This window comes from Dasypus novemcinctus, chromosome 11 (genome assembly GCF_030445035.2).
Source record: "Dasypus novemcinctus isolate mDasNov1 chromosome 11, mDasNov1.1.hap2, whole genome shotgun sequence".
In the NCBI taxonomy this organism is placed as follows: domain Eukaryota; kingdom Metazoa; phylum Chordata; class Mammalia; order Cingulata; family Dasypodidae; genus Dasypus; species Dasypus novemcinctus.
The window spans coordinates 5,998,374-6,240,848 of record NC_080683.1 but is presented as its reverse complement, the minus strand read 5'-3'; the positions used below and the strand labels follow the sequence as shown (position 1 = coordinate 6,240,848).

Here is a 242,475-nt window from a genome sequence, read left to right as displayed (position 1 = left end):
TTACTGTGACTTTAGAATAAGTACTAAAGTCAGGTAAGTCCTCCAGCTTTGTTCTTTTTCAAGATCATTTTGACTATTTTTAAAAATTAATTTTTCCCCCTTATTTTTAAAGGAGCTTTAGATTAAATAAATGTTACATCAAAAATATAGGGGGGAAGCGGATTTGGCTGAAATGATAGAGCATCTGCCTACCACATGGGAGTTATAGGGTTCAAACCTAGGGCCTCCTTGACCCATGTAGAGCTGGCCCATGCACAGTGCTGATGTGTGCAAGGAGTGCCGTGCCACGCAGGGGTGTCCCCCGTGTAGGGGAGCCCCACGTGCAAGGAGTGTACCCCATAAGGAGAGCCGCCCCATGCAATAAAAGTGCAGCCTTCCCAGGAGTGGCGCGGTACACACGGAGAGCTGATGCAGCAAGATGACGCAACCAAAAGAGACACTGATTCCCGGTGCCACTGACAAAAATGCAAGCAGACACAGAAGAACACACAGCGAATGGACACAGAGAGCAGACAATGGTAGGGGGAGGAAGGGGAGAGAAATTAAAAATAAATGAATAAATAAATCTTTTTAAAAAAACATATAGGGGATTCTCATATACCCCACTCCCTGCCCCTCCCACACTTCTCCCCATTAACATCTTTTATTAGTGTGGTACACTTGTTACAATCAATGAACACATATTGAAGCATTGCTCTTAAGCACAGTCTATAGTTTACATTGTTTTACACTTTGCACTGCACAATTTTTATATGCTTATCCGTCATTGCAATATTATGCAGAACGATTCCAGTGTCTCAAAAATGCCCCATGTTATGCCTATTCTTCCCTCTCCCTCCCTCAGAACCTCTGGTGCCCACTGCCTTTATAGCAATGTTACAAGTTCTTCCACCGCTAGACTAACAAGCCTACATTAGTCCATAGTTGCATTCTGCCTTATGTCTGTCTGTTCCTCTATCTTGAGGATGCCCACTCTGTTTCTGATTGAGAGGGCTTAGATCCCGTGGGGCAGGTGGATGGAACTCTCTTGCTTGCAGCTGCAGATACTCTGCTTGTGGGGATGGGCATTGTCCATCATCATCCTTTTGTTACTTGTCCTAAGTGAGTCCAATGACCTAGAGAGTTGCTGCAACTCTGTTGAGATTCAAGGTGCACCCAACATATGAACAGCCAGAAGATTTAAGTCCCTGGGACACACATTTAATGGGTATAGTGCTAATTATAGGTTCAAATAAATGGGGCAGAAGAGCCATGTGTAGGAAGATTATAAATGAGTCTAACTGATACATTGGGGGAGATGAGTTATCATATAATCCAAAGTAAGGCTCACCACTGGGGTGCCAATTTCCTGGGTTGTCTGCCCTGCCTATAGTGTCTAGATGTCTCTAGAGCCCCAGAACCCCCCTACTTGAGGCTCTGTTTACTGTGGCAGGCAGTGACGTAACCTCTGGAACGACCTCCCGGCTCACTTGAATCTCTTAGCCATAAAAACTGGCATTTAATTGTTTCCCCTTTTGGTCTAGGTCTTTCTCCAGATGCATCATTAGCATTTTGACTATTCTTGGTCCTTTATATTTCTATATAAATTTTAGAATCAGCTTGTCGATTTCTACCAAAAAAAGCCTGCTCAGATTTTGTTTAGTATTGCTTTGAATATATAGATCAATTTGGAGAGAATTGACTTCTTAACACTACTTAGTCTTTCAATCCATTAACATGATTTAGATTAACGTTTACTTAGATCTTCTTCAATATCTTTAACAATATTTTGTAATTTTCAACACAAAGTCTTGTTAATTTATTCCTAAGTATTTTTTTGATATACAAAAGAAATTGTTTTATTTTGATTTTCAAATTGTTTTCTGCTAGGATATTTTTTTTATTTTTTTATTTTTTAAAGATTTATTTTTATTTAGTTCTTCTGTGTCTGCTTGACTTCTCTTTAGGCGGCACTGGGAACCGATCCTGGGGCCTTCCAGAGTAGGAGAGAGGTGCTCAGTCTCTTGCACCACCTCAGCTCCCTGGTCTGTTGAGTCTCTTATTGTCCCTCCTCTGAGTCTCTTTTTGTTGTGTCCTCTTGCTGCACCAGCTCTCTGCTTAGGCCAGCTTGCTGTGCGGGCCAGCACCTCCTATATGGGAGCTTAATCATTTGAGCCATATCCACTTTCCCGTATTTACTTTTTAAATGTGTGCTTTCTCTCACTTAGCGTAATGTTCTGGGGATTCGTCCATACTGCTGAATGTATCGGTGGTTTGTTTTATTTTATTGTTGAGTAGTACCCCCTGCATGAATCCCACTGTTTAGCCATCCTTCTATTGTGGACATTTGGCTAGTTCCTGTTTGAGACTATTTTGAAAAAGGCTACCATAAACATTCTTGTATAGTCTTTTTATGAACATTTATCTTCTTTTCTGTTGAGAAAATACCTAGGAGTGGAATTGCTGGGTCCTAGCACAGGTATGTCTTTAACTTAATCAAAACTTTCCAAGTAAGTAGTTCCCCGAAGTGTTCAAATGCTTAGGAATGGAATTGCTTGGGTAGGGAAAACTTGCATTATGAGAGTTTCAATTACACTACATCTGAGCCAGAGTTTGGTATGGTCAGTTTTTTTAATTTTACTGATTCTAGTGTGTGTGAAGTAGTATCTCTTGTAGTTTTAATTTGCAGTTAACTGATAATCAGTTTAAGCACTTTTTATGTGCTTGTAAGCATTTCTCTATTTTCTTTTGTGAAGCATCTATTTTCTATTTTTTTAAAAATTAGGATGTTTGTTGTTTTATTGTTGATTTGTAGGAATTTAATAAGATATTTTGTATTCCAGTCATTTGTTTTATGTATGTACTGCAAATATTTATTTCCAGGCCAACTTGTCTATTCATTTTTATTATTATTATTATTATTACCTTTTTTATTTCTCTCCCCTTCCCCCACCAGTTGTCTGTTCTCTGTGTCCATTTGCTGCACGTTTTTCTTTGTCCGCTTCTGTTGCTGCCAGCGGCACGGGAATCTGTGTTTCTTTCTGTTGTGTCATCTTGCTGTGTCAGCTCTCTGTGTGTGTGGTGCCATTCCTGGGCAGGCTGCACTTTTCTTTCACGCTGGGCGGCTCTCCTTACAGGATGCACTCCTTGCGCGTGGGACTCCCCTGCGGGGGGGGACACCCCTGCGTGGCAGGGCACTCCTTGCGCGCATCAGCACTGCGCGTGGGCCAACTCCACACGGGTCAAGGAGGCCCGGGGTTTGAACAGTGCACCTCCCATGTGGTAGACGGACGCCCTAACCACTGGGCCAAGTCCGCTTCCCTCATTTTCTTAATGATGTCTTTTTCTGGTTAGACATTTTTAATTTTGGTGATATCCTAATTTATCTGTTTCTTTTATGGTTCTTTCTTTCTTTTTTTCAATGTTTATTTTATTTATTTTTAAGGAGGTACCTGGGATTGAATCCAGAACCTCATACATGCAGGCACTCAACTACTGAGCTACACCTGCTCCCCGGTTATTTATTTCTTAACCCATCTACTTTTTAACTCATGAAAATATCCTGTGCTTTCCACCAAAGTCTTTATGATTTTAGTTTTTGTTAATATCTGTCATCCATCTTTGTTGCTGTTGTTTGAGATATTGGGGGCTGGGGATTAAACTTGGGACCTTGTATGTGGGAAGCCAGCACTCAACCACTGAGTCCCATCGGCCTCCCTAAGTTGATTTTTTCATTTGTTTTGCTTTTTGTTTGTTTTTGTTTGTTTTTTCAGGAGGCACTGGGAACCGAACCCAGGACCTCCTGTGTGGGAGGCAGGCACCCAACTGCTTGAGCCACATTCATTCCCTGTCATCCATCTTGAATTAATTTTTGTGTATGGTGAAGTAGGAGCCAAGGTTCTTTTTATTTTCCCATATGCATAGCTATTTATTTGGCTCTATCTGGATTGCTTTCAGTGCCTTTATTGAAAATTAAATAACCATGTAGTGTGCATCTGTTCCTGGGCTCTCTGTTTTGTTCCACTGATCTATGAGTCTGTCCTTACACTAACAGCACACTGTCCTTATAACTATAGCTTTACATAAATATTGAGATAAGGTAACATGAATCCTCTGAATCTGTTCTTTTCCATGATCGTTGTGGCTATTCCAAATCCTTTTATCTCCATATACATATTAGACTCATCCTGTCTATTTCTTCCCAATAACTGGCTAAAATTTGTGTAGGGATTGCATTGAATCTATTTATCAATTTAGGAAGCATGGATGATTTTTCAAAATTGACTTTTCAATCCATGAGCATGGTATATCACTCCATTTATTTAGTTCTCCTTTAATTTCTCTCTGCAATTGTTTTGCTTTTATTATGCAGGTCTTACACAAATTTTTATTAGATTTATTTCTAGGTATTAGATATTTTTGATACTATTGTAACTGATGTCCATACCTTAATTGAAAAATACTTTATTGCTGAAGAGTGCTAACTATCTCTGAGCTTTCAGGGCATCATAATCTTTTTTTTTTCTGGTGGAGGGTCTTGCCTTGATGTTGATGGCTGCTGACTGACCAGGAATGTGGTTGTTGAAGTTGGGGAGGTTGTGGCAATTTCTTAAAATAAGATGACAATGAAGTTTAATGCATTGATTGCATGATTTCATGAAAGGTTTCTCTGTAGCATGTGATGCTGTATGATAGCATTTACCCACAGTAGAACTTCTTTCAAAATTGGAGTCAGTCCTCTCAAATCCTGCCACTGCTTTGTTAACTAAATTGATCTAACATTCTAAATCTTTTGTTGTCATTTCAACAATGTTCACAGCATCTTCATCAGGAGTAGTTTCTATCTCAAGAAACCACTTTCTTTGCTCATCCAGAAGAAGCTACTCCTTACCCATTAAAATTTATCATGAGATTGCAGCAAGTCAGTCACATCTTCAGGCTCCACTTCTAATTCTAGTTCTCTTGCTGTTTCCACCACATCTGCAGTTACTTTCTCCACTGAAGTCTTAAATCTCTCAAAGACATCCATGAAAGTTGGATTCAGCCTCTTCTGAACTCCTGCTAATGTTGATATTTTGACCTCTTCCCATGAATCGTGGCTGTTCTTAATGGTTGCCAATTTATATTGCCCAGATCCATCAGCAGAATCACTGTCCGTGGCACCTGTAGCCTTATGAAATGTATTTCTTAAATACTAAGATTTAAAAGTTCAGTTACTCCTTGATCAATGGACTGCAGAATGGAGGTTTTGTTAGCAGTCATGAAAACAACATGAACCCTATTGTATTTCTCCCTCAGAGCTCTTGGGTGATCAGCTGCATTGTCAATGAGCATAATATTTTGAAAGGAATATTTTTTTTCTGAGCAGTAGATCTCAACAGTAGCCTTTAAATATTTAGGAAACCATGTTGTAAACAGATATACTGTCATCCAGGCTTTGTCGTTCCATTTGTAAAGCACAGGCAGAATAGATTTAGCATAATTCCTAAGGACCCTAGGATTTTCAGAATGATAAATGAGCACTGGCTACAACATAAAGTCACCGGTGGCATTAGTCCCTAACAAGAGAGTTAGCCTGTCCTTTAAGGCTTTGAAGCCAGACATTGACTTCTCTCTAGCTATGAAATTCCTAGATGGCATCTTCTTCCAAAAGAAGTCTGCTTCATCTACACTGAAAATTTGTTGTTTAGCGTAGCCACTTTCATCAAGTATCTCATCTTTTACTTTATTTTTTTAGGAGGTATCTGGGATTGAACCCAGGACCTCATACATGTAAAGCACATGCTCCACTACCTTGTACTTGTTTTTTGTAATTCCCCCCCCACTTGCAGCTTGCTTGCTGTCTGCTCTCTGTGTTCATTCGCTGCACATACTTCTGTGTCTGTTTGTCTCCCTTTCTTGCATCATCTTGCTGCACCAGGTCTCCACGGGCTGTCAGCTCTCCACAGGTGTGAGCCATCAGCTCTCCAAAGGCGCAGGCCGTCAGCTCTCTGCAGGCACGGGCCAGCTGACCCTCACAAGGAGGCCCTGGGACAGAAGCCCAGGGCCTCCCATGTGGTAGACAGGAGCCCAATCAATTGAACCACAGCCGCTTCCCTACCTTGTACTTTTTACATTATGGAGATAGCTTTTTCTCTTTAAGCCTCATGAATCAACCTCTGCTAGATTCAGACTTTTCTGCTGCAGTTTCCTTCCCTCTCTCAGCCTTCATAAAATTGAAGAGTTAGAGCCTTGCTTTGGATTAGGCTTTGGCTTAAGGGAATGTGGTGGCTGGTTTGATCTTCTCTCCAGGCCACTAAGACTTTCTCCGTACCCAGCAATAAGGCTGTCTTGCTTTCTTATCCTATGTGTGTTCACTGGAGTGGCACTTTAATTTCCTTCAAGAACTTTTCTGGGAATCGGAGGTGGCTCAAGTGATTAGGCTCCTGTCTACGATATGGGAGGTCCAGGGTTCGATTCCCATGGCCTCCTGGTGAAGGTGAGCTGGCCTGCGCAGGGAGCTGGCCTGAGCACAGAGCTGGCCCATGCCGAGTGCTGGTGCAGCAAGATGACTCAACAAAAAGAGACACAGAGGAGAGACAATAAGAGACACAGCAGACCAGGGAGCTGAGGTGGTGCAAGAGACTGAGCGCCTCTCTCCCACTCTGGAAGGTCCCAGGATCTGTTCCCAGTGCCACCTAAAGAGAAGACAAGCAGACACAGAAGAACACACAGCAAATGAACACGGAGAGCAGACAACGAGGTGGGGGTGGGGGAGAAATAAATAAAGAAATCTTTTTTTTTTTTTTTTTTAAAGAACTTTTCCTTTGCAGTCACAACTTGGCTGTTCGGCACAAAAGACCTAGCTCTTGGCCTATCTTGGCCTTTTTTTTTTTTTTTTTTGGAGGTGCTGTGAATTGAACCCAGGACCTTGTACATGGGAAGCAATAGCTCAACCACTGAGCTGCTTCCACTCCTATTTTGACTTTTGACATGCCTTCCTCACAAAGCTTAATCATTTCTAGCTTTTGATTTAACGTGACTCTTCCTTTCACTTGAACACTTAGTGGCCATTATAGGGTGTGGGAAGCTGCCTCTGGCACTGGTGTTGTATTGGCAATTTTGTTGCTAAGTGCTATTTTTAGACACGAACCCGGTTTCCGTTTTCCCCACCCTCGCTGTAGTAATTAAGTTTCTATCCTCATGCCACTCAGATGGTTGTTTTGAAACTTCTGCGGAAAAACTTCCGGACGTGGACCAATCAGATCTGTGGCGGGAAACCTCCTTCATGCCTGGCTATAAATACCCCTGATTGACCCTCAATAAACGAGGCTTGATCAGAATCCTGTCTCGTCTCCATTCTTCGTGTCTCTTGTCCCTTTCATTCCCACTCCCTCCCTCAGGTCCTGGTTGACTGATCTGCTGGTCGGGTCAATAGGGTAATTAATTGGCCTAATTTCATTGTTGTGCCTCAGGGTGTTCAGGAAGACAAAGAAACAATCAATCAGTAGAAACAATCAATCAGCAGAGCAGTCAGAACACAGGCTATGTATCCATTGTTTGCTGGGTGTGGTTCACAGTGCCCCAAAACAATTACAATAGTAACATCAAAGCTCACTGATCACAGATCACCATAACAGATAGAATAATGATGAAAAAGTTTGGAATACTGTGAGAATTTAAAAAATGTGACACAGAGACACAAAATGAGAACACACTGTTGGAAAAATGGCATCAGTGAGACTTGTTCATAGGGTTGCCACAGATCATCAATTTGTAAACAATGCATTATCTACAGGGAAGAGGCTGGGGCTCCACCAGCTGGGCTCCCGTCTACCACATGGGAGGCCCTGGGCTCACGACCCGGGGCCTCCTTGGGAAGGCAAAGCTCGCCTGCAGACACTGCAGAGCGCCGCCGGCAAGCACCGTGGAGGGCTGACTCAGCAAGGTGATGCAACATAAAAACCGGAGTCAAGCAAAAAAACACAGAAGAGCGCACAGTGAATGAACACAGAGAGCAGACAGCAAGCAAGCTGCAAGGGGGGAGGGGAAATAAATAGATACAGACACAGAAGAACGCACAGTGAACAGACACAGAGAGCAGACAGCACACGCACAAAGCCACAGGGGGGGATATATTTGAAAAAATGCATTATCCACAAAGTGCAATAAAGTGAAGTGCAATAAAACAAGGTATGCCAGTATACCTGATTTTTCTGTATTGACCTTGAATCCTTTCACCTTGTTATTTTACTTATTTGTGCTAATATTTTGGTTAACTACCTTTGGATTCTCTTATATACAATCATATTGTCTGTAAATAATGATAGTTTTTCTTCTTTTCCAATCTTTAGAGCTTATGTTTACTTTTCATGTCTTATTTCACTCCATTGCTGCAAAAATATTACAGTATTACTATTAACTATTGTCCATAAGTTACATCAGTTGCAATTTTCCTGTGTATCACCATATTCTTACCACTTTGTAAAAGACAAGCTTTCTTATATTTATACTATTAACCACAATCTTCATCTACCCCTGAAATCACTACGTTATACATTCCCTAGATTATTCTCTAGTTTCTTTTCAGTGGACATTTAGTTCTACAAACTACCCCTTTCAGCCACAGTCACATTTATAAATCAGCAGTGCTAGTTATACTCTTATAATGTGTTACTCACAACTCTATTCATTTCCACACTTTTACAATAAACCTTATTAATAATGCTACATACATTAAACATCACCTCCCATTCTTAATTCATCCTCTATTTCCTAGTAATTTATATTCTAGAATTTTTATCTGCAAGTATTCTCATCATATTTAGTTCATATTAGTGAGACCAGACAATATTTGTCCTTTTGTTTCTGGCTTATTTCACTCAACATAATATCTTTAGGTTCATCCATGTTGTCATATACATCCCGATTTCATTTCTTCTTACAGCTGAATAGTATTCCAATGTGTGTGTATATACCACATACTGTTTATCTATTCACTGGTTAAGGGACCCTTGGGCTGGTTCCATATTTTAGCAATTGTGAATAATGCTGCTCTGAACATCGGTGCGCAAATGCCAGTTTGTGTCCTTACTTTCAGTTCTTCTGAATATTCCTAGTAATGGGGTTGCTGAATCATAGGCAGTTCTCTATTCAGCTTTTTTTTTAAGATTTATTTTTTTATTTCTCTCCTTCCCTGCCCACCTCCCCCCCGCCAAGTTGTCTGCTCTCTTTGTCCATTCGCTGTGTGTTCTTCTGTGTCTGCTTGTATTCTTGTCAGCAGCACCAGGAATCTGTCTCTTTTTTTGGTTGCATCATCTTGCTGTGTCAGCTCTCCATGTGTGCGGCACCCCTCCTGGGCAGGCTGCACTTTTTTTGCACTGGGCGGCTCTCCTTATGGGGTGCACTCCTTGTGTGTGGGGCTCCCCTGCATGGCAGGGCACTCCTTGCGCGCATCAGCACTGCGTGTGGGCCGGCTCACCACACGGGTCAGGAGGCCCTGGGTTAGAACCCCGGACCTCCCATGTGGTAGGTGGATGCTCCAGCCATTGGATCAAATCCATGTCCCTCTATTCAGCTTCTTGAGGTAATGCCAAACTGTCTTCCACAGAGGCTGCACCATTCTACTTTTCCACCAATAGTGAGTGAAGGAGTGTTCCTGTTTCTTCACATCCTTCCCAGCACTTGTAGTTTTCTGTTTTTCAAATAATGGCCATTCTATGAGGTGTGAAATGGTATCTCACTGTAGTTATTTTTTTAGTTACTGAGACCTCGTATGTGGGAAGCCAGCGCTCAACCACTTAAGCCACATCCGCTCCCTGTCATTGTAGTCTTTTAAAATAAAGATTTATTTATTTATTTTTAATGTATCTCCCCTCCCCAAGGTGGTTCTCTTGTCTCTCTGCTCATTTTTTGGTTTGCCTTCTCCAGGAGGCACCGGCAACCAAATCCGGGACCTCCCACGTGGTTGGTGGGTGCCCAGCTGGTCGAACCACATCCACTTCCTTCATTGTAGTTTTTTTAAATCCCCCCCTTGCTGCTTGCTTGCTGTCTGCTCTCTGTGTCCATTTGCTGTGCATTCTTCTGTGTGTCTGTATTTATTTTTATTTATTCTCCCCACCCCTTGCGACCTTCTTGCCGTCTGCTCTCTGTGTCCATTCGCTGCAAGCTCTTCTGTGTTGTTACTTGTCTCCCTTTTTGTTACATCACCTTGCTGAGTCAGCTCTCTGTGGTGCTTGTGGGCCAGGCGGCGCTCCACAGCGTGCGGGCGAGACTTGCCTTCACAAGGAGGCCCCGGGACACAAGCCCAGAGCCTCCCATACGGTAGACGGGAGCCCAACTGACTGAGCCACAGCCGCTTCCCTCGTGGTTTTGATCTATCTACATTTCCCTAATAGCTAGTGATGTTGAACGTTTTTTTAATGTGCTTTTTGGCCATTTGTATTTCCTCTTTGGAAAATGTCTGTTCAAGTCTTTTAGCCATTTTTTTAATCGGGTGGTTTGTCATTTCATTATTGAGTTGTATGATTTCTTTATACACCATGGATATCAATCCCTTATCAGATATGTGGATTACAAATATCTTCTCCCATTGAGTAGGCTGTCTTTTTACTTTCTTGGTAAAGTCTTTTGGAGAACAAAAGTGTTTAATTTGAGGAGGTTCCATTTATCTATTTTTTCTTTCATTGCTCATGCTTTGGGTGTAAGGTTTAAGAAACTACCGCATACTACAAGATCTTGAAGATGTTTCCCTACATTTTCTTCTAGGAGTTTCATAGTTGTAGCTTTTATATTTAAGTCCTTGTTCCATTTTGAGTTAGTTTTTGTGTGAGGTATGAGATAGGGGTCCTCTTTCTTTCTTTGGGATTTGGCTATTCAGTTGTCCCAGCACCATTCGTTGAATAAACTGTTCTGGCCCAGCTGGGAGGGCTTGACAGCCTTGTCAAAGTACACGACCGTAGATGTGAGGGTCTGTTTCTGAGTTTTTTATTTGGTTCCATTGCTCACTCTGTCTATCTTTATCCCAGTACCATTCTTTTTCTACACTGTAGCTAAGCGATATGCTTTAAAGGCAGGAAGTGAGAGTATCCAACTTTTTTCTTTTTGAAGACATTTTTGGCCGTTTAGGGCCACTTACCCTTCAAAATATTTGATAGTTGGCTTTTCCATTTCTATTAAAAAATACTGCTGGGATTTTTATTGGGATTGCTTTGAATCTGCAGAATTCAATTGCTTTGAATTGGGTAGAATTGACATCTTAACAATATTTAGTGTTCCAGTTCATCAACACAGAATGTCTTTCCATTTATTTAGGTCTTCTTCAGTTTCTTTTAGCAATGTTTTATAGTTTACTGAATATAGGTCCTTTATGTCCTTGGTTAAGTTTATTCCTAAATATTGTATTCTTTTTGTCACTAATATAAATGTAATTTTCCCCCTGGCTTCCTCATTAGACTGCTCATTGCACATTACTAGCATATAGAAACACTACTGAATTTTTTTTTTTTTTTTTTGAGATACGAGAGCTGGGGATTGAAACTGAGATCTCATATGTGGGAAGCCAGTGCTCAACCACTGAGCCACATTGGCTTCCCTGAGTTGGTTATACCATCTGTTTTGCTTATTGTTTGTTTTTGATTTTTCAGGAGGCACCAGGAACTGAACCTGGGACCTCCCATGTGGGAGGTAAGCACAACTGCTGGAGCCACATCCACTCCCAGAAACACTACTGATTTTTGCATATTAATCTTGTATGCCACCTCTCTGCTGAAATAGTTTACTAGCTCTAGCAGTTTTATTTAGATTTTTTGGGACTTTGTAGGTATAGGATCATATCATCTGTGAATAGCAAAAGTTCTACTTCCTTTCCAATGTAGATTTCTTTTATTTCCTTTTCTTGCCTAATTGTTCTAGCTAGAATGTCTAGCACAATATTGAATAACAGTCATGACAGTGGGCATTCTTGTCTTATTCCTGATCTCAGCAGGAAAGCTTTTAGTCTTTCACCATTGAGGACAATGCTAGCTATGGGTTTTTCATATATGCCCTTTACCATGTTGAGAAAGCTACCTTCCACTCCTATATTTTGGAGTGTTCTTATCAAGAAAGGATGCTGTATTTTGTTAAATGCCTTTTCTGCATCAATCAAGAGTATCTTGTGATTTTTCTTCTTCAGTTTTTTAAATGGATACATATAAATTTTTTTTGAATCATGCAATATGTTATACAATATATTTGCTTCATACTAAAGCAATCATACAGTATTTGTCCTCTTGTGTCTGGCTTGCTTCACTCAACAGAATGTCCTCCAGGTTCATACATGTTGGCATATGCTTTACAACTTCATGTCTTCTTACAGCTGTGTAACATTTCCATGTGTAAATACACAACTGTTTATCCATTCATTGGTGGATGGAAACCTGGGCAGGTTCCAGCTTTTAGCAGTGGGGAATGATACCACCATGAGCACTGGTATGCAGGTGTCTGTTTGTGTCACTTCTCTCAGTTCTCCAGGAGTGGTACTGCAGGGTCACATGCCAAGTCTATGTTCAACTTCTTTAGGAACTGCCAAGCAGTCCTCCACAGTGGCTGTACCATTCTGCATTCCCACCAACAGTGAATAAGTTTTTTATTTCTCCACATCCTCTCGAACACTTGTAGTTCTCTCTCTTTTTAATGGTGACCACTCTGATAGGTGTGAAATGATCTCACTGTAGTTTTGATTTGCCCTTCCCTAATCATTAATAATGTTGAGCATTTCTTCATGTGCTTTTTTTGCCATTTGTATTTCTTCTTTGAACAAATGTCTATTCAAGTCTGTTGCCCTTTTTATTTTATCCCCCCCCCTTTCTGGCTTTGTGTGTATGTGTGTGTGTGCTGTCTGCTCTCTGTGTCCATTCGCTGTGTGTTCTTCTGTGTCTGTATTTTATTTATTTCACACTGTCCCTTGCAGCTTGTTTTGCTGTCTGCTCTCTATGTCCGTTCGCTCTGTGCTCTTCTGCGTTGCTGGTTGTCTCCCTTTTTGTTGCGTCACCTTGCTGAGTCAGCTCTCCACAGTGCTCGCAGACCGGCGGCACTCTGTGGCGCTTGCTGGCCAGGCAGCACTCCGCAGCGCCCGGGCCAGCGGCTCTCTGCGGTGTGCAGGCGAGCCTGCCTTCACAAGGAGGCCCCGGGCCATGAACCCAGGGCCTCCCATATGGTAGACGGGAGCCCAACTGATGGAGCCACAGCCGCTTCCCCTGTTGCTCATTTTTTAATTGAGTCATTTGTTGTTTTGTTGTTGAGTTGTAACATCTCTTTATATATCCTAGATATTTAACCCTTATCTTTTTTTTTTCAAAGATTTATTTATTTATTTAATTCCTCCCCCTCCCCCGGTTGTCTGTTCTCTGTGTCTATTTGCTGCGTCTTGTTTCTTTGTCCGCTTCTGTTGTCAGCAGCACGGAAAGTGTGGGCGGCGCCATTCTGGGCAGGCTGCACTTTCTTTCGCACTGGGCGGCTCTCGTTGCTTGTGGGGCTCTCCCACACGGGGGACACCTTTGCGTGGCAGGGTACTCCTTGCGCGCATCAGCGCTGCGCATGGCCAGCTCCACACGGGTCAAGGAGGCCTGGGGTTTGAACCGCGGACCTCCCATGTGGTAGACGGACGCCCTAACCACTGGGCCAAGTCCATTTCCCTTTAACCCTTATCTGACATGTGATTTCCAAATATTTTCTCCCATTGAGTCAGCTGTCTTCTCACCCTTTTGACAAAGTCCTGTGAGGTGCAAAAGTGTTTAATTTTGAGAAGGAAGTCCCATTTATCTATTTTTTTCTTTGGTTACATGTGCTTTGGGTGAAAGTTCCAAGAAAGGTCTTGAAGATGTTTCCCTACATTTTCTTCTAGTACTTTTATAGTCCTGACTTTTCTATTTAGGTCTTTCATCCATTTTGTGTGGGTTCTTGTATAGGGAGTGAGATAGGGGTCCTCTTTCATTCTTTTGGTTATGGATATCCAATTCTTCCAGCACCATTTGTTGAAGAGACTGTTTTGACCCATTAACATGGACCTGGTAGGTTTGTCAAAAACCATTTGTGGGAAGTGGATGTGGTTCAAGCAATTGGGTTCCCATCTACCATATGGAAGGTCCAGGGTTTAATTCTCGGGGTCTCTTGGTGAAGGCAAGCTGGCCTGTATGGTGAGCTGGCCCGAGTGGAGAACTGGCCCATGCAGAGTGCTGGCCTGTGAGGCAAGCTGGCCTGAGCGGAGTACTGGCCCACACAGGAGTACTGGCCCATGCAGGAGTGCTGGCCCAAGCAGAGAGCTGGTGCAGCAAGATGACACAACAGAAAGAGACTCAGAGGAGAGACAATAAGAGATATAATAGACCAGGGAGCTGAGGTGGCACAAGAGATTGAACACCTTTCTCCCATTCTGGAAGGTCCTAGGATCAGTTCCCAGTGCCACCTAATGAGAATATAAGCAGACACAAAAGAATGCACAGTTAATAGACACAGAGAGCTGACAATGGGGCGGGAGGGAATACATAAATAAATAAATAATCTTAAAAAAAATAACAATTAAAGGAAACAGCAGTGGCTTAAGCAATTCAACTCCCATTTATCACATGGAGGACTCAGGTGTGATCTCTGGAACCCTCTGATAAAAAAATAAAAGAAAATGTGTCCCAGACCTGTGTGGAGAGGCTTAAGGGCCCCCATGCAGCACAGAGAGGTGCACAGCTCCTGTGCAGCAAAGCAATGTACCAAAAAGATGATGACTCAACCAGATAAAAAAACAAAAACAAAAACAAGCAATTGACTGTCTAAGTGAGGGTTTATTTCTGGATTCTTAATCTATTCCACTGTTCTATGTGTCTGTCTTTATGCCAGTACCATACTGTTTTGACCACTGTAGCTTCATAATATGTTTCAAGGGCAGGCAGTGAAATTCCTCCTATGTTGCTCTTCTTTTTTAGAATGCTTTTGGCTATTCAGGTGCACTTTCCCTTCCAAATGAATTTGGTAATTACCTTTTCTAATTCTGTAAAGTAAGCTGTTGGGATTTTGATTAGTGTTACATTGAATCTATAAATCAGTTTGGGTAAGATTGACATCTTCATGATATTTATTTTTCCAATCCATGAACTGGGAATGTCTTTCCATTTGTTTAGGTCTTTTAAATTTTCTTTTAGCATTGTTTTGTAGTTTTCTGCAGATAGGTTCTGTACTTCTTTGGTTAAATTAATTCCTAGGTGTTTGAGACTTTTTCTTGCTATTGTAAATGGAATTTCCCCCCTGATCTCCTCCTCAGAATTTTTCAGTACTAGTGTACAAAAACATAACTGATTTTTGTGTGTTGATTGTGTATCCTGCCACTTTGCTGAACTCCTTTATTGGGTCAAATAGCTTTGTTGTGGAGACTTCAGAAGTTTCTAAATACAGAACCATGTCATCAACAAACTGTAAAAGTTTTACTTCCTCTTTTCCTATTTGGATGCCTTTAATTTTTTTTCTTGTCTAATTGCCCTAGCTAGAACTTCTGGTACAATATTGAATAACAATGGTGACAGTGGGCATCCTTGTCTTGTTCTGGATCTTAGAGGGAAAACTTTCAACCTTTCCCCATTGAGTTCAATATTGGCTGTGGGTTTTTCATATATGCCTTTTATCATATTGAGGAATTTTTCTTCTGTTTCTGTCTTTTGAAGTGTTTTTATCAAAAAAGGATGCTGGATTTTGTGGAATGCCTTTTCTGTCGATTGAGATGATCATGTGTTTTTTTTTTAAAGATTTATTTTATTTATATATCCCCCCCTTTGTGATTTGTGGTCACTGTCTGCTCTCTGTGTCCATTTGCTGTGTGCTCTCTGTGTCTGCTCGTCTTCTCTTTAGGAGGCACTGGGAACTGCACCCAGGACCTCCCATGTGGAAAAGAGGCATTCAATCATCAGAGCCACCTCAGCTCTGTGGTTTATTGTGTCTCTCGTTGTCTTTCCTCTTTGTGTCACTTTTGTTGCAACATCTTTCTGCGTCAGCTCGCCATGCCTGCCCGCTGTGCCAGCTTGCCTTCTCTAGAAGGCTCTGTGAACCAAAGCCAGGGACTCCCATGTGGAAGGAGGAAGCCCAATCCTCAAGTCACATCTGTTTCCCAGATCATATGGGTTTTTTCCTTCAATTTGTTAATGTGGTGTATTACATTGATTGTTTTTCTTATGTTGAGCCAGCCTTGCATACCAGGAATAAATCCCACTTGGTCATGATGTGTAAGTCTTTTGATATGCTGTTGGATTTAATCGCAAGTACTTTGTTAAAAATTTTTGCATCGGACTTCTGGCAAGATGGTGGCTGAGTGAGCTTGCCTTGCCGTCTCTCCTGGGAAGAGGCAGCTGGGCGCCGCTGGAGGTTCTCCGGGACCAGGCTTTTTCGGGATTTTTGCAGGGCAGGAAGTGTCTGGACATTGATTTGGTGGGAAGGTAACGGAGAGGATTGGTCTACAAGATATAATTTGGGTTCTATTGCCCGGAGGTGAGACCTGCACACGGGCTGCTCCCTCCTTGGGGGTGGGCGGAGCCTCGGAACCCGCACTTCCGCTGCGCTTTTTGGTGGCTCTGCGGTGCAGGGGAATTTGAGAGTCCTGGGCGGGCTGTTGGGGGGTTGACGGGACGGGATGCCTTTGCGGATCAATTTGGGGAGACAGACGGTGTTTTGTTGTGAAGCGGGGGAATTTTTGATTGCGGACACAAATAATAGCGCTTCCGCCTGGAGCCCTGCCCCCACAGGCCCGGCTGCCGATCTGCTATGGAATTAGATAGCTGAATTGACGAAATATCCACATAAATAAACCCTAGTGAGTAAGTGAATTGCAGGGTTCAGACATAATATAGAGTCTGCGGATCTGACTTCCCCCATAGGGCTGGCACCCAGCTGCGGGGATCCCTGAGGGCTGTGCTACACTGCGGGGCTCCTAGACTTCCTGTTGACCAGATTTGAGGTGGCCAGGTCTGAATCCCCTAAACTCTGGTGGCCCACACCCCAGAGACTCACACCTTTTGAGTCTTCAATATCTCAGACTTTCCACCCCTGAATCCATCACGCCCTGAGGTCCATCTGAGGTCCTTGAATGCCCTAGCCTTCAACGTCTGCATTTTTTCTTTACCGTTTCATTTTGTTTTGTTTCTATTTTCATTTTATCTAATTTTTTACTTTTTTTAATGTCCTGAGTGCTAATATTGCATTATCCCCTAGTCTTTTCTCCCAGCGTATTCCCCAAAGTCTTTTTTAAATTCAGTTATTTAGGGTTTTTTTGTTGTTGTTGTTGTAGTTGGTGTTGCAATTGTGGTTCGTGTTATCTGTTTTTTTCTTACCCCTACCTGTTCCCCACCCTTTTCCCACCCCCCCCTTTTCTTTTTTCCTTTCTTCTCTTCTTTCTTTTTTTTTTCTCTTCATTTTTTGTTTTTTCTTTTTCTGTTTTCACTCTCCCTCTTGTCCCTCATTTTCTACTTATTTTATTTTAACTCAATTATACAGTAGGTGCTGCAGGGAATACCTCACATTTGCTGGGTTCTCTAATCCTCCACTGCCTCATTTCTAAGTGAACTGATTTAGGCTACCTACACTATCCCCTATCCCCTACATCTTGATATCCGCCATCATCTACTGTCTCTCCTATATTCCACCTCCCATCTCCCTTTCTTTGATCCACAAAGTATCTAACTCTTAATTCCTAATACCCTTGCTTTGTTTTCTGTCTGTTATTCACTCTTGAAACTATTACCTTTCTTTTCTCTTTCCCTCTCTCATGAAAGCAATAGCTTTTTAGCTCATACCATATTCCTCCCATATTCAGTCAGCTACCTCATAATAGGTACTCTACCTACTGCTATAACTCTACACAATTTTACATGAATCTAACCTCCATCCTCCCAGATCTCATAGTCTTGCTTTGTTAACATATATCACCAATACTACTTTACACTTTTTCCTTGCTTACACAATTACCTTTCCCCAGCACTAATACTTTCCTTTAAAGTGAACTTAACCAGCAACAAGAAATTAGAATAAGAAGAACAAAGTGACAAAGAGAAGATATAACACTTACGCAAAAACAACACCTAATTAATCTCCAAGAGTAGACAAAGAAGCTAAGGAACTGATTAGACCCGTCAAGATAAAATGATGACCAGACAGCAACAAAAACCTACAAACCAAACCAGCAATCAGGAAAACATGGCTGAATCCAATCAACAAACTAAAAATCAGGAAGGGGAGCAGAACTTCGCTCAAGCAATGAAAGATTTCAGAACATTTATCACCGACAAATTTGATGAAGTAATGAAAGAGGTTAACAACATGAAGACAACACTCGGAGGGGAAATTGCAGACATATGCAAAAAGATAACAGATATTATGGGAATGAACACCACAGTTCAAGAAATCAAAAATACACTTGCAGCAAATATCAGCAAACTAGAAGAGGCAGAGCAGAGAATTAGTGATGTGGAAGACAGTACATCAGAAATCAAACAGATAGTAGAAGGGGTCAATAAAAAGATAGAAAAAATCTAGCTAGGACTTAGGGACCTGAATGACAATGCAAAACGCTCAAACATACATATTATAGGCATTCCGGAAGGAGAAGTGAAGGGAAAGGGGTCAGAAGGAGTGTTGCAGGAAATAATGGCTGAAAAGTTCCCAAATCTACTGAAAGACACAGATGTACATATCCAAGAAGCACAGCGCACTCCACTAGTCATAAACCCCAACAGGCCCACCCCAAGACACATACTTGTCAAATTATCCAATGCTCAAGACAAAGAGAAAATCCTAAAAGCAGCAAGAGAAAAGAAAACCATCACATACAAGGGAAGCTCCATAAAATTAAGTGCTGATTTCTCATCTGAAACCATGGAGGCAAGAAGGCAGTGGTATGATATAATCAAAGTACTAAAGGAAAAAAATTTCCAACCAAGAATACTCTATCCAGCTAAACTAGCATTCAAACATGTTGGAGAGTTCAAAATATTCACAGATAAACAGAAACTGAAAGAGTATACCAACAAGAAACCTCCCCTTCAAGAAATTCTAAAGGGAGTTCTGCAGGAAGAAAGGAAAAAACAGGACAGGCAGAGTTGGAGGAGAGTATAAGAGCAACAAAAAAAGACAAAAATAGAAGAAAAAAATACAAACAAAATATGACAAACACAAATCCAATCAAAATATGGCTAACACAAATAATTCCTTGAAAGTAATAACACTGAATGTCAACGGATTAAACTCACCTATCAAAAGATTCAGACTGGGACATTGGATAAGGAAATATGACCCATCCGTATGCTGTCTACAAGAGACACATCTTAGACCCAGAGACGCATGGAGATTGAAAGTGAATGGCTGGAAAACAATCATATAAGCAAACAGTAACCAAAAAAAGGCAGGAGTAGCTATATTAATATCAGACAAAATAGACTTTAAATGTGAAACAATTGTGAGAGACAAAGAAGGACTCTACATTTTAATGAAAGGGAAAATCTGTCAAGAAGATCGAACAATCATAAATATTTATGCTCCTAACAAGGGTGCCTCTAAATACGTGAGGCAAACGCTGGAAAAACTAAGTGAAACAATAGATACATCTACAATTATAGTGGGGGATTTTAATACACCACTATCTACCTTGGACAGAACATCACGAAAGAGAATCACTAAAGAAACAAAACATTTGAACAGTATATTAGAGGAGCTGGATCTAATAGACATATATAGATCATTACACCCAAACACAGCAGGATATACATTTTTCTCAAGCGCACATGGATCATTCTCCAAGATAGACCATATGCTAGGCCACAAAGAAAAGCTTAATGAATTCAGAAAGATTGAAATCATACAAAACAATATCTCTGACCACAGTGGAGTCAAGCTGGAAATTTGCAAGGGACAGAGGCCCAGGTTTCACACCAAGATGTGGAAATTAAACAGCACAATCTTAGAAAAACAGTGGGTCAAAGAGGAAATCTCAAAAGAAATCAATGACTACCTTGAAACAAATGATAATGATAACACAACATACCAAAATTTATGGGATGCAGCAAAAGCAGTACTGAGAGGGAAATTTGTAGCCATAAATTCATATATCAAAAAAGAAGAAAGAGCAAAAATTGAAGAACTAACTGCACATTTGAAGGAATTAGAAAAACAACAACAGAGTAACCTAACAGGAAGAAGAAGGAAGGAAATACCAAAAATTTTTGCATCTATGTTCATTAAAGAGAGTGGTCTGTAATTTTCTTTTCTTATAGTAACTTTATCTGCCTTTGGTGTTAGAGTAATGTTGGCTTCATAAAATGTTTTGGGTAATTTTCCCTCTTCTTTAATTTTTTGGAAGCATTGGGTTGGTGTTAATTCTTTTCGAAATGCTTGGTAGAATTCCCCTGTGAAGTCATCTGGTCCTGGACTTTTCTTTGCTGGGAGACTTTTTTTTTTTTTTTTTTTAAGATTTATTTTATTTATTTCTCTTCCCCTTCCACCCCATTGTTGCTCTCTTGTGTCCATTCACTGTGTGTTCTGCATCCGCTTGCATTCTCGGTGGCACTGGGAATCTGTGTCTCTTTTTGTTGCATCATCTTGCTGCACCAGCTCTCCATGTGTGTGGTGCCACTCCTGGGTGAGCTGCACTTTTTCATGCAGGGCAGCTCTCCTTGCAGGGCACACTCCTTGGGCGTGGGGCTCCCTTATGCGTGACCCCCCTGAATGGCATGGCACTCCTTGCACACAGCAGCACTGTGCATGGGCCAGCTCACCACATGGGTCAGGAGGCCCTGGGTTTGAACCCTGGACCTCCTTTGTGGTAGACAGACGCTCTATCAGTTGAGCCACATACTCTTCCCAATTGGGAGGCTTTTGATGATGGATTCAATCTCTTTAAATGTAATTTGTTTGTTGAATGTTTGTATTTCTTGAGGCATCAGTGTAGGTTGTTTGAGTATTTCAAGGAATTTGTCCATTTCATCTAGCTTGTCTAGTTTGTTGACATACAGTTTCTCATAATATCCTCTTACCAACATTTTTATTTCTGTGGGGTTAGTTGTACCTTCCCTTCTTTCATTTCTGATTGTATTTATTTGTATCTTCTCTCTTTTTTCTTTGTTAGTCTAGTAAGGGTTTTGTCAATTTTATTGATCTTCTTAAAGAACCAACTTTTAGTTTTGTTGATTTTCTCTACTTTTTTGTCGTTGTTCTCAATTTCATTTATTTCTGCTCTCATCTGTATTATTTCTTTCTTTCTGATTGCTTTAGGATTGGTTTACTGTTCTTTTTCCAGTTTCTGTAGTTGCTGAGTTAAATATTTGAGTTTAGCGCTTTCTTCTTTTTTAATATAGGTGTTTGGGGCTATAAATGTCCCTCTCAAGACTGCCTTCACTCTATCCTGTAAGTTTGATAAGTTGTGTTTTCATTTGTCTCAATATATTTACCGATTTCACTTGCAATTTCTTCTTTGACCCACTGATTATTTAGGGGTGTGTTGTTCAGCCTCCACACATTTGCAAGTTTACTTTTTTCCTGCCTATTACTGATTTCCAGTTTCATTGCATTATGTTCTGAGAAGGTGCTTTGTATAATTTCAATCTTTTTATATTTTTTGAGAGTTGCATTGTGCCCTAACGTGCTCTCTCCTGGAAAAAGATCCATGGGCACTTGAGAAGAATGCATCACCTGATGAGTTTGGATGCAGTGTTCTGTATCTGTGTTAGGTCTGACTCATTTATTATATTGTTCAAGTTCTCAGTTTCCTTGTCATAGTTCTGTCTATTTGTTCTATCTAATGATGTGAGGGGGGTGTTGAAGTTTCCAACGATTAATGTAGAGATGTCTATTTCCCTCTTCAGTTTTGCCAGAGTTTGTCTTCTTTATTTTAGGGCACCCTGGTTAGGTGCATAGATTTTTTTTTAATGTTATATATTCCTGGTGGATTGTCCCTTTTTAAAGTACATAATGGTCTTCTGTATGTCTTATAACTTCTTTGGATTTAAAGTCTGTTTTGTCCGATATTATTATAGCTATCCATGTTCTTTTTTGGTTACTATTTGCTTGGAGTATCATGCAACCTTTCACTTTCAGCCAGTTTGTATCCCTAGGTCTAAGGTAAGTTTCTTGTAAGCGGCATATGGATGGCTCATGTTTTTTTAAATCCATTCTGTCAGCCTGTATCTTTTGATTGGGGATTTTAATCCATTCACATTCAATGATATTATTGTGAATACACTATGTACTTCCTCAGTTTTATTCTTTGGTTTTCTTGTGTCATATTTTTGTGTGTCTTTTTACTCTTTTTGGTTATCCTTTCTCTGTTCTTTCTTCAATACTCTCCTCCAGGCTTCTCTCTCCTGTCTTTTTTTTTTTTTTTTTTTTCCAGGTTCTAAGGCTTCCTTTAACATTTCCTGCAAAGGTGGAATCTTTTTTGCAAAATCTCTCAGTTTCTGTTTGTGAATATTTTATACTCATCTTCATATTTGAAGGACAATTTTGCTGGACAAAGAATTCTCAGCTGGCAGTTTTTCTCTTTCAGTATCCTAATTGTATCATACTACTGTCTTCTTGCCTCCATGGTTTCTGAAGAGAAATCTGCACTAAGTCTTACTGTGCATGTGATGGTTTGCTTCTCCCTTGCTGCTCTCAATTTTTTTTCTTTATTCTTGATGTTTGACAGTCTAAGCAGTATGTGTTTTAGAGTAGGCCTATTCAGAATTATTTTGATTGGAGTAGGCTGCACTCTTGGACAAGTAAGTTCATTTCTTTTGTGACAGTTGGGAAATTTTCAGCTATTATTTCCTCAAATACTCCTTCTGCCCTTTTTCCCTTCTCTTCTCCTTCTGGAACTCCCATGGCATGTATGTTGTTATATTTCATGTTGTTATTTAACTACCGAGCCCCTGCTCAATTTTTTCCATTCCTTTCTCTCTTTAATTTTAGCTGTTCTGTCTTTGGTATCAATTATTCTTTCTTCTATCATTTTGAGTCTGCTGTTGTATGCTTCTAATGTGTTTTTTATCTCATCTATTGTGTCTTTCATTCCCATGAGCTCTGTTACTTTTCTGTTCAGAATTTCTTCTTTGCGCTCACTCAATGTCTTCTTAATGTCATTTATCTCTTTTTAGTTATATTGTATTTCAACTCATTAATTTGATTTTGGAAATTTGTGTGCATCTCACTAATTAGTTCTCTCAAATCCTGGGTCTCTTCTGGGGCTTTGATATATTCCTTTTCTTGGGCCAAAATACTATTTTCTTAGTATTTTCTTAGTTTCACTTATGAAACTATCTGAATTTTCATTTTGGGGAGGTTTTTGATCACTGTTTCAATCTCTTTACCTGATTGGTTTGTTGAGGTCTTCTATTTCTTCTAGGGCCAGTATCGGTTGTTTCTGTGTTTCTTGGAATTTGTCCATTTCATCTACATTGTCTAGTTGTTCTCACAGTTGTTCATAGTATCCTCTTATGATCTCTCTTATTTCTGTGGAGTCAGTAAAAATGTCCCCCATGTAATTTCTGATTTAATTTATTTGCAACTTCTCTCTTTTTCTCCCCTTTGTCAGTCTAGCTAAGGGTTTGTTGAATTTGTTGATCTTCTCAAGGATTAAATGTTCTTTGATTCTTGGCTATTGTGTTGGGTTATTTTTTGTTCTTAATTTTATTTAATTCTGCTCTGATATTTATTATTTCTTTCCTTCAGCTTAGTTTGGGAAGGAACAACTTCATTTGCTGTTCTTTTTCTAATTTCCTACAGGTGTGCAGTTATGTGTTCAATTTTAGCACTTTCTCAGGTGTCTCAGAGTATGTCTATTTGGAGTTGTTCTGTTTTGGGTGCATTGTCCTTGGGTATTGATCTTTATGTCTTTCATAAGGGTTGGAAATTTTTCAGTCATTATTTCCTCAAGTATTTTTTATACCCCTTTTCCAATCTTTTCTCCTACTGGGACACCAATAATGCATATGTTTGTGTGTTTCACATTGCTTTTCAATTCCCTAAGAACCTTTTCCATTCTTTCCATTATTTTCTCTTTCTGATCTCCTGTTCTCTCTCTTTCTCTCCCCCCCACCCCCCACACACACATCTCTGGCTTTTTCTGGTTTTTGGCTTCTGGCTCTATGTCCAAGATCCTTGGTCTCTAAAGCCTTCAGCCTCTGGCTGAGGAGGGGGTGATGAAGAGGAGGGAGAGGCGCTCAAGCTATTGGACAGGAATGAGGTCGAGGTGGAGGTGGAGAGGCTTGACTCCGTGGACTGAAGGCTGGGGCTGCCCCAACCAGCAGAAGCTTGTGCCCAGGTGGAATGAAGAGCTCAGGACGAGCCCTGCTCCCTGCTGTCAGTACAGTAGCCAGAAAAGCCCTGGCAGGGCCCTGGCCGAGAGCTGGGATCTCAACGCTGGGAGCCACTGGGTCTGGCCCTGGCTGTGACGTGATGCTTGATGCCATCCTCCAAGCCCTGGGTGGAGGGGACATTCCTTGAAGGAAGGATGTCCTGGTTCGGTGCATCCACAAACCAGGCCGCTGTCCAGCAGGCAGAGCCAGTTGTCACCATCGCTCTCTGGCTGAGACAGGAAGAGCTTAAGCTGAAGATGCTGCAGCTAGCAAAGGGGCTGCTCTTGGCTCGCATCTCCTTACACATGGGGCAGGGACACCCTGAGTGGCCTGGCCCATGACCATTGGTGGCCGAAGACTGACCTTTGTTTGAATAACGTCTCTTTGGGCTTGTTTTGGCAAAGACCAGTGCTCAGATGGAATTGTCCTTCTTCAGTCCATTTTGCCAAAAGAGTCTTGAGGTCTCGGCGGGGGACTTGGAGCCAGGGGAGAGTTTCCTGTTGCCTTGGGGTCAAGGGACCTTGTGGCACCGTCCTTTGACTGTCCACTCATTCATTCCATGCTCCTCACTGGAAATGCTGGCGTGCTTGTGAGCAGCCTGATGCACTCGCCTCCTGCCGAGTGGTTGAGAGCACCGATTGGCCCAAAGCAGTGATCCCAAGGAAACTGCAGCCCTGGAGTTCATCCTTCTCTTTTCAAATAGAGAAGTTCCTGAAGGTCCCTTGGGACCTGGAGCAGGAAGGGGAGGAACAGAAGCTCCTGCTTCTAGGAGAAGCCCTGGCCCAGGAATCCTCCCAGACTGGGCTCCCCCGGGGAAGTGGCCCGAGGCTGCCCTTGGCTCCTGGCCCTGAGACAAGCCCTGGAGGTTTCTGCCTGGGTAGGAAACCCTGTGGGGTGGGGGTGGGGGGGTAGCCCTGGCTTGGAGGCCACAACCATGCCTGACACTCAGGACTCTGCCCAGCCCTGTGCCCCGGGCGAATCGCTTCGGTGTCGGTGTCCCAATTTTATACCAAAGAGCCGGACATAAAGTGTGTGAGCGTGCGCTCAGAGAGGACGCGCCAGCTCACCTCCTGTGGATGGGGTGTGGATGTATGGCTGGCAAGGCTACTGCCCACACCCCGGGAGAGGACAGGACAGGGCACTCATCTGGGAAACTGGCCTCAGCCTCGGGCTTGGCCACTCCTCTCCTGCCCGCGGCTCTCCAGGCGGCTCCCGACTGCTGGCCTGCTGCTGAGCTCCAGGCAGGGACGTCCGCCCCCAGCCGCCCCGGGGTCGGGGCTCGTTGCACCAGCCGCTGCCTGGCAGCCTCCCCGGCCGACGCAGCTCCCCTCAGCAGGGCAGCGCCACGCTGCTGACTGTTCCCTCCTGGCTGCCCGGTTCCCCTTCTGTTCTGGTGCTCGGGTCGGAGTGGACGGGGAGAGTCTCTGGCAAGACCAAGCTCCACCCACGGATCCACAGGTGTGAGTGAGGGGCTCCAGGGCTCTGCTCCCGCCGCAGGATCGGGGAGCACGTGTGCCTGCAGGCCCTGGACGACTAGGTCGACCAGGGGGACTCTGCGCACAGGGCAGTGGTGCCCGCTCGTCGCTGCAGGGCTCACGTGGGTGATGCATCCACGGCTCTGCTCGCAGGCACGGCCAATGCCGTGTGCCACCAGCCCTACCCGTGCCTCCCGGGTCCCGTGGACCTTGGGGGCACCTGGAACACTGCTGGGTGGGGGGGCCACGCTGCTGATGGGCTTGGTGGGGTGGAGAGCCTGGAGAAGCTGGGGGTGAAGAGGGCGGGGGGGAGGTTACCTGATATCTGGCCTCCTCCCCACTGTCAAGGTGCCCAGGTGCCGCCCACAGAGGACAGCCAGGAGCAGGGCACCTGGAGGCAGGCAGGGGAGTGCGGCCGACGACAAGGCCAGGCGGCCCCCTCCTCTTCCTCTTCGGCCTCCCGGCCCCTGTGTTTGCAGACAGGATCCCTGAACTGGATGTCCAGCCTGTCCCCAGCTGGGGTAGGAGAGGACGTGAGGGAGGCCAGGGAACCGAGCCCCACTCCCAGGGTGGAACGAGGGTTGGGGGACTATGACTGGCATCACAGCAACCCTCAGGCAATCAGTGACTCTTTCCCTTTTGGAGGTGAGCATCCAGCACCAGCAGCTCACGGCGCCCGCTGGAGCTAGAGACTCTCTTATTGACAGAGAAAGTGCATTCGAGACCAATATTTCCTCATGAAAGTGTGCGATGAGAGTGTTGGACTTCTCCAATCACCGAGATGGAAGGGGCCTCTCGGCCCTCACCTGGGGCAGGCGGGAGGCGGGTGCAGGCTCCTGGGCTCTGTGCTGAGCCAGGGCTTCCACCTTTAGCTCCCAGTCATGGGGAAGCCAGGCTAGAGCCCACGGAGCTCAGGACAGGGCCTGCCACCCCCCGGACAGGGAGCCGCTCAGTGACTGAACATGACATGAGGGGAATCGGGGCAAGACTGTGCCCGTCGGTCCCAGCAGGCCGTGACTTGCACCCCCTCCCGACAGGACCTGTCCACACCCCCGTGACAGCAGCAAAGCCCGAGCTGTGGACCGATGGACGCAGCCCTCCCAGGGTCCCGCCAGCTGAAGCGCTCAGAGCCAAGCTCCTCCTGAGGCCAGGCAGCGGCCACTCGGCGGGGAGTGTGGCCCTCAGACCGCACGGCCCGACTTCCCCTCCACCCGCAGGAAAGGGCACGTGGGGTCTCTGGCCCACAGGAAGGAGCTCTTCTCTTGGCATTGAGAGCTCCTGCGGCGGCCGCAGGCCCCGGCCAGCAAGGAGAGCCCCCGGGGAGCCCGCGCAGAGGCGGGGCCTGCGGGGATGTTCCGGGGGAAGGACGTGCACAGGGCATGGCACGGCAGTGGGAAGCGCTCGTCCACAGGGAGCGGTGGTGTGGACACAAAGGAGGCCCAGCTGGAGCCCGGGGCGCTGCAGCTCAGACCCCCGTCCCCGCCTCAGGAAAAGGAATTCTGGTGCCAGGGAGGAGGATCGCAAAGCAGGAACTCCAAGGTCAAGCGTGGACCGTGAGGCCTGAGGGGCACCGAGGAGGCCGGGTCTGCCTGCCCTTGCACTGGGGCCAAGAATCCTCCTCTTTGGCTCCTCTGTCCCTTTCCATTCCACATTCTCAGCTCTGCTCTCCTTCTTGCCCTACCTACTGCTGCTGTCACCCTATCATTTGCCCTTGAAAATGACAAGTTCCTATTTGGTGCACAAGTAAAGCCTCAGGCAAGACCCAGGAAAGGTTCCTTCTTCCTCCAAAGTGGTGGAAAGGCGGCCACTGCCCTGCCCGGGCTCGGGAAACGGGCTTTGTGAATGGTCTAAGCCCGACAGGCCTCCTGGGTGCTCTCGGCTCCCCCGGGGGGAACACCGAAACGCACCGAAACGCTCTCTGCTGTGGACGCCCGTGTTGGCTTCAGGAACCCGGGCAGGGGCAGCTGGCTCTTGTCGCTTCTCCCTTCTAAAATCAACAGATGTTTCTGCAGGATTTCTCCCTTGATTGAGCACTGCGAGAGCCTGTATCTCATTTCCATTAACACAGGAAATACAAGAATCAAACTCAACTCCCAGGCTATAGGGAAAACAAGAATTTAATAATAAAACCTTAATAAAACATCAAACATCTACTAAGGACAATGGTAGATCTTGCCCCTCCCCTTTAGATAGAGAGTCTTTGTTGTTGTTGATTCTCAGTTCTGTGCTTTGGCAATCTCGCGCAGATCCTCCCTCTGGCTAGCCATGTTTCCAGCAGCAGGACAGGCCCAGGGGTGTGAGTGGAGTCTGGGGGTGGCGCAGACCGGCTGCTGGGGAGGGAAGCGCCTGCCTGGCCTGGCCCACGCTGGCTGGGGTCAGCAGTAGGACTCGGCCAGGCAGACCTGGAAGGGAAGGGGGCCATGAGCCTGGGGGGCAGCTGGGGCCAGTTACACTTTCCCCTTTTGGAACCTGGGTCCCTTCTGCCGACTCCCCCGAAGGGCTGAGAGAGCTCTCTCCTTGACCTTGGCATCCAGGGGCGTGGTCTTCCTCAGAAGAAACCGATAATCGGGCGAGGGCGCCATAGCGTAATACACGTTGGCGTCGTCCGGGATCTGCAGCGCTGGGGGCGTGGGGCAGAGGGGTGGTCAGCCTTGCTCCGGGGCACGGACGAACCCCATCCTCTGTGTCCCCATGACAGCCGGCCTCACCCGGGCACCCGACTTCCCTAGTCCAACTCCAGGACCACAGAGGAGCCGCCTGAGCGCCACCCTGAGCGACCAGGGAAGGCTCTGCAGAGGCACAGCTGAACGCGGGGGACCCTTGTTCCCAAAGCCACTCTGACTCCCACTGCCAGCCTCACAGTGGAGCTGCCACGAGGTGGCCTCGTCCCCCCAGCACCCCTGCCGCCACCCTGCTGGGGATGGCAGCGCTGAAACTGGCCTTCTCCAGCCCAGCGCACGCCCCTGAGCCCAGTGCTCCCCGGGCCAGACTGCCGAGCCCGCCCAGGGCAGCCCCCACCCGGCCTCCTGAGCGGGGCCTCGCACCTTTGGGCCGGGGCTGTGCTGCCCCCCCACCCCTGCGCCCCTGCCCTCTCCACTCGCCCCCGACTCACTGCCATCTCCTGAGAGGATCTGCACCAGCTGGTAGTCCTCGGGCTGCTCCCCCGCCAGCTGGTGCTCTTCCAGGGCCTTGCGGATCACGGCTGGAGCCCTGTCTTGGTCGGTCACCTGCGGTGGGTCAGCCACAGGCCTCAGGGCATGGGTCCTGGAACCGGGTCCCCACGGCGCAGCTGCCAGAGACCCCCAGGAGGCCCCTCTGCTCGGGGCTGGGTCTGCAGGGGCCTCCCCGTCTTCTCTTGCTCCCCCGGGGACACTGCACGCAGTGAGGGCTCTTTTCCAGTCATTCCTCACCCCATCTGTACAAGAACCTGCACCTCTGTCTTGAGGGTGTTTCCAAGGGAGGGTCCAAATCCCCTTCCCTGCAGGCTGCACCCCGTCCTCTGGCTCCCCGGCCTGCACGACTGCTAGGGGCTCCCAGAGCGCTGGGACAAAGAGTGGCCTTGCAGCAGAGGGTGGGGACTGTGGAGTGACCTCGGGGCCTCTCTCTGTCCCTCCTCCCTCCCCAGCACAGGAGAGGGCTCACCCTCGGGGAGGGCCCCTGCCCTGCCCCTGGCCCTCCAGGAGGCCTCCGCGGAGCACTGAACCCCCAGGCAGAACACACACGTCCAGGCCAAGCTCAGATGTCCGAGAGGAGGCTGGAAGACACCCTACGGCCCCGCAGGACGCCCTGGGCTCCAGGAGGCAGCTGTGCTCAGCAAGGTCTAGACCGCAGCTGCCTTGAGCATGAGGGCCCGGGTGCAGGCAGGGCTCAGGCCAAGGCTCACTCAGTGACAGCTTAGAACCAGCACGCCAGCTCCTGGCCACAGGAGAAGTGCAGCCCGTTCGTCTGGGCACCAGCGCAGCGCTGCAGCCTCTGGGCCGTGGGGCAGAGGTGGCTCCATCTGCACGTCCATCTGGGATCTGGGCCCTGCTCACGCCTTCATGGCCACTGACCTGGGGCAGACCCCATCCTCCCCTCTGGGTCACGGCAGCAGCCCCTCACTGGCCGGTGTCTCCACACAGTGCCGCACCGTCCACTCTGAGGCAAAAGTTCTCCTGCTGGCCCTGCTCTGCTCTGACCCTTCAGGGGCTCCTGAGAAAGTCACGCTCCATCCGGTAGCTCCAGGGCCTGATGGGACCCGGCTCCCAACACCTCTCTGACCCCAGCCCTTCCCCTGAGCCCTGCTCCTTCAGCCCTGGCCTCCCAGCTGCTCCTGGCCCGCCAAGCACACGCCTCCGCGGGCCTGCCTGTGTCCACCGTCCTGAGCCCTGACCGCCGTCGCACACACGCTCTTCCTGCCCCTGGACGTGGCCTTCTGTCCTTCCCCAGCCACTGGCAAGTCTGCTCCAGAGTGGCAGGCAGGGACCACGGCACCACTCAGGTGCCCACGGCCTGAGCCACCGTGGCCCGGGGGGCGGCTGCTCGCCTGGCTCACCAGGATGCTCTGGACCTTGTGGCCGCTGTCCTCGGCCAGGGCGACTTGGACAAAGCAGCGGTCGCCCACGTGCCGTTTGGAGCGCGGCCGTGAGTCACGGGGCTTTCGGCTGGTCCGGTTGGCCCTGGCTTGGATGGAGGAAGAGGATGATCCTCCCGACGCTGCCGTGACGGTGGAGCCGATCTGAGACGATGCAGAGGTCGGCTGCCCCGCCTGTGGGGAAGGGAGGTCAGCACAAGGCCAGGAGCCTCGGGGCAGCCCGGGCTGCTCGAGAAGCTCCGGGAGGCTCTAGAAGGTCTGGACGAGGCAACGGGGCTCCACCCCTCGTGGACACGGGGAGGGCCCCGCAGGCACAGGAGGGGCGGCGGGAGGGCGAGGGCCCCAGGGAGCAGGGCTGGGCAGTCACCTTCGCTTCCTGACCGTCCTGGGCCTCCGGGACGTGGTCCAGGTGGATTTCCACCGCAGAGCCGGAGGAGCCAGCCCTGTGCGGGTGAGGAGAATCCGCGGCATCCCCGCCGCTGAGGTCAGGGCCACCCTGGAGCTGGACGCTGGAGAGGACGGTGCTGCTGCCGCTGCCGCTGGACTCAGCGTCAGGGCCCTGGCGGCTGGATGGAGGCTCGGCTTACCTTGGGGGCCTCCCCTGGCATGCCTGCCCACCTCTGCCCTGCTAAATCTGCACACGGCTAAGTCCTAGGTCCATCAAGAGGAGCCAGTGGGCCCTGACTGCCCCAGAGCTCACGCCGCACCACCCCGTTGCCCAGAGGGGGAAACAGGCCCAGGGAGGGGGCGAATCTCCCAGCCCCAGGGCTGGTCGGGAGTGGAGCTGGGATCCCGGCGCTCGTTGGAAGGCAGGCCCCCCCAGCCCACGCTCAGCCTGGAGCTCCCCTGAGCCCTGGCCAGCCCACCCTCGCCTGCCCCGCAAGGGGAACTCACTCTCCACTCCAAGGCTCGCTGCCTTCCGGCGACTGTTGGGCCTGGAGGCTTCACTGGCCGACTCGGGTAGCGGCTCCCACTCACGAGACAGGAGGAGGCTACAGGACAGGGGGCGGCCGTCAGGCTCCTGGGGCCCCAGCTCGGGCTCCCTCCCGGCGTCTGCACAGCAGTTGGCGTCTCGTGCCCCGGCCTCCTCGGGCAGCAGGGCCTATGTGGGCCCAGGAGCCACCAGGGCGCTCCCGCCCCCACCGGGGCCTGATTCCCCCTGGCCTCACCTGTCCTTCTGGCCGAGCTGCTCCACGGCCTCAAACCAGGCCCCGAAGCGCCCGTCGGGCACTAGGCAGTCGTAGCAGCAGCGCGCCTGCTGCTGCTGCAGCTCGGCCACCAGCTGGTCTTCCTGGGGTCAGACAGAGGAGGAGACACTGCCGAGGCCCGGGTGGGCATGCCCGGTGGGCCGGGGCCCGCGGGCTGGTTTGGCCCCTGGGTTCCCCAGCCCTCCCCTGCCTTCCGGGCTCTACCTGCCCTCAGGGCTGAGCTCACAGCTCCTCCTCCAGGAGCTTGACCTTCCACCAGGTGAACCCCCACCCTCCCGAGGGATGAGGCGGCCCTGTCTTTTTCCTCCAATGCCCCAGCAGTCTTCCAGGAAGCTGCCTGCAGCCCGGGGGGGCCCTGCCAGGACGCTCTGTCCAGCCCCCACCCCCAGCCCCAGCCCCGCAGTGCTGGCCGCAGCTGCTCACCTTCCCCCTTTTGTCGAAATTCACCACGGTGCACTGGAAGGCAGAGAGGTCGCAACCGTCACCAGGGGGTCCCCAGCCATTGCCCTGCCCATCGCCCCTGAGCCCTTGTCACGCAGCACTACTGTGGGTTCCACGGGCACAGGGCAGCCCAAACCGGGCAAGGACCCAGGCAGGCTTGTGGGCGCAGGAGTGGGGCCCGCCAGGGGAGCCCCAGGGTCCACGCGGCCCAGGCTCTGAGCACAGTGCAGAGACGCCCCGGGACCAACCTGCGCTCTCTCCGCTGCCACAAGTCCATGGCACCCAGCTCCAGGGCGCCCGGGAGGCTCTCGGGAGATGCCGTGTGCCCACTGCTCAGCGCCTGGGGCTCGGGAGGGGCTCTCCTCTCAAGCCTCAGGGACCCTTTCCCACGCGGCCCCGGTCCCCAGGCTCACTCACATCCAGAAACTCCGGCATGGCAGAGTCCACGATCAAAAACTGAGTGAGGAATGTCCCCAGCCATGGGACAGTGACCTGGATGGCACCCTGTGGCGTGGAGTGGGTGGGAATGAGTGCAGGCGCTCCGGGACCCCCCACACTCTGCCCTGACCACCCCGTAGGCTCAGACTCCTAGGACCACCCAGCACCACCCTGGCCTACGCTCGGGCACCCAGCTGTCACCTCGAAGTTCCCCGCCCGGCCTCCAAGGACCACAAACTCCCCTGCAGTCCCCTCCCAGCACCGGCGTTCCTTCCATCCCAAGCCCACACCCCGCCCCACCCAGTCACCCAGCCTCGGCTCTTCCAGGCTCTTGCTCTGACCTGATGCCACTAGTCCCCGAGGATTCCCTCGGCTCCTGGCCCTCAGGCTTCCAGGGGAACAGACATGGAAGGGAGGCTGCCCGGGCTCAGAGGCCCAGGAGGGATGGCTGGGAGGATGGCCCCACCCTGACTTGGAGGCCACCCGCCCTGGCCCCCTGGCAGGAGCCACCCCCACCCCCTCCTGCTGCTGCTGCTGCTTCTGGGTTCTGTTGGGCTTCGCGTCCAGGGTGGCAAACTTGGGGTTCCCCTCCTGTCAGGATTGAGCAGCTCGGAGTCAGTGAGGCCCTCCGTCCCTCCCCGTTGTCCCTGGCGCCTTGGCCCCTGGGCCAAGTGGGCAGGTGGAAATCTGCTGCCCCCACGTGCCGGAGGTGCCCTGGGGGCCTGGTGCAAGTGACCTGGCCTCTCTGAGCCTGTTTGGACATCCGGGACGTGATCACAAAGACCTGACCCCTTCTCGGGAGTGCAGAGGATCGGGGGTGCACGCCAGCGGCACGGACACTCTGGCCATCTCGCTCTCTGAGTCCCGGGAACGCTCGGCCACGTTCCTTTTCTCCCATCAACCCCACCAGCTGGCCGTGAGGGCGGCGCCGCTGGATGCGCGTGCTTCCATTCCAACGGAGGCCCGAGGAAGGATGCGCTCGGGGCGCGGAGGCCAGGCGGCTCTCTCCGGCCGGAGGCCTCGTCTGCACTGATGCCGCCCCACAGCCCGCCACTGCCAACAGCTGTCCGCTACTCCCGGCCTCTGCGTGTGGATGTGCGAGGGGCCTCGTGTCGTCCCAGCCGGGGAGCTGGATGATGGGCTGTCCCGGGGGGCCTAGCTGAGCAGATCCTGCCTGCCCCAGCCCACACGACTGAAAACCCAAAGGCTGCCCGAGGCCCGCACACAGGCGCCCCCTCCCGGGGGCCCACTTGGGATGTTCTGCCTGCAGGGGCGCCCCGTCCTCCAGCTGCACAGCTGGACCTTGCAGTACTGGACATCGAAGTTGTGCTGCGTCTTCTACGTGGAAGCATCTAGTTTTAGTCAGAAAGGACCCGCCATGGTTTCCCGTCTCCCAAAGACTGCTCCTAGCTCTCGGACACAAGCCATTCAGAACGAGGCGCAGGTCTGAGACCCCCACGTGGATGGAGACTTCTCTTCCTGCCGGTTCATCATCTCCTCCTGGAACATCCCAGCCCCTCCCACCGCATCCGAGCACCAACCCCTGCCTATGGCCCGGCAGCTGCCCCCCACCTGCCCACGAACCAGGCAGAGCCCTCTTCATCTTCCTCCAGAAGAGGCCTGACTGGATGTTTTCAAAGAAACACCCAGGGAAACACTCACAAGCCCCCCTCCTGAGCCCTGGCCCCCCACCTGCTCTTCACCTGGGAGATCAGCTCGCTGCCCAAGGAGGCGTTGATCTCGGTGGAGACAATCCCAGACAGTGTCTGAAAGAGGCGGAAGCTGGCCCTGGGGGAGGGCAAGAAGGAAGGAGAAAGGTGGGAGTGGGTGGAAGCGTCCAGGGGACCACCCACTGCGTTGTAGCCGGGTCCTGGGACCCAGACTGCCTGGGTGGGTGGTGCTGAAACTGGGCAGCTCCGAGCACAGCAGGACAGCGTGGGCTTGGGAGCTGAGCTCTCAGGCGGGCAAAGCGGGGACCCCCACTCCCAGTTCACGAGCGGCTGGTGTTGACACGGGGAGCTGTCCCCTGGACAGAGCGGGCTGCTGAGCAGCACACCCTGGACGTGCTCATCTGGCTCGACTCCTGCCTGACCGCGGCTGGCACCAGTGTTGACGCACAACAGCTGACCTCAGGTCCTGGTGAGACCTGGAGCCCCTGCCCACCCGGCCCCTGCCCGGATCCCGCTGCCTCCAGGCGCCCACAGGGCGATGCTCATCCTCCCGCGGGGCCCCTGGTTCCGCCCCCGGCGTCCCCTGGAGAGAAACCCGCCCACCTGGACACTTCCGCCCATGTCTTCTTCTGACGGCCAATCGCGTGGCTATCCAGAGCAGAGAGGATGGCGTGGGCTGAGGAGAAGTTGGGGAGGGCTCGGCACTCCTGGGGAGGGAGAAAGAATGGGCCGTGAGGGGTGGTCTGAGCGTGCCCTGCTCCCGCTCCAGCCCTCTCGGCTGACCTCCCCCTCTGGATGAGAGACCCCCATGGAGCCCCTGAGGGCGAGCCGGGGCCCCAGAGTGGGACCCCCAAGCTCCACCTGAGGCAAGAGCCTGGGGGGGACGTGAGGAGGAAGGAGGGCTGTGCCCCAGGCAGGGCAGGGCCCTGAGGCCGAGAGCCCACCAGCGCGCAGGGGTGTCCAGGAGTCCAGAGAGGGCCCGGCACGCACCCTGGCCACCTCGATCCAGTGCTCCACCACCCTGGCCCTGTCTGCGGCCTTCATGCTGCGGTCCCCGAGGCAGGTGGCCACGACGCAGTCAGCCACGCGGTTGAGCTGGCTGATGACGGCGCGCACGGTGGGCGCCACGTGCTCCTTGCCCTTCTGGTGGCGCTGCGACCAGATGGAGCCCAGGCAGTGGTGGGGCACCACCTTCTTGAACAGCTCCTGGTAGGAGGGCAAGTCAGCCGGCCATGCCCGCCCCCAGCTCAGATCCCGCGGGCCCTCGGGACCCTGGCCGGGGTCATTGTCACAGCAGTGTGTGTGGCAGGGACAGCTAGTGTCCTAGGTCTCCTCTCCAGAGGCCCAAGTGCGGCCTTGGGCTCAAGAAACTCGCCCAGGGAACGAGGCTGGCAGGGGACCAGGGTTTGGACCCAGATCCCAGGATTGGGGATCAGGGTGGGGAAGGCTGGGGCGGCAGGTCCTGGGAGGAAGTCCCCCCCAGCTCCACCCGGCCCGGCCCAGCGGCTCACCGCATCCATGAGCGACAGCTGCTCTGCCACCAGCTCAGGAGGGAAAGCCAGAAGCTCAGGCTTCTGCTCACGCAGACCGTCCCCGCAGGTCCCGGGCCAGGGGCAGGAAGGCTGTTGGGGGGCAGCCTGCCCTGCTGCTGAGCTGAGCTCTGGCCGTGGCTCAGGGGCTGCTGCCAGCCTTGCCTCCCCCTCGAGAGCCGCTGCTCCTGAAGGGGCCTGAACCGGCTGCAGCTCCAGAGTGGGCACTGCAGCGACCAGTGCAGGCGGCACTGGAGGTGGCGGTGGGACCGCCTCCCCCTCGCCAACTGCTGGTGCGGATGGGGCTGCCCCTGCAGACGGGGCCGGCTCTGCCTCCGTAGGGGGCACTGGCGCTAGCCCCACAGGTGGCAGTGGAGGTGGCCCCGAGGCCTCTTCCAGCTCGCCAGCCGGCGCTTCTGCTGCTGGAGGAGCAGGCTCTCCCTCGAGAGCGGGCAGTGCCGAGCCGTGGAGCGGCGGCGAGGCAGGTGGAGCTGGACTCGCCCCCGGCTCTGCAGCTCCTGCTCCTGACGGTGCTGCAGCTGCCCGTGGCTCCTGAGCAGCTGCTCCAGCTGACCGGGTCGGATGGTCTAGCCCCAGGGAGGGCACGGGCCCCATCTCTGTGGGGGGCAGCGGTGGTGGTGCTGGAGCCACCTGCAGCTCAGGAGCTGGCGCCACGGCGCGGAAGGCGTCAGGCTCTATTTGCACGGCAGGCGCTGGTGCCACCTCGCCAGCTGGCAGTCCGGGTGGTGATGGAGCCGACTCTGGCTCTGGACCTGTGTCGGCCGCAGGGGCTGCAAGTGGCGCTGGCGGGCGCACTGGAGGCCTCGGTGGCTCTGGAGCTGACAAAGGAGCTGGAGAAGAGGCAGTTTCCCCACCATGAATGGCTCCGAGTGTCATTCGGAAACAGAGAAGATCCCGCTACCTCTAGGGGAAGATCCTGCCCAGGAAAGTGCTCCCCGCAGCAAGCTCCCAGGGGACATGTCTGGGGCTCCGCCGTGCTCGCAGCCCGAGGGCAGCCTCTGCTGCCTCCTGCCTCTGCGGTGCAATCCCCGCCCCTGGCCCGCAAGCTCACGTGCCCCACCCCGAGGCCCCTCACCCTCCGGCTCTGCCTCCGTGGGCTCCGGGTGTCTCATCTGGGCAAGCAGAAGCGCGACACGGCACTGCGGGCCAGAGCCCGGCAGGTGCTCCCTGGCGTGGGCCGCCAGCAGCTGAAGGCAGGGTGAGTCCGGAGGCTGCAGGCAGTCGTCCCTGTACTGGTCCATCCAGGTGCCCAGCAGGGCACAGAGGGTGCTGAGGGCAGGGGGGCCACACGGTCAGGCGCCAGCCTTGCCCTCCACGCTGCCCCAGGGACCCTCCCACTGCACAGAAAGTCCACGAGGACAGCAAGGGCTCTGACTGGCCTGGCCACAGCCCGGTGCTGACACACAGTAGGAGCTTCAGCAGCGGGTGAGTGCGGAGGGGCCAGGGCCCGTCCTCCCGCCCCAGGCCCTCGCGGCCCCCACCCAGGAGCGTCTGCCCGAGGAGCTGCCTCATCTTCCGCCTGGTGTCGTGTGTGTCTCCCCTTCCCACGGACACTGCCCCCCACCCCGCCCCGACGGGGATGCAGCCGTCCCCGCCTCCCCTGCAGGAGGCAGACAGGACTGAGGCCCCCGGCAGGTTGGCAGCAGGCCGCTCACCACCTCCCGTCGGGGGTCTGCGTGAGGTGGTGTTTGGGGGCCTGCGGGCTGGCAGGGGGCGGAGGACAGGTGGGCTTCTCTGGGGAATGAGCCCCCTGGCCTCCTGTGCAGACAGTGCCCCAGGACCCCACCTCGGCTTCCTTCCTCCTTGGCAATGGGAGGGGGAAGCCCTCTGGACTCAGCCTTCCCGGGGACGGAGGGCGAGGGGCCCCAGACCCCGCCCAGTCCTACCCAGCCACCCACCACCCAATTCCCAACAAGGGGTCTGGACACGAGAGCCCCTCGCCCTCACCCAGAGTGCACCTACGTTTTCACATCAAGGCGTCCACGAGGCTCGCCCCTCCCACCGAGGTCACCTCCATACCTAGGGGAGACCGTGCGGCTGTCACAGCTGCTGGCCGAGTGTGCCCCCTGCTGAAGACGGCTCGGCCTATTGCCGGCGGCCCCCCCTCCAAAGGCACCCAGAAGGCAGCATCTTTGGTCTGCCGTGTCCGCTGCCTGAAGCCAGGTGCCGAAGTGAGCGTGTGCACCGAGTAGACACGTGCCGGCTATCAGGGGAAGGGGGAGCCCCCAGCGGCACCTCCTCAGACCTGGGATGGGCCTGGAGACCCCTGGCAGCCCACAGGGATCCCTGCTCTGACCACACCGAGGTCGGAGGCCCAAAAGGGCTCTCAGACCCCCCTGAGAAATGGGAAAACTGGGTGCGAAGGGGGCGAGGCCGAGAGCCTCTTCCCTGGGCAGAGGGAAGTCCTGCCCAGGAGCAGCCCTGCGCCTCCAGCCGCCCTGTCCGGGAGCCAGGCTCGGGGCGGCCCTTCCCACGGACCTCCCAGTCTGTCCTACACTCAGCCCTGGGGGCTGGTCCTCAGGACGCCCGCTTCCCAAGGAGGAAACTGAGGCCAGCGTGTGCAGTGCCGTTTCTGACACGCCCAAGCGTGGGGGCGCAGCAGCGCAGGGGGCGGGTGGGGCGGGCGCTCACCGGTGGAACAGCCGGTCCAGGACCTGCTCGGTGGAGGCGAATACGAGGTAGGTCCCCAGGAAGGTGTGCACGTAGCCGAGGTCGCCCTCCTGCAAAGCGGGCACCAGGTGCTCCGCCAGGGCCTCCCAGCGGCCTGCCTGGACCGTGCGCACGGCGCGGCTCTCCCCCTCGCGAGGGCCCCCTCGTTCTTCCTCTGGGTGGGACAGAGGGGGGGGCAGGGGGGTCAGACGCGGTGCCTGGAGCCAGCCAGGCAGGGCCAGGGCCCACCTGCTGCCCCGAGCCCTGAGCGACGTCCGGCCGAGGGGCCGTGCGGGCCCTAGTGGAGAAGGGTCCTCGGCCTTCACACTGAACCACAGCTGAGCCAACACCTGAAAGGCGAGGCCCCTGCCTGAAAGGGCGGGTGCCTGGAGGGTCCTTGGGGAGAAAGGCCCCTGCAGGGCCGAGGGTCTGAGCAGACCCTGGGCAACTGCAGACCCTCCTGTCAGGAGACCACCTTCAGGACTGCACTGTCCCCAGGGCCAGAGGAACAAGGGGATGCTGTGGGCCACCCCGGCCCCACCTCAGGACAAGGAAGGGCACACCAGGGCCAGGGCCAGGGGCTGCAGGGACGCTCCCCCAAAGACAGCCGGTGGTCCCCTGCCGCTGGCCCTCCACGAGGTCAGCTGGCCCTCGCTGGAGAAAGGGAGGTCTGCGTGTCCTCTGCCGGGCTGGCCCTTCCCTGCAGCCTCTGCCAGGGCCGGGAGGACCACTGCCTCGGGGCCTGGGGGCGGTGTCCAGGGCAGCAGAGCCGGCAGCGCCCCGGGACAGGACCTTCGGCTCCAGCAGCCCCGAAGGCCGAAAGGCTGCTCTGAGCCGCCCTCCTGGAATCCTGGGCAGCGAGGCAGGCCCAGCTCCTACCCGGGAAGGTCAAGGGGGCGCTTATGGGAGACGGCGAGAACCCTCCTCAGCAGGAGAGCTGGACGGCTTGGAGTAGATGGGTAAGGACTGTCACGGAGATGCTGCCGGGGACGTGGGGCTGAGGAGGGGACTCGCAAACAGCAGCACAAAGCGCACGTGTCTGCGGCGCGCCCACCCTCCAGCCCGCCCTGACGGGAATCCTGCTCTAAAGACCCTCTCCCGCTGCCTCCACGTGTGCAGTGACCTTCCCCTGTCTGTGGAGTGGCAGTGTGCTGGGTGATTGGGGGGGTCCCAGGTTCCTCGGGAAGCAGGATATGGACCCACTCGGGTGGGAAAGCCCTGAAGAGCGCGCGGGTGGTGGTCAGGGTGGACCACGGCCCCGGCGTGCTCCCCGGCTGCCTCGGGCACCCCCTCGGCGCCTGCTCTCACCTGGAACCAGCGCTGGCCCTGGCCGGGGCCCCGATGGACCGGCACCTTCCTCAGAGAGACGGTGTAGACCAGCCCCTCCTCCAGCTCCTCGCCCACCACCTGCCTGGAGCTCTGCGAACACAGTGCCCGGCGGCCGGGCCGAGGGGCATCAGCGAGGGGCCTGTCCCCCCCGCAGGGGACGCTGGCCCTCCATCGGGCCGGGACCCAGGGCAGGCCCAGGTGGGCTCTGCCTTCCCCCGAGCCCGTGGAGCGAACAGGGGAGCTCGAGGCTCAGGAAAGACACGGCCCACATGGATGTCCCCACGCTGCCTCTTCCCACCCCAGCCCATGACCTGACAGGGGACAGGGAAGGCCCTCCTGGTCCCCAACCCTGACGGCCGCTCCTGCCCTCAGTGGTCCCCCTGTCCACGCCCCCACACCCTGGGAAGAGGATGGACATGGGGCTGCCCAGGAGGAGCACAGCGGTAGCCTGTGCTCAACCGGCTCCCCTAGGCCAACCCCGTGTCACCTCTGGGTGCCTCCTGGCTGCCGATGGCCAGCGGCTCCGCAGCTGAGGCCTGAGCCAATGTCGGAAGCGACGGCAAGGGGATTCATTCCCAGTTTGGTTGAGGCTGGAGCCTCGGGGTCGCGCAACGCAGCAGGAGAACATGTTGCTCTCTCGAGCGTCTCCTGCCAAGTGAGCTGGGAAGGGGCTGCCTGTGGAATCTGGGTGCCTGGTAACATGGGTTCCAAGTTCTCTCACTGAGGAAGTGAGGTCACCTCCTGAGGTCATTTCCCCTGGCCTTTCAACTGTCAGAAGCCCACCAAAGTCCCTCTGCATTGCTGTCTGTCCATCCCCTCTCCTGGACCGCCTTGTTCCCTGGACTCCGTTCTGCCAACACGTCCCCCCCACAGCTCCCTGGGAAGGCTACGGGCGGCTCGGGCCCCAGCTCGGGGGAGACCCAGCTGGGTCCAGAGCGCGCTGCTCTGCCCTTTCCATTTTGGGGAGCCCAGGCTAGTCACTGGGGCCCACCCCCAGTCTCCTCACCACACAGCGGGATCCATTCTAGCATCGGCTTCCCGGGACAGCGTCACGTCCACGGGGAGCAGACACTGTGAACCCCGGGGTCTGGTTTCACACGGAGCAAATGCACACACTCAGACATGGGAGGAAGGGGACGGACGTAACCCCGAGCCCAACTCCACACAGGGCTGGGGGAGGGCCGTGTGGTCTGAGGAGACCCACTTGCACTCCTGGGCTGCTGTCTCCGTCTGGCCCGTGATGAGGTGGAAAGGAGACCAAAGTCAGACGTGGCGGCTGTGCCACCAATCCTGCCAGAGGCTTCCCATTGCCTTGATTATTTCTAACTGTATCTTGTCTACTTCAGAAATGGAGATAGAAGCCATCGTTTAAAAAGATAAAGTGGGAAGCGGACTTGGGCCAACGGATAGGGCGTCCGTCTACCTCATGGGAGGTCCGCGGTTCAAACCCCGGGCCTCCTTGACCCGTGTGGAGCTGGCCCATGCGCAGTGCTGATGCGCGCAAGGAGTGCCCTGCCACGCAGGGGTGTCCCCCGCGTAGGGGAGCCCTACGCGCAAGGAGTGCGCCCCATAAGGAGAGCCGCCCACCGCGAAAAGAAAGTGCAGCCTGCCCAGGAATGGCACCGCCCACACTTCCCGTGCTGCTGAGGACAACAGACGTGGACAAAGAAACAAGACGCAGCAAACAGACACAGAGAACAGACAACCGGAGGAGGGGGGGGGGAATGAAATAAATAAATCTTTAAAAAATAAATAAATAAATAAAAAAGGAAAAGAAAAAGCAAGCACAATTGAATAAAACTATACAACTCTCAATTGCATGGACTGGCTACACAGAAATTGTTGTTTATCGTACAGTATGGTACACAGTCTATTTGGTTCAGCATAACACAATCCTGTGGTATTGGCCCTTCTGTGTCCGGCCGGCTTCACTTAAAAGAATCTCCTCCAGGGTCATTCATGTTGTCTTCTTGACAATTCATTTCTTCTTACTGGTGCCTAACTTTTCCTCGGGTGAATTCACCAGCTTGTTTTTCCACTCATCCCTCGATGGACACCTGGGTTGTTTCCAACTTCTGGCAATCGTGAAGAAGGCCACTGTGAAAGTCGACGGGCAGAAGTCTGTTCGTGTCACTGCTCTCGGTTCTTCTGGCTATAGACCCAGTGGTGGTACTGCAGGGTCACATGGCAAGTCTATTTTCAACTTCTTGAGGGACTGCCAAACAGTCCTCCACAGCGGCTGGACCGTCCTGCCTTGCCACCAGCCGACTGGGGAGAACTGTTCCTATCTCTCCACAGCCTCTCCAGCATTTGGAGATCTCTGTCTTTTGGAATAGTGGCCATTCTGATAGGTGGGAAATGATAGGCCTTGTGGGTTTTGATTTGCATTGCCCTAATCAGAAGAGATCTTCAGCATTTTTCCCATGTGTTTTTTTGCCATTTGTATTTCTTCTTTGGATAAATGTCTACGCAAATCTGTTGCTCATTTTTAAATTGGATTGTTTCTCCTTTTATTGTTGAGATGTAATTGTCTTATTATAGATCCTGGATATGAGACCCTTTTCAGACATGTGATTTCCAGATATCTTCCCCTATTGAGTCACCTGCCTTTTCACCCTTTTGACAAAGTCCTGTGAGGTGCACAAGTGTTTAATTTTGCAGAGGTCCCTTTTATCTTTTTTTTTTATTCTCTTGTGGCCTGCGCTTTGGGCATCAGGTCACAGAAACCACCACCTACTGCAAGGTCTTGAAGATGCTTCCCTCTGTTTTCTTCTAGGTCTTTCCTATCTGCTTTTATATCTAGGTCTTTCATCCGTTTTCATTGATTCTTGTGTCGGGCGTGAGACAGGGTCCTCTTTCATTCTTTTGGTCATAGATATCCAGTTCCCCCAGCACCATTCAGCACCATTATGTCCTGTTAACACGGCCTTGGTAGGTTTGTCAAAAACCAGTTGACAGTAGAGGTGAGGGTGTTTTTCTGCATTCTCAATTCCATGCCAGCAATAGATGCGTCTATCTTGATGCCGCTACCGTCCTGTTTTGACCACGGTAGCTTTGTAATACCTTGGAAGGTCAGGCAGTGAAATTATTCCCACGTCGCTCTTCTTGTTCAGAATGCTTTTGGCTACTTGGATGCACTTTCCCTTCCAAATGAATTTGGTAATGGCCTTTTCTGATTCTGTAAAACGGCTTTTGGAATTTTGGTTGGTACTACATTGAATCTATAAGTCAGTTTGGGAAAGACTGACATCTTCGTGATATTTATTCTTCCAGCCCATGAGCACATCACGGCTGCGGGTTTTCCACCTATGCCCATTACCGTAGTCAGGAATTTTCCCTCTATTCCTAGTGTTTGAAGTTTGTATCTGAAAAAGGATGCTGGATTTTCCGCATCGATTGAGATGACGATGTGTTTTTCCTCTTGGATTGATTTTCCTTATGTTGAACCAGACTTGTGTGACAGGAATAAATCCCACTTGGCCGTGATGTATAAGTCTTCTGATGCGCTCTTGGATTCTATCGGCAAGTATTTTGTCGAGAGTTTTTGCGTTGATGTTGATTCGAGAGATTGGTCTCTACTTTTCTTTTCTTGTGGTATCTTTCCCTGGCTTTGGTATTAGGCTGACGTTGGCTTCGTCAACTGTCTTGGGTCATTTTCCCTCCTGTTCAATTTTTGGGAAGAGTCTCAACAGGATTGGTGTTCATTCTTTTCTAAATGCTTGGTACAGTTCACCTGCGAAGTCATCTGGCCCGTGACTCTTCTTGGCTGGGAGATTTGGGGTGATGGATTCAATCTCTTTCACTGTGATGGTCTGTTAAGATATTCTATTTCTCGAAGCGTCAGCGTAGGTGGTCTGTGCGTTTCTAGGAATGTGTCCGTTTCATCCAGGTTGTCTACTTTGTTGGCATGCAGCTTCTCATAATATCCTCTTGGGATCCTTTTCATTTCTGTGGGGTCAATCACAACGTCCCCTCTCTCATTCATTTCTGATTCCCATTATTTGCATCTTCTCTCTTTTGTTTTAGGTTAGTCTAGCCAGGGGTTTGTCTCAAAGAACCAGCTTTAGGTTTTGTTGATTTGCTCTATTGTTTGTGGTGGTTGTTCTCAATTTCATTTATTTCTGCTCTCATCTCTCTTTCTTTCTTTCCTCCTGCTTGCTTCGGGATGGGCTTGCTCTTCTCCTTCTAGTTTCTCTAGGGGTTCAGTTCATTCTTTGCGTTTACCTTTTTCTTGGTTTTTCGTGTTGGCATTGAAGGCTGTAATGTTCCCTCCCAAGATTGCTTTTGCTGTATCCCCTACGTTTTGATAAGTGGTTTTCTCATATTTCTTGGTCTCAAAAGATTGCCTGACTTCCCTGGCGATTTCTTCTTGGACCCACTGACTATGTAAGGATGGGTTCTTCGGCCTCCACACCCTGGCGAATTGACTTTGGTCCTGTTTGTGACTCATTTCCACTTCCATTCCATTTTCATCTCCGAAGGTGCTTTGATTCATTTCAATCTTTCTCTGTTGATCGAGAGCTGCACTGTGCCCTCACATGTGGTCTCTCCTGGAAAAAGATCCATGGGCACTTGAGAAGAAGGCAGAACCCACTGAGCTGGGATGCAGCCTTCTGTAGATGTCTGTTAGGTCTCAATCGTCGATCATGCCGTTCAACTTCTCTCGTTCCGTCTTGCTCTTCGGTCTAATTGTTCTATCTCATGCTATGAGTGGGGCGTTGAAGTCTCCAGCGATCCTTGTAGAGATGTCTATTTCTCCCTCGAGTTTGGCCAGAGTTCGTCCCGTGTATTTTGGGCTACACTGGTTAGCTACATGGATATTGATGACTGATTGCTTCCTGGTGGACGGTCCCTTTTCTTCATGCATTCTCTCTCTCTCATAACTTTTTGCATTCAAGTCTGTTTTCCCTAGAGCAGTCTAGCTGCCCCTGCTCTTTTTGGTGATTGTTTGCATGCAGTATCTTTTTCCAACCTTTCGCTTTCGGGCGTTTTGCAGCCCTGGGTCTACAAAGCAGCAGATGGATGAGTCATGTTTTTTAATCCATTCCTTCAGCCTGTACCTTTGGATTGGGGACTTTAATCCACTCACCTTCAATGATATTGCTTCAAATGCCTTATTTACGTCCACCGTTTTACTCTTGGGTGTTCTTAGGTCGTGTGCTACTTTGCCTGTCTTCTTACTCTTTGGGTAGTCATTCTGCTAGTCTTTCTTCTCTGCTCTTCTCCAGGCCTCTCTCTCTCCTGTCTTTTGATCTCAGCTTCTAAGGCTTCCTTTACTATTTCCTGCAAAGGTCGATTCTCTTCTTGGCAAAGTCTCTTAGTTTCTATTTCTTTGTGAGCGGTTTATACTCGCCCTCGTATCAGAAGGACAATTTTGTGGGATAAAGAATTCTAGGCTGGCGGATTTGCTCCTTCCCTCTCCTAATTGTATCATACCTCTGTCTTCTCGGCTTCATGGTTTCCAAAGAGAAATCCGCGTGGAGTCTTACTGGGCATCCTTGTAGATGATGGTTTGCTTCTCCCTTGCGGCTCTGAGAATTTTCTCTTTGTCTTTGACATTTGCCCTTCTGAGGAGTGTGTGTCCTGGAGGAGGTCTCTTTGGATGATTCTGATTCGGGTATGGTGCACTTCTTGGCCTCGTGACTTCATTTCTTCCGCGAGAGTTGGGAAATTTTTCCACTCGTCTTTCCTCAATGACTCTTTCTTCCCCTTTTCCCTTCTATTCTCCTTCTGGAATGACCATGACGTGTACGTGTCTGTGTCCCGTGATGTCGTTCAAGTCTCTGAGCCCCTGCTAAGTCCTTTCCCATTCTTTTCACTCTGTTCTTTGCTCCCTTCCATTTCACTTGTTCTGTCTTTGGTGTCACTTATTCTTTCGTCTGTCATTTCGAGGCTGCTGTTGCGTGCCTCCGATGGGCTATGGATCACACCTCTTTTGTCTTTCATTCCCATGAGCTCTGTCACTTCGCTAGTCAAGATTTCAAACGTGTCTTTGCACTCTCTTGATGTCTTCTTGTTGTCATTTATCTCCTTAGCCATATTGTCCCTCAGCTCATTATTGAGATTTTGGAAATTTGTGCACATCTCGCCAACGAGGCCTCTCGAATCCTGCGTCTCTTCTGGGGCTTTGGTCTGTTCCTTTTCTTGGGCCGTGCCTTCTGTTTTCTTAGGAGGGTCCATAATTTGTTGCTGATGTCTGGGCATCTGATGAGGATGCGAAGTACTCAGATGCTCCCTTTTTTTTCCTTTGGTAGGGTTGTAGTGGTGGGAGGCTGTGTGTTACCACTGCTCTTTCATTCTTGCCTCGACCTGGACATGGATTGTTAGGATGGGCCCTGCTCCTTGCTCAAACCTGGGCTGTGGACTCAGGAATTGGTGGCAGTCCGGCTTCTTAGGGCCGTGGGGAGGGAATCTCTGAAGGCCGGAAAAGCCTCTCTTACTGATTTTTCATTTTCTCACGTACCAGTGGACGTTGTACTTGGAGTGGCCTGGAGGCGGGCACAGCCTTGGGAGTCTGAGCAGGGGAGAGGGCAGGTCAGCCTTGTGCTCCTGCCCCTCTGCCCCCTCCTGTCCTCCCTGAGAAGACCCAGGGCACCTGAACCCATCCCGTCTCTAGCAGAGCCCAGGGGGATAAGAGAGAGGCAGGGGAGCCCAGGGCGGAGGCAGGGCGGACCCCAGCGCTGAGGGTCGGGGCGCTCGCTGCTGCTAAGGAGACCTCCTGGGCCGCCTGCCCCTTCCCCCGTGGAGGGCGAGCAGGCAGCTCCGGCACTCAAGTCCTCAGCACCGAGAGAGCGAGCCCGGCCTCCGAGGTGGGCTCCTGGTCCCTGCTCTCGCCCACCCCTCTTCCTGAGCGGGGCCTTGCCCCTGGCGTGCTCACTGGGCCAAGGGACCTCCTGAGTCGAAGCTCTTTCGAGGCGTCACACCAACTCTTCCACCCCAACACACTGCCCGAGCTGGCCATCACTGGCTTCCTTCGGCCTTCTGGAAGACGCAGGGTCTGCAATCCCGACACAGGGCCGTGACCTGCTCCAGCTGCGTGTTTTCCACCCTGGACACTTGGGCTCCAAAGGCTGTGCTTTGCAGAAGACCCCAAGCAGGTGGTGGGTTACAGGGAATAGCCGTGCGGGCAGGGGGCAAGGCCTTGCCTGCGTAAGGCTGAACGCGGCTCCCGTGCAGCTGGAATGCACGGCGGGGGGCACCCCGGGAGGGCTCCTGGCCACGGCACACAGAACGGCAGAGCTGGGGGCTGCCGAAGGGGCTCGCGCTCTCCCCACACCCAGGCCTGGGTCCCCGAGCACCTCCACGGTGAGTAGACTGGCCTCGGCGTCCTGCTCTGAACACGGCGGGGGTGCGGTCCCCTCCCTGTTGACCGTGCTGCCTGCACGTCCAGTGTAAGAGTCAAGCAGCTGCTCGGGAGGTCAGTGCCCAGACGCCTTCTGGCCCTGAGGTCCTGTCCTCCTCCTCGGGGCTCCAAGGCCGGCGGTCACCAGCCTGATGGTCTCAGCTCCGAGGGCATGCTGGAAAGCTTCCAAATCTCTTCTCTTCCCGCTGCCTCCCAGTCATGCAGTCGCTCCACAAGCCTTTATGGGGTGCCTTCTGGGGGCTTGGCACTGGGGACAGGGAGTCGGGCACTGTCCGGGCCCTGCTAGAGCTGACAGCTGGGGAGGGGTAGATTTGGGCATAAGAATATGGTGACTGCTGACACAAAGACGAGGAGAAGGTGCTGTGGGCACACGGAAAGTCGCCCGCTCCAGAGGGGACTCGTCAAGGCAGGCTCCCTGGGGCCGTGGACAGCACGGGGAGTCCCTGGAATGGTGCAGGTGGGGGTGGCGGGCATGGGGGCAGGAGCAGGCTGACGGGTGGGCAGGGTGAGCTCGGCTGTGCTGGGCCAGGCCCCCCACAGGCCGAGTTTTCCTTGGCCCAAGGGCGGTCGTTGCAAAGTACCAGCAGTCAGTTGGCTTGGGTTAGGGGATTTCTTTGGGGTCAAAGCTGTAAGAACGTGAAAAGTCCAACTTGAGGCATGGTGGCAGGTGGTTTCCCACCAAAGCCAGCCACCACGAGGTGAAGCGAGATGGCCGTGGGTCTCTGCCGAGGCCTCTGCTCTCCCGCAGCTCTCAGCCAAGCTGGCGCGGGGCTGCTCTCTTCTGGGCCCCCCGCTCAGGCTCGGCGCGGCAGGATCACCCACGGCGGCGTGCTTTCCCTGCCTCTGTCTGTTTCTCTCTTTGCTTCTGCTTGTATCAGCGCCAGCGAGGGCAGTCGGCAGAGACTCGACCTGAGTCAGGCCTCACTGACATAGTCCAATCGAGACTCTCAAGTGGTCTTACTAAGTCATCTAGTCAAAAGCCTCTCTACTGACGGTCATGCTTTGAACTTCTCTACTCAAGTTCAAAGTGGATCACACCCACAACAAGAGATGGCTGTAAAACATTATCTTTCTCTTCTTTGGTATTCAGCCAATAATTTCAAACGGCGACACTGTGGGCGATGTGGGAGTGGAACGTCAGGGAGGGAGACCTTGACCATGAAGGACTGGACCTGAACGTGAAGATGCAGGAGCCCATGGCAAGCGGGGCTGCAGGCCTCTAGGCATGTGGTTCCTGAAGGTGGCACCTCCCAAATGGGAAAGCTCCAGTGCCCTCGAAGCGCTGACCTCTTCTGACCCTGTCTCTAGAGAAACTTCAGACCTGTGTGCTGGCAGGATTTTTGGTTTGTTACTTTGTCTATCATTTTTTTGTCTTCTCGTATGGTTTATACTTTTTGCTGATGTCTTATACTTTTGGCTGATGTCTAGGCATCTGAATATGTTGGTGAATTTAATCTGATGGTCAATTCTCTCTTGCCCAGAGGTTTTGTTTCACAGCTTTTCTTTGATTTTTGGTTCAACTTATTCTAAGTCTTTAAAATTTCCCATCTCAGTCATCAAAATAGGACCAGGGATTTACTAATGGGGTGCAGATTCTCTCCATGCAAACTGGGACAAGAGACTCCTAAAAGTGGTTTTCTTCTTGCATTTTCCCAGATGACCAGCAGATGGTGCTCTTCAGCAAATCTTTCTGGAGGTGTCTCTTTCAACCTCAGCTTGCCCTGGATTCTGGTCTGGCCAGAGCCCAGATCCAAAGTGGGCTCTGCTGGCCCAATTCACTGAAGAGAAACCACTCCCCGCCCTCCAGCACACCTCCTTTTTCCCAGGGATGAGGACGTTTGTCTCCCTTGGTTGGCTGCTGTGCCGTAGGTTTTCCCAGGCTGTTTGCCTTGAGGATGGGGATGGGTGCCCTTCTGGCCTGGGGGTTAACAACCAACAGATTTTGTTTCGGTTTCTTCATCTCTTTGTCCCTCACCCTCCTGGAGGATGCACAGCAGTCTTCTGGTGTGCAGATTCCCAAAGCAGCTCCTTCAGAGAGAGCTTTTTATTCTTTCTCCATTGTTTCTGTGAGGGAGTAGAGCCCTACCTACCTATTCCAATGCCATCTTCCCAGATGTCCTGTAATACTTCATTTTTTAAGCAAACAGGAAAGAGGCTTGGTCAGATGAGAGAGGATAGAATCATATAAAGGTAAATTTAATGGCATCAAAGTAGATGGGAGGCATGGGCCAAAGTTTGTGACTGGTCAGACACCAGCTCCACGGATGGGATGAATGCGTATGTTCAGTTTCCCAACTCTGTTTAAAAAAAATCTTCCCTCAGGCCTGCCCTGGGACCTGAAATATATTTATTAGAATATTATCCTACAGGACTTTTTGGGAATTGGACATTTTTGATAGAATGACATATTTGTTGGGATTAACTTATTTGATTTTAATCCATTACTACCCACCTTCACCTAGGGAAGGTAGCCCCTTATGCCCAAGAATTATTTCCTTCTCCTCTGGTAAGCATACTGCCTGGAACATATGGGCAATGAATGAATGAACCACAAACTAGAGTAGTGTATTAGCCAGCCAAAGGGGTGCTGACACAAAACACCAGAAATTGGTTGGTTTTTATAAAGGTATTTATTTGGGGTAGGAGCTTACAGATACCAGGCCATAAAGCATAAGTTACTTCCGTCCGCAAAGTCTATTTTCATGTGTTGGAGCAAGAGGGCTACTGATGTCTACCAGGGTTCAGGCTTCCTGGGTTCTCTCTTCCCAGGGCTTGCTACTTTCCAGGCTTGGGATTCCTCTCTTCCCGGGGCTGCAGCTTTAAGCTTCAGCATCAAACTCCAACATCAGAACATCAAAAACCCTCAATTGTGTCCTTTGCCTTGCCTTTTATCTGTGAGTCCCCACCCACCAAAGGGTGGGGACTCAATGCCCTACTGGTACAAGAGGTTTACATAATTACTTAATCAAGTAAACCTCTGAATCCACTATAATCTAATATGCCCAGAGGAAAAGATCAATTTACAAACATAACCCAATATTTCTTTTTGGAATTTATCAATAATATCAAACGGCTACAGGTAGTTTTATGGGATATACGGTACGCAGCTTCTGACAAGGCCTTGCCTCCTACTATTCTGCCTTTGTGTAATCTCTTTCTACATTGAATCAGGGATGACTTAGGTGATCAACAGAAAGCTGTGGAACCAATAAAGTGTGACTGTCAAGGCTCGGTCATAAAAGGCATTGCGGTTCAGCCTTGAAATCTTGGATTGTTCACTCCGGGGTAAGCCAGCTACCAAGGCTGAGCACATTCAAGAAGGCACGTGGTAATGGCCCACATAGAAAGGTACCAAAGCCTCCTGTCAACTTCCAGCCATATGAAGAAGCTACATCGGAAGCGAATCCTCTAACTCCGGGGACGCCTTCAGATGTCTGTGGCCCCAGCCAACACCCGATGGCAACCTCGTGACAGCCTCCTAGCTGGGTCTGCTCAACCAAACCACTCCGGGATTTTTAACCCATGGGAACCATAAGAAATAAGACATGATTACTGTTTTGAGCCACGAAACTTAGGGGAGATTTGTTATGCAGTTATAGGCAGTTAATACCAAAGAAGGTGCTCCCTGGCAATTTGATGGGATGTGACAAGGTAGGCCTGGGTGGATGTGGGCGATGTGAGAGGCATATTAAGGGGCCAGGGTGGGGTAAGAAAACCGAAAATCAATTTTTTGTATTTTATTTACCATTTCATCCAGGATTAGCCCTAAGAAGTTAATAGAAATGGTTTCTGAAATGTGTAATTGGGAGAATGCTGTGTGATCCTCATTAAAGAAGCAGGTTTTGGAGTGTACTGTGTGAGGATGTTCATATAGACGGTGAGTCTCATTCATGGGAATGGGCTCTATAATAAAAAAGATTCTGGAAGGGCAATGCTTTTCTTTCATTTAAGAAACATTTTTTGAGCTGTGCTCTATGCCCGGTCCTGGGATAATCACTGAGTGAAATAAGCAAGACAAAGTGAGACAAAGACCCTGCCCACAAGAAGTTTGGTATGTGGAGAGGGACTTGCAAGAAAACAATAACACATTATGTGACAAATAATGTGATAAAGCAGGACAATGCAGGTCACCAGGAGGCGCAAGGGTAGTAAGAGAGAACTCCCAGGAGGAGATGACTTTTAATCTGAGTTTTGATGGACAAACATGATTTGACCTCTTTGGGGAAGGAGGGGAGGGACAATGGAGCGGGCAAGGGCCTTGGAGGAAGAGCCTTCCAGGCACCAGGGAAGCATATTCTAAACTTGGAGGATTTCGTAGAGGTTCAAGAAAATGCAGATAGTTCAGAACGACTAGAATTTAGGAAATGGAGGAGAGGATAATTCTGACCAGGGGCCAGCTCCTGTAGGGTTTCATAGCTCATGGTAGAGTTTGGATATTATCTTCACAGTACTGAGGAGCAACTGTAGGGTTGGTTTTTTTTTAGGTACCCAGGGCCAGGCAATGAACCTGGGACCTCATATGTGAGAAGCTGGTGCTCGACCACTGAGCCACATCGGCTCCCCTAGGCTGGGTTTTTACATTTGTTTTTGCTCTTTTTTTTCCCCCCATTTCCCTTAGGAGGCACGGGAAAGCCAGGACTTCCCATGTGGGAAGCAGGTGCTCAACTGCTAGAGCAGCATCCGCTCCATGCAACTGTAGGGTTTTAATCAGGGGCATTACTTAATCAGATCTGCATTTGGGAAGGATTCCTCTTGCTGCAGGGGGAGGTTGGGGCTGAAGGGGACTGAACAGAAGCCAAGGAGGCCAGCTGGGAGGGCTCAGGCTAAGCAGGAGGAAAAGTCCTAAAAAAAAAAAAAAGGGAAGCGGACTAGGCCTAATGGATGGGGCATCCGCCTACCACATGGGAGGTCCGCGGTTCAAACCCCCGCCCTCCTTGACCCGTGTGCAGCTGGCCCACGCGCAGTGCTGATGCGCGCAAGGAGTGCCCTGCCACGCAGGGGTGTCCCCCGCGTAGGGGAGCCCCACGCGCAAGGAGTGCACCCCGTAAGGAGAGCCGCCCAGCGCGAAAGAAAGCGCCGCCTGCCCAGGAGTGGCGCTGCACACACGGAGAGCTGACACAGCAAGATGACGCAACAGAAAGAAACACAGATTCCCGTGCCGCTGACAAGGATAGAAGTGGTCACAGAAGAACACACAGTGAATGGACACAGAGAGCAGACAACTTGGGGGGGGGAGGGAAATAAATAAAAAATCAATCTTAAAAAAAAATTCCTATTGGCACAGGGCAAGGCGGGGTGGAGGGGGGAAGGGGGAGCTGAGGATGTCAAGAAGGCAGAAACAATGGAATTTATTACCCATTGGAAGAGATCTATCAACAACGACTACTGCATTGCTGGCTTAGGTAACTGAGTACATAACTTATTCTTTGATAAGGATGTAGAGAAATAAGCAAAATTTTGCAGATTAGTCTTATAGGATTTGGGGAGAAATATTAAATATTTGGGAGTAGGATGTTAATAGGTATTAATTTTTATTAGTTTAAATGTACCATTTACCCACTTTCTTCCAGGAAAGGGTAGGGATCCCTTGGTTACTGTTTCCTGAAAGAAGAATAAGTATTACTAAAGCAACAAATCTCACAGTGATCTTGTGAGCTCTTGTAACTAAATAGACCCTTAAAAACTGGGGGGAAAATGAGAAACCAACAGAAAACTTCCATTACCTATTCATTCATGTTTACTGAACCCTTATTTTGGTTAAGGCCCTGAGCTAAGAGGTGGAATGTAAAGGTAAATGACAGTCCCTTCCCTCAAGGAGTCTACGGTCTAACCTCCTATTGCCTTAACTCTGGTGTACTGAACTAGAATGCTCTCAGCCTTAAGAAAGTGGCACAAGGTAGAGCGCAGCTCTCGAGCTACTGGTGTGATTGTGTCCAACCCATCTGGGAAGGCTTCGGCAACAGGCAGCAAAAGCCATCCGCGTGTTCCTACCCTTAGATCTACTTCTGGGAATTTATCCTGAGGAAATGAGATGGGATAAGGATATATACACAGGGATGTTCAGTGAAGTGGTTCTAATGAATTAAGAACACAAACTAAGCTTCTAACAGTGGGGAGATGTGGACGACTAGGTTGTAATTAGAAACGTTATTTTTTAAAAAACTTTGAATGCTGTAAAATGAAAGACCAGAGAGATCTCTACAGAATGTGTTCAAAGATAGCTAAATTTTTCAAATTTTGACAAATCTTTCTACAATCAGAGCTTTCCTTTCTTTCTTTCAAATTAGAGACATAATGGCAGAAAACAGAAAGACAACCCAAATGACCAAGAGGTTGGGAATTTTATTGCATGAGGATTGACCAAAATTAACTGAAATTCCACATCTTTTTTTTTTTTTTAAGATTTTATTTATTTATTTCTCTGTGTTCATTACTGTGCTCTTCTGTATTCTCATTAGGTGCTCTGGGAACCAATCCTGGGAACTTCCGGAGTGGGAGAGAGGCAATCATTCTTACACCACCTCAGTTCCCTGTTCTGCTATGTCTCTTATTGTCTCTCCTCTGTGTTTGTGTTGTGTCATGTTGCTGCAATAGCTCTCCGCATCGGCTGGCACTTCTGCGCAGGGTGGCACTTCTGCGCGGGGTGGCACTTCTGTGCGGGGTGGCACTCCTGCGTGGGCCAGCACACCACTTAGGCCAGCTTGCTTATCCCAGGAGGCCCTGGGTATTGAACCCCAGACTTCCTATATGGTAGACGGGAGCCCAACTGCTTGAGCCACATCTGTTTCCCCAATTCCACATCTTATGTGGAAAGGATTGAGTCAAATATCAGTAATATTAGCTGCAATTTATTGAGTCCTACCATGTGCCAGGTGCTGAGTAGGTTTTTTTTTTTAATTTTTTTTTTTAAAGATATATAGCTCAAATTGTTACATTAAAAAATATGAGGTTCTCATATATCCCACTTCCCACCCCCCACTTCTCCCACATCAACAACCTCTTTCATTATTGTGGCACAGTTATTGCATTTGATGAATACATTTTGGAGCACTGCTATACCACATGGATTATAGTTTGCATTATTTATTTTTATTTTTTTAAAGATTTTTAATTTATTTCTCTCCCCCCGCCCCCCCCCCCCCGTTGTCTGTTCTCTGTGTCCCTTCGCTGTATAATCTTCTGTGTCTGCTTGGATTCTTGTCAGCGGCACAGGGAATTTGTCTCTTTTTGTTGTGTCATCTTGCTGCATCAGCTCTCCGTGTGTGTGGTGCCACCCCTGGGCAGGCTGTGCTTTTTTTGTGCGGGGTGGCTCTCCTTACGGGGCGCACTCTTTGTGTGCGGGGCTCCCCTACACGGGGGACACCCCTGCAAGTCAGGGCACTCCCTGCATGCATCAGCACTGTGCATGGGCCCGCTCACCACATGGGTCAGGAGGCCCTGGGTTTGAACCCTGGACCTCCCAGGTGGCAGGCGGACGCTCTATCAGTTGAGCCAAATCCGCTTCCCTAAATTGTTTACTATCCCCATTTTATAGAGGGAGAAAATAATGTAACTGAGATTCCAGCCTCGCTGTTTGGTTCTAAATGCTGGTCTTTTTTGACTATGCTAAATACAAACAAATTCAAAAAGGATTAAGCAATTCACAGACGAATCCTGCCCAGGACTTTTGGCATGTTTGGAGCATCAGCATGGTATTAGGTTTGGTCTGGGCTGCTGAGAACATTCACAGGTCTCACTGCATTTTCCTTTCTCTCAACCATTTGGCTGCACATCTTTCCCTGGAGAATCTGTTCAACACCCACAATACACCTTCATTTATGGTCAGAACTGATGATTTTTTTGATTTACAGAATGTCTATCATTCTGTTTACCTTAAGAAGCATTCGCTTTTTTCCCCTTTTCTTGAGGTACCAAGGATTAAACCCAGGACCTCGTAGATGGGAAGCAGGCGCTCAACCACGGAGCTACATCAGCTCCCCCAAGCATTTGTTTTTCGTACCAATAAAGGACTACAGGATATTTGTTCTTTCTCATAGACGACAGGCCCCAAGCTTCCAGAGCTTCAAGATGTCAGTGCAAAGTGCACGCCTCCTACTCCCCGTGCCCCGCCCCTCCGCCCTTCAGTGCAGTTCCTAATTTCGGGGACCTCAGGCTTGCCCTCAGCGTAGCGTTTAATCAAATCCCATTTTCTCCTACAGACCCTCCGCCTCTCAAGTGGACGGGCAGCGCTGCCGGCCAAGTCGCCTGACCTTGGGCCTCCTGAGCCGCGGGCTCGCGGCGTGACCTTGGGCAAGTCCGCGATTCCCGCAGTTGGACTGTGGGGTCTGCCCCCAGCCCGCCCTCAGTCGAGCCGGACGGCCCTATGTCCACACCCCTTTCCCCCATCTCCTTCCGCGCGCTCCCCACGGCCCCACGCCTACGCTCCCGGCGTAGCGGCCACCTCGAGAAATTGCGTGGCCCCCTCATCCCAGACGCTCGTTTACGCCGCGCGGACTGGGAGGGCGCGATTCCCGAAAGAGGCCTACGCTGCGGGCGCGCGGCCGAGCCGCAGGCCGGCGCGGCCTTACGCCGCTGACGCAGCGCGCCCAACATGGCGGCGCGGTCGTCGTCGGGGGCGGCGGCGGCAGAGGGGGTGGCGGCCGCGGCGGCAGCGGCGACGGCGGCCGTGACGGCGGCGGTGGCGCGAGGCTTGGGCCGGGGGGAATGAAGCGGCCGCGGCGGGCCAGCGGCGGAGCCGTGTAGCGGAGACGCGCCCCCCCCTCCCTGCTTCCCGTGGCCGAGCCGGGAGCGCGCGCGCGCGCGGCCGTCCGGAGCGGGCTCCCCACCCCTCGACTCCCGCGACCCGCACCGCACCCCCACCCGGGCCCGGAGGATGATGAAGCTCAAGTCGAACCAGACCCGCACCTATGACGGCGACGGCTACAAGAAGCGGGCCGCGTGCCTCTGTTTCCGCAGCGAGAGCGAGGAGGAGGTGAGGCGCCGGGCCGGGCCGCGGGCGTCGGCGGCCGCCCGCCCGAGCCGAGTGAGGTGCCGGTGCAGTTGCCTGAGGCGAACGGGAGCGGGGAGGCGGCGGGGAAGTGGGGCTGAGCGCGGCCGTACCTAACGGGCCCGGCCGGCGGGGGCTCCCGGCGGCCCGGGGGTCCCGAGGCGGCCGGGGGGGAGGGACCGCGGGAGCGCGCCGGGGGCGGGGGCCGCGCGGGGCTCTCGGGCCGCCGCGCGCATGTGTGCCGAGCCGCCGCGCACGAGGCGCAGGCCCTTTGTGGCCGGGAGGGAGTCGGTGCCATTGGCGGCCGGGGCTTCGCCGGTGGCCGCGTGCGGGACGAGGGTGCGGGGGCTGGGGGAGGCTGCGGGCGCCGTGCAGACGCCGGAGCCGGCCGTCCTGCGGTGCGCTGGGGAGCCTCCCGGTGTGCCCTGAGCGGGTCGTTTGACCGAAATACTGTTTGTGGGCCGAAGTATTTTCATTTCTATGGGGAAGGCCGATACATTTAGGATCTTTGCCCAGCTGTTCCTCCCCTGCCCTCAAGGACGGCTCTTAGGATTACATTTGCTAGGAAAATAGAAATGCTTAGAATCCGTTTCTTTCTTTCTTTCTTTTTTTTTTTTTTTTTTGGTTAGGGTACTTTAAAAAAAAAAATCTGAGCCTCTCAAAGCCGTTTCTGTGGTGATGAAGGGCATTCAGAGAAGGCACATGTTTTGTAAATCCACAAAGAATAGCTGCTTTGGAAATGTGTAAGATGCCGGTGAGAACACATTTCTCGTGCATGCATGGTGGTAAAATGGCAGTTAAAGTGGAAACAATGAAGGACAGTGGAATTCAATATATTATATGCCACCATTCAGCAGTGGTCTTTCGTGGCAGGGCTGCAGTACAGTACATCGTGTTGAAATGGGGAAAGGAACTTGACCCGTTAGTTATGAATAGAAGCTGTGATGAAAGGGACAGATGGATTGCCAGGAGTTGCTGTCCAGAGAGATTTAGGAGGAAGTGGGAATTTAAATTATTGCCTGAAAAAAAAAAAAAAAAGAGTTAGTGAAGCACTAATTGTGCAGTGGAGGGATCCTCTGTTCCTTTCAGCAAAACAGAAGTGAATGGGATATGAAGATGTATACTTTGTGTCCTAGCATATGTTATAAAAGTCTCCCAAACAGATGCATTGTAATAGGGCTACTAAGTGGTGCCATCTTGTAAATTATGCACTGTTTTGGAATACATACTTGAGGAAAGTAAAATTACTGTGGTGTTTATTCTTCCTGAGGCTTTGTTCTCTTTATTATCATATCATGTTATGGAAAATCAGATAGGATCACAGGCTGTTAACTGGAGGAAAAATAATTAGCATAATAACATGTCTTAATTACAGGACTGTGGTTAAGTCTGAACACCCCAATTATAAGAGAAGGGTGTAGTAAGTTGTACGAAAAATGCAAGACTGTTAAAAAAAAAATCACGCCTAAAATTGAGAGCATGGGAGTATTTTGGATAAATTGGAAACCTTTTATAAATGATAAAGAAATGAAGACTTGATTCTCCATTTTCTGTTAAAGTTTTATTATGTACTGACTTTTTTTTTTTATTGTGGTAATATGTAAAATGTAACACTTCCCATTTCAGCCGCTTTTAAGTACTGCCATTTAGCAGCATTAATGTTTGTCCAATGCTTACTTTCATCATAAGCTGCCCCAATGCCTTGTGCAAATCAGACCAGGCCTGGGACTTGCCTTTTAGATCATACATTCTTTTTTTTTTTTTTTCCAAGCTCAAAATGCACGTTTATTTCACACAAAGGAACAGAGGATAAATGTAATAAGGAACAAAGAAACAAAATAATGATAGGCATACACATTTACATAACAAGTGCAGGCAAAATTTGTCAAGAAGATCCTTTAGGATCGTACATTTTTAAACTGTTAAAAGAAGTTTCTTTAATGGATTAGAACATTTGACTGATTATGGAGTTTCCTTCGCTGAATTTGCTTTTGAACATTGGTTAATGAGCAGAAGATTCATGCAAATCTTTAATTACAAATTCAGTGAGTGTTACTGCTAAAGCCTGGGAAGAACAAGAAAATTAATTAAACGGACCCATTTTAGCCTTGTTCTGTTCAATTAAACAAGTAGGTTGTAAGAGCCTACTATGGGCGCAGCATTCTGTCACAGGTAATTTTAAAATAAACATCCCTCCCTGCCCCAAAATTTTGAGTGGCTTTAGATGGGATTCCTTAATTGGAAGGAATTTTGGATACAAAGTAATCTCTAGGGTGCTGGGTAACATTCAGGTTGTATAAATGTGTTGGGAAGGGAAGTAATTTGTTAATTCCAGGAAAACTTTTTTTTTTTTTAAAGGAGGTACCAGAGATTGAACCCAGGACCTCATATATGGGAAGCAGGTGCTCAACCACTTGAGCTACATCTGCTCCCCTCTAGGAGAACTTTTTATGTTCTCGCTAGAAGTGCCAGAAACTGGAAATATTAGCTGCCACACATTGTGGGAATATGAAATTCCAACTTAATAGGACATTCAACCCAATATTATTTTATTTTTTAAAAATCAGTTTTATTGATACATATTAATAAAGCATACAATCCATCCGAAGTATACAATCATTGGTATTTGATATAGTCACTTAGTTGTGCATTTATCACTTTGGTCATTATTACAGCATTTTCATTATTCCAATAATAAAAACAAATGAAAAAACTCTGCTTAATAATCTCTCAGTCTCTCTATACTTCCCCTGCCAAACATAGCTGCTAATCTGTTTCTGTGTTTCTAATTTATTTGTATATATATTTTATATAGATGGAGTCAAACCATATGTAGTACTTTTTGTCAGTTTCTTTCACTTAGTACATTTCCTTTTTTTTTGCTTTTTTAATCCTTAATGGAGATTATTAATATATTTCTAAATACTACTAGTACGGTCCATAGTTTGTTTTGCTAACCCAATTTTATTTTTTTAAAAGACACTAATGGTTTTAATCAAGATAGAATAGTTTGAAGAATATTATTGGCATTAATATAGTAGTATTATAAGTGTAAACAAGACCCTGATTTATACAGTTAATTAATTAGTGTCAGGTACATATATACAATGTGAAGAAAGAGATGAAATGTTTCAAGGTAATAGACCATGAATCAGACCTTCTAGCATTCTGTTATTTCAACCCCAGAAAACTTTATTTACAGGCCAGCAGTGATAGCAGCTGAAATACTGACCTTGATTGGGATTGGGATGTGTGAATATATTTAGGAAGCATTTATTGTACTCTCACTGAGTGCTAGGTTCTGTGATACAGTGATGGAGAATGCCCACGTGTAGGGAGCTCGTGGGAACCATAGAGGAGTAGACAGACGCAACATCATAATGAGAAGGAGTTCTTTTTCCTCCAAATCTTTAGGGGTTGGACATTTGTGGTAACATTTATTACAGTATTTTGAACCTGATACACAGTGGACAGTCTTTAACCAGCTTTGCACGCTGAGGGCTTGCTATTACTCAGCAAGAGCTAGGGTCTGGTATACTCCAACCGTGTGGCCGCCCAGCCATTGAATCGTGTGTGTACCAAGAGTCAGTTGTATTTATTCCTTACGTGTTTATGTTCACTGTACTTGTTATTGTATTTATGCAGTTTAAGTAAATATTACATGAGTGAGTGAAATTAGAGTGCAGAAAGAAAGGTTTTATGAAAAGTATTTCACACGCTTTGAAAGAATAAATACAAGTCATTAAAAGAAATTACTAGTAAATTATATGCATAAGCAAACTGGAAGAGATTGGGGAGGGAATCTTAAAAGCCTAGAAGGACTGCACGTAGATTACTTCATGAATGTCTTCAGATTTTTGTTCTTTGTAGAAATTAGCACTAGAAAACAGGTCACGCATTATGGATGTGGTATATGAAGAAAGACACCAGTAGGCTCATACTCATGACAAGATCTTGGCCCCTACAAAGATTAGCAAATAAATACACAATTATATTTTTTAATCTGCCATATCCTCCAATTAATATTTTATTGTAAACAGAATGGAAGGCTGAAACTTATTTCTTGAGTAAGAGTCATTGTTTTGAATTGAGTAGTATGACAGTCATTTTCGTCATATTACTCAACTTTGGCCTGCCTAAGTGCTTCCAGTGAGGTTTTCTTCCTCCCTCACCCCTTTTTCTTTTTTGGAGCCTGTGTTATGACAAGAAGTGGGAGACACTAGGGGTGGGCTTGTCTCACACTCTTCGTACCCTCTGGGGGAGAGGCTGTAACCCAGGAATTTTAGACAATTGAAGTATCTGAGGGGGTGAAATACTGTCTTGGAAAGGCCAATAATATGGAATACATACCAAATGACATTACAGTGCCTGGGAAAGCTAAAGTTGCTGCTAAAGGGCCTGTTTTTACTCAGGGAAACAAACAGTACTAATAGGATCATGTCAGTTAGATTTCCCCTGCGTATTAAAACTTTTTAAAAGAAAGAATGAAACTGCCCTTAAGGGAGTAAGGTTGTTTGTTTAGCTTTTCTGCCAGGAGCTCTGCATCTCTTGGCAGAGGGGATCTGCTGCTCATTTTCCCAACTCCTTGAGCTCACCAAGTGGGATGGGGAGATGATTGGTAATGAAGATCCTGAGTTGGCAGAGACTCTGGTGACCTGAATGTTTGCCAGTAAAAATATCCCAGAGGAGCAGATGAAAGGATGTCACTGCAGGCCATACCTTCCAGCAGTCTCTAGAGAGGGCAGTGAGGCACAGGTGACAGTCCCAGAAGAGATAACCATGACAAAGGGCTTCCAGTAGATCGCCCTCTGGTTGGGGAGTCCTTTTGTAACATTATATTGTTCATTGAGCATTACCTTGTTCTAAGATCACAGTGGATGCATGATTCAGTCATTTCACTAGATTTTTCTGTTCTTCATTTCTCTAAATCTTTCCTGGAAGCTTTTTTTCCCCCTGTCTTTTCTTTTCCTTTTTTTTTTGCTCCCCCTTCTGCCTGCCTGTTTTCAGTTAGTCATTTCTAGAATTACCTTCTTTTCTGCCTGTTTCTCAAAAATCTGAATTCACGACTGAAGGCATACTATAATTCCCACTCTCCTCTTGCACTCCTTGCCCTAATTCTTCCGTTTTGGTTTTGGATGATTCTCATTTCTCAATAGAAATAGTGTGTAAAGCATACACAGTATCTTTCTTCATAGGCTAGTATAAGAAGGAAGGGCCCTTACTCAAGTATATATTTGTTTAGTCATTCCTTCAGTGCACATTTTTTTGAGAACCTTTTTGTGATCTAGTGACTCCATGGAAGATCCTGGGAATACACAGATAAATAAAGTTGTGGTCCCTCATATATGAGCCAGCCTCTCCACCTGCTTTGTAAGCATGTCCATCCCGTTCTGTCTACCCAGTGATCTCATTCTTACAGTTTACCATCTCTGTTGTACCATCCCTTTTCTTTCTGTGCTTTTTCATTCCCAGGGAAAACATCTCACATCTTACACACAACACCAAAAAAAAATCTCCCTTTATCATCCCATATACTCTCCAGCTACTACTCATTCTCACTTCCCTTTAATGAAACTTTTCTGTTCTCACGGTCTCCATTTCCCGTCTTTCCATTCTCTCTTTTTTAGCTCTCACAAAAATATATTTAATAAGTTAGTTTTATAAAAATTAAACACATAATATTTTTGACATTTATTAACAATTCAAACTCACTGACATCTGACCAGGAGTGCTGTGTGATTCTGAAGATGATTACCTAAACTAAAATATGTATTTACATAACAACACACATAGATATAACTGAAGAGCTTTCTTGACAAATGTTGAAATTTTAGAGACTTACGGGCTAGAAATGCCAAAAAATTTGTCTGCAGTCAGATGTATTGTGTACTAATTATGAGCAACACCTGGACAACTCTTAACCCAAAAGGAAGTAAACTGGGAGAGAACTAATACAGTTCTAAAGTTCTATGACAAACTCTTAGAAGATAGAAATATAGAAAAGTAATGCAAAATCAGTTTAATGGCATAGATTTCTTACTAAATCCCTTATTGTCATTTATGGTAGTTTAACCCAGCATGTCAGAATGGCAGTGTGTGCTGTGCTGTGGGAAGCCCTCCACTGTCTCATCAGGCAGTGCTCAGTGCAGTAAGCACTGGCCGAAACTAAGGAAGTGGTGTTATCAGCTTTGAGCCTCTCACACACCTTTCCCACACAGTCTGAGGCCTTTTGGCTAAATTTAGTCTTGAACGATTACAGGCCCTTCACCCTTTTATACCAGAAAGCATCTTCTTGATGTGCTTAAAATGTTTCTTTACATTTTGGGGGGAGGGGTGGAGTCATAATTATAATATAGAAATTCATTACAATGTAGGTCCCAAATTCCTCTTTATGTTTTGAACTACATTGTAGCATTATTTGAACCATCCCAGTCCAGATAATATTCCACACTAAAGCAGGAAACATCTTTAGACAATGCATAGATGAGCTTTTTTTTTTCCATTTTAAGAAATTTTATTGAAGTGTATTATTCATACATGAATATACATAAACAATGCCTATAGTAAAATTTGTGAACTTTAGCTTTTTTTAAAAAAGAAAGATATTGCTACTGTAAGAGAACACCAAGTGATCATTTTATATTTAATATACGGTTCTAATGACATTTCTTGCTGTGTTTGTCTGCATCAAAGATATTGAAAGCAGTTTCCTAATACACAGCATTTGAGAGTGTTGGCTCTTAGAATGATACTCATATCTTTTGTTTGGTAAAAGAATGTTTCTAATGACAAAATACAGGTAAAATTAGTTTTATAATTCCCAAAAAGTAAGCTGTCTTTATTAACAGAAGTAATTGTTTGCAGTTTCTTTTTCAAACCTCTGAAAATATTTTAAAGCCATTATAAAACTTAAATTTCTATTTAAAAAATTAGCTTAAAAATTCTTGCTATGTTGCTGGACATACCACTGCTGTCTCTGCTTGCCGTTTTCCAGCTCTGTGAGAATAGCCTGAGTGTAAGCGTCATAACACTTACTGCTCCAGTTCTTTCATGAAGAACAATTTTAGCATTCTCTGGTATGTATCCAGATCAGGCAGCTGGAAGAGTTCCCGTTTCAGAATGTGGTCACGTTTCACAGGGGTTCACATGTAAACCTGAAACCAGTTAGGAATTTCTGCAGTGGGATATGGATTTGCGGGTACCAGAAGGAGACTGATTTCTTTCAGTTTGCTGTGGCTGGTGTGTGACTGGAGGAGGGTGACCGTACCGAGGTATGCTAGGTAAACAGGGAAGCCTGCAGGGAGCCGCCTTACTTATGGGATCTGCATAATAGGTTCCAAATTCTGATGACTCAACTTGCTCGCATCCTGGAGGAGGGCCTTCCCACTCAAGAGGATGGCTCCAGTGAGTTGTATTTATTGTGTCACGATCCGTGTAATACTTTCTTCCTCTCATTGTCCTGTCCACAGACCTGCCAGGAAAAAGGGGTAAATCTTCAGAGCCATGGTTAAATTTCCTAAAGATGTAACAGCAGCTCTCCCACTACCTGAAGCATGCCTCCCTTGATTCTGTGGCATTCTTTGGAAGAGATCGTGATTGCGTTCATGTATCTGTAGTCTTTATGTACTCCAAGTGGCTACCTACTCTGACTACCAAAAAAAAAAAAATTATCTGGATAATATGGGGAACCAGAGTCTCCATTTTCAATAGCAAAATTAATTTCAGTTAAAAATGACAGGAGGAAAAAAAGAAAAAATTAGAAGAGCCGTATTCCCTAGGGACATCTGCTAGACTGCTGGTGAGATCCGAAGGGGCAGATAATCTCTTGCTTTCTCTTCTTACTATTTCATGAGGTGTTCTTTGAATTGGAGTTCTAAGGAAACTGGTTTTTTGAAACTGCTCCATCTCCAGAAGTTGAAAAGGCATTATGGCTTGAATCTGGAAGACAGGTACCAGTTCCTCTTGGAATTGTTGGTCTGCGCCTGGTAGGTGAAGGCAGGAGATTTTGCAGCAGAGGCAACGCCTCTTCTTCATATACTCCCCCTGCACCTGGGTCAGCTTGGACACTTGTCTCTGGTTTTGTTTGGGGACAGCATTCCTGAGGCGGAGCCAGGCAGCCTCCCTAGGGCTCCACCTCACCTGACCCGGCCAAAGTGCCGCAGCCACGGTCTCCTGCAGGGAATACCGCACCAGGATGCCAAGCTGGCAGCCGCCAATCAGTTGGTTCCCGGTAGTCTGCCAGCTCCACGGCGATGCCTGTGAACACTGGGAGGAAAGACCTGAGAAGCCGGGCCATGGCGGTGGCCCGCTGCGCCGCCCAGTGACTGTCTCCTCTGCCACTCCCCGTTCACATTTTTTTTTTAAAGATTTATTTGTTTATTTATTTCTCTCCCCTTCCCCCCAAGTTGTCTACTCTCTGTGTCCCTTATACTCTTTTTTTAAAGAATTATTTTTATTTATTTCTCTCGCCTTCCCACCTCCCACCCCAGTTATCTGTTCTCTGTGTCCATTTGCTGTGTATTCTTCTGTATCCGCTTGTATTCTTGTCAGCGGCACTGGGAATCTGTATCTCTCTTTATTGCATCATCTTGCTGCGTCAGCTCTCCATGTGTGCGGCGCCATTCCTGGGCAGTCTGAACTTTCTTTCGTGCTGGGTGGCTCTCCTTATGGGGCACACTCCTTGCGCGTGGGGCTCCCCTACGCGGGGGACACCCCTGCGTGGCAGGGCACTCCTTGCGTGCATTAGCACTGTGCGTGGGCCAGCTCCACATGGGTCAAGGAGGCCTGGGTTTGAACCATGGCCCTCCCATGTGGTAGGCGGACGCTCTATCTGTTGAGCCAGGTCCGCTTCCCCGCTTATACTCTTGTCAGCGGCACCCGAAATCTGTGTCTCTTTTTGTTGTATCATCTTGCTGCATTAGCTCTCCATGTGTGTGGCACCATTCCTGGGCAGGCTGTACTTTTTTCGCACTGGGTGGCTTTCCTTACAGGGCACACTCCTTGTGCATGGGGCTCCCCTACGCGGGGGACACCCCTGTGTGGCACAGCACTCCTTGCGCACATCAATACTGTGCGTGGGCCAGCTCATCACATGCATCTGGAGGCCCTGAATTTGAACCCTGGACCTCCCATATGGTAGGTGGATGCTCTATCCATTGAGCCAAATCCACTTCTCCCTGTTCACTCTTTTTTTTTTAAGATTTATTTATTTTATTTATTTCTCTCCCCTTCCCCACCCCCCTATCCCGGTTGTCTGTCCTCTGTGTCTGTTTGTTGCATCGTCTTTGTCGGTTTCTGTTGTTGTCAGTGGCATGGGAATCTGTGTCTCTTTTTGTTGTGTCAGTTCTCCGTGTGTGCGGCACCATTCCTGGGCAGGCTGCACTTTCTTTTGCGCTGGGCCGCTCTCCTTATGGGGTGCACTCCTTGCGTGTGGGGCTCCCTTATGCGGGGGACACCCCTGCGTGGCATGGCACTCCTTGCGCACATCAGCGCTTGCCAGCTCCACACGGGTCCCTGTTCACTCTTGAACACACTCCAGTTAGACACTCTTCTCTCCTGTCCTGATTGAACCCAGGACTCGAACACAGGAAGCAGGCGCTCAGCCACTGAGCTACATCCGCTCCCTGCGATTAAGCTTAAGTTTACCAAAACCATACCCATTAGTCTTCATACTGCATGACTGATCCTTCTTCTTGAAATATTTTGTTCACCTGGCTTCTGGGGCATCTCTCTAGTTCTTCCCTCCCCCTCTGGTTGCCCCTTCTCAATCTGGTTGTAGAGCCTTCCTCATTTTCCTGACTTTTTTCATTGCAATGCCCAAGGGCACAATCTTTGAATCTCTTCCTTTCCTGTCCCATGCTCCTACAGTAGGTGATTTCATCCAGTCCCATCTTTAAAAAAAATATTTATTGTATTTATTAACAACCTACTCCCCTCCGTCGTTTGCACTGTGCTGTCTCCTCCCTATGTCTGTTGATTGTGTGCTCCTCTTCTTTTTTAGGTGGCACTGGGAACCCAACCAGGACTTCCCATGTGGGAGGGAGGTGCCCTATGGCTCGAGCCACTCCGCCTCCTGCTTGTTGTGTCTCTCATTGTGTTTCCACCTTGTGTCTCTTTGTTGTGTCATCTCATTGCGTCAGCTTGCCATTCCAGCTCGCTATCTTGCTTGTCTTTAGGAGGCACCAGGAACCCAACTGGGACCTCCCGTGTGGTAGGCAGGCACCCAACTGCTTGAGCCACATCTGTTTCTCATCAGTTCCATCTTTAAATGTTTTCTTTATACTACTTTCAGATGTCTATTTTTAGCCCTGATCTTGCTTCCAAACTCAATATTTGACTATCATACATTTTACTTGATATATATTTTTTAAGATTTATTTATTTATTACCCCCCCCAGTTGTTTTGCACTCATTATCTCTTCTCTGTGTCCATTCACTGTGTGTTCTTCTGTGTTTGCTTGTCTTCTCTTTAGGTGGCACTGGCAACCGATCCTGGGACCTCCCTGAGTTGGAGAGAGGTGCTCAATCTCTTGCGCCACCACCTCAGCTCCCTGGTCTGCTGCGTCTCTTATTGTCTTTCCTCCGTGTCTCTTTTTGTTGCATCAATTGCTGCACCAGCTCTCTGCATGGACCAGCTTTCCACTTGGGCCAGCTTGTTGCACGGGCCAGCTCACCTTCACCAGGAGGCTCTGGAAATCAAATTCTAGATCTCCAATATGGTAGACGGGAGCCCAGTCACTTGAGCCATATCTGCTTCCCTTGATATTTTCATTTGGATATCTGATAAGCATCTCAAATATAAAATGCCATCGTCCCTTTTTCCGTAAATGAAGTCAGTCTCGTTACTACCGTTTCCTCAGCTTAGGCACTTTGGAGTCATCCTGGACTTCTTTCTTCCTCATATCTGTCTAATCTGGCACCATTGCCCCTTGAATCTAATGCTCTCTCTCTACCCTCCACTATGATACTCTAGCCCAGTCGGTTACTGTCTCTTACCGGGTAATTACGTCTCTTCCCAACTAGTCTTTTTCTTATCCTCTACCACGGCTTGTAGGATCATTATTCTTACACATAAATCAGATCATGTCACGCCTCTTCTTAAAGCTCTGCAGGGCGTTCTGTCTCAGAGTAAATCCAAAGGCTTACTCATGGCTCCTAAGACCCTGCTAGGGTCTGACTTCATTTCCTGTCACCTTGCCTCTTACTGCTTCCTCTATTCTAGCCACAGTGGCCTCTGGCTGTTTCCCCCAACATTATCTGCATGGCTTGCTCCCTTACCTTAGGTCTTTGTTTAATTATCACCTTATCTGGTCTTTTGTTATCACTCTGTAAAAAAAGCAGTGCATTGTGGGCTGTGTGTGTCCTTTATGCTTCTTTTTTCTTGGCAGCGCTTATCATCACCAGACATATTATATATTCATTTGTTTATTTTCTCTTTCCTCTCATTAGAAATCTGTCTCCATAAGAATAGGGATTTTTGTCTGTTTTAATCACCCCTGTATCCCGAGTGCATAGAATGTAGTTGTATTATTTATTGAGTGGATGGATGGATGGATGGATGGATGGATGGATAGACTCTGCTTTCAAGCAGCTTTCAGTTCAGTGGAGGAACTGATAGTAGCCAAAACATGCTGCTACCTATTTTAGAGACTCATAGAAGTCTTCCAGCTCTTCCCTAATTTCCAGTGTCTTAGTGACCGAATATCTGATAATCTTGAGTATTAGCCCAGTGGGCAGTGTATGTGCATTTAGATTGTTAAAAAAAACATTTTCTGAATGTTGTTAGATAGTCATGTGATAGGATACTTAGGATTTTTTTCAGACTTTGAGCTTGCGTTTGTGCCATCTTACAGGAATTTTGTTAGGTGATTGATATATTGTAATATCCCCAGCCCTAGTGGTACCATACCTGAGGGCAAAGGGGTTCCACTTTGCTAATAGCCTGGAACCTTTTATTAACAAATAAATAAAAGTATAACACACTATAATCAAGTGGTAGATACTGGTTTATTTACTTATTTATTTGATAGTTACTGTTTTAAGAACAAAATGAGGGAAGCAGACTTGGCCCAGTGGATAGGGCGTCCGCCTACCACATGGGAAGTCCGTGGTTCAATCCCCAGGCCTCCTTGACCCGTGTGGAGCTGGCCCATGTGCAGTGCTGACGCGCACAAAGAGTGCTGTGCCACGCAGGGGTGTGCCCCACATAGGGGAGCCCCACGCACAAGGGGTGTGCCCTGTAAGGAGAGCCGCCCAGCATGAAAGAAAGTGCAGCCTGCCCAAGAATGGTGCCACACGTACGGAGAGCTGACACAACAAGATGGCACACCAAAAAGAAACACAGATTCCCGGTGCTGCTGATAAGGATAGACGCGTCCACAGAAGAACACACAGCGAATGGACACAGAGAGCAGACAGCTGGGGCGGGGGGGGGGGGGAAGGGAAGAGAAATAAATAAAAAATAAATCTTAAAAAAAAAAATATTAAAAAAAAAAAACAACCAAAATGAGGGAAGCGATTTTGGCTCAGCTGATAGAGTGTCTACCTACCATATAGGAGGTCCAGGGTTCGGACCCAGGGATTCCTGACCTGTGTGGTAAGCTGGCCCATGCTCAGTTCTGCTGCATGCAAGGAGTGTTGTGCCATGTAGGGGTGTCCCCCACGTAGCGGTGCCCCAGGTGCAAGGAGTGTGCCCTGCAAGGAGAGCTGTCCTGCGCAAAAAAAAAGTGCAGCCCACCCAGGAGTGGTGCCGCACACACGGAGAGCTGATGCAGCAAGATGACGCAACAAAAAAAGCGACACAGGTTCCTGGTACTGCATGACAAGAATGCAAGCGGACACAGAAGAACACACAGCAAATGGACACAGAGAATAAATCTTTAAAAAAAAAACAAAAAACAAAATGATAACAGGAAAATGTTATGACTACTCCTACCAACCTCCATTTCCAACTTAACTCTGCTAATGTTTACCACCTTCGGAATCCAGATTTGGCATACCTTGTTGGCTACAAACCACTATCAACATAACTTTGTTCTTTATCTAGGGCAAAGTGAAAAAAATATGTTAAGTTTGTGGGTGCAGCATATTGAAGTATATGACTTATGGTAGTTAATATGTGAAATGGAAAATAAAGAAACCATCACAGGGAAAGGAGAAGGTAATATCTGGATAAAAGAAGAGTAAGAAGTTAAGTTTGGAAGTAAAGTTCTCAAACAAAATTGAGTAATGAAACATGAAATCTATATATCTAAGAATCCAGTCTTTTTCTAGACTTCCTGAAGCCCTTGTTTCCTAACCCTGTGAATAGGGGAAACTTCTGTTTATTCTTCCATTCATGCATTCATTACTCATTCGACTTTTATTGAGTCTCTCTGTATTAGTCAGCCAAAGGGGTGCTGATGCAAAGTACCAGTTGGCTTTTATAAAGGGTATTTATTTGGGGTAGAAGCTTACAGTTACCTAACTTTAGAGTCCAACTCAAGGTACCATAAGAGGTAGTTTCTCACCCAAAGTCTGTTGTCCACGTATTGACGCAAGATGGCGGGTGATGTCTGCAAGGGTTCAGCCTTCCTCCTCTTCCCTAAGACTCCATGGTCCCAGTTTCTTCCAGTCTCAGCTGTAGGCTGGCTTAAGACTCATCACCTTGCCCAGAACTCATTTCTTTCTGGACTCAGCTGTTTTTTTCTCTCCAGTAGGTCAGCTTGGACTATCAGGCTCATCTCTTTTCCCAGGACTGTGTCTATGGAGTACTTGCTCTTACCTCATATCTCCTTCTGCGTGTCTACCTCTGCGTGAGAGTCTGTTTTATCAACCCAAGGGGCTGGGACTCAACACTGAGTTGCACTCTAATGATGTGGTTGAATCAGAGCTCTAATCTTCACATAATTTAATCAGACATCTCAATTGAATCTAACACTCAAAGGGTTATCATTCCAGAGGAACCAACCAGTTTACAAGCATAATCTATATTTCTTTCTGGAATTCATAAATAATATCAAACTACTACAGTGTCTTTTCAGGGCAGACAGTGTTCTGGGGACACAGTGGTAAACAAGGCAAAATGAAATTCCTTGTTCTTATAGAACATACATGATACCAGTGCAGGGAGACAGTAAGTGAGTGAACAAATCAGTGAACATGTGATTTTAGGTACTGGGCAGGAAATAGTATGTGATATGATTGAGAGTGGAGTGAAAGTTAAGTCTCCTCACACACACACACCCGTTCCTCATGCCATATTCTGACATGTTACCAGTTTCTTGTATAATCTTTCGGACATTGTGTGTGTGTGTGTGTGTGTGTTGCAGTCTGTGCACACTAGTCAGTCAGGTAGTTAGGTTATAAAAGTTAGTGCTGTGATACAATGCACATAAAAGATTGGGGGACATTTTTTTGCATAATGGAATAAAGAATTGCTAGTTTTTCCTAAAAAAACTTACTTGAACCAAGGCCATTTGAGTATCTATGCTTTATAAACACTTACCTAGCTTTATTGAGGTTTGGTTACTGTACGTGCCATGGGTTTGCCTAGAGTGGGGAACTGCTGGGATTAGAGTAATATAGGGTGGAAGTATGTGTACGGTCAGTTCCTGTGAGGCTGAGGATGTGCTGGCAGTGGTCTGTTTGTGTCAGGTGAGGGCTGGGATATGGTAGCCACTTTCCTAACTGGCCTGAATTCCTATAAAGCAACTTAGCAGTTGTCTGGGTCATACTGGGTTTGCTGATTCTTAAACTCTCATTGTTTAGACTACTCAGAGGAACTGGAAGACTGAACATTTTAAGCCAAAATATCTTTCAACTCAAGGTAATGCCTGGGTCTAAACCTGATAGAAAGCTGTTTGTTGTAGCTGTAAGCCTTCATCCCCAGCTGTGGAATGGGGAGCATGTAGAATATGGGGTGAGATAGAAACTGTATTAGTCAGCTAAAGGGGTGCTGATGCAAAGTACCAGAACTCTGTTGGCTTTTTTAAAGGGTATTTATTTGGGGTAGTAGCTTACAGTCACAAGGCCCTAAAGAGTCCAACTCAAGATACCATAAGAGGTACTTTCTCACCCAGAGTCATTGGCCACGTGTTGGAGCAAGATGGCGGGTGATGTCTGCGAGGGTTCAGCCTTCCAATCTTCCTCCCCAGGGCTCGTTTGTCTCCAGACTCAGCTGCAGCTGTAGATTGTCAGGCTCATCTCTCTCCCAGGGGCTCTGCTGTGTCTATGGAACTGTGTCTTCCTCTGTGTTGTTCTCCTGTGTATTTACTTTCTGGGATTCCAGCATCAAAACTAAAACTCTTTCCTCTGCTGTGTCATTTTTTCTGTGAGTCTCCACCTACGAATATCAATTTTTGGAATTTGTAGACAGTAGCAGACTGCTACACTCAACCCTCTGAATTCCAAAAAGACATTACATTATTTAAAAAACCTTATTTCAGTAGCAATGCTAAGTACAAAATCACATCACAATCAGTTCATAGAAACACAGGTGGTCTTGGGGCAAAGTCCTGTCTGGCTGTAGACCCCTGAAACTTAAAAAAGAGACAAAGGATAAACATTTGCTTTCTCATAAAGAAAAAATGTTAGGGAAACATGAGCCTACAGTCCCCTACAGTTCGGTAAACCTGCTGGGCATACTTCATCAGATTTCAAAGTCTGAGAGTCATTCTCAAGATGATGGTTTCTTCTCCCTGGGACCTCATGGGGACCCACCCTTTCCACAGGCTTGCCCAACGGCCATTTTCTTGGTTCCACCTTCATCAGGCATCTGGATGGTGTCTGAGCTCCAGACCTCACCCTCCAAGAGCATTGGAGTGATGGCCACACTTTGCCCAGTCTTTGGGGTAGAGTATCAACCTCCCTAGTACAGTGACGTGAAGATAACGTTCTCCCTAACCTTTGGCATATAGGCCCAACCCTCTCAGAGCAACAAGTTGGTGACCTGGCCTTCTAATCCATGGGGGACAGGCCTATCCCTCTCAGACCTATGGCGTGTCGACCTTATCCTCCCTAATCCTTGGGGAATGTGCTCTGCCCTCTCTCTACCCTGGGGTGGCAAAACTCTCCCTGAGTAGCAGGTGGGAACATCCACCCTCTTCATTTGCTAGGGCAAATTCACCCTCTCTGTATACATGGGTGGGGTTCCTCTCTTGGCCCAAGGAGATGTCTTAATTTCAGATCTCACCTTTCATGTTTTTCCTCTTAAAGCTGTTTTTCCTTCCGTATCTCCCTTCAATGTCCCTTTTAGTCCAGGATGACAATGGTTTTGTTCATACAGCTCTCTCAAAAATCTTGTTGGTTTAGCATGCAAGTAGCAGGGGTCCAAGCCATCAGACAGTAAGACTGTCCTCAAGTCTTTCCTAGATAACTGCATTTTCAATCCTGATGTACAAGTTCCAGGTTTAGTTAAGTCCTCAAATGGGGCACTTTTGTCTGGGGGCTTGATTTCCAGAGACTTGGAAGTTCTGGAATCAGTTTCTGGTTTTGCTGTGCCCAGCATTTCGGTTATCAGCTTATCTCTCTCGTCTAACATTTTATCATAAGCTGCAAGAAGAAGCCAAGCCACCTTATCCAAGTTTACTTTGGAAAGTTCTTCAGCTAAATGCCCAGGCTCTCCCTTTTCAAATTCTGCCTTCTATAAAAAAATACCAGGAGTTAATAATCTTGCTAAGTGCTCTGCAACTTGAAAACATGGTTTGCCTTTCCTCTAGTTTCCAATAATAGTTTCATCATTTACTGCTAAGGCCTTATAAAAAGTCTCTTTAGCATCTGTATTCCTATCAACAGTCTCTTCAAAGCAATCTAGGCCATTTTCCCTCAAGCATGGCACAAGTCCTCCAAAAAATACTGCTTGCCCATTTATAAAACTTCCAGCATTTTGGTATTTGTAAAAGCACCACTCCATTCTCCAGTATCAAATTCTGTATCAGTCAGCCAAAGGGATGCTGATGCAAAGTACCAGAACTCTGTTGGCTTTTATAAAGGGTATTTATTTGGGGCAGAAACTTACAGTCACAAGGCTATATATATATATATTGTATGTGATTTGGAATTCGTGAACAATAGCAAACCTGCTACAAAGACCATGCCTCAAACTTTTTTTTTTGGAAGTGTGGAAATTTTATTTTCAATTTTCATAAATAAAAAAGTTATACCACTTTAGATTGTTAATAAGATTTAGTTGACATCTAGTTAACCTCATATAACTTTGTTTCTTTTCTTGAAAATACTCAAATATGCTTCCATTGTTCCTTTACAAAATAGACTAAAAGATACATTGTATATAGTGAGTTCCATGAAGAACAGTCTACCATATCCATGTTTTTTCTGATCCTTGAAATATTGAATTTTATGTCAATTTGATCTGTCTCTCAGAGGAAAAAAATACACTATTGCAAAAATTGGTGGGAAGCGGATTTGGCTCAACTGATAGAGCATCTGCTTACCACATGGAGGTCCAGGGTTCAAACCCAGGGCCTCCTGACTTGCATGGTGAGCTGGCCCATGCACAGTGGTGATGCGCTTAAGGAGTGCTGTGCCATGCAGGGGTGTCCCCCCGCCCTCCTAGGGGAGCCCCATGTGCAAGGAGTGCGCCCTGTAATCAGAGTCGCCCTGCGCGAAAAAAGTACAACCTGCCCAGGAGTGGTGCCACACGCATGGAGAGCTGACGCAGCAAGATGACTCATCAGAAAGAGACACAGACTCCTGGTGCCACTGACAAGAACACAAGCAGACACAGAAGAACACACAGAGAATGGGCAGAGGGAGCAGACAACTGAGGGGGGAAAGGGAGAGAAATAAATCTTTTTTTTTATATTTATTTATTATTATTATTATTTTTTAATTACATTAAAAAAAATATATGAGGTCCCATTCAACCCCACCGCCCCCGCCCCCCACTCCCCCCACAGCAACACTCTCTCCCATCATCGTGATACATCCATTGCACCTGGTAAGTTCATGTCTGAACATCACTGCACCCCATAGTCAATGGTCCACATCATAGCCCAGACTCTCTCACGGAGAAATAAATCTTGAAAAAAAAAATCTATGATGACCTATTTATGTTTCCACAAACAAAACCTATTTTTCACAATGAGGAAGCAGAAAATAATATAAAATCAAAAGGATCTATCCTGAAATCATTTATCTCCTTTTTATCTCCTTTATCAAGAGATTAAGTGTGGGAGATCAACTTTTTTTAAACCATTTAACTCTGGCTCAGAAGATAGCAAATATGATTAATGTAAAAATCCATCAGCCTGTATGAATTCTGCTTCACATTTTCTCTATTTTATAGCAAAAGAAAATAGGTTTAGTATTTAAGAGGAGGAATAGTGTGACACCATTACTGAAAAGACGACATTGCCATCATCACAGCTCAAGCTGTATCCAGAGGGGAGTGGATGTAGCTTCAGTGGCTGAGTGCCTCCCCATGTACAAGGTCCCAGGTTCGATCCCTGGTACCTTCTAAAAACAAAACAAAAAATGAAAAAACCAACTTTCATTGGGGAGCAGATGTAATTAAAAAAAAAAAAAAAATGTATCCACAGGATCCTCTTAGAAACAGAATGCTGTCCATACCCCGAAATTTGAGATTAGGCAGTAGTCAGTAAACATGACATTTTTTAAAAATGGAAACATTTTTTTGTCCTCATTCATATCATACCACCACACCCCTAGAAATTCAGGTTAATGGGTTTTGAAGATCACTTCATATCCACTTTAGCAAGGTAATGTAGTTGATAACGCAACCTGAGTTTTTAAATAAAAATCATAGCAACATTTTTGAAGCTACAAACAGGTCTCCCTTCATGTAAGAGGATGGTTTAATAGCATATTTCTATATCTAGACTTTATTTATTTAAAACTCAAAGACATTTAGGCTACAGCAGTCATTGTCTCATCTGAGTTATCTGTTTAATCTTTTAGTTGCAATTCCCTTAAATCTTTGTCTACAGTTATATTTTTCCTCTTTTTATTTTTGGGAACTGCATCATTAGCACATGTCTTTCTCATTTTAATATTTAGCAGTTTCTTCAGATCAATATCTCAGTCCCTATAAGTTTTCAGATTACTTGAATTTGCAATGTCTGGAATCTCAAGGCCCACACAATTTTGTAAGTTATGACAAGATATATAATGACCTGTATCTGTTATTGCAGTGTCATTCAGGACAAGTTCCAAGTCCCAAAAATGCCCCCATATTACATCTATTTTTCCTTCTCCCTCCCCTCAGAAGCTCCAGTGGCCACTGTCTCCATATCAGTGTTCTTCCATTGCTAGAAACACAATAAATCTTTAGAAGAATGACAGTAAGTCTACTCTAGTCCATTGTTCATTCCCCAATCCTGAGGATTCTGGGATGGTGATGCCCATTCTGCCTCTAATTGAGAGGGGGCTTAGATCCCATGGGGCAGGTGGATGGGACTGTCTTGCTTGCAGTTGCAGGCTCTCTTTGTTCCTTGGGATGGGCGTTGTCCATCATCATCTCTTTGATAGTTGTCCTGGGTGAGTCCAATGAACTGGAGAGTAGGTGTTGCAATTCTGTTGAGATTCAGGGCCCAGCTGGCACATGGGCAGCCCAAAGATTTGTGTCTTGTTCATACACCTGTCAAGTCTAATAGTAACTGTAGGTTCAGATAGAAGGGGCAGAAGAGCCATGTGTAGGGAAACTACAAATGAGTTGAACTCTGTCACACTATGAAGCGTAAATTCCGGAGTAGGATCCACTGGCAGGGCGCCAAACTCCTAAACTGCCCTGCCTATAGTGTCTGGATGTCTCTAGAGCCCTCAGTAGCCCCGCTGTTTGAGGCTCTGTTAATGGTGGCAGTCAGTGAGAGCCTGCTGAGATGTGCATAAGTATAATCTCTGGAATGACCTCCCGACTCACTTTGAAATCTCTTAGCCATAAAAACTCATTTGTATTTACCCTTTCCCCTTTTGGTGAAGGTCTTTTTCTAGGTGCATTGCTAGTTGGCATTTAATAATCCCTGGGATGCTTCTTTCTTAGTGAAGTTAATCAAGTATGGAGAGGTTCTCCCTCACATCTAGACCTTGTACATGGGAAGCAGATGCACAACTACTAGAGCTGCATCTGCTTTCCCAGAGCCAATTAATTTTTGACAAAAGTGCCAAGTCCACTCAATGGGGAAAATACAGTCTTTTCAACAAATGGTGCTGGAAAAACTGGATACCATATGCAAAAGAATGAAATTGGATCCCTTCCTCACACTATATACAAAAATTAACCCAAAATGGACCAATGATTTACACATAAGAACTAAAACCATAAAACTCTTAGAAGAAAACATAAAGGAAAAATTTCAAGATTGTGTATTTGGCAGTGGATTCTTAAATATGACACCAAAAGCACAAGGAACAACAAAAAATAAATTGGACTTCATCAGAATTTTTTTAAAAGATTTTTATTTCTCTCCCCTTCCCCACCCCCCTGTTGTCTGCTCTCTGTCCATTTGCTATGTATTCTTCTGTGTCTGCTTGCATTCTTGTCAGCGGCACTGGGAATCTGTCTCTTTTTGTTGCATTATCTTGCTGTGTCAGCTCTTTATGTGTGTGGCACCACTCCTAGGCAGACTGCACTTTTTTTTTGTGAGGGTCTGCTCTCCTTGCAGGGCACACTCCTTGTGCGTGGGGCTCCCCCATGCGGGGGACACCCCTGCATGTCAGGGCACTCCTTGCGTGCATCAGCACCGCGCGTGGGCCAGCTCCACACGGGTCAGGAGGCCTTGGGCTTGAACGCTGGACCTCCTATATGGTAGATGGATGCTCTATCAGTTGAGCCAAATCCACCTCCCGACTTCATCAGAATTTAAAACTTCAGTGCATCAAACAACATTATCAAGAAAATGAAAAGACAGCCTACAAAATGGGAGAAAATTTTTGCAAATCATACATCTGATAAGGTTTTAATATCAAGAATATGTAAGGAACTCCTACAACACAGTAATATAATGCAATAAAAAAAAAGGGCAGAAGGGAGGATATTAGGCAAGATAGCAACAGTAAGGAGCCCTAAGAGTCAGCTCATCCTACAGGGCAGTTAGTAATCACCCAGAGCTATCTAAACAGAGCTATCTAAAACCCAGGAGACCAGAAAAGCATCCTGCAACATCCTTGAAAGAACAGGAGGATACTGCCCATGTGCAGGGAGGATTCATGAGCAGAGTACTCCATGCCATGGAGGCTGGTGCCCATTCTCCACTGGTGGTGCAAGTCCCCTCAGAAGCTATTCCATGGTTGGAGTTGGAAGCTCCATTTCCCAAAAATGGGGTAGGAAGAGATGGTTGGGTAGCGTAGCAATTTGATATGGTTATGAATTCCAAAAATAGATACTGGATTTTTCTTGTCATCTGGTCTGTACCTGGGTGTGATTAAGTTATAATTAGGTCTTTGACTGGGCCACGTCATTAGGGCGTTGAGTTCCCACCCCCTGGTGGTTGGGGACTCACAGATAAAAGACATGGCAAAGGACAGAGTTGAGGGTTTTTGATGTTGGAGTTTTGATGTTGGAGTTTAAGTTTGAGCCCTGGGAAGTAAGCTCACAGAGGAAAGAGAAACAAGCCCCAGAAAGAAGGAAACCCTGAACCCAGAGAGAAGCAAGACCCTGGGAAGAGAGGAAACTAGGAAGCTGGAACCCTGGCAGATGTTGGCAGTCATCTTGCTCCAACATGTGGAAATAGACTTTGGTGAGGGAAGTAACTTAAGCTTTATGGCCTGGTATCTGAAATCTCCTACCCCCAAATAAATACCCTTTATAAAAACCAACTGATTTCTGGTATTTTGGATCAGCACCCCTTTTGGCTGACTAATACAGGCACTGACTTCAGCTACTGATTTTTAAATTTGGTGGGCTAAAGTATACTGCTAAGAACAGCTGAATTTTGAACTAAGTCAGAAAGAGGCTGGTAGCTGCCATTTTAACTCTGTCCAGGCATGAGGAGAAGCAGGACTGATTGAAAATTACAGTGAAGGTAGGGACTGGCTTCTTTCCACCCAGATCAGATTGCAGCTCTAGCCTAAGCCTCAGTGCCACCTCTGGCAAGGAGGAAGCTGGGGGACTCTGCATCAGCCACTCCAGGCAACTGCCGGTGCTTCCTGCTGGTGTAGACTAAAGAGTCAGACACCTAGGACTTTATCCCGCAGCCTGGTAGGATAGAAGGGGAGCTGTGTTTCCTTGGCCCCTCTGAGCAATTGCAGATGCTTTCAGCCCACACAGTCTGAATACGTGGACGCTTATGGCTCCATACCCACCCCCCAATGGGATAGGATGGGAGCTGTGTTTCCTCAGCCTCTCCAGGCAACGGCAAGCACTTTTGGCCTGCGTAGACTAGACTGTTGGGCACCTGTGGATCCACACCCATCCCTCAATAGGATAGAAGAGGGTGGTCTTTCCTCAGCCTCTCTGGGCAATGTCAGGCACTTGTGGACTGCACAGATTGGACTCTTGGATGCTTGTGGCTCCACCCCCACCCTGTAATAGGATAGAAGAGGAGCTATGTTTTCTCAGCCTTTCTGGGCAACTGTAGGTGCTTTCAGCCTTCATGGACTGATTTGTTGGGTGCCTGTGGTTCCATCCCCACCCCTTAAAGGTCAGAAGGGACAGTATTCCCTCAGCCTCTCAGGGCAACTGCAGGTGCTATTGACCGACATGCATTAGATTGTTGAGCACTCTGGAGCACACATCTCTACCCCTGGCAGGGGAGACAGGGGGCTGGTGCTATGTCAGTCTACCTGGGTAATGGTGATCAGTTTTGACCCACACAACTTAGTTTGCTGCTCAGACCTGCAGCTCCATCCCCACCCAGGCAGGGGAGGAAGGGGCATGAAGCTTCCTCAGTCTTTCCAAGGAACTACAGATGATTTTGGCTTGCATGACTTAGATTACTACACACAACTGCAGCTCTTTTCCTACCCCTGGCAAAGGAGAAAGGTGGGAGAAACATCATTGGTTCCTGGGCAGCACTGGCAGCATCAGACTCCAGAGCTTACAGTACCATCTACTACACAACTAGAAAGGGAGAAAGGGCAAGAAAACCTTAAACTAAAGAGAGAAACTGCGCCCAGAATAAATACCTAGTAAACCAGATGCCAAGACACCAACAAAAAATTACAATCCATACCAAGAAACAGGAAGATACAGGCCAGTCAGGAGCAAGATAAGCCACCACATGATGTAAAGGAGTTGAGATAACTAATCATAGCTATTCAAAAAAATGTCCTTAATAAATTCAGTGAGGTGGCTACAGAGATTAAGGATATAAAGAAGACACTGTGTAAGCACAAAGAAGAATTTAAAAGCATACATAGAAAAAACAAATCTTGTGGGAATGAAAGGCACGATAAATGAAATTAAAATAACACTGGAGGGATATAACAGATTTGAGGAGGCAGAAGAAAAGATTGGTAAGCTTGAAGTCATGGCCTCTGAAAGCAAACATACAAAAGAACAGATTAAGGGAAGTGGATTTGGCTCAATGGATAGAGCGTCTGCCTACCACATGGGAGGTCCAGGGTTCAAACCCAGGGCCTCCTGACCTGTGTGGTGAGCTGGCCCACGTGCAGTGCTGATGCGCGCCAGGAGTGCCGTGCCACGCAGGGGTGTCCCCCGCATAGGCATGCCCTCACACAAGGAGAGCTGCCCCGTGCAAAAAAAGTGCATCCTGCCCCGGAGTGGTGCCACATGGAGAGCTGATGCAGCGAGATGATGCAACAAAAGGACACATGTTTCCGGTGCCGCTGACAAGAATACAAGCAAACACAGAAGAACACACAGTGAATGGACACAGAGAGCAGACATCTTGGGGTGGGAGGGAGCAGGGAAGGGGAGAGAAAGAAATAGAAATAGAAATAAAAATAAAATGCATTAAAAAAATTATGCACTTAAAAAAAAAACAGATAAAGAAAAGAATGGAAAAATTTCAACAGTTTCAGGGAACTAAATGACAGCAAGAGACACACAAAAATACACATCATGAGTGTGTTCCAGAAAGAGAAGAAAGGGATAAGGGGCAGAAGAAATATTTGAAGAAATAATGGTAGAAAATTTCCCAACCTAATTGAGAGGCATAGATACCTGTGTCCAAGAAGCACAGTGTACTCCCATCTGGATAAATCTGAATAGACGTACTCTAAGACACTTACTAATCAGAATGTCAAGGCCAGAGACAAAGAAAGAATTCTGAGAGCAGCAAGATAAAAATGATGCATTGCATATAAGGCATACTCAATAAGATTAAGTGCCAATTTCTCATCAGAAACCATGGAAGCAGGAAAGCAATGATATGAAATATTTAAGATACTGCAAGAGAAAAGCTGCCAGCCAAGAATTTTATATCCAGCAAGATTGTCTTTCAAAAATGAGAGCTAGTTTAGAGTATTTACAGAGTATTTACAGATAAACAGAAACTGAGAGACTTTTTAACTAAAAGACCAGCTATGCAGGAAATAATAAAAGGGAGTGCTATTCTCTGAAGAGAATAGATAGGACAGAGACTTGGAAGAGAGTCTTGAAATGAAGATTATATCAGTAATAGTAACCACAGGTGTACAAAGAGTGGTGAAAATAAAGCATGACAGATAAAACCCCAGAGGTCAATATGGGTGAAGTAAGAACTGCTTTGACAGTAATAATATTAAATGTTGATGGACTAAATTCCCCAATCAAAAGACTTAGATTGGCAGAATAGAAAAGAAAATATGAGCCATCTATATGCTGTCTACAAGAGACTCACCTTAGACCTAAGGATACCAATAGATTGAAAATAAAAGGCTGGAAAAAGATATTCCATGCTTGCGGTAACCAAAAAAGAGTTGGAGTAGCTATATTTATATTAGATGAAATAGACTTTAAAAGCAAACTGTTTAATTAGAGAAAAGGAAGGACATCGTGTACTAATAAAAGGGGCAATTCAACAGGAAGAAATAAGAGTCATAAATATATATACACCTAACCAGGATGCCCCAAATTATGAGGCAAACACTGGCAAAACTTAAGGGAGAAATAGATGTCTCTACAGTAATAGTTGGAGACTTCAGTGCATCACTTGCAGCATTGGATTGATCATCTGGGTAGAGGATCAGTAAAGAAACAGAGAGCTTGAATGATATGATAAATGGACTAAGCCTAGTAGACATAAACAGAACATGGCACCTGTAACAGTTTGATATGGTTATGAATTCCAAAAATAGAAATTAGATTATGTTTGTAATCTGGTCTGTACCTGGGCATGATTAAGTTATGATTAGGACTTTGATTGGGCCATGTCATTAGGGCCATGTCATTAGGGCCCGATAAAAGGCATGGCAAAGGACAGAGTTGAGGGTTTCTGATGTTAGAGTTTTGGTGTTGGATTTGATGCTGAAGTCTTAAGCGGGAGCCCCAGGAAGTCAGCATGCAGAGGAAAGAGAAGCAAGCCCCAGGAAGAAAAGACCTGAGCCAGGAGAAGAACACAGAGGAATAGAGATGGCTCCGTAGACACGGCAGAAACCCCAGGAAGAGAGACACAGCTATTCACCTAATAGTCTACAGTTGGCCTTGTGGAGAGAGGCAAAGTCTAGAGAGCCTTATAGTCTACAGCTGACCTTGTGGAGAAAAGAGGAGCTGAGCCTGGAGGAACCCAGGAAGCCTGAACCCTCACAGACGTCGGCAGCCATTTTGCTCCAACACGTGGAAATAGACTTTGGTGAGGGAAGTAACTTATGCTTTATGGCCTAGTAACTGTAAGCTCCTACCCCAAATAAATACCCTTTATAAAAATCAACCAATTTCTGGTGTTTTGCATCAGCATTCCTTTGGCTGGCTAATACAGTACCCCAAAACAGCAGGACATACTTTCTTCTTAAGTGGTCATAGATCTGTCTCCAGGATAGCCTATATGTTGGGTCACAAAGCAGATCTCAGTAAATTCAACAAGATTATAGTTAGACAAAGCGCTTTCTCTAATCATAATGGAATAAAGCTGGAAATCAACAACAGGTGGGAAAATTGAAAATTTATAAATATATGGAGATTAAACAACACTTAAATAATCAGTGGGTCAAAGAAGAAATTTTGAGAGAAATCAATAAATATCTCAAGATGAATGAAATGGAGAATACAATATATCAGAACCTATGGGATACAGTGAAGACAGTGCTGAGAGGGAAATTTATAGCCCTCAAGCTAACATTAAAAAAGAAGGAAGAGCTAAAATCAATGACCTCAGTACACATCCAGAGGAACTAGAAAAAGAACAGCAAACTAATTCCAAAGCAAGCAGAAGGAATGAAATAACAAAGATCAGAGCAGAAATAAATGAAATTGAGAACAACCATAGAATTAACAAAACCAAAAGTTGGTTCTTTATAAAGATTAACAAACTCGACAAACCCTTAGCTAGACTGACAAAGAAAAAAAGAGAAGATGCAAATAAATAAAAAATGAAAATGGGGGCATTACTGCTGACCCCACAGAAATAAAAGAGATCATAAGAGGATATTATAAAAAACTGTTTGCCAACAAACTAGACAATGTAGATGAAATGGAAAAATTTCTTGCAATGTATGAATAGTCTACACTGACCCTAGAAGAAATAGAAGACCTCAACAAACCAATCACAAGAGATTGAAACAGTCATCAAACAGCTCCCCAAAATGAAAAACCCAGGACCAGATGGTTTCATAGGTGAGTTCTACCAAGCAGTCAAAGTTAAAAATGTTTCACAACAATGCAAAGTATTGTTGGTAGGGTGAGGTATGATGTCCCTGTATGATGTTTTGTATGTTTGTTTTATAAGTTCACAACTATTACTGTACACTTATTGTTAATGTATGTTTATGTATGTGTGATATACTCAAAAAACAACAAAAATGAAGATTTAATGCCAATCTTATTCAGGCTCTTCCAAAAAGAATTCAACAAGAAGGACGCTACCAAACTCAGTGTCATGCTAACAGCAAAGCCAGATAAAGATACCATGAACAAAGAAAATTATGGACCCATTTCCCTAATGAATACAGATGCAAATATCCTCAGCAAAATACTTGCTGATCAATCCAACAGCACATTAAAAGAACTGTTCATCATGATCAAGTAGGTTTTATACCAGGCATGCAAGAATGTTTCAGTACAAAAAAATCAATCAGGATAATACATCACATTAATAAATCATAGAAGAAAAATCACATGATCCTATCGATTCACATAGGAAAGGCATTTGGCAAAGTACAGTATCCTTTCTTGATAAAAAATTACTACAAAAGGTAGGAATTGAAGGAAATTTTCTCGACACGATTAAGGCCATATATTTTTTAAAAACTCACAGCTAACACTGTGCTCAGTGGTGAAAGCCTTGAAAATTTTCCCATTGAGATCAAGAACAAGAGAAAGATGCCCAGTGTCACCACTATTGTTCAGTATAGTGCTAGAGGTTCTAGCTAGAGCAGTCAGGCAAGAAAAAGAAATAAAAGACATCCAGATTAGAAAGGAAGAAGTAAAACTTCTCTATTCACAGAAGGTAGGATCCTATACTTAGAAAGTCCCAAAAAATCTACAAGAAAGCTGCTAGAGCTAATAAATGATTCCAGCAGAGTGGCAGGACAAGATCAATACACAAAAATCACTAGTGTTTCTATACACTGGTGATGTGGAATCCATTTACAGTAGCGGCTAAAATCACCAAATATTTAGGAGTGAACTTAATCAAGGAAGTAAAGCTCTTGTATTCAGAAAACTACAATGTATTGCTAAAAGAAATTTAAAAACACCTAAATAAATGGAAGAATATTCCATGCTCAGGGATTGGAAAACTAAATATCATTAAGATGTCAGTTCTATCCAAATTGATATACAGATTCAATGCAATCCCGAAAAAAATTCCACCAGCATTTTTTAAAGAAATGGAAAACATAATTATCAAATTTATTTGGAAGGGTAAGGGGCCCCGAGTAGCCAGAAATATCTTAGAAAGGAAGCGTGAAGTTGGAGGACTCTCACTTCCGACTTTAAATCATATTACCTAGCTTCAGTGGTAAAATGGCCTGGTACTGGCATAAAGATAGGCACATATAGATCAGTAGAACAAAATTGATGGTTTAGAAACAGACCCTCACATCTATGGTCAAGTGATTTTTGACAAGGCTGCCAAACCCAAACAGCTGGTTCATAACAGCTCTTCAACAAACGGTGCTGGGAGAACTGGATATCCATAAGCAAAAGAAAGAAAGAGGATGCCTACTTCACAGCTCATAAGAAAATTAACTCAAAATAGATCATAGACATGAATATAAAATTGAGAGCCATAAAACTCCTAGAAGAAAACGTAGGGAGACTTCAAGGTCTGGTGGTAGATGGGGGTTTCTTAAAAATTACACCAAAAGCACACACAACAAAAGAAAAATATGCATAAATGGGACCTCCTCAAACTTAAACACTTTTGTGATTCAAAGGACTTCGCCAATAAGGTGAAAAGGCAGCCTACTCAATGGGAGAAAATATTTGGAAACCATATATCTGATAAGTGTTTGATTTTCGTTCTATATACAGAGATCATACAACTCAACAATAAAAGGGCAAGCAATCCAATTTAAAAATGGACAAAAGACTTAAATAGACATTTCTCCAAAGGGGAAATACAAATGGCCAAAAAGTATATGAAAAAAAAAAATGTTCAGTATCACTAGCTATTAGGGAAATGCAAATCAAAATGACAGTGAGGTATCATCTCACACTGCATAGAATGGCCATTATTTCAAAAACAAAACAAATGCTGTAGAGGGTGTGGAGAAATATGAACATTCCATTGTCGGTGGAAATGTAGAATGGTGCAACCTCTGTGGAAGACAGTTTGGAAGTTCTTTAGGAAGCTAAATATAGAGCTGCCATGTGAACCAGCATTTCCTCTACTAGGAATATATCTAGAAGAACTGAAAACTGACACGAACAGAAGCCTGCCCACCGATGTTCACAGCAGCATTATTCACAATTGCCAAAATATGGAAACAACCCAAGTGTCCATCAACCGATGAATGGATAAACAAAATGTGGTATATATATATGATGGATTACTCACTATGCTGCTGTAAGAAGAAATGAATTTGGGATACATGATAACATGGATGAACCTTGAAGACATGTTGAATGAAATAAGCCAGACACAAAAGGACACATATTGCATGGCCTCACAAATATGAACTAAAAATGAAGAATAAAGGCATTGAGTTAAAACCTAGAGTAAAAGAGTTAAGGGGAGGGCTGAGAAAGTGTACTAATGCTTAATGTATGTGGGAGTTTTAATTAACCTAACTCCAAAAGGATGGAAATAGAATTGATTGTAACCCATTATAGTGAGTAGAACTTACTCAGTTGGTCTATAAATGGGATTGTGGCTAGAGAATAGTCTAGAGACTGAATAACATAGTGAACCCAGAGGTGGATGAGAATTGTGGCTAATAGTACAAATAAAAGAATATTCTTATATGAACTAAAACAAATGTACATCACTATTGCAAGGTGGTAACAATGTAGAAAAGCATGGGAAAATGCAATTAATGTAACCTGTGGACTCTAGTTAACAGGAATATTGTAATATTCTTGCATCAATGACAAAGATGTCCTATATTGTGTTAATATTAGAAGGTAACAAAAAGACAACCCAATTAAAAAATAATATACCAAATGTACACTGTAGACCATCATTAGTGTTAATAGTCTGTTGATATTATTTCATAGTCCCTCACAAATGTTCCACAACAGTGTAGTGTGTTGGCATTCCATATATGTTCACGATTATTTTGTTAAGTTCACAACTTCTATAATAAAAAATATTTCTTAAAAATGGGCAGAGGCCTCTAAAGAACATATGCAAATAAGCACATGAAAAAATGCGCAATGTCATTAGTTATTAGAGAAATGTAAATTAAAACAATGAGATACTGCTTCACACCCACTAGGATGGCTGTTATTAAAAAGGGAAATGACAGGTGCTAATGGGTATGTGGAGAAATTGGAATCCTTGTGCTCTGCTGGTAGGAATGTAAAACAGTGCAGCTGCTGTCAGAAACTGGCAATTTCTCAGTTAAACATGAATTACCATATGACCTGGCAATTCCACTTCTGTGTATATACCTGAAAGAACTGAAAGCAAGGACTCAACCAATACTGCACAGCAAATTTCATTGCAGTATTATTTACAGTAACCCAAATGTGGAAACAACCCAAGTGTCCATCAGTGGATGAATGGATAAACAAAATGTGGTATAGGCATACAATGTAATAATATTCAACCATAAAAAGGAATGAACTTCTGATACATGCTACAACATAGATGAACCTTAAAAACATTGTACTAAGTGATATATGTCAGATACAGTAGGACAAATATTGTATGATTTCCTTACATGAAATACCTAGAATAAGCAAATTTATAGAGACAAAGTAGAATAAAGGTTATCAGGTGCTAGAGGAGGGGGAATGGAGAGTTACTGCCTAATAGGTATAGAATCTCTGTTTTGGTTGATGAAAAAGTTTTGGTAGTGGATGATGATAGTAGCACAACTTTGTAAATGGAATTATGCCACTGAATTGTACACTTAGAAATTAATTGCACACTTTTAAAAAAGCCGTTTATTGTGGTGACTGAGGTGTTGCCTTTGCAAGGTAGAGTTGAGGAAGTTAAAATAATTTTTACCTTTGTAAGTGTCTCCCAAAAGTGGAAAGATGAAAGCTAACCTCAGTGGCTGCATCTTTCAAAGAAAGGGAGGGAGCTGTTTTTGTTTGTTTGTTTACTATGGAAACATGGTGTGTCTATGTCTTAATAGTCTTCCTGACTTCATACATGTATGCCCCCCTGCCTGGACCTCATAGGCATTTGAGTTTTGATGACTAGTGGTTAAGAACCTGGGCCCTTGAGTCAGAGTACCGATGAGCCAGGTGGCCTTGAGCAGATTACCTCTCTCAGCAGCATTTTCTTATTTGTAAAACAGAAATATTATTGCATTGTATTGTTGGAGGATTAAGTGCGATCATATATAGAACATTTAGTTCAGTACCTGGCACAAGAAAACATTTCAATAAATGTAACCTTTGTAACTATACAGAAAAAGGCAGTTTCTAGCTCTGTTGTGACTTGGGCTTTGTGAGAGGAAGATTGTGGGAGTTTCTGAGCTGCAGTTGTTTGCATTTGTTTATTAATTAATTCAGTTACTGCTTCTTGGGCCAGGCACTGTTCCTTGAACAAGGCAGACTCAGCCTCTGCCTTCACTTTGCTTGCAGTCTAGCAGTGGAGATAGATATCTAAGCAGCATCGTCAATAAAGTGTGATATTCAAAGTAAATACCTTAACATAGGATAGTTCAGTGATTCTTGGTTCCACGTTGTAAAACAGTTTTTGTGTTAACAAAGGTACCAGGCCGGCAGGGTACTTTGTGGTAGTGGGCTCTCTTCATAGGAGCATGCCATTGCGAGTGCGCCACCATCTTTCCTTCTCCTTCACTTAGCTCATCATTTATGGAGCATCTGCCATCAGATTAGGCAGGTACCCAAGCCTGGTGGAAGAAAGGGAAAACCAGGAAAATCCTTCAAAACTTTACTTATTTTTTATTTCATGATTTTATTTCATGATGTTATTACTACATACCATTAAAAATGAGTATCACTTCTCTAAGAAATTATTTTTCAAGCACATGAAAGAGAACTGATTTATTTTAATAATTTGCGTATTTAAAATAATCCTTGTGGATTACTGGTGTAATAAAACTTTTTAAAAAAAACACTAGAAATAACAGTGCTGTGGGAGAAAGTTGAGGGGAGATAAATTTTTGAAGTTGATCATGTGTATACTGGGAAGCGTCTGGCAGAGGACTTGATCAGAGGAGGATGTGCTATGGCTGGACTCACACAGGGGTGTCAAGTTCATTCAATGGGGAAATAATAGTCTCTGCAACTAATGATGCTGGGAAAATTGGAAATATACATTCAAAACAATGAATTGACTCCCTACCTCCCACCATACAAAAAATTAATTTAAAAAATGGATCAACGACCTAAATATAATAGTTAATTCTTAGGAAAAAAGCATAGCAAAATATAATCAGGACATTGTAGTAGGCAGTGGATTTTTAGATTTTATACTGAAAGCACAAGCAACAAAAGAAAAAAAAAATAGATAAATTGGACTTCATCAGAATTAAAATTTTTTTAATAGATTAACTATTTATTTCTCTCCCCCCCAACCCCTCCCCCCATTGTCTGCTCTCTCTGTCCATTTGCTGCGTGTTCTTCTTTGTCCACTTCTGTTGTTATCAGCGGCACAGGAATCTGTGTTTCTTTTTGTTGCATCATCTTGTGTGTCAGCTCTCTTGTGTGTGCAGCACCATTCCTGGGTAGGCTGAACTTTCTTCCGCGCTGGGCAACTCTCCTTACGGGGCACACGGTTGGAAACTGAGGCACAATGGCCTCTCAAGGAGAGACGTGCTGTCTCCATGACTATGCTTGCAATCTAAGGAATGTGGTAATTAAGAGTTTCCAGCAAATGGGATGAAACTTTTAAAGGTTGAAGGAAAAGATGAGCACATACCCTTTGTAGTGAATAGAACACTTAGATTTTGTGCCTTGAGATAAGATTTTTAAAAATTCCTTAGACTATGGGTAATGCTGATAGTTAATACGTGTTGCTCCTTAATGTCACGTATGCTATGTTTGTGCTGTGTTTGTGCTTATTGGCATGTAGGCTACCTGTGCCTGCTTCTTGGCACGTACACTGGGGTATATAAAGAGCTCCTTGTAAACAATAAAGTTGTCTGATGAGCTTGAGGCTTCAATGCTCTCAGATCCCCTGATCCCAATCTCTCTTTGTCTTTCATTCCCAATACACTTTGGGTCCGCGACTCCGACAGCGCACTCCTTGCATGTGGGGCTCCACTATGCGGGGACACCCCTGCGTGGCATGGCACTCCCTGTGCGCCTCAGCACTGCACGTGGGCCAGCTCCACACGGGTCAAAGAGGCCTGGGGTTTGAACCGCAGACCTCCCATGTGGTAGATGGATGCCCTAACCACTGGGCCAAGTCCACTCCCCTAAAATGTTTTGTATATTATAGGACTTACCATAAAAGTGAACAGAAAAGAAAGAAAAGGACAAAAAAAAGAAAGTGAAAATACAACCTATAGAATGAGAGAAGATGTTTGCAAACATTATATCCAATGAGGGTTTAGTATCAGACTATATAAAGAATTTCTACAATGCAATAACAAAAAGACAGCCCAATTAAAAAATAAGCCAAAGGGAAGCAGATGTGGCTCAGGTGACTGGACTTCCTCCTACCACATGGAGGTCACTGGTTCAGATCCCGAAGCCTCCTAAAGGAAACAGCGAGCTGGTGTGACAGGCAGGTGCGGCAAGCTGACACAAGAAGAGACACAAGAAGAAAAAACATAATGAGAGACACAGCAAAGCAGGGAGCAGAGGTTCCCAGAGTCTCCTAAAGGAGATAGCAAACTGATACAACAGGCAGGCATGGTGAGCTAATTCAACAAGATGATGCAACAAGAGATGTAGGGAGGAAATCAGAAGGAGAGACACAACAAAGCAGGGAGCAGAAGTGCCCCAAGTGATTAGGCACCTCCCTTCCACATCACAGGTCTGGGTTCGGCTCCTGGTGCCTCCTAAAGAAACAAGGAAGAGGAACAGACACAGCAAATGAAAACCAACAAAGGGGTAGAAATAAATAAATAAATAAATCTTTTAAAAAAAGCCAAGAATTTGAATAGTTATTTCTTCAAAGAAGATATTCAGATGGCCTTTTAAGTATATGAAAATATGCTTAACGTCATTAGCTGTTAAGGAAATAAAACTACAATGAGATACCTCTTCACATCAAATAGGATGGCTGTTATTTTATAAACTTAAAAATAATAAATGTTGGCAAGGAAATGGAGAAATAGCAATTCTTATACTATGTTGTTGGCAGTGTAAAATAGTGCATCAACTGTGGAAAATGGTTTGGCAGTTCCTCAAAAAGTTAACAGAATTACCAAATGACCTAGCAGTTCCACTCTTAGGTATATACCCACAAGAATTAAAAACAGGGTTTTAGACATTTGTACACCAGTGTTCATTGCATTAGTATTCGTAGTAATCAAAGGTGGAAACAGCCCAAGTGTCTGTGAACAGATGAATGGATAAACAAAGTGATGTATATCCATACATTGGGATATTAGCTGTAAAAAGTGCTGGTACATGTGATAACATGGATGAATCTTAAAAACAGCATTTTGAATGAAATAAGCCAGACACAAAAGGACATTTAATATATGAATTCTCTTTTTTTTTTTTTTTAAAGATTTTATTTATTTATTTAATTCCCCCCCCTCCCCTGGTTGTCTGTTCTTGGTGTCTATTTGCTGCGTCTTGTTTCTTTGTCCGCTTCTGTTGTCGTCAGCGGCACGGGAAGTGTGGGCGGCGCCATTCCTGGGCAGGCTGCTGTTTCTTTTCACGCTGGGCGGCTTTCCTCACGGGCGCACTCCTTGTGCGTGGGGCTCCCCCACGCGGGGGACACCCTTGCGTGGCACGGCACTCCTTGCGCGCATCAGCACTGCGCATGGCCAGCTCCACACGGGTCAAGGAGGCCCGGGGTTTGAACCGCGGACCTCCCATATGGTAGACGGACGCCCTAACCACTGGGCCAAAGTCCGTTTCCCTTTTTTTTTTTTTAAGATTTATTATTTATTTATTTATTTAATTCCCCTCCCCTCCCCCGGTTGTCTGTTTTCTGTGTCTTCTTGCTGCGTCTTGTTTCTTTGTCCGCTTCTGTTGTCGTCAGCGGCACGGGAAGTGTGGGCGGCGCCATTCCTTGGCAGGCTGCTCCCTCCTTCGCGCTGGGTGGCTCTCCCTATGGGTGCACTCCTTGCGCGTGGGGCTCCCCTACGCGGGGGACACCCCCGCGTAGCACGGCACTCCTTGCGTGCATCAGTACTGGGCGGCTCTCCTTATGGGTGCACTCCTTGCGCGTGGGGCTGCCCCACGCGGGGGACACCCCTGTGCAGCACGGCACTCCTTGCGCGCATCAGCACTGCGCTTGGGCCAGCTCCACACGGGTCAAGGAGGCCCGGGGCTTGAACCGCGGACCTCCCATATGGTAGACGGACGCCCCAACCACTGGGCCAAAGTTCGCTTCCCAATATATGAATTCTCTTGTATGAAATACTTAGAATGAGCAAATTCGTAGAGATAGCAAAATGAGTTTCCATTTGGGATGATGAAAATCGTACAATATTGTCAGTGTACGTAATGTCAAAGAATTGTCCACTTAAAATGACCTTTTTTGCATTTTTCTTTTTGTTTATTTTTTTGTAAAATTATTTTTATATTATGTATATTTTACCAGAATTTAAAATAAATTATTAAGGAGAATAAAAAAAAAGAATGGTGGGTGATAGTATCAGACCCAGAGCAATCATATATGCTGAGGATGTAGCAGTGGAAATAGGGATGACTTTACAAAGTGGTTTCAGTAGAATGGTAAGACATGAATACCATGTAGGTTTAGAAGAGGAATCGAGTTGAAATAAGCAGCAGGTGGCCTCTCCTTTAGAGACAACCTAAAAGAAGTGGGTTAGTAACTCTGGAAAAGTGACAAAGTTAAGTGAAAAATTTGTTCATTTGTTTTAAATAGGGTAGTGCCTCACCTTTGAAATGCTGGGGGTAAAGGAAATGATCTCTAAGATCTGATGAACCTTTGGAGAGGAAACATGGAAGTACTGGGAAAGTGGGAAATATAGCTGGACAGACCCCTGGAATTTAAGTGAATTTGGGTTGATGAGGACAGGCTTTAAAAAAGAAGAAGAAGCACAGGCGGCGGACTTGGCCCAGTGGTTAGGGCATCCGTCTACCACATGGGAGATCCGCGGTTCAAACCCCGGGCCTCCTTGACCCGGGTGCAGCTGGCCCATGCGCAGTGCCAAGGTGCGTAAGGAGTGCTGTGCCACGCAGGGGTGTCCCCCGGGGAGGGGAGCCCCATGTGCAAGGAGTGTACCCCGTAAGGAGAGCCTCCCGGCGTGAAAGAAAGTGTAGCCTGCCCAGGAATGGCGCCACACACACAGAGAGCTGACACAACAAGATGACACAACAAAAAGAAACACAGATTCCCGTGCCGCTGACAACAGCAGAAGCGGACAGAGAAGACGCAGCAAATAGACACAGAGAACAGACAACTGGGGTGGGGGAGAAGGAGAGAGAAATAAATAAAAATAAGCACATTTTCTTTTCAGAAAAACCTAGAGTAAATTACATTGATGCGAACTTGAGAAAACTCTTTCCAGATAGTCCTGTTCTTCTGAGGAGAAGTTAGTATATTTATTGGAAGTGGTCCTTTGATGAAGGTTTGAGAGGTAAGGAAAAGTCTGATAGAGTTGGTGTAGTGTGTTGGGATTAAAATAAGTTTTTTGATGGGGCAAGTTGGAGATTGAATGTTCTTTATCTTATCAAAGAATTGTGAACCTACTATGTATACACTACTATGTAGGCACCATGGAGGGTAAACTATGAGCCAGACAGACAAGTTAGAACTCTGGTATCTTATAATCTAGTGGGCTCAAAAAGGGAGATAGAATTGATAGTGTTTGTTTTGTATTGCTTCCTTATCCATTTGCATTTAGGAGCTGGAGAGGAGAAGGGAAACAGTGGAGTTGTTCCAAGGTTAGGAACTGATTTAGCAGCATCATATAAAGTCAGGGGAACAGTGAAGATGACTGAGAGTTTATTCTATAAAATGAGAATAAATAGTACCTAACTCATGAAGTTGCTGTGAAACTTGAATGAGGTAAGGTAGGTGAAGTACCTCCTTTATACAGACCCATATATATATTTTTAGGGCTCAGTAAATGTTAGTCATTGCTACTAAGACAGGAACCACTGAAGGAATCACACTTGTCAACATATAATTATGACAGGAAACACTGAAGGAATTACACTTGTCAACATATAATTATGATATAGTGAGGTAAGTGATGTCCAAAAACCTCTGTCCAGAATTTTTAGGCACTGAGGAGTGAGTCACGCTAGATGGAGAAGTTCGAACAGTAGGAAAGGAGTTGATCATCTGCTCTGGTGTTGAAGGGTGAGTAGAAGTTTGCTACCACTCCATTAATATAGATTGTTTAGACATTTTAAAAAATCATGTCCTTAGCATAACAGCCTCGTGCAGCTGTACTTAAGCATGACTTAAGCATGGTAAGTGATCCAGAAATATCAGAAAAGATTTAATCACTAAGTAGAGCTGTGTGAGTTTACTTTGAAAGGTCTTTATGAAAAGAGGTAAGTCTGAGGTAATAGGATCTTCAACTTTGTAAATGTGACAGTAACCTTAGGTGTTCCTCAGCCACCTCAGTGAGATAGGGAACTGAGACCAAAAGGGTGCTCAAATCTGTCTACTCTGACATTTCTGGCTAAAATAGTTGTGCACAAAGGCAAAAAGGACATCAGTTTCTTCTGACAGATGCCCAGAAGGAGTTAAAGAAGTAGAGTAAATGAAACTTGAATAAAAATATATTTCTAAAACTGACTCCCAGCAACAGCGTTAAAAGAAAAACAGGTGGAATGGGAAAATGTAATACAATTATATTAATAGAAGTGTAATCTGCATCAACTTCAGCAGCATCTATTGTTCTGTTGTCACCAAAGCTTTAGTTGATCACACTTCCTGGAGTCAGTTGCGTGTATGTTGTGAGAAAAAGCTGAATTTGTCAGAAACTTGGATATTTTTGGCAAATTTTAAATGTCAAAAACAAATACTTTTGAAGGCAGTTTTAATGTTTGCCCATTATCACAAATTTGGAAAATATTCCTTCTTTTGAGACCACTAGGTTATAAGTTACCAGAGTTCTAAAATTTTCTATCCTTCTCATAGTTTATCTTCCAAGGTGCCTACCTACATGGTGCTCTATACATAGTAGGCCCACAATTGTCTGTTAGGATAAAGACCATTCATCCTCTAATAATTGCCTCTAAAACATATGCAGGAAATGATCCATAGTCCTGCTACCCAAAAACATTCATTTTTTTTTGTCTTTATTTTTTTAATATTACGTTAAAAAAATATGAGGTCCCCATATACCCCCCACCCCACTCCTCCCCCCATAGCAACAATCTCGTCCATCATCATGAGACATTCACTGCACTTGGTGAATACATCTCTGAGCACCGCTGCACCTCATGGTCAATGGTCCACATCATAGCCCACACTCTCCCACAGTCCACCCAGTGGGCCATGGGAGGACATACATGTCCGGTAACTGTCCCTGCAGCACCACCCAGGACAACTCCAAGTCCCGAAAACACCTCCACATCTCATCTCTTCCTCCCATTTCCCACACCCAGCAGGCACCATGGCCACTTTCTCCACACCAATGCCACATTTTCTTCGATTACTAATCATTTTAGTTCATGAATAGAATATCAGTAAGTCCACTCTAATCCTTAGTCTGTTCCTCCATCCTGTGGACCTTGGAATGGTTATGTCCACTCCACATCTATATCAAAAGGGGCCTTAGATTCCACATGGATGCTGGATGCAATCCTCCTGCTTTCCTCCTGCTTTCAGTTTTATTCACTCTTGGCTCATTAGTATTAATTTGGCCCTTCCCCTTCTGAACTTTCTTTTCTTTAATCATTATGATTTTTGGTTTTTACAACATTGTGATTGTTTTATATACAAGTTTGTAATCTGGTTTTTCATTAATGTCAAACATTTTTTCCACTGATCTGGACTCTGCATATACTTTTTTTTTTTTTTCAGGTATGAGGGTTGGGGATTGAACCTGGGACCTCACATGCTGGAAGCCAGCACTCAACCACTGAGCCACACCAGCTCCCTGCATATACATTTTTAATGGCTACATGCCTGTTGAATGGTTGAAAGAACGTTCTTAAACATTCCTCTCTTGTTCTAGGTAATATTGTTAAATCACAGAAGATGTTATTGGCAATCACAGTAATTACTGGTTTATCCTTCTTCAGTCAGACAAAGTACACATTTTAAAAATACGTAATGCTTTACCACCCATCTTAAAGAATTACTTCTCTCCCCTTGCCACCCTCTCCCCGCAGTACTGATTAGTAAAAAACAAGAGTGATTCTCTTTATTTATCTAATCAATGAGCCACGTAAACTGTATTTGTCAGAACAAAGAATGAAGATCAGACACAGTTTATATATGTCAATAAGACATTTGTTGAGTTTAGGATTATATCTAATGATTTCAGAAAGAACCTGGTATAGATTTATTTGCATTAAGAAATCAGTAACAGTTCAGTGGTGATTATACTTTCCAGATTCCCATGTTGCATCTGTCTCTGCTGTTTATTAGACGTAATATCTTCAAAACATTTTGCAGTAGCCATAAAATTGCTCCTAAAAGATACAGCAAAGTGATGTTAGACATTTTAAGTAGCTCTCCTTTGGTGATTGTCGTGAACAGAACTACAATAGCTATAACAAAAATTGTGTTTATTGTTTAGGAAAAAAAACACATAGGAATTTGGCCAGCAATGTGGGACCTCACTGACTTGATGGTCAACTTGGTCTGAAATCACATCATTGTTCACTTTGGGAGGCCTGCCCAGAAAACAAAATTGGACATTGACTTCCCACATTCTGGCTCAGCTAGAGTGTAGCAGACCCTGTTGTTTGGCTGACTTTACCCTCATCCAACCCCTTCCTCCCCTGTCTGCCAAATACTTGCCTCCCAACCTTCCTTGCAATTGGAATGGCTGTGAGACAGAGCTGAAGTTTGCTAAAGATACACGTGTGTCTGGCACTATTCGTTCCTTACCTCTTCTGCCTTGAATGTTGAGGCGATATCTACAGTTGTAGTGGCCACTCTGAGGCCGTGCAGTAACAGGCATGAGGAGGTAAGGGCAAAGTTATGGGATGGTAGACTGCCAAGATATAGAGAGCCTGGGGCCTTGATGGCGTCATTAAGAGATTAAACCAATGGCAGCAGCTGTCTTAGATATAAGTGAGAAAAATTAATTCCTGTTTGTTTTAGGCACTGTTAGATTGTCTCTACCTGCCCTTGAAAGCAGTTCTTCTGGATATAGAGGGTCCCCAAGAGACCTTTTTAGAGTTAAGCATTTGATTACCTTTCCCACTTTTTGATGATTCCTGTGCTTAAGAGTTCCTCTAGATTAATGTTTGTCAACCTTTTGCCTATACTCTTAAAATTTATTGAGGACCCTAAAGAGCTTTACTATGTAAGTTATACTTATTGACATTTACTGTATTAAAATTAAAATTGAGAAAATTTAAAAATATTAGTTAATTTAAAAAAACTAAGCCCATTACATGTTAACATAACTTCCTGAAAAATAAATGTTTTCCAAACAAAAACTATTTAGTGAGAAGAGTGGTAGAATTTAATGCCTGGATTAATAGAATATAGCTGTTTTTCATATCTGCTTCTGTATTCATCATCTTATGATATGTTGTTTTGAAGTATATAAAGAAAATTGAGCCTCACCACAGGTATGTGGTTGAGTAGTTATTTTTGTGGAATGTTCTTTAGATTGGGTCTCATGGTTTCTCATGATTAGATTGGGGTTATACAATTTTGGCAAGAATATTCTAAGTGTGACTTTTCAGAGGGTACATGATATCGATGTGTTTACTTGTGATACTAACCTTTATTGCTTGGATAAGGTGGGCTGTACCCGGTGTCTTTACTGTAAGGTTATTGTTTTTCCCCTTGTAACACTTTCTGACTTTTAAAGAGCCCACCATGACTGTTTAAAATATTCAGTTCTTTTTTTTGGTTTTGAAACTTTGAGTAATAGTGTCAGAATGATGCCTTATCTCAACTGGTACCATACTATTATAAAATCTTTTGTTGCATAAGACACAAGGTGAACTATTACATCTATAAAGCTCTGAGGGAAAGATAGTTTCCATTATATTTTCGTATCTTTTTTTTCTTTTTTTTTTACAGTTTCTTTGGAGTATATTCCACCTTTATTTATTTACTGCCCCTCCCTCATTGTTTTTGCACTCGCTGTCTGCTTTCTGTGTCCATTCTCTTGTGTGTTCTTCTGTGTCTGCTTGTTTTCTTTTTAGATGGCACTGGGAACCAATCCTGGCACCTTCCAGAATGGGAGAGAGGTGCTCAATCTCTTGCACCCACCTCACCTCCCTGGTCTGCTGTGTCACTTGTCTCTCCTCTGTTTCTCTTTTTGTTGTGTCATCTTGCTGTGCCAGCTCTTTGTGCCGGCCAGCATTACTGCGTGGGACAGCACTCCACACAGGTCAGCATTATGTGTGGGCCAGCTTTCCACAGGGCCCAGCTCGCCTTCACCAGGAGGCCCCGGAAATTGAACCCTGGACCTCCTCTGTGGTAGATGGGAGCCCAGTTGCTTGAGCCACATCTGCTTCCCGATTCCCCCTTTTTATAAGCCAGAGAACTCACACTGATATATAGTCAGTTTTATCTTGTTTTAAACATCTTATAGTTGTGGCTGATGCAGCTGTGGATTGAGAAAGCAAATCTTTTTTTTTTTAAGAGCCCAATGATTAGTATTTTTCTGGAGGTTTCTTTTTTCAAATCGTTTGACTCCATGTATCTAAAATATTATCATTTTAACACTTAAACAACATAAAAAATTTTAATGAGATATTTTAAATTCTTTTTTTTTTCTTCCTAATTTGGGAAATCCAGTCTGTATTTTACATTTACAATATATCTTAGTTTGAACTAACCATGTTTTAAGTGCTAGACAGTGACATGTGGCCATATCGGACAGTGCAGGTCTTTATCCAGGTTCTACAACTGTATTAGTCAGTCATAGGGGTGCTCATGTGAAGTACCAGAAATCTGTTGACTTTTATAAAGGATATTTATTTGGGCTTAAAACTTACAGCTCCAAGGCCCTAAAGCAGGGGTTTTTAACCTTTTTCATTCCACAGACCCCTTTGCCAGTAAGGTAAAAACCATAGACCCCTTACTAAGCCACACTATGCTGTGTAGTATTTAATAAAATATCACACTTGCACCAACACATCCCCCAAGAATAGCATGTATTTGAATTTCAGTTAAAGCTCATGAACTTGTTGTTAAGAACCCCTGCCCTAAAGAGTCCAACTCAAGGTTGCTTTCTCACCAAAGTCTGTTGCCAAGTGTTCAAGCAAGATGGAGGGTGATCTCTGCCTGGTCTCTTCAGCCTTCTGAGATGCCCAGCTGCAAACTATCAGGCAAATAGTCATCTCTCTCTAGGGCTCCAGGATCAAAACTGACAAAGTTCTCTCTCTTCTGTGTGTCTTCTTGAGTGAGTGCCTGTTTCTGTGTGTCTTCTTGGTTGAATGGGGACATGGTTAAATCAAAGCCCTAATCTTAACGTAATTTAATCAGACATCTCAACTGAATCTAACACAGCTACAGAACATCACACCCAAAGGAATAGATTACTTTACAAATATAACCTGTCTTTTGTGAATTCATAAATAATCTCAAACTGCCACAAAAACTTTAGGGCTTCTGGAGGTTTCTGAAAGGACAATATCTTATACCTCATAACTACATTCAAAATAAATATTAGACTACACATTGTAATTCCTTTTACCCTTTCTCGATAAGGCTTATTTTTTTTTAAGATTTATTTTATTTATTTCTCCCCACCCCCTCCTTGTTTGTACTTGCTGTGTCTGTTCATCTTCCTTGTTTTTTTAGGAGGCACTGGGAACCAAACCTCGGACCTCTGATATGGGAAGGAGGCACCTAGTCGCTTGAGCCACCTCCATTCCCTGCTTTATCATACTCTAATTGTGTTTTTCTTCTTGTGTCTCTTGTTGCATCAGCTTGTCATGCCTGCCCATCTTGCCAGCTCACTGTCTTCTTTAGGAGGCACTGGGAACCGAACCAGGGACCTCCCATGTGGTAAGCGGGAGCTTAATCACTTGAGCCATACCCGCTTCCCTTGGTAAGGGTTTGAATTTCTTCTTGCTTTTTAAAATGATTGTGATTATCCTTGTGCAGTCCTACATATTTAGAGTTAATATAAGAGTTTGCATTTTCCCATGTTGTTACAGACTTTGTAAATACCATTTAAATTCCTTTTTGAAAATCCATCCAATAGAATAGTTTTAATTTTGTGTATGTAGCACCTAACTTTTACACTATATCTGGATATTTAGTTTCTAGTTTCTAATAGGAGTTGTTATAAACATCTACATTCTTTCAGAAACAAATAGTAGGTCAGAGGTTATGAATACTTAACATGATTCTTGATACATGTTGCTGGGTTAATTTTCAGATAGGGTGGGACCAATTTACACTCCCAGCAGTTTATGCTCTTTTTTTAAAAAAAAATTATTGAAGTATATCACTCATACATAAGCATACATAAACAATAAATGTACAGTAATAGTTGCGAACATAAAAACAAACATAATATCGTACAGGACTCTCGCACCTCACCCCATCACCAACACCTTGCATTGTTGTTAAGCCTTTTTACCTCATGATTAAAGAGCATTGTCAAAATATTTCTACTAACCAAGCTGTTTTCCCCCAACCCACCCTATTTTTATTATATCATTTATATATGAACATACATAAACAATAAGTGTACAGTAAAAGTTATGAGCTTACAAAGCAAATATGCATAACATCATACAGGGGTCCCATACATCAGCCCTCCGCTAACATCCTGCAGTGTCGTGAGATGTTTGTTACAAATGATGAAAGAATATTGTCAAAATCTTACTACTAAGTATAGTCTTTATCTTATATTTGGTGTGTTTTCCCAATAAACCACCCTATTATTATTTTTTAGAAATTTCTGTAGCAGAAGTTGTAAGTTTATAAATCAGTCATGCACATGTTCAGAATTCCCAAACAACACCCTTCTGTCAACACACCTTACTATGGTAGAACATTTGTTACAAATAATATAATATCATCTGATTGTTACCACATCCATAGTGTACATTTGGCACACATTTTCCATACTGCCCCATTATCAACACAGTACATCTTTGGCATAGATGCAAGAATATTATTACTGCTAACCACAGTCCATAGGTCACTCCAGTTGTATCTTTCCCATGCTTCTCCACATTCCCACCACCCTGCAATAGTGATGTACATTTGCTCTAGCTAACAAAGGACACTCTTGGATCTGTACCATCAACCATAATTCTTATCCACCTCTTGGTTTACTATGCTATTCTGTTCCTAGAATATTCTCTAGCATTCTTTTAATTGGCATTTACCTCCCTAGACTACCATTTTCAGCCACATCCCCATTTATAAACTAGCTGTTACTGTGTGTTACCATCCACTCTATACATTTCCACACTTTTACAATAAAGCTAACTGAAACTGCTACATACATTAAGCATCAGTAATCCATCTCAGTCTTCTCTTATCTCCTTTAAGAATCCACCACCTAGCACCAGGTGTTGAAGCTATTTTCTTACAATTTCTTCTGGAAGCTTTATGGTTATTGCTTTTATTTTTAGGGTTTTGATCCATTTTGAGTTAATTTTTGGATAAGCTGTGAGATAGGGGTCCTCTTTCCTTCTTTTGGCTATGGATATCCAGTTCTTTCGGCACCATTTGTTGAACAGACTGTTCTGCCCAAGCTGTGTGGGTTTGACAGGCTAGTCAAAACTCAGTTGACCATACATGTGACGGTCTGTTTCTGAACCATCACTTTGGTTCCATTGGTTTTTGTGTCTGTATTTATTGACAGTACCATGCTGTTTTTACCACCATAGCTAGGTAATATAATTTAAAGTCTACAGAGGAGAGTTCGCTTTTCCTTTTTATGATGTTTCTGGCTATTCAGGATCTCTTACCCTTCCAAATAAATTTGATGATTGTGTTTTCAATTTTAAAAAAATGCTGGTGGACTTTTTATTGGGATTACACTGAATCTGTATATCAATTTGAGTAGAATTTACATCTTATTGATATTTAGTCTTCCATTCTGTGAGCATGGAATGTTCTCCTAGTTATTTAGGCCTTTTTTGATTTCTTTTAACATTGAGTTGCAGTTTTCTGAATACAAGTGCTTTACATCGTTGGTTAAGTTTACTCGTATTTGATTTTATCTGTCATATTTTATTTTCACCACTCTTTTGATACTTTTAGTTACTTTTATTGATCTAAACTTCATTTCTTAACTCTCTTCCAGGCCTCTCTCTTCTGTCTTTTCTTTTCAGACTCTAGCACACCCTTTAGAATTTCCTGAAAATCTGGTCTCTTGGTTAGAAATTCTCTCAGTTTCTGTTTATCTGTGAATATTTTAAACTTGCCCTCATTTTTGAAAGACAATCTTGCTGGATATAAGATTCTTGGCTGGAAGTTTTTCTCTTGTATCTTAAATATATCACACCGCTGTTTTCTTGTATTCATGGTTTCTAGTGAGAAATCTTACTGGGTATCCCTTATATGTTATGCATTGCTTTTCTTTTGCTGTTCTCAGAATTCTTTCTTCATCTTTGGCATGTGATATTCTCATTAGTAGGTGTCTCAGAGTTGGCCTATTTGGATTTTTTCAGATGGGAGTATGTTGTGCTTCTTGGACATGAATATCTTATGTCCTTCAATAGCTATGTCCTTCAATAGGGTTGTGAAATTTCGTACCATTATTTCTTCAGATATTCCTTCTGCCCTTTTTCCCTTCTCTTCTCCTTCTGGGACACCCATGACACATATATTTGCATGTCTTTTGCTGTCATTTAGTTCCCTGAAACCTTGTTTAATTTTTTCCATTCTTCATTTGTTCTTTTGTATGTTCACTTTCAGAGACCATTTCTTCAAGCTCACCAATCCTTTCTTCTCCCTCTGCAAATCTGCTATTATATGATTCCATTGTTTTTTAAGTTTCATTTATTGTGCCTTTCATTCCCATAAGATCTGCTATTTTTCTGTGTATGCTTTCAAATTCTTATTTGTGCTCATCTAGTGTCTTCTTAATATCCTTAATCTCTTTAGCCATCTCATTCAATTTTTTAAGGAGATTTGTTTGAACATCTGTGATTAGTTGTTTGAACTCCTTTATGTCATCTGGATGCTTACCTTTAAATGGGCCATAGCTTCCTCTTTCTTGGTGTGGATTGTAATTTTTTGTTGGTGTCTTGGCACCTGGCTTACTAGAGTATTTATTCTGGGTGCAGTTTTTCTCTTTAGATTAGGGCTTCCTGCCATTTCTCCCTTGCTGGTTGTGTAGTCGGAACCAAGGATGTAGTTGTTACTATAAGCTGTGGAGGTTCAAGCTGCTCTCATTGCCCCAGGGACCGATGAAGCTTCTCCCAACTCTTCCCATTTGCCAAGGGTTGGGACAGAGTCACAACTGTGTGGAATAATCCAAATCGTGCAAGCCTAGACTCTTAGTTGTCCAGAGAGACTGATGAAGCTTCATGTCCCTTTCTCCCCTGCCTAGGGCGGGGATGAAGCTGCAAGTGTGGGCAGTCGTCTATGCAGTGATGGTCGAAGATGACTTCAGTTGCCCTGATAGACTTCCGATTGTTCAGTGTTGGCCAGCCAAATGTACCTGCAGTTACCTGGATAGGCTGGTGCAGGGCCTGCCAGCCTCCTGCCTGCCAGAAGTGGGCCTGATGCCTAGGCTGGGGTTGCAGGCTGATCTGGGTGAAAGAAATTGTTTCCTACCATCACTGTAATTTTTGGTCAGCCAGGCTTCCCACCATACTGGGGGTGGAGTCAAGGTGGCAGCTTCCAGCATCTTTCCAACCTGGACAAGTTCAAACTTCAGCTGTTCTTAGGGTTATATTCTAGCCAGCCGAATCCACCGATCAGTAGCTGAAATTGGTGGCCAACTGTTGCCTCCTCCCCTGTTTTTGGGAAATGGAGCTTCAAATTCCAGCCACAGAATAGCTCCTGGGGCAGCTTGTGCTGCCAGAGTAGGATAATCACCGGCCTCCAAAGCTTGTCTGGTAATTTCCCAGAGAGGTTGGCGCAGGTCCCTGCAGCTTCCCCCCCTGCTGGAGGTGGCACTGGAGCCTAGGCTAGAACCGCAATCTGATTTGGATGGAAAGAGGCTGGTCTGCCCCGCTTCCCCTCGTGCCAGGTGCCGAGTTAGAAGATGGTGCCTACCGGCCTCTTTCTGGCTTGAACAGGTTCAAACTTTAGCTGTCCTCAGGATTATACTGTAGCCTGCTGAATTTACTCATCAGTAGCTGAAGTTGGTGCCTAACCGCCTCTTCGTCCCCCGTTTTTGAGAAGTGGAGCTTTCAGTTCCAGCCCCGGAACAGCTCCCAAGGCAGCTTATGCCTCCAGTGGAGGATGGGCACTGGCCTCCATGGCGTGGAGTGCTCTACTCACGGGTGTTCTGTGCAGATGGGCAGTCTTTACCTTCCTTTCCTTCACGGATGTTGCAGGATGCACTTAGGGTCTCTGGAACCCCCAAACAGGTGCTTCAGCCAGCTCCAGAGAGCTCTGGGTGTTTACTAAATGCCCTGTAGCAGGAGCTGACTCTAGGAGCTCCTTACTCCACCGCCATCTTGCTGGTTGTTCTGTGTGCTCTTTTAATACACCCTTGCCTTTGTGTGCTGGGTGCATTTCAGAGGTAGCAAAGAGACCATAGTGGCCTGGCATAAAAGGAGCAAGGGAAAAGATTAGGAAGAGAGAAAATCAGAGAAATGATGGGAAGACCAGATCACGTTTGGCCTTTTAGGGCTTTGACATCTGGAAGCTTTCCTTATAATATAAGGGCTTGGACTTGAGGTGAGGTGAGGAGTCTGCAGGTTTTTAAACAGAGGGTGGATGTGGTCTGACTTCTTCTAAAAGTATTTTCCTTTCTTCTTGTTTGAGAATAGACTTTGTACAAGAGGGGGCAAGAATGGGAGCATGGAGATTATTGCTGTAATCCAGGGTAATAGCTGAAGATTGCTTGGACCAGAGTCATGACTGTAGACGGTGATGTGAAGGTCATCACAAAAGGGTTATATTTGAAGGTGGGAGTTGGCTGACGGGCTGAATGTGAGATGTGAGTTGGGTCAAGGATGGAGCTGTCATTTCCTGAGATGGGGAAGACTGTGAAAGAGAAGGTATTTTTGGGGTGGGGAGAAGATCAGCTAGATAAAGAGGTTTGGCATTCAGGGTTAAGTGTGGCTGGGGATATGTTAGGAAATTGTAGGTCTTTCAGTGGTATTTTAAGCCACAAAACCTGGATGAAATCACTGGAGTGAGTATAGGGGCAGAAAACGATGACATCTTGCAGACCAAACCCTGCGTCACTGCACAGTTTAGAGGCTGAGTTGAGGAAGAAGTAACAAGCAAGGGAACAGGAAAACCAGAAGAGTATGTCTGGAAGCTAAGGAAAAGATCGTTTCAACTGAGAGTGAAGGTCAACTGTGACAAATATTATTGCTGGGTCGCTTCAAATGAAGAATGATAGCTGATGGTTGCATTTAGCAACAAGGAGGTAATTGGTGATTGTGATATGCGATGAAATTCTGTTTGAGGTGGCTTCAGGAGAGTGAGAAAAGAATACAAATCAGTTATACTAGGCAATTGTATTAAAGAATTATGCTCTAAAGGGGAGTGGACAAATTGGATAGCAGTTGTAAGAGGATGTGGGGTCAAAAGCAATGTTATTTTTTTCTTGAAAAGGAGGAAATTATAGCATGTTTATGCTGATGGAAAGGATCTGATCTGGTAGAGGTGAAATGTGAGAGCGGGAAAATCGCTGGGTAATGTCCTTAAGGACAGGGAGAACATCTCTTGTGCTAATGGAAGGATTCACATTGTATTTTGCCGTTCTTTTACAAATAATCTACAAAGGTGTTAGAAAAATCTGTTAACTTGGAAACCAAAAGGCTAAAGAGAAGCAGTTGATCACCTCAGGCCCCTTGATTTATATGCTAATAACTCTCATGAAAACAGCAGGCATCAAGTATCTAAAATGTACTTATGAATCTTGATGTAAAATGCTAGTCTGTAAAACCCATGACTGGTTTTTAGTAAAGGAAGAAAACAAATATTCGTAAGTCACATTTTTGTCTTCACTGTTTAAGGGCTTTGCCTAATCAGAGTGATTTATTATACGTTTGAAAGTATGTTGCTTAATATTTACTCTTTCTGTGAAACCCAAATTCATCTTTATTTCTAAAGTATATACTGACAACCAGAGCCTTTAAACAGTAAGCTTTGGGAGAAGCCCAAAAAATGGCATCATTTGTGCTTTTGCTGTTTTCTTTCTTTCCTCTTGCTCTGTTAAGAGCACAAATATGATTTTTGCATTTGAAAATGATGCCGTACATTAATTTTATTTCCTCTTAAGTTTGAAAAGAGAACACACAGGTGATCAGCCCTTTTCTCACTCTTGCAGAAAGAGTATGTTGCTTAATGGAGCTTATTTTAGTTGCCGGGTTGTCTCTGTCGATGGCACAGTCACCATGCTAGGAAAGAGCTGCCTACCCCTTCTGAAGGGATGCTGACTGTTGCAGCTGCTTCACCACATTTCACAACTCTTACATTGTGGTACCTTGGTTGCCTGTATTGTTCGTTGGCAATAATCCTAAAGACAGCTGAGATTATTGCTCAGACTTTACCAGAAAAACAATGTGTACAGGCAAAGCTTTTCCTTGGGAGAAAAGAAGAACTGAAAGCTGTCACCCCAAAATGAAAATATATAATGGGAAAAAAAGCAACAAAACCTGTCACCTAATTCTACCTGTAGAAAATACGTTTCTAGATAATATAATCGAGTCTAATTCAAGAATTCCTACATATTTCAAGAGATTGGCAGGCAAATTGTGGAACGTTTGTGACATCAAGTTCTGGCAAAGAAAATTAGTTCTGTGGAGTGATAGACACAAACAGCTTTCTCAGGGGCCCTCATGCTTGGGGCTGCTGTAGGCACACTGAATGACTTATTTAAACATTTGGTCATTGCCACCCAGAAACCATATGTACCGTAAAATTCCAACACAAGTCATCACTTAAGTCTTCTTCTAGTAACTACTAGTAATGAGCCACACTTCTCAAAGAAGAAGCGCAGAAGAGGGATTACCTAATAAGTCATCCGGTATATGTAACCAGCTTCGCTCAACCTCCAGTAAACACCAGAATAGGACTAATGATAGTAGGAAGAATTAAATACAAGAACAAACATCTGACACCAGTGACAATCAGCAGTTAAACACTGTGATAGGCTGTCCCTAAAGATAGGCTCAGTCTATCTGAATTGAATTGCAGCCCTGCCTACAGGTAGAAAATGTTCTGGTTTTCAGAAGGTCTCCCCTTTAGCCCATTTTATTATTAGCAAATGATAAACAGTCCTAAGAACCTTTCCTTGATAGATTAGAAGATAATTTCTATTAAACCTTTCACTGAGCTTAGCAAAAAAGTTTCTAAAAATGCATGCAGATTTTTCAATGCTCTTATTCTGCTATTGAGTAGTCTTATTTTAGTAATTACTTAAAATTTATGAAGAATGGTTGCCCCACATGTTTGTAAAGAAATTTTAAAGGTTTGCTTATTTGGTAGGTCTAGTGTTAGAAGCCAATTTTGTGCTTAAAAATATGATTTAAAAGTATAATGGGGCCTTAATTCAGACTTATTTAGGGAAGTAACCAATTAATGGTCTGAACTACATGTAATGCAACTTTCTTTGATTCATAGATACATAGTAATTTTGTTAGGTTTTTAGAGTGTCTCCTGGTGAAAGTTCTCACAGTCTAGTTTATTTTATTTTATTGTATTTTTTAAAATTTCTCACAGTCTATCTTTTAAGTAACCACCATGAGTGATTTGTAGTCAGTAGAAAATTGTTTTCATATGAACAGTCACTTGAAGGTGTTTTAATTTTGGGGGCTGTGCTGTTAATTTACTTATAAGATTATAGGTAGAATGAAAGTTAGGTTTTAATGATTTCTGAATTAATTGTGATAACTGTGTCAGATGTTTCCTGGCTGACTGTTTCTTACGGTCCTAATAGCACTGTAGTTCTTTTTTTTTTTTTTTTTAATTTATTTCTCTCCTCTCCCCCTCCCCCCACCCCAGTTTTCTGCTCTCTGTGTCCATTTGCTGTGTGTTCTTCTGTGACCACTTCTATCCTTATCAGCGGCAACGGGAATCTGTTTTTGTTGCGTCATCTTGTTGTGTCAGCTCTCCGTGTGTGCGGCACCATTCTTGGGCAGGCTGCACTTTCCTTCGCGCTGGGCTGCTCTCCTTATGGGGCGCACTCCTTGAGTGTGGGGCTCCCCTACGCGGGGGACACCCCTGTGTGGCACGGCACTCCTTGCGCGCATCAGCGCTGCGCATGGGCCAGCTCCACACGGGTCAAGGAGGCCCGGGGTTTGAACCGTGGACCTCCCATATGGTAGGCAACGCCCGAACCACTGGTCCAAGTCTGCTTCCCATAGCACTATAGTTCTTGAAGGATTGAAATTAATAGTCAAGATGTCACTCACTGGAATTAGGCTGATTGTTAACCTGAAAAAGTTAACCGAAGTTATTTCAAATCAGATTTAATTCCTATTCTTTTATGCTTTCTGCCTCGCACCCTGAAGTTTTGATAAAATAAAAAGATAAACACTTTTAATGCCATTTTATGACATGATACAAATGAAATGGCACTATGATGATACCTAGTATATATTGCAGAAGAAATATTAGCGGTGATCAGAGGGGAAGCAGGGTGGAGCAAAGCCTGGGGGCTCTACTGAAGCATGCCTATTAGAAATCTGCTTGCCCACCATCTGGAGCAGGAACTAAAGCGAAGTTCCTGGGGTCTGGCAAGAATTTATTCCCATTCCTTTGATGTTGACTTGGGGGAGGGGGCGAGGAAAGGCAGCTATTAAAAAAGTGACTGTTTGGGTTATTGGAGTTATTTTGGTTGGTAATCATGCTACTTCCATCACTGGAGTGTTGAAGACTCCAGCATCTCAGGAGAAAGACTCTCCAAAAGCAATAAATAAGAATGATTCTCCTGCAACAATTTGAGAGCAGCTGAGATCAAAATAGTAGATATTTTTTTAAAAATACAAAATGTGTTTCATTATAAAAACTCGAAAGTGGTTCCATTGATAGTCTTAGATAGTAATAGATAGTTCAACAACCATTTTTAAAGTGGTGGCACTCTGCCAGGTCCTGTGCTAGATGCTTGGTATACACTGATGAGCAAAAACATGAGCTCTATTTTTATGAAACTTTTACAGATAATCACATTCAGAAATGTTTGATGACAAACTGAGGTGACATCTAAGAAAGACTTATTGGTTAGTGAGCATATTTGGCAAAAGACCTGGATTGGGTGAGTTGGAGGTGTTTTAGCAGGTTGCTCTGTTCTCTGAAGGATTGTAGGAGTTAACTAAGCATTGGGAAGGACATTCCAGATGGAGGGAACAGCATTTACAAATGCTCTGCAGCAAGAGGGAGTGTAGTGCATTTGAAGAACTGAAATTAGGCCAGTAGGGTTTGTTAGAATGTAAGTGTGAAAGGTGGTCAGTGGGGCCATACCTCCAAGGACCTTGCCAGCCATGGTATGTCTGTGGCTCTTTGCCTCATTGATTATTTTTTAACCTTTTCTTTTAATATACTTTCCCCCCTCTGAGATGGCACCCTCATCTGTTTGCTCGTTGATTTTGCTCGTTTTTGCTTGCTCTTTTTGCTTGTTGTTTGCACTCATTGTCTGCTTGTTGTTGTTTTTGCTTGTCTGTTTTATTTTTTTGCTTTTTTTCTTTAGGAGGTACCAGAAACAGAACCCATGTGGGTACAACTGCTTGAATCACATCCGCTCCCTGCTTCTGTTTGTTTTTACTCATTGTCTGCTCGTTTTTTTTTTAAGATTTATTATTTATTTATTTCCCTCCCCCCCATGGCTTGCTTGCTGTGTGCTTCTCTGTGTCCATTCGCTGCATGTTCTTCTGTGTCTGCCTGTCTCCCTTTGTTGCGTCATCTTGCTGCGCCAACTCTCCGCAGGCACGGGCTATCAGTTTTCTGTGGGCATGGGCTGTCAGCTCTCTGTGGGTGCAGGCCAGCTTGCCTTCACAAGGAGGCTCTGGGATGTGAATCCAGGGCCTCCCATATGGTAGAGAGGAGCCCAATTGATTGAGCTACAGCCACTTCTCTGCTCACTGTTTTTGCTCATTGTTGGCTCGTTTTTTCTAGTTGCCTGCTCACTGTCTGCTCTTTGTCTGTCTTCTTTAGGAGTAACTGGGAACTGAACCTGGGACCTCTTATGTGGGAGATGAGTGCTCAGCTGCTTGAGCCATATTCACTCCCCATTTTTAAGTGTTTAATTGTGGAAAATTTCAAATACACAAAGGGAGTAGTATAATAACCTTAATATACTCATCATCCAGCTTCAGTCAGTACTTGGTCACTCTTGGTTCATCTCTATTCCCACCCTTCTGATTATAGTTGTGATTTTAAAAGCAGTGGGAGCATAGCACCATTTTATATCCTCTGCCTCCAACTTTGTACACTGTAAACATCTAAGACATATGTGTAAAATAAATGCTTCAAGGAAAAAAAAATGCAGTGGGAGGCATTTGAAGGGTTTTAGTAATAGCAGGGGTGGGTGAGAAATTTAACCAGATTTGTGTTTTGAAAGATTACTTGGGCAGCAGAATAGAGAATAGATTGGAGTGGTGAGAACTCACGTAGTTGGGAGACCAGTTAGGCAGTTTACTCTAGTCATCTAGTCAGGGGATGATGATAAACTAGACATGTAAAAGTTTTTGTGGCAGTTTGATTTTATTTATAAATTCCAAAAAGAGCGATTATGTTTGTAAACTGATCTGTTCCTCTGGGCATGATAACTCTTTGATTGTATTAGATTCAGCTGAGATGCCTGATTAAATTATGTTACAATTAGGGCTTTGATTCAACCACATCATTAGAGTGCAACTCAGCATTGAGTCCTCACCACCTTGGTGGACTCATAACGCAGACTCTCACATGGAAGTAGAGACACAGAAGAACAACACAGAGGAAGAGAGACAGCTCATTAGACGTGGCAGAGGCCCTGGGAAGAGAGATGAGCTTGGTAGTGTACACCTGACCTTGTGAAGAGGAAAGAGCAGCTGAGCCTGGAAAGAAATAGGCTGTGGCAGCAGGGGGGGTACTGGGTTCCTGACCAGTGGTGCTCTGTCGTGGTCCCTAGGGGAGCAGCGACAGTCTCCCAGGTACAGCGGTGGGGACCGGGAGGGAGTGAGGGTTCAACAGTGAGTCCCTGATGCTAATGACTATGCTTGTGAGCTGATAAGCCTAAAATAAGAACAAGGCCTAGAGCAACATTGTGCCTGGGAATTTCCTCCTGTCAGCCTTCATGTTACTCAAATGTGGCCAGTCTTGAAGCCAAACTCAGCATGTAAATGCAATGCCTTCCCCCCAGCGTGGGACATGACACCCGGGGATGAGCCTCCCTGGCACCGAGGGACCACTATCAACTACCAACTGATGATGCAACTGGAAAATGACCTTATACGGAAGGTTCAATGCAGATCAGCAGAATATCCCTGTCTACATAAAATAACATGACTTTAAAATGCTGTTTGACCTAAAGTAGGGGGGAAATGGAAAGGAGAAATGAGTTTATATGGCTACAAGTTTCTAAAAAAGAGTCTGGAGGCTGGCAGAAGGATTGCCCTCATGCACAACTGAGCAGAGTCAGAGAGACAGATAAAGCAGATACAACCCCCAGATATTGGTTCCTTTGAGGGCTAAAGAGACCCATGGGAGTTATGGTCATGGCCGATGGGGTTAACTACCAGGTCAGATGGCCCCTCTTTGGAAATGGTGTTTATGTGTGATGAATCTGGACTCAGATGGGATCTTCCTTCATAAGACTTTCATGCTAATGTGCTGGAGGTGCAGTTAATGTTGGGGTTTAAGATATATTTAGGGGACTTGAATCTCTGGACTGACAATGTGATAGCCAGGTCCTGAGCCTCAACAGACTCCAGCACCTACAATCTGATTTATTGGACTTACCACACTCAGCTAAGATGGAGTTGAAGAAGGACAACCACCACACCATGGAGCCTAGAGTGATTATAACTGAAAGTGGGAGGATTGCATCCAGCATCCATGTGGAATCTGAGCCTCCTCTTGACATAGAGGTGCAATGGACACAACCAATCCAATGTCCACATAGAAGAAGTGGCATTGGATTGGGAAAAGTGGACATAGTGGCTGATGGGTATGGGGTAAGGCAGGAAGAGATGAGAGGTGGAGGCGTCTTTGGGACATGGAGCTGCCCTGGATGGTGCTTCAGAGGCAATCACCGGACATTGTAAATCCTCACAGGGCCCACTGGATGGAATGGAGGAGAGTATGGGCCATGATGTGGACCATTGACTATGAGGTGCAGAGGTGCCCAAAGATGTACTTACCAAATACAATGGATGTGTCATGATGATGGGAACGAGTGTTGCTGGGGGGGGGGAGAGTTGGGGTGGGGGGGTGGGGTTGAATGGGACCTCACATATATATTTTTAATGTAATATTATTACAAAGTCAATTAAAAAAATAAAATAAAAAACAAAAATTAAAAATTAAAAATTAAAAAAAAAAAAAAAGAAATAGGCTGTGGGGAGAGAGACTAGCCTTATGCCAGCCTACAGTTGAGATTGGGAGAAGCCCGGACCACAGAGGTTTTTGTCTTTCAGATTTATTTTTTATTTAATTTAATTTCTTTACTTCTCCCTCACCCCCCCCCCAGTTGTCTGCTCTCTCTGTGTCTTTTCACTGTGTGTTCTTCTGTGTCCGCCTGTATTCTTGTCAGTGGCACCCGGAATCCGTGTCTCTTTTTGTTGCGTTGCGTCATCTTGCTGTGTCAGCTCTCCGTGTGTGCGGCGCCATTCCTGGGCAGGCTGCACTTTCTTTCACACTGGGCAGCTCTCCTTATGGGGTGCACTCCTTGCGCGTGGGGCTCCTCTACGCAGGGGACACCCCTGCGTGGTACAGCACTCCTTGGTGCATCAGTACTGCGCATGGGCTAGCTCATCACATGAGTCAGGAGGCCCTGAGTTTGAACCTTGAATCTCCCATGTGGTAAGCGGACACCCTATCTGTTGGGCCAAGTCCGCTTCCCACAGAGTCTTAAGAGAAAGAAGTATGAACCCTCGCATACATATGTTGTCCGCCATCTTGTGTCAACACGTGGCAACAGACTTTGGGTGAGAAAGTCCTTCTTATGGTACCTTGAGTTGGACTCTTTAAGGCCTTGTGATTATAAGCTTCTACCCCAAATAAATACCCTTTATAAAAGCCGACAGATTTCTGGTACTTTGCATCAGCACCCTTTTGGCTGACTAATACAGTTATAAATGTACATTACTAAAAATATGTTGCTGATCAGAACTCTCACTAGCCATGTTTAATGCATCTATTTTGGTCCTCTTTTCCTAGTGCCAAGACTCCTTAATCTCCCACAGCTGCTGAGTCTGCCTCTTATCCTTAAATCACAAGCCTATGCTTCCCTTCATGGGCTATGAAAGAAATTTCACTTATTTTTCAATACTGCAGGTGAATGAGTAGTTAAGTCTGGCACTTATATTTTATTTCCCTTTGGTTACTTGCCCCTTTTGCTACCTGTTTGCTTATCTACTTTGCATAGCTGACTTTCTCTACTGGAAGTGACTAAATGCCAGGACTTGTTAACTTGCACAGGGACCCAAGTAACCCTTCATCCTTCATGAAGTGAGTATGTGGATCTGGAGGACTGGAGCACTCAAAAGCTCTCTGCTGGCTTAGAACTGGTTGAACCTTGGTTTCGCAGCTAGCAGCTAGCATGTAATGCAGCCTCCAGTTGATAAACCAGCTTTAAATGTCTGTCAGTTTCTGGTTACCCAGAAAAGTTGAGGAAATGACGATGTCCTTGCTGATCTGAATGTTGTGCTTAATGATTATTTGTTTATTGAGCATGTTTTCCTCATTTAAACCATTCATATCCATGTGCTATAGAACTGAAGTTACAAGAAGTGTAATTTCCTCTTTATTCAGATTCAGACTATAACGATTTGTGAGCATTAGCCAATTGTATATTATGGTTCAGAAGTCAGTCCAGTGGAGTGGTATATTAGAAAAATGTGGTTTTAGAGTCAGAGCTGGGGTTCCAATCTAAGTTATCCTCTTTCAGCCACAGTTGCTTCAAGTGTAAAATAGAAATATGTCCCAGTAATTCCTATAGTTATTTTTTTCTGATATATATATTTTTACATATATATATATGTAAAGTTAGATAATTGCTGTGAACATTGAAACTAACTTCTGAATGAAGGCAGAATGCCAAATCAGTAAGATTGGGAAATAACTATAAACTCTCTCTCTCCCTTAAACACACACAGAAAGCTAAAAGAAATAGTCTGCTATAGACCTCTGAAACTTACAAAACAATTTATTTGTTTCCAGTACACAAATGGACAGATAAAGGATAAACATTTTCATTACATTAAGGAGAAATTGGGAGGGAAATATGAGTCATGGGTCATTTACGGTTCAGTAAATCTGCAGGGCCTCTTCCATTCTATTTCAGTCTGCGAGTCATTCTTAAGATGATGGTTTCTTCTCCTTGGTGCCTTATGGGAACCCACCCTTTCCACATGCTTGCTCAACATCCAAAGGCCATTTTCTTGGTTCCACCCTCAAGCATCTGGGTGTCCACCAAGCTCCAGACTTCACACTCCCAAGAGTGTTGGAGTGATTGCCACACCTTACTCCATCTTTGGGTTAGAGTCTTAACCCCCATAGTGCAGTGATGGGAAGACAACATTACCCCTAACCTTTGGCAAACAGGCTCAACCCACTCAGAGCAACAAGTTGACTACCTGACCTTCCCTAATCCATGGGAGACAGGTCCACCCTTCTCAGATCTGTGGGGTGCTAACCTTAACCGCCCTAATCGTTGGGCAGCAAAACTCTCCCAGAACATCAGTGGGAACATCCACCCTCTTCAACTGCTGGGGCAAACTCACCCTCTCTGTACTCATGGGTGGGGTTCCTCTCTTGGCCCAAGGTGATGTTTAATTCCAGATTTCTTAAAGCTGTTTCTCCTTCAGTCTCTCCTTTCCATGTCCCTTTTAGTCCAAGCTGACAGTGGTTTTTTCATATAGCTCTCTCATAAACTTTGTTGGTTTAGCATGCAGGAAGAAGCAGAGGTCCAAGTCATCAGACATTAAGACTTTCCACAATAACTGCATCTTCAATCCTGATTTACAAGTTCCAAGTTTAGTTAAGTCATCCAATGGGGCACTTTCTTCTGGGAGCTTGATTTCCAGAGGCATGGAATTTCCAGAATTAGTTTCTGTTTCCTTTGTGCCTCGCAGTTCAGTCCTCAGTATCTCTCTCTCAGCTAGTGTTTTACTGTAAGCTGCAAGCAGAAGCAAGCCGCATTCTCTGGGCTTACTTTTGAAATTTCTTCAGCTAAATGCCCAGGCTCACATTTTCAAATTCTGGGTTTAATTTTCAAATTCAGGAATTAATCTTGCTCAGTTCTCTGCATCTTTAAAATATGAATTGCCTTTCCTCCAGTTCCAATAATAGTTTTATCATTTACTTCGGAGGAATCATAAAAAGTCTCTTTAGCATCCATATTGCTATCAATAGTCTCTTCAAAGCACTGTAGGTCTTTTCTTCTAAGCATCTCCCAATTCCTCCAAAAAATACTCCTTACCCATTTATAAAACTGTTCTAGCATTTTGGTAATTGCAAAAGCACTTCTCCACTCCTCAGTACCAAATTTTGTATTAGTCAGCCAAAGGGGTGCTGATAAAAAATACCAGAAATTGATTGGTTTTTATAAAGGGTATTTATTCGGGGTAGGAGCTTACAGATATCAGGTCATAAAGCATAAGTTACTTCCCTCACCAAAGTCTCTTTTCATGTGTTGGAGCAAGATGGCTGCCAACGTCTTCAAGGGTTCAGGCTTCCTGGGTTTCTCTCTTCCCAGGGCTTGCTTTTTCTTGGGCTCAGGGTTCCTCTCTTCCTGGGGCTTGTTTCTCTTTCCTCTGTGTGCTTACTTCCTGAGGCTCCAGCTTAAGGCTTTAGCATCAAACTCCAACATCAAAACTCCAACATCAGAAACCCTCAACTCTGTCCTTTGCCATGCCTTTTATCATGGGGTGGGGACTCAGTGCCCTAATGATGTGGCCCAATCAAAGCCATAATCATAACTTAATTATGCCCAGGTACAGACCAGATTATAAACATAATCTAATATCTATTTTTGGAATTCATAACCATATGAAAATACTGCATATATATATCATAAAATTTCCCATTTTAGCCACCACTTTCACATATACAATTAAGTGGTATTAACACTCAACAATGTTATGCTACCATCACCACCATCCATTACCAAAACTTTTTCATTATGCCAAACAAAAAAACTCTTTACCCACTAAACAGTAACTCCTCATTCCCGTTTTCCCCATGCACATCCCTGGTAACCTCTAATCTACTTTCTGTCTCTTTGAATTTGTGTATTCTAGTTATTTTATATAATTGAGATTGTATGATATTTGTCCTTTCATCTTGTTTGTTTCAGTCAACATGAAGTCTTCAAGGTTCATCCATGTTATAGCACGTATTAGAGCTTTATTCCTTTTTATGGCTGAATAGTATTCCATTGCATGTATATTATACTACTTCTTGTTTACCCTTTTATCCATTGTTGGACACTTGGGTTGCTTCTCTCTTTTGGCTTTTGTGAATAACACTATGGTGGACATTGGTATACAAATAACTGTTCAAATCCCTCTTTTCATTTCTTTTGTGTTTATACCTCCGAGTTTGGGCTGTTGGGTCATATGATAGTTCTGTGCTTAACTCTCTGAGAAAATGCCAAACTGGTTTTCTACAACAGTTGCATTCTTTTGCATTCCTGCCAGCAGTGTACCAGAATTCCAGTTTATCTGCATCTAAACCAACACTTATTTATTTTTTAATAATAGCTATCCTAATGGATGTGAAGTGGTTATCTCATTGGTTTTTTTTTTAAGATTCATTTATTTATTTATTTCTCTCCCCTTTCCACCCCTACTCCCCACCCCAGTTTGTCTGTTCTGTGTCTCTTTGCTGTGTCTTCTCTGTCTGCTTCTTTTGTTGTCAGCGGCACGGGAATCTGTGTTTCTTTTTGTTGCATCATCTTGTTGTGTCAGCTCTCCGTGTGGGCGGCGCCATTCCTGGGCAGGCTGCACCTTCTTTTGCACTGGATAGCTCTCCTTACAGGGTGCACTCCTTGTATGTGGGGCTCCCCTACACAGAGGCCACTCCTGCGTGGCACAGTACTCCTTGCCCGCGTCAGCACTGTGCATGGGCCAGCTCCACATGGGTCAAGGCGGCCCGGGGTTTGAACGTTGGACCTCCCATGTGGTAGACGGACGCCCTAACCGCTGGGCCAAGTCCACCACCATTATCTCATTGATTTGACTTGCAGTTCCCTTATGACTAATAATGTTGAGCATCTTTTCATGTACTTATTAACCATTTGTATATCTTCTTTGAAGAAATATCTATTTAAGTTCTTAACCCATTTTTTAATTAGGTTGTTTCTTTTTGTTATTGAGTTGTAGTACTGTATAGATTGTGGATATCAAACCCTTATCAGGTGGAAAGCGGATTTAGCCCAACAGATAAGAGCGTCCACCTACCACATGGGAGGTCCAAGGTTCAAACCCCGGGCCTCCTGACCCGTGTGATGAGCTGGCCCACATGCAGTGCTGATGCACACAAGGAGTGCCCTGCCATGCAGGGGTGTCCACCGTGTAGGGGAGCCCCACACGCAAGGAGTGTGCTGTGCGTGAAAAAAGTAAAGTCTGCCCAGGAATGGCGCCGTACACACGGAGATCTGATGTAGCAAAATGACACAACAAAAAGAGACAGATTCTGGGTGCCGCTGACAAGAATACAAGCGGACACAGAAGAACACACAGCGAATGGGCACAGAGAGCAGACAACTGCGGGGGGGAAGGGGAGAGAAATAAAAAATAATAATAAATTTTTTAAAAAAAACCCTTATCTGATACATGATTTGCAACATTTTCTCCCATTCTGTGGGTTGACTTTACTTTCTTGATAATGTCCTTTGATGTACAAAATTTTAATTAAAAAAAATTTTAACTTAGGTGGCACCAAGAACCGATCCTGGGACCTTCTGGAGTGGAAGAGAGGCTCTTAATCTCTTGCACCACCTCAGCTCCCTGGTCTGCTGCGTCTGTTACTGCCTTTCCTCTGTTTCTCTTTTTATTGTGTCATCTTGCTATGCCAGCTTTCCTCTCAGGCCAGCTCGCCTTCACCAGGATGCCCCAGGAATCGAACCCTGAAACTCCCATATGGTAGACAGGAGCCCACTTGATTTAGCCACATCTGCTTCCCCAAAATTCTGAATTTTAATGAAGTCCATTTTATTTTATTTTTTCTTTTGTTGTTCATGATTTTAGTGTCATATCTAAGAATCCATTGCCAAAAAACAAAAACAAAAAAGAATCCATTGCCAAATACAAAGTCCTAAAGATATTTCCCTGTTTTCCTCTAAGAGTTTTATGGCTTTAACTCTGAAATTGAGGTCATTGATTCCTTTTGAGTTAATTTTTGCATATAGTATGAGGTAGGGGTCCACTTTCATTCTTTTGCATGTGGCTATGGACAGTGTTTTTTCTTCTTCCAATTATGAGAGTTCTTTCTTTTTTAAAGATTTATTTATTTATTTATTTATTTATTTCTCTCCCCTTCCCTCCCCGCCCCAGTTGTCTCTTCTCTGTGTCTGTTTGCTGCATCATCTTTATCTGCTTCTTTTGTCAGCGGCACGGGAATCTGTGTTTCTTTTTGTTGTGTTATCTTTTTTTTTTTTTAATATTTTATTTATTTATTTTGTCCCCCCTCTCCCCCGGTTGTCTGTTCTCTGTGTCTGTTTGCTGCGTCTTGTTTCTTTGTCTGCTTCTGTTGTCGTCAGCGGCATGGGAAGCGTGGGTGGTGCCATTCCTGGGCAGGCTGCACTTTCTTTCGCGCTGGGCGGCTCTCCTTACGGGTGCACTCCTTGCGCGTGGAGCTCCCCTACACGGGGGACACCCCTGCGTGGCAGGGCACTCCTTGCGCGCATAAGCGCTACGCATTGGCCAGCTGCACACGGGTCAAGGAGGCCCGGGGTTTGAACCGCGGACCTCCCATATGGTATACGGACGCCCTAACCACTGGGCCAAGTCTGCTTACCTGTAGGCAGTGTTAAAACTGGTTTTAGGGAAGCAGATTTGGCCTGACAAGGATACAGGTAGACATAGAAGATCACACAGTGAATGGACACAGAAAGCAGACAGCTGGGGGTGGGGTAGGGTGGGAAGGGAAGAGAAATAAATTTTTTTAAAACATCTTTAAAAAAAAACCAAAAAGTAGTTTTATCACTTTGCACAGTCTAAGATGGTTGTTTTTAAAAATGCAAAACAGAAAATAACAAGTGTTGCAAAGGATATGGAGAAATTGGAATCCTTTTACATTGTTGGAAGAATGTAAAATGGTTCAGCCTCTGTGGAAGACATTTGGTGGTTCCTCTAAAAGTTGAACATAGAATTACCATATGACTCAGTAATTCCACTCCTAGGTATGTACTCCAAAGAATTGAAAAGAGTTAGTCAAACAAATACTTGTACATGAATATTCATGGCAGCATTATTCACAATAGCCAAAAGGTGGAAACAACTCACATGGCCATCAATGGTGAACGTATAAACAAAATGTGACATATACACAAAATGGAATATTATTCAGCCGTAAAGAATGAAGTGCTGATACATGATACATTGTGGATGTACCTTGAGAACATACTAAGTAGAAGAAGCCAGACAAATATTGTGTAATTCCATTTATTATATGAAATAAACAAAATAGTTAAATCTATATATAGAGAAAAATCAGTTGGTGCCAGAGACTGGGTAAGTAGGGAAATGGTGGCAGCTGCTTAATGGGTAACAGGTTTCTTTTTTTTTTCTTTTTTCTTTTTTCTTTTTTTTTGTGTGTGTGTGGAGTTACTAGGAGTTGAACCCAGGAAGCAGATGCTCAACCACTGAGCTATACCTGCTCCCCACGGGTTTCCTTTTGAGGTGATGAAAATGTTTTGGAATTAGGTAGAGGCGGTAGTTGTGAATGTATGGAATACCACTGAATTGTTCACAGAATTTTATGTTATATGAATTTCACCTCAGTAAAAAAACTAGTTTAAGATCACAGTAATTTTTAAAAAGTATTCTAAAGTTTTCCTTGTAAGGTTGTCTGTTATTAAATGGCCACTTATGACATTGTAATTGCCTAGAGAAAGAGGCCTTGTTTTCTGCATACTTGATTGGGTGGGTGTAGTGAGGCTGTTTCATTCTCCAGATGCTTTGAAGTACAATTGACAGACAAATCTAGAATCAGATTTTTAAATGAAAGTTTTAGAAGCACTACAAAAATGTGGCCAAATAAATTGTTCAGGAATGATGCTTTTCCAGAGGAAGGCAGAGCCTTTTGATTTTCTTTGCTTTAAAAAAAAGATTCGAGAAAGCTTGCATTAAAAATACATGAAACATGGGGAGCCGATGTTGCTCGAGTGGTTGAGCGCCTGCTGCCCATCTGCACGGCCCTGGGTTCAATGCCTGGCGCCTCCCAAAAGCAGACAAGCAAATGGACACGAGCTCTCAGAGGCTGAGCGCCTGCTTCCCGTGTTCGAGGGCCTGGTTTCAGTCCCTGGTACCCACACACACATATATACAGGTCAGCCAAAGATTAAAGAATGGTCAGTGGAAGAGGCGTTCCAAGAGTGGGCAGTTGTGCCCTAAATCTAACTTATGTATGTATTAGCTGGAAAAAAGAAGGAAGGAAAGGTGATAGGATTAGTGGCTTTTTAGTTACTGATGAAAGAACACATGTAAGACTGGGAATAGACTTTTCTTGAAATTAACTTTTTTTTTTAATTAGAGAAGTTATAGGTTTGCAGAAAAATCATGCAGAAAATACAGAGTTCCCGATAGACTCCTCCAATTATTAACTCCTGGCATTAGTGTACATTCGCTACAATTTGTAAAGGAACATTATGGTTCTCTGTTTGTGTTATTCAGTTATTGTGTTTTTTTTTTACTTTTTATTCTAGTAATATATATACAACATAAATTTCCCCTTTAACCACATTAAAATATATAATTCAGTGCTGTTAATTACATTCACAGTGTTGTGCTATCATCATCAAAATACACTTACAAAACTTTTTCATGACCCCAAATAGAAACTCTGTACAATTTAAATATTAACTCCCCGTTCCCTAATTCCAAACCAGCTTCTGTTAATCATATTCTAGGTAGTCAGAATCTATGAGTTTACTTATTCTAATTATTTCATATCAGTGAGATCATGTAATATTTGTCCTTTTGTGTCTGGCTTATTTCACTAAACATGACGTCTTTGAGGTTCATTCATGTTTTTGCGAGTAGCATTCCTTTTTACAGCTGAATAATATTCCATGTTAGGTGTATACTTCATTTCATTGATCTCTTCATTGGTTGACGGACACTTGGGTTGCTTCCATATTTTGGCGTTTATGAATAATGTTCACAGGTAACATCAGTATGCAAATATCAGTTTAATAACCTTTCACTTTTGGGTATATACAGTACCTATAAGTGGGATTGCTGGGTTGTTTGCGAGTTGTATACTTAGCTTTCTGGGGAACTGGCAAACTTTGACATAATATTTTAAGGTATATTTGGAACAAATTCCCATCGGTAGGGAATTTGAGTTGTATAATGGCAATGTCTTTAAATGCAGTTTGTAGAAAATACAAAATTAATCTTCATTTAGTCATTTCATAATGTTTCTAGTGAGTTTTTAGAAATTTTTTTTTTTTAAGATTTATTTTATTTATTTCTCTCCCGTTCTCCACCCCACCCCCCAGTTGTCTGTTCTCTGTGTCCATTTGCTGCGTTTTCTTTTTGTCTGCTTCTGTCGTCAGTGGCACGGGAATCTGTGTCTCTTTTTGTTGTGTCATCTTGCTGCCATCAGTTCTCCGTGTGTGCGGCACCATTCCTGGGCAGCCTGCACTTTCTTTTGCGCTGGGCGGCTCTCCTTATGGGGTGCACTCCTTGCGTGTGGGGCTCCCCTACGTGGGGGGCACCCCTGTGTGGCACGGCACTCCTTGCGCACATCAGCACTTAGTATGTGGGCCAGCTCCATACAGGTCAAGGAGGCCGGGGATTTGAACCACGGACCTCCCATGTGGTAGACGGACACCCTATCCATTGGGCCAAGTCCTCTTCCCTTAGAAATTAAATTGATTTGTTTTGAATAGCAAAAATATTTTTGAAAAGACATTTATGTGGTTCAAAATTCAAAAGGCACAAAGTGGGATATAGTGGAAGTTTTCCCTCTCATGCCTGTCTCCCCAACCATCTAGTTTCCTTCCCCATAGGTAACCAGTGTTACCAGTTTATTTTTACACCTGTAATAGACTTTTGGTTATGGAAGATTTGTTTATATTAATTTTCTATAGAGTTGGAATGATTAAAACATCTTGGGGAAAATAATAAACAAAAAAAAAGACAAAAGAGAAAAAAGTCATCTTGGGGAGCGGATATAACTCAAGTGGTGGAGTGCCTGCTTCCCATATACATGGTCCCGGGTTCGATTCTCAGTATCTCCTAAAAACAATCAATCAAACAAACAGAAAATCAGCTGTCATTGGGGAACAGGCGTAGCTTAGTGGTTGAGTACCTGCTTCCTATGTATGAGGTCCTGGATTCAATCCCCAGTACCTCCTGAAACAAAAACCAAACAAACAGAAAAGCTCATCTTGGTCCATAATGAACCTTCTCCTTCCACATTCACTTCTCTTCATTCTGTAAGTCTTAGAGCAATGGATTGTCTTCACATACAAAAACTCTTAGCCAAGAATTCTCAGTTTTAGTGGAGTTGCTACTAAGGTTTTTCTTTGCTTTCTAGTACTATTTCCTATCTTCTTAAATAGAGTAAGTAAAGTTAATTTGTAGTGGAATAAAACAATTTGGCATTTAAATTTAATTCTATTAGGAACCCAAAAATTTATGAAATATAGCACTTGAAATTACATGAGTATTTTCCCTATAAAGTTATTTTTATCCCATCTTATTTTCTCCGTGGAGTGAGGTATTTAGTTTATTCTTAGTCTACCATATATGCTTGGCCCTATTTTGTTCTCAGTTGTGAAAGAATGATAAGCTCGAATTCCCAAATGTTTGGTCACACTGCCAAAGAACAGTCGTTTGTGACTTGCCTCCCCCCTGGTTACTGCCCCTTTGCCCAACTCCAGCTCTGGCCCCGCTGTAAGGTCTGGCTTTCCTGTTCATCATGCTCATGGCTCTGGCCAGGCCACTGTGATTTACACTACATTGGTACTTTTTGAAATAATAAGCAATAAATTGGAGTTTGTAGTATGACAGTAACAAAAAAGAATAAGCTTAAAAATGGCAGGATCTGTTCAAAGAAAACTTTAAATGTTGCTGAGAAGACTTGAACAAATGGAAAAAAATACCATATTCTTAGGTAGAAAGGTTCAGCAACATAAGGTGTCAATTCTTATTAAGTTAATCTATAAATTTCACTTGGCCCCTGTAGAAATGACAAATTTTGCTGTTTTTCTTTAAAACTACTCAAGCTGTTTCTAATCAAATGGATAGGCAAATGTGGAAGAATAGCCAGTAAAACTCTGAAAAAAAGTGAAAGGCAGGAGTGGTGATGTCTCTAGTTCATTTAAACCATATTGCAAAGCTGTTGTACGTAAAATAAAATGACAATAAACTGGATCATGAATAAGCATATGAATCAATTAATAGACTAGACAGACATAAGTATATAAAGAAACAACTGACAAATCATCTGGAAAAAAAATTAAGTTAGATTCTTTCTTCACATTTATACCGAATAATTTCCTTGTATATAGGAAGTATAAGCATTTTTTTAAAAACCCAAAAACCATAAATTACTAGAAGAAAACATAATATTTTAATTATGAGGGAGCAGATGTGGCTCAAGCATTTGAGCCCCTGCCAGTGCCTCCTAAAAACAAAAACAAACAACAAGCAAAACAAACGAAAAAACCAACTCAGGTGAGCTGATGTGGCTCAGTGGTTGAGCTCTGGCTTGCCATGTTATGAGGTCCCAGGTTCAATCCTCTGGCCCCAGTACCTGAAAAAAAAATTATGCTATCTAATTCAAGTGATAAAAGGAAAAGATTTGAAGGACTTATTATCAATGGAGAGCTACATTTTATTCATGGGTTAGGAGATATACAGGGAAGTGGATTTGGCTCAATGGATACAGCATCCACCTCCCACGTGGGAGGTGCAGGGTTCAAACTCAGGACCTCCTGACCCATGTGATAAGCTGGCCCACACTCGGTGCTGATGTGCGCAAGGAGTGCCGTGCCACGCATGGGTGTCCCCCGTGTAGGGGAGCCCCACACATAAGGAGTGTGTCCCGTAAGAAGAAGCCTCCCAGCATGAAAGAAATGCAGCCTGCCAGGAGTGGTGCCGCACACATGGAGAGCTGACGTTATCTTTCTTTTCTTACTAGACTGTACCTTCCATGAGAGTGTAGGGCTTTTGTTTTGCTCATTGCCATATGCAACTCCTATTTGGTGTCTGCTACCAAATAGGTGTTCAGTGACTATTACTTGAATGAATGAGTGAATGATGTTTGAATTCTACCAATATATCCACGTGTGAAATAATTCATGTATAAGGCCATTTATTGTAATATTGTTTTAACAGCAGATGACTGAAAATGCTCCAAATATCCATCTGGAGGACTGGTTAAATAAATTATGGTACATCCATATAATAAAATCCTAGTGGTTATTGTATGATTTCATTTATTTGAAGATCCAGAATGGGCAAAACGTGACAGTACAAATGACAGTTTGCCTTTGGATTTGGGCATTGACAGGGAAGAGGCACAGGAAATTTTCTGGGAAGATAGAAATGTGTGTCTTTATAGGGATGTGGATTGAGTTGTGTGCATTTGTGAGACTCATGGAACTGCACTCTGCATATCAGTATATGCGAATTATACTTGAGTTACAACAAAAAGTGGTTCCTAAAAATGGAAAACAAATGGAAACAAATGAATTTAACTGTTTTCAATCTTTGTGGCTTAATCTTGTGGAAAAATAAGTCTTTCATATGAGTTTAAAATAGTGTTTTGCTGAATATTTCTAGTAGGATCTATCCTTAGGCTAAGAAGAACTGCAAAGAAATTTTAAACTGTACTTAGTAGTTTTCTAGTTGTACTGTTAATTTGAAATGATTAAATGATAGTACAGGATAAATCAGATAATTATATTAATGTCATTTTCAGTTTAAAAAAGAAATAAGTATAAAACACAACAAAGAAAGGTGGTGGTGAAGTATCAGTAAACCAAACAAGATTGCAAAACTTTGGTAAAAAAGTGGTTAAAAAAAACCCAGAAGGGCCTACATGATGGAATAGAGGAGAGTATGGGCCATGATGTGAACCAATGTATATGAGGTGCAGAGGTGCCCAAAGATGTACTTACCAAATCCAATGGATGTGTCATGATGATGGGAACGAGTGTTGTTGGGGGGGGGGGAGAGGGGGGATGGGGGGGTGGGGTTGAATGGGACCTCACATATATATTTTTAATGTAATATTATTACAAAGTCAATAAAAAATAAAAAAATTTATAAAAAAAAAAAAAAAAAAAAAAAAAAACCCAGAAGTCTCCGTACTTTTTCAACACATGTAGTGTATACTGTTGAAAATATTAGCTTAAAAAAAAAAGTGGAATGAGGAATCATAATTCTAGACAAATGTTGATGAAAATTTAGAACTACAGAATGCTAATGCTAGAAGGGTTTTAGAAATTATTTGCACCACCTCCTTTTAAAACTGAATAAGCTGAAGTCTAGAGGCATATAATATTTTTGAAGTCATGTCACTGTGGTATAGACAGGCAGACCCAGAACCCAAGTTTCCTGATTGTTTTTCTTTATGATGTAGACAAATTATGCTTATGATTTAAACTTTGACATGTTTAAGTATAATAAAATGTGATCAACAAGATGATGCTACTTTGGGACAACAATACCTGCCTTTGAGTTTATGGTAGACAAATTACACTTATGATTTAAACTTTGATATCTTTTAAGTATAATTAAAATGTGATCAATGGGATGATGCTGCTTTGGGGATAATACTACTTGCCTTTGAGTTTATAGTGAGCATCTTTTATATAAATCTATATTTTAGAAGACATCATTTTGTACATGGCTTGATAAATTCATTGTATTAGTCAGCAATGATTTTACAGTGTTACTTTTGTAATGCTGAGACTGCATTGTGGGGAACTGATGCAATTTGTGAATGTAAGGAATGCTGGTGCTCTGGCTTAATTTGTTTTAATAACCTCGAGAAACTTGAACATTGTAAATATTTCATTCATTCCATTTGGCTTTCAGAAATTTCCTAGGAAATAATGCTTGGCATTCTTTTTAGACAATTATAAAGGTCATAAATGCTTATTCTAAAATACTCAAGCTGTACACAAGGTTTTAAAGTAAACTGCCGCCTTCTCCTTAGTGCCATGGATTCTGTTGCACAGAGGCAATCATTGTTTATTTGGTAAATGCTTTCAAATGGACATTTAAATTGAGTTTTTGAAGTTCCCATCATATACAGAGATTTTAGCAAGCTTAATTTCTCAGAGATTCTCTCAAACTCTGTTTTCTCTTTCCCACCTGTTCCCTTCCAGTATTCCTCTCTGTTGAGAAATGGTTGTATCTGTCCTCCTGTTAACCCAGGCAAGAAACCTAAGTCTCTGCATTCTTTTTATTGCACTCTTTTTTCTGATTAGTTACCAGTTTTTGTCAGTGCTGTCTCCTAAAAAATTCTCAGATCCACCTACTACTCCCCATTCCCAAAGACTGATTTTTTCCATCCCCTTTTTCTACTCTAACTGACCTCTCTGCCTCACCTTCGCCCTACCACACATTTACTTCCAGATTGAGGCTTCCAAAACATAAGTCAGATTGCCAGTTTCCTTTTCAAAAGCCAGAAGGATTAAATCTTAACTTCTCAGTGTGCTTACTATATTAACCTCATACACTAGTTCCAGTCTAGTTTATAAGCTTCCTCTGGTGCCCCCTCCTTACCACGCACACACTACACCCTATCAGTCTGCTTGAACTTGTTAGCATTTCCTGGATGTAATGTGCTGCTTCCTGCATATGTGCCTTTGCACATGGCCAGTGCCTCTTGCCTGGAATGCCCCTCCATTTTGGCTCAGTAAACTCCTCCTTGAGCTCAGCTCAAATGCTGCCTCTTGAGAAGTGTTCTGAGACCCTCTCAGAGCTTCTTTCCTCCATAATGGCCCTTATCAACATGATTTTGTGGGTGCGCAGGTCCTTCTTCATTAGATCAAGCATTGACAGACGTTTTTTGGTAAAGGACCTGATACTAAATACTCAGTTCACTGTTGTTAGGTGAAAGCAATATAGACAGTAGGCAAATGAATGAGCATGACTGTGTTCCAATAAAACTTTGTTTGTGGACACCGAAATTTCAACTTAAATAAGTTCATGTTACTAAATATTATTCTTTTGATTTTTTTTTCAACCTTTAAAAAATGTAAAGATCATTCTTAGCTCATGGGCCATATAAAAACAGATGGTGGGAAGCGGATAAAGCGTCTGCCTACCACATGGGAGGTCCAGGGTTCAAACGCAGGGCCTCCTGACCAGTGTGGTGAGCTGGTGCAAGGAGTCCCCCATGTAGGGGAGCCCCACGCGCAAGCCCCATAAGGAGAGCTGCCCAGCGTGAGAAAAGTGCAGCCTGCCTAGGAGTGGCGCCAAACACAGGGAGAGCTGATGCAGCAAGATAACGCAACGAAAAGAGACACAGATTCCCGGTGCCACTGACAAGAATACAAAGCGGACACAGAAAAACGCATAGTGAATGGACACTGAGAGCAGACAACTGTGAGGGGAGGGCAAAGAAAAAAAAAACAAAAAGAAAAAAAAACACCAGGTGGCAGGCTGAATTTAACCTGTGGGCCGTAGTTTGTTATTCCTTGCATTAGGAGGTGGGCTGTTCATATATTTTTGTACATTTCTGCCTCCACCCCACCTCACACCTCAGTTCAATTCTAAGCACATTAGTGATTCCATAGCAGGTGCTTGTGGAATATAATGCTTAAGGAAGAAATTATTTGAAGTATATATATGATAGTTTCTAAACAAGTGTGAAAAATAGAGATTTATATTGAGAATTAGTCATTTTTTTAATCCACCCCCCTCCCTCAGATGGTTCTTTCATTTTTCTGCTCATTGTTTTGCTCACCTTTTCCAAGAGGCACTGGGAACTGAACCCAGGACCTCCCATATGGGAAGAGAGTGCCCAGCGGCTTGAGCCACATCCACTCCCTGTGGGCTGCGGCATCTGCTGGCTTGTAGCATCTGATTGTTCAGGAGTCTGCTCATTGCGAGAGATGTGGTGTCTGCTTGTCTTCTTTAGGAGGCACTGGGACCTGAACCTGGGACCTCTTCCACCCCCCCCCCACCCCCCCCCATAAGGTAGGCGGGCCCTCAACTGGTTGAGCCACATCTGCTTCCCTAGGATTAGTCATTTTAAAAATGTACTAATAAAAAGTGTGAAAAAGTTGCATAATGTGTGGCATCCACAGTACCTTTATATGTAGAAGACAGCTCTGGCTAAGGGAGAGGCAGTAATTAAGCAAATGCAATCTCTTCTCATGGAAGAAATTATTGAAATCTGCTCCAAATTTGGGATTTGAGCTAAGGATTAGATTAAAATACCTTTTCCATCTTTTCTTATACCTGATCTAAAGAAATTCACGTTATGGCTTTTGTCTGATGGTAGTTAAGTTTTCAGAGGTTTTTTCATACAGGACTAGCAACATCATGGAGGTAAAAATGTGCTGTGGTCTGATGGTCAGAGTCAGGTAGATAAAAAGCAGTTTGAATCCTGATGCAGCACCTCCTTTTTCTGTGATGCTGGCTACATTACCAAATAATATGTGGTTCAGTTTCCTCATCACTGTAGTGGAGAGAATTGCATCGTTATTTGAAAATTATAAATAGTATGTCATATGGGTTGAATTGTGTATTCTAAAAAGATACTCAAAATAAATAAATAAATAAATAAAAGATACACTCAAGTTCTAACCCCAGGTCCCATGAATGTGACCCTTCTTAGAAATAAGGTCTTCGAAGATGAGGCCAAACCGGATTAGGGGGAGCCATAATCCACTGTGACTAATAACCTCTTAAGAGGAAAACAGGCGAAGGGGAGAATGCAGAACTCAGAAGCAGAAATTGAAGTACTGCAGCTGTAAGCCAAGGAGTGTCAAGGATGGCCAGCAAGCTGTCAGGAGCTAGGAAGAGGCAAGAGAGGATTCTCCTCTATAGTTTTCAGAGAGAACTTGGCTCTACTGACACCAAGATTTCAGGCTTCTAGTCTCCAGATCTGTAAGACAATGAATTTCTGTTACTTTCACTGCCCAGTTTGTGGTGCTCTGTTACAGCAGCCGTGGGAAACTAAGATAGTATTAAAAATAGAATATGTAAAATCCTGAGTCTAGCACAGTGCCTGGCACAAAGTAGGCACTTAAATGAATAAATGGTTACAGAAACAACTCGGAGACTTGCAGGAAGAAGGCAGACTAGAAGGACACAGGACTCTCTTTCCTAACAGAGAAATAGTTAGAGGACAGGCTGAAAAGGCTTGGGAAAAAAATCTTATGGGGTTTAGGACACTAGGCAAAGGTTGGACATCAACCAGAAGAAAGAGGGACAAAGGAGGGGAATTGCTATGGCAAAGCTATGAGTTAAAACCAATAGCTGCTACTGCCGGCACCCTCCCTCACTATAAGACACTTCTGAATTCTCAGGTTTCTGGGCCAGATACAAAGGGGGCACCAGGGATCCCCCTCTCCAGCAAAGGGGAGAGAAAGTGATACAGACTAAGGCTGACTCAGCTTTTGACCCGCACATTTGGTCTACTGTGTCCCTTCCGGGCTGCATGGGGCTACACCATTGTTCACCTTTGGAGCCAGCTCCAAAGAATTCTGGGACTAATGGAGATCTGACCCTCCAAATCTTTTTATCTTCTAACCCTGACTGATTGTTGAGGACACAGAGGGGAGTGAAATTATTTCCTACTCTGGAGAGGGGAGAGACCTGCCACCAAAGGCTAGAGAACTGTCTCTGAGAAAGTTTGAATTACAAGACTCTTAGCCTCCGGGCAGAAGCCTTTATCACATTGATGTGCTTCTCTTTGCAGCAAACACACTCAGATCTGGCGTTGAACTGAGAGGCCTGCCAAAGAGCGCCGTTTTCTGGCAGGCTAACGAAGTGCATGTGAGAAAATGAAAAGTAAATAAGAGGCTTTTTCTGGCCTTAATAGCCTCCCTCCCCAAGGCAGCGCATCATTGGGTCTAGAGCCCAGTTTTGAGCAACTAACAGGAACAATCCTAAAGACCCAGGCTGAGCCAAAAATCTAAGAACAGCAGTAACACAGAACCTCTGGCCACTAATTCCCTGTGAAATTGAACACCTGAGTAAACTACCATCCAATCAGATGCCTAGACATCAGCAAAAAATTATGAGCCATACTAAGAAAATGGAAGACATGGCCCAGGAAAAGGAATATATCAGGGCCCCAGAAGAAAGCAGGATTTGAGACAACTAATTAATGAGATGCACACAAATTTCCAAAATCAAATTAATTAATTGAAAGACAATGTGACTGGAGATAAATGACATCATTAAGACATTGAACAAACACAAACAAGAATTTGAAATCCTAAATAGAAAAGTAACAGATGACACAACAAAAGAAACACAAAGAGGAAAGACAATGCGAGACATAACCAACCAGGGAGCTGAGGTGGCTCAGGATTGAGCGCCTCTCTTCCACATGGGAGGTCCTGGGTTTGGTTCCCTCCTAAAGAGAGCATGAGCAGACCCAGTGAGCACACAGCAAATGGACACAGAGAGCAGCAGTAACCACAAACAACAAGGAGGGGGAGATAAATAAAATAAATCTTTTTAAAAACCCCACACATTAAAAGGCATACAACAGCAGACTTGAAATGATAGAAGAAAGAAGTGATACTCAAGGCAGAATAGATAAAATTGAAGAGAAAAAAAATGGGAAAAATTGAGCAGGGCCTCAGGTAGTTGAATGACAACACAAAAGCACAACAACGTGTGTGTCATGGGTGTTCCAGAAGGAGAAGAAAAGGGAAAAGGGGCATGAAGAGTATCTGAGGAAATAATAGCAGAAAATTTCCCAGACTCTCACAAAAGAAATTAACTTGCATGTTCAGGAAGTACAGCATGTACCCCAGTCAGATTACATCCAGATAGATGTACTCTAAGACACATACTGCTCAAAATGTCAAACATTAAAGAACATATTTTGAGAGCAGCAAGGGAGAAGCAAACCATCACATACAAGGGCTCCCAATAAGACTTACTATAGATTTCTTATCAGAAACTATGGAGGCGAGAAGACAGTGGTATGATTAGGATACTGAAAGAGAAAAACCGCCAGCCAAGAATCCTTTATCCTCCAAAATTGTCCTTCAGATATGAAGGTGAGTATAAGATATTCATAAACAAACAGAAACTAAGAGAGTTTGTAAAAAAAAGGATCTACCTTTGCAGGAAATATTAAAGGAAGCCTTAGAGCCTGAAAAAGTAGACAGGAGAAAGAGGCTTAAAGGAGAGGATAGAAGAAAGAAGAGCAGAAAGGATAACCAAAGGAGTAAAAGGACAGGCGAAAATATGTGACATGAAAACCAAAGAATAAAATGGTGGAAATAAATAATGCATTTATAGTAATATTATTGAATGTGACTGTATTAAAATCCCCAATGAAAAGATATAGGCTGACAGAATAGATTAAAAAAACATGAACCATCCATATGCTGGTTCCAAGAGACTCTCCTTAGACCCAGGGATACAAAATGGGAAAGGTTGAAAAAAGATACACCATGCAAATAGTAACCAAAATAGGGCAAGGGTAGCTGTACTAATATCAGACAAAACAGACTTTAAATCAAAAAAAGTTATAGGAGATAGAGAATGCCATTATATAGTAACAAAAGGGACAATCCATGAGGAAGATATCACAGTCGTAAATATCTGTGTACCTAAACAGGGTGCCCCAAAATACATGAGACAAACTCTGGCAAAACTGAAGGCAGACATAAACATCTTTAATTACTGGAGACTTCAACACCCCACTCACATCATTAGATAGAACAACTAGACATAAGATCAACAAGGAAACTGAGAACTTGGACAGTATGATAAATGAGTTAGATCTAACACATATACAGAGCACTGCATCTAAACTGATCAGGTTATACATTCTTCTCAAGTTCCCATGGGTCTTTCTCCAGGACAGAACACATGTTAGGGCACAGTGCAGCTCTCAATAAATATAAAAAGATTAAAATTATACAAAGCACCTTCTCAGAACATAATGTAATGAAACTAGAAATCAATAATAGGCAGGAATGGGAAACAGGTGTGGTTCAAGTGATAAGGTTTCTGCCTACCATATGGGAGGACTGTTCGGCGCAAGCTGGGTGGGTTGAACAGGCTTGTCAAAAATCACTTGACTATAGATGTGAGGGTGCTTCTGAGCCATAATTTTGGTTCCATTGGTCTATGTGTCTGTCTTTATGCCAGTATCATGCTGTTTTTACCATTGTAGCTAGGTAATATGATTTAAAGTCTGGAAATGAGAGACCAACTTCACTTTTTCTTCTTAAGATGTTTCTGGCTATTTAGGACCCCTTTCTTTTCCAAATATATTTGATAATTGTGTTTTCCATTTATTTTTAAAATCTGGTGGAATTTTTTATCAGAATTGCATTGAATCTATGTATCAATTTGAGTAGAATTGACATCTTAATGATATTTAGTCTTTCAGTCCATGAACATGGAGTGTTCTTCCAATTATTTAGGTCTTTTTAAATTTCTTTTAACAGTGAGTTGTAGTTTTTCTGAATGCAAGTGCATAACATTGTTGGTTTAATTTGGAATATTTGGGTTTTATTTTCACTATTCCTTTGACACTTTTAGTTACACTTACTGATAAAACCTTCGCTTCTAGACTCTTTTCCAAGCCTCTCTCTCCTGTCTTTTCTTTTCAGACTGTAGCACACCCTTTAGTATTTCCTGCAAAGCTGGTCTCTTGGTTACAAACTCTCAGTTTCTGTTTATCAGTGAATATTCTAAACTCACCCTCACTTTTGAAAGACAATCTTGCTGGATATAAGATTCTTGGCTGGAAGTTTTTCTCTTGCAGTATCTTAAATATATCATACCACTATCTTCTTGCCTCCATCGTTTCTGATGAGAAACAGCTCTTAATCTTATTGGGTATTCCTTATATGTTATGCATTATTTTCTCTTGCTGCTCTCAGAATTCTATCTTTGGTGTTTAACATTCTTATTAGTATGTATGTTGGAGTTGATCTATTCGAATTTATTTGTATGGGAGTACATTGTGCTTCTTGGACATGGATATCTATGTCCTTCAGTAGGGTTGAGAAATTTTCTACCATTATTTCTTCAAATATTCCCTCTGCCTCTAATCTCTTCTCTTCTCCTTCTGGGACACCCAGGACAGATATGTTTGCATGTCTCTTGCTGTTGTTTAGTTCCTTGAGAACTTGTTCAATTTTTTCCATTTTTTCCTTCATCTGTTCTTTTTTATGTTCACTTTCAGAGTCCATTTCTTCAAGCTTACCAACCCTTTCTTCTTCTTCCTCAAATATGCTATTATGTGATCCAGTGTATTTTTAATTTCATTTATGGCACCTTTAATTCCTATGAGATCTATTATTTTACTATGTATGCTTTCAAATTCTTCTTTGTGCTCTTGCAATGTCTTCTTAATATCCTTAATCTCCTTATCCATCTCACTGAATTTAGTAAGGAGATTTTTTTTTTAAAAGGAGATTTGTTTGAACATCTGTGATTAGTTTTCTCAACTCCTTTATGTCATCTGGAGGCTTATCTTGTCCTTTAACTGGACCATATCTTCCTGTTTTTTGGTGTGGATTGTAATTGTTGGTTTGTGTCTTGGCATCCGGCTTACTAGATGTATTTATTCTGGGTGCAGTTTCTCTCTTTAATTTAGGGCTTTCTTGCTTTTTTCTCCCTTGCTAGTTAGTAGGAGCCAAGAATGTAGTTGGTCCTCTATGCTGTGGAGGCTCATTACCCCTGGGACCAATGAAGCTTCTCCCAGCTTTCTCCTTTGCCAGGGATAGGGACAGAGCAACAGCCATGTATAATAATGCAAGTAATGCAAGCATAGACTGTGGTTGCCCAGAGAGACTAATGAAGCGTCATGCCCCTTTCTTCCGTCCCTAGGGTGGGGATGGAGGTATGGGCAACAGTCTATTCTGTGTGGGTCCAAAATGTCCACCATTGCCCCAGTTGACTTCTGACTGTTCAGTGTATGCCAGGTAAAGGTATCTGCAGTTTCCGAGAGAGGCTGGTGCAGGGCTCACTAGCTTCCTCCCTGTTAGAGATAGGACTGAAGACTAGGCTAGGGCTGCAGGCAATCTGGGTGAAGGAAACTGGTTCCTACCGTCACTATGATTTTCAGTCAGCCTGGCTTCCCCTCATTCCTGCATTAGATTCAAAATGACGGCTACCAGCCTCTTTCCTACTTGGACAGGTTCAGACTTTAGCTGTTCTTGGATTATACTTTAGTCTTCCAAATTGACTAATCAGCAGGTGAAGTCGGTGTCCAACTGTCTTTTCTTCCTCCTTTTTTGGGAAGTGGAGTTTCCAATTCTAGCCATAGAATAGCTCGAGGCGGCTTATGCTGCTAGTGGAGGATGGGCACCCACCTCTGTGGCATGGAACACCCTACTTATGAATCTTCTCTGCAGATGGGCAGTCTCCTCCTTCCATTCTTTGAAGGATGTTGCAGGATGCTGTTTTGGTCTTCTAGAGCCCTCAAACAGGTACTTTGGATACCTCTGGGTGATTACTAACTACCCTGTAGCACAAGCTGACACTAGGAGCTCCTTACTCTGCCGCCATCTTGCTGGCTGTTCCAACTGGTTTTTGACAAACCTACCAAGTCCATGTTAATAGGACAAAACAGTCTCTTCAACAAATGATGCTGGGAGAATGGGATATCTATAACCAAAAGAATCTCACTCCCTATATAAGAATCAACTGAAGATGGATCAAAGACCTAATTATAAAAGCCAGGACCATAAAACTACTAGGGAAAAAAAAAAAGCAAAAGACTTAAATAGACAGTTGTCCGAAGAAGACATAGAAATGGCAAAAAACCATGAAGAAATGCTCAACATCACTAATGATTAGGGAAGTGCAAATCAGAACTACAATAAGATATTATTTCACACCTATTGGAATGGCCACTATTAAAAAGACAGAGAACTACAAGTGTTAGAAGGATGTGGAGAGATAGGAACACTTATTCACTGTTGGTGGGAATGCAGAATGGTGCAGCCATTGTGGGGAATGGTGCCGCTCTTAAAGAAGTTGAATATAGACTTGCTACAGAGACCCTGCAATGCTTCTAACTGGGTACATACCCAGAAGAACTGAGAGCAGTCACCCAAACAGACATCTGCACATCGATGTTCACAGTGGCATTATTCACGACTGACAAAGTTGAAACAACCCAAGTGTCCATCAGCAGATGAGTGGATAAACAAACTGTGGTGTAGTCACACAATGGAATATTAAGCAGCTATAAGAAGAAATGAAGTTGTATAGAATATGATGACATGGATGAACCTGGAAGACATTGCTTGCATGAGGGAAGCCAGATACAAAAAGGCAAATGCTTTATGACTGCATTACTATGAACTAAATATATTGTATAACATATTGTATGATTCCATTTATGTAAAATATAAATATAAATATATGAAGATGAAATTTGGTTAGTGGTTATGGGGGACTAGGGAAGGCATACTAAGCAGTGTGGAGTTCTCTTTTTGAAGTTGTAAAATCTAAAATTTTTTGTGATGATGAATACACAACAGTGTGATTATACTAAAAGCCATTGATTATACATTTTTTATTTTTTTAAAGATTTATTGTATTTCTCTCCCCTCCCCCCCCCAGTTGTCTGTTCTTTGTTTATTTGCTGCGTGTTCTTCTTTGTCCGCTTCTGTTGTCAGCAGCACGGGAATCTGTGTTTCTTTTTGTTGCGTCGTTTTGTTGTGTCAGCTCTCCGTGTGTGCAGCACCATTCTTGGGCAGGCTACACTTTCTTTCGTGCTGGGCGGCTCTCCTTACAGGGCACACTCCTTGCACGTGGGGCTCCCCAGCGCAGGGATACCCCTGCGTGGCAGGGCACTCCTTGCGCGCATCAGCTCTGCGCATGGGCCAGCTCCACACGGGTCAAGGAGGCCCGGGGTTTGAACCGCGGACCTCCCATGTGGTATACGGACGCCCTAACCACTGGGCCAAGTCCACTTCCCTGATTATACACTTTAGATAGATTGTATGGTATTGAATAGTCTTGATAAAAGTGCTTAATAAGTAAATAATTGTGCAAGACTATCCAGAAATAGCATCTATGTACAGCAGGGGAAACAGAGATTGAAGGTAAAGAATTTTCTTGTTTGTCTGTTATTATTATTATTATTATTATTGAAATAATGAAAATGCTCTAATAATGACTGAAATGATGAATGCATAAATACGTGATTATACCAGATATCATTGACTTTACATTCTGGATAAATTGCATGCTTTATTAATATGCATCAATAAAATTGATTTGTTTAAAAAAAAAATCATCTCCCCTCCAAAAAAATTTAAAAAGAAAAACAGCAAAACAACTTCGGCATTCCAATGAGCTGAAACAGTTTAATCCAGCAACTTTCAGTCTTTATTTTTATTTTTATACAACCTGAAATAATTTACTGGTCTATTTAGCCTTCTTTCTATCTCTGTCTCTGTCACTATCTCTGTCTCTCTCTGTCTGCCTCTCTCTTTCTCATCGGTAAATACCAATACAAAATGCTATGTGTGGTCATTTTGACATTTGGACATCAACTTGCAAAGAAGGCAAAACACTCTTAAGCAGTCTAGTATTTTGCCCTGGGGACTCATACTTAAGAATGCCTGGGGCATTTCTGGTGGGACTGTGGCTCCCCTCCCTGAGCCCTCTGCTTCCTAGTGACTCAGGGCTGACCCTCAGGAAAGCGGTGCAGGTACCTGAGGATTATTTCAGAGGCTCTGCTGCTGCCCATGTTTTTCCCCTAATCCAGCTGCAGGCCTGGTGTCGTCTCCTGACTGGACAGAGTGAAAAGAGAATAATGCAGCAGGAGCCCAGCTCCCTAGTGCCTTCACATTGGTTTTGGCTTTGGCTGTGCAGCGCTTTTGGCTTCAGGTGGGATCATTGGTTATGCGAAAGCAGGTAGTACTCACCCCTGGCTGCTGGGCTCTTCTTTTGAGGGTTTAGCAGGCCCAGGTCCTTATCATCTGTCTCAGGACCCAAAGAACATTTGGGCTTTTCTAACCACATCTGGAACTTTGGCTGGCATTATGGGAATGAGATTCTATCACTCTGGAAAATTTATGCCTCCATGCATAATTGTAAGTGCCAGTTTGCTGATGGTCGCCAGACTTGGAATTAGTGTGCTCAGTAGACCCCATCAATAATAGTAATATCTCAGCTTGTGCTTATAATGAAGAATTAAAACTTGCCAAATTCCCACTATTTTTAATGTATTCAGTGAAATAAGTGAAACATTTTTATATATTCTGCCATTTTATTAAAAACAAAATAAAAAATTGACATTGAACTTTGTGGGAAGGGAAAAAAATCACTCATCATCATTACAACTGTATAGAGTTGGCATGTATGTAACACGAGCTAATTATTATTATTTTAATTTTTAAAAATGTCTCCCCCCCCCCCCCAGTTATTTGTTCTCTGTGTCCATTTGCTGTGTGTTCTTCCCTGTCTTATCCTTATCAGCAGCACCGGGAATCTGTTTATTTTTGTTGCGTCAACTTGCTGTGTCAGCAAGCCCATGTGTGCGGCCTCCACTCCTAGGCAGGCTGAACTTTCTTTCATGCTGGGCAGATCTCCTTACGGGGTGTACTCCTTGTATGTGGGGCTCCCTTACACGGGGGACACCCCTGCGTAGCAGGGCACTCCTTGCGTGCATCTGCACTGCGCGTGGGCAGCTCCACACGGGTCAGGAGGCCCTGGGTTTGAACCACGGACCTCCCTTGTGATAGGTGGATGCCCTAACCGTTGGGCCAAGTCCGCTTCCCAAGAACTAATTATTATTGTACATTCATGCAATTTTATTATTGTGTATTGATGCTAGTTCCTCTTTCTGTAACTAGAGGTAAAATTTTAAGGGGTGAAATGTTGAGGGCCCTGAAACCTCATGCCCCACTCAGTTGAACAGTGTGAAAACAATGTCTTATGAGATTTAGTATATCTGTTATTTTGCTCATCTTAGAGCAAAGTCCTAATTTGAAATTACATTAAATGAAAAAAAGTTTTCCTCTAAATAGAAAAAAATAAAAGAATATGTATATATAATAGTTTGTTTCTTTTGACTTCCTTTTCATATATATATGTATTTCTTTCTTTTTTCTTTTTAGGAAGTACTGGGGGTTGAACCCAGGACCTCATACATGGGAAGCAGGCACTCAACCTCTGAGTTACAGCCCCTTCCCCATATTGTTCTTAAAATACCTTTTTGCTCCCAAGAAAAAACTGTCAGAATAGCTGTTCACAGATACTGTTTCTTTGTATTAGGCAGAGAATTTCCTCTTTTTTAAAAATAAACAGCCTAATTAGGTAGATAAAGTAAATGGATGTTTATAATTCTAAACTAACTGTTTATTTCTAGTTCCTCCTTTTGGCAATATTTTGAGCTCCTAAACAAAATGGCTAAAGGCTAAAATGACTGCAAAAGTCTAGGAACTGAAACTACCAAAGCTTGGCACTGTGATCATTCGATTTACTTTGAATATGTTATTTCACTTCATACTCAGCTTTACTCATCTTTTAAATGTTTTATTGGGTCAACTTGAAGCAGCTGTTCTTTAAAACATTCTGTAAAAAGTAGTAAACTTCCATTTATCTGGAATCCAAGCAAGAGCAGATAATTGTTCACCTTCCATGTTGATATTATTTTTAAGAAGGGGCAAATAAAGAGAAATGAGGGCTTGTCTTTAGAAGCAGCTCGCAGGGGATATCACAGACTTGGTAGGGCACAGCCCTGTGCCATCTGGGGCCCAAGCAGAGTTCTGGCAGTAAAGGCAGAGCTGAGGGGCTCTCTCATGCTGAGGGCATCACACTTTCAGGTATGTGGTCATATTAGTCGCATTACTGTGTGCATCTCTCAGGATAGAAGTAATATGCTTAAGATATGTAGCCTGTTAATCAGGATTTCCCATATTTCCTAATCATTCTGGTTAAATAGGAATGTATAATATAGAATTCCTCATTTTATAACTGTAGTAGGTAGTTTTAGTAGCTTAACCAGATATTGTGTTTCTTTGAGATATGTATGTATGTTCAGCATGTATAGAAAGTGCTTATATTTATCGAAGTTTAGAAATGGGAAAGGTCTTTTCTCTAGAAACAGTATCATAAATGGAGATTGGCTTTTCAGATCAGCCCCTTTAAATTAACCCATAATATATGCAAATTGTTACACTAATAATGCTTTAATCAAATTTCTTTAAGGAAGATGTTTCCAGAACTTTAAATTGATTTTGCTGAAAAATGTTTCTCACTCCATGGCACCCTTGGCAGTGGGAATGGAGGCTTGCCTGACAACCCAGGAGGGGTAAGAGTGTAGGGAGAATGGGGATTATCTCCTCAAGAGCTTCACAAATACACACATTTTTTCTTGTGCCAATCTTATCCTGCCCAGAATATCCTGAGATATTGTTTCCCAAATATCTTCTGAGCTCTTCTGAGCTCCAGGCCCATCTTTACCTAATTGCCCACTAGATATATGCATTAGACACCTCAATAAATCTTCAAATTCAGTATGTTCAGAGGACAGCCCATCACCTCCTCTCTGTGGCTCTCTCCTTCATTGACCCCTCCACATTCTCCTCTTGATGGGCAACTCAGGCTCCCATTGACCCAGGCTCCAGCCTACATCCTATCACCTGGTCCTGTGGGTTCTTCCTCCTGTATATCTGGAAGCCTTTGACTTCATTCCAACTCTCACTTCTTCTATCCTCATCCTTTCTCTTCATGAATTGCTGCAGAAATCTGCTTAGTTAATGAAGTTCACCCATCTCCAGCCAATACTATGTATTACCGTCAAAATGACCTTTCCAGGGGAGCGGATGTGGCTCAAATGGTTGAGCACTTGCTTCCCACATGGGAGGTCCTGGGTTTGGTCCCCAGGGCCTCCTAAAAACAAGAAGACAAACAACAATCAAACAAACAAAAAAGCAACTCATAGGTGCTGATGTGGCTTAGTGGTTGAGCTCTGGCTTCCCACGTGTGAGGTTACAAGGTCTCAGGTTCAATCCCTGGCCCCCAGTATCTGGGGGGAAAAAAAAAAAACCCTTTCTAATACCCAAATTGGATTATGACATTTCCTTACTTAAACAACCTTAAACGACTTTTGGCTTCCCTTTTGCCTTCAGGATTCAATCCAAACCCTTTATAATCGGACTTTTGCTCTTTTGCCCAGCCTCCTTAAGTATATCTTTCTATATGCTCCCTATAGTCCTTTTTAAAAGACAGGTGTTTATTCATTCAGTCATTAGTTCATTCTTTTGTCAGATGTTTATTGGCCACTCGTGGGTCAGTTCCTGTGTCTTGGGATGATGTATGAGGCAATCAACAGAACAGAACCTTGAGACATCTTGCTGACCTCTGACTCTGTTAGTAATGATAGGCTAGATTATGCTGCACTAGTGAATTTGCCCTGAAATCCCATTGTTTTAGCACAACAAAATCTTATTCCTTGTTGCGATGCATAGCAATCGTGTGTTGTAAAAAGTCCTGAGCAGGAACTCTCCTCCCTTCAGGGGTCCATGCTTAGAGCAGCACCTGCTACAGCTTGGGCACCATTGCAGGGGAAGAGAGACGGAATGGGCTTTTTACTGCCTCAGCCCAGAAGTGCTCCATGTTCTTTCTGCTCGCATTTTATTAGCCAAAACTAGTCACATGGCTCCACCCAGTGGCAAGGGGGGTGCTGATACCGCAGGCAAGCTCATGGAATGTCTGGTGAGCACTCCAGTGTCTGCCAGTCATTGAAATATAATCAGTCACCTGACTTCCTATCTGTCTCATTCACTGGACTTTACATTTCTCAAAGGCTGAGGCTGTAATTACCTTGATTTTACGTCCCAAGTATGTGGCACACATTAGACATATGTTGAATATGTGTTCAGTAAAAGGTCTTTTTAAATTTGAATTCAGCTCAAGTCACTTCCTTTAAAAAACCTTCCCTTACCATCCTTCTACCACCTCTACCCCTTGCCGAGGTTAGGTGTATTTTTTCAGAGTTGTTGTGATAGCCTTGGCATACCTCAACCAAAGCACTCCTTACCCTGTATTATTACTTTTTTCTTTTAAATATTCTTTAAATTTCTGTGTTAAGCAACACTGAAGAAGTGAATAACAGCCTAAGAAATAAAGCATTACTGATTCAACTGAAGCCCCTTGTTATATTTCTTCCTCCCCCTATTTAGTTCATTCCCTCCTCTTTCTTTATCCTTTTGTTGCACACCTGTGTACCTAATCAATATAATGATTTTCCTCTGTGTCTATATGGATAAGTTTTAAAGAATATTATATTTGAAAATCAAGCTGGAACCAACACCTATCTCCAAGCAGCAGCAGCAGCGGCAGCGGCAGCCGCCGCCGCTGCCGCCGTCGCACCCACGGACGGGTTTCTCTGGCCGGTATTGCTTACACCATATTTTTTGCTAACCTCTTCAAGGGCCTTTTTGGCAAAAAAGAAATGCCCATTCTCTTGGTTGGCCTGACGCTTCAGGACAGACTACTGTTTTGTACAAACTGAAACTTGGTAAAATCGTCACTACTATTCCCAGTTTCAGTGTGGAAACTGGAGTACAAAAACAGCCTCACTGTGCGAGACATGGGTGGCCAGTACAAGATCCAGCCTCTGTGGCGCCACTATTTCCAGAACACACCAGGTCTCGTCTTTGTGGTCGACAGCAGTGACCAAGAGTGTGTGAACGAGGCCCACAGGGAGCTCCTGAGGGTGCTGGCAGAAGATGAGCTCAGGGGCAGTGTCACTGTGTTCCCTAACAAGCAGGATCTTCCCAGTGCCCTGAATGCTGCTGACGTTGCTGGTGAACTGGGATTGCATCCTCTGTGCCACAGGAACTGGTACACTGAGGCCATGTGTGCCACCAGCAGGGACAGGCTTTACAAGGACTGGACTGGTTGTCCATTAAGCTCCGGAACCAGAAGTGAACTGGGACTGTGTCCTCCCTGTCTTCCTCCTCTCCCTCTTACTTCCTCCTCTTCACCCTCTGCTTTACTCTCATGTAAGCAGCAAACTGTGCTACTCTGTGGTGTTGAGTGCAAAAGCTGTTTCCTGGAGGTTTTGGTCACAGTATGTATTGCACCATGCTGTAAATGTGGCAGACGCAGCCTGCAAACAGGTTTTTTTATGTAAATAGTTTTTGTTTCCAAGTAAGGCAGTTTCTGGGACTCCTATGCATTATTACTCGTCTTTTTGTTGTTGTTGTTGTTGTTGTTAAAAAAGGAAAATCAGCTCCCTGTTGAGTACTGAGAAAGGATTTCAGGTGTACGGGCACCTGGGCTTCCGGGAGTTACAGGGTTGAAAGAGCTGAGTGCCTCCTGGGCTTTCGATCTTGTCGAGGTCCATTTTGGTGGTTGGTTTTTAACCTGAACTCATTGCATTTTAAAAAATTGTTAAAAACAGAAGATAAGGAGAACACTTGAACACACAGAAGGGAGAAATATGCCTAGTGTAGGTTTTGCACTAACAGTCTGATTGTCTGTGTTTCCCTTTGGGAATGTGAGAGAAGGTGATGGAAATCAAACCTACTATCAAATTTTGCATAGTCACACTAGAGATGCTTTGTCTTCGGATCATCTCTGTTTCACAGAGTTCGTGCTTGTACTTATGCTCACATGGTTACAAGCTTCGAGGCTGTGTTGTGGCCCAGCCTGCTGTCTGAGACCAGCGGCCCCTCCGTTTGGTTGCTGTGGCTCTGGACTCTTTCCCCGCCTGCCAGGCCACTGGTGTCAGGCTGTTCAGGGGCCCACGGGAGGGGCCTGTGCCGCTGGCCACAGGCATCAGCAGCGGCCTCTGGCTCTCAGTTTAGAAGGCCAGGAGCTACCAACCTTTTCTTTTCGTCAGGTGTCTGGTGCTTTTGCTCGAAACTACTTGCCAGAGCAGAGAGCCTCTGTTTTCCTGGTGTTTACTCAGAGCCGCTCTCTGGGGTTGCCCTGGGGTCTTCCCAGCATGCAGTGTGGGTGGTCAGTCCATCTGGAGGCCCAGCCCGTCTCAGAGTCTGAATACCTGTGAAGTAGCTTCCCCTCCCTCCTCCTGCAAGAGTCACATTTGCCATGGGAAAAAGATGACCTCTGTCCTTTTTTTTTTTTTGTATTTTGATAAACACTGAAGAAGCTGGAACTTTATCTTGGGAGGAAAACAACCTCAGAACTGCTTTATTTGGTGTTGTGGAACCTCTTACTGCTTTTAATGCACAGTTAGTAATAAACTGGTTACACTTGTTTTCAGTTTTCATTTTGACAAACAAGCACTGTAATTATAGCCATTAGAATAAAATTTCTTTTAAAAAATTTTAAAAATCAAGCTTTACAGTAAGAACTTACTGACTAGAACCACTAACTGCTTTATACAGTATTTCAGTTACCTGTGGTGCTCAAGTAAATACCACGAAGTGGGTTGGCTTAAACGATGGGAGTTCATTAGCATCTGGTTTTGAGACTGGGAAAATGTTCAAATCAAGGAATCAAGGTGATGCTTTCTCCCCAAGACGGTGGCATCCTGGGGCTGGCTTCTGGCCATTCTTCCATCTTAGCTTGTCACATGGCAAGGCACATGGTAGCATCTGCTGGTCTCTCCCTTCTCTTCTGGACTGCTCCCCTCAGTGGCTCTCTCTCTCTTTGTTTGAATTTTATTCTCCTCTAAAGGACTCCAGTAATAGGATTAGACCCATCCTGATTGAGGTGGGCTACACTAATTGAAGTAACCACATCAAATTATCCTACTTACAATGGGGTCGCAGTCACAGGAATGGGTTAACTTCAAGAAAACATTTTTCTGGGGTAAAACCGTTCCAAACCACCACATAAGGTAGGAATGAAACCTCTAGCTAAAGTAAAGAATTTTTTTGTTTTGTTTTTTATAGTCAGTTTTCGATGGGTTGTAAAGGAATCTTACTGAGGAGAGCTGTTTACTGGTAAATAGTGTTTGCGTTGAAATATGACTAAAAGTGATGAGACCGGCTTTCTCCAGTCTGAGTATTACATGTAGTCTGATTTCATAGTCATGCTTTCAATATGCAAAGCAATAACACTTGCTAGATTTACTGATTAATATTTCACATTGATTGAAATTTAGAAATTGACTGGTCAGAGGTTTCCTTTTATTTGTTTTAGCTTTGAAATGTCCCTGAAAAGGTCTTTCACTTGGATGGTCCTAGCTTTTGAAGCAAATGCTTAGGTTTAGAATAGCTGGTAAACTCTTTGCTGGGAATGTAGAAAGACTAAATGTTGTTATTTACTTAGCAAATCAATGGAGGGTTAACTCATTTTTTTTAAGGAGGTACCAGGGATTGAACCCAGGATCACGTACACGGGAAGCAGGTGCTAACCACTGAGCCACATCTGCCCCCCAGTAAAAGGTGGCTTTTTTGTTTGTTTTTGGGAGGCACCAGGGATTCAACCTGGGACCTCATATGTGGGAAACCTGCTCTCAGCCACCTAAACTACATCCTTTCCTCGTTGATTCATTTCTCTACTTTCTCTTCTTCAATCTTTTTTGTAGGATAGATAGATATGCCATTGTTTAGAGAGATTTGGAAGACTTTTCTTTCTCACTTATTAACTTGAATTAATAAACATTGTATTTTGGTTTATTATTTTTTTTATAAAATAGAGTTCCAAGGAGTATTTGGAAATGTAAGATTTGTTATGATTTTCAAAGAGAATGGATGTGGAAAAAATCCCCCTTTCCTTTTGTGGAAAATGTATATTATCTTAGCTTTACAAGTTAGTATTATAAAACTAAGGATAGCCTTCTGGAGAAAGCTTCCTTGGGGTGCAGACTCTGGAGAAGGAAGTAGGTGGCTTTGATTCCCTCAGCTGATTGTCATATCCTGGAGTTTAGTCAGGACCTAACTGCCATTCACTGCTGTTTGCCAATGAGCTGAGGCCAAGGGTGGTGAAGGATGATGGTAGAGGCCTCAAGAGAAGGAGAGGGAGAAAAATTGGAAGGTGAGTGCTGGGGAACTGCAAGTCAGTGCAGAAGTTTGTAAGGGCTGGAGAGGAAGTAACATTTTCTTTCAGGCAACAAGGATAACTGCAGAGTAGAAGTAAAGTGTGCAGAGGAAATGTGGTTTGGAATGGGGGTCAAGGCTCAAAAGACATCATCAGAAAGTGATGGTTTAGGGAGCAGTTGAGGATTCCTCTAGTTTTGGAAATAATGCCAACCCAACTCCATCTCCAAACTAGGATCCATCTAACTTTTACATCTATTCTAGAAAGAGATAAGTGAGGAAAAGGAACTAGGGAGTTCTAGATTTTATTTCAACCATGAACAGAATTCTGGTTAGGTTTGAATTAGTAAACTATATTCTATATCAGTGTTTTGTGTATATTTTTATTTTTTTCATTTCTTAAAAATTTCTGGTAAAAAACTCATTTTATCTCAGCTGAAACTATTAGGAAAGGGGATTTTCCCACTTTTCATGCAGACAGGAGAGTTAGGTTCTGAGAACACACACAGCACTTAGGGCGGTGTGTTGTATCAGGCGGTGGCCATCTGCTGGAGCAGGAACTGGGACACACGGGCGGGAAAGTGTTGTGACCGTGCTCTTCAGCACATCAAGCCCTTCATGGTGTGCTGACTGGCTCAGCAGTGACACTCTTATTTTTTTTAAAACACATTTTTTTAGTTCTTGTCACCTTGTCCATGCCTCTGTTCAGAGAGTTTCGAGAAAGGAATGAGGGAGGGGATAGATAGACCAGAAGGATAAATGACTGAGAGTCTGAGGGGAGGGTAGAGGTAATGGCCACTGTACAAGTGCCCTTGTACTTTTACTAGGCATATCGTCTTGTTTGTCTGTTTTATTTTCAAACAGAAGAGTGAAAGCTACTTTGCAAGTATTTGGAGTGTGTAAACAGAATGGATTTCAGTTACTTTTATTTTTGTAGTGTTGAAACTCTGAATGTGTCTGACCCCTCTGTAACCTGTGTGATTTCAGGTGCTACTTGTGAGCAGTAGTCGCCATCCAGACCGATGGATTGTCCCTGGAGGAGGCATGGAGCCTGAGGAGGAGCCGAGTGTGGCAGCAGCCCGTGAAGTCTGTGAGGAGGTATGCACTGAGAAGAAAGGCACAGCTGTGCCTCGTAATTGTGAACCTGTCCTGTCTGTGTAGTTCTTTATCACCACTCATTGAATAAACATCCTGGCATTTAATAGCTATGTGCATCCTTAATTAAAGGGGCAGTCGGGCTAGGATCTAGAGATACTTATCAGGAAGAGGGATTGTAGTAGTGGCTGTATCTAATTATACCTGACATTTCTTTGTGACCTCTATGGATTTCTTCCAACATTGCCTCTCTAACCTGTGGCAGAAGACCAAGAATCAATTTTTGGCCCTACGAAATAAGAAATAGGCAGTGTTGGAATAAACGACTCATTCTCACTGTCCTTTGGATGATGATAGGAGAGCCCTTGTTCTTTTGGGCTTCTTGAGTCCTGGTCCGTGGAGCAGTAGCCATAGCACTGGTTCTGTTAGTATCTTTTTTATTGAGTCAGGTGATGTTCAACATACATGCATTAAATGTCTGGGCCATACTCCAGAATAAATGGTCAGAAGAAGTAAATCCTGAGCTCTTAGTATCCTAATTTCAAGAGCTTATAGTCCATTGGGGAAACTGAGAAACAGATTGCAATTTAAAACTAGGAACTAATGTTTTTCAACAGCCTCTTTGCCACAATCATGCTGTGCTTTGCTTATATTATCTAATTGAGGACTCACACTTGGTGGCATAAATTTTATCATCCCCATTTACTTGCTCTCGCCACATAGCTAGTACTTTTTACATGTATTTTCTTGTTTCAGAGGGGATTTAAGATGGTTTCTAAGGACATATAAGAACTACTTAGAACTAGTCTGATTCTATAATTCTTTCCACTGAAGGTCCTCTTAGACGAATCTTACTCCACAGGAATTCTTTCCTTGCTCCAAATTCCTATAAGACTTAGGTTGTCATGTTACTCTCATTCTATCATGTATCCATTATCCATAACTAGATTGTAATGTCTGAGGACAAGATCATATTGTCTCCTATTTAACATTCTCCCTTCCTGTGCCTAGTGACAGCTTTAGCGATAGATGGATTAATGGGTGGCTGACTGAAGTGCTGAAGAAATAGCCAAAATGGAAATTACCAGGGCAGAGGAAGTGATAAACATTGACAGAGGAGACCTGAGAAGGCCTTCCATAGATAAGAAACTGTGTTTACAGTGGGTGCTGAGGAGGCTAAACTGAGTGGAACCAAATGGGATCAAGAGGGAGTATAATGAAGAGAACATTATCATGGGAATCCTGGCTTCTGATTCTGATTCTGTCTGTTAAAAGCTCTGTGACCTGTGAAAATAACTGTAAAGTTCTCTGGACCTTCATCCCTCATTTGAATACTATCCTGTTTACTCAAACACCATGGGGGTGGGTGGAGGATTTGAGGTTCAAATGAGAACACATACATTAATGTTTTCTGTGAACGATGTATTGTTGTTCAGGGGTTCACATAGCAAGAAGTCCCGGGTCGGCTAGCTCAGCAGTATCAAGAGCCCAGGTTCTCCCATCTTTCTCTTTTGCCGTCCTTGTTACATTGGTTCTTGTCCTCAGGCTCGTCTCCTCGGTCACAAGATGGCCGCCTCAGCCACAGCCTCACCAGTGTGTCGGAAGCACAGTTTCTCCTCATGGATCTCTTTTTCATTTGGAAAAGAAACTTCCTTTGACATACCCTATCAGATACTTTGTGTCTGGCATTCCAGAGTTGCTTCTGCGTACCCATGCTTAAACCAGTTCTTGGCAAAGGGAATGGCATGTCCATGTTTGAACTAATAGAGTCTTCATCTTCTAGGTTTGAAAGGGAACACTTCCCTTTAGCATCTCAAGACATAAATATCTGAATAGAATTAAAGTTCTGCCAGCAAGAAAGAAGGAAGTTAATGGCTTTTGGGTAGGCAACCTCTGTCTCTCCTGCAATCACTAAACAAATTGAAGGTGTAATTCCTGAATGAGTAGTAACTGTAGACATTGTAGCTAGGTACACCTTTGATAACTTCAGCTTCAAGTGGCAGCTGAGAAATACTATCTTTTTAGGCTGTGCACTAATATTGGGTAAGGTAGCCCTCATGATGTCTAAGCATTGATTAATATAGGTTTGATTTCTGAGAAGTCATTTAGACTTAAACTAAAATAATTGAAAGTAATTTAAAAATTTTAAAAGCATGGCCAATTAGAGGAGATAAAATCTTCAGAGTTATTTTTTAGAAGTTTATTTATATTGGAATATGCCAATGCATGTTTATTCTGTAATATAAAAGAATTAACAGATACATAATTTTAGGATGAAAAAATTCATTCTTCAGATAATCTCTTTCTTGATGTAGATAGGAGGCACTTGTAGAGTGATGAATCTATGTCCATCAGAGCTGTGCTTCTCAAATTTTAGCATGCATCAGAATCATCTGGAGGACTTGTTAAGACAGATTGCTGGGCTCAGGAATTTGCATTTTTAATAAGCTCCGCGATAATGCTAATGCCTCAGGGACCCTGCTTTGAAACCGTAGGTTTAAGCCACTGGTGGCACTCCTGGTCCCCTGGCTCCTCAGACCTGAGGAGAACTGCTCAGAGGTTTCCAGGAGAGGTCTCCTTACTGCTGACAAGAGGTGCTGGAGAACAATCCTCTCCTGATCTTCATGGACACTGTGGAGTCTACGTGTGCTCTCTGAATCTGTGGCGGTTGTTCTGTGACCCTGGGGAGTAGGGGGTGGGGTGGGGAGGGGGAGTGTGCAGGGGACTGGCTCAAGGGCCAAGCGTAGCCCCTGAGGATAGAAATAAAGCTGGTTCCTTGAGGTTGTTGAACAGAGCTAACTAATCCTAAAGCTGCCTTTCCCAGCTTTTGTCGATGCAAAAGCAGCCATAGACAATACAGTATGTAAACAAATGGGTATGGCTGTGTTCCAGTAAAATTTTGTTTTAAAAAACGGTGGAGATTAATTTGCTGACCCCTGGTTTAAGCCCTTGATACTCAGAATGTGTTGGCCAGCCAGCAACATCAGCATTATCCAGGACTTAGAAATGGAGACTCTCAGGCCCCGGCCCAGACCTCCTGTATGAGAATCTGATTTCAGAGGCTTCCCTAGGTGATTTTGGGAACCACTGCAGTAGGGCATTGAATTCTTACAGATTAGTGTTCTGAGAATTACTTCTGATGGAGCTGTGTAGAGACATGCTCTTTAGAGATGGACTTTGTAGATGGTCTGTCTATACCCATTCCATTAAGGGATGGGAAACCAAAAATTACATTTCCCAGACTCTTACAACTAATACAAGTAAACCTTCCTGATGAGTTTAGGTTCAGACACTCAGAAGCACTTGCACAAGACCGCTTTACAGTGCAGTCATGAGGAGAGAAGCTTTTTCTGAGGGTAGCAGAACCATTCATGTTGGTGGCACACATTGTAGTAGAGAAGATGCAGTTATAGAATTGGCAGCTATAGCGTCACCTTCCTGATTTGGCAGCTTCTTTTTTATTTTTGTTTTTTAGCTCTGGATGGAACTTTTATTAGACATATAATTTAATGTATTTTATAATTAAGGAAAATGAGGCTTGGGATCTTTGTCTCTTATGTTTAAACTAGTTCTCTTTCCATTATATATCTTTGTGTATACATGTGTGCTTATTTTAAACTTTTTATTTTGAAATAATTTCAAATTTACAGGAAAGTTACAAAAATAATACAGTAACAATACAGAGAATGCCAGTATACCCCCTACCCAGATGCACAGCTTTACCAACTTTTAACATTTTGCCACATTTGTTATGTCATTCTATCTTTCTGTATCTGTGTCTATATCTATATTTCTTTTCAAAACATTTGAGAGTAGGTTGCATACTTTAACACTTATTATTTCCATGTGTGTTTTCTAAAACATGGATATTCACTTATGTAGCCACCTTAAATAGTTACCAAGTTCAAGAAATTTGATACTGGGAAACGGACTTTGGCCCAGTGGTTGGGGCGTCCGTCTACCATATGGGAGGTCCGCGGTTCAAACCCCGGGCCTCCTTGACCCGTGTGGAGCTGGCCATGCGCAGTGCTGATGCGCGCAAGGAGTGCCGTGCCACGCAAGGGTGTCCCCCGCGTGAGGGAGCCCCACGCGCAAGGAGTGCGCCCGTGAGGAAAAGCCACCCAGCGTGAAAAGAAAGAGCAGCCTGCCCAGGAATGGCGCCGCCCACACTTCCCGTGCTGCTGACGGCAACAGAAGTGGACAAAGAAACAAGCCGCAGCAAAGAGACACCAAGAACAGACAACCAGGAGAGGGGAGGAATTAAATAAATAAATAAATCTTTAAAAAAAGAAAAAAAAGGATATCAAGCTTTAAAAAAAAAAAAAGAAATTTGATACTGATATAAAGCATATAGTCTGTATTCCAATTTTTTTTCAATTGTCCCAGCAATGTCTTTTTTTTTTTTCCCCAGCCATGTCTTTTTTAGTGTTTTTTTCCTCCATTGCTATATTCAGTCCAGGATCATGTATTGTACTTAATTGTCATTGCTTTACTCTCTCTCTCTCTCTCTTTTTTTTTTTTTTTAAGATTTATTTATTTATTTCTCTCCCCGCCCCAGTTGTCTGTTCTCTGTGTCTATTTCCTGTGTCTTCTTTGTCTGCTTCTGTTGTTGTCAGCGGCACGGGAATCTGTGTTTCTTTTTGTTGCGTCATCTTGTTGTGTCAGCTCTCTGTGTAGGTGGTGCCATTCTTAGGCAGGCTGCACTTTCTTTCGCACTGGATGGCTCGCCTTATGGAGCGCACTCCTTGCACGTGGGGCTCCCCTACGCGGGGGACACCCCTGCGAGGCACGGCACTCCTTGCGCACATCAGCACTGCGCATGGGCCAGCTCCACACGGGTCAAGGAGGCCTGGGATTTGAACCGCGGACCTCCCATGTGGTAGACAGACACCCTATAACCACTGGGCCAAGTCCGCTTCCTCCCTCTTTCTTTTTTAAAAATTGGTGGTAACATTTATACAACATAAAATATCCCATCTCCACCAAAACCAGCATACAATTAAATGGCATTACTCACATTCACAATATTGTGCTACTGTCACCACCATTCATTACCAAAACTTTTCATCACTCCGAACAGAAACCTGTATTTACACATTGTGCATTATACCCCCTTGTTTCCCCTTGCCTCTACTCAATAACCTGACTCTACTTTCGTTTCTATTAATTACCTATTCTAGTTTTTTCATGTAAGTAGAATCATACAATATTTATCCTTTTGTGTCTTGTTTATTTCACTGAGCATTGACGTCTTTAAGTTTCTTCCAACTTGTAGCATGTATCAAAATTTCATTCTTTCTTAACAACTGAATAATATTCTATTGTATGTACATACCACAAGATTTCTCCATTCATCTATTGATTGACATTTGAATTGTTTCTATTTTTTTTGACTATTGTGAAAAATGCCGCTACGAACATTGGTATACAAATATTTATTAGATGGGAAGCGGACTTGGCCCAGTGGTTAGGGCATCCGTCTACCACATGGGAGGTCTGCGGTTCAAACCCCGGGCCTCCTTGACCCGTGTGGAGCTGGCCCATGCACAGTGCTGATGCGCACAGGAAGTGCCCTGCCACACAGGAGTGTCCCTCTCGTAGGGGAGCCCCATGCACAAGGAGTGCACCCCGTAAGGAGAGCCGCCCAGTGCGAAAGAAAGTTCAGCCTGCCCAGGAATGGCGCTGCACACGTGGAGAGCTGACACACAAGATGACGCAACAAAAAGAAACAAAGATTCCTGTGCTGCTGATAAGAATAGAAGCGGACAAAGAAGAACACGCAGCAAATAGAGACAGAGAACAGACAATTGGGGTGGGGGGGTGGGAGGGCAGAGAAATAAATGAATGAATGAATGAATGAATGAATAATGAATAAATGAATCTTTTTAAAAAACAAATATTTGAGTCCCTACTTTAGTTCTTTTTTTTTTTTAAGATTTATTTATTTATTTAATTCCCCCCCATCCCCCGGTTGTCTGTTCTCCGTGTCCATTTGCTGCGTCTTGTTTCTTTGTCCGCTTCTGTTGTCGTCAGTGGCACAGGAAGTGTGGGCGGCACCATTCCTGGGCAGGCTGCACTTTCTTTCGCGCTGGGCGGCTCTCCTTACAGGGTGCACTCCTTGTGCGTGGGGCTCCCCTACGCGGGGACACCCCTGCCTGGCAGGGCACTCCTTGCACGCATCAGCGCTGCGCATGGGCCAACTCCACACGGGTCAAGGAGGCCCAGGGTTTGAACCGCAGACCTCCCGTGTGGTAGACGGACGCTCTAACCACTGGGCCAAGTCCATTTCCCTAGTTCTTTTGAATATATATTTGAAGTAGGATTGCCAGGTCATATGGTAGTTCTGTGTTTCATGTTTTGAGGTGACGCCACACTGTTTTCCACAGCAGCTGCACTTTCACATTCCCACCAAGAATATACAAATGTTCCTATTGCTCCACATCCTTGTCAGCACTTAATATTTTCTGCTTTTTAAATAATTGCCATTTTAAAGGGTATGAGGTAGTATCTCATTAAGGTTTTGATTTGCATTTTTCTTGATGGCTAATGATTTTGAGCACCTTTTTTTTGTTTTTCCTTGTTCTGAACTATTTATTTCTTAAGTTAGAGCGTATACGGCAAGTCCAGCCAGAATACAGTAGGCCCTTTGCTATGTCTGTTGTTACATCAGGTTAAGAAAATAGCTTTCCATATTGCATTTCAAGTGCAGTAACACCATTCTGGAAGGAAAAAGTCCCCTTGGACCAAAGCTGTCTATATATGGAAAGGTTTTAGAGGCATTTTCCCAAAAAGATTCTTTGTTTTTTTTAAAGCAGCCCCTTGGTGCAAGGAGTGTTTCCCAGCCCTAGGGATAGGAAGCGCAGCCAGAGGCATGGGGTTTACCTCACGCTTCAGAGAGGCACAGGCTTCTTGCTGTTTCGTGTGATAGCAAATCAGCTGTGCCTTTGGATAACACGGTTGGCACTGAAAGTCCCCACAGCTCAGGGCAGCGTCAGAATTTTGACCCTGGTTCCACTGCTCTTGGTGACAAACAATGCCTTCAGGTTACCAGCACCAAAGTGTTATAAATATTAGCTAAAAATATCTCTCAATGTTCAGTAAGTCCACGTGACACACTTTTTATAATAAGGGTCTAGACGTCCAAGGGAATAGCAACAGGTAAACACTAAAATCCACAATGACAGGAGGTAGTTGGAGAAACATGGTGATGATGGGGCACTCGGCCAGCCCCATCCATCATCTCCCTTCCACATCTTCCGTCTTCTTAGAAACTCAAGAACAGCAAAGGAGAATGCCAGACAACAGGCAGTACCCCTTATAGAAGAGTTAATACACATGATGGGACATGCAAGTAATGTTTTCTTAAATACCTTTCCCCCATAATAAAATAATTTTAATAAAAATATAATGTAAAGGAGGTGTCACAAAGCTGAGTATAAAATCAAAGTTGTAAACTTCATCAGTTTGCAGACTATCTTGGGAAACGGACTTGGCACAATGGATAGGGCGTCCGTCTACCACATGGGAGGTCTGCAGTTCAAACCCCAGGCCTCCTTGACCCATGTGGAGCTGGCCCGTGCGTAGGGAGTGCCCTGCCATGCAGGGGTGTTCCCCGCGTAGGGGACCTCACGTGCAAGCAGTGCGCCCCATAAGGAGAGAAAGAGGGTGCAGCCTGCCCAGGAATGGCGACGCACACACAGAGAGCTGACACAGCAAGATCACGCAACAAAAAGAAGCACAGATTCCTGGTGCTGCTGATAAGAATAGAAGCAGTCACAGAAGAACACACAGTGAATGGACACAGAGAGCAGACAACTTGGAGGGGAGGGGACAGAAATAAAATAAAATTTAGAAATTTTGAAGACTATCTTGAAGAATCATTCCTGAATCAGCCATGATTTATTTATTTGTTGTTCTATAATTCTAGAATAACCTTTTTTTTACATTTTAATTTTTTAATTTTTTAAAATTAATAGATCACAAGGAATGTCACATTAAAAAAATAAATAAATAAAAAAACATAAGAGGTTCCCATATAACCCACTCCTCACTCCCCACCACATCATTTTTGTAAATTGTATTTTTTTTGAAGATATATACATCACAAAAAAAATGTTGCACACAAAATATAAGAGGTTCCTGTATACCCCCCACCCCGTCACCAGTCATGATTTATTGATGGGAACTTCAACCTAGTGATTTCAGAGTCAGGCGAGCTGTTTCCACTGCTGTCTCTGTAGGTGTCCTGGGCGAGAGCCTGGACAGCCTTTCTGGAGGTGATGCTGGAGCCTCCCCCCGAAGCCAGAAGGAGGCCAGGTATGGCAGAGAAGGCTTGCTAGGTCTGGACAGACTGGTATTGAACCCCAACAAGAAAAGGATGATCTTCTAATGCCCCGATTTCCTTTTTCTATCCTTCAATATCTTGGCCAACAAACTGCAACCCTTGATCTTCCAAAGACTTTTGTGAGACTGGATTCACCTCAATCTGTGGCAGTGCCTCTCTTCAAGGAGTCCAGATTTCCATAGTTTTCTCATAACCAGTTCTTTTTTTTTTTTTTTAAGATTTATTTATTTATTTAATTTCCCCCCCTCCCCTGGTTGTCTGTTCTTGGTGTCTATTTGCTGCGTCTTGTTTCTTTGTCCGCTTCTGTTGTCGTCAGTGGCACGGGAAGTGTGGGCGGCGCCATTCCTGGGCAGGCTGCTCTTTCTTTTCACGCTGGGCAGCTTTCCTCACGGGCGCACTCCTTGCGTGTGGGGCTCCCCCACGCGGGGGACACCCTTGCGTGGCACGGCACTCCTTGCGCACATCAGCACTGCGCATGGCCAGCTCCACACGGGTCAAGGAGGCCCGGGGCTTGAACCGCGGACCTCCCATGTGGTAGACGGACGCCCTAACCACTGGGCCAAAGTCCGTTTCCGTCTCATAACCAGTTCTTGGTCTGGAACAGAGTTCTTCTCTTGCCTAGCCTCATGTTTCCACCCATTTGCTAGGTTTGTGTTCTGGCATGTCTTTGACCATGGGATGACTTGCCTTAGGGTCAAATTCTGTAGAATTGGCATCTTGCAATCCCAGCACATGTCTTGAAAATTCAGCCACTGCCAGCTGCATTCATAAGCACACACCCAAAAAAAGCTTTTATTGTTGCCGAGCCTAGGCAGTTGCTTGAATTTTTCCTTCTATTCCTCGAACACCAAACCCTCCTGGAACCAGTACTCCATGAGCTCTGCAGTGCTTCTGCCAACCTTCATGACACTGTACAAGCGCTTCTTGTAAGGTGCTTGGCTTCAGGTCTGTGAAATCTATGTACTTGATTTCCAGTTTGTGATTGATGGCCAAAGCAGAATGCTCCAGAGCTTTAATGACAGAGGCATATGAGGCTGAGAACTTGGTGTATTTGCCAACAAGGGCAATAGAGTAGGTGTTCAGCAAGCAATCATACCTGTCAGCCATCTCTTTCCACTTCATCAGGATTTTTCATGGCTGCCTCTCTCTCAGTAGGAAGGTCAAGTCTTCGAAGAAAATAATCTATAACCCCTTACTCTAACAACAAGGGGATGCAGTAGATGGACAAGACATCATGGACAGAGATCACTTGTTCAGGTTCAACGTAGCAAAACGTTGATATTTATTCTTTCACTGATGTGTCCAGAGGATTTGAGCACCTGCACACAACCAGATCTGGGGAAAGCCGGAGCCCTCTATTAAGTTCCTGAATACTCTTCTGGTTGGATTAGTGTTCTCTTCCCCTGTTGAACTTGGCTGAAGAACTAGACTGACATGAATATTACAAAAGTTCTCTCCTTTGACTTGGAACTGGAACTGATGGAAAGCCTCAATAAAGGGCATGCTTTCTATACCTCCCGCTGTTCACTGAGCTCAGTAACACATACTTGAGGCTCTAGGCCATCTTCATCCACAGGTGTTAAAGCCTGCCTAGTTACCCACTCCTGGATTGCATCTATGATGTGAGGGACAACTTGAACGGTTTCCCCAGGTAATCTCCTTTACGTTCCTTATTAATGACATACTAGTATCTTTCCAGTGGTCAGATTATTATCCTTGGTGAGGCGAATGTCAAGGAGCCACTCACAGATACCCAGGTCAAAGTCTGCTTCCCCACCATTGTCCAGCACAAAAACCTCACCGTACTCATAAGGAGAGAGTGTTCCTGCATCAGTGTTAATGTGTGGGTCAGTTTTAATTGAAGTTACATGTAACTCACATGGCTTCAGTATTGTACCTGTACTGCTGGCGATGATTCCTTTTCCAGTTCCTGGTATACCACCAGCAACTAGAATGTACTTCATAAAAAAAAAATAAAAAAAAAAAAGAATGTACTTCATTTTATGTCTTGACCTGCCATCAGCTCCAGTTGTTCCCGTCAGCTAAAGGACTCAGTGGGTGAAGTGTGTGACAAGCTCTGAGCAGCTGGGGAACAACGCTGGCTGGAGGTGCTTAGCAGTCTTTTCTGAGCATGTTTTCATTTATTTATTGACCTTTGTATATTATCTTATATATTGAAGTCCTTTGCCCATTTTTAAATTAGGCTGTCTTGTTGTATTTTGGGAGTTTTTAATATTATATATTCTAGATATTAAATCTTTATCAGATACATGATATCCAAATATTTTCTCCCATTCTGTAGGTTGTCTTTTCACTTTCACGATCATGTCCTTTGATTCACAAAAGTATTTAGTTCCGATGAAGTCCAGTTTATTTTCTTTCTTTTTTTTTTTTTATCTTGCTTTTGTAAAGACTAAGACTCCATTCCCTAATAAGGTTGTGAATGTAATTCCCTGTGTTTTCTTCTAGGGTTGTTATAGTTTTATTTCTTATATTTAGTTTTTTTATCCATTTTGAGTTAATTTTCATTCTTTTTGCACATGGCTATCCAGTTCTCTTAGGACCATTTGTTGAAGAGACTATTCTTTCCCCATCGAGTGGGCTTAGCACTCCTGTCAAAAGTCAGTTGATCATAGATGTGTGGGTATATTTCTGAACCCTCAGTTCTATTCCATTGTTCTACTTTTCTGTCCTTGTGCTAATACCATGCTGGGTTTTTTTGTTTTTTTGTTTTAGAGAAATTGTGGGTTTACAGAACAATCATGCATAAAATACAGGATTCTCATTCAACACCCCACCACCAGCATCTTACATTGGGTAGAGCCTTTGTTGCAATTGATGATAGCAATTTTTAAGATTTATTTATTTACTTCTCCCCCCGCCACATCATTTTGTGCTCGCTGTCTGCTTTCTATGTCTATTTGCTGTGTGTTCTTCTGTCCGCTTGTTGTTGTTTTTTTTTAATGAACTATTAATACCTATTTTCCCCCTCTTGCTCCCCTACTCCGCTGTTTTTGCTGTCTGTGTCCATTTGCTGTGTGATCTTCTGTATCTGTTTCTCTTTTTGTCTTCTCTTCTCATCTTTCTCCTGTAGGATTCACCGGGATTTGATTCTAGGGACCTCTAATGTGAAGAGAAGTTCCCTGTCAATTGCGCCACCTCAGTTCCTGGTCCCTGCTGTGCTTCTCCTTCACTCTCCCCTTCATCTCTCTTTTGTTGTATCATCATCTTGCTGCGTGACTCACTTGTGTGGGGACTTGGCTCGCCACACAGACACTTGGCTCACCATGCGGGCACTCACTAACTGCGCAGGCATTTCTTAGCCACGTGGGCACCAGGTTCACCATGCAGGCACTCACATGGGCACTCGGCTTGTCACATGGGGACTTGCATGGGAACTCAGTCACTGTGTGGGCACTTGGCTCACCGCATAGGCAGTCAACTCACCACGTGGACACTGGCTCGCCGCGTAGGCACACTTTCTCTTCTTTTTCACCAGGAGGCCCCAGGGATCGAACCATGGTCCTCCCATATGATAGACGGAGTCCTTCTCACTTGAACCACATCCGCTTCCCTGTGTCTGCTTGTTTTAGACAGCACCGGAAACCGATCCTGGGACCTTCCAGATTGGGAGAGAGGTGCTCAATCTCTTGCACCACCTCCACTCCCTGGTCTGCTGCATCTCTTATTGTCTCTCCTCTGTGTCTCTTTTTGTTGCATCAGCTTGCTGTACCAGTTCTATGCATAGGCCAGCACTCTGCACAGGCCAGCACTCCATGTGGGCCAGCATTCGACACGGGCCAGCTCTCCATGTGGACCTCTTCTCTGCTTGGGCCAGCTTGCTGCGCAGGTCTTTACTAGGAGGCCCTGGGAATCAAACTCTAGACCTCCTATATGATAGACGGAAGCTTAATTGCTTGAGCCGCATCCACTTCCCACCATGCTGTTTTGATTACTGTACTTCATAATAAGGGTTTTTTTTTAAAGTGGGAGTGTGAGTCCTCCAGAATTATTCTTTGGGTTTTGGCTATTTGGGGCCACTTATCCTTTCATATGAATTTGATGATTAACTTTCCCATTTCTGCAAAGAAAGGCTGCTGGAATCTTGATTGGGAATGCACTGAATGTGTAAATTGCTAGATAGTATTGACGTTTTAACAGTATTAGGGTTTCAAATCCATGAGCATGGAATGTATTTCCATTTATTTAGGTTTTCTTTAATTTCTTTCAGTAATGATGTGTAAAATTCTGCATACAAATCTGTTGTCCTTGGTTAAATGTATTCCTGGATATTTTATTCTTTTAGTTATTATTGTAAATGAACTTGTTTTGATTTACTTTTTGGATTGCTTTTTTTCCCCAAAGATTTATTTTATTTATTTCTCTCTCCTTCCCCCCACCCCCACCAATTGTCTGCTCTCTGTCCATTTGCTGTGTGTTCTTCTGTGTCCACTTGTATTCTTGACAGCGGCACTGGCAAACTGCGTCTCGTTTTTGTTGTGTCATCTTGCTGCATCAGCTCTCCATGTGTGCAGCACCACTCCTGGGCAGGTTGCACTTTTTTCGCACGGGGCAGCTTTCCTTATGGGATGCACTCCTTGAGTGTGGGGCTCCCCTACATGGGGGACACTCCTGCCTGGCATGGCACTCCTTGCGCACATCAGCACTGCATGTGGGCCAGCTCCACACAGGTCAAGACGCCCTGGGTTTGAACCCTGGACCTCCCATGTGGTAGGCAGACGCTCTATCAGGTAAGCCAAATCCGCTTCCCTAGGTTGCTTTTTGCTGATTTATAGAAACTGCACTGATTTTTGCATGTTGCTCTTGTACCCCACTATTTTGTTAAGTTCACTTATTAGCTCTAGTAGCTTTCTGGTGGATAATTCGGGATTTTCTGTATATAGGATTATGTCATCTGCAAATAGGTATAGTTTTACTTTGTCCTTTCCAAATTAGATGCCTTTTACTTCTTTTTCTTCCCTGCTCTGATTAGAACTTCCAGTACAGTGTTGAATAGCAATGGTGAAAGCAGGCATCCTTGTCTTATTCATGGTCTTATGGGGAGCGCTTTCAGTCTTTCATCGTTAACTATGTTGCTGGCTAAGGGTTTTTCATATATGCCCTTTATCATGTTGAGAAAGTTCCCTTCTCTTCCTTGGTTTTTTTTTTGGTTGTTTTTTTTTTTTTTTTTTTTTGAGTATTTCTATCAAGAAAGGGTGCTGAATTTCATCAAATTCCTTTTCTATGTCAATTGAAAGCATCATGTGTTGTTTTCTTTCATACTGTTAATGTGGCACATTACAGTGATTATTATTGCATTCTAGGGATTAATCCCACTTGGTCATGCTGTATCATCCTTTTAATATGCTGTTGGATTCAACATTCTAGTATTTTGTTGAAAATTTTTGTTCCTACATTCACAAGGGTTGTTGTTACTGGTTTGTAATATACTTTTTTGTGATTTTGTAACCTGGTTTTGATATTAGTATGATACTGGCCTCATAGAATGGGTTTGGAAGTGTTCCCCCCTCTTCAATTATTTTGAAGCGTTTGAGAAGGATTTGGTATTGATTATTCTTTGAATGTTTGGTAAAATCTACCAGTGAAGCTATCTGGTCCTGGACTTTTCTTTGTTGGGAGGTTTTTGATGCCTGATTTAATCTCTTGCTTGTTATGGATCTGTTGAAGTCTTCTATTTCTTCTTGATTCAATATAGGTAATTTGTGTGTTTCTAGAAATTTATCTCTTTCATCAAAGTTACCTAATTTGTTGTTATACAGTTATTCATAGTATCCTCTTTAAAATCCTTTTTATTCCTGCAGGGTTGTCTGTGTGAACAAAAATTTTTAGACTTAGGATTTGGAAGTATATGGAATCAGCTAAACTAAGGACCTAGCAACCTCTGGATTCTGAATCTCAAGAAGAGGGAAGGGCTTTAATTAAAAGGGCCTTAGTACAGTTAAACACTGACCAAATTGGAAAAAAAAATAGTGTCTTCTTTTTTTTTTGATTTTGAGAAGGAAAAATGGTTTATTGATGGCCAGCCAGACTCGCTTCCTGTTGCAAATCCAAGCCCCGAACAAGACTTTTGAGTTTCTTTTATAGAGAGTGAAGGTTAAATGGTCCTTTTTTTTCAGTTCTCAATAGGCTTGAATTAGCATGTATATCTTCCAAATCTTAGGTAAGCTTTTAGCATGGACCGCAGGCATTCTAGATAAGCTTTTAGCATATTTGGTTTGCATTTCCCTTGAATACTTAAAGTTTATAGACCTTGCATTGTTAAACTGTTTCCTGGGACTGGAGTCCTTGCCATGGTCACCAAGGGCAGAACTGCAGCCTTTTATCATCCCACACCCACAAGGTACAGATACTTTAGGTTATCTTTTAAGAGACAGAGAGCCTCCCACATCATTTCCCCCCTTTGCCAAAGTTTAACTTGCTAAGCTTTGGCATAATTATTGTTGGAGCTATGAGGTAGATGACTGTTCGTTGTTTTGATTAATTATTTATTAATCTTTAGTGTAGCATCCAGGACTTTGTTTTTAGAAGTTTAGAAGTTTTTATTCTGGACAGCAGAATCCTGGGGTGGGGGCCCCCCTGCAGTCATCTTGGGGCCACCGGCGCTCACATGGATTTCCAGTCAGGGTCCAGATCCATCTATTAATTTTGTTTTACCCTTAAATAAAGAGTTTACACCTTTAATCTAAAAGGAGTGCTGAAGGGAGATGATCTCTTTTCTGTAACTGCTTCCTGCTGGCCATGGGCTGTAGTCATTGCCTAATAAGGTATAAACCTCTTATTTTAACTGGAGGAAGATGGATCTGGCATTCTGTATGAAGTTGGATGAAGTTTTCATATGGTTAATAAGATGTTCACTCTTCTTCCATGTTCAGATTTCTTTTTTGTTCCCAGAATCTTTCTCTTCAGACCTTCCATTGCCCTCGATTTTTGTCGGGAAGACTGGTGGAGCCCACATCTTTTCTGGACTAAATTTAATCCAGTGGTGCCCAGATTTGGGGTTCACCCGAGTCCTCCCGGCTTCCTCAGGGAATTGGAAGGGGCAGCAAAATGCTTCCATCTCTGGCCTTCATTTGCAATCCTGGGAGAGCCTCCAAAAATGTTGTAGAATTTGAGAGAGGTTCAATTATTTGCGTATAGAGAGACCAGGACTCAGGAATGATTTTGAGAAGGAAAAATGGTTTATTGACGGCCGGCCGGACTCAGGAGCTTCCTGTTGCAAACCTGAGCCAATAGTGTCTTCTTAAAATCCCTTTTTTTTTCTTCCAGATTTTAAAATTTGTATCCTTTCTTTTTCTTTGGCAGTCTAGCTAAGTTTTGTCAGTTTTATTGGTCTTGTCAAAGACTCAACATTTGGTTTCATTGATTCTCTCTATTGTTTTTCTATTCTCTGTTTCATTTTCCTTGAGTCTAATTTTTATTATTTCCTTCCTTCTGCTCACTTTGGGTTTAATTTGCTCTCCTTTTTCTAGTTCTTCCAGTTATGAGGTTAGGTTTCCAATTTGAGGTCTTCCTTTTTAAATGTAAGCATTTAGATTTATAAATTTCCCTCAGCACACTGCCTTTGCAACATCCCATACGTTTTGGTATGTTGTGTTTTCGTTTTCATTCATCTCAAAATATTTCCTAACTTTTACCCTTGTACTTTCTTCTTTGATCCACTAGTTAATTTAAGAGTGTATAGTTTGATTTCTACATTATGTGAAATTTCTAGTTTTCCCTCCTTTATTAATTTCTACCTTCATTCCATTGTAGTTGGAGAATACACTTTGTATGATTTCGGTGTTTTTCAATTTTTTGAGACTTGTTTTGCGACCAAGCATATGGTCTGTCCTAGAGAGTAATTCGTATGTACTTGAGAAGATGATGTATTTTACTCTTGTTGGACAAAATGTTCTATATATGTCTGTAGGTCTAATTGGTTTATAGTACTGTTTAAATCCTTTGTTTCCTTATTGATCTTCTGTGTGGATGTTCTATCTTTTATTTAAAGTGATATGTTGAAGTCTATAGAACTGTCTCTTTCTCCCTTCAAATCTGTCATGGTTTCCTTCATATATCTTGGGGCTCCGTGATTAGATGCTTATATATTTATAATTATTATTATATCTTCTTGATGAATTTACCCTTTATCCATATATAGTGTCCTTCTTTGTATACAATCAATGTATAGTAAAATTTATGAATTTACAAAACAAGCATGCATATCATCATACAAGGCTCCCATACATCTCCCCACCACCAGACACCTTATATTGTTGCAAAATATTTCTTACAAACTGTGAAAGACCATTGTTAAAATAGTATTAACTATATAGCCCATATCTTTCTTATATTTCGTGTACTTTACTCCCAACCCACCTGATTATTAACACTTTGTTATTAGTATTTTATATTTGTTATTGTTCATGAGAAAACGTTCTCATATTTGTCCTATTAACCACAGTCCATCATCCACCATAAGTTACATTAGTTGTAATTTTCCCATGTATCACCATATTCTTAGCATTTTCTAAAAGAAGAGCATTCTTACATTTATGCTTTTAACCACAATCTTCATTAACCATTGAAAACTACATGTTATATATTCCCTAGATTATTCTCTAGTTTTCATTTATTTTAGATTTATTTTATTTATCCCCACCGTCCCACCTCCCCACCCCCACCCCCCCATTGTTTTGCGCTCGCTGTCTGTTTTCTGTGTGTTCTTCTGTGTCTGCTTGTCTTCTCTTTAGGTGGCACTGGGAACCGATCCAGGGACCTTCTGGAATGAGAGAGAGGCACTTAATCGCTTGTGCCACCTCAGCTTCCTGGTCTGCTGCATCTCTTACTGTCTCTCCTCTGTGTCTCTTTTTTTGTTGTGTCATCTTGTTGCGCCAGCTCTCTGCACAGGCCAGCACTCCGCGTGGACCATTACTCCACATGGGCCAGCTCATCTTCACCAGGAGGCCCCAGGGAACCCTAGATCTCCTGTGGTAGACAGGAGCCCAATTGCTTGAGCCACATCCACTTCCTAGTTTTCTTTCAGTTGATATTTACTTTCAGCCGCAATCACATTTATAAATTAGCAGTGTTAGTTATACTATTATAATGTGTTACTTTCAACTCTATTCATTTCTACACTTTTACAACTATTAATGATGCTACATACATTAAGCATCATCTCCCATTCTTAACTCACCTTCTATTTCCTAGTAACTTATACTCTAGAATTTTACTTTATGAGTTTACTCTTTGTATTTAATTCATATTAATGTGAGACCAGATATTGTTTGTTCTTTTGTTTCTTGCTTATTTCACTTAACATAATATCTTTAGGTTCATCCGTGTTGTCATATACATCACAATTTCCTTTCTTCTTATAGGCGAGTAGTATTCCAGTGTGTGTGTATATACCACATTAAGTTTATCCATTCATCGGTTGATGGACCCTTGGGCTGGTTCCATATTTTAGCAATTGTGAGTAATGCTGCCATGAACATTGATGTGCAAAAGTCAGTTCGTGTCCTTGCTTTCAGTTCTTCTGAATAAATTCGTAGTGACAGGATTACTGGATTATACAACAGTTCTCTATTCAGCTTCTTGAGGTACTGCCAAACTGTCTTGCACAGAGGCTGCACTGTTCTACATTCCCACCAGTAGGGAAGGAGTGTTCCATTTTCTCCACATCCTTTCCAGCACTTGTAGTTTTGTTTTGTTTTTTAATAATGGCCATTCTATGAGGTTCCAAAATGGTTTTGCTTTGTAGTTTTGATCTGCATTTCCCTAATATCTAATGATGTTGAGCACTTTTTCATTTGATTTTTGGCCATTTGTATTTCCTCTGGAAAATGTCTGTTCAAGTCTTTTGCTCATATTTTAATGGGATTGTTTATCTTTTTATTATTTAGTTGTATGATCTCTCTATATAATGTACATATCAAACCCTTCTTGGATATGTGGTTTCCAAATATTTTCTCCCATTGAGTAGCTTGCCTTTTTACTTTCTTGACAAAATCTTTTGAGGAGCACAAGTGTTTAAATTTTGAGAAGGTCCCATTTATCAATTTTTTTCTTTCATTTATTATAGTTTGGATGTAAGGTTAAAGAAACTACTGCCCAACCCCAATATCTTGAAGATGTTTCCCTATATTTTCTTCTAGGAGTTTTATGGTTGTAGATTTTATATTTAGGTTCTTGATCCATTTTGAGTTAATTTTTGTATAAGTTGTAAAACTGGTGTCCTCTTTCTTTGTTTTGGATATGGCTATCCAGTTCTTTCAGCACCATTTGTTGAATAGACTGGTCTGCCCCAGCTCGGTGGGCTTGACAACCTTGTCAAAAATCACTTGACCATAGACATGAGGGTCTATTTCTTGAGGTCTCAGTTTGGTTCCATTGGTCAATCTGTTTATCTTTATGCCAGTACCATGCTGTTTTTACCACTGTAGCTAAGGAATATCCTTTAGTGTCAGGAAGTGAGAGTTCTCCAACCTCATTTTTCCTTTTTAAGACATTTTTGGCTATTCAGGGCCCCTTGCTCTTCCAAATAAATTTGGTAATTGGCTTTTCCATTTCTGCGGAAAAAAAGGGCTGTTGGGATTTTTATTGGGATTATGTTTATTCTTTAAATCAGTTTTGTAGAATTCACATTTTAATGATACTTAGTTTTCTAGTCCATGAACACAGAATGTCCTTCCATTTGTTCAGGTCTTCTTTAGTTTCTTCTAGCAATGCTTTGTAGTTTTCTGAAAACAAGTCCTTTATGTCCTTGGTTAAGTTTATTTCTAAGTATTTTCTCTTTTACTTACTATTATAAATGGATGTTTTTTTCTGATTTCCTCTTCAGATTGCCCATCAGTTGTGTTTAGAAATGCCACTGACTTTTGCATATTAAACTTGTATTCCACCACTTTGCTGAACTTGTCTATTAGTTCTATTAATAATAGCTTTTTTGTGGCTTTTTCAGGATTTTCTAGATATAGGATCATATCATCTGCAAACAATGAAAGTTTTACTTCTGCCTTTCCTTTTTGGGTGCCTCTTATTTCTTTTTCTTGCCTAATTTCTCTAGCTATAACCTCCAGCACAATATTGAATAGTGGTGGTGACAATTGGCATCCTTGTCTTGTTCCCGATCTCAGCAGGAAAGCTTTCAGTCTTTCATCATTGAGTACAGTGCTAACTGTGAGTTTTTCATGTATGTACTTTACCACGTTGAGAAAGCTTCCTTCTATTCCTATTTTTTGCAGTGTTTTTATCAGGAAAGGATGTTGTATTTTGTCAGATACCTTTTCTTCATCATTCGATAGGATCATGTGATTTTTCTTCTTCAATTAATTAATTTGGTTTATTACACTAATTGATTTTCTTTTGTTGAAAAATCCTTGCTTACTTGGGGATAAAACCCAAGGATAAAACCCATTTGATCATGGTGTGATCAGTTTTACATCATCTTTTAATGTGCTCTTGGGTGATCAGAGGAAGTGTTTTGTATGATTTCAATCTTCTAAAATTTGTTGAGACCTGACTTGTGACCCAACATATGGCCTATCCTGGAGAAGGATCCATGAGTGTTTGAAAAGAATGTATATCCTGCTGTTTTGGGGTGCAGTGCTCTGTAGATGTCTGTTAGGTCTATTTCATTTATCATGTTATTCAAGCTATCTGTTTCTTTATCCTCTGTCCTGATGTTCTATCCAATGAAGAGAATAGTATATTGAAGTCTCCAACTTTTATTATTGAGATGTCTGTTTCTCCCTTTTTCTTGCCAGTGTGTATCTCAGTTGTCTTGGGGCATCTAGGTTAGGTGCATAAATATTCGGTATAGTTACATCTTCTTGGTGAACTGCCCCTTTTATTAATACATAAAGATCTTCTTCATCCTTTATAACAGTTTTGCACTTAAAATGTATTTTGTGCAATATTAATATTGCTACTCTGGATCTTTCTAGGTTACTATTTGTGCGGAATACCCTTTTTTCCAAACTTTCACTTTCAATCTGTTGTATCCTTATGTCTGAGGTGAGTCTCTTGTAGACAACATATAGATGGCTCATGTTTTTTTATCCATTCTATCATCTATGTCTTTTGATTGGGTAGTTCAAGCCATTAACATTCAGTGTTATTACTGTAAAGGTATTACTTTGTCCATTTTATCTTTTGATTTTCCATTGTCATGTCTCACTATTGTCTGTCTTTTTACCCTTAAATTTACCCTTCATTTCTACATTCTTGTCCAAGTCTCTCATCCTTTTCCTTTCTCCCTTTCAGGCTCCCACACTCCCTTTAGTGTCTCTTATACATCTGTACATCTGGTTTTTTGATAACATAACTCTCTCAGTTTTTGTTGTCTGTGGAGACTTGAAATTCACACACCCTCCCCCTTTATTTTATTTTATTTTTTTTTAAGATTTATTTTTTATTTATTTCTCTCCCCTTCTCTCCCCCCCGCCCCAAGTTGTCTGCTCTCCATGTCCATTCGCTGTGTATTCTTCTGTGACCACTTCTGTCCTTATCAGCAGCACCGGGAATCTGTGTTTCTTTTTGTTGCATCATCTTGTTGTGTCAGCTCTCCATGTGTGCAGCGTCACTCCTGGGCAGGCTGCACTTTCTTTCTCGCTGGGCGGCTCTCTCTACGGGGCGCACTCCTTGTGCATGGGGCTCCTCTACGCATGGGGCTCCTCTACACAGGGGACACCCCTGCATGGCACGGCACTCCTTGTGCGCATCAGCACTGCATGGGCCAGCTCCACGTGGGTCAAGGAGGCCTGGGGATTGAGCCACGGACCTCCCATGTCGTAGGTGGATGCCCTAACCACTGGGCCAAGTCCGCTTCCCTCCCCCCTTTTTTTTAAGCTTTTAGCACCCCGTATTGCCAGGTGGACTCCCGTCCAAGTACTAACCAGGCCCAACCCTGCTTAGCTTCCGAGATTAGACGTGATTGGGTGCATTCAGGGTGGTATGGCCATAGACTCACCCTCATTTTTGAAGGACATTTTTGCCAAATACGGAATTAATGGCTGGTAATTTTTCTCTTGCAGTATCTTAGATACATCATACCACTTTGTTCTTCCTCCATGGTTTCTGATAAGAGGTTGGCACTTATTAACGAGGTTCCTTTGTATGTGATGCTTTACTTTTCTCTTGATGCTTTCAGAATCCTCTCTTTATCTCTTCTATTTGTCATTCTGAAAAGTAGGTATCTCAGAGTGGGTCTATTTGGATTTATTCTGTTAGGAGTACATTGTATTTCTTGTATATTTGTATTTGTTTTTCATAAGGGTCGGGAAGTTTTTGGTCATTATTTCCTCAGGGCTTTTTTTACCCCTTCTCCCTTCTCTTCTTTTGAGACACCAGTATGTTTGCAAGTTTCATATTATCATTCAGTTCCCTGAGACCCTGTTCTATTCTTACCATTCTTTTCTCTTTCTATTCTCCTGTCTTTTCAAGGTCAGATGTTCCGTCCTCAATATCACTAATTCTGTCTTCTTTCAATTCAAGTCTGCTTTTATGCGCCTCTAATGTATTTTTTTAAATTTATTTCTCTCCTCTTCCCCTGCATTGTCTGCTGTCTGTGTCCATTCGCTGTGTGTTATTCTGCGTCTGCTTGCATTATCAGGCGGCACCAGGAAACTGCATCAGCTCTCTGTGTGTGTGGCGCCACTCCTGGGCAGGCTGTGCTTTTTTTCACACAGGGCACTTCTCCTTGCAGGACGCACTCCTACGCGGGGGCGCCTCTGTGTGGCATGGCACTCCTTGCACGCAGCAGCACTGTGCATGGGCCAGCTCACCACACGGGTCAGGAGGCCCTGAGTATTGAACCCTGGACTTCCTATATGGTAGGCAGACGCTCTGTCATTTGAGCCACGTCCGCTTTCCTCTAATGTGTTTTTAATCTCATCCTTGGTGTCTTTCATTCCCATAAGGTCTGTTACTTTTCTTGGCAATCAGGCATATGTATAGAATCCCATACAACATCCCTCCACCAACACACTATATTGTTGTGGAACGTTTTTTACAGATTATGAGATAATATTATCAGACTATTACCACTAACTACGGTCTGTAGTGTGCATTTGTTATACTTTTTCTGTATCCCCCTATTATTAACACAGTATATCTTTGACGTTGATGCAAGAATATTGAAGTATTGCTGTTCTATAGTGTATAGATTTAATTAATTGTATTTTTCCCATGCTTCTCCATATTCTTTCCACCTTCAATAGTTATGTACATTTATTCTAGTTCATAGAAGGACATTCTTGTATGTGTACTATTAACCACCTCTGGATTCTCTTTGTTATTCAGTCCCTAGATTATTCTCTAGCTTTCTTTTCACCTCTGGGTTCACCATGCTACCATCACCATCATCTATTACCAAATCATTAATATTAACCGAAATAGAAATTCTGTATGGTTTAAGCATTAATTCCCCTTTCCCTACCCCCACCCCAGCCCCTGGTAACCTATATTCTAGTCAATCGGAATCTATGAATTTGGATATTCTAATTACTTCATGTAAGCTAGATCGTACAATATTTGTTCTTTTGTGCCTAGTTTATTTCATTCAACACAGTGTCCTCAAGGTTCATCCACGTTGCCATATGTATCAGAACTTCATTCCTTTTTACAGCTAAATAATATTCCATTGTATGTGTATACCACATTTTATTTATGCATTCATCAGTTGATGGACTTCGGTTGCTTTCATCTTTTGGCGATTGTGAATAATACCATTATGCATATTAGTGTGCAAATATCTGTTTGAGTCCCTTTTTTCAGTTCTTTTGGGTATATACCTAGAAGTGGGATTGTTGGGTCATATGGTAATTATATACTTAGCTTTCTGAGGAACCACAACAGCATCTTGCACAGCATCAGACATTATATCTTAGAATATACTTTTTGTCCTTTTCTTTCTTTTTTCTCCCTCAGAGACCCCCATAATGCATATGTATTGATTCACTTGGTGGTGCTACTTAGGCTCTGTTCACTTTTCTTCATCCTTTCTTCTTACCACTCCTCAGACTGAGTAATTTCAATGATCTTGTCTTTAAATTCACTATTTCTCTCCTCTGTTATCTGCAATCTGCTGTTGAACTCCACCAGGGAAATTTTAGTTTCTATTACTGTGGTCCTCACCTCTGTTTGGTTCATTCCCCTCCCCCCAAGATGGCTCCCTCATCTGTCTGCTCGTTGTTTCCACTCATTGTCTGCTTGCTGTTTCTGCTCGTTGCATCTGTCTTCTTTTGGAAGCACCAGGAACCAAATCCGGTTCCTCACATGTACGAGGTGGGTACCCAACTGCTTGAGCCACCTCTGCTCCCGTTTGGTTCATTTTTATGATTTCTGTCACCTTTTCAAAATTCTTTTTTTTTTTGTTCATTTATAATTTTTCCAGTTTCTTTTAGTTCTTTGTGTTTTCCTTTAGCTCTTTGAGCATATTTCATTCAATTTTTAAAAGTCTTTGTCTAGTAAGTCCAAAGTCTATTATCTTCATCGTTGATGGTTTCTAATGCTTGTTTAATCATGGTCCTTTGCATGGGCCATTATTTCCTATTTCTTTATATGCCTTGTGGTCTTTGTTGTGATACTTGACATTACTATTTTTATGTGTTATCTCTGGAATTTAGTCACTGATGTGTCTGTTCTTTAAGCTTGTATCCAGCTAGCTTTATGACCAAGATTTCATTGAATGCCAGGAGCTAATCAAAGGATAAAAAAAAGAGTAATTTGCCAGTCTTTGCAGATTAGCCTGTCCAAGTGCTATCCTTTTAAAAGAGTTTAGCCTACCTAACAATGAGCCTAAAGAACAGCCTAAGGTAAAAGTGTAGGGTTCTCCCCTGCCTTTTCTGAGCATGTGTCTTTTTCTGGGTACACAAACATGAGGAATTCCCACATTAACACAAGTCCAATGATCCTTTTCCCATTATCATTCTTCCTGGTCCTGGTTGCTATACTGTATGTCCCAAAGTCGGCAATCCTTTGCTCCAGACAGCTGAAATTTGAATGTTCTGTAGCGTTGTAGCTGCCCGTTAGGCATCCTCTGTGCTCTAGGTAAGTTCTGGGACAGTAGCCCTGTGATAAATGGTCTATTTCAGTCCTTCATGCTGCTACCAGAGAGACTGCCATATACTATGCACCCTGTGTGCACAGCAGTTACTCTGTTCCCTCCAGAACTGAGACCACACGGGGAGCACAGGCCAGCTCTGCACTGAGCCAGGGAGGGGATGGGGTAGGAGCCAGCAAGGAGGCAACAAGGTTTTCCTGCCATTTTTAAGTTGTCCTTTCTCTTGTTTCAGTGCTCATCTACTTATTGCAAACTGAGTATAGGGTGGTCTTGGGGAGCAGGTATGATTCTTTATCTTACCTCCCTAGGCCTTAGAGTACCAGAAACTTTATCTGGTTCCTTTTGTAGAATTTCAAAGGTTTTACTCTTCAAATAAATGTAATAGGGCAAGTTGGTGGATCTAAGCTTCAGAATTTTACTTTAAATCTCATTGGCTCCTGTAGGTTCTAAAGCAGAGAAGTGGTATTTGACAGAGTTATCATGGCAGTTGTGGATTCAGGCAAGTGGTTGCAGGAGTGGACATTCTGGAATGGAGAAATGTGAGAAAGCTCAAAGTTTGTGCGAAGACTTGCTACTTGAGTTTAGTCGTTATGGAGGGAAAATCTGACAGTCTTCTCTTAACGGAGCACATTTGGATTTGGCATCTGTAAGGAAAGCTATTATTACTTGTTATTGTTTTGTTTTTGAATGTTAATGTTGAATTGTCCCTTGGTAACACACATACAGCTAAGATATAGAAAACTAGATAGTTGAAATAGGTAATGCAGTGAAAGAATAGAGAAAGATAGAGGATAGGGAAGTGGATGTGGCTCAAGTGATAGGGCCTCCACCTACTGTATGGCAGAACCCGGATTCAGTCCCTGGGGCCTCCAGGTGAAAAAGAAGAAAAGAAGGCATGCCCGTGCAGTGAGCCAGTGCCCACGCAAGTGAGTCACGCAGCAAGATGACGATGCAACAAAGAGAGATGAAGGGGAGAGTCAAGGTGAAGTGCAGTAGAAACCAGGAACTGAGGTGGCACAGCTGACAAGAGCCTCTCTCCACTTCAGAGGTCCCCAGGATTGAATCCCAGTGAATCCTAGAGGAGAAAAAGTGAAAAAGTGAAGACAAAAGAATAGATATAGAAAATCACACAGCGAATGGACACAGCAAAAACAGCGGGGCATGGGGAAGGGACGGGGAGAGGAGGAGAAATAAATCTTTTTTTAAAAAAAGAGGGTAAATTGCATGCCTTTCTCTGAAGATGATAGGGAGAATAGAGTGGGGAAGGAATAAAGTACTCGTGGCAAGATGTAACAGGGATAAACTGTACTCATATGTCCCAGTCTTATCCACCTTCCTTCTTAAAGGGGAATTCTGGGCTTGAAATTAAACCCTGGCTGTCATTCTCAGTTCTGAAGAATACTGCCTGAACAAATTGTTTTCCTTACAGTCAAGGAAGAGTCATATCATCGTACCCCAAACTTTATTAACAGCAGTATCAAAAGAATAAAGAGACAAGAAGAAATACCGGAACCTGAAGCGCAAGCTCAAGTTCCTCATCTATCGCCCGCCTTGTCCATGACACAGGAGCACGAATGTTTCCAGGAGGAACTGAGGAAGGCGCAGAGGAAATTGCTGAAGGTGTCCCGGGACAAGAGTTTCCTCCTAGACCGACTTCTGCAGTACGAGAATGTGGATGAAGACTCTTCTGACTCAGATGCCACTGCATCTTCGGATAACAGTGAGACAGAGGGGACACCCAAGTTATCATCAGATACGCCAGCTCCCAAGAGGAAGAGAAGCCCTCCGCTGGGGGGTGCCCCCTCCCCCTCCAGCCTCTCCCTGCCTCCTTCAACAGGGTTTCCCCTTCAGGCCTCTGGGGCCCCGTCCCCATACCTGAGCTCACTGGCTTCTCCCACCTACCCCCCATTCCCTTCTGACTACCTGGCCTTGCAGCTGCCCGAGCCCAGCCCCCTGAGGCCCAAGAGGGAGAAACGGCCCCGCCTGCCCCGGAAACTCAAGATGTTCAGCGACACCGGCAGCGGGGACGATGCCTTGGATGGGGATGATGACCTGGTGATCGACATCCCAGAGTGACCACCACCTGCCCCCCCCATCCCCCAGCCCTATTCCCACACACACGCACACAACCCAGCTTCCTCAGAGGCATTTATTGACACCCAGTTGCCATGCTGTGGCCACTGACACAATCAGAAAAGCCGTAAACATGCACAGATGTCCCCCGAGAAGGTGGGCCCCTCACCTGGGACAGCAGGCCCTGTCCCACATCCCAGCCCCAGCCGGGGGACAGTTATTAAGGGAGTGCCAGGAAGCATCTGCTCCCCACCTTGGGGAGACAAGAGACCCTGCAGTGGCACCCCTTTAAGAGGGCAGCTGTACAGGGCTAGTTTTCTTAATGAAGACTGTATTAAAGAGGTGGTTCTTTAAAAAAAAAAAAAAAAAAAGAATAAAGAAATGTCTGTGAACTGGTTTAAACTTTAGAGTAAGGTATCAAATAAATCAAATGTAAAAATATGTCATTACAAGAACAGTGACTTCTATCAAAATAAAATGGAACAGGTTTTTCTGATTTTGTGGTCATCAACAGAGAATAAGACTTGGAATCAGAGAAGATATTGATGGAAGGTTTTTTTGCCCTTGAAAAGTAGCTTTTGTAAGCAGAAAGTACCATTTAGAAATTTATTTAGTTTTCAAAGTGTTTGGATATTTTTAAAGTACACATTCTAAACCTAGTTCTTTTACATGTTTATCAGTCTTATTATTGCTCTGTTTATAAGTATAGGAGATTTATTAGTCACTTTTTAAGGGCCCTTTGGATAGTATCTTGATTTACTTATAAATTCAGTTAATTAAACACCTTTAGATGTTTAAGATTACACTTGTAGATTTAATATTTTGGTTGCTTTTTAAAGAACTTCAGTTGTGTTTTAAACAACTCTGTGAAGTTCTTCAACAAAAAAGTTCTGTGGATCGCTTTTTTTTAAAATTTTTTTATTTATTTCTCTCCCCTTCCCCCCCTTCCACCCCCCAGTTGTCTGCTCTCTGTGTCCATTCGCTGTGTGTTCTTCTGTGACCACTTCTATCCTTATCAGCGGCACCAGGAATCTGTGTTTCTTTTTGTTGCATCATCTTGTTGTGTCATCTTTCTGTGTGTGCGGCGCCATTCCTGGGCAGGCTGCACTTTCCTTAGCACTGGGCGGCTCTCTTTACGGGGCGCACTCTTTGTGCATGGGTCTCCCCTATGCAGGGGACGCCCCTGCGTGGCACGGCACTCCTTGCGCGCATCAGCACTGTGCGTGGGCCAGCTCCACCCAGGTCAAGGAGGCCCGGGGTTTGAACCGCGGACCTCCCATGTGGTAGACGGACGCCCTATCCATTGGGCCAAGTCTGCCTCCCCTCATATTTTAAACTTACAAATAAAATGAGTCTTAGGTTCTTTAAATATTCTAATATTGCATATAAAGTTAATATTTTCAACTTAAAATCACAAGTCAGAAGTACATTATTCAATTATACTTTTAAAATTGAGGTTATAAGACGGTCATAGTCCTTTAAATATTACGAAATTACAAAATATGCCTCATTTCCCTAACAGAAAAATGTTTACTGTATGATTTTGATTCTCTTAAACATTTCTATATTTCTTTCTAAGTGTTCTTAGGATTGAAAGATGCTTAGCCACTAAAGAAAATTATCCTTTCAGTTAAATGAGCCAGGACTCTGAGCGTGTGCCACTCAGACACAATGACTCAACTCACTGTTATTCTGTGAAGACTATAACTTCAGAAGGCAGCTGGTTATGGAATTTGCATGGGGTGGGAATGGGTATTTCATGAGCCAGTCTGCAGTATCTTCCATTCCTGGATAATTTTGTGCTTCAACCTGAAGGTTACTTCCTTCATGAAGTCTTTCCAGCTCCTCCCCATAGGTTTGCTGTTCTTGCTGTGTGTTCCAAGTGCAGTTTGTACTTCCAGGGTCATGGTATTTGTCATGCTTCCTTGGTAATGCTTGTTCAGTTATTTCTTCCTATATCTTCTGTGCTCGACTTTGCACTCTGTGTAGTTAGGTACCGTTCTTTCTTGCTTACCAATGAATCTCTAGTGCCCATTGCATAGCAGATGCTAATAAAATAAGTGTTGCAGTTTTGTTGTTGTTGTTGTTGTTGTTTTGTTTGTTTGTTTTTGAGGAACCAGGCCCAGGGATTGAACCTAGGACCTCGTATGTGAGAAGCTGGTGCTCAACCACGGAGCCACATCAGTTCCCCTGAGTTGTTTTTTTCATTTGTTTTGCTTTTTTTTTTTTTTTTTAGGAGGCACTGGAAACTGAACCCCGGACCTCCCACATGGCTCAACCACTTGAGCCACAACTGCTCCCCAAGTGTTGCAGTTATTGATCTGACCATTAGAGCAGCCACACAAATGCAGTGCAAGTAGGCCCCTTCAGGTTGTCAGGAGCAGATGTGTTTTTCAGATCCCTCAGCTGAGTGAGGAAGAACGTGACAGTGTCAGGGCAGCTGCCCAGGTGGGCTCTGCAGAGCTGCGACCTTGTGTCACACTGCTCAGGCAGGCTTAGCTCTTGGTGAGTTGAATCACAGGAGGAAAGCAGTATAGCTCAGCAAGCCTGGTCTCCCACACCTATGACTCAGCCCAGTCTGCCTTTTTGATCTCTTCTCAGCCTTCTGGCTTCTGCTTACTACTCCTGTTTTTTGTTTTTCTTCTTTTATGGACCATTCACCTGTCTTTGACTCCATCTGTGTGTCTCATCCTTCCCAAGAGAGTGATCCAATTGGTTTTGACTAGTTACAATCTAATGCAGTATGCCCTTTGGGCAGAGTCGACAGGCCACGTCATCAGCTTCTGGCCATTTTGAACTGTTACTGATTTCTTACTCCTTTAGTTGTGCTCAGGATGGTGGGATCATGTGCTACAAAAGTAGCCTGCAAGCTTAGCTTAAGTAGCACCTGTCAGCCTCACTGAGGTCCTCTGTATGCAATGAAAAGATACTTATTCACACGAGCAAGTGTAGCATATTCCTGTGTGATCAAAGCAGGCTATGAGACAATATTTATGGTAGGAAACCATGTGATGGGGAAGAAACATGTGTCTATCTGTATGTTTAAAAGGATAACATTTCTTATACACTTACTATTTACCAGGCTTTTGTTTCTAAGCATTTTGCACATATTGCCTCATTTTATTCTTTTATGATCCTTTGAGGAACTGTGTTATTACCTCCATTCTATAGGTGATGAAAAACTGTGGTTCTTTGAGATTTAAGTGATTTGGCCAAACAAATTTTGCCCAGTTAAATATGCTCAGATGCTCAAAGATTTGAATCTAGGACATCTAGTTTCAATACTCACCCTCCTGATGCTCTGCCCCTTGAAAGGATGTCCACCAAAATGTTCACAGGAGTTATCTTTGGGTTAATACATGAGTTACCAAGTCTTCTGCATTGAATATACATTCATTTTATTAGAAAAATTTTCCATATAAATATAAATGAAATCAGATTAGACATTGTCAGGCCTAGATAACATTAGACTCAACCTGTTCTGAAGCTTTGTGCAACCCAGCTGATATCATACAACGGGTACTCTTCAATGACAAGAACTTAATGTCTTACGGTTTGGAAGGCTAGAAGTCCAAAATCAAGGTATCAGCAAGCACCTGCTTGCTTCTGAAGTTAGTAGGGTTCTGATGATGGCTGTCCTCATCATGTGGTCATCTATTTCGCCTCCTTGACTTCTGCTTTTGACAGATTAAAACCCAATGTGAAGATTGAAAAGTGAAGAATTTTCTCGTATGTCTGTTTTTTGTTTATTATTATTATGGAAATAATGAAAATGCTCTAATGGTGATTGAAGTGATGAATGCACAACTATGATTATACCGAATACCACTGATTGTACACTTTGGATGAATTGTATGTTTTATTAATATGTATCAATAAAATTGATTTGTTTGGGAAGCGGCCATGGCTCAATCAGTTGGGCTCCTGTCTACCATATGGGAGGCAGGTTGGTGTCCCGGAGCCTCCTTGTGAAGGCAGGCCGCCCGCACACTGTGGGGAGCCAGCCAGCCTGCAAGCACTGTGGAGCGCCACCCGGCCTGCAGGCACTGCGGAGCGCCGACTCAGCAAAGTGACGCAACAAAAAAGGGAGACAAGCAAAGACACAGCGAAATGGACACAGAGAGCAGACAGCAAGCAAGCTGCAAGGGGGGAGGGGAAATTTTTTTAAAAATTGATATGTTTAAGGGAAGCGGATATGGTGATTGAGCTCCCACCTACCACACCAGGAGGTCCAGGTTTGGTTCCTGGCACCTCCTAAAGAGGATTAGCAAGACAGCAAGCTGACGCAACAAGATGATGCAACAAGAGACTCACAGAGGAAAACATAATGAGAGACGCAATGAAGCAGGGAGCAGAGGTAGCTCAAGCGAATGGGTGTCTCCTGAAAAAAGAAGACCAACAAACAAACAGAATACAGCAAATGCAAACAAGGGGGTGGGGAGAAATAAATAACTTAAACCCTTGAAAAAAATTGATTGTTTTTTTTTAAAGAATGGATACCACTGAAGAATGGTAACTTTGAAAAGAAGAGTTTTCATATTCTGTCAGTAAGTATGATGCTTTTAACTGGTTTAAACTGCTTGGGTTAAATTTACTGAAGAGAAAAATCACCATTTGATTTTCTTTTATCTTTTCCCACCGTTAAAGTGACAGATTCCTTCTCACTAATAGAAATCAACTTGGTGGAATCAGTTGTGACATAGATATAAACGACAAAGAAGAAAAAACCCAACATGAGGGAGCCCATGTGGCTCACTGGTTGAGCACCCGCTTCCCACACACAAGGTCCCGGGTTTAATCCCCAGTATGATTCGTTCTGGCCACACCTAAACCAATAAAATGATTTTCAAAAAGCCCTTTTACAAATGGGTTCATACCCACACAAAAAGGAATTAAGACTTGAACATGTCTTTTGTGGCATACATGATTCATTCTCCAACACCAGCTTAACAATTATAGCATATTGACCCAATTTCAGAAACAGATAAAATCTGTAGTGCTAAAAACATTAGCAGCCACATTTAAAAGGTTAAAGTATTCCTCCCCGTTTTTTGTTTGTTTGTTTTAAAGCTTATTATAGTCAAAATCCTCGTATAGTGGCACCTCAGAGAGCCTGGGGGATCAGGCTTTCTCCCAGGGCCTGTTGCTGGGCCTGGGCAACGTCCTTCCCTAGCCCAGGGCTGCAGAGGCTTGAGACAGCCAGCCATGGACAGTGTCTATAACCACAGCAGCCAAAAGGCAGCACCACTGTGTGTGACTTTCAGAGCTGTTTTTTCTGGCTAATTCAATGGGAGAGTTAAAACTGTTGACTGACAAGGAACAAAAAAAAAAAGTTTCATCTGAAACTGCTGTCAGATGCTAATCTATTTCCCATTTCTTCTACACATCCTCCATATAGCAAAACCAAGAGTGTTAATTGCAAAAATATAGAATATCAGGAAACAGAAACAATAGGAGAAAGTTATGTACTTAAATTCAGCTGCATCTTCTTCAAGGATGACAAAAATGAGTACCTTCTGTCTTGAGACAAATGTAATCAGTGATGATAATTGAGAATGTGTGGCTAAAGGCCATTTCCTTTCCACCACTGTTTCACATCTGGGAAATGCCCATTTCACAAAACCGTTTTCAGCATATAAACTATAAATTGTTTGCAACCTGATCATTTGCCTGTGACATAGACGTAGCTAAAAAACGTAAAGCTTGTTCTCTGTGACTTCCTCATTTATATTCTAATATCACATTCCTCTGCCACTCCTTTGGCTGTTACCACCTGTTGCTTTGCTACATAAATGCATCATCTTGGAAATTTCTTCAGTTAGTGATGTTTTCTTAGACTTCCCTTGTGACAATGTGAAGTTCTTTTATGAATCCCAAAAAGAAAAAAGATTGTTTCTCAGCTAAACTATTCCTGAATGTATGAGACATCTTTTGATTGAACTCTTTCAGTGAGGCGTGACTCAGATTGAGTCTCTGCCCTCCACTGGATCTGATATAAATGGAGACCCAGAAAGAGAAACACAGAAAAAGGGAGAGCTACCTTTTTATGACCCAGCCACATAAGAGGGAGGACTCCAGGTTCTCCTACAGGTGCAGAAAGGCAGAGAAACCTCGAAAGAATGAGAGAAGAGGCCCAGAAAGAGAAAGCCTTATGCCTGATTGCCCACAGCTGAACTCCAGGAGACGGTAGATTCTGGAGGGGAGGCAGAGACCTTGGCAGAGATCGCCTGCCATCTTAATTCACTACTTGGCACTCCAGGACCAACAGTAGCTGACTTGGGTGCAAAAATATTTCTGATGGTGCCTTGATTTGGACATTTCACGGCTCAGAATTGTAAACTTTTACCCTAATAAATTTCCGATATTAAAGCCAACCCTTTACTGGTACTTTGTATCAGCAGCCCTTTGGCAAACCAAGACATCCCTGGATCTTGCTGCCCTCCCTCAAGTTCTTAGTATACTATCTTCCATAAAATAAAAATATCACAGAAGTTTTAATTTAATTCATCTTCATTAAAGAAAAGTTTTTGAATATCCATATCCTTGCCATAGTATCAAGGATCATATTTGCCTTCCTAGTGGCACTTCAAGAATTCAGAGCTGCTTCTCAATTATATCTCTATTAATCTATCTTATTTCAGTCTATTATGAATTTATTGTAACCCTTCTTAGTACCATTCGTATTTTCAGATAATGTGGGAAACGCCACAGTGAACTTCAATTTAAAATCTTTATCTTCTTATCCCAATTTCAATACCTTTCATTCCCTGTCCCTGCAAAAAAAAAAATGCTTGTGTTCTGTATTTTATATATTATACCAACAAGGAGAATCCATAGGTGTCTCAAACTGTCTATAACGAGACAGTTATCCAAGAGTAGAACATTTTAAAAGTTTGTGAATACTTGGGATTGGTTTAAGATTTCTTTTGTCAGCCTTTTTTTTTTTTTTTTTTAGCTCATAAAGATTTAACTCTGGAGTGGAAAAGAAGTAAAAGCATAGAATGACTGTATGGTATTTTCATCTTTACATTTTGACTCAGCCTGAGTAATTGTGAACAGAAGGTGGAGTCTGGGGTGTCACAGAATTTATTAGGAAAACAATATGATTTTTTTTTGGATCTAGAACTTTAATCACAAAATATATTATCATTTAGTAGCAGACCTTTAAAATGTGAATAATATATTAGGAATATTTTTCAGTCATTTCAACATTATAATTAAAACAGGGAAATTATGGGGGAATTAAAAAATATTTTTACACTGTTAATCAAAATAGCGTATGCACATGCATTTAACAACAACAATAATACCAAAAGGTCTATAGTGGGAAACAACCAAAATATGTGTTATTAATCAGCTGAATGGCAGGTCTCCTGAACTGTGTTTCTGATTTTTACATTATTTCGAACTATAAACTGACAAACTCCAACCTCTTGGAAGCAAATAGTTTTCCTTTTTAACCTCCTGAATAACAACTGAAAGGAGGTAAAGGTTTTTAACCTCGGGAATATTGCATGGTTTAATGTAAATGTTAAGGTGAGAAAATGTATTCAAATTTATATAAATTGCTATAAATCAAGAAGGACCATGATAACACTATTTTTTTTAAAGAGGCTTTATTTAGATGGCATTCTCTGAATTTTCATTATTTAATTTTTACAGAATTTAAAATATAAAGATTGCAAAATGTTTTGCAACTTTCAAGTTTCTGCAAATATAGCAGTAATTCAGATCAATTTAATTCAGACCCTAGCTACCTGGAATTAAGCCATACTCCACAGACTGAAGGCAGTCCTCTACAAGATTGTCTTTTATAGGGAAACGGACTTGGCCCAGTGGTTAGGGCGTCCGTCTACCACATGGGAGGTCCGCGGTTCAAACCCCGGGCCTCCTTGACCCGTGTGGAGCTGGTCCATGTGCAGTGCTGATGCGCACAAGGAGTGCCGTGCCACTCAGGGGTGTCCCCCGCGTAGGGGAGCCCCACGCGCAAGGAGTGCGCCCCATAACGAGAACGGCCAAGCGCGAAGGAGAGTGCAGCCTGCCCAGGAATGGCGCCGCCCACACTTCCCATACCGCTGACGACAACAGAAGCGGACAAAGAAACAAGACACAGCAAATAGACACCAAGAACAGACAACCAAGGGAGGGGGGGATATTAAATAAATAAATCTTTAAAAAAAAAAAAAGATTGTCCTTTATGCATCATTTGCAAGTTCGGGGGCCACCTGCCTTTTGACCAACTGGCTACAAATTCAAGGGTTCCCACAGCCCCTTGTTATAGATTAGTGATATTGACCAGACTCAGACTTTGAATATAGTTTCAATTGAGAGCTTTATTAGCCGTGCAGCAACTGTCTCATCCTACGCAGAGGAGAGAGCAGCCCCGAGTCTCAGGGAAGAGGTGTTTTTATAGCCTTTTAGGAGGGGGAGGGGGTTTACGAGCAAGCAAGCAGGCACAGAAGCGGAACACTGCGTTTAGCTGAATATAGCATATCTATTTTTTTATTCTAAAAGCCCCATGTTCTTTATTGGCACTTTTCTTGTGGGCAGTCCTGAGTTATTTATTGGCACTCTCCTTGGAGGCTGCCTTAAGTTATTTAGTGGCACTCTCCTTGGAGGCTGCCTTAAGTCATATATCTGTCTGAAGGCACTTGCAATTCCCACCTCCCCGTGTAGTTCTATTCCTTGTTTTCCCAATGTGGCCTTACCCTTACACCCTTGGGATCGATATTTTGCTAGAACACCTCAGAACTCACTGAAAGCAATATACTTACTATTGTAGTTTTATTGTATTAAAAGATACAAAAAAGAATCCAAAAGGAGAGACACATAGGGCAAGATCTGGAAGAGTCTCTAACCTCAAACTTCTTTGTTCTCTTCACTTGGAGACAGAATGCATCACCCTCTCAGTACAGATGTAGAAATATTAATATTATCTATCAGTCATTGAACCCATTGGCGTGTCAAATGTCCCGAGTTTATATGGAGTTTTTTTAATGTAGGCACGATTGGTAAGAATAAGTGTCAACATGGTTGAACTCATTCTTCTGACCCTTGCTTACATTATTGGTCTTTCTTGGCCAGTGTCCACCCTAAGACTGTAGGTTTGGCTGACCCCACCCTGTCACCTAGTAATTATCAGATGTGGTTCTGGGTCTACTGAGAATAACAAAAGGTACTCCTATCATGGGAAATTCCCCAGGAACTGGGGACAGAGACCAACCAAGTTTTTCTCATGCTACAAAAATCATATGAATATGAATTATCAGTAATAATGGACATATATGGCTATATGCACCTCTAGATTTATCTTAAATATAGGTAAAAATAGGCACAAATTTTTTTCTGTATATTTGAAAATGTTCAAAATTGAAAGTAGGGGGAAAATAGGTGTAAATACTGTGTGCCAATCGTATTCAAGATCTTGTGCTGGAAACTGAAGTACAATGATAATGAAGGGTGCCACTTTCCATAAGACAAATGATATATTTTTAAATACTACTCTGTCTCTATTTTTACTTGACATAACATTTTTAGTTCCTTTGTCACAGCACTATAATATGTAAGAATCATCATGTCTTCTAGTAGAGTAGATGCAAAAATCTTACTCTGATAATTTAATGGGAAATGTGGCTCAGTAATAAAATTTCAAAAAAGCCTTTGTTCACATAACATGAACATATATTTTTGAGTGAGAAAACATCTTTATTCCACTCTCCTAGGAAAGCATATACACAAAAATATAACAGTAGAAGTTAAGAACTTATCCTGAGAAAAAATAATTTTGAATATATAACGTGAACAGAGAAAACATGGCATGTCTTTAGGAGAAGTGGCTCAACTTTTATTCTAAACTTATGTGACCAAGAGCTTAATTCAAACCCTGGCCCCCAGAGCAAGGCTTCTCTTCATTTTGAGCAGGGCACCTCTCTGCTCCAAAGTTGTTATGAGGGAAGCCAGTGTGGCTCGTGCAGTTGGGAACCTGCCTACCACATGGGATGTCCCAGGTTTGGTTCCCAGTGCCTCCGAAAAAAGATGAGCAAGACAGTGAGCTGATAGAACAGGTTGGTGCAGCAAGCTGACAAAACAAGATGATGAAACAAAGATACACAAGGAAAAACAGTGAGAGACTCAACAAGCGGGAGCTGATGTGGCTCAAGCCACAGGGTGCCTGGCTCCCACATGGGAGGTTCTGAGTTTGGTTCCAGGTGCCTCCTAAAAAGATGATGAGCAGATAGCATAGAACAAACAAGACACAAAGAACAGACAGCGAGTACAAACAAAAACGGATTGGGGGAGAAATAAATCTTTTTTTGAAAAAAGTTATTAAATGGTAAATGGCTACTCCTGAGTTTACTTCCATATTTACTTCTGTAGTCATCCATAAGATAATAGTTTTTAGTGACTTATCATTTAAGCCTTTGTAAAAATACTTAATAGATACTATCAGCTTTATGGTATTGATAATGTTTTACATAATTGTGTCAGTGATTATCTATTTTAAATGTGCAGAGGGTTTTTGTTTTGGAAATTAAACATTTTTTTTTAAATCAGTTTTATTGAAATGTATTAATAAAGCATACAGTCGGGAAGCAGATGTGGCTCAAGCAGCTGGGCTCCCGTCTACCACATAGGAGGTCCAGGGTTCAATGCCCAGGGCCTCCTGGTGAAGGCGAGCTGGCCCATGTGGAGTGCTGCTCCACGAGTGCCACCCCGCACAGGGGTGCCGACCAATGCAGAGAGCTGACGCAGCAAGATGACACAGCAAAGAGAGACACAGAGGAGAGGCAGTGAGAGACGTAGCGGAACAGGGAGCTGAGGTGGCGCGCGAGAGTGAGCGCCTCTCTCCCACTCTGGAAGGTTGCCTAATGAGAATACGAGTAGACACAGAAGAACACACAGTGAATGGACACAGAGAGCAGACAGCGGGGGGTGGGTGGGGAATAAATAAGTAAATAGATCTTAAAAAAAATAAAGCATACAATCCATCCGAAGTGTATTATACCAAAGCAGTATTTGGTATAATCACATAGTTGTGCATTCATCACTTCACTCATCATTTGAACATTTTCATTATTTCAATAATAATAATAAAACAGACAAACAAAAGATTCATCACCTCTCAATCTATGCTTTCCCTGCTGTACGTAGCTGCTATTTCTGGCTGTGCTTGCTGGCGTATTTGTTTATTTGTTTATTTTAAAGTAGTTTTATTGAGATATATTCACATACCATATATTCTGTCCAAAGTGTAATCAGTGGCTTTTAGTATAATCACAGTGTTGTGCATTCATCACCACGACAGATTTTAGATCAATTTCATTACTCCAAAAAGAAAAACTCAACACCCCTTAGCTGTCATCTCTCTATCCTTCTATCCTTCCCCCATTAGAGTAGGTAAATAAATATTTTAATCTTAATAACAGAAACAACGTAGTCTGAACAGTACACTTATTCTGAAGACTAGCAAGTGTTCCGTCTGAGTGTACTTAATGAGTGATGCTATTAGCTTAGCCAAATTGGATCACTTGATTAAGCTGCTATAACAGTTTGAAGTTCTGTGAATTCCAGAAAAGATCATCTGATAAATTACTAGAATTGCCATGGCTGATTATTTTTTCTCCTTTTTATCATGAAAATTTTCAAAAATACAGGAAATTTTTTTAACCTATTCCTGTGGGTGTGGAGCCCTTTGATTGCATTAGAGTTCTGTTAAGGAACCTTGATTAAATCATTTTGGATTAGATCATATTAGGGCAGGGGTTCTTAACCAGGTCCTTGGAAGGGGTCCATGGAAAGATTTCAGGAGTCTGTGAGCTTGAATTGAAAAAAATCTAATTATTACCATTTTTTCTGACCTCCAGTGTTGAGTGTCATAAAAGTATCTGCTGCTACATTCTGAGGAAGGGTCAGTGGTTTTCACCTGGCTGACATAGGGGTCCGTGGAACAAAAAAAGTTAAGAACTTCCGCTTTAGGGCTTTTGACTGGACTCTGTAGTGAGGCATGACCCAGTTTAGGTCTGCGCCCTCTTGCTGGGGTCTTGTATAAACTGAGAACGGAAATCAGAAACACACAGAGAAAGCTACTGTTTTTCCTCTGCCATGAGAGTGGACTCCAGAATCTCCTACAGCTGCAGAAAGACAGAGACAGAAAGACAGAGAAACAAACCTGACAAGCTGAGAGGGAGGCCAGAAGCTCTAATCAGTGGAGCAGTAGAAGCTGAAGTAATGATGCCCACAGAGCAGCTCAAGGCTCAAGGCTGAAAGACAATGTAAACCTGGAAGAGAGAACAGAGAGACTGGCAGACCCGCCATTTTGCCTTGATCCAGCATTCGTCTTTTGGTAAGACAGCGTCTCTGATGATGCCTTGATTTGGACATTTTCACAGCCTTGGAACTGTAAGCTTTTACCCTAATTTCCCATTATAAAAGCCAACCCAGTTCTGGTATTTTGCACCAGCAGCCTTAGCAAACTCAAACAGCTGATAACTGCTAGAACTCCATCCTTCTGATTACAAAAATAATACTTATTCTTAGTAGAATTAACAGGTCAGAGAAGATGATAAATTACCAGGATTTCCATGGTCAGTTATTTTTTCTCCTTTTTATCATGAAGTTTTTAAAAAATACAGGGAATTTTTTAATAGTAAAATGACCAGCTGTATACCTTCTTCTAGATATAACTGTTGACCTTTTACATATTTGCTTTCTCTATGTATGTTTATATCCATAAAGTTTTTTGGCTCTACCATTTAAAAGAAAGTTGGGGGAAGCAGATGTGGCTCAAGTGATTGGGCTTCCCATCTACCATATGGGAGGTCCAGGGTTCGATTCCCAGGGCGTCCTACTGAAGGCAAGGTGACCCACACAGCAAGCTGCCCTGAGCGGAGTGCTGGCCTGTGCAGGAGTGCTGGCCCACATGGTAAGCCGGCCTAAGCAGAGAGCTAGCACAGCAAGATGACGCAACAAAAAGTGACATGGAGGAGAAACCATAAGAGACGCCACAGACCAGGGAGCTCAGGTGGCACATAAGATTGAGCACCTCTCCCCCACTCTGGAAGGTCCCAGGTTCGGTTCCCGGTGCCACCTAAAGAGAAGACAAGCAGACACAGAAGAATACAGCAAATGGACACAGAGAGCAGGCAAGAAGGCGGGGGAGGGGGCAGGGCAGATAAATCTTTTTTTAAAAGAAAAAAGTAAGTTGGAGGGGAGCATATGTAATTCAGTGGTTGAGTGCCTGCTTCCTATGTATGAGGTTCCGGGTTCAATCCCCAGTACCTCCTAAAAATGAAAATAATTTGTCGATACCATGATGTGTCACCCCAAGTTCTTTTCTTTAGCATGCATCTCTTTAGAACAATGCTAATACCCTATGTAACCACAGTCTATTGTCACACCTGAGAAGGTTAATAATTCCATAATATCATCTGATATTCACTCCATATCCAAATATTCCCACTTGTCATGAGAGTACCTAGAGTATCTGTTTCCTTACCAGGACCTCATCTAGGTTCGCTCATTGCAGTTGGGTCATGTATCTTTTTAGGCTATTTTAGCCCAGACCCGTGCTCTCATCCTTCCCATCGCTCTCCATCCCCGAAATACTTCTGAGAAGAGTACAGCATAGTTGTTTTACAGAAATTCTCATATTCTGACTTATATTTCTTTTTGGTATTCTTTAACTTGTTTCCTTATCCACTATATTTCCTGCAGCTTAGTCTAGGGCAGCACTGTCTAATAGAACTTTCTACAGTGATGGATATATTCTGTCTCTGTGCTGTTCAATATGATAGCCACTAACCATGTCTGGCTATTTAAATTAATTAAAAGTAAATAGAATTTTAAAAGTCATTTGCTCAGTCACACTGGCCGCTTCTCAAGTGCTTACTTAGTAGCCACATGTGAATTGTGGCTGCTGCTATCGGACGGCACGACCTAGAGGCTTGATTGGATTTAGGATAAGCATTTTTTACAGGTCTCTCCATAGGCGATGCTGTGTGCGTCATAATGCTTAGTGTAGGGCACATAGTGTCCGGTTGTCTTGCTGTTAGTGATGTGGACTTTGCTCGCTTGGCTGGGGTAGTAACTGATGATCTCCCATTAGAGAAGCACGCTCTCTCCTCTGCAGCAATATTAGTAAAGAATCCTTGGAGCAGTCCTTCTGCCTTGTGTGACTACCCTGTCCTCCAGGATCCTTTCACCTAAAGACTTTAGCATCCATTGAATCAGGTATTACATTAGAGACTGCAAAATGGTAATTTTCTATTTTTTTTTAATTAACTGAAATTCTTCTGTAAAGGAATGCTCTCGCGCTCTCTCGCTCTTTCTCTCTTCTTCCCTGTCTCCCTCTGTCTCCTTCCCTATCGCCTTCCCTCCCTCTTTCCCTCCCTCCCTCCTAGACCTAATGGTTTATACAAGGTGTAACAAACAATTACAGTCATTATTCCAAATTTGCCCAGTGTGCACCCTTTCAAAAACAGCCTCCTTTGTACTTTTGACATGGCCCTTTCTTTCTGGCACAATAGGATGTTTCAAACTCACCTTGAACTTTTCTGTCCCAGACCTGTTATCAGCCCCTTCTCCAGGAAGTTTCCTTCTAGTGGAAAATGTTATTTAGACACCAAGGTTAGGGTGCTAGGTATGCTTCCTGCTGTTGGGGTGTCTTTGCTCCTAGGAAGCATACTTAAGCAAAATCATGATTGTGTATGAATATTTCCATTTCAAATTGAACATTATAAGGTTTCTTCCTTTTTATTATTTAAGATTCATAGATCACACAAAATATAGTTTCTTCTTAACTTTTATCTTTATGTCTTTTACTCTTAAAATATTGGTTTCTAATTATATCATTTGCATTATCATTCAGTTTGGATCATTAAGAGATGTAAAATTCAGTGTTGTAAAGCAGTGACTGCCAGAAGAGTTTCAGTTTGCTTACGGCACATGTTAGTGCTAAAACATAAAATTTTTTTAAAAATGAGAATAGAGTGGAAATACCAATATTATCAGTAGAAGCGTTATAGAGCCTGCATTTTTAATGTGAACCTATTGTCATTAGGGAGAGGTACTTGTAGAGGTAAGGTTGAATAGCGCTTCAGTTTAGTACTCATTTGATAGTAAATGACAAAGCATGATTAAAGAGGAAGTAATTGGTACCACCAGGGAGATGTCTCTTAGCTTTCGTGTTAACCTCGATTATAGTTTGATTTGAATTTAGGTATTGTCCCGGTTTGTCTTTTGTGAACCCCAGAAAATTATGTTCTTAAGCCAACCCATACCTGTGCCTGGAAATGCAGTGTCGATGGGCCTTTTGATTAGATTCAGTTAAGGAACCCTTAGTTAGATCACTTTTGATTAGGTTGCTTTAAGGCCTTTGATTGGACTACATCTGGGAGGTGTGGCCCACGTTAGAGCTCTGCCCTCTAGCTAGGATTTTAGATCAGCGTAGAACTGAGAGCAGAGACACACAGAGAAAGACAGCCACCATTGTGACCTTCCACGTGAGAGAGGAAGAGGGAAAACCCCACGAGACTGGAATAAGCAGAACAGGCCAAAACAAGAAGCACTTTGCCACATGGCAGCTCCAGGGTCTGACCAGCAGCTGACCTTTGGCATTTCTGAGATGCCTAGATGTGGACATTTTCACAGCTTCTGAACAATACACTTTGACCCAAGTAAAGCCCCATTATAAAAATGAACACATTTCTGGTATTTTGTATTGGTAGCCTTAGCAAGCTGAAATGGGTATGGTGTCTCCTTCAATAGCCCCTGTTTTGGGGGCCACTTTTGGGCAGAGGATTAGTTTAGTAAAATGAGTTAGGAAATGTAGAACTTGGTAGGGGGGTTATTGCATGCGTCTGTAGAATTTAGGCCCGTAAGTGCCCTTTATTGTGTGTAAATAGTGTGTAGGCACTATATAGCGGACTGCTTGCTATATACATGTTTAGCTGTTCTTACCTTTTGTCTTGCGTTTGCCAAATTATTTCTTAGATCAAAAAGGTCTCAACCTTGTCAGAACTGACACCTCAAGGTCTTTCTGTAATAAATATGTTATAATATGTTGTTCTCCTGTATTAACACTCATAAACTAGAAAGGAGTTGGGTTCTAGGCTCAAATACTTACAACCAAGCTTCCTGCCTACGTAAATATATGTCAGGACCTTGAAAAGTCCCACAGGATCATTCTTGAGCGAGACAGTTCTTCCTGTTGTAGGACAACGATCATCCCTGGCCCCTTTGTATTATGTACTATTTGTGCTCCCTCAGTCGTCAGGACAACCCAAAACACTCTCCCACATTTCCACAACGCCACTGGGGCATTCGTGCTTGTCAAGAACTGCTAGTTTAGACAGCTACCCCCTAGTTGGGTTTCTTTTCCTTTAGCCACTCAAGCTTAATTGGTAACGACTTGTCGAGCTCCTGCTGTCAGCTTGGAAAGGGCTGGGGCTGGTGTCTCAGCACAGCAGATAAAGTCAAGTGAAGGAACAGGTTTTGAGTACAGCAGGATAATGGATGGTCTTGACAGCTCCGTGTAAGAGCTCACAGTTGAGATTCTAGGACTGGAGTGAAGTACTTTAGTGAGTGTGAGTACTATTTAGCATCTTGTGCCCAAGGAACAAGAAGGGAAATATAGTGATGGTTGTGCTGGACTTTCCCACTTCTAAGTAGAGAGGAAATTAAGTCAAAAAACAAACAAAAAACTCCATTACACTAGTCATCAAATAAATGCAAATTAAAATAAGGTAAAATCTTGCTTTTATCAAATTAGCCAAGATTTTTTAAACTAATTCTGTTGATGAAGATGAGGGTGGCAGCATTACTGAGAGCTTATAAAGGTCTCGTGGACCCTGTATACCAGTCATTCCAAATGGCTCTCCCTCTCAGGACACGCCGCACCGCTCTGCACAGCGCATGTGGATCTGATTCTCCCCAAAGAGAAAGCCTGCCCCATCCCCCATCCTCTTGCTACCTGAGAATGCTTTTTTGGGTTTTCAGCTCAGTCGCTGCTACATTTTATAGAAGTTTCCATGACTTTCCAGGCTGGTATGTAAGTGCTTTTTCTGCCATCCCTTTGTAATATAAGTTTCAAGGTTTTCTTTCTTGCATATTTCTAATCAGTGCAGACATTTTGAAAAAGGGAGGAAGTAAAAGCAGAATTTAAATGTTTCATATTCACCACTAGTAACATTTTACTATATTTCCTCCCTGGTGAGTTTTTACCTGTCAGCCTTCTTTCTAGACTGTGGTCTTCTTAAGGGTATTCTTAAATATCAGAGTTAAGAATGAACTAGGAGGGTCATCAAAATTTTTAAATAAAAGGAGGCGGGGAAGTGGGATGTGGCTCAACTGATAGAGCTTCCGCCTACCATACGGAGGGTCCAGGGTTCAAAACCCAGGGCCTCCTAACCCATGTGGTCAGCTGACCCACTCTCAGTGCTGCTGCGTGCAAGGCGTGCCATGCCATGCAGGGGCACCCCTATGAGCAAGGAGTGCGCCCCACAAGGAGAGCTGTCCAGCGTGAAAAAAAGCACAGCTTGCCCAGGAGTAGCACCACACACATGGAGAGCTGACGCAGCAAGATGACGCAACAAAAAAGGGACGTGGTTTCCTGGTGCCACCTGACAATGCAGGCAGACGCAGAAGAACACAAGAGCAGACAATGGGGGGGGGGAGGGGGGAGAAGGAGAGAGAAATAAATAAAATAAATCTTAAAAAAAAAAAAAAGAGGCAGGTGTTTTCTAACTTTTCTCTTTACTCTCATTTTCTACTCTTCCAGCCCTTTTTCCTCCTCTCTTGGCATGGGCTTAAAGACCTTGGTCAAATCTTGTGACTTTCTGTATGTGCTACTTTATATCTCAGCCCAGCATTTTCTCTTCTAAGTATCTGTCATATGTAAATGCTCACTGATGGGCACAAAGAAGCTTGTACAGGATGGTTGTCAGAGCTTTATTTGTAATAGCAAAAAGTGGTGGTGGGGGGATTGAAGTGTCCATTAATAAGAGAATGGTTGCATCAGGTATGGCATGTTCATATTATGTAATATAATCCAGCAATTTAAAAATAATAAACAGGTATCTCAACATGGAGAGTCCTCTTAGGCATACAGTTCATGAAAATGGCAAGATGCAGCACAGTTCATCAATAAAATCTCATTTGTGTAAAATAAAACTTACTAAAACATTTTTATATGTTCATATATGTACATAAATATTTAGAATTGAGTCTGGAAGGGAAAACACTAAATTGATTATAGTGATTACCTCTGGGGAAGGAAATGGGACTAGGAAGAAGCTCATGGGAACTTTTGCTTTATTTAAATTTTTTTAGTTTTACAACTCTGTCATCTTTCCCAAAGCCTGGGCAGAAATGTGTACCATCAAGCAGTTGTAAAAATCAGTATTTAAAGTACTTAACAGTATAACTACCCCTCTACTGAGTGATTCTAAAAGGATATATTTGAGCTCAGAAAGGATAAAATTAGAATTGCTGAAATTCTGTTCTGTATTGTCTTCTTTTGGGGTTCAAGTGTGGAAGTGAAAACAAAGCCATCTCTGAGGGCAGATGAGCTTCAGTTAAGCTTTTTTTCTTTTTGGTTCATACTAATTTTCAGCTTTGAAACCTGATCCTGTTATTCCTATTGTTTTTTTAAAAATTCATTTGAAAAACAATTTGTTGAAGTTTATCATTCATCCATGAACATACATAAACAGTAAGTGTATAGTAAAAGTTGTGAGCTTACAAAGCAAACGTGTATAACGTCATATAGTGCTCTCATATATGACCCTACCATAAATACCTTACGTTTTTGTCAAACATTTTAAACAGATTGTGAAAGAGCATGGTCTAAGAATTACTACTAACTATGGTGTGTATCTTACATTTGGTTTATTTTCCCCCACTCCACCCTATTGTTGTTTTTTGTTTTTTGTTTTGGTTCATAAGCCATACAATTTATCTAAAGTTTACCATCAGTGGCATTTGGTGTAATCAGTCAAAAGACATAGGCTCACAAAAAGGGTAAGAAAACACGAGCCATCCATGTTCTGTCTACAAGAGACTCACCTTAGACCAAGGATGCAAATGAGAGGTTAGAAAAAGATATTTCACTCAAATAGTAACCAAAAGAGAGCAGGAGAAGCTAGAAGCTATACTGGTGTCAGACAAAACAGACTTTAAATGCAAAAAAGTGATAAGAGATGCAGAAGGCCATTATATATTAATAAAAGGGATAATCCACCAGGAAGGAGTAACAGTCATAAATATCTGTACAACTAATCAGGGTGCCCCAGAATATGTAGGCAAACTCTGGCAAAACTGAAAGGAGAAATAGATGTCTCTACAATAATAGTTGGAAACTTTATTACACCGTTCTTAGCATTGGAAAGAACATCTGGACAGAGGATAAGTAAGGCAACAGAGAGCTTGAATAATAAGATAAATGAAATAGACCTAACACGTTTATAAAGCATTGCACTCCCGAACAGCAGGGTGTAATTCTTTACAAGTACTCATGGATCTTTCTCCCAGATAGACCATGTGTTGGGCCACAATACACCTCTGAATAAATTCTAGAAGATTGAAATTATACAAAGGACCTTCTCCGATCATTATGGAATGAACCTGGAAATCAGTAAGAGGTGGGAAAAGGGGAAATTTGCAATTATATGGAGGCTAAACAACACACTCTTAATCAGTGGGTCAAAAAAGAAATTACAAGAAAAATTAGTAGCTATCTCAGGACAAAACAATACTTCAACATATCAAAACTTATTGGATACAGAGAAGGCAGTGCTGAGAGGGAAATTTATAACCCTAAACACCGAAATACTTAAAAAAGAAGAAAGAACTAAAATCAAATAACTAACGGAACAACTGGAGAAACTAGAAAAAGAACAGCAAAACAACCCAAAAGCAAGCAGAAACAAAGAAATAACAAAGATTAGAGCAGAAATAAATAAAATTGAAAACTACAACAACAACGAAAAAAGAGAAAATCAGCAAAAGCAAAAGCTGGTTCTTTAGGAAGACCAATAAAATCAACAAGCCCTTAGCCAGACTAGCAGAAAAGAGAAAGAAGATGCAAATAAGTAAAATCAGGAATGAAAGGGGACATTACTACTGACCCCACAGGGGAAAAAAGGATCACAAGAGAATATTATAAGAAACTGTGTGCCAACAAATTAGACAACCTAGATAAAATGGGCAAATTCCTTGAAACGCACAAACAACCTACATTGACGCTACAAGAAATTACAGGAACTTGACAAAGCAATTAGAAGCAAAGAGATTGAATCAGTCATCAGAAATATTCCTAGAGTCTTTACTTTCTTAATTTAAATTAAAATGTTTGATGAAGACATATACAAAATATTAACTCAAAGTGAGTCAGTGACCTATTGTATAAGCTGAAATTGTAAAAGGAGAAAACATAGGGGTAAATCTTCATGAACTTGGATTTGGCAGTGGATTCATAGGTGTGACACCAAAGCACAAGCAACAAAAGAAAAAAATAGGTAAATTGAACTTCATCAAAATTAAACTCTTTCGTGCATCAAAGGACATTACCAAGAAAGTGAAAAACAACCTACAGAATGGGAGAAAATAATTCCAAATTACATCTCTGATAAGGGTCTAGTATCTAGAATATATAAAGAACTCTCAACAATTCAACAGCAGAAAGACAACCCAATTAAATGGGCAAAGGACTTCACTAACATTTCTCTAAAAAAGATATACAGATGACTAAAAAACTCATCAAAAGATGTTCAACATCATTAGCCTTTAGGAAAATGCAAATCAAACCACAATGAGATACCACTTCACACCCACAAGAGTGACTATAATCAATAAAATGGAAAATAAAAAGTGTTGGCAAAGATGTGGAGAAATCGAAACCTTCATGCATTATGCATTGCTGGTGGGAATGTAAAATGGCATAGCCACTGTAGAAAATAGTTTGCCAATTCCTCAAAAAGTTAAACATAGAATTACCATATGACCCAATAATAACATTCCTAGGTGTGTACCCAAAAGAATTGAACATAGATTCTTTTTTTTTTTTTTTCTGGGGGCTGCTTTTATGGGGACGACCTGACAGAGGGTATGGTCCGTACAAAACAGGAAACAATACATACATATATATATTATATACAGAGACGCGGTCCCTCGGGGGGCGGGGCGGCCCCGCCCACCTGGCTCCACCCGCTTGGTACACCAATGTTCTTAGCGGCACTATTCATAATAGCCAAAAGGTGGAAACAACCTAAAAATCAATCAAGAAAGTGAATGGATAAATTCCACAAAAAGTAACGAAGCATTTGTACATGCTACAGAAGAGATGAACCTTGAAAACCTCATGCTAAGTGAAAAAAGCCAGACACTAAAGTTTGCATATTGTTTGATTCCATTTATACCAAATATTCAGAATAGATAACTCCATAGAGACAGAAAGCAGATTGGTGGTTGCAAGGCTGGGGAGAAGGAGGAATGGGACGTAACTACTTAATGGGTATGGGGCTTTATTTCGGAGTGATGAAATATTTTGCATCTAGATAGAGGTGTTGGTTATACAACATAGCAAATGTACTAAATACCACTGAATTGTTCATTTTAAAATATTTTCTATGTGAATTTCACCTCAATAAAAATCGTTTATGAAATTTTAAAAAATCTTCAGTGAAGGCAAGGTTGGAAAAGAAGTTCATATGGAGATGATTAAGACAGTTTACTCTATTTCCAAAAACACTTCGACTAGAAGTAATACAAGAAGAATCATCAAATGTACTAATCTGCCTAAGAACAAAAGAATACATGCTGTTGGATGTATCTATGTGAACTCTTCTGTTTATGATGCTGACAATTATAAATTTAGAAACTGTGTAATTAGCTGTTGCTGCCCAACAGAACTTAAACCAAGAAAAATGATTTGTTTTCTCATGATTTCTTTGAGGCATGAATTTGGACAAGGTCCAGTACAGATGGTTTAAAGACCCAGATGATCTTTCCACCTTCTTCTTGATCCCAATGCATTGGCCCAGTGCACTGGTTTTCTTTTCTTGTGGGTTTTTTTCTTATCTTGCTTTGGTACGAAGTGATGTTGGCCTTGTAGAATGAATTAGGGAATGTTCCCTCCTCTTGAGATTTTTTGGAAGCATACGAGCAGAATTGGAGTTAAGTTTTCTTGGAATGTTTGGTAGAATTTCCTTGTGAAGCCATCTCTGGTCCTGGGCTTTGCTTTCTTGGGAGGTTTTTGATTAGTGATTCAATCTCTATTAGTAGGTTTGCTGAGATGTTTTTCTGTTTTTTCTGTTTTTTTCTTGAGTCAGTGTATGTAGTTTGTTTATACAAATTTGTCTACTTTATCTAGGTTATCTTATTTATTGGCATACATTTGTTCACGGTATCCACTTGTAGTCCTTTTTATTTCAGCAAGGTTGGTAGTAATGTTTCCTTTTTCACTTCTGATTTTTGTTCTCAGTATCCTCTTTTCTTAAATTTGCAGTCTGACTAAAGGTTTGTCAATTTTATCAGTCTTTTCAAAGAACTATCTTACGGTTTTGTTGATTCTCCTGTGTTTTTGCTTTCTCTTTTTTTTTTTTAACATTTATTTCTTTCTCTCCCCTCCCCCTTCCACCCCGGTTGTCTGTTCTCTGTGTCTGTTCGCTGCGTCTTGTTTCTTTGTCCGCTTCTGTTGTTGTCAGCGGCACAGGAATCTGTGTCTCTTTTTGTTGCATCATCTTGTGTTAGCTCTCCATGTGTGTGGCGCCATTCCTGGGCAGGCTGCACTTTCTTTCGTGCTCGGCGGTTCTCCTTATGGGGCGCACTCCTTGTGCGTGGGGCTCCCCTACACGGGGGACACCCCTGCGTGGCACGGCACTCCTTGTGCACATCAGCACTACGCACGGGCCCACTCCACACGGGTCAAGGAGGCCCAGGGTTTGAACCGCGGACCTCCCATGTGGTAGAAGGACGCCCTAACCACTGGGCCAAGTCCGTTTCCTGTTTTTGCTTTCTATCTCATTTATCTTCTCTCCACTCTGATCTTTATTTCCTTCCTTCTGCTTGCTTTGGGTTTAGTTTGCTCTTTTTTCTAGTTCTTCCAGTTTTAAGGTTAAGTCTCTGATTTGAAGTCTGTTTTCTTCTTTAATGTAAGCATTTAGAGGTAAATTTCCCTTGCAGCACTGCCTTCACTGCCTCTCATAAATTTTGGTGTGTTGTATTTTCATTTTCATTTGCCTCAAGGTATTTCCTAACTTTTGTGATTTCCTCTCTAACTCATTGGATGTTTTTTAATTCCACATCTTTTTTAATTTTCCATTTTTCCCCATTCTGAGTTTAGCAGGGAACTGTATAGAATGGCACCTTCCCTCCCAACTGAGGGATACGTTGGACCAAAGAACTACTCTGGCAGTCCAGCTTGATGAGTGTAGTAAATGAGCATTTATTATGGGCTTACATGGAGGAAAGACGGCAGTTATGAGCTCAATCATCCACACCTACCCAGGAAGTTGGTGGGTCTTCTATGGTGGTTGCTATATGCAAATGAAGCATAAGCATAACTCTAAAAGAATGCAGCACTTTGCTCAAGGTTAAAAGTACAAGGAAACGGATGTGGCTCAAACAGTTGGGCTCCCATCTACCATATAGGATGTCCGGGGTTCGATGCCCAGGGCCTCCTGGTGAGGGTAAGCTGGCCCATGTGGGAATCCCTCCTCACGCAGGAGTGCTGCCCGACACGGAGAGCTGGTGCAGCAAAATGACACAAGAGACACAGAGGAGAGAAAATAAGACGTAGCAGAACAGGGAGTTGAGATGGAACAAGAGAGTAATGCCTCTCTCCCACTCCAGAAGGTCCCAGGATTGGTTCCTGGAGCCACCTAATGAGAATAAAAGCAGACACAGAAGAACACACAGTGAAAGGACACAGAGAGCAGACAACGGGGGGAATAGGGGAGGGACCCCGTGGGGAATAAATAAAATAAACCTTTAAAAAAAAAAAGATTAAAGGTACATACCTTTAAAGACGTTTTCAAGGCATACATGGGGTACATCTTCTACAGAATGCTGCTTTGATCAGGATCAATATTTGTGTTGTTTATACAATGAGGGAAAGGTCAGCTTAGTAACAGTTTCGCTGACTTTAACATCTACATAGGGGAAGTGGATGTGGCTCAAGTGATAGGGCTTCTGCCTACCATATGGGAGGACCTGGGTTCGATCCCTGGGGCCTCCTGGTGAAAAAGAAGAAAAGAGAGCGTGCCTTCGCAGCAAGCAAGTGCCTGCGCAAGTGATGACACAACAAAAGAGAGACAAGGGGGAGAGTCAAGGTGAAGTGCAGTAGAAACAAGAAACTGAGGTGGCGCAACTGACAGGGAACCTCTCCACATCAGAGGTCCTTAAGATCGAATTCCAGTGAATCCTAGAGGAGAAAAAGTGAAAAAGAGAAGACAAAAAGAAATAGATACAGGGAAATGGTTGTAGCTCAACTGATAGAGCTTCCACCTACCATAGAGGGGGTCCAGGCTTCAGTACCCAGGGCCTCCTAACCCTTGTGGTGAGCTGGCCCATGTGCAGTGCTGCCATGCGCAGGGAATGTTGTGCCATGCAGGGGTGTCCTCTGCATAGGGGTACCCCACACATAAGGAGTGTGCCCTACAGGGAGAGCTGTCCTGCACGAAAAAAGCACGGCCTACCCAGGAGTGGCACCACACACACAAGAGAGCTGATGTAGCAAGGTGATACAACAAAAAAAGCAACACAGTTTCCCAGTACTGCATGACAAGAATGCAGGCGGACACAGAAGAACACACAGCAAATGGACACAGAGAGCAGACAATGGGGCGGGAAGGGGAGAGAAAGACATTTTTTTGAAAAAGAAAGAAATATAGAAGATCACCCAGAGGATGGACACAGACAGTAAAATCAGCAGGATGGTGGGGAGAGGGGGAGATAAATAAATCTTTTTTTAAAAATCTACATAGGAAAGCAGATGTCGTTCAAGTGGTTGAGGGCTGGCTTCCCATGTACAGAGTCCCAGTTTCAATCCCTGGTACCTCCTAAAAACAAACAAACAAATGAAAAAAGTCCCATTGGGGAGTGGATGTAACCCAGTGGTCGAGCACTTGCTTCACTTGTACAAGGTCCTTGGCTAGCTGAATCTAGCTCACAGTTTAATATAAGGAAAGGGCAGTAAGAGTTGGGTGATGCTAAATTGTATGTGCCACACCCCCTGTTGTTTATTTCTAGCTTCATTCCATTGTGGTCAGAAAATATAAATTGTATGATTTCAGTGTTTTTCAGTTTATTAAGACTGGTGTTGTGACTTTATATTCTATCCTGGAGAATGATTCATACACACCAGAAAAGAATATGTATTCTGTTTTTGTTGAAAAAGTGTTCTATCTATGTCTGTTAGGTCTAGTTTGTTCAAGTCTAGTATTTCCTTATTGATCTTCTGACTAGATGTTCTATCCATTATTGAAAGTGGTATTTTAAAGTCTCCTACTATTAATGTAGAAACCGTCAATTTCCCCCTTTAAATGGTCAATATTTGCTTCATTTATTTTGGGACTCTCCTGGAATATGTATTTGTAATTGTTAAATCTTTTTGTTGAATTGTTCCCTTTATTAATATATAATGACCATCTTCATTCCTTGTAACTGTTTTTGGCTTACAGTCTATTTAACCTGATACCATTATTACTACTCCTGCTCTCTTTTGGTTTCTACTTGCATGGTGTATTTTCCATTCTTTCACTCTCAGCCTACTTGTATCTTTGAATTTAAGGTGAGTCTCTTACAGCATATAATTGGATCATGCTTTTTTGTCCGTTCTGCCAGTCTCTGCCTTTGACTGGAGAGTTTAATCCATTTACATTTAAACTCACTACTAATAATGCAGGAGTTTCTTCTGCCATTTTGCTATTTTATTTAGCCCTTGTTTATCTTACAACTTTTTTGTTCCTCAATTCGGTTAATGCCTACTTTTATATTTATTTGACTTCTTGTTTTGTACCATATTGAATTTCTTCTTTACTGGATATATTTTTCATATATTTTCCTTGTGGTTACTGTGGGATTAATATTTAACATACTAAATATACAACAGTGTATTTGGTTTGGTAACTTAACTTCAGTAGCATACACATATACTTTTCTATACCCTGCTGTCCCCGCTTTTTTTGGTAGTACATTGTACCTCCACAACCATAGATTTATCATTACTTTTTGTTTGCATTGTAGCACCTGTCAGAAGTGAAAAGTGTACTTACATACCAAACAATGACTACAATAATACTGTCATTTAAATTACCCAAATGATTACCTTTACCATAGGTCTTTATTTCTTTATGCTGCTTTGAACCACTGTGTAGTGTCCTTTCTTTCAGTCTGAAGAACTCACTTTAGCATTGCTTATAGGGCAGATCTGGTGGTAATGAACTTCCTCAGTTTTTCTTTATCTGGGAATGTCTTAACCTCTCCATCATTTTTGACAGAAAATCTAGCTGGATATAAAATTCTTGGTTGGCAATTGTTTTCTTACAACTCTTAACTATAGATTGTACCTTATCCATTTAATTTGACTCTCTTTCACCCATTTATTCTTTTCGCTTTGCATTTTAACCTCCCTTGCTTTTTGGGGGGTAATGAGGGGTGAGCCTTTGCCTGGCATATAATTGTTCAGTCTTTTATTTGCCTTCCTCCTTGTGTCATTTTGTTTTAAGTATGCCACACAGTCTAATGATCTTTGACTTTTTTTTTATTGACCTGTTTAGATTTTTTTTCTCTTCTAAAGTAACTATTAAACATTCATATTTTCCTGGAAAATTATCTATTCCATTTTTAATTTGAACAAATAAACCTTATGTAATTATTTCAGTTTACTCTAAATCTGAGATTTTTTTTCCCCGACTCCTTTTTTAAAAAAAATTTGTTCTAATAACATTTATATGTGACCTAAAATACCCCTTTTTAACTGTATTCACATGTATAATTCACTGCTGTTAATTATATTCACAGTGTTGTGCTAACATCCCCACCATCCATTACCAAAACTTTTCATTCTACCCAAATAGAAACACTGTACAATTTAACCACTGTACAGTTAATTTCCCATTTCCTACCCCATCCTGGCCCATGGTTACCTATATTCTAGATTCTGACTCTTATGAGTATGCTAATTCTAATTATTTCATATCTTTGAGATCAAACAATATTTGTCCTTTTGTGTCTAGCTTATTTTACCATGATGTCTTCAAGGTTCACCCATGTTGTCGCATGTATCAGAACTTCATTCCTTTTTATACCTGAATAATATTCCATTTTATGTTTATGCCACATTTTATTTATCCATTCGTCAGTTGATGGACAGGACACTTGAGATGCTTCTGTCTTTTTGGCATTTGTGAATAATGCCACCATGAACGTTAATGTGTAATTAACTGAGTCCCTGCTTTCAAATTTCTGGGACCCACAATTTCTGTAGTTAAAAAAATAAAATAAAAATCTTTTAGGTATATATCTAGAAGTGGATTGCAGGTCATATGCTGATTCTGTACCTAACTTTTCGAGGACCCGCCCAACTGTCTTCTACAAGCAGCTCCACTTGCACAATTTTATATTCCCACCAACAATTAATGAATGTTCCTATTTCTGCACGTCCTCAGTCTCTGAGTTTTTAATAATGAAATCTAGCTTACTAATGTTAATCACGATAACTTTTTTAAAAGCTTATTCCTGTCATATTTTTTTTATAATTAGAGAAGTTGTGAGCTTATGAAACAATCAGGCATAATGTGCAGAATTCCCATACAACACCTGTCCACCAACACCTTACACTGTTGTGGAATGTTTATTACAGATTATGAAAGAACATGATCAGACTGTTACCACTGACTATGTCATAGTGTACACTTGGTTTATTTTTTCCATATACTCCCTATTCTCTTTTTTGTTTTGTTTTTGCCCCCTCTTATTAACACTGTGTATTTGTATTTTACATTTCTTACAGTTCATCAGTGAACACTCATGTTTGTACTGTTAACCACAGTCTTGTCATCTTTTATTACACTGCTTTTATTCCTTCTTATTTTTGTTACGCCACTGAAACTCAGAAATTTCGCTGGCATTTGTCTCATGCTTGCTGAGCTCTTTTGATACAAATGCTCAACTCCTTCCTTATGCTTAAGGAAATTTTCTTCCTTTTTCCTTCATTTCTTGCCTTTCCATCAACTCCAATATCTTCTGCTAAAACTCATAGTGTATTCTCTTATCTTTTCTCATAATTTTGAATTCTGTATTCTTATTTGGAATGATGAGAGAATTCTTCAGATTTCTTTGCTGTGGCCAAATTTCTTTGCTATTTATCATTTCCTTTCCTGGGATACTAGTTTATTAATCATGGTTTTATTATTTAAGAACTCTTTTGTTTTCCCATTGCTCCTTATTTGTGGCCGTTTGCCATGGCTTTCTAGTTGCATTTTCCTCTTGGATCTTACAGAATAAGAATTTGGGTATTTCCTTATAATAATTCATACAGAATTATGTGGATTATTAGATTGGTTTCTTTCTTTTTGAACGACTGTCTTGTCATATGTTTGACTTTTCTCTGAGTATTCCTTATTAGAATGAAGTCTGAGTTTGTTCGGTATTTGTAACTGATATTCTCTTCCACTGAGTGTGGCTCTTTTCTTTAGGAACCATCTCTTCTTCATGGATGATTTTGCTTTTCTTCAGCTTGTCTGCCTCAGCAGTGACCCACACTTAACCAGCCTGCCAACCCTACTTCTTATAAACTAATAAGTCTTCCGTACACTGCAGGATTAGAGTACTGCTGACTGCTCAATCCCTGCTTCAAGAATGTGGATTTTAGTAGGGCTTGGTGTATACGTGTTTTGGGGGTGCATGCGTACAGTGTGAGGGAATCTGGGGCAGAGGATTCTTTACTTTTCTCACTGACTTCATCCCTTTTTGTTGATGCTCCCATTCACTTCACTCTTACCTGCCCAGTCATCTGCCAAAACTCAATGTTTTGTGTATGTTGGTTATTACAGAGGGAAATTCAGAATTTGAGGGAGTCAAAAATATGGGATAGACCTATCAGTCTAGAATGAATTTTTTAAGGTGTTTTTTTTTCTTCCCCTTTGAGTTCAAAATTTGTATCAAAATAATATTTTTACTTGGTACATGGTTCAAAAATAAACTAGGACTGAAAGACTTAGAATGAAAAGAAATGCTACCTTGCTAGACACCTTCCCATCCCCATTTTTACCTTCCAGTGTTTAGTTCTTATGGTGATGACGTCCATATCTCCTCGTGGAATGTTTATATTGGCATATCTTGATGCATCTGCATTAGTCGTTTACTGTCTTTTGATTTTGTTATATATATGAGAATTTAGTTCCCTCACACTACCCCTTTCTCTCTTCCCCCCAAGAGTTATATATCACTATTTTCATATTTCTTGTTCCATCCACTTCTTGCCTCCCTGCTTCGTTAGATAAGGACCTTAGCTCTGTCTCTATCCTCTCTCTCACCTCTATAATCCACATCACCTGTATCATTACTTATACATTGTCAAGATTGAAAACACACATCTGTTCTCTTTCCAGAGTTGTTTTCTGTGGACAGTTGATTTGAAACATTGAAAAGCAATGAACATAATATTATGATGCATATGTAATTGTTCATTGCAGGGTCAAGTAATATACTGATTATCTCCTTATCAGTGGTTTCAGTGTCCTAATTCCCGTGACATTCAGAGGAGGAGAATGTTCCTAGGGTCAAGTTCAAATGCACCCTTCTTCTCCTTCTCTTCACCCTCCTCCTCCTCCTCCTTCTCTGTCAACTGTTAGAAATCATGTCACTTTTTCATTTGCTTTATATCTGAAGTATGTCTTTATTTTTTCAGAATTTGTGATTATTATTTTCTTTCTTGAATTCTGTGCCCTTTTTGTATTTTCCATTTGTTTACAAGCAATACTGTATATTCTGTCATTGATACCCTGATTTCAAGAAGACCTTGGAGACTTGAAGCAGCCCTTCCGTTGCGAGCCTGTTCCTGCAAGTTTTCTGCAGCTCTCCTGCAGTTGGATCCTTTGGTCCCTAAAGACCTTGACTTCCATTTTTTTAACTTATTCCCTCATTTTGCCAGAATAGATCCCGAAGTAATTTCCTAAGAAAAAATTGCACAGTAGGTATGTATCTTATTTCTTATCTTACACCTTCATGGTCTCGCTTTAAAGATTTCTCTTAGTAGAATTTTTGACCGAAGGTCATTTTCCCTTAGAATTAAAAATATTATTATCCATGTTGAGGTAATAAGTCTGCTACCAGTTTGGTTCTTATTACCTTGGAAATGACCTGTTTTTGTTTTTGTTTTTTCCTCTCTTTATCCCTGGGTCTTAGAAGTTTTCCAATGATAGGCATAGAGTTTATATTAGTTAGGTATTAAATCCCCTAGAGTGAGCCATTTTTGCCTGTATTTTTTCTTGTCGTATTTTTTCATCTCTTTGTCTTCTGTTCTGGGAGCTTTCTTTGACTTATCTTTTAATGAATGCTTTATTTCAGCAGTCACCTTTTTTTTTTTCCAAGAAGGTACAGGGGATTGAACCCAGGAACTCATACTTGGGAAGCAGGCACTCAGCCACTGAGCTGCATCCACTCCCCAGCAATCACATTTTTAATTCTCAGATAACTATTTTATTCTTGATTGCTTTTCCATAGCTTTTTTTTTTTTTTTAAGATTTATTTTTTTATTTTTTTATCTCCCCTTCCCACCCTCCTGCCCCAAGTTGTCTGCTCTCTATGTCCATTTGCTATGTGTTCTTCTGTGACAGCTTCTATCCTTATCAGCAGCACCGGGATCTGTGTCTCTTTTTGTTGCGTCATCTTGTTGTGTCAGCTCTCCGTGTGTGCGGCACCATTCTTGGGCAGGCTGCACTTTTTTTGCGCTGGGTGGCCCTACTTACAGGGTGCACTCCTTGTGCATGGGTCTCCCCTATGCGGGGACACCCCTGCGTGGCACGGCACTCCTTGCACACATCAGCACTGCACATGGGCCAGCTGCACACGAGTCAAGGAGGCCCAGGGTTTGAACCGTGGACCTCCCATGTGGTAGGCGGACGCCTTAACCACTGGGCCAAGTCCACTTCCCTTACATACCATTTTGTTCTTGTTTAGAATGTAGTCGCTTCTCTGATTTAAGAATAATAATGTTCCCCAATTTTTTTTTCTGTTCCTTGAATTTCTGTTTCAGCTAGAGACAGTTCTGGTTTGCTTATTTTGACTTATTTCCCTTTGGCAGTGTTACTCAGATACCTGGTGACCCATGGTTGTCCCATCACAGTCAGGTTTGCGGCAGTAGCAGCACTCTGTGGAGCTCTTTGTATACAGGTGGGTCCTGTCGGCTCTGCCTTTTCACTGTCGAGTGAAGTGGAGGCAAGTGGGGCTGTCATGTTAAGGCTTTCTAAAATGCAGCAATAGGAGGGCTTTACTCTGGGGTGTTTATTCTCATACATGCTGTAGTAGTTCTTCACAATTTTTCTACTTTTCTGTTTCAGATTAGAGCCCACAGAGTTGGGTAAGGATGGGTGCCTGGCTCTAGGCCATTCTCCGTGTGGGGATAACTGGTATTCAGACCTTTGGCTTTCACATCCCCGTCTCTCCCCTGCCGTTTGTACTCCTGCCGTAAGCCAGCCTTGAGCCTCCCAGAACCGGGGGGCTGAGCTGGCTTCCTTTGTGTTTCTTCAGCTCTCAACCCTCATTCATCACTTTGTATCTTTTAGGAGTTTTTAAAATGAAATTCCCTGTCTTCTGATAACCCTTTCCAGTTCTCTATTCCTCTCCTTCCATTTTAGGTCTTGGAAAGGATAAGAAATAAATATACAATAGTCAGTCTACCACTAAAATTTTTTTAAATTAAATTATATATTAGTTTTAGAATTAGAACTCCTTTTCCCTAAATGTTTCTCTAAGCTAATCATTTAAGATACTAAACAGGGGGTACCTTACTTTGAATATATATACTCTCTTCCTCCCCCCAAATTGCCAATAGGCCATATTTAGGTAGATTTATCTTAAACAACTTTTAAGAAGAATCACTATTTAGTCAAAGAACTGATATTTTAACCTTACTAGAAGAGCCTAATTTAAAAGTACCTTGTAGTTAGCTCACTTTCATGGCAAATAGCTATCCCTAAACTATCATTTCAACCAATTTTTAAAAACTGAAATGAAGGAAAGGATTATCTTTTTACTTAAATTAGCTGTCTGCATTGTAACATATAATTGAGTGCCACACATGATAAATTATTAATTCAGTTGCTAGTGTAGAGATAAGAATCTACCCTGTTGAAGAATATAGTACTATATTAGAGCTGGTTTGTGTTGAAACTCTGAATAGAGGCTGAATTACTGGGAGAGGAGCCAGTTGCTTTCCGCTGAATGAATTGAATCCAGAAGACTCTTCCAAAACAATTGTATTTGTTTTCCAATCCAAATCCACATGCCAGGAAAGGATTTTTAGTCATTAGGAAGTAATATCCACAGCTTAACTTTCTGTTGACTCCAGTTCTATTCACAGTGGCTTCAGAAAATACAGACTGCAACCCTAGCCCCGAGAGATTTCACAGTCACCAAATTTACCAACAGCCCCTGGATCTGAACAGTCTTAATTTATCTGGCTGAGGTGCCATTAACAGCTTCCTTTTAACTTGTGAATTTACAAATGCTAAATGCCTGGCACTTTCCTGTGCTTGATACACAAGAAATAAATTTTAAGGACTCTGATTCTGTCAGACTAGCTAGTTTAGTCTACTAGGCTGCCAAAAACAATATACCAGAATTGGGTTGACTGTGATAATGTCCAAATTAAGGCATCATTAGGCAATGCTTTGTCCCCAAAGACTGGCTGCCAGGGATCCTGGACTCCTCTGTCACATGGCAAGGCACATGACAGTGTCTGCTGGGCTCTCCCTTTTCTTCTGGGTTTTGCTGCTTTCATCTTCTGGCTTCTGTCGATTTCTCTGTCTCCTCTCTGGCTTTCTCTCTTCTCTCCATTGTCATCCCATTTATAAAGGACTCCAGTAGGAGGATTAAGACCCACCTGGGGCCATGATGTGGACCAATGACCGTGAGGGGCAGAGATGCCTAGAGATGTACTTACCAAATGCAATGGAAGTGTCATGATGATGGGAGTGAGTGTTGCTGGGGGGGGGGGGTGCGGTGGGGGTGGTGGGGTCGAATGGGACCTCATATTTTTTTAATGTAATATTTTTACAAAATCAATAAAAAAAAAAAAAAAGACCCACCCTGGGCAATGCCTTAACTGAAGTAACCTAATCAAAAAGTCCCACCTACTGGGAATGTGGAGACGCATGGGAAAAATACAATTGGTATGACCTATGAACTATGGTTAATAGCAATACTGTAATATTCTTTCATCAATGCCAAAGATACACTGTGCTGCTAATGTGGGAGGGAATTTTGGAAAAGTGTGCCAGACAGACTCTATGGACCAAGGTTAGTGGACCATGATTAGTGGTCTGTTGATAACTATCACATAATCTGTAACAAGTACTCCACCACGATGTGTTGTGTGGGTGAAGGGGTGTAATATGGGAATTCTGCACGTGTGCATGATTGCTTTGGAAGTTCACAATCTCTGTATTAAAAATATATTTTTAAAAATTGTGGGTTGGGGGGGAAATACACCAAATGTAAGATATGGACTTTAGTTAGTAGTAATATTTTGATTATGTTCTTGCAGTTTGTAGCAAATGTATCACAGCAATGCAAGGTGTTGGTAGAGGGGTGATACATGAGACCCCTGTATGATGTTATGTGTATTTATTTTGTAAGTTCACAACCTTTAATATATACTTATTGTTTATGTATGTTCATGTATGAATGATATACTTCAGTAAAAAATATATTAAAAAAAGAAAAGTCCCACCTACAATAGTCCACACCCACAGGAATGGATTAGCTCTAAGAATATATTTTTCTGGGGTTCGTGAAGCGTGCGACCATCATGCTTACCTTCATAGAGCCTTGTATGGCTCAGTAAAAAGCTGTTTCCAGGTTAAATCACAGTAAAACATAACTTGGTTGCACTTAAACTTTTTTTTTTAATGTAGGGTTTCGATTTTATTTCATTTCATTTTTTTATTTACCCCCTTGCAACTTGCTGTCTGTTCTCTGTGTCCACTCGCTGCACATTCTTCTGTGTCTACTTGTCTCCCTTTGTTGCATCATCTTGCTGCCTCAGCTTTCCGCGGGCATGGGCCATCAGCTCTACGCAGGTGCAGGCCAGCTCACCTTCACAAGGAGGCCCCGGGACGTGAATCCAGGGCCTTCCATATGGAAGATAGGAGCCCAATCAATTGAGCCACAGCTGCTTTCCAAACTTAATTATTAATAGGCACATACTTGGATTAAAAAGAAAATAAAACTTGCCATATGCTATTTTCAGACATCATAATATTGAGTGACTAAGAATAAACGGATGGACAAAGATATATCAAGCAAATACAAACAAAGGAGAACTGGGATAGTAAGTGTAATATTAGACAAAATAGAAGTTAAGTGAAAAACATTTAAAGGACAAGAGGGACATTTCATCAACATGTGTATACCCAACAAAGCTTTTATCTTTGTGAAGCAAGTATTGACAGACTTATGGGGAAAAGTTGACAAGTAATCTCTAGGAAAAGTTGTCAAATCTATAGCCATATTGAAGAATTTAAAACACCTCATTTAGAAACTGATAGAAAACACAAATAGAAAAATAGAAGCACTGAATAATATCATTAGCCTAGGGTTGCTCAAATAGCTTTATCAAGAAATAACCTCACATTCAAGAAAAAATATGCAATTTTTCAAGCACACATGGAACGATTATTAAAAATAACTGGGAAGGCCAATGTGGCTCAACAGATAGAGCATCTGCCTACCATATAGGAGGTCCAAGAGTTCGATACCCAGGGCTTCCTAGCTCATGTGGTGAGCTGGCCCACGCACAGTGCTGCCGCGCACAAGGAGTGCCAGACCATGCAGGGATGTCCCCACATAAGGGTATCCCCCCCATGCAAGGAGTGACCCCTGCGCAAGGAGAGCCGCCCCGCACAAAACCGCAGCCCACGCAGGAGTGGTGTCACACACACGGAGAGCTGACGCAGCAAGATGGCACAACAAAAAGACATAGATCCCCAGTGCCACCTGATGAGAATACAAGTGGACATAGAAGAACACACAGTGAACGGACACAGAGAGCAGACAACCGGGAGGCTGGGGGCAGGGGGAGATAAATAAGTGGATATTGGGTCATAAAGGAGGTGGTTTAGTTTGCTAAGGCCTGCCTGAGCAAAATGCCAGAAATGAGTTGGCTTTTATAATGGGAATTTATTAGGGTAAAATCTTACAGCTCTGAGGCTGTGATAATCCAAGGCATCCTCAGAGATGTCATTTCACCAAAGATTGGCTGAAGGTGATCCTGGACTCTTGCCACATGGCAAGTCAAAATGGCGACCAGTCTCTGTCTTCTACTCCAAGCTCACTTTCTCCCTGAGCTCATCTGTATGGGCCATCAGGCACATGGCTCATCTTATGGCAGTCCACTGGGCCTTGTTGCTTCAGCTTTGGCTGCTCCACTGATTCCAGCCTCCGGCCTTTCTCTTAGCCTTTCATGGTTTCTCTCTCTGTAGCTAGCCTCTTCTCTCACAGGTAAAATGGCAGCTCTCTTTCTCTTTGTGTCTCTGCTTTCAGTTCTCAGTTTATATGGACTCCAGTGAAAGAATGAGAACCCACCGTGGCTCACACAGTCTAATCAAAGGCCCTTAATTAAAGGGGTCTAATCAAAAGATCCCTTAACTGAATCTAACGTAAATAGGTTCACATGCACAGGAATGGGTTAGCTCAAGAACATAATTTTCTGGGGTCCACAAAAGACTCAAAGCAGGGCATTAGTATTACTGACTATATAGACTCTGATATAATGCAGTAAAATTAGAAATCAACTTTAGAGCCAGCTTGAAATAAAGAAAAACATGTATTTGAAAAACAGGAAAAAAAAATTCTATTTAAAATAATCCATGAGGATTATTGGAAATTAGTAAGAAGATACAGCTAAACAACTTGTTAAGTGCTACATTTCATGATTTATGAGATGCAGTTGAGTCAGTTCTCTAAGCCTTAAATGCTTATAATAGAGAGCAAAGTAGATGTTAAATAAACTAAGCAATCAATCCAAGAAATGAAGGGGAAGAAAAGAGTAAACCCAAGGGAAGTGAAAAAACAAATACCTAACAAAAGACAGAAATTAAAGGGAAAGTAGACATGGACATCAGATCAAAAGTGGGTTGTTTTTATTTGTCTAATAAAATAGGCAAAGCCTCTGGCAAGACCGATAAAGGAAATAAAAGAACAAATGAGAAATAAACAACCAAAAAAGTAAATAACCATAAATATAATAGAAATTTTTAGATTATGAGAATGCTATGAAGAGCTATGAACAAGAAACCTTTAAAGCTTTTATTAAAAAGTGTTTCAGAAAAAAAATTATCCAATTTACTTAAGTAAGAAAACTATATAGTTCATTAATCCTTAAGTGAATTAAGGGATAATCACCCCCCTCCCTACCAAAAACTGAGAGGCTCAGACTGCTTTATAGATGAATTTTACCCAAATTTCAAGAAACTTATATATTATCTTAAAGAAGATAGCTACAGAGGATAGCTTTATTTCTGTAAGCCTAGTATAATCTTGATCAGAAATCAGCAAATTTTTTTTTTCTGTAAAAGACCAGATAGTAAATACATTAGTATTTATAAGCCATATGGTCTCTATTACAATAAAACTTTATTTACAAAAAGTGGTGGCAGGATGGATTTGGCTCATGGGCCATAGTTAGCTCCCCCAATCTTCATAATTAAAACTAGAAAAGAACAATACATTCTCAGTTATGAACAATTATACAAAAGTCCTAGATAAAATAAGAGTAAGTAGAATCTAATGCTTTATCAGATCATCAAATAACAGGATTATCCCAAGAATACAAGGACAGTTCAATCTTAGAAAATGTTTTTATATATATAAATTACTTCATTGAGAGATTAAAAGAGAAAAAATTATCTTGATAGGTGAATAAAAAATTATTTAAAATTCATCACCCATTCATCATAAAAACTGCAACGAACTTCCTTAACTTGATATAGTGTCTAATAAAACCTATAACAAACATCATTTTTTTTTGAAATTTTCAAAACATTCCCATAATAGAGAGGAATAAGGCAATGATTCTGTCATGTCACCATTTAATATTAAACTTGGGTCCTAGCCACAAATTATAAAGATTCAGAAGGGGAAAACAAGAATGTCATTATTTGCAGATGGTATTATCATCAACCTTGAAAACCAAATAAAAGCAGTAGAAACTAAGTGAACAAATAAGAGCAATTAAAGACATTTGAGGATGTAAGGTTAACATACAAAACCCAGTAATATTTTTTTAAACCAGTAGTAATCAACTCAAAGCTGTAATTTAAAATATAAATACATTCACAATAGCAATAGAACTAAAATACCTTGCTATAGACTAATAAAATATAAGGTCTTTACACAGAAAACAATAAAACTCTGTTGAAAGAATCAAATCACACCTGAATAAGTGGAGCTATATATGGCCTGTTCTTTTTTTTTCCCCTAAAGATTTATTTACGCCCCTTCCCCCCCCCCCCCCCCCCCCGTTGTCTGCTTTCTGTGTCCATTCACTGTGTGTTCTTCTGTGTCCACTTATATTCTCATCAGGCAGCACTGGGGATCTGTGTCTCTTTTTGTTGCGTCATCTTGCTGCTTCAGCTCTCCGTGTGTGCGGCACTATTCCTGCATGGGACAGCACTCCTTGTGCACAGCAGCACTGCACGTGGACCAGCTCACCACACAAGCCAGGAGGCCCTGGGTATCGAACTCTTGGACCTCCTATATGGTAGGCAGATGCTCTATCTGTCGAGCCACATCCACTTCCCTATATGGTCTGTTCTTAAATGGGAAGCCTGCATATTGTAAAATTGCGTTTTCCCAAAATTAATCTAAAAATTCACTAATAAAAATCAACATCTCAAAAATATTTTTCAAGAAATCTGAAAAGCTAATTTTTGAAATTCATACTGAAGAATAAAGGTACAAATATGACTTAGAAATTTTTAAAAAAGAATGGAAACAGGCAACTATCTTTCCAGGTATTAAGATAAGGTTATACCAGTTTAGACCATATGATATTAGTACATAAATATACAATGAGATCAGTAAAACAGAGTAATATCCATGGATCTGTTCTGGAGTCTCTGGACCCCTGAGTGCCAGATCCACTCAGGGGAAAGAATTCTGTCTTCAACAAATGGTGCTGGGATAACTGTATAGTCATCTGCTAAAGAATGAAGGTAGACCCCTACTTCACACTGTATACAAAAATCAACTCAAAATGGATCAAAGGCCTAAATACAAGAACTAATACTATAAAACTCCTGGGAAAAAAACATACGGAAACATCTTCAAGACCTTTGTATTAGTTAGTGATTTCTTAGACTTTATGCCAGAAGCACAAACAACAAAAGAAAAATTAGATAAATGGGACTGCAACAGAATAAAAGATTTAATCAACAAACTTATCAAGAAGGTAAAAAGACAACCTATAGAAAATATTTGGAATATTTGGAATACCTGATAAGGACCTAATATCCACAATATATAAAGAATTATAATTACAACTCACAGCAAAAAGGCAACCCAATTTAAAAATGTGGGGAAAACTTGAGCAGACATTCCTCCTCAGAAGATACACGGATAGCCAATAAAGATGTGAAAAGATTTTTTAATCATCAGGAAAACGCAAATCAAAACTACAATGAGACCCACACCCACTAGAATGGCTACTGTGGTCATATTTGAAGCTGTAAGTACCCCAGAAAAACATGATCTTAAAATTAAATCCATTCTTGTGGATGTGAACCCACTGTAGATAGGACCTTTTGATGAGGTTACTTCAGTTAACGTGTGGCCCACCTCTATGTGGAAGCAAGAGGCTGAAAGCAGTGAAACCCAGAAGGAGACAGAAAAGCTGCCAAATGCATTGCCATGTGGCAAGCTAAGGACCAGGGATCGCCAGCAGCCAGGCCCGGGACACCACTGTGTTCAGGGAGAAAGCATTGCCTTGACGAGGCCTTAATTTGAACTTTCTTTGAGTCTCAGAACCATAAGAAAATAAATTCCCATTGTTTAATCCATTTCATGGTATTTGCTTGAGCAGCATAAGAAACTAAAATAGCTGCTATTTTAAAAAAAAAAGGAAAATGACAAGTGTTAGGCAGGATGTGTAGAAATAGAAACACTCATGCATCATTGCTGGGAATGTAAAATGGTGCAGCCACTGTGGAAATAGTTTGCCAATTCCTCGGAAAATTAAATATAGAATTACCATATGAATTTTTTGTTTTTGTTTTTAGGAGGCACTGGGAGCTGAGCCTGGAACCTCCCATATGGGAAGCGGGTGCTCAACCGCTTGAGCCACATCCGCTCCCAGTGGTTTCTTTTAGTGGTATAAAAATGCTCTAAAGTTGTGGTGATGAACGCACCAGTCTAATAAAAGTCGGTGAATGTATACTTTAAATGGGCAATTTGTATGGTATATGAACTACATCTCAATAACACTGTTTTTGTTTATCTTTATAATATCCTTTATTCAGTAAAATTTTAAAATACTGAAAGAAAGAAAGAAAAAGAAAAGAAAAGAAAGAGAATTACCATATGACCTGACAGTCCTACTTCTAGGTACATTCCCAAAAGAAATGAAAGCAGAGACTTGAAGAGCTATTTTGCATAATGATGTTAATAGCAGTATTGTTCACAATTGCCAAAAGGTGGAAACAACCCAAGTGTCCCATCAACAGATGAATGGATAAACAGAATATGGTAAATACATACAAGGGAATATTATTTGGTCATAAAATCGAAGTTCTGATGCATGCAGCAAGGATGAGCCTTGAAGTATCATATTGGGTGAAATAAGTCAGAAACAAAAGGAAAAATGCTGTATGATCTCACTTATATGTGGTAAGTATAATATGCATATTCATAAAGTCATACTCAGAACACAGGATACCAGGGGTTGAGGGGTAGGGAGGGAATCGATGTTTAGTTAATACAGAGTTTCTGTTTGGGGTGATGGACACGTCTTGGCAGTAGATGATGATGGATGTGCAACTTTGTGGATGTAAATTAACACTACTGAATTGTATATTTGGAAAGGGATAAAATGAAAAATTTAGGTTGTATGTAAGTTACTACAGAATAAAAGCAAAAACATGGGAAGTGGATGTGGCTCAAGCCTATCATACAGGACCTCCAGGGTTCGATGCCCAGGGCTCCTGGTGAAGGTAAACTGGCCCGTGTGGCAAGCTGGCCCATGCCAAGTGCTGGCCTGTGTGGAGTGCTGCCCTGCACAGGAGTGCTGGCCCACGCGGAGAGCTGATGCAGCAAGATGACACAACAAAAAGAGACACAAGGAGAAACAATAAGAGACACAGCAGACCAAGTAGCTGAGGTGGCACAAGAGAATAAGCACCTTTCTCCCATTCTGGAAGGTCCCAGGATCAGTTCCTAGAGCCACCTAATGAGAATACAAGCAGAGCAGCACAGAAAAACACACAGCAAATGGACACAGCAGACAATGGAAGGAGGGGAGAAGATAAGTAAATTTTTTTAAAATCTTAAAAAAAAAAAAAGCAAAAACACCGTAGAACTGTAAAACACAATGAACCCTAATGTAAACAGTGGGCTAAAGTTAATAGCACAATTATATTTTTTCATCAATTATTAAAAAAGTAATAATGAAAAATGTTAATAGTGGGGGAAACTAAGTGTGAAAGGAGTATTTTGGAACTCTGCACTTTCTACATAATTTTTCTATAAAACTACAACTGCTCTAAAAATTAAAAATATACAAAACCTTAAGTGGCTTAAAATAGTAAGTATTTTTGCTCACAAGCCCATGGATCAACTGGGTGGTTCTTGGGGTGTGGTGTCACTTGCAGCCAGCGGTGGTCCAGTAGGCAGCTGTGCTGATCTTGGCTGCCCCTCCCGTGGTTTGGAAGTTAGTTGGCCACAGGCAGCAGTGTGGTGGCATCAGCTGGACAGCTGTGGGCTTTCATCCTGTAGGGGCTAGCTCGGGCTTAGTCAGCGGCAGTGGCACAGTGTCAGCAGAGAGTGCAGAAGGCCTCTTGAGGCCTTGTTTGAAACTGGTACACCATCCTTCTACTGCATTCTATTGGCAAAGTAAATTAAAGGCCAACCTAGATGAAGGGAAATAGACCCTACCTCTTGATTAGGAAGTGTGGCAAAATCACACTCCAAAGGACATGCATACAGAGGGAAGTAGGGAATTACAGCCATTTCTGCCGATGAACACTACAGAGAACAACTGAATAACATTAGAGAAAATTAGAGGTGCTTATACCCAGAGACTCAGAAATTTGACTTTTAATATAGATCTTAAGAGAAAATCTCACGGGAATCAGATGTGGCTCAAATGATACGGGAGAACCTGGGTTTGATCCCTGGGGCCTCCTGGTGAAAAGAAGAAGAAAAAGCATGCCTGCGCAGCAAGCCAGTGCCTGTGCAAATGCCCACGTGGCGAGCCAGTGCCCACACGAGTACCCGCATGAGTGTCTGCGTGGCGAGCCAGTGCCCTGCGCAAGTGAGTCACGCAGCAAGATGATGACACATGAAAAAGAGAGACAAGGGGAGAGTCAAGGTGAAGCGCAGCAGAGACCAGGAACTGAAGTGGCGCAGTTGACAGGGAACATCTCTCTACATCAGAGGTCTCCAGGATCAAATCCTGGTGAATCCTAGAAGAGAGAAAATGAGAAGAGAAGACAACACAGACAGCAGAAACACCAGGGTGGGACGAGGGGAAGGGGAGAAAATAAATAAACTTAATCTTTAAATAAAAAGAGAAAGTCTCACACATGATAAGGATCCACAAGAGGGTTTTTTGCAGCAGTTTTTATAAATAGCAGGGCTAAATGTCTACCAATAAGGGAATAATAAATTGTAGTATATTCCTAAAATAGATTACTGTTCAATGATTGAGTTAACTAGAACTACATGTATTAGTATAGCTAAAATTTAAAAAACATAAGAAAAATTGCAGAAGACATTTGCAGTATGGTAAATTGTGCTCTTTTTGTTGTTTTTGTTTTTAATTCAGTAGAGAAAATACAGAAAATGCTATATACTGTTAATAGTGGATACATACCTAAGTTGAAAAATATAAAACCTGCAAGAGCATGCTGAACACCAACTTCGGGCTACCTTTGGCAGAGGGTGGGGTGTACAAAAGGACATCAGTTATACCAGTAATGTTTTACTTCTTTAAAAAAATCAAATCATACTCAAAATAACGCAGATATTTGGCAAAACTAGCTAGTGGGGACATGAGTGTTTATTATTTACTTCACTTTTCTGATGTTTGAAATGCCTCGTTTTAAAAAACGTGATAGGATTGCATGAACCTACACTGGCTTCCTGTCTACTTCCATCTGCCTACACCTGAGTCCTTCTTTCTGTAATTGTTAAGCTTAATGGGTGTCAGAAAGTTCTGAAGACCATGTATTTTCGTTCCTGAGCGTCCTCATGCAAGCATTTGCATTAGATTGCTCCCCAAGCTCCTTTTGGGGCTGGGCTTATTATTTTTAATAGAGGAAGCTTTTATCCTACAACTCCCTTAAGTGTCCAGAATTTTTGTTGAGGGACACCCAGTCTTCCTCAGAGAACTACCTTTTAAACAAAGGGAGGGAAGTGGCAGGAGGCTTTCAGCTACCAATAACATAAATAATACCTGACTAAAAGTGGTTTCAACAGCATCAGTTATTTTTCTCACTTAGGAAGTCCAGAGGCTGCCAGTTACTCAGCTATTTCAGCAGCTCAGCAACGACAGGGCTTTGGGTCAGTTTCTCATTGATTCTCTTGGCCTTCCCCGCATGGTCACAAGATGGCTGCAGCAGCTCCAAGTTTCAGATTCCCACCTGACAAGAAAGAGTAGGGTTTCTTCTTGTACAATTCTTTTCATCATGGCATAAAATCTTCCCCACAATCCCTGAGAAGATATCTTCTTGGGGGTCACTGGCCAGAACTGGGTCCCAAGTGATGTCCCTGGACCAGTCCCAGCAAGGGGGCAGAATTCCCGTGCCTGACTTAGGCATGCCTCGCCTGAAGAGAATCAGGGTTTTCCTGGTCGCAAGGAAGAGGAGGGAATAACCATGGGTTAGGCAGCCAGAAATATCTGCCAGGCTGTCCACTTGAGTGGAACTCTATTTCAAAGTGGTACTCCACTTTGTGCCCACCCAAATTAAACAGCAAAGCCAGAATTCTTTGTGGTGGTAAGGAAGGGCAATGTTTATTTTATTTGGAATTCTCACTGTTAGCCAAGATTGACTTTTACATAGAGACTCCTGCTCTGGATCTGGGGCTTCTTCCATACAATTTTGAGAAAAATAGACCCTTAAACCCTAAGTGGAACAACCTTACATATACCCTGAATCAAATGTCTGGGTCAAATATCTGTCAGATCTGACCCTGACACCTCCACCGACCTGCATGCAGCAATCATGTGAGAGGTAAAAATAACCGCCTCTCGGATTGCTTGTGGCACCATTTGGGAGAGAGCTGGGAGATGAAAGCTGGAATCTGGGTCGGGGAGAATATGTGAAAAAGTAAAATGTTAAAGTGACCTGTCTTGGAAAATGTTTGCTTGTGAGGAATCTTTCCCTTTATCAGCACTATGACTTTTAAGAATTGAAATGTTTCTTACTAAACGAGAGCTTCCTTCTAAGAAAACGGTTAAATCCCAATTTTTAAAATTTGTAAATATTTCTTTTTACCACAGAATTATTGGTAGGGTCAGTTTAAATAGAATTCTACCTAGTAATCACCTTAGTATTACTATAAAACCTGAAAAAAGACTAAGGGACAAATAAAACTATTACTAGTTTCTACAAGTTGAAGATTTATCATAAGTGAATATAAATGCCACTGAAATACTGATGTGCAAATGATAGCATTATTTGATTTACACTAGACTTTATAGAACATATTTATTTCATAAAGGTGCTTTTATATTTTTCCCAACTTCCTCTAACATTAAATTAATCAAAGACATGTGTTGGTGTTGAATGCAGAAAGTACTATTAAACAAAAGTTTTAAATAGTTCCTATTTCATTATCATGATATTAGGTTGATCTGTACCCTTAAAATTTAGAAATTATTTCTTTTCCTAAACTTTTTTTTTAGAGATTTATTTTATTACTCTCCCCGTCCCCCCTTGTCTGCTCTCTTTGTCCATTCGCTGTGTGTTCTTCTGTGTCCACTTGCATTCTTGTCATGTGGCACTGGGAAACTGTGTTGCTTTTTTTGTTGTGTCATCTTGCTACAGCAGCACTCTGTGTGTGCAGCGCCATTCCTGGACAGGCTACACTTTCTTTCACACTGGGCGGCTCTCCTTATGGGGCGCACTCCTTGCGTGTGGGGCTCCCCTACACAAGGGACACCCCTGCGTGGCAGGGCACCCCTTGCGCATGGCAGCACTGCACATGGGCCAGCTCACCATACGCATCAGGAGGCCCTGGATATCGAACCCTGGTCCCTGCATATGGTAGACAGATGCTCTGTCATGTGAGCCACAGCTGCTTCCCAACTTAGGGTTTCTTTAAGAAAAAATTAGTTGGACAGTAACTGCTAAGGAGAAGAATGCTCCCTCTCCACTTTGCAGAAGAGAAAGGTGAATGATGGCCTCTCTAAATCTTTCTAGCCTTTCTGTACCCCACCCGCCTTCTCCCTACCCCTCTACCCTCTGTGACCTGCTCCCTTGCAGGCCCTGTCAGCGCAGGCCTGTGGTAAGAGCACGTGGGACTCATCTCAGAGGATGATCTGAGCGTGCATGGCCTTCCTGGGGTAGAGTGCAGAACTGGCTTTCCATCCCAGGCTGGTCTGCCACCTCGTCCCACTTAATTCACTGGTTAATTCGTCAAGTACAGTCTAGCTAGTTTCAGGTGGCTGTGGAAGGCAATTATTTCTAAAAATGTAGAGAAGCAATTTAAATAAGAAAAGATAGACACTTTCCATTCAAGTTATCTAAAAGTCACATTGGGAATGGAATGAATATAAAAGGATGGAGAATGCAGGTATATTGGCAAGAGAAAGGAAAAGAAGTGTTTGCCAGAAAATTAGCGAGATTAATTTCAAAATATAGCTCACCTGGATTTCAGGCCTTTAAATCTTCTTTTATTGTTTTTATTGTTAAATATTTCTTAAGAACTTTTAGAGTACTTACTAAAAAAAATTTTGTTCATTCTTTACAAACTTATTAAGCACCTACTGTGTTTAGAAAGTATTTGGGGGAAGTAGATGTGGCGCATGCGATTGAGCTCCTGCCTACCACATGAGAGGTCCCAGGTTCAGTTCCTGGAGAAGATGAGCAAGACAGCTGGCACGATGGGTAGGCACAGCAAGCTGGCGCAACAAGGAGACACAAAGAGGAAGGACAATGAGAGAGAAAACAAAGCAGGGAGCTGAGATGGCTTAAGCGATTGAGCGCCTCTTTTCCACATGGGAGGTCCCAGATTCAGTTCCTGATGCCTCCTAAAGAGAAGACGAGCAGACACAGAGAGCAGACAGCAAGTGGGCACAGAGAGCAGACAGCAAGTGCAAAGCAACAGGGTGGGGGGGGATAAATAAAATCTTGGTTTTTTTTCCTTGAAGTATTTTTGCTCTAATTTTTAATGTATTGCAAACATAATATGACAGTAATAACAGAAAACAAGTTACAGCATTACCCAGACACTTCTGGGTAGGATTCAGCTTTTCCTCACCTCTTCTGCCCCAAATACTCAGCAAGGACAGATACAGTATAAAATGTGAAAACCGAAGAAACACAGCAATACTCAAAAACAGAGCATTGCATTCTGACCCAGAGCATTCTGGGTCAGAAACAGAGCACACCACAGAATGGCAAAGGAAGGTGCAGCCTGCGTAGCCTCAGGTCCAGAGGTAGCAGTGGGTGGTCCCCTTGAAGTAAGCGGGAGAGTGTGCAGGCCCCTCCCAAGAGGGAGGCAGGGACCACAAGAAAGGCCATGAGGAGCCGAGACTTTCAGAAAGACGTGGGCCTTGGGCAGGTAGGGGAGGAGGACACGTAGCATACGGCAGAGGAGCAGTCCAGCCACCTCTGCAATATCTGCAGTATCCCCGATAGCACTTTGAAGCAGGAACCCTGAGATTATTTTATGAATCCCAAAAAGAGAAAGATTATGTTTGTAAACTAATTATTCTTCTGACTGTGATACCCTTTGATTGTTTTGGATTCCGTTGATGCGGTTACCTGCGAGGATTGCTTTGAGGGCTTTCGCTGATTTGACCGTGTCAGTAAGGTGTGACTCAGGTTGAGTCCTCACCCCCTTGGCGGGTCTGATATAAAATGGACACTCTCTCAAGAAGACACAGGACGAGAGCGCCCTGTCATTTTTCATCCTGGGGCCCCGGGGAGAGATGAGCCATTCGCCTGATGATTTGTAGCTGACCTTGGGAAGAAAAGCTATAGAAGACCCGGAAAGAAATGAGCCCTGCACCAGCCTGCAGCTGAGAGAGGAAGGCCGGGGGGGGGGGGGGGGGGGGGGCCGAGCCCTCGTGGAGATCAGCGGCCGCCTTGCTTCAATACGTCACAGTTAGCTTTGTTAACAAAGCAACCTTGAGGTGGGCCCTTTTACTCCAAATAAACACCATTTATAAAAGCCAGCAGATTTCTGGTACTTTGCATCAGCCCCTCTTTTGGCTGACTAATACAAACCCCAAACTATCACTTTTAAGACCTAGCTTTGGAGAGCCTGGTGAAAGCAGCCTCAGAAGTAAGCCCGTTACCAAGAGGAACATGAATTCACTTCAGATGAAATGAATTTTGTAGAATGGCCTGATAAAGACCTAAAATAAATATATTCAGGTTGTCAAAAAGAAAATGAAAACATAAGTTCCAAATTATGGAAACAAAAGTGAACATAATGGAAATAGGTGGATATGAAAAGAACAGGTAGAAATGAAAAATACAGCAATCAAATAAAAAGCAGGCTAAGAGGTGGGATCATTCTAGCCTGCATTCAGCTAAAAACATAATAAGCTAGAGTACTGAAAAATTCCTTCAGAGTGCAGATCTCAAAAATATGAAAGGGCAGATGGGAAACAATATGTACTCAGAAAGCCAAGCACTGCCGGAAGCCGCCCCTCCCTGGTGCTGTCAGTCACGTCGCTTTGCGTTTCTGTCGTAACACTTATCACTTTCAGAATGATCATGTTTATTGATTTGTTAATTCACGCTTTGCTGAGCTTCTGCAGAGTCCTGAGCTTTCTCCCCGGCACAATGTCAATGCCAAGAACTAGTTCTAACCTCCAGGTTCTCACGTCCAGCCTGTTCATCTTTGTACCTCCAGCACCTACACAGCCACTGGCACGCATTAGGCCTTCAGTACACATTTGTTGAATGAATAAGTGAATGAAGGCATTAATACTTTAAACAAAACGTCTCTGGTATGGCTTCATGGCCTCAATTACCTCACTCTTGCCAGGTTGGCATTGGGGAGAGAGACCTGGAGAAAATGAGAATTCTCTTCCTCTGCTGTTACCAGTCTGTGACACTGAGAGGTACTGTTAAAACCTCTCTAGGCCTGGAGTCTGTCCGAGCTGTGTGCTTTTGTTTTTTATTTCTGTTTTACAAACTGCTCAAGAAGATGCAGAATGAGAACAGCAATATAAACAATGTCAATGTGTTCATTTTTTTCCCCCCCACTTTTCAGGCTGGAGTAAAAGGGACATTAGGAAGATTAGTTGGGATTTTTGAGGTAAGTCTGTTCAAATCTTTGGTGTAGATGGTATCCTATTAATGACCACATTATTTTATCTAGGAAAAATGCCATCTCTCTTTCATCAAGTTTTTTAAACAAGCAGCACAACAGAATAGCATGCTTTCTTTTTTTTGAATCCCAGTGTCTTCTTCCAAACATCTAGAATTACTTTTAATTTTTGTTCTTCCCATCCTTTCTTCCAAGGTGGGAGGAAGGGTAGATAAGTGTAGAAAAGACGGAGAAAAATAGGTCAGGTAAGTAGCTATATCATAGGTGGGAGCAGCAAGGATATAGGCTCTGGTGGAGATTTGGAGGAAGGTGGAAGGAAGTGAGAAATCAAGGTAAAAAAGATGTCCAGGATTAGTAGGAAAAGGGGAAATGTGCAAGTTGCCCAGCTTGCTTGGGTGGATGGGGCCAACAGGCATGAGACCTCTCAGTCTCTTCTCTCTCTGGTATTCCAGCTAGTTGAATTAAATGGTGCCTTCTTGAGAGGTCAAGAGCTTCCTTCTCACAGCATTCCTGTGAAGTTGCACTTAAGGAAAGGATAAGGAAAAAAAGAAGGTAAAGCCTTGACGTTAGAAGCCCCACACACTCTCAAATTCAAGGGTGGCATGTTTTAAATAGGCCATCTGGCACTATTCCATATATGATCGTATAATGATAAAAAGTGAAGGGAATCTTTGTGTCTGAGCCCTCTGAATATGTACGTGTGTTTCATTTAAATAATTTTAGCTCTCTAAGGAAAACTCTTCCTCTGTCCTTCTCTCCCTGCCCTTCAGAACCAGGAAAGGAAGCACAGAACATATGTGTATGTGCTCATTGTCACGGAAGTGCTGGAAGACTGGGAAGATTCAGTTAACATTGGTAAGTCCTCTCTAGGCAGCCTCCAAGAGCTCCCATGACAGGGCCTTGACGCACCTTCAGCCATTACCCAGAACCAGAAGCCAGAGCCTGATGGAGGAAAGAAGGGACAGAGGGCGTGCTTAACAGAACAAAGATAGGATTTTGAACTTGAGAGATATAATATTTTAAAGTGTTTAAAAGGAAGGTCAATTTAAGTACATGGGCATTCATTATACTATTTGTCTACTTTTGTAAACAAATTTTCTATTAACAAGCCATTTTACTTTATTTTTTAAAAAAAGGGAGGGAGGCAGGTAAGACAAAACTGTTTCTCTACATGCTTCCTCATCTGTCCTAGAAACAACAATAATAACAAAGTCCCTGTAATGATGTCAACAAATAGAAACAGGGCCCTTAGAAGTAATAACCCAGAACGGTTATAATTCTGTACTCCCACCCATATCCATCCAGCAAATCAAATCCAGGGCCTCCACAAGGCCAAGTCCCCGCTGGCTATGGGACCTGTGGTGAGAGCAGGACTGTGGTTTCATTCCTCGAGATGCTCATCCAAATTGTTGCAGTAAACTGTGTGGGTTTGGTGGTGTGAGCCTCTCTTTCCATAGTGGTTTAGTGGATGCAGAGCTGTGGGAGGTAATTTGCAGTTTTATTCATAGTATCCTTCAGGTGCACCAGCTCTCTCCTCAAGGGCCATTTTCTTCTTAGCTCACTGTTTATGGCTTATATGTCTTCTGAACTGAAATCTGAGTTAGTAATCGTTGGCTCATGGATTTTAATCTTTTACCTCTGAAGGAAGGTATATTCTAGAAAAGTATAATATTGATGTACTTTCTGTTATGAATTTGAAAACAGGTTAACTTTACTTCCTAAAACACTTCCCTTTTTTGTTGGCGAGTATGTTGCCTCCATGCTCCCTCTTAGTATTGATCTGTGTGGTTTTTTTTTTTTTACTTCTTTTTTCTAATCTTTTAGTATTGATCTGGGCAGCTCTTAATAGCTCTATTTCTGGTGATAATACAGTATGAGTAAGTAAATAAATTCAGGGGGGATTTATGAAGACAGATTCCTTGACAGCCACTACTGGGCCTAAAAAGGAAACACAGACGCGTGTGGCATGGGCCCTGTCTTCAGAGCACTGTCTGATGGTATTCACACTATATTGATAATAATTTTTTTTAACTTTGTATTTTGAAATATTTTTAGACTTCCAGAATGGTTACAAAAATAATATAAACCATACCTGCATTCAACAGTTTTAACGTTTTGCCCTATTTTCCATATCATTCTTGCTCCACATCTGTTTATCCATCAGTCCATTTCTGAACACTTGAGTCTAGGTCATATACAACATGCTCCCTGAACACTTAATAATATACTGCCATGTACATTTCCCAAGAACAACCTTTAAGTGCAGTTATCAAGTTCAAGCAATTTAACATTGATATGCAGCATGCAATCTATATTCCAATTTTTTCACATTCCAATTATATCCTTTGAGTCTTCTACCTTGTTAGAGTCCATCTATACTCCTACATATTTGCGGCGGGGGGGGGGCGTGCCTGGGGATTGAACCCAGGACCTCATATGTGGGAAGCTGGCACTCAGCCACTGAGCTACATCTGCTCCCTAGAGTCATATATTGCCTTTAATTGGCATTGTCTCCTTAGTTCTTTTTTTTTTTTTTTAATTGTAGGAACATAAAAACAGCATCAACCTTCCCATTCCAACCCCTCCCAAGCATGCCATTCATTGGGATTAATCACATTAACTATGTTGCAGTACCCTCACCACCTTCCATGACTAAAAGCTGACCATCTCCCCAAACAAACCCTACACTCATCATGCATTAATGCCTTGTTCCCCTGTCCTCCACTCCCGGCAACCTGTACTCTAATTTCTGACCTTATGATCCATATAGAAAGTGCGTATTCTCCCGTATTTTCTTTGTAGTTACCATAGGGCTTAAATTTAACATCCTAAATCTATAACAGTCTCTTTTGCTTTGATACCAACTTAGCTTCAATAGTATACACGAACTATATTCCTGTATTCCTCCTTTTCCCTACCAGTATGTAGTTCTTGTCACAAAGTCCATTTTTATACATTGAGTCCAAAACTACTGATTTCTCACCACATTTTTTGCATTTGCCTTTTAGATACTGTAAGAAATAAAAAGTGGACTTAGCAAACCAGAAATACTACTGGCATTTATATTCACCCATTCATTGCCCTCACAGGAGGTCTTCTTTGTGTGGCTTCCATCTCGTGTTGTCCTTTCTTTCAGCCTGCAGAACTCTCATCAGCATCTCTTGTAGGGCCAGTCTAGAGGTGAGGAACTCCCTCAACTTCTGTTTATCTGGAAATGCCTTAATCTCTCCCTCATTTTTCAAAGACAGTTTTGCCAGATAAAGAATTCTTGGTTGGCAATTTTTTTGTTTTCAGCACTTTAAATAGGTCATTCCCCTGCCTTCTTGCTTCCATGGTATATGATGAGCAAATCAGCGTTACTCTTAAATGAGGTTCCCTTATGTGTGACGCGTTGCATCTCTTTTGCAGCTTTCAGAATTCTCTCATTATTTTTGGCACTCAACAATTAAAATATGCCGTGGAGCGGATCTGTTTAGGTGTATCATGTTTGGAATGTATTTTTTCATTTTGGATGTGTATATTCATGTCTTTTGTTAAATCTGGGAAGTGTTCAGTCATCATTTCTTGGATTCTCCCTTGCCCCTTTCTTCCTTTTTTCTCCTTTTGGGAATCCCACAGTGCATATATTGGTATGCTTGACAGTATCCCTCAGGGACCTCAGGCTCTGTTCACTTTTCTTGCTTCTTCTGCCAGCTCCACTCTACTGTTGAGCCCCTTTAGGGAATTTTAATTTCTGTGACTAAAGCCTTTAGCTCCGTTTGTTTCCTTTTCATAATTCCTGTCTCTCTCTTGATATTCTCTGTGTTCATCTGTCGTTTTCCTGATTTCCTTTAGTTCTTTGTCCATGTTTTCCTTTAGCTCTTTGAACACATTTAGGACCATTTTTTTAAGTCTTTGCCTGGAATATCCCAGGTTTGGTTCTCCTCATTAATGGATCTTCTCCTTTGCCTGGACCATTACTTCATGTTTCTTTGCATGTTTTCTCACCTTTTGTTGAAATGTGGACATTTTGATAATTTAATGTCTTATCGCTGGAATTTAGACTCTGAGGTTGTATCTATTTGTGTTACCTTTCACAGTCTTTACAGCTTGACCTGTACAAGTGTTCTTCATCAGGGCTTCTCGTCCATACTCCGAGTTTAGAGAACAGCCCCAGGCCAAAAGCCTCCCTGGTCCTTTCTGTGCATGGGTCTTTCCTTGGGCATGTGTGTGTGGCCCTGGGAACTTCTCTGTTCACATGGATACAGATGTCCCTTCTTCCCTAGAAAAGTTTCCTCCTGGTCCCTGGGCACTGCACTGCGTGCCCTGCAGCCTGCAGTCCCTGGCCCTAGGCACCACGACTAGACTGCTCTCCCGCAGCGTTCTGTTGGAGAGCTTGGTGAGCTGCCTTCTACACACAGGGTGTCCCTCAGGCCACCGCCAGATATACCTGCTCCCAGGCTGTGCATGGGGTTACCTCCTCCCTCCGCAGCCAGCACCAGGGACCTGCAGCATTCTGCACTAGGAATGTGGGCTGGCTCTGGGTCCATCCAGGGTGCCGCAAGATCCTACCACTTTTAAGTAGCTTTTCCTTCTTTTGGCACTCATCCTGTTGCTATAGTCCCTTAACAATTTCTGAAGCTTTGAAAAAGATGTTGAAGCTAGTTCTTGCTGGTTATTCAAAGCTTCTGTGTGGGGACAGAGCCCTGAATCATCTCACTCTGCCATCCTGATTGGGTCCTCTGTGATTTTTTTTTTTTGAGGTACCGAGGCTGGGGGTTGAACCCGGGACCTCGTATGTGGGAAGCCCGCACTCAGCCACTGAGCCACATCAAATCCCCTGAGTTGGTCTTGTCATTTGTTTGCATGTTGTTTGTTTTCTTGTTTTTAGGAGGCACCGGGAACCAAACCCGGGACCTCCCTTGTCAGAAGCAGGCACTCAACCACTTGAACCACATCTCCTCCCCAATAATAATTTTTTATAAGGTACCATTGCTCTATTAATATCCAAACAACCCTTTCACCTAGTATTCCCACCTCTGAAAATTGAGCCCCCTGAAATAATCCAAAATGTGGGGGAATAAACCTATGGGTCTTCCTTCAGAGTATCTTCCTACCGTTACTCTTTTTTTTTTTTTTTCCAATACCAGGACCAGTGATTGAACCTGGGACCTTGTATGCCAGAGCCTGGCACTCAGCTCAACCACTGAGCCACACTGGCTCCCCTGAGTTGGTTTCCCTGAGTTGGCTCCCTCGTTTGCTCATTGTTCTGCTCACTGATTTTGCTTGTTGATTGTTGTTTTTCCTTTAGGAGGCACCAGGAACCAAACCTGGAGAGGCAGGGGCTCAGCTGCTTGAGCCACATCTGTTCCCCCTTCCATTACTCTTAGTAGTGAGAAACTAGGTCTTGAATGTGCAACTCAAATGATAAAATGAGTTAAGGTACATTCATCTGATGGAATGTATACAGCTATTAAGCACCATAATTGTGAAAGCTATATGCTACTGCGGGAAAGTACATATGATAGTGTTAGGTAATGAAAAAAAGCAGGATATTGAGTTATATGTACACTAATTATAGAGCTTACATTAATATAGGAATTAAAAAATAAAGTTTTTTTATCATAGCATTATTTACAATAACTAAAATTGCAGACTATTATGTCCAATAATAGAGAATAGTTAAATGAACAACAATACATCCATGCTAGATTACTAGATATTATGATGTAATACAGCCATTAAATGTCATATTTGATATAACATAGAAGAATGCTTCAGAAATGGTTTGAAGTAAAAAGAAGCAACAGTAATTATAGTAATAATAGAAAGCAGACTCTTAGAGTACACACTATATGCCTAGTGCTGTTTCAGGTACTTTATGTATATAAACTCAGTCTTCACAATAAGCTTGTGAGAGAGGTGCTATTTATGATATCTGTTTTATAGATGAAGAAAGTAGGCACAGAGAGATTCCATAACTTGCTCACAGCTGTGCAGCTTCTAAGAGCAAGTGGGGACAGTGGGGGAAGCTCAGTGATTGAGCACCTGCTTCCTGTCTGCAAGGTCCTGGGTTCAATCTCTGGTACCTCCTTAAAAAACAAAACAAGTGGATGTGATTGGAGCCCAGCAGGTGAGCCTCAGAGTCCATGTTCCTAACCATAATACTCTCCCAGAGCTTCTCTGGAGTCAGAACACCATAAAATATGATCTCAATTCTAGTTTTCAGATAAAATTTTCTTTTTCAAATACACATGGAAGAAAAAGGAAATGCTCTTAGGGTATTTAGAGTGGTTGTTTCTGATTTATGATTATGGGTAATTACTGTCTTTATATTTCCCTGTTTTCCCAACTTGCAGCAACTATCTTTTATTACTTTTAAAAGAGAAAAAAATAATAAAGGAAGTTTGAAATATACAATTGGGAAAGAAGAAAGTAGACTGAAAAATTAACAGCAATTGTGTTGAAATGATTTTTCCTCTTTTTCATATTTTATATTTTCTATTATGTGGATTTATTACTCTTATAAAAACATTTTAAGTAAATAACTGATAAGCAGCTAGGCATGCCAGTAATCCTAGAACCATGATGGGCTTACATCGATTTTTGCAGGATATGGGAATGCTGGCGGGGCTTTGGCTCCTTATGTGCCAGCAAAGGCCAGGAACACAGAGGAAACTACTAGCCTGCTGGCCATGGTTCTTTCTGGAGGGCAGGTTTTAACACGATCACTGTTAACTCTTCAGGTTTCAGATTTCTCACTTACTGCCTACATTAAGTATTTGGATAATATTTGAAGTATATAAAGTGTGTTTGTATTACTTTTGTATGAAAAGAAAATAAATATATTTTTTAATGTTGAGAGAAACATTGCTTTCATGTTTTCTGCATTTTCTCAAAAGTTATAGGATCAGAGATCTTCTCGTTGCATTCTCTTGTACTAAATTCTTCTTCTCTCTGCCTCCACAGGAAGGAAGAGGGAATGGTTTAAAATAGAAGATGCCATAAAAGTGCTGCAATATCACAAACCTGTGCAGGCGTCGTATTTTGAAACGTTGAGGCAAGGCTACTCGGCCAACAACGGCACCCCAGTCGTGGCCACCACATACTCTGCTCAGAGCTCCATGTCAGACATCAGATGACTGAAGACCTCCTGTAAGAGAAATGGAAATTGGAAACTAGACTGAAGTGCAGATCTTCCCTCTCACCCTTGCTCCTTTCACCTTCCTCACAGGCCTCCTCTTTCAAACGTGGCATGGTGGGCACAGAGAAGGGTTTATTGATAATGTTGCTGTTGGGTGTTAAGTGGTGGGGCTTTTTCTTCTCTTTTTCTTGGGGGTGGGGGTTGGGTATGTAATTTGTAAAGTACTTTTGTGCATGATCTGTCCCTCCTTTTCCACACTCCTACAATTCTTTGAAGACAGACAGACAGCCTTCCCTCTGCCTTGGATTCTGAAGTGTTCCCATTTGTCTCTTCCCAAGCCCTGGCCAGACATTTTTCTTTTATTTTTTAATTTTTTTTTTTTTTTTATTAAAACATACCAATGTGAGATGAAACTTTAAGAACTTGTTCTATAATGTGCTGTTCAGTACAATAGGTTGGTCACTTTCACTGCAGGGTACATTTATCTACACATTATATACTGGACATATAATATGTAAATAAATGCCTTTTAGAAAGAGGAATTATACTGTTTTAATTTTTTTCAGAGTTTTTTTTTAATTCAGGGCATTTCTGAAATGGAAAGCCTCACAATTAATTTACTTTTTTATTTTTTAGCATTATAGGACAATGTTAGTAGCTAGGCAAGATTCCTGTCTTCTCTCTCTTCCCCAGTCATTGAATATAGTGATGTAGAGTAAAGGAAGCTACCTTCTCAGCCCTCCCAGGACTCAGCCTTCTCTTCACCAAGCTGTGTTTCCACGCCAAGAAGGAAACAGGAAGAAACCTATTTTCTTTTTTATTACCAAGCCAGGAGCAAATGGCCTCAACCCAGATCCGGAGAAACAATGATAGAAATTGAATTCTGCCCTAAATGTTGACAATAGAGATTGAGCTGGATTCTTGGGATTACTGTCTAAAGAACTGGAGCATCGAGCACCATTTCTGTCCTGCTGGTTTGGAATTTTTTCCATAATGCTACTTGTTGCCGACAGTGGTCTCTCTCCTTGTCCATGTATGCCTTACCCCGTGGTGAACTGCACTGTCCTGTGTTCTGAAGGATCTGATTGTGCTTTGCAAGTGCAGCTGTGCCATCCTGTCCCTGCAGTGGGTAACCATGTTAAGTTCCCCAAAAGTGCACAGGGGGAAATCAGGTGTTTGCTTGTCTTTATAATGTTGCAGCACTTGAAGTTGCACCATGGAGCATGCTCAGAAATATAAAACTTTGTCTCCCACTGGGATTTGAAAGGTTCATCTTCTGCTGAGAAATGCTATGGGAAGACAGGTAATAATTTCCTTAGAACAGCTACATAATGCATTGGCCCCCTACAGACTCCCTTGTTGGTTTTCGATACAAGTTTCTCGCTGGCTTCATTCACCATTTGTGTTGTTTGGTTGGGAAGTAAACAGAAAAAGGTCGTGAGATGGTGGGGTGGGGTGGCGGGGGTGTTAGGGGGAGGCAGTGTTTGATCCCTGGCTTGAGACAGGAGTTTACTATATCCTTAGTGGCATCTCCTTTGTCAAAACATAGCCAAGATGTGAAATTAAAATCGTAGGTCTCCTTATTTAAAAATTCTAATAAATACTCCGATTTTTAAAAGCTTTTGCTCTTCCCTCCCACTAAAAGAAATGTATATATTAGGTAGACCAGTCACTTAGCATTCAGGGTTCAGGGGGACATGAATTGGTGAACTTGAAATTTTCCTATTCACTCTCAGTTTACATTCTTTCTCCCAGTCTTGAAACACAGCCAAAAAGCAGTGCTGGCAGTCTCCTTAGGATACCATCATCCCTCTAGGAAAGGAATTATATCCCATATCGTTAAGGGTGCCAGTGGATAGAAGCAGTACCATGGGATTTGTGTCCAAATGCCAACTTGTTGTTCACATGTCCTTAAAAATGAACACATTACTTCTTTTTGCCTGACTTAGAGCAACATAAGGTCTGTCCAAATAAGTAAAGAGGAAAATAAAATTAGTTCTACTAAGCACTACATGGAATCTGAAAAACACATTTTAAGTCAATTCTTCCTTTATGGTATGGATTGGAAGTGCTTTGCAGGAGGAGAAGCAGTAATTCCTGAAAACGGAACTGTAGTGTTAATAGTAATTTGTGCATTTTTTAATGATCTGAGGTTGTTTTCACTGGGTTGGTGTAACAATATACTACCCCAAAAGTCCAGTTTTGATTGCCGATGGCGTCGTTTGGGTCAGAAAAGTAAGCCTCTGCCAAGAAAGTATTTTCAGTGACATAAATGGATCCTATTAATGCAGTTACCTGCAGAGACTGTGCTGATGCCTTCCTCACTGACGAAAGGCGGCTTTGTCCAATACCAGAGCTGTTGAAACTGGCGCTGTTCTGTGTTGCGCTGGGCTTGTGGTGGGCAGGGATTGGCGTTTTGCCCTCCCTGGCACCTCAGCTCCATGTTTGTCTTTGTGATGTGTAGTCACAGTCTTTTTGTGATGGATTTCTTAGATGTGTGGTTGCAATAACCTTTATCTACCCAGAGAAAGTGAGGAGAAACAAAAGAAGACACAGACCTACCTACTTACAGATTATTTCATTGACATGGATTTGCCATTAATTCTGCCAGTACTTACCTCATTCAGGCTTGAGGGAAACAGGTTCCTATATTTAGGGCAAGTACATCATCTCTCGTGTACAGTGAATTTGGAGGTCTTAGGTTCTGATTATTCCTGGAATATCCATCAGAGCCCACTATACTTGGGAGACAGAAAGATAGAAATGGATTTTTAAAATTAAATCTTGTTTTTAGTTTATAAGTTGCAGCCATTGGGGAAACACCAATGAGGTTATGCGATCTTTTCTGGAGCAAGACTTGTTATTGTGTGTGTGTGTGTGTGTGTGTGTGAGAGAGAGAGAGAGAGAGAGAGAGAGAGAGAGAGAGAGAGAGGAAGAGAGAAAGAGAGAAAGGGGTTCAGGAGTCAGCTGTGTGAGATTCTCTGCAGCCTTCAGCACGTTGCAGCCCACGAAACAGGAGTCTTAACTTTTCTCAAAGCAAACATAGCAAGACAGAACCACTGAAACAGTGTTTTGTTTTGTTTTGACAAGTGTCTGCTGCCCCATCTGCCCTGCACACGGAGGGCTGACTCACTGCTGAGTCGGAGCTGGGGCCGTCTGGGGGCATCCAAGGGGTGGCGTCGCGCCCCCTCAGGCGGTAGGGGCTGAGCGCGGTGTCCCGCAGGACTTCCGCCCCTGGGTGGCACGGCAGTCCCCTGGACAGTGAAGCCCTTGAGGCCTTGCCTGCCTGGCCCCTGGGGAGCAGGGGCAGTCAAAGCCCCCGGAAGTGTTCTGCAGTCGTTTTGTAAATGTGTTGCTACATAGTCAAGTTCCTTTGTGGCAATGGAATAATTTTTGTTTTGCTGTTAGGAGTCAGCTTGTATAAAGTCTCTTAGACTTGCTTAGAAGAAAAAAAGTCACCCCTTGTGGTTTATAAAAGAAGAAAAAAAGTTCTACAGGGAACTTCCTCCTTCCCTCTCCCTTTTCTCTTCTCCACACACAGTGGTAATTAGAGGCTCCTTCTCCACCACCTTAACCAGAGGCAGGACTGGCCCCCTGTTAGACTCAGATCTAGGTCTATGTTCGCTCTCTATTCTGTGTAATTGTCATTTCCATCCAGTGCTTTGTTAATGCTTTTATGGATCTCCTCACGTAATCTTTTCTTTTTAATAGCTTATCCTGAGCAACATTCACACTTTTACAAAAAGAGTTTAATAACCACAGTGCAATTTTTGCCACAACTGTGTGATTTTAATATTTCTGAAGTATTCTTTAAACCTGTCCTAGCTGCAAGTCAGCTTAAAGTTGGAGGAAATACCTGGAGAACTCTCCACAGGAGGATGAATTTTTACTTCTAAGAGAAATGAGAATTGGCTATAATTGATAACATGGCCTCATCCTGGTCTCAGCTGCATTTCCGAAAATAGGACACATGCTAGACACTTAAATTAAGCAGCCATGGGGAGGGGGAGGTGGTTTAATGGTGATCAGATAATGCAAGTGGCTCTTCTTCTAGTTCTTCTTTTTAAAGCCTCTAGAAGAGGTGGAATCCGAGGCTCTGCAGGTCACACTGCCCAGCAGAGGTGGTTCATTCCTCCTGAACACTCCTGGCAGGGAACCTGCTTCCCCAGGGCTGGACAGTGGTCTCTGTTAATGGTCTCAGCCTTGCCTCCATCGGGGCACCCACCTTGCTTTGAGTGGGCAGGAAAGCACCCCAGAGTCAGCCTCTGCACTCTGGCGTGAGCCTTGCTGAGGGAAGCCTCATTCTGAGCTGCTGTGTTAGTGCCTCTGAGTGTGTGTTTTCCACATCACTTTAGATGTCACCCAAAGCAGTGAGATATTTGGGGTTTTAAGGTGAAACATCATAAGTTGGGGAACATTGACTGTAATCCATAAAAAATACTGTTGTCTAAGCATCAGATTTACTTGAGGTCATCACAGGTCCTGGGCACCCAGAGGTTTTAAGCAGACTTGCTTTTGAAGGCCAGCAGCCTTCCACCCTGCCTTTAAAACAACAGCTTTACATTTTGACCCGGTTTTTGCATTATCCCCAGAAGCTCTTTGTTGTCTTTAATTAGGAAACCTTTCAGGGAAGTGAGAAGCCTAGTCAGGTCATCTGAGAAAATGATACCTCCCCCCCTTTAGATTAATCCAAGAATTTGTCTTCCTGGAACCCTTAAAAATTAATAAAAAGAAAGACCCCCATTTGGTGTGGATTCAGGCACACTCCCTGAGCTGAGGCTAGCAGTCACCTGACTGGCGCTTTCTGCGATGCGAAGCTTTCTAAGTAAAGGAGGCATAGCTCTCCCCTGAAGCTTCATTTTCTTCCTTGAAACTTGATTTACAGTGATGATTTGGTGATCTTGAGCCTGTCTTAGAAAATGAGACAGTCCACCAAGGGAGAGGAGCTCAAAGGGAAGCTGAATTAGGGACTCTGCTGAATAAGAAAGTTAACTCTGAAGTAGGAACTCTGCTGAATAAGAAAGTGCTTTGGGCTGAAAAAAAGTTCAGTTAGTAACTAGGTGGTGGAGTCAGTGCTTTTGTACCTCCAGCAATCAGTTGTTTGATTACCCTAGATTTCCTTTTGTTTATATTCCCAGTTCTTAACCCTGAAAATCATTTGACTTCTCAGCGAGGGCCATTAGAACACCAGAAAAGGCATTTAAAGCCCTAGGCACACAGCCTTTAAAGCATACAGAAAAATCAGTGTCGTATGTCATTTTACTGGGCTCGTCAGTCACTATTTTGATGTGCCGCCCATACTCCCACACCCACGCAGGCCATTGAGTTGGGAACGTAAATTCTGGTTCTGGAATAATCATCTACAAAATTACTTACATTATCTGTGGGGTGTACCTTTCAGAGAACGTTTTAACAGTACAGTGATTTAGGTCTTCTGGGCTTACGGTCCCAGCCAGGCGATTTGGATCTTTTAGAACTCCCTAAGTAAAAAATTAAGGTGCCTCAATCCAAATGCTGAGCCTTGAGATGATACTCCCCTCTCTCTAGTGTGGGGTGAAGTGGCTCACCTTTCAGAAGTCATTTTTCCAGTAAGATTGCCTATCAATTCCTATGGCAAGTTTTCCTGAGACGAGGCTATCTTCCTGAGCAGTGTTTGATCTAAAGCATCAACAGATGAATGTAACCTTTTTCACTTCTTTATTGTCCCACCGAAGGGAAACTTTTCAGAGTTAAAGCTTGGTCTTTTATTCACTGTGGGGAGGTGTGTCACTAAAAATGACGTAAAGAAGACATCTGGTTTGGGTTATTTGATTCCAGCAGCATCAGTTATGGCTTATGCCAGGGAAAGTGGAGGCTGATTGGAGCCTGGGGAGCATCAGTGGACAGAGCCTCCACCAGGAGCAGATCTGCAGTTAGGTCCTGGAGCTTCCAGAGCGCTCAGCGTGCAAGAAGAGGCTGTGTTCCTTCGAGGAACGGGAAGGGGCTCGAGGGGGCGTCAAAGCATCCGGGCTGCCGTCACAGGCCTGCCCTTGTACCTCTTCCCACATGACTGAGCGTTTATGCGCAGACTTGCCCAAGGGGACGCCCTCTTCCAAAATCTAATTTGCTTCAGATATTTAGTTTAGCCTCTGAGAAGCCTCACCCGTTCATTTCCACCCATAGATGGACATGGGTGTGCTGCTTAGAGCGCTGAGTGTGGCCATCCCTGGGAGGACAAAGGCGGCGAGGGCCTCGCAGCCCAGCAGCATAGTGCTGCGGCAGTAGTTAGGAGAGTGACCGGTCCACTCTGTTGTGAAGACGTTTCGTAAATGTGCAGTGTGTTGTTTCATGATCTGAAAATTCTCAAACTGTCTTACAATCAAAGGGTTGGTGGTGAGAATAAGAAAAAGTTAGTGCATCTATATTAAGAAAGATAGCAGTAATGTTGCCATGTGCTTGAGGAAGTGGAGCATTTGAGGATGTTGGGCACTGTTGTGAAATGAAAGCCAAGTACATGTGCAGCAAGCGCCTCTCACTTACTCAAGCGTGTCAGAGAGGAAGTGGCAGCTCACTCATAGTATCTTCCTACCAGCCCAGCCTTTTATTTCAAGCCTTTCCAGTGATCTTGGTAGGTAGGGATGGGCTCCAACAAGGAAGCGAGGCCCTGCTTTGGTATGCTCAGCTATAGGGTATGGACTCTCCAAAGAGCATAAGGGTTTTTTTGAAGAAGTTTCCTCACCACAATCACCTCTACTCCATTCCATCTCCATCAGCATCAGAAAGGTTGACATCCGTGGGACCAGCCCAGTTGTAAAAGAGATGAACTAGAAGTGCAGATGCTCCACCCAGATATGCAGTCCCCTCTTGGCCAAGTTCATCGGCTGTTTCCAAGGAAACTAGTGCATTGAGGTAAAATAGCCAAGAAGTATTGAGCTCGTTTTAACTTTCTGGACAATAGACTTTGTCCTTCCGCCCTAGTGCTCTTAGGTTTTAGTGGAGGCTGAAGTCTGCAAAGTCTCCAGAACTGAGATAACCAGAGGCCCACGCACCCACAGACCAGTCCCCCAAGAGTCACACAGCAGCTTAAACTAGACTGTTCAGACCCCAGCAGATGCCTGCTGTCCCTTTCCATCAGGCTCGTGCAGAAAAGCAGACATCTTGTCCTTCTGTTGTTGGGTCACCTTGTCCCTTGGGCTGCAGAGCAGGAGCTCAGCCAGGACCTTTCATATTTGTGGAGAGGGTAGCAAATGTAACAGACAGTAGGCGAAGTCATCCTTGTAATGGCGGGTGGCAGGAATAACCAGCAGTGGACAATAAAGCAGGAATCCAGGGAACGGCCTTTTAGAGAAGGGGGTTGGTTGTGTTCCTACCTCTTGGGCCCTGTGCTGGGGGCTGTCAAAGGGCAGCTTTGGAGTCATAGCGCTCCACCCGCCATCTGGAGGTACTCCAGCATTCAGTACCTTGGTCTTGTTTTCTGTTGTTGTTTTTTTCTTTGTTTGCAAAACAATCTTGCTTCCCACTGCATGGAAAATAGAGCTTTCCTTCCTGCCCTCTCTCCTGCCCAGCCCAGCCTCTTCAGTGTCTTCACAGTGCTCATCAGGAGCTGAGGGGAGTGGAATTGGGTCCAGAGAAGGTGGAAGGAAACAGACTCTTCCTGTTTCCTTTTACCCAGGGGTATTCTTAGGCTTCCTTCACACCTCTCTTTTCCATGGTAGCAGGCTTATTTTTACTGGCAGCTGCGAGTCCTGGCAGGTTGTGGGGGAGGGCCAAAAAGAAAGGGGAACCGGGCCAGCCCCGGGTTTGATTTGAGTCTGAGATGTGCACAGCAGGTGCAAGTGCTGCTTTTCCCCTTGGTGGCGGGTTGGTCACGTGTAACCGTTCCCCTTCTTCACTGAAGCGCCCCTTCTGTGGTGCCAGCAGCAATCAGAGAAGAGACAGCCCTCCCCTGTGGTCTAGATACAGCCTTGGTACTAGCCCTCGAATTCCACCACCCCCACATCCCACCCCTTTTTATAAAAACAAATGCTTCAGCCCGTGAGTATGCAGTTCCTTTCTATGTGCTAATCTGTTTCCTTCCATTCGAGCTGTGTGGGAGGGAAAGGCATTGGAATTGTAGGTTGTAATCTTGTGCCAACCAATAAAAACCAGTATTTCACACACATCCCTGCTTAGTGTCTGGTCTCTTCTTTCCAGAGTTTTCCTCAAGTCCTTCGCATCAATCCTCCTTTGCTTTCGCTGCACTCCCGTGTTGCCCCAGGGGTCAAGGGTGGCCCCTTAGAAGATCCTTTGTTTAGGGAATTCAAGTAAGGATGGGGTGGAGAATGCCAGGGCTCGGTGCTGAGGAGAGGGCCTGCTCCCGCAGCCAGAGAAGCTATGCTGGGGCTTGCTGTCCCCACCCCACCCCACCCACTTTAAAGGAGCCAGGCGGGGGGCAGAAGTGAGCCAGCAAAGACAAGGACGCACAGCAAGAGGCTCCTTTCCTGAGTGGGAGCAAGGGTCCAGAGGGGCTGGAGCTGGTTTTCTTGATGTAAGGTAGGACTTAAGGGTTAGGAAAGTGGAGAACAAGCAAGCAGCAGTGGGAGGGCAACATTAAAAATGAACTGCATGTGACTTAGTGTTCCCCTTCTGGCCTGAAAACAGCTATAGTGAAAACAAAATAAGGGAGGCCAAATCACGGAAGACCACAAGAGCCAGGTAGGGTCGTTGGGCTTCGTGCACGTAGAGCGCTCTTGTAGGGCCGTCGTGTGTGGTCGCCATGTCTAAGGAGGAGTCAGCAGGAGAGGCTGGAGAGGAGCTGTCCTGTACTGTGAGTGAGGCAGCGTGGAGTCGGGAGGGGGCCTGGGCGGGCAGTGGGGTGTGGAGGCAAGAGTACACAATGTACCACAGTCAGATAAATGTGTCTCCTCACTGAGGCAGGTTGGCCTGTCTGCGATGTGACTCTGGTAGCATCATCCCTGGGCATATGAGCTTAGAAACCTGATGTGGTTGGTGTGCCCAGAGGATCACTTCTAGGACAAGGCTCTAACCTAACTCACAGGACGTGTGTATGCCTGGATGGTAATTTGCTCAGTTATATGATGGTGAATGTCAGACCATATTACCTGATTAGTGTGCCATCTGTCCATGTGGGTAGCCAAAGATAGGAAGTTGATCACTGAGCAGTAATAGCCTGATGATTTCATTCCCCCACTGGGCAGAGTCCCTACCACCTGGTCAGGGCAGCCTGTCCCCGTGAAATCCTGATGCTGAAGGCTTCCTGTAGCCCACGTCGACCACCGTCCTCTTATCAGAATATTCATTCTGCCGGATGCAGTGTACGCGATGAGGCTGTGAGTCCATAAATGTTCATGCAAGTGACATGCCCAGGAAGCCACCCACTAGCCCCCTCGAGTTGGGATTTGGGTGTTGCAGAAACAGCTCCTCACCCGACCACATCAGATCATGGGGGCCCTTCTACCAGTGAGCTGTCACGTTTACTACATGTCGATTGCTGATTTCATTCTCTAGAGGGCCAGTGCTATAGCTCGGAGGTCTCCAAGCAGCCTTCAGGGTCTGTGGATAGAGAGGGAGGAGAAAAAAATGTAAAGAGGCCCCCAAGGCTTTGCTGTTGTGGACGCTGGTGTGCCATGCTGCAGGTTTCTTTGCCGTTCTCTTCCCTTTGTTGACATGCGCGGTGTCAGCCCTGGCCATCCGAGCCAGATTGAGTTGGCAGGACTCCTGTTCATCCCCCAGTCAGGCTGACACCTATCCTCTAGGGACCTGATAATCGTGCCCAAGAAAGCCTGGCGTTACAAACTGTGGCCTTGTTTGCTTTCGGGATTTCAGACAATCGAGGTGTGAAGGGTTTATTTTCACTCCTTGGTCTTGTGACACCCAGCAAGGGCTCCATGTTCTGTGTCCTGAATACCAGAAATGTGCTAAACCCAGGACATGCAGTCCTCACGGAGACACCTACTTGGGTGACAGATGGAGTGACAGCCTGGGAAGGGTAAGCTGCAGGGGTTGGTGATGTCAGGGAGCGCCCTGGCAGGAGGACCACGGGAGGGTGGGGTGGAGGTAAGAGAGTCAGGAAAGGGAGGAAGGATGGGCATTCATGGAAAGGCCGCCTGCAATAGCAGACGGTGTTGGGAGCAGTGGGATTGCACCGGGCTCAGGTCTCGGCTCAGCTGCTGACTGACTCTGGGATCTTGGGACAAGTTACCGTCCCTGTTCTCCCCTGCCTTGCAGGATTGTGTTAAGTAGGTGAAAGTGTGTGTGTAATGCCTAAGGTAGGGTGTGGTCATTAAATGGTGGCTGTGGGTGAACACCTGTTGGGGACATGCCAAGGGCTGTGCCGAGTTCACGAAATAGGACGCACAAGCCTCAACAGGTAGAAATAATCACCATGCAAGTGTTAACTGCAGTAACAGAAGGCCAAGGCAGTGGCTCCCTGCCAGGTCACAAAGGCCTCCCCAGAGTAGACACGTCCTCTGAGGGGCTGCCTGGAGGACGAGGGGCTCCCTGGCGGAGGGGGCAGCACGGGTGAGGGCGGCAGGAGGGGCAGGGCTGCTGCAGGAAAGGTAAGCTGGGGTCACAGGGTTCGGCAGGCTGCGCTTGAACTTTCCTCCACATGCCTGGAAGCCAGCGAAGGTTTTAAAACAGAGCAGTGACTATCTGGTTGGACATTTGGGGAAGATGAAATTGTATCTTTTGAGTGCTCCTGCGGCCCAGGCCGTTAATGCCAGCTGCTGTGTTTAGTGCGTTACCTTTCTTTTTTTCTTTTTTCTTTTTCCTCCATTTTGCAGACTTTATTTTTTCAGGAAAAACAAAAAAACAAATGTACCTCTTGGGTTGGACCCACTCACGGGAACGAGACAGGCTGTGCGTGCTGGTGGGGGCTGCCTCCCCACGCCCACGCCCTCCGACCTCGGGGGGCCCACGCCTCCCCCGGGTGCAGGCCAGAGCTGGGACTCCAGGCCAGTCCCTGCCACTGAGCGCAGGATGCTGGGGCCAGGCTGGGGACCGGGGGGGCCGTGGACCCTCCAAAGAGCAGGCTGTGAAGAGCACCCCAGGGGGCCCTGCTCAGGGGCTCCGGCAGGGTCCTCTCAGACCCCTGGGACCGGCCTCCCCGCCCGGGAGAGAGCAGCGAGCTGGCGAGGGTGAGGGGCGCTGCTCCTGTGGGGAGCCTGGAGGTGAACGGGACCCCTAATCTTCGTAATCCGGTGAAGGGTAGGTCCTGTTCTCATCACCATTTTTTGGTAAAGCAAATGGAGGCCTAGGGAACTAGACCAACTAATTCCAGAAATCACCCAGTTCCAAGGATGTCCAAGACAATTTTGAAAAACCATGAGTAGTGGGAAGTCCTCTTGTCCTATTAGTATCAAGACTTAATATGCCACTTTTTCCATACCAATGCCACATTTTCTCAATCATTAACCACAATAGTTCATGAATAGGATATCATTAAGTCCACTCTAATCCTTACTGTATTCCTCCTTCCTGTGGACCTTGGCTTGGTTGTGTCCATTCCACATCTATGTCAAGAGGGGGCTTAGATTCCACGTGGATTTTGGATGCAATCCTCCTGCTTTCAGTTGTAGGCACTCTAGGCTCCATGGTGCTGTGGTTGACATTCTTCAACTCCATGTTAGCTGAGTGGGGTAAGTCCAATAAATCAGAGTGTAGGAGCTGAAGTCTGTTGAGGCTCAGGGCCTGGCTATCATATGGTCAGTCCAGAGATTCAGATCCCCTAGATATATCTTAAACCCCAGCACCAACTACAATTCCAGTAAAGTAGCAGGAAAGCTTGTGAAAAGAGATCACATCTGAGTCCAGCTCCATCATGCAGAAACACCAACTCCAAAGAAGGGCCAACTGACATGGCAGTGAACTCCATCTGCCATGACCATAAAACCTGTGGGTCTCTTTAGCCCTCAAAAGAACCAATACCTGGGGTTGTATCTACTTTATCTGTCTCTGAGACTCTGCTCAGGTGTGCATAGGGACAATCCTGACAACCTCCAGACTCTTTTTTAGAGACTCATAGCCATATAAACTCATTTGTCCTTTCCATTTCCCCCTTAATTTAGGTCAAACAGCATTTTTAACTCCTCTTATTATATGTAGACAGGGATATTCTGCTGGTCCACGTTGAACCTTTAATTCAAGGTCATTTTCTAGTTACGTCATCAGCTGGTACTTGGTAGTGATCCCTCGGTGCCAGGGAGGCTTATCCCCAGTTGTCATGTCCCACGCTGGGGGGAATGCACTGCATCTACATGCTGAGTTTGGCTTCGAGACAGGCCACATTTGAGTAACACGGAACCTGTCAGGAGGGAACTCTTAGGCACAGTGCTGCTCTAGGCCTTGTTCTTACTTCAGGTATATAGGCTCACAAGCATAGTCATTAGTATAAGGGGCTCACTGTTGGACCCTCATTCCTTCCTGGTCCTTGCCGTTGCACCCGGGGGACTGCCGCTGCTCCCCTAGGGACCACGACTGATGTTTTTAATTGTTGCCACTATGAGTATATCCAAACATTACCACGCACCCTGGACATATGCCCTGTATAACTGCCTGTCAACCATTTATCACCTGTCAATAACATCCCATACCAGTATTCCTCCGCTGCCATTGTTGAACCACTCTGTGATCCAAAACTTCCTGAAAAGTGAAGCCCAATATAATGCCAGGATCCCTTAATAGTAAAATGAAATACAGTGATGAGTTTAAAGGTTAGATATAGAATACATATTGATTTGGAAAAATTCTACATCCTATCTTTGGAGATGAGATGTGGAGGCGTTTTCGGGACTTGGAGTTGTCCTGGGTGGTACTGCAGGGACAGTTACCGGACTTTGTATGTCCTCCCATGGCCCACTGGATGGAACGTGGGAGAGTGTGGGCTATGGTGTGGACCATTGACCATGAGGTGCAGCGATGCCCAGAGATGTACTCACCAGATGCAATGGATGTGTCATGATGATGGGGGAGAGTGTTGCTGTGGGGGGAGTGGTGGGGTGGGGGCGGTGGGGGTGAATGGGGACCTCATATTTTTTTAATGTAATATCTTTTAAAAGATGAATAAATAAAAATTATGTTAAAAAAAAAGACAATATGCAACTACAGTAATTAAAACCATGTGGGGATGGAATGTAGCTCAGGTGGTTGAGCGCCTGTTTCCCATGAATAAGGTCCAGGGTTTGATCCCCGGGACCTCCTAAAAACAAAACCAAACAAACAGACAAAACTACTCAGGGGAGCTGGTGTCACTCAGTGCTTGAGCACTGGCTTCCCATGCACAAGGTCCAGGGTTCAATCCCCAGCCCCAGTACCTGAAATAAAAACAGTGTGATAAACAGGACTAGGTAGAAGTAAGTGAGGAAATAAAATAGACTGGGAGACGAAAAACAGACCTATACCTGCGTGGTAACTTGGTAAGAGCCAGAGGTGTTGGGCGTGGGTGGGCAAGGGATGAGCTCCAGTCAGTGGTGCTGGGATGATTGATTAGCATTCATAATATGAATTTAGATTCCCTACGTCACACCATGCATGAAAATAAGTTTATAAATGTCAAAAATGAATCAAAACGTTTGAGAGGAAAATATAGACGTTAAGTAATGGATCCAAGGTCACAGGTAATAAATGGAAGACTGTGGTCAAATCTGGCGGCTCTAGTGCCAGAGCCCTCCCTCCGACCCACTTGGCAGTGCTCTACAGGGTCTCTCTCGGGTGTGAGATGGACTGGGGCAAGCAGAGCTGGAGGACAGGAGGAGGCAAATGAGGGCCAAATTTGCTTCTGGTCCCCACACGCCTCGTGCAGTGTCCTGGGGAGACGGAGGGAGGCGCCTCATAGTGTCATGCCTCCTCAGAAGCTCCCGTCAGTCGGTCAGCAGGTCGGGCACTGCCAGCTGCCTGTAAGAGGGATACCCCGCAGGCATCAGAAAGCCTTCCTGAGGGTTTATGGCCACTGCACTCAGGTAGGCATGAAGAGCAGACAGACAAGACAAGAGCAGGGAGTCACTGTAGAGAAAAGGCGGAAGGATTTGAGGGGTCATCTAGTCCAATCCTCAGTTCACAGACCTGGAGAGAGACACAGAGGAGGGCCTTTCCACCAGCACCCTGGTTTAGAGCAAAGGTGATGGATCACTGACCATACACGAGCCAGTTCCTCCTCCTCTCTCGGCATGAAAGCATCCTTAATTATAAAAACCTGCTGCTATCTCACGCTGTCCACCAAGCTATCCAGCCGGCGCTGGCCTAGCCCTTAGTCCAGCACTTCATCGCACACTGACTCACAATCATCTTTCTTGTCTCCAAATCCTCCCACCGCAGCCCCCTAGCAAAATCCCAATCCTGACTCAACCCATCCATTCCCGGAGAAAACCAAGCACAGGCTGGCTTGTGTGGCCCCGGACAAGCCTCCAGTCTGAAAGTGCCTGCTGTAGGCAGGGAAAAGGTGTGTGTGTCTGGTCTCGGTAGTCAGTGGTGCAAAGCAGGTATCCAGCAAATGTTTGTTGGAAGAACCAAGGAAACAAATGGCATTTTGGGGATATCCACAGCACAAGGGAATGCATGCCCAGTGCCACACAGTCCTCAGCCCCAAACGTGCCTCCTGCACTTTCCCCAGCCTGGAAGTCGGTGCAGGAAGAGACCCAACAAGCCTGCGCCCGGTGGTCTCCTGGCAGTCTCTGGGCTGCCCTCCAGGACCTGCAGGGGCAAAGTCTGGAGCTGGGATTGGGGAATCTTGGGGAAGAGATTGGTGGGGTGGGGTGCTTTTTCAGGGGAAGGGTACCCCCTTCCCTGCTGTCTCTTTTCTCTCTCAGCGCAGGATCCTGTTTACTTCCAGGCCTGGGGCAGGAGCTAATGGGAAGTTGGTCACTTCCTGCCAGGCCTGTGTGTGGGACAGGCAAGGGAAGCCAAGTTCAGGGAAGGGGCGGGACGTTACGGAGGCTTGCATTTGGGAGTGGAGAATGAGGGAGTCAGGGAGGGTTTATTTCATTTGAGGGGCCCTCAGTCTGAGCAAGTTGAGTGGACTAACTACAACAGCTAATAGTTGTCTAGTGCTTGGTAACCTATAAAGTACTCTCCACCAGCTCAAACAATTCCCCGATCACCTACTGCCTGCACGGGACCGAGCGCCCCGCGTCTACCCTGGGAGGCGGGTGCTTTGACCCTCACCTCACTGTTGCAGGCCCTGAAGGCTGGAGGAGACTGAGGGCCGACAGGGGAAGAGGTCGGTTTAGGGACAGGTTCTCAAAGCAAAGAGTCGTTAAGGAGAAGCCCACACACCTTGCAGGCCAGGCCTCTGGTGCTGCCAGGGGCTGGCCCGTGGGGCACCCGTCTCTGACCCCTTCCCTCTGATGCCTCCTCGCGGCCCGCGGGGCCCTTCATCACTTACTCCTTCAGGATACGCAGGCCCAGCCTCCGGC

At 43.5% G+C, this 242,475-nt stretch overlaps 2 protein-coding genes and 5 pseudogenes across 2 annotated transcripts; 3 read left to right on the top strand and 4 right to left on the bottom strand.

Moving 5' to 3' along the window:
* Positions 1 to 27,954: 27,954 nt before the first annotated feature.
* On the bottom strand, positions 27,955 to 47,988 carry LOC105745277 (ral guanine nucleotide dissociation stimulator-like). Its single transcript, XM_058307687.1, has 19 exons — positions 47,983 to 47,988; positions 39,501 to 39,716; positions 38,578 to 38,647; positions 38,280 to 38,472; positions 37,611 to 37,667; positions 36,724 to 36,917; positions 35,610 to 36,418; positions 35,089 to 35,304; positions 34,702 to 34,805; positions 34,132 to 34,216; positions 32,945 to 33,019; positions 32,408 to 32,494; positions 31,973 to 32,005; positions 31,511 to 31,632; positions 31,208 to 31,333; positions 30,709 to 30,907; positions 30,303 to 30,515; positions 28,881 to 28,995; positions 27,955 to 28,388 (listed from the first exon to the last, which is right to left on the bottom strand). Exons 1-19 carry the CDS (start codon positions 47,986 to 47,988, stop codon positions 28,216 to 28,218), a joined length of 3,093 nt encoding a protein of 1,030 aa, XP_058163670.1. The 3' UTR covers positions 27,955 to 28,215.
* A 7,598-nt stretch (positions 47,989 to 55,586) lies between these two features.
* Positions 55,587 to 235,226, top strand: NUDT3 (nudix hydrolase 3). The gene is made up of 5 exons (XM_004484011.3): positions 55,587 to 55,960; positions 145,427 to 145,537; positions 219,907 to 219,951; positions 220,734 to 220,818; positions 226,912 to 235,226. The coding sequence occupies exons 1-5, from the start codon at positions 55,862 to 55,864 to the stop codon at positions 227,082 to 227,084; spliced, it is 513 nt and encodes a 170-aa protein (XP_004484068.1). The 5' UTR covers positions 55,587 to 55,861; the 3' UTR covers positions 227,085 to 235,226.
* Positions 62,910 to 64,271, bottom strand: LOC139440031 (protein salvador homolog 1 pseudogene; annotated as a pseudogene).
* Positions 64,270 to 141,416, top strand: LOC139440030 (ADP-ribosylation factor 1 pseudogene; annotated as a pseudogene).
* LOC139440029 (CTP synthase 1 pseudogene) lies at positions 153,693 to 155,842 on the bottom strand (annotated as a pseudogene).
* Positions 165,808 to 175,920, top strand: LOC139439970 (INO80 complex subunit E pseudogene; annotated as a pseudogene).
* LOC111762053 (5S ribosomal RNA) lies at positions 166,732 to 166,850 on the bottom strand (annotated as a pseudogene).
* Positions 235,227 to 242,475: the final 7,249 nt, after the last annotated feature.

Coding starts and splice junctions, on each gene's coding strand:
- LOC105745277 (XM_058307687.1), bottom strand. Junction 38,648..39,500: donor TTCAGGGCTTTCCCACCCGA/GTGGGTCCATAT, acceptor CTCGCCTTTCAG/GTGTTGGCTCAGCTGTGGTT. Junction 28,996..30,302: donor ACAAGGTCCAGAGCATCCTG/GTGAGCCAGGCG, acceptor GACCCACCGCAG/GTGACCGACCAAGACAGGGC.
- NUDT3 (XM_004484011.3), top strand. CDS start 55,862: ATGATGAAGCTCAAGTCGAACCAGACCCGCACCTATGACGGCGACGGC. Junction 55,961..145,426: donor GCAGCGAGAGCGAGGAGGAG/GTGAGGCGCCGG, acceptor GTGTGATTTCAG/GTGCTACTTGTGAGCAGTAG. Junction 145,538..219,906: donor CCCGTGAAGTCTGTGAGGAG/GTATGCACTGAG, acceptor CCCACTTTTCAG/GCTGGAGTAAAAGGGACATT.